General features: G+C 40.7%; 2 protein-coding genes and 2 non-coding genes across 4 annotated transcripts in view; 2 read left to right on the top strand and 2 right to left on the bottom strand.

Annotated features, from left to right (window-relative positions):
- The window catches only part of NRN1 (neuritin 1), a 6,567-nt gene extending 1,057 nt beyond the window's left edge, over window positions 1-5,510 (top strand). Inside the window, exons 2-3 of the mRNA XM_065751961.1 lie at window positions 2,517-2,661; window positions 4,786-5,510. Of these exons, the coding sequence (XP_065608033.1) occupies window positions 2,517-2,661; window positions 4,786-5,020 (380 nt within the window). The 3' untranslated portion in view covers window positions 5,021-5,510. The remainder of the gene's footprint in view (window positions 1-2,516; window positions 2,662-4,785) is intronic.
- Window positions 5,511-82,510: 77,000 nt separating this feature from the next.
- FARS2 (phenylalanyl-tRNA synthetase 2, mitochondrial) lies at window positions 82,511-268,553 on the bottom strand. The gene is made up of 6 exons (XM_065753416.1): window positions 267,944-268,553; window positions 259,702-259,861; window positions 253,148-253,279; window positions 182,625-182,785; window positions 163,605-163,756; window positions 82,511-82,872 (listed from the first exon to the last, which is right to left on the bottom strand). Exons 1-6 carry the CDS (start codon window positions 268,547-268,549, stop codon window positions 82,734-82,736), a joined length of 1,350 nt encoding a protein of 449 aa, XP_065609488.1. The 5' UTR covers window positions 268,550-268,553; the 3' UTR covers window positions 82,511-82,733.
- TRNAP-CGG (transfer RNA proline (anticodon CGG)) lies at window positions 170,754-170,825 on the bottom strand. Its single transcript has one exon. It is a non-coding gene; the product is annotated as a tRNA-Pro (tRNA).
- On the top strand, window positions 205,196-205,267 carry TRNAP-AGG (transfer RNA proline (anticodon AGG)). The gene has a single exon. It is a non-coding gene; the product is annotated as a tRNA-Pro (tRNA).
- Window positions 268,554-288,358: the final 19,805 nt, after the last annotated feature.

The following is a 288,358-nucleotide window of genomic DNA, read 5'->3' as shown; positions in this document are numbered from 1 at the left end:
TATTATTATTGTTTGCTTAGAAAAGGAGGGGGACAGGCGCAGGGCTCCCGCTGGGGACTTGCAGGCATCCCCGTTCGCGGGGCAGCCTCAGAGCAGACAGAAGCCAGTGACTGCTTCGACAGGACTAATGCAATGGTTTGAAATAGTGGGGTGAAAAGGAACGAAAGGGAGGAAATAAAATAAGATAAAAGATGATAACAATAAATAAAAAATAAAATAGATAAATAAAATAAAATAAAATAAATAAATAAATAAATAAATAAAATAAAATACAAAATAAGGTAAGATAGAACAGAACAAAACAAAACAAAACCGACCTGAATGCGGGGCTTGAACAACATAAAGAATCGCGGCATCCCACTGCCCCATCGATGAGTCTTGTGCTCGGAGAACCGCTCTGAAATACGAGTGGGTCTAAAAATAAAAATAAAATTTCTACATATGCAGAGTTACTTAAAATAGGACCGGTTTCCCTCCGCGCCCGTGTGTGGTTGTGTGAGCTCGTTCTTTAGTATTTCGCTCTCTGCCGCTGGTGCTTTTGTGTTGGTTTGCTCTCGGATTCGCTTAATTCAGCATTTCTTTGCTGGAAGTGCTTGTGGTGTGGCAGGTATGAGGCAGCATCCAGGGGGAATGGCCACGCTGATCCTGCACGGGTAAATTTTAAGGGATATATATGGCGTATATATTGAATATGTATGTCCCGAGCACAGCGCGAAGCCGGGCTGCAGTGGGAGGATGGATGCAGTGTCACTGTCCCTTTCTGCCCGGACGGGCGGTGTGAAGGACCCTTGGAAACATTTTCCTGCAAAGGAATTTTGCTCCAACAGGAAATGCTCCGCGGTGCTATTTCGGTCACACAGCGTCTGCGGCGTTTTGTGGGTACTGGCAGAAAGAAATAATAACAACAATAATATACATATATATAAAAATAAAGCAGGAGAGAAAGGAGAGGGGGAGAACGAGAAACAGGGTAAAATGTGTTGAGCATTTCCTCATCGATATAAGGAAAAATAAAATAAAAACTAAACTAAACACTGCGATGAAATGTCGACCTCTGGATGATACACTGCAAAGCCCACCGCTCGTACCATTGTGACTGTGCTGAGCTCTCCCGAAAGGCCATTTTCCGTAGTGCAGAGTAAGCAAAGGGGAAGGCGATATTTGGACGCTGTCCTTCGTTTCCCTCGCGTTTTTTTGTTTGCTGGCGTGGAGGTGGATTGTATCTCATTTGCCCTCGTTTGACTCAACCGAGAAAGGATTTCGTTCGCGAAATAAAATCCCTTTCTTTCTCTGTGGGTTTGTGCAGGGGCCCGAAATCCAGGCACTGGGGAAAGTGACAGAGGGAGGGCGAGGGGAGAGCCCCGGAGAAAGGTGCCCGGGACGGAGCGGCCCCGGGAGGAGGCACCGGCCGCTGAGCTGCGGGGGGGCGAGGGGAGGGGGGGCGGCGGGGAAGGGACAGGGGCACTGCGGGGCGACCTCTTTCGGGAGAGTCATAGAATATCCCACGTTGGGAGGGACCCCTAAGGATCATCGAGAGAACGCAGCTGTTGTTCAAGCTTTCGCTTAAAAAAAAAATTATATATATATATATATAATTATTATTACCGTAATTATTGTGGCGGTGGGTTTTGGGGGCGGCTCTGGGGAGGTGTATGCTATGCGCAGGCCGCCCCCGAGCCGGGGGCAGGCTCTGAGCTCGTTCATCCCTCACCTGACCCCCCAATACTGGGGGTCTCCGAGCCTTCAGCCCCAGCGCAGACTCTCGGGTGCCCTTCTCCCCCTCTCTCCCTGCGGCTGAGGGGTGGGATAGGCGCGGGTTGATGGGCACCGCGCTGCCCTCTCGGCTTTTTTTTTCTCCCCTACCCGGGCTCGGGGACACCGCCATGCCTCCATATCGCGGGCAGGGACACCAAGGCGCGGTGCACTCAAGCTGCCCACCCCCGCGTCTCTCCGTGCGGGCACACGCGCGAGGGGGGCTGGGGGTTGGGCTCCCTCGTGGGGTCGCGGTATCCCATCACCTATCTCCGGCGGTTGATGCTGCTGGCTTGGTGGTTATTCGGTTCCATCTGTGCGAGCGGCGGTGGGAACGGCGCTTCCCGTGCTCTGCGGCCCTCTTTGGTGCTATCACATTGTTTTGGGTTGGGTGGCATATTTTCTTTTATTTGTTGTTTTATTATTATTTTTTAATCGCGTCTTGTTGCATTACGTATCATTTGGTTTTCTTACGTCTTGCTTTATCTCTTTTTTTTTTTTTTGCTTTTTCATTCCACGTCTCGCGACCCCGCCCCCCACCCGCGCCCCGCACCGCATCGCCCCGACCACCCCCGGCAGCGCGGCCCCTCTCCCGTCCTTTGACAGCAAAGGAGCGAGCTCTGCCCCGCATCCCCTCCCCTCTTCCCTTCCCCCACCCCGTTCACCCTGAAAAAAAAAAAAAAAAAAAAAAAGGAAATTGGGGGAAAAAAAAAAGAAATCACGAATCCATGGTCGCGGCGCTGACCTGTGCCCCTGCCCCGCAGCCCACCTGGTGCAGGCGGTGAGAGCGGCGGGGCGGTGCGATGCGGTCTTTCGGGGCTTCTCGGACTGTTTGCTGCGGCTGGGCGATAACATGGCCAACTACCCGCAGGACCTGGACGACAAGAGAAACCTGCAAACGATCTGCGCGTAGGTCCTTCCTCTCGCCTTCGGGCCCTGGAGTGGGATGGGAGGGGATGGGGGGGGGGAGGGAGGGAAAATGGGGTTGGGAAAAAAGGGGAGCGGTGGGAGGGGAGGCGGCAGGAATAAGGCAGGATCTGGTGTTTGGGGGCAAGTCTGGGGGACCAGCGGAGTCTGGAGGGAGCTGTCACAAAAGTTGTTTTTTTTTCGGTTTTCTCCTCTTTGAGTCTGTTGTGGGTGTTGTTTTTAAGTTTTTAAAGGGTTGTGTTGCGTTGGTTGTTATTTTATTTTATTTTATTTATTTATTATTGTTATTATTTTCAGCCCCATCCCCTTACTTCTATCCTTGCTCCTCTGCTTTGCAGAGAGGTGCCATCCCTGTAGTTATGACGCCCTCGGGTCACACGCTCGCTGGCTGAGGAGGCAATACCTCGCAAAACGAAAAGCAGTTAAAAACAGAGCCCAGCCCCTATATAAAGCACAGCATTAGCTCTTATCCCCCCTCACTGTCCGATTCCCTTCCCTTCCTTTCCCTTCCTTTCCCATGCCAGCAGCTCCATCCCTGCTCCTGGCCCAGAGGGAAGTAAAGGGAAGAGAAAAAAGTCAAGGGGTCCTATTTGCTGGGCACAAAAGGGGATTTTCGTTATTCAAAGAAATGTCTATCAGGATAGGGCATCTACAGGGCATCTCTTGTATCCTGGTTGCTTTTTGGGGCTATTGTCCCCTTCGGGGACAAATATTTGGAAACGAGATAAGGTCCTTAAATGCTAATATGTTCAGAATATATTTCTTTTCCTGGAGTTGGCCCGTGAAAATCAGAAAAGGAAATGGGAATCAGGTGGAAAATGGGAAAGTGAAGGGAAGGAAAAGGAGGAGTAAAAAGAAAAGGAGAAGAAGGAAAACGGAAGAGAAAGGGAAAAGGAAGAGGAAAAGGAAAAGGAAGGGGAAGAGGAAAAGGGAAAGGAGAAAGAAAAGACATCTGCACTCCCCTCTGCTCTCTTCCTGCCCACTAATATGGGAGCCAAGCAGTAGTTTTCCTGCACCTTCTATATTTGGCACCATACTGTGGATGCTGGAGCATGGTGTACCTCGTGTCCTGCATGAAGGATAAATACTCAGGGCTGTAAGGTCCCAGCACAATGTCCTTTGGCCTCGGGGTGTTGGACCAGAGGTGGCCCCAAACTACAGAAGCAGAATTCTTCCCCACTGCCTCCCACTGCCCTTGCCCTGGGACGTGCACTGAAAAGAGATGGGGAGAGATTGAATTTTCCTCTGGGAGATGCAATGACAGCAGAAATACTGCAGGAGAGACACACTCTCAGATTCCGGATCCTCAGTACTGCATTATTTATTACAAATGTAGCAAACATTGGGAGTCTACAACCCTCATGGAGTGTTCATAAATTAGAGGCTGTGAAATTGCTTGGAAGGAGAGAAGGGAGGAAAGGAGGGAAGGAGGGAAGGAGGGAGGGAGGAAGGGAGGAAGGAAGGAAGGGAGGAAGGAAAAGGAAGGAAGAAAGAGGAAGGAAGGAAAAGGAAGGAAGGAAAAGGAAGGAAGAAGGAAAAGGATATGAATTTGCAGGCCTTGAGAAAAGGGGAGAAAAGTGACAAAAGGGGGTTTGTCACCTTGGATGTGAGGAGGAAAGTGGGAGGGTGAGACGGTGCGCTGGAGAAGGCAGATAAAAGGAGAAGGGAAAGCGTGTGGGAAGGGCCGGGAACTACCCCGGAGGAGGAGAAACCCTTAGCCGCCCACGGGCCCTTGGCACGGATTGTGGGAGTCCCCACCGCCTCTCCCCGTGTCGGTGCGCGGCTCCCGGGGGAGTCGCTCTTTCCTTCCTCATCCTCATCCTTCCTACCCGCTCTTCCTATCCTGTCCCCGCAGCCAGAGCCCATCCAGGGGTTTCTAATGCCGGGTCCCTCCCCACCTCTGACGAGCCCGTAGGTTCCCAACATAGCGGTTTCCTGCGACGGGGACCCAGAAAAGCCATTTTCTCGTCCACACAGCGCAAAGCATGGGGGAGCCCGGAGCTTATAGGGCGGGGAATACAGGACGCTCGTCTCCCCCTGACTCTAGGATTGGGGGTGAGGGGGCTGCGTGCCCGTTCTGACGGCGGCTGCTCTCCCCCCCTGCAGGTACTGGGACGATTTCCACGCCTGCACCCTCACAGCGCTCACGGATTGCCAGGAAGGAGCGACAGACCTCTGGGAGAAACTGAGACGGGAATCCAAAAACCTCGATTTCCAGGGCAGCTTGTTCGAACTGTGCGGAGGCGGCAGCGGAGCAGCCCCGTCCCTGCTGCCGCCGGCGCTGCCCGTGCTGCTGGGGGCACTGGGGGCCGCGCTGGCCACCTGGGGGCTGCCCTTCTAGCGGGGCCCACGCTGCACCCGGAGAGGAGCGTCCGTCCGCGGCTTTGGGGACGTTGTGCTTGGCTGTGGTTGGTGATGGTGGTGGTGGCTGATGGTGGCGGAACACCCGTGTAGGACTGTGGAAGCGTTCTCCCTTTCTTTTCTTTCTTTCCCCTTTCCCCTTTTTTTCTTTCCGTGGTTTATTTGCCAAATGTTACCAAACAGGCAGCGGCGTGCAGCCCGAACCGGACCTCAGCTTTACTATCGCTTCGGATCAAAAATAGGAGAAAACAATATCTAGAGAGATCTAGAAGCTCGAGCCCCCGCCCCGGCGTGCACCAGAAATCTCAGGAACGGCTCCGGGCCGCCACCCAAACCGAGGTGGATGGGCCGAGGGGATGTCCACGCGCGCAGCATCTGGTGAATAACTCACAGCTTCATCTGTCCTCCACGGTCGCTTGTTTTACGGTCATTCCATTGCAGAAAAAGAAATAATAATAATAATAAAAAAACCCGAACAACCAACCAACCAAACCAACAGCAACAACAACAAAAAGAGAATAATAGTGATAATAATGATAATAAATAAAAAAGAGCGTGTTTTCTCAAGGGGAAACGACGAGTTAAAGGAGGAAGAAAGACAGGAAGGAAGGAAGGCAGGAAGGCAGGAAGGAGGGGAGGAGAGGAGGAGAGGAGGAAGGGAAAAGGACGGAGATGCGTCCCCGCGCCCGCAGGAGTGAAGGAGCGCTGAGGGCAGAACGCGGTTCCCTTCCGTTGCCGCAGTACGGAGACATCGGTCCGCACTCACCGCCTTTAATTTCGTCCCCCTCTTTCTTTTAGGTGTCACACGTCCAGCAAACCCCCGAGTAGCCGACAGCAGGGGTCACAAACGGGGGGAGGGGGGGCTCAAACGGGAACCTAAAGGGAAAAAAAAATTAACAGCGAAATGATTTTGGAAATAAATAAGTACATAAACAAATAAATAAACGGAGCCTCGGTTTTAAAAAGAGAAGAAAAAATGTAATTAAAAAAAAAGTTTATTATAAAGTTAATACAGCAAAAAAATAACAAAAAAAAAAAAAGATTTGCTACAAACTATAGACAGAAGTATAAAATAAAAATTATTGTTTGAAAAGGGGGTGTCGTCCTTTTTATGAAACGTGCCCAGGGTACCTCGGAAGACGAGGACGGCTGAACCTGAGCTCATCCCTCGATGAACGGCGGCAATTCAGTTCACACGAGGACAGGGTTGAGCCGAACAGCTCACTCTGAGCCTTCCTTATTTCTAGCGTTATTATTTTTTTTCTGTTTCTTTCTTCAATACACTCTATAAATCCTCCCCCTGTGCCCCGCCGAGGGGAGCCCCGCGCAGTCCCGCACACAGCGGAGCGCTCCGTGCTCCGTTAAGGAGAAAGCGGCGGCGGGGCCGGGCCGCACCAGAGCCCTTCCATCGGTAATAAGGTTGGGGGGCGGGGGGGGGGGTGTGTGAATATTGATTTCACAGCAGCAGCCGCTCTGCCCTCTGCTATTTATAGGCGCCTGGAGCCTTTATAGGGAGTGCACATCAAAGAGGAACACGTCCTTCGGCGGCGGAGGGTTGTGATGGGGAGGGGTTGTTTCTTCCACTGCCCTCCTTGGCCAAGCGCAGGGCGCGGGAGCTCCGCTTTTCTTCCTCCCGCCTCTCCTTCCTTCCCGCAATGCAATGTGTAAGCAAACAGCCATCCTCCGGAGCGCTCTATCCATCACGCAGCCGCTCCGCATCTCCCGCACGGACTGACTCCCGGCAACGAATGCGCTCAGCGGCGGCGCCGGGCGCCTTCAGCGCCGCGAGCAATGTTGGTTTTTTAATGCTAAAATCCATCCTGCGTGTGGAATCCCTTTGGCAGGCACCGCTCTGCTCGCGGTTCGTTCTCACCGCCCTCCCTCTGAGTTCCGTCCCCACCGCCACTAAGAGGGAAGGAGAACCCCGGGGAACAGAGCGCTGCAGGAGCGGTTCGGGCTCTTCTCGCTCCTTCTTTTCCCTCAATTGATTTTTTTTTTTTTCTCTCTGTGCTTCGCCGTATGCATGAGGTCAGACGCCGCGGCTGAGATTTCCCGCAGCACCAAATGGCAGACGGCGAAAGAGAAGGGGGGGGGACGGGTGACGGGGAGCGGGAGGAGAGACTCTGGGGGGGTCCTGGAGCCCTTCCCGGTGTCCGTCTGCGGGGAGGGGAGGGGGGGCTGCGGGGCAGGACGCTCCGCTGTTATTTCTTTTGCCCTCGGAAGAAATGGTAGACGCCGCAAGTAAGAGAGATTCGCGGCTCGTTAGTTGTCTGAACGTGAGGCTGAATTACGAACGGATAATTTATTCGTAATTAGCAAATCCCCCCAATTAGCCCTCCGTTGAGGTGAGAGACAAAACGGTGGTGAATAGGGGAAAAAAAAAATAAAAGGGCGCGAGGGGAGGGACCGGCGGCGGGGTCGGGGCTCGGGAGCTCCTGGGCAGTCCCCTCTTTTGGGGGGTCTGGGTGCCCCGCACCTATAGGGCTGGGGAGGAGGCGGGGGACTCTTCCCTCTCATCGCCTCAACCTAAGACAGAGCCACCGAACCCCCCTAACCCCAGGGCAGACGCGGGATGGGGACGGGAAAAAATGCAACAGAAGAGATTCTCAAGGTTGGAAGAACCACAGGAAAATTGTCAATCACTTAAAAATCATATATAGCTGAAACGAACGCCCACTGAAGGACGGCGGCGGGGGTAAAAGGAGGGGGGGGGTGAAGGGTTGGGGGTTACTGCGGCCGTTGCGGCTCCGCTGCCCTCATTCCTGTCCCCGGCTCCGACTGAGCAACCGCAGCCCGCAGTCCCCGGGGGCCGCGGGATTGTTGCCTCCCTCTCTCCCTCCATCCCTCCCTCCAAAGCGTACGGGATGAGGCTGTACCCGGCACTTAGCATCCGCCCGGTCTCTCTCCACTGGGGGTGAGGTGGTGGAGGTGGCCGGCTCTTGGGTTGGTTGGTTGTATTTTTTATTTTTATTTTTGCTTTGGAGGAAAGAAAAGGAAAGAAGGGACATCATTCCTTTCAGGTCTCTGGTTCAATGTGTGCAGCTCCCTTCCAGCGGCTCTGCGGAGCACCGGCAGACTAACAGAGGCCCTTCAGACTTCCTCCTATTCATCAGGGCTGATTCATTAATAATTAGTGCCGTTAGGTGCATTACAGCACTGCCTGAAGGCCTCAATTAACGGAGAGGGAGCTCGTTAAATCCGGAGGGCCGGATTCTCTCGGCGTTACTCCGCCTGGTACAGAGGCTGTACCTTAGGGGTGGGGAGCAACCCCAGTCCCGGCCCTCGGGGCCGCAGCCCTCCTTTTCCCTTCCCTCCTGCCTAGAGGAGGAGACGGCAAATCGGGTTATCCTTCAGCGCCACTTTGTTCTCCACCACGAGGCAAAGCAGAGTATTTGGAGGGCAAAGTGATAGGGATTGCGGAGGAGTCTCTGTTACAAAACCAGATGCAATTTTAGCTGTCCAAGAGAGTTGCTTCAGGCTACAGGCAGCTGATGATCAATGGCACTGCTGGCAGATACGCTTCCAGTTGGCTGCTGTCCCTCCCGAGGGACAGGTTCATCCCAGGGCCCATTGCAGAGCCATGTTCCACCGCAACAATCACAGAATCATAGAATCACAAAACCACAGTACGGTTTGGGCTGGAAGGGACCCTAAAACCCACCCAATCCCAGCCCCCTGCCATGGGCAGGGCTGCCACCCACCAGCTCAGGCTGCTCAGGGTCCCATCCAACCTGGTCTTGAATGTTTCCAGGGTTGGGCACCCGCAGCATCTCTGGGCAGTCTGTGCCAGCACCTCTCCACACTCTCAGTGAAGGAGAACAGCTGGAGATGATGTGGGAAGGAGACAGCCTCTGAAGTGAGCTGTCGACTGTTGGTAAGTTGGAGGTCCTGACCTGCTGAAGGTTGAGGGGAGAATGGTCATGAGCTTACCTGGGGGCTCCACCAGCAGAAATCCAACCACATGTCCTGGGAGCCTCTTCAGAGAGTGAAACAGCTTTGCTGCAGGGAACAACCAGTCCTGACCTTCCCCACACAGCCCTTCTTGGGGAAAATATATCCTCAGAAGTCAATATGTGTTTTGCCTAGGTAAGGATTTTGAAGGCTCCATTTTGCCTCTGTCAGGAATGCTATCCAAACATGAACTCCAGGTATACATCAACAAAATATGAAGTGCTTTTGTGTGCATCATACCTCAATACCCCCAGGGTTCTTGCCCATGATACCCATCTATTAAGCACTGTGAAAAACTTAGCAAATCTTTCAAGCACCCACGATCAGATCTGTGTTCTGCAGGGCACTTTTTTTGTTGTTTTTTTTTTTTGCTGTGACAAAGCAGAGTCAGGAGTGGATGGGAAGTGCATCCCTTAATACCATTTTAATACCATCAATTTTTATAGCTCTTTGGAAACTACTGAATATTCAAAAATGATTCTTCCTAAGGCATGGATAAAAATGAAACAAAAAATAAATCCAGAAAGAGGGAGGGGAGGAAAGAAGGAAGAAAGGAAGAAAGGAAGAAAGGAAGAAAGGAAGAAAGGAAGAAAGGAAGAAAGGAAGGAAGGAAGGAAGGAAGAAAGGAAGAAAGGAAGAAATAAAAAAAAAGACTCCATCACTGGTGCTGGTAGGCATTTTAAAATCAAAATTTTCCCTCCTTCATCCACCTCTTTGCTGCAGAAATTCTTCCTTCAGGACTGGACAGGTACAATATCAAAGTTGCCAAATGCATCTCTTCGACAGTCAAATTGCACCCCCACTACATTACCTCTTTGTCAGAACTTCTCATGGTAGATTCTAAATTAGGGGATTTCTCATAGTAAATTAATAGCTGGGAATTGATGCTTTATTCTGCATCGTGTTTTGACCTGACAGTTTTGACCACTGCACTCCTCTGGGGTACTTGCAGTTTTCTATCCCTCTGGCTGCCCCTTTGCAAAGAAAAAATTCCTGTAAAGCCACTACCTCGCTTCTTTTCCCATTTTCCAGAAAACCCCTAAATGGAGCTGTCAGGGAAAAAAACAAACAAACAAACAAACAAACAAAAAAACCCAGAATGTATTTTGTTAGGACAGAACACTGATTTCATTAGTGTTGTAACATTCCTTTCAGGACCCAAGAAGTCAGAAAATGGTCCAAAGCGCTGCTTTTTATTGAGACTTAATAGCACCCTTGTCCTTTTTATTAGCCCTGTGATGCAAGACTTGGTTTTGTTCCGCTGCCAAGATATTTCATTTGATCTCCTTCACCCTTACTTCTGCTGTCTATTATATGGGAGTAGTACTTGGAGATCTTTGTTGGATGAAAAATGCTGTGTGAGGAGGTAGGTGTTATTAATTAGGATGATCTTATTTTATCTTTTAGCTTTCACCAGAAGAAAAATGTCTGGATTGAAATGACATCCACAAACAGCAGGTAATGGATATTTCCCTGTGGCTTCATAGTTCTGCTGCGTAACAGAGGATGTCCGGCCCCAGGAGCAGGAGAGTTGTGGTTCATGTTTCCCTCTGAAGGAGTCTCATTTTTAAGAGTGTTGCAGCATACCCACACCTATCTGTGGATTACAGCTCATGCCCTTGGCTAGGTGGTCAAGGACAAAACACGATGTCCTTCCTGCAGAGATCCCAGCCTGCCTTCGGACATGTCACCCATTGCCAACCAGATCCCTTTTCTGCTGTGCATCCAATGTTCCTTCCGTTTCCCTCCTTCTCTTTTCTTTAGGTGTGCTCTTTTCACTCAAACCAGAGATCTGGCACATCAATACTTAAAGGCTTAGGAGGAGAAGAAAACACCAATATTTCACTGAGCACACAAAGTTGCACAATTCCCTCTTTTCCATTTTAATGCTATCTGTGATTTGTTGGGGTTTTTCCATAAGCTGAGTGATTCCAGCTTCTCTTTGAACACCACCTGTGTGAATAGCTTGTTTTCCTCCACTTCTGGCACTAAAAAGCAGCCGTAGGAGCCTGTTCAGGGTCACCAGTTAGGCAGTCCCGAGGTGGCTGACTTTCTAGGAAAAGTCACAGCAGGAATAAATGGAAGCCAGCCCACACAACAGACATCGCTGGTCTTTAGCGTATGCTCCGATTCATGCTTGTGATAAACAAATTGCCATTAGCAACTCTAATACAGACAAATGCAAAGAAAAGTGAGCTGGGCACTGAGTCATGGAGCTGTACATAGAAATGACGGCCCCTTTACAGTCCAGCTCTGTGGGTCACAGCCAACTCCTGACAGTCCAGCACTTGTCCCTCTCACATCAGCCCATGGTCTGAGATTTCTGCTCTTGCTCTTTGTATGAGCTAGGTCATGCAAATGGAGGTACCAGAGGGAAGTCAGGCAGGTTTCCACATGAGTGCAGATGTGAGATGGAGCAGCAATTAACTCAAAATTTGCTGTGCCAGCCTGTCACTTCTAAGTCACCCCCCACTGCTTAGTAACTGTAAGCCTTGCACTGCAGAAGAAGGCAAGGAGAACATTTTGCTTGCACTCGTATTCATCATATGTATTCAGTGGTGAAGACTTTCTCATGTGTGAACTCTTTGGTGTCTAGTAGAATCATGGAGTCACAGAATCACAGAATATCCTGAGTTGGAAGAGACCAGTAAGGATCACTGAGTCCAAGCTCCCAGCTCCACATGGTACCACCCAACATTCAAACTCTATGTCTGAGAGCACTGTTCAGACATTCCTTGAATTCCAGCACTTGGGGCCATGCCCATTGCCCTGGGCAGCCTGTTCCAGTGCTCAACCACCCTCTGGTGAAGAACCTTTTCCTGATATCCAACCTGAGTCTCCCCTGACACAGTTCTATGCCGTTCCCTCGGGCCCTGTCACTGTCAGAGCAGAGCTCAGCACTGCCCTTCCACTCCCTGTGAGAGCTGCAGCTGCCATCAGTCCTCCCCTCAGCTCTGCTCTGTGCTGAGCAAACCAGAGGACAGCAGTCACTCTTGCCCTCCAGACCATCTCTGTAGCTCTTATACAGTTGTTTCACAGTGGATGAATCCCCAGAGTCTTTCTCCTCTGCCTATATCCACACTGCTTGTAGGCGCCTCAAAATTTTGAGACTTCCTTCTCTTGTCAAGGTTGGCCAAAAATCAGCTCAGAGGCTCAAAAATTATTTGAGAGGGACTGACTGGCACTTGCAGAAACAGTGTTATCTCATAAGCTTCCTCTCCTTGGGAAACTAGGCTACCAACCTAGCAAAGGGGGCTGAAAAAATGCCATCCTGCTAGCAAGGAGGATCTAAACACTGGGAGGAGAGAGGAAAGGTGGGAGAGGAAAGTGAAGCTGGATTGAAAGAGTAAATCACCGCCTTATGCATTTAAGCTCTGCTACACTCAAAGCACCAGACTTGTGCACTGGCGAAAATGTTCTCCAGGGGATGGCAAGATCTTATGTGGAAAATGGCAGGGGAATCAAATCATTTCACCACCAGGCATCCTAAATATACGTTCACATTGTCGCAACTGTGCCTGAGTGATATCCACTTCTGACTAGGGGAAGATACATCACAACCAGTGTGCACAATCATGTGTTTGCTGTATCTGAAGTGAGGTGGGTGCTATCCCAAAAAGAATGGTCCTCTCACAGCTCCCTCCTTCAGGTCAAAGTTTTCAGTGGTGCTGCTGTGAGGTTTACTACTCCGTGTATCATGTCTGTATTTCAGAAAAGCTGTTGTGTTTGTCTTAATGGCTGCAAATATGTGCATGGTTTTACTGAGCATTTGTAAATACTTATCCTCTGTTCACTAAAAACTTTCCTGTCCATGTATCTTTCAGAATAAAATCCTTGAAGTGAGCTTTAATGATTCTAGCACTACTTCTTTACAAATTAGAGAGCTGCCATCCTGTTTTTATTTGATATCACACAATGTTTGATGCAGTCAAAATTATTGTAGTATATTTAATTTCAGTAATTATAATGTCATTAATTCTTATTTTGCACCTGATGCAATTACTGGCACTTCAGCTTTGGAGCTCTGCTGTATTCTTCTCAGATTTAAGTATTCCTTACTTCTTAATCTTCCCCACCTGCAGTAGATTATACCGTGAAATTAGGAAACAGTAGCTCAGACCTTCCCACCAACTGTTCTATGCTGAGAGCACTGACTCGTCTGAAACTCCGGGTGTGCCCAGAGTGCAGGATATGCTCAAAACCGGACTCCCTACAACTATGTTATTTTATGAGGCATAGAAGAGGTGTATGTTACCCAAACAGTCCAGACTGATGAAGTGCTTTGAACTTGCCTGTTGCTAAAGGCTTTCCGTTTGCAGTTTTTGCTTGTAGCTTTTTACTATATACACCGGGGAAGCTGTGGCAGCACCTTGTTCAGGTATCTCAATGCATCTCAAGGTATCTCAGTTCTCATCACCCTGAAATCTGTTAAGTCACATTCTCTGATTAAGGAACTACTTTCTGTGTCTTCTGTCCTCTTTTGCTCTATCTTCTCATTGCCATTCTTCCTGCCTATAACTTGTAGCTCTGCACTTAGATTCCCCAACAGCATCCACTAGGAGCCTTCTAGACTGATGACTTCATATTAAGAGAAATAGACAGAGAATATGTAAATAGTAGTCATCCTAACATATGATGACTATTGCCCAATTACAGATGTGTACAAGGCTTAACAGCTTATTAGCATCCAACGCTTGTGCCTAAAGAAGCATAATCTAGTCTGTGTCAGTGTTAATACCAAAGACCTCCGAAAGGCACCTTGTGCAGGTTTTAATAAAGAATATTGTACAAAGGGAAAACAGTTGGGAGTGGTTGCTGACGTGACTGTGATCCCCTGCTACACTAGAGCAGACACCCAGGAGAGGATGCTCACCCAAGGATATCAACCACTTTTCTTCCTGGCTGATTGCTGACTTCTCTTTAGGAGTGACTTTTATTATTTTAGCCTGAAAACTGCTCCCAACTGTCTTAAATTAAACAAACATAAAATTTAATGTGATCTGAAGGGAATGGTTACCCCCTAGACAATTTCCCTGCTTTCCTCTGCCAACAGCAGTATGTGGTGTAGCATCCCATCCTATGACAGAGCCATGGCTGCATCCAGTCTGGGGTGTCCTTGTGGAAATGAGCAATGACCTCACTCAGACTTTCCCTTTCAAATCTTCTGCAAAAACAAGCCTACTGTCTGGGTGAGTCTAGTGCTTGATACAAGTGTATCTAGGCTATAAAGCAAACAGTGCAGCCCTAGATGGGTGGTCAATGGTGGGATACTGTGACAGTAGGTAGATATTACACAAAATGCTGTTGTTAAGGCTTTGGACAAACCCTATGTTCCAGGTACTTAGGGCAAAGACCAAGCAGTCTGAAGAGACAAAATGAAGACAAGAAAAGAACTCTTTCACTGAAATGCTTGGAGAACTCAACAACAAGGTGAGTAAGGTATGATAGCATTTACAGCCTAAAACAAGCATTTCTGGACCACAAATATTCACCTCCTTGCAACAAATCACCTATAGCCTCTCTTCACAGACAGGATCCCTGCATCAGGCTTCCAGGTGGCCATCAGAAATATGGCTCATACTATAGGTAATTCTATACTTTCTCAGTCCCTCTCACTGCTCCACTTTCTTTACAGTCAGAAATACCTTTCTCCTAAGCCTAGCCTCAGTTTCCATCTTTACATATCACTACAAACAGGTTGGCTGAATATTTCTCAGGGGTGACAGACAAGCCACAGACATTGTAACCTCTTGTGGGACTTTCCATACTTCTTTCATGTAATCCCTGAGCAGCAACAGGAAATATTTTTTTCTTTTAGAATATTTACTCTGTAACAGAACATCTGCTTTTCAGTTAATAGACAGTATTATCTAGTTATCAATCATTATGCAAATGTTTGATGGCCTGTATAAGAATGAGTAGGAGTCAGCTGTTTCTCTGAAATTTTACTAGGGGAAGACTTCCAAATAAATATACAAGGTTTCTCTTGCACTGGAAAGTCAGTAAATGTTACTTTGGGTTTAGGTAGAGGGATGAATTCTCAAGGTATGTGCTGCAATGGATTTCTGCACACATATTCCTAAGTATGTAACATAATCAGCACTGAAATACTAGCACTGTCATTTAGACATGCCATCATTATGTTTCAGAGTTAACTCAATCTTAGACACAGCAGAGTGGGGTGTTACAAGGAAGCCAGTGGCTGGTCTTGCTGATATCCAGTCTGCCTAAACTTGGGATTCCTCTGGGCCCCTTGTAACAACTCAGAAACATGAGGGAGGATCATTCTCCTCTCGTTGTGCTGGAGTCCCTCTGCAGACTTCCAGGTAGGAGAATGTGGGAGCTGAAGTGCTCAGAGATGTGCAACACAAGTACCACCTCCAGAGACATTCCAGTAGCTGGCTGTGGCTGGCTTATGGCAGCATACGGGATAGCAGAGATGCCCATCCCACTGGGCAGTCTGACCTGTGCCAAGACTGACTGGGAGACAGCGCTTCATTGGTGAGCACTGAAAGTTCCCTGTGTTACTCAATGTTAGCAAATACTCCAATCCCTCATGTGCCAAGGGGGCTAGCAGAAAAAGACTGCTAAGGCATTAAAGAATCATAGAACCATTAAATTTGGAAAAGACCTAAGATCATTTAGTCTGACCATCAACCACATGTTATACACCAGTCATGTCAACACAGCTTCCCCCAGGATGGCAATGGATTCCTGTTCCTTTCTTGCCCAGTGGCATCCAGATAGCAGCTATAAGGACAGAGAAACAGCTGTAATCCATGTGGAGAGTGGTTGGTCTCTCTTGGCTCCTGGCTGGGGAAGAAGAAAAGTCTTCTATGTTGGATCCAACATGCCTTGCCTGGCTACCATTTCTCCCCTCTTTCTGCAGCCCAACTTTCCCTAGCGGCTTTACAGACCTCACCAACTGTAACTGCACTCCACTGAAACCTCCAAATGTCACAGACAATACAAACTCCTGTTTGCATTCAGAAAGCCCAAGATTTAGGATGAGACACTATCAAGAGGAAGATGCTTACCTTGGCTATTTTAATTCAGTATACAGGAAAGCTGCCTGGCAACATGGAGAGATTTGACACAGTTTTCTGTGTGAACAGTTCCTGGCTTTAGCATGTGGACTCAGATCCTTTCTTGGAAGAGCTGGGGTCAAAACTGGCCTGCACACACTCTGTTTGAAAGTTCTTGGGCCTGTGGAGCCCTGAGATGGAGCTTTAAATGTATACTTACAGGTCAGCAACTTTGGCAACTCATTTTAGGTCTGCTCCTCTGACACATTCCTAAAATGAGCTTAGTCTCTGGATACACCTGCTAAGGAGCGGTGTTGAAAACAAAATCCTTTACGATCACAAAAGTAGAGCTCCAAATCACATTATATCTTTGGAGAAATATAACTGGTAGACAAATTCAGACCAAAAGAATACACTGCAGCTGGGAATATTGAGCTGGGTCCTGGAGAAGACCATGTGGAAGCTGCCCAAGGAATATACAGAATGTATTATCCATGTGTTCTTTTTTTTCCAGGTCAATGAAACTCCAAATATAAAATGCAACCATCGGGAAGTCTTGGTGGTACACACTTGAAGCTGGTATTTATTCACAGACTATTATCTTAGCCAGACTTCCTTAAGTAATATTTTTTCATTTTCCAGGAAAATTCTGTCATAGCACCCTAGCAGGTGGAGGGTCTTGTTCTGAACCTGCCCCAAAATCAGACAATGGGGCAAACCCAGATACTGCAAGGCTTCAAGCAAGCTTCAGATGCCAGGCTGCAAATTATTTCAAAATAAATTTATCCTTCTGTTCCCCCCTTCACCTGCACCCTCCATACATTTCAACTGTGCAGCACTAGCCCCTCTCTGCATTGCCCTCCTGTGCCCCTCCCAGGTACTCAGGTCTTTCGGACAGGCTGAGCACAGATGTGAGTTGCGGAGGAGCATCGCGTGTGCTGCACCTTGAGAATGGCTCTCACACCACTTCTTTCTGGCAGCTGCAGCTCCCAGGAGATCCAGAACAAACCCCATGGATGGCCTAAAACTATGAACAGTACCCACAGCCACTTGAATAGTGGTGAGAGTAGGGTGTTTCTCCATTCCTCCTTACAAATTAAAGACCAGAGACCTCGTTCCCTCATGTTTTCCTTTATAAGATATTGTCATTATTTCTCAGAGGGTTTTGCCATTGGTTAAGAGAATTAAAAATACAGAGAAAAATCAAATCCTGAGCTTTTCAGTTCTTTTTTTCTCCAGGGCTATTATGCTGAAGGACATCTGGGGAATGCCTGGTGCTTGACTGCACAAAGCGGGCAAGCATGAGTCCAAAGAAGTGAACTTCTTTGCCGGTCAAGTGTGAGGTGATGAAATGATAGATCCTCCCAGATGGCTTGTCAAGTATCACTACTGAGCAGTGACAATTGCAGAATAAGTACAGCACCACTCAATAAAATTTGCTGAAGTTAAAGATACGAAGAGAGCATCTGCAACCCGCTAAATGTTGAGCAGGGATACTATTACTGGTCACAGACTCCTATGGACAAGTCTTGTCTAGCTCTGAGCTTTCATTTGCAGCTGGAACATTTTGTCAAATGCTTTTTAATTTGCTTGACTGCTCACCAGGCAAAAACACCAGCCATTATTCTCAGCCAACCTTTGGCAAAGCTGGTGGTTCAGCTAATATTAATGGTTTAAGGTAATGGCTGCTTACCTACTGCAAACTATGGTACAGATTTCAACTTGTACAGCATTGACTGAGATCATCCACAGGAGCTAGCCTGAAGTGCTCTCCCACTGTCAGCAAAGGCAGCTAGAGCTTCCTGGAGAGGTTTCGGCAAGTAAGGCTGATTCACCTACGTCACATCTCCATGTCAAGTTGTTTCCGATCATCTATTCCTGATTAACACCCCGTGTGGATGGTGCTATTGCAAAATCAGAGTACATTGTTCCTGCTTAACTTGACCCTTGAGCTGCTCTTAAGAAACAGCAATGGCACTTTATATTTGTGCCTTACCTTCATCAGTGAGAACTTTCAAGTGCAGGCAAGTCCTGGTGTACATGATTCATTATCCTAGAGGAGTGAGAGCAGTGCAGTGAGCAAGCTGAGTGGTCCTAAGGGAGAATCTTCTATCCAGCCATTTCAGGAAGGGGATATGAAATTAATTTTACCTTGGAGGCTTTTGGGAAAGAGAAATGGTGGTGGTGGTGGTTTTTTTTTCTTTTTTTTTTCTTTTTTTTTTTTTCTCCTTCTCAATTAAAAACAAAGGAAAGAAATGAAAGAAAACCAAGCATGTTTTGGTGAGATACTCTGTTTGTTTTAGGCATGCAGAATGAATTGGAAAAACACCTTTACGCACTCTTGAACAAATTGTTTCCTACAGATGTTGCTAACCACATAGTGCTACCTGTTTTGATGGCACGTAAGTCTACGGCATCTTGCAGTAGTTACTCCCTCTGTACCTTGTTTTGTTCACAAAAGGAGCTGTGAGCCTCCACAAGCGCCCAGAAGAACTGTTTGCCCCTTTTGCTTCTTGGAACCTTGTGAATGTCCATTTTACGGCTGGACTGGTTTTTGAGAGCTGACTCACATACAGACTTTCTTCTAATTTATGTAGGACTCTTCATGGAAGAAGCCATGCTCCTAGATGGCTGGTGTTCTTGTGTCCTTTCTAGATGGCTCATGTCCTTGTGTCCTCCCATTGATGTGGTAGGGGGCTCTTCCCACTACCAAAACACAGTCTCGTAGTGTAGCAGTTTTCTCCTCTGGATGTCACTGTACTGCTTATGTAGCCTATAAACTTGAATGGGCAACTCTAGGCCCCATGCTCAGTGTCCTAGCTTGTTTGTCACAGATCATTTGTCAGTCCACTAATAGTCAACCAACCAGGCTTCAAGGTGAATCTGGAAGGCACGGGAATAGAAGGGTTCTTGATCTGTGCTCATCACATTCTGAATATTGGTGTGTGAGAGGACTCTGGCCAGAACTGTTCAGGAGAAAACCATAGGTCAAGCTGTGGAAAATGAATTGACTGTGTCTCTTTTTCCTGGTTGTGAATTACACAAGAGTGCATGCTGTTTGCAAAGCGTTGTTCAGCCAGTCCTAACTAGAGTTTGTGCTTCTTGGCTTTGCAGTTTTTTGAGCCTAGAAAGAAGAAACAGCGCAGCGAGAATAATAAAGCACTATGACCACAAACACCATAATATGCTCTAGTGTGGCAAAAAGCACAGCAAACGTTGATCATGTTCTGTTGTTCATGTTTTGTTTTGTGGTTTTAAATTAGCCAGCTTGGCAGGTGCAATGTCACTACTTTGATTTATGGCACAGAACTGTCTACCAAAGTGTTTTTCAGCACAAGCAATGAGCTGGATATGAGTACATTAAGGTGGGATTGTATCTGGTTTGGTTCCACAGGGACTTTTCTCACAGATGAATCCACATCTCCATTTCATAGTTACTCTTCCATGGCACATGCGATCTTCTACCTCCTCCAAGGAGTTTTCCCTCATGCACTGGCATACCACAGTAACATAGGGTGGAATTCTAGGTCATCTACTGCCACCAGCTTTTGGTTGCCATGTTAATACCAACAGTTAATGGAAGGCACTGCAAATTGGAAATGTTTCCCTAGCAGGAGCAGTGAGGTGATTTGTGATGTCAGAAACAACACACTAATCTTTGTAGTAAGATATCCTGGATCCAGATATGACATCTTCAATCTAACAGATGTCATCTCTTCGACACATGTTAAAATTTAGTTCAGCTGTGCTAGCTAGTTGGCATGAAGTAAAATTAATTCTTGTTATTTAATAATATGATGATGAAATATGAGTTACCCCACACTCAACTCTGTCCTAGATAGTAACACATGAATTTTTAATAGGGTACACTTTCCTTATATTCAAAATCAGTCATGAGAGAGATAAATGAGGCTAATAATAAACAAACCTTGCAAAGGCCTTTGGGATCTCTTAGAAACGAGGTTCAGATGGCTGCACAGTGATGGAGATACCCCATTGCTCACATAGATGAATGACTGCCAAGTGTTAGCAGTCACATAGCGACCACTCCCAGAGGGCATTTCTCCACAATGGCAAAACAACCTCAGCTGACGGAAAGGTATGTCGCATCCAGGTTAGAAAGTCCCAGAGCTTCTCATTGCTTCATATTAATATGTTCTTTTGTGAGAAAAATTGCTCGACATATGCCTGATGTTTATATTCTCTCTCTCCATGATACTGTAATAGGCGGTGGCAGAAGATAGGCTACTGCAGCTATTAGCCAGATCAGTCACTGCTGCAGAGACTACCAGATGAAATAATGGAGGTTGAATAGCAGTCTCCTCATTTTTAAAGTAATTAGTGATGGAGAAGATTTATGGTCACTGTGTTTACAGAATATTTGATTTCTTGTACAAATAGTCCTATGATAGAAACAAATAAGATCCTTTAAAAATGATAGAATGCAAAGAGATCTCCTTCCTCAACCGAGTCTTGCAGTATAGCATCCCTCCATCTCAGGCCAGTGGCTCTGGTCCCTTTAGGCTCTGTCTTGGCTAGATATAATGGATAGAAACAGGGGGCAGAGGTCCCCTCCCATGGCATTTTGCATGTTCCTTCCTACCAGTCCCTAGGGCTAAGATGAAGGGAGCATCACAGAAAGCTCATTCAGCAGCTGGTGCATGCTTATGAGTTAAAAATGATGCTTTGGGGTCAGGCACTTTGCAATCTAGGATTTAAAAATGTGAAAGGGTTATTGAAGGAAATTCACAGCCACATGTCGTATACTGTGTGGAGAAGCCATCACAGGATTATTGATGAGTCTAGGTCATTAACCAAAGGTGACATGTATTTTGGTGGATGATTGCCAACTGAGATGACCATTTGTGTCAAATCAAATCAAACTGGCTATCAGTACACTTGTCAAGTAATAAAAAACAAAGGAAGAAAGACTTTATTTTCTGAACTGCCTGTCCAGTTCTACAGCCTTGAAAATCACCAATTAGACGGTGAGCAAGCACTTAGTTTGCAGCACTTGGGCCCTCTCTATGAGGTTAGGAGAGCTATTACTGTGCTAAAACTTCAGAATAAAGTGAAGATGTCTTTGTTGGCAGTATGCTTGACACTTGGAGGGCTCAAACTGTTTATGGTTATTTATAGTATCTACATCAAGTCGCTGTGTTAACACAATTAACTGGCTTAACTTTGTTCAAAACGGCTACTGCAAACAATAAAAATTGTTTTCTTTTTCTAATAGCAAAATTGTGCTGCCCTCAATTCAGAGTACTATAACCCATTTAGAACATAACAAAACAGAACTAGCTAACCAGTCTTTCAGCAAATCAAAAGTCTGATTGAAGGAGGACATGGCTTTATTCTTCATACAATATTATTCTCAGATTATTCTTCATGGAATAACACATCTCACAACTTACTATTTGACTGAAGTTATTTCTGTCAACTGTATTTGAAAATGTCTTTTTCTGTGAGGAATGAAACTGGAGCATGAGGTGTAATTTCCTATGCCAGCCCAGTCCCTCGAGTCTTATGATGTTTATTGCTTTGGATAAGCAGAGGTGCTACAGCAAGAAAAAGCTGCACATTTTTCCATCTAAAAGACAGGACATCCCCTACTGCCTCTTGGCCCAAGGAGCCATGGGTGGTGCTCTCTTTTGTCTCATGCAGTGAGGACTCCCCATCCCACTTCAGTCGGCTGAAATCATCACCTTTTCCTATAGTGCTAGAATTAGTTTAATGAGTTTGCATACATCAGCCAGGCTTCCTTCAGTGCATTTAAACTAATGTAATTTATCTCACAGTTGCTGCAGACTATGCATAGGATCAACTTCTGTTGCTCACCTTATGCTTGGTAATAGGCTTGAAACTGGTGCCACAGGATGCTATGTCTGAGCCCTTAAGCCCTGGGGAAGCAGTCCCAGCTACTATGCTGAATCAGCTTTGCTGTCCATTTTGTCCATAATCATCTTGCCAAGTGTGATCAGGTTGGAAAAAAAATAATAAAATAAAAAAACCCACAAACAAAATAATAATGAAAACAGTAATAATAAAAAGAAGCCAAAACCTTAGGTATCTCTATGGATATAATTCTATCAAAATTTAAATCCTGGAACTTGTGATTATCTTCTTATCAGACTTCCTCTTCTATTTTTTAGAATCATGTTTTCTCAGTCCAGATATCCTACTTCATCCTATCTAGTAGTATTCACTTCAGTTTGACCTGCTTCATCAGTATACCCAACCAAAGGAGATGTATGTGACAACCCTGGGGAATGCAGGCCTTCACAGGATTCATGGGGGTTTACTGATGTCTCCAGTTGGAGTTTAGCCCGAAGTTTTAAAAGTGTACCAACATGTATAAATGGAAACTCTGCTATACTAGATCATGCAGAAATCCTGGTGTCCTCACTCCTGTCCTGGGTGATTATATTTATTGGCCACCTTTGACTCTCCTAACTTCTTAGATCTATCATTTTGGTGGCCTGTGTGGGGAACTGACACCCTGGTTACACAAACTCTATCACAGGAGATTTCATAGGGGTTGCAGCATCCTACAGCAAGGTGAATCCTGGTTAATAACCAGCTTCCTTCACTCATTAATGCTCGCTTTGGGGTAGACATTTTTCACATTTGATATAGACAAATGCATAGTTTGGAAAGTACAGGCAAAGTTCACACAAATATCCAATGGCAGTGTTCATTTTATGCCAGTTCTGAGGATGAAGATTTCTTTCTGTAGATATGTAGTACAACAGCAGTATACCTCAACAGAGAAGGATTCAGGGAGCATGAGAACGTTGAGATTTGTTCACTACAAATACTCAGAAACACACTTTTGGGAAAGCTCACCAAAATGTATTTTCATATAGTATATACAGGTATTTGCTGAAACTGAATTTTGAATTGACCAGAGAACACAAATGTTGCATTCAACTAGTGTTGGTCCATGTAGTTTGAAGAACAAATATACTTAAATTGTTGCAAAGCAATTAGCAGAATGATACTCCCAAGCTTGATGGGAGAAATTCATTTTCAGTAAATCAAATGCACAATAAACACTTTGTTAAAGAATTGTCTTTCTTTTTCTTCAAAGTATTTCTTTTTAGGGAGTCAGAGAAGAGGAGAAGGGGAATAATTCTCTCTGCAGTTACAGCAAGAAAACTTTGAATGGTGATGTACTGAAAAACTCTAGATGTTTCTTTATGGTAAAAAAATCAGCCTCACCTTTTCCTGATGCTCTTACATAATTTAAAACTCACTTGCTTTTAAAAGCTCAAGCCTGTCATGTAGCTAATCCTCGCTGAGAGCTAGTGTAGATGACATGTTTGAAAATAGTTGGGTTTAGTAATAAGAACATTATGAGTGCTGGAATTCCATGTCTTCTTTTACTGGAATCTAGCTCATGCAAGTAGACTCAGTAAAATACTTCTCAGAACCTTTGAGTTGACTAAAAATGAGCTCTTTTCTTACTGTTGGCTGATACTACCTACCACCATCCAAAAATTTTAGAGCCATTTGCTACTATGCAAAACTGCATTGCATTTTTAGGAAACACTTTTTTCCTATTTGATGTAATTGCAGATAGTAATTCTAGATTTTGTCAGCTTTTCCGTTATTAGGTCAAACAGACAAGTAGTCTACTTCTCTGTTTCTCTTGGTGTCTTTGCCCTGTTCCTAATTCAATTGAAGTTTGGTTCTCCTAAAGTGTAGATATTAGGTCTGGACTTGTGAGCCCATATTCAAAAAATTATATGAAGTTCAGGCTGAGTTACAAAGACCTAAAATTGGAAATTCATAGTGGGACACCACCAGTTGAAGACCAAGAACAGAGCCTGAGCCTCAGTTTATGGTAAGACAGGGCTACTGATCAGAGATTTGCAGAGACATCCACTAACTCAAGGACCCAAAATCTGACCGCAGACGAAGAGAAAGGATGAAATTTCCACTTATTCCCTCACACTGTTGGCACTGCTGGGTAGAGTCAATGTGAGACGAGGGAGCTGCTGCAGCTTGAAGGATTTTTCCATTGTTTGCATAGGTTTCCTGACACAGAAGACAGACAGAATGAAATACTGTATGGCACATGAGATGAAAAATACCAGTTGGAGAGGAAAAAAGGCATTTCTAGATGTTATGACCCTCTGGCCAGTCTTCCATCTATTTAGAGTCATTCATGCCTTGAGTCAGTTCTCCAAGTAAGTAAATACTTTATTGTCCTCAAATGTGCTTCTTTCCCTTTCCACACTACTTCTGTAATGTTGTCAGGAAAGCAATGAAGCTTTGGGGATGTTGGGAAAGCAGGGTAACACAGACACAGATGCATCTGCTGCTTCTATCTGTGTGAGGCCCCAGAAGCTTTTATAGCTGAGACAATTATCACAAGTTTGGCTGCTGCCAAAGCTTCTCTTTATATCATTTTCAATATTTCAAATGAGGTGTATCCAAGATATAGGCAAGCCACAATCAAAGATCAGCAACTTATGAGCAGACAGGACAGCAAATCTTTCTGGAGATTCTTCTAGGCAGAACAACACATAAAATCAGTTAAAATGTCTGAAGCATAAAATTTCCAGGAAAAAGTTCCAGGCACTGATACAATTGCTACAGCCAAATCCCTTCTGGGGACACCTATTCATAAAAGTAGGTCCCCAGATGCATGAATTGTTGCCGCAGGAAGTGAAAGATGCTTTGCAGAGGTTTTGATCTAGGTAGGCTGTTGCTCACATTCTCAGCATCGTTCAGAGTGGTTAAAAATGTCCTATCGGGAGGTAGTGGATGAAAGAAATCACGTGGCCATTATTTCCACATTAGTTATTTATGGCTTTGAAACATATACAGAGGCTCATTGTGTGTGCATGTTATAAAGTTACAAATGTATATAGGTACTTGTATGTACACACACATAAATATATTCAGAGTGAATTATAGATATGAGGAAAGGTTTTTGTAAAAGTTATACACAAATACTAACAGAGGAACTACTGGACTCCAAGCAATGCCAAAAATACACCGTAGGCAGTGCCAGTGCTGACTGGTTGATGAAAGTAAAGGCTTCTCAGACACCTAAATGAACTTCCAAGTATCTATCTATCTATCTAGCTAGCTAGCTAGCTATCCATCCATCCATCCATCCATCCATCCATCCATCCATCCATCCATCCATCCATCCATCCAGGTATGCACAAAAGAAGTTATTTGTAAATCCTAACAGGAATCATAGAATCATAGAACCACAGAATGGGTTAGGCTGAAAGGGATCTCAAAGCCCACCAGTCCGAACCCCCTGTCCTTGGAAGGGCTGCCCCCCAGCAGCTCAGGCTGCTCAGAGCCCCATCCAACCTGGCCTTGAGCACCTCCAGAGGTGGGGCACACTCAGCTTCTCTGGGCAGCTGTGCCAGTGCCTACGTGTAAAGAATTTCCTCCTAATATTGAATCTGAATTTCCCCTCTTTTATCACATCATAAGCATCTTCCTCATAGGAGTGTAGAACTCTCTTTCCAATCTGTGATTCTCCTTCATTTTGGTAGGCAGCCATGTAGCAAAGTGCCCCAACTGTGGGAGAGTTGGATAAATAGTACAGATTTAGTTGCTTGTAAAAATCACAGTGCTATGACTCTGGTGCACGAAGGCAGCTGTCCTTGGAGCGACCTGCTGTCTGGTAGCTGTCGCAACATCTCATAGCCCTGTTATGAGTGCTGCCTGCTCCTGTCTGTACTGACAGACAATACGAGACCTAAGCATTTTGGGGAGCAGGTCTGCCAGAGAAAACACACAACTTTTTGCTATTCTGCTCAGAACGTTTAGGAATATCTTTAAGTGCTATCATGAATAGAAGATGTGCTCTAGGCTGGGACCATAACCCCTCTCTACCAGAGCAATCACAATATCCATAGTCAGTGAAAGACAGGGTACCTGCAGGTGGTTGCATGAGTTACGACAACGCAGCAAACTATTCAGAGATATGCACAGCAGGTTTTATTTTCCCCATCTGTGAGCTGCTTATTGGGCTCCACATTCCTGTAAAAGAAAGCATTATAGACATTTGCTATCTCTGGAAAATCGCTGAATGACAGCATAGGGAAAAGGGAGTTTCTTGTTCACAGGGCTGTCTGCTAAATAAGATCTAGCTCCAGTCAACGCTACCTGTGCTAAACAAGAGTAGACTCATTGACTATGTATGTGTATGCATCCCCATGGTGTTGTGTAGCTCCTGGGCCCTGGTGCAAGGAAGAAAATGGGATTCCCCTGTTTGGCTGTTCACTGCTAGCTTTCACTTTCAGCCCAGCCCTGAGCCCCCATGTCCCTGGGCTGTGTACACATGAGTATCTCACACCTGGGAGACACTCACCATTGTGTATGCACTATGGAAATCTGGAAAAATTAAGCACAGAACAAAATAGAGGTGGTCCTTGGGCATTTTGTCTTCCAGTCATCTATAAGTACCACCATGATGTGTTAACAGCAGCTCTATGAGGGCCTAGTTTTTTCAGAGAAGGTGAGGCAGAGAGTGCAAAGCCTCATTGTGCCAAATTAAATGAACTCACGTTACATGAATGAATCCTCTGAAAAAAAACAGACCCTGATGCCTCAGATTCTCAAATAAAATCAGGACTTTGTGGATGTCCTGATAACCTTAATCACTTCAGGAAAGGTAGCATCTACGTGTATAAGCAACACATAAAACAGCCACTCAGCATAGGCATATGTATATACACACAAGTACATACAACTATATGTTTGTATGCTATTGATATGCACATTATCTACGCACAGTGTGATAGTTACATAAGCAATTTTTAGTATGCAGGAGCAGGTATGGTCAGTGTTTGTGCCCCCTTTCTACAGGCATTTGTGAGTGTGTCTCTCCTGGTAGAATGTGCAGCATCCTGTATCTGCATAAAATGGCTAGGAGACAAAATCAGCAGTGCTCTGCTCCTCCTGAAGGAAGAGCTGATGTGTTTAATAGCTTCAACAGGAGCAGAAGCGGGCAGCTTGTCCCAGCAGTATCCTGCGGTTTCCTAGGTAACTGAACTTGAAATAAGGTGATGTCTGGAACTGGGTTTTATCAAATCAATTTGCTGAAGGTGCATACATGGGAAAAAAAAAACGACATAGGACCCTACTCATTGTAAAAGCCAACAATGTACCACTTATTTATTTTGGTAATTGAAGAGTTTGTTGCCTTTTAATGATCAGCAATGACATTTTCCCATTGAAGCCATCTGTGCGGGCAAGGAAGTGTAGAAAATATGACTGTGCATGTTATGCATTATTTACACAAGGCCTCAGCTATGTGCTTTGCAGACAAATGAAGAGAAGACAGACCTCTGCCCTGAGGAGGCTGCAGGAGGAGCCCAGGTCCCATCTCACTGCCCACATACACAACCCAGTTAATGCAGCCAGAGTGATACAGGCTGAGCTTCTTCCTCTGCCATAGCCTTCCTACACAATGGTGGGCCATAGAGTTGGGGCAAGATCTACAACAATACCTACAGTGCCCATTGAGTCTGAGATCAGTGGGAAGGAAGGCAGTATTGCAGGAAAATGAGCCATAGCTTCTCCATCTATACCTCTACCCAAAAGAACTTTTGCGTCTACTGTTAAAACATGTCCATCATCGTGCTTTCAGTTTGCACCAGGTAGCACTTAACCAAGCAGTTATTAAGAACATGGCACAGGCCAGGTAATGTAGGGAGCAACATAGAATTTACTACTTCAGTATTCTGCACTGTTTTCCTGTACTGTCCTACAGAATTTTCCCAGCAGTTTTTCTCCTTGTGCAGCTCTCTTGCTCTCACACCAGTCTTCATATCACTCCAAACTCAGCACTGTCCCATTAAATCCCACTAGTAGAAAGCTGTTTTGTACACTTTGACATTTTTTCACAAGACAGCTGTGCTTGGTCACAGCAGGATTGTGGGAATGATCAACATAGCTATTCTGATTGCGACCTAAGAGGGACCAAGTCCAACGAGAGTGAGTCTCCTCCTGCCTGCTCTTAGATTGAAGGAAACTTAAGTGGGGATGTCATTAGCCCAAACTAGTGACAAAATAACCAACTCAGATGTAGCTTACATGCAAGGGCCCAGCCAGGACCGCCTGTTCAACAGAAATGACACAAAACTGTACCAGCTCTGTGAGACTGCTACCAACAGCCTTAGAAGACTTGGCACAAGACCAAAGCCCTATGCATGCAGGTGTTTTAATCCTTGAGAGGAAATGGAGCCACTGGCCTCTGATGTAGACACAGAAGATTCTGGAGATGGCCTGACATTTCCTTATCCAACAGTCTTCCACAACAGCTGCATCACACAATGCAACAGTAACCTGTGACCACATCTATCCCCCAGACTACCAGGTCACTGAGATAGGAACTGCTTCCCAGTCATGTCCAGGATGTACGTGGGTTACATGGGATGTCTTTTCCTGGCTGAACACCGGGGACAGTTTTTTCCCTCTCCCTGCCATCTCTGCCCTGGGAATCCTGGTTGAACTGAGCCTTAGAGGGCAAGCTTCTTCCCATTATATCTTGATTCGTTTCCTTTTTCTTCTACCCTCTCTGTCCTATTCTTCAATGGAAAATATACTTTGCCTCCTTCTCCTCCACTCTGGGAGTATTCTTTTTTTTTTTCGTAAATAAATCTTGAGACTATTTAAATGGTGGTGGGGGGAGAGGAAGAAAACCCATAGCCTCAGTACAGGCCTGAGTCTGAGGCAACCATGGCATGAGAAGGAAAGTGCTCTCTCCATGCTCATTGCATGGCCCCTTACCAAAGGAAGAGGTCATCCTTCTTCTCCTTGGGGAGATAGTAAAGGCATCAGAGACATCATATGGGCTGCAAAAGCAGATGCAGCACCCACTTATCCAGAATCTGAGCTTATTTACAGAGCCTGGCCATGCTGCTTCATAGATGGAACAGAGGACGGGGGTCTGGCAGAGGTGCAGAAGGAATCTTCTGCCCTGTGAGATGCAGTCCATGCTGCAGCCTGCGTATGATAACATGCAGTCCTTGCAGGGGTGACCCTGGTAGTTGTCAGAGCCCACATGGTGCTTGTGGCCTCAGGGGCACCAGCCAGCTCGGGCAATGTTTGTTGCTATTATTAACACAGACATGGTGTCTGTGCCAGTCTGCAGCACTTCCCTCCCCTCACCGGGTGCTATGAGGACAAGTACCTTAACTGTCTGATTCAAACAGGGCACTGGAGTGACAGAGAGCATAAGAAGACTGGTTATAACAACAGAAGATGATGGCACACCAGCATCTACCCTTCCAATATGTTTTGTTTAGCTTGATGTTTGTAATAACCATGATAAACCTGTTTCAAGGTGAGAGGTGCCTCAGAAGGCTGGTGCAGCTGCACCAACATTGTTTTGTGCTGCTTTTTCCACTGCATTCAAGGGGACACAAACGGTTTTAAAGGAAGACAGTAATCTGAAGTTCTCACTTTGGTCTGGACATGCTGTGCACTGAGTCTCTGCTTTTCCTGTAGCATGCCTGGCAGCAGTTTGGGTGCAGCACTGGTGCTGCAGCTTGGGCTTTGTCAGCTGCAGATGCACTGCTCAACAACAGGAGACTCCAGAGCAGCCTGGAGCATTCACTGTGTGCCCCACAACCATCCAACACAGCAGTTCCACATGTCAGCAGGCAAATGCGCTGGTGTGCTCTGATACGGGGCTACCAGGTGCTCTGGGGTCCTGCCCATCATGCCCGTAGTTTCAGCATCTAGGCTGCTCTTCAGTTTGTCATTAAGGACAGCCTCAGGGCTTCCTTTAGCTTGCAGCATCCTCCAAAGCTTCTTGACAGCACAGGGCCTGAGAATGCTCTGAAGAACAGAATGCTTTGTGAGTATATCCTGCAGTAGGGCAGACTGGAGCAGCTCAGCAATCTGCAGTGCCCATTAACAGAGAGACACTGTGATTTCCAAGGATGCATCCATGTTCCAACAGCTTCTTCCAAACTAAATTAGCTTTGGGATGTATGATTGCAAAACCACAGCAATTAGCAGATGGCTCAGGATCAAGTCTGGGACTTGATGTGGCCACAATCAAATGGGGAGGACCACTTCAAGTTACAGTTTGGTACTGTGTCATCTTAATGCAAGTGGGGTTTTTGCTTTGCTTTTAACTGATACTTAAAAGGAGGGATCTATTTTTATTTAGCAAGATATGCAGAAATGCTAGCAGCAAAAATACTGCCTGCAATGTGGAAATGCTACATTTCATTTCAAGCAAACGCTGCTAAGGCTGCCTGGGATGTGACAAACCATCTGACTGATTGTTCTCCAAGCACTTCTCTGTAGCCCTCAGAAAATCAACACATTAAGTTTTCACTATAGGCAAGCAATTAGGCACAGAACCATTCAAATGAAATAAAAATCAAATCTGGAGAGAAAACTGCAGAACATTTGCTTGTTGTTTTACCTCAGGAAGTTACATTATTGTGGTACTTAACACGAGCATGATTGGCCTTGGAACATAGCATCTGCAGACAGGGTCCACTGTTTGGGGCTAAAATCCCAGTGAGGTTTCAGTGACAAGTCTGAAAAAATTATTGGCAGGTTCTTGAGCGTACAACGGGGTGGGTTATTCTCTGCATGCACCTACCTTGGGCATGCATCCTGTGGTGTGTCATAGGATCTTTGCCCCATCCTCATCCTCCTTGTGAAGGTGGGTGAAGGGGCTCTGCCCAGCTTACTTGGACCTGGACTTCCCTGGTGAATCAGAAGAGCACAGAGTGGTGGCAGGGGGAGACTGTGCATGCCTCAGTAGGAAATCAGGTCATGGCCCAGGCACGTGCCCAAAATCAAGAGTTAGAGAGTACTCATGGGTTTCCCAGTTAATCCATGGCTTCAGAGCTCAGTGAAGTTAGCTTACTAAACAAAAATGTATGTGGTGCCTTTAGTGACACTGAGTCCTAAGCCCAGGGATCAGAGTTAGGATGATCCTGTATGCCCTTCCATCTAATGTATCAGCATGAAGTGAGTCTGACTATTGGGAGTCAAATCAAGACAAATAACAACAAGAAATGATAAATGTGTATTTAATAGAGAAGGAGCAACTTCCTGAGGCTGTGGTGAAGTCTCTGCTTCCATTCTCCCCCTAAGATCAAGTTGGATAATTTCTCAAATTACGTGCCCTAGTCTGATCACAGCTCTTGCTCTGAAGAGGTAATTAGTTTAGTAAAGTCCCGAGGTTTGCATTATGGGAGAAGTCTGGATTGCCATAATGGTCTCTTCCTGACTAAAAAGCAGGTGGATCACTACACTGTCCTTCCCATTTCATCCAACCCTGTATTTCATTTTTATTTCTTTTCAAGTCATATTATAACACTCACATAAATATCTGAGTATCTCAAAAACTATGAATCACTTCTGATTCACACTATCATGTTACAGGGAAATGCCACCATGCTTTCCTTTCATCTGCAGAACCAAAGCACTGAATGTCCAAGTCCCATGTTGCACCAAAGCTCTGGGTCAGAGCTGAGGAGGGAACCACAGCCTGTGCTGCCTATTCCTGGACCACCACCACCCCTGTGCCTCCTGATTCTCTCTCCTTCTAAGAGGAAACTCCATGACAAATTGAACATTTGTCTGTATTTTTTGACTGAGTGGTGCCTCTTCCTGCCTCTTTTCACAAGCTGTTGGCCCAGAGACTTCCCACATGGCCATTGTAAGAGGAAAACATGCTGGTTTTGCACAAACAGGGTATGTTGCTATGTAGGCAGTTGTTGGTTTGGGCAGCCACATAGATGGTGGAAAATTCCAAGAAATTAGGAAATGAATTGAGAAAAGCAATGGTTGCTCAAAACCACAAGATAAGACATATCTAGAAAAGGGGAAGTAGAATTAGAGGGAAACAAAATAAGCATTATAGATAGAAAAAAATAATCTTTGTAGATTCTAAGAAACAAGTGTGGGGTAGATTGTGAACCTGTAGTACTCAGCCAATGAGGAGCCAGAGGAGGGAACTAGCATTGGACAGTAGCAAATAAAAGATAAGCTACTGATATGCAAGCACGCTTCTGCTTGTAGGATGCCCACTATTGCAATCAAGAATCAACTGACTTCACATGACAACTTGTCTCAGAAAATTATTGGGATATTTCTCATAGGCATGTTACCTCAGACAGGAATCAAAGGAAGAAGGTAGTTCAGCACTTTGAGTATCTCATTCATGAACCTGGACAAAAGTTTACAGGAAGGAGAGGGTGAGCCCACTGTAGAGTTGTGTGAAATATGCGTGTTTTCTCCTACTGGATCGAGGGAACATAGTTCCATGAACACAGAGGTACCAGCTGCATGGAGTCCTCTTCCAGTACACTGATGCAGAAACCATGCCATATTCACAGGAAACCCGTTAAGTCTGAAGAATGGACTCCTACTTCACAAACATGGGAAGGAGATAAATCAAAGTGTAGGCTGAAATCAGTTGGACTTCCACGTTTGCTTTCATCACATTGAGCTCTGGGTTTGTTTGTACTCACCTTATCAGCTGCAGTAGTACTCCTAGAGAGAGATGGTTTCTATTTATAGGCACCAGCTGTACCTCCAGGACTGCAGGACAATCTGCATCCTTCAGCTTCTCCTGCCTCTAAAACTGCTTCTCCACCCGGGCCGGAGACATGGGTACTCCTGTTTTCATGATAGAGAAAAAGAAAGGGATTTTGTTCCCAATTGACACCCGTTATTCCCTCTGCAGGAGGATAAGCCATAATGATTATTCATACTTTACTCTTTTCTTTTTTTAACACATGTAATTATACTTAATCTAGGAATAAACAACTATGGTTGATATGTAGAAATGTGTTAATAGCTAATCTAGTTTCTTCAGGCATACGAAAATAGTTCATGTTTAAATTAAATAATTTCTCATGTAAAGCAAAGGGACTCAGTCTGAGCTCCAGACACTTGAGTGATGTTGGGGTGTACTGTGTTTTTTTCCATCTCAGGGTGTACTTCTGCTCTAAGTTGGAAATACATTTAAAATTTTTTATCCCCTCAGCCCTTTCTCAAGGAGTCCCTGGGAGCTTTCAGCTAAACAAGTTCTACGTTCATTCTGAGGGATAAATACATAGTTGGTGGTTCTGAGGGTCTAAGGATCAAAGAAAATAAGGCTGGGGAGGGCCTTATGGGGTTATCTATTCCATTTACAATGCCCTCATAAAATCTTCGCCATGCTTCACCATAACTCTCAATTTTTTTCATTTTATCTAAAATAAATATTCCCTGCTGTAATTTATGCCTATGACTTCTTGTCTTATCCACTGCAAAGGCAGTGAATAGATTACATGGCAAAGAACTGATGAAGTGTCGCCTTGAGAGTGGACAGCAAGATGAACTGAGGAGTGGCTGAACTGCTGGGCTCAGAGGACAGTAACCAGTGGTAAAAAGTACAGCTGGGGATCAGTTACCTGTGGCAACTCCCATGTTTCAGTGCAAGAGAGTGGGCTGTTTAATGTCTTCATTATTCATCTGGAGAATGGGACAGAGCATACCCTCAGCAAGTGCATAGATAAAACACTGGAGAGTGGTAGATACGCCATTGATCTTCAGCAGGAATTCAGCAGGCTGGAGGAATGGGACAGTAGAAACCTCATGGAGTTCAATAAAAGAGAAATACAAACCTCCCCATGGTAAGTATTTCTGAGAAGATCTTGGGGATCCTGAAGGGCAAACATTAAGTTGACCTTGAACCAGAAGACTGCCTTTGCATCTAAAAGCCAAAAACCTCATGATCCACAACAAGAAAAGTATTTTTGGAAGATCGAGGGAAGTGATCCTTCTCTGCTCAGCCCAGGTAAGACACATTTGGAGTGCAGGGTCCAGATCTGGGCTTCTTAGTAAAAGGGAGGGATGGGGACATCTGATATACAATGACAGGATGAGAGAGAGGGGTTTTCTCCACATGTATAAATACCTGATAGGAGTCAACAAGATGATGCTCAGTGACAGGACAAGAGGAAATGGGCTCAAACTGAAATACAGGAAATGCAATTTATATTTAAGAAGAAAATATTTCTAAGAGTGACTGAACATTGGCACAAGTTGCCCAAAAATGTTGTGGTGTCTCCAACCCTGGAGATATTCAGTACCCAACAGTACACTGTTGTGAGCACTTACTTTAGCTGCCCTTGCTCTTAACAGGAACTTAGTCTAGATAACCTTCAGAGATCTTTTTCAATCTCAGTAATTCTGAGGCTCTGTAATAGTATTCTCTTCCCCTCATGGTGGTACTTTACATTCTTCAATGTAATTACCATATGACCCCCCCAGGTTCAATTAGCTCCATTTTTTTCAGAAGACATATCTCACTGCTGGCTCCTGGACATTTTTAGTCAGTTTTGGCTTTTTTGGTTTTTTTTAAGTTTAGTGGCTCACACTGGACAGGGCACTCTAACAAGACCTGAATGGCAGTAGTAAGGTTCAGAGTTAACAGGGAGAATCAGGTAAGCAGACAAATCTGAAAGAGATGGGAGAAAAAGCCAACAAGCAAACAACATCTGATATTTACTCTCTGAATGCCAATATACAGTTTAAAAATCTTCTGATCCAAATATAATAGCTGAGATATCTTCAGAAATTTTCCAGAAACCTTCTGTTGTACTCGTTTGAAAAAGAATTGTTTGGGTTTGCATTTTTTTCCCCACTTTAAGTTCTTCAATTGCTTGTTTCTTAAAAAAAAAACCAACAACATATATATATATATATATATATATATATATATATATATATATATATATATATATATATATAATTAGTATCAGACTTCCGTATCCATTTTATGCTATCCTCTACTTTGAAACCCACAGAGGGAGCTGGGAGCCCTGCCATATCATCCAAGGCTCAGTTCCCCCATGTGCCTGGCTGCAGAGTAGCATTATGGAAGGCAGAGGATGCTGGTAAGCTCTCCTGGTCTGCACCTCTCAGCTTGGCAAGGGTGACTCTTCCCTGTACTTCAGAAGCAAGGCTGGAAGCCAATAACCAGGAGCAAGAGCAGCCAAAACAATCAACTTCAGTGCTCTGTACTCTAAAAAATATGAGCATGTGTCAAAGTAGGTAGGCTCACAACAAGGGGCTGTCTTGGGCTGACCAGTTTATAGCTTCACTCCTCACCCCTGTCTCCTTCCTCCTTGTCTCTGTTGCCAAATGCAGGTACATGGCCCGTTTTGAAATACAGTAGAAACTAAAGAAAGAAAAAAATGCTTAAAATCATACAGGCATGCATCTCTCCCTCATAAAAAAAAAAAAAAAGACCACCTTCTCAGTACTGTGTCAGCCTATTATGCACTGACAGTTTTCATCCTTGCAGAACATGCACCAGATGGGTAAAGGAAGAAAGAAGTAGTGTTTTTCCTTGGCTAGTAGATTAATCCTGGAAACATAAAGAGGGTGTTTTGAGCTGCTTGATGGTGTCTGCCACTGTTACTAAAGGAAAGGAACAGCGCAAAGCATATGAGGCTCTCGACTTCAAAATGGAGTTGTAAATTGGGAGAGAGCAAGAGATGACGCTATTGGCAAAAGATATCAGCGACCTCCATGCACCCCAAGGAATTTACCTGTGAACAGCCCTCTGTCACTTCACTGTAGTCCACAATCCTTTTACTAGTCTGGTAGTCTTATGCAGTTGCCTTTAAATTAACTGAGCAGCAGTAACTCATAGGGACTCAGGTAAAAGAAAATGTAACAGTAAACCTGTGTGGGCAATGTCCCTTCAAAGCAAAGGAGCCATTTCCTGAGCAAAGCTGTGACCAAGCAGCTACTCTTCTCCACAAAGAGATTAAAAAAAAAAGACACTTCAGTTGTTTAGAAATCATTTAGCAAACTAGGAAAGTGAGAGCTGAAGTCTGCTATATGTTTCATAGCTGGCTTTAGCTGCATTTTTTTGGTGTGTTTATTTATTCCAAACGTAAACATCTGGATACTACTAATGCATACTTGCATATTAGGAAAGCATAAGATCAAAGCAGAATGCAGATGTAGGAATCAAGAAAAAAAATATCATTAGTTCGGGTGTAGCATTGTAACAAAATTAGAATTTAATCCCTATCTTCTTGAGCCAAGTTTGAAATCAATAAAGCATTTTTTCCCCCTTCCTGGTTTTGTATCCCTATTAGTGAACAAGAAGGCACCTGCTGGTCTGGTCTTTCCTCTTAGCTTCTCACTTGCTTGGTTGGTGCCAGTGACAGCACGTAAAGGAGGGGCAGGTTGGCAGCACTTGCTACTGTGGGGACGAAGAAGTTCTTACCATTACTTCTGAGGCAGGTCCTGCAGAACAAACAGTCAGTAGCATAAACCCTATTTTTTGATGTGGTAACAGATATATGGACATTTACTTCTGTTTCAGGCTTCAGTGGAAATTTATGTGTATTTATGGACATTTAGCTTCTGGTTCAAGCTTTCATCACACTCCACGAAGTAGATCATAGGAAATAACTCTGTCTTCAGGAGGGACTCAGAATCTCATGTTACAAGAGTCTTCATCGTGACTGAACCCCTCTACCTGCAGCACAGGACAGGACCACTCCATTGCCTTCTCCTCCAAGTAAATTGATCTAAATGCATGGGTAAGTGAGGCCCTCAGCCTTCAATTTCCCCTAGAGCACTGATGATGCTGCAGCTATTTTTCTTTCTGCTAACCTTTTTCATCTCTGTTGAGACCCAGACTCTGAGAGATAGTGATAAATATAATTATGTCCTCACTTTCTTTCCATTTTTACAGATTGCATGCTAGGTACTCTTGAATTAGGATATCTATTTCCAGAATAGAAACGATGAGTCTCAATCTCTGATGTGTTTAATGAAAAATTATAAATTAATAGTCCTTCTTCACAAAAGATCTATGCTAATTCCATGTGGGATCCTTAAGAATGACATAGTCAAAATAATTGGCTGGCTGTACAGACTGTAATAAACAGAATTTAATCTAGGTATATCAAGATGGTCTAATTTTTTTTAAAACAGCACTAAAACCACATGGCAAAAGGTTTTAACATGCCCTCAACAGACCTGGAAATGCCAAATTTAATTAAGGAGTTCTATTTGTGTCAATAAATTATCATCCAAGGTAAAATAAAAGTCAATTTGTTAAAATTCAATTTTATTTAGGTGCACAATTAGTGGGCTTATCCTATTGCAGAATAATTCAGCCAAGAAATCAATTTTATCACCAACAGAGTACCACTGAGTCTATAAACAGTCTTCAGATACTAACTGGATATGGTTATAGACAGGATGTTTCATGTAAATGGAATATTTCTCTTTCACATATACGTATACATACAAATAGATACCTCTGTAACCATTTCCAAAAAATCATTAGCTGAATGCTGCTAAAACTAACAACACTATTTTCTTGCAGAAATTGCTGAAGGAAGCTTAAGGAATGAGACATGCTAAAAAAAACAAAAACAAACCAATGCTCATAATCATGTCTGTCTGCATCTCTGTTTTATTTTATTTATTTTTAGAGCTCTGCGTGAGACTTACTTTTGTTCTATACTGTTTTCCAGTAAAATACGGATGAAGTTTGGTCAGGAAAATGGTACCAAGAACAAGTCTAGAGGGTTCTTGCACGTACGCCCTTCACCATCATACTGCTGTAGTAAGGATGGAAAACATTTCCAGTGCTGCCAGTTATGACCCTATAGGCAAGAAAAGGCTGGTTGTGGCGGATGAGCAGGGTTTGCTCATGCATATTTTATCTGGAAGGGCATGATAAACCCACCAAAAAGTGAATTGCAGCCTGGAATGTTAATTGCTATAGCTGGAAAATTGTCACATCACCTAAACTGAGACACTCAGTAGGTAATTAAGGTAGTAGCTGCCTAATGTGTTGGCTTTGGCAAATTGGTCCACTCCTTGCTTTGCTCAACTCCACTGATTACACATAGTATATGCATGAGACTCCTTTTGGGGATGAACATCCAGGAGGAAACTTAAGCACCCTGAAAGGAGAGCATCTCCCAGGATCTGCATAGAGGGCATTTGGAAAGCCAGAAACTTGACCTCTTCCAGAAAAAGATATTCCTTCAGTTCAACACCAGTAGACTTCACACTCTAAATGTTCCTTCACAGGGACAGGGGTTATTAAAAGAGTTCTTCTTTGAATACTGGAAGCAAAGATTTGTCATTAATATAAGCATTTTGAACAGTGAAAACACCGTACATATGTGTGTGAGTATACACATTTGAGTACACATGGTTTTAGTGTTTTGGTTGCTATGCAAGGAAGCCATGGTCAGCCCTTCCCAGAGCTTGCCTGTCCTGAACAGTCAGGAATCAACCCCTCCACACCCATCTGCCCCAGAATCTCTGCCTGATGACATCCACAAAAAAAAAAAATTATATATATATATATATATATAACTAGCAGTAACTGTAAGAGGCTGGTATCAGTAGAGAAAATTACTGCTTCTGGATGTGAATAATGTTAGGATTTCTGTAGGGATTAAAGCTACAGCTTGGAGAATATAACATGTCAGAAGTGTAACTACTTTTTGCAGTACAGAAGGTCTAGAGACATAGAGGATTTGTGCTGAGAAGAGCAAATTCTTTGTATATGTTCTTACAACACATATTGGTCCAACAACTTATCAGGGCTGGAAAAAATTGTAAACCTTCATGAGACCAACATACTGATGAATGTTATAACATTTGCACAGCTACAGAGATGGCAAAGGCTGGCAAGGGTCCTTTCTCCTTTACATGCTCTTTTATCACAGGGATAGGTGCCCTGATATCAGAGTTAGGAGTGGGGACAGAGTTTGAAAAGGTAATCCACAAGTGTCCTGTATTAGCAGCAGCTTCTGCCAGTATCAGAAAGCAGCCAGTATCATCCATTCTCTTTATGAATATGAGAAAGTGTAAAACCTAAAGCGTGAATGAACAGGCCCATTCCCACACGTAGGAATGAGCTGAAAAAGAGAAATAATGCTGGTATTGCATGAGTGGGCAGTGGCAGGGCCATTAGCTTATGCTCTCTTGTTCTGCTGGAACTGATCACTTGTGGCTGCAGTTGTGTGAGAAATTGCATTTTTTAGGAGTCCTTTGTGTATCTTGTACATGCAGTCACAGTAAGAGCAGTGACCATCTCCTTCTTTTACTGTGGGGATCGCTGCCCAGGGTGCAATTAAGGTAAAGATTGGAGCTGGGATGGTCTTTTTTCTATCACCAGCCTGTGACAGAAGCCTGTCACCTTCTACTGTGTCTGTGTGGCAGTTCATTCTTTCTGGACTAAATCAATCACTCCTCTCCCAGAGGAAATCTGAGTGCAAGTGATAGAGAAACAGGGCAGACAGTCATTGTGGCAGCAGGTGCCACCATCAATGTTCTAGCAGGTCCTGCAGCCTCCTGCCTGTCCCAAGGTGCAGATCACATGCTCTTGGTGCAGGCACCAAGCCCTTCACTTGATGATCAGTCAGGTGCTACAGAAGTACCAATTCACTTCTTCTCACAACATTTTATTCTTTCACGCAGTTCCCAATTGTGTACTTCGGTCCATACGTAGCTTTGCTGCATGGTGATGCAAACCTATGGGACAGTCTTTGTAATGGCATGATAACTTGATTCAATAGATAAAAGAGATGAATACCAGCTCTCCCTCTACCACAAAAGGATAAGAAAATGGCTAATATAATTGTCTAAAGCTTGCAATCATTTTCAAGTTAAAACAAGACAAAACATTTCTGTGCACTGAAAAAATCTTTGTCTCTACTGTAATTTCTGCCCCAAGCCTTTTGCATGCTTATCATATCTGAAATATATCAACTCTTCACACCACTTCATCTGTAACACTACATGACCCAGAACTACTAATGTCAGGTATTTGTATAATTCTCCTCAGATGAGCAATACCTTTTAACTTATTAACAACATGCACACGTAAGCAAGATAATAAAGATGCCTTGGGGTGAAATTCCAGCCATGGGTCAGTGTCTTAATGATTGTAACAGCCTCAAGATTTCACTTCATACCACAGTAAACAATCCCAAATCCAGTAGACATGAAGGAGTTTGGGATCTGTTAAGATCAAGAAATGAGGTTAACTACCAAAACTCGTGAATCATAGAATCATAGAATTATTTGTGTTGGGATTTTTAAGATCATCTAGTTCCATTCATCTAGGGACACCTCCCTCTAGACCAGGTTGCTCAAAGCCCCCTTCAGTCTGACCTTGAATGCTACCAGGGAAGAGACATCCACAACCTCGCCTGTTCTTCTGTCTCGTCACCCTCACAGTAAAGAATGTATTCCTAATATCCAGTTTAATTCTACCATCTTCCAGTTTAAGCCATTTTCCCTTGTCCTGTCTCTACATGTCCTTATAAAAAGTTGCTCCCCAAGGGCAGGAAGCGCATAGAAGATCTGAACATCAGTGATGCACTTCTGAAGTTTCATTTTTGTGGTTCTAGTCCCAGAGTCATTCTTCCTATCACTCACGGACAACTGTTTTCAGCTGCACGTCAAATGATGTAAGAATTTGTGTTTATCCTTGTTGTAAAACAGTTCAGTCTTCCCTGGTTTTAGTGAGAATGGTGAAGAGAAATTATCTTTGAACACTGAGGTAGCTTAGTGCATGCAAATTTTCTGAATTATTAGCACTGGGGAGGGGGAGAGAAGAGTACAGCCTTGCATGTTCATTTCAGTTGTAATGAAATATCTTGCCACTCTACAACAGAACAAAATCAGGAAAAGACACAACACATACTAAGCTCTACATCCAGCCAGCATCCTGTGAAATAGGTAGCTCTGGTCTTACAGACCTTACACATCTCTCTTGAGTGGTGCTGTGCAGAATAGATGACAGCAATAACCAGCAATGGGTGCAGTTGAGGCAAGAATCCTTTCTCTCTTGGTTGGCATAGACAGATTTTCACATGTATGCAGAGAAGTTGCATCACTCTCATATTCAGTTGCATTCACAATCCTTTAATAAGGAGACTGGCATCTAAGACCAGAGCTCGTTTGTGTCGGAGGAATCTTTCTGGTCATGTGCACAGTGAGTACAGAAATATTTTTATTTCTCTTTTAAACACTGACTACCAGGAAGCAGAAGTGTTTTCAAATACCTGGGTTCCAGTGTTATGAGGTTTATAATGGAAAGTGAAAATGATTAAGGTCAGATATTAATATTTTATTGACTACAGTCAAAACAGGCTGGCTGGAAAATGTTTTATGCCTTCCACCTGTGCAGAATTACCATTGCCCTCCATTAAGGACCTGATTCCCATTAGCTTCATGAGATTGATGGGGTAAGAGGAACACATGTGCAGTGCTGGAATAAGGAATGAGATGTTTCAACCTTCCATTTAAAAAGGAAATCCTCGGGGGTCTATGACTGGCAAGTTACACCAGTGATCTCCCAGAGCCACTCAGACCTAGTGCCACGATGACACCAACGCTAACCTTTCCTCACCAACCTCCCCCTCTGTCAAGGATTGACATTGTTGATTTCAGAAAGCAATGATTGCTTATCCCTGGGTGTACTCTGCTGTGGGAAAGGCCGGTCAGAAATCGCTGTTCAATCTTTTGACTGAAGGGATTACGACTCTGGATATTTTTCTCTAAAGGCACTCCTTAGGATATTGGCTATCCAGAGCTGGCCATGGGAAATTCTTCTGGGGTGGACTGTCTGATAACAAAGACTGATGGTTTACTTCAGAATAGGAAATTAAATTAAGATAAGATATGAATCTGAACCTCTGATCACAGTCTGAGTTGAGATATATTTGTGTTTCTAAAGGACTTCTGAAGAAACTTAATCTAATCTTAACAGACAAACAAAATACACACACACACAAAACAGGATAAAACACTTTTTGTGGATTTTTTTCTGTTTCTGAGAACAAATAACAGACAAAAAATTGTACTAGATTATTGTACTAGAAAACAACACATGGTATTTTTATTTTTAAATAGATTAATAATTTGATAGAAGAATTGTGGAAATACAAAAAGTATATTTAGAGCTGCAGCTGTGGAACAGGATAAACAGCATGAGAAAGGAAGGCTGAGAACCAAGGACACTTCCAGAAGAAGAGGAAAACAAGTTCAAGTAAGCTGCATGATGGCAGACCCTAATTGGAGGAAGAGTGCATGGCTTGAGGAGAGTCACAGCCCTGATTGGATAATCGCCTGTATGCACGGTTAAGGACTGTTATGGGAAGTTATATTGTTGATATGTAAAGGCGGGTGGGAAAGATACAAGAGAGAAATTGTGAAAGTATATAAGGGATGTTAAAACCTGTAATAAACGATTTGGATTGTTCACATCTGAGTCCGTGCACGAGACACTGCAAAGAATGAAGAAGGTGACATCTTCTCAAACTTCTCTAAGGCTAGAAAATGAGGGAAATATCCAGGAATTAATTCATCTAACTATTGGGGAAATAGAAACAGTGAAAAAGACTCTACAAAAGCTTCATTTGTACTGTTTTCCTGACCTCGTTTCCAGTAGCCTTCCCATTACTTGCTCTGTTCAAAGAATCATTCTGCCATTCCTTGAGAAGTTTTTTACCATGTTAGTTTGCATCATATATTTTTATTAAGTCAATTACCATGTAATTTACATCATATTGCTTAATTAAGGGGAAATTGTTTTGCTGAGGAACCTGTTGGAGGATGAATGGAATCAACCAACTCTAATATAAGACCTGCTTCTTCATAAAGATATTTGTTTCCAAGTTAAGTCCTTGGGAAACAATAAATGGAATGCTATTATACTGCCTGGAAAATATGATACCAGGGTACATCTTAAATGTTTATGACAAGTCCACTGCACTAAGCTAGAACATTAATATATATTTATATATAACTCAGGTAAAAAAATAAAATAAAAGGGCCCATTTTAACAAGTGCTCTGGTCCTAATAGGTAGCAATTCGTTGTTCACAGATGATTAAGGGAAAAATAAACCTGAAGAAAAATTTTCCAGGCCAATACTTCTACCCAGAGCACCAAGATTTCAGACTCTAGTAGGAGTTAGAGGAGCATATCAGTGAAATAAAGAGGTATTTATATACGTCTGATATGTCAACTCTTCCATACTCACTGCAATACAGTGGTCACACTTTAAAACCAGTAATTATATTTCTACCAGTTCTCAGCAATTTTCAATTGTGAAGTATAATTTGTATCTGCAGCATCATGCAATGCTAGACACTTGCAGATAAATGTACGGAGTGCTGCAGTCCTAATGTGCTTGTTATATGAACTCTGGGGAACCCCAGTGATGACTGCTACCAGAAGAGGCATCAGGATAATTTATGCAGCTGGGGCTGGGATGCTGTCTCAGGAGCAGACTTTCTCATCTTCCTTTACACCACAGTTTTGTCTTATTCTATAAGACTTAGATTGCTTTCCCTTTTTCTTTCTCTCTTCTTTTCCACCCTCTCTCAACTTCAAAGCACTTACTTTCTGGGGTAAAGTGCTCACTTAATATCTCAGGAAATATATATATACATATTAGCCTAATGACAAATAGCAATTGCTATGGTCACTTCATCTTCATTTCAAAGGAAATACGGAAGAAAAAAAAAGGTAAGGGAAAGGTGAGTGAAGCCTCAGTAGCCACTAATACCTTGGACATTTTATCCTTTGATAAATTTGCTTCAATAGGCACTTGACTAAAAAAGCCTGCAGTCTTATTTTGTGGCTCCTGCCTGGTACCTTAACTAAGTGCTGACAGTGGAACAAAGCACTGAAAACAGACTGAAAACAGACACTGAAGAATTATGCTCACCTGAGTATTCATAGAAACAGCACACCATAAGTAATGTGGGGTTTGGTTTTATTTCCTGTTTCTTTAATGAAGCAAACTCCCTGGGCCTTTGTTGCTGAAGAGGAGATGTTCCTAATTTTGCATCATCTGTATACTGTACCCTGTTATTCTGATTTTGCAAAGACATAGTGGGAGTACTCAAGAATTCTTCTTGCCTTAATTAAATATCTTGATTCCAGATCTTGAAATTGAACCCAGACACATTTTTTAATATTTATGAATCATACAGGAGAAGTTCTGTTTATCACGGATTCCTGTATGCAGTGTATAAAATCTATGCTCATTATGTCTGCTTGCATTCCTTGAGCAGGACGAGAAATAAGAGAAGTATCTTCCTAGAGCATCTCCTTGCCCTAAACTCCATTTGTTGGTACATAGTGGGTGAAAAGAAACTCCAGGACAGACTGTAGCATCAGCCTGTATACTGTATTGTGAGGAGGTCTGTCTGTGAGTGCTGCAACTTACACTTTGTGCTCTGGTGGGGAAGAGAACAGTAATAATAGCTCACAAAGACCCAGCAAAGGGTTACTTTTTAAAAGCCCGCATCTTCCCCACCAGCTAGCTTAGAGATGCTGGAGCCAACGATAATTTGATACGATTAGATCATGACCCAAAACAGGAGGAATGGTGTTTCTCACCACCAGAGAATTTAAGGACAGTCAATGAAGAGATTAGACTATGGGTTTTAGAAAATGAAGAGAATAACTTTCTACGTAGGATAATAATCACCCATGGATCTCAGTGCCAGGGCAAACTGGGTTCAGATGATGACTAGACAAGCTTGCATGACAATGGGACTGAGTGGCTCCAGTGATAATGAACACTGAATAAGACCATCATTACTGGTCAACAGAATCAGCCTTGCACACTCCTGGATGATAGGCTGCTTATGCAGTATTTCATGATTGTGACTGCTCATCTGACTGCTCTCAAAGACATACACAGAATAGGGAGAGTCACATATGTACTGCAAACATTACACTGGCTCTGATTTTCTGAGTATTCCAGTTTGGGGGAGCTACCTTGAGCCTACCTGTGCCTATACATTATGCTTCTTGAGCCACCGTATTAGCTGAGAAGATCATTCATCTCCCTTGACTGACTTGACACATGTTGTCTGATCAGATAGATAAGGTGGTGAAGTGTTCTCTTTCAAGCACTCATAATGATCCTGAAACAAAGTGAGTCCACATTTATGGTAAGTATGACGGTGATGTATGAATTCGTAGGGAAAACAAAGGCTCTGCCCTCTGTGGGAATGTTCAAATGTGCTGTTGCAGAATACCATGAAACACTGAACCCAGAGCTCATCTGCCCTAAGTCAACACTGCACCAAGTCAGGGCAGTTGCTCCATCTTGCCTCTACAGTAAATAGATATTTTAATGGCTCCTTTTCTTTACAACAGCTTCATGGGCAGAGAAGAGGAGGGAAGGAATAGGAGAGAACAAATGCTAGTGGAGGAAACTGGAGTCACTTGTGTGAAAGGAAAATGTGTCGATGAAGAAGTTATGTCACACGTGGGCAGTGAGACAGCATGAGGAAACAAAATCAAATACTTCCAGTGCAAGTGGGCAGTGTTCTTGGTTTGCTTATGGGAGAGGAGTGGAGCTTAAAAAGACTCTTCCATCACACAGAAAAATGGGGAGGTGCAACTCTGTCATGGGAATCTTTCTCAACCTTCATCTCTGGGCATGGAATTCCTTCCCCTTACTTTTACCATGCTAGTGATATTCCAGGGGGATGGAGTCATCTTTCTTCACTTCCTTAAAGCTTAACAGGATAGGCATGGCATAAATTTGAATAACAACTGTAATAGCTTTGGAAATCTATATGAAGAAAATATTGAAATATTGAGGAGTCAGACTTTGGGTCAGCTACAATCATCTTCTATCATCATAAAGTGCTGAAACATTGGGCTACTGTGTCAGTGAGTATTTAGATATTGGTCCTGTGATACTGTGACTTAAAACAGAGCAGGCTTAGTGCAGGCTAAATCTGCTGCTGCAGACTGTTCTCATCTAAGTAATCTAATTAGGATGTGAATTTAGATAGACTTATGTATAAAACAGTATAATCATACAGTGACTCAGAAGAGGATCTCTGGTTGTAATCTGTTCGTACTCTCCTGCTCAAAGCACAGTCAGTTTTATAGTTAGGTCACACAAACTATTCAGGACTTCAGCAAGCTGAATTTTGAATATCTCTAAGGATGAAGATCCTGAAGTGCCCCTGGGCATCTGTTTCAGTGTTTGACCAACCTTGTTGTGAAGTTTTTTCCCTTAAGATCTGACTGGAATTACCCACAGTCCCACCTTGTATCTTGTGGTCCTCTTGCCCTGTCACTGTGCACGTCTGGGAAGAACCTGGCACCATCTTCTCTATACCTTCCCATCAGGTAGCTGCAAACAGAAATGACATTTAGTCTCTGCCTTTTCTTCTTGACACTGAATAAATCCCTCAGATTCTTCTTGGACATGACATGTTCCAGTCCTTGACAGTCTTGATAGCCCTCAATAGAATTTATTCAGCATGCCAGTGTCTTTCCTGTGGTAAAAGTCTGAAAGATGACTGCACTGCAGGCATGACCTTCTAAGCACCAATCAGAGGTGAAGATTCACTTCCCTCAACCTCTTGGCCATGCACCTGGCATTATGGGATCCAGCTGGCCCTCTCTGCTAAACAACACATATCTAATTTAGATTCAGTTTGATGTCCGTCATGATCTCCAGCTCTGTTTTTGTGAAGTTGTTTTTTCTGCTTTTGGCATGTACTGCTCAATTGCATTATTCCTCCCCAGTTGTACTTCTCTTTCCTCAAACTTCATGAGATCTCTCTCAGCCCATTTTTTTCCAGTCTTTCCAAGTCCCTCAGGATGGTGAACCTAACTGCCAGAGTATCAACCACTTTCCATAGCTTAATAAATTCTCACTGAGGGTATACTGTGTCCCTATCACCCATGTTATCAACAAAGACACTGAACAGTATTGAACTATTGGTAGCAGGGACTCTCTCTCTCTCAGAGATACTCTCTCTCCTCTAAGAAAACCTGAGGGTAAGCAGATTTGTAGCCTACTGCAGGCAGCAGCAAGAGCATGGTTGCTCCCTAACTGAATGTGGTTCCAAGGCAGAACCACACAGCAGCAGGGCAAAGGCCTAACCCCCCAGGGCCTGGCCCTGCTGAACCTGTGTGAGGCAAGAAAGGTAGAAGATGGACAGGCTCAAGCAAGCATCTAGATCATAAACTGGTTTTATAATCAAAACACATAATACATAATCACTGAGAAGAGACAGGTCCAGCATTAGTCAAGGAAGTCAGTCCATGGGTTAGGAACAGGTCCAGCAATTGCCAATCAGAACCATAGTACAGTAGTGAGGAATAGCCAAGGCCAAACCTGCAGAACATTCCACAGTTTGGGTTCAGATCAAGGAGGGAAGCATACTGTAGCCAAGCATGGGTGTGCAAGAAACCATACTCCTCCAACATAGCTGAAGAAGAGAGCAAAGGCCCTAGGTTGAGACAGAATAGAGCTCCTGGGCTCAGGGATGTGGGCAGAGACTCAGGTGAAGGTTACTAATTAAGAATTATTAGTGCCTTGAGAGTCCTGTTAGCCTAGGGGTCAACTTAGGAACAGTGTTAGGATCATCATGAAAAAGGTGAATGTTAAGAGCTATGGTTGCATGGAGGCCGTCAGAAGAATGAAAGCTGAAAAGAAACGTCCTCCGCTGAGGCACATGTAGTCTGTGGGAGGGCTGGGAAATTGTTTTCAGGGCTCAAACTATGCTGACATCTAAAGTGAACACTTGTCATTGGAGCTGAAAGAAGCCACCAAAGGAAGATGATGTGTGATAAAAGAATCCACCTCAGAGGATTACTGAATATCTGGACAGTAGGGCCTCGTCTTGTGGATCAATTGATGATTAGGGCTGAGAGAGAGAAGGAGAAAGCTGAGAGCTATATTTGGCATGGCACTAGGCAGAACTGCTAAATGAACTATGAGTAGAAGAATTTACCCCAAGTAGGGTTAGAAAACTATTCTACAAGTGGAACAGAGGGCTGATGTTAAACTCCTATTCTCATTGAATTTAAGTTGTGATTTACCATGGGTATATTTACTGTGCATGTGAGGTCCTAGTCAAAGCAATTTTGCTTGAGATTTCTTTCTGGAAATCTAGAATATTCCTGCCTCTAATCTCCAGCAAAACTCAGCCTCTCAATTCACCTGCTGCTGCAGGGAGGGCTGCGTATGGGTGACACTGGGACCTTCCCATCTTCCTTGTCTCTGCAGCAGGCTCCTGGCTGTACTGCTTAGCATACAGAATGAAAAGAAAACAACAACAAGGAACCAAAACTCTTTAAAACATCCCCTACGGGCAGTGGTGCAGCATTTATGTAATAATGTCTTGAGTCAGAACAAAATATTAAAATAAATATTAGGGGTGGGAATGGGAAACTGAAACCATATTTTCCTTCTAGTGCACGCAGCAGCTGCTGCTGTCACAGCCACGTGCCTGGGGCACAGCTCCCTACCACAGTAAAACAGAGAGACCTCAGCAACCAGGGACTGAAGCATCAGCCCTGGAGGTGACAGACAATTTAACGATATTTCATAAAGTTATTTCCCAACATTTTGTAGTATGGATCACTCCACTGAGTGCCTGAATCACACTGGATGCTCGATCCTGTGAGCACTTGCACACAAGAGCAGCTTTGTGCAAGCGAGTAGGTTCACCAGACTCAGTAGGAATGCTCCCCAGTGTGCTCACAACCTGCTGAGATCTGCTGACAACAGATCTCAGCTGTTTGGTAGTGCTCTGAGGGTCCTCTTGGCTGAGCAGCGGCTGTGACTGGGGAGGTTGAAGGCCTGGGCATTTTCTGGTAACCCAGATCATTTCAGTGACCTGGTTTTCAACACAGCTGGAGAGAAGTGATGGGGCAGCAAAGGCTGGGAGGAAATACCCTGCAGTGCTTTTTCCTTCCAGGGAAATCTACCATGCTACCACAAACTGATCCTCAATCTCTTTCACTGTGGAATTTTTTTTTCTTACCATACCCTCTTCTCCTTGTTCAAGCTGTTTGGATGCTGTTCTGTGACCAGGGGCATTATGGTGACTTACTCTGCCATTTCATTCCAATGACTCCCAAATGTGAGTGAAAGTCAGGTAGATACACCTCACTAATTAGTCTATTGCCTTTGGGGTGAAAATAAGAGTGCCTAAGCAAGGAGTTACCCCATCCCATCAATTCCAGCGTTTTTTCCCCAAGGAGGACCAGTGTCATTTCTCCTTCAGGCACAAAACCCTCTGATCAACAAAGACTCAGGGCCAGGTCAGAGTTCTGCCCAGTCACAGTAACATATAGGACATGTATTTTCCTTAATTCTGTTTTCCCCTTGTCCTGCAGAGCAGCTACATTCCACTTTCCCTGCTGCCAGCTATGACAGTGGCGCACAGGTCCTGGCTCAGCAGTGCAGTTGCACTTGGATGGCATCACTGGAACACAAATCTTGGCAGGGCCATGGTGAGTTTCCAGTTAGCAGTGGCGTGCGGGTTCAGTTAATGCAAGGGAGTTGGCAGAAGAGCAGCAGTGGCCACAGGGAGAAAGAGGACATGGCTGTTCTTTCCACAGCACTGGGTGATACGGTTATGTTAACTGTGCCAGCAAACAGGGCACTGATTCCCCTAAAGGTTTCTGAAAATCCCAATTAATCTTCTTTTATATTTTCCTAAATAATAAAGTTACTTCAGTTGATCTCTCATTTTTCAGCTCAGATTTTATTTACAACTGTCAAACGTTGACTCAGAGCAAGGGAAGAAAAAGGTTGCCTTGAAAACCCAGGTTTTGTTGGATCTGGATGAGAACACTGCACTTCAAGAAATGTGGGGGAAAGCCAAGTTGTCATTGATGCCAATTAATATTTTCAAGGTTCCATTTTATATCATTTTAATTAACATATATTGAGTGTGGATGTTCATTTTCCAAACGGAAATACATTCAGTAGAACATTTAATCAAGTACCCCTGCTGTACTGCCATTGAAGACTGCTAATGTGGGAGGACTCCAGCTTGGCTGCCTTTCTCAAATCCTTCTTGATTTTCTGCACCTGGGTGAATGGATGGCAATGCATGACCTTGGAGTACCTTTTCTCAGCTGTAGCCATAAACCATGTGGAGGTGAGGTAACAGTGGATTCATACTGCAATGGGCCGAAGGGGATCGTAAAGTCATGCCATGCAGAAGATCCTACTGCTCTTCTTTAGAAATGGCTTCAGGAGAATGGTAGGCAAATTCAATTCCCATTGCACTGCTAGAGACTGTTGACCTCTAAGACTGCCAAGTTCATCTCCAGTAACAAACTAGGAAGTTTCTTGAGAGCCAGATGCTCCTCGAAGGTCCAAAGATTGTACAAAGTGACTGACATTTTCTCATACTCTCTGTCATACATTTGACAAAGGCAGCATAATGCAATCACCTTTACCTGGTATCAGGAGAGAAGGAATATCCTGTATAATAAGATTAAGAAATATTGTAGGACATTCAGAGGACAGCAGTGAATTCTGAAGAAGAGATAGGGTCCATTATTAGTGCGTCAAGCATCTCTTGGGACAAAAGGGACACATTATGAATGTTGTTGGGAACTATTAAATCCAGAGCTCTAGCTCACCAGTGACTTAAAACACTTTATAAGAGTTTGGGGAGGTTGTGTCTTTCTTTACATTTCGATTTGTAATAGGGAACTGATGAAGTTAGGAATTGTGGGTTGCAGAGGTAGTGGTTGCTCCATCCCTGGAGGCATTCAAGGCCAGGTTTGATGGGGCCCCATGCAGCCTGAGCTGGTGTGAGGAAGCCCTGCTCACAGCACGGGGTTGGAACTGGATGCTTGTTAAGGTCCCCTCCAACCTGAGCCCTTCTATGATTCAATGAAGATTTATCTCCATTAAGTGGTTGTGTGAGCTTACATTCTTGGCTGTTTTCAGTTCTCCCGCAAAAAAGCTCTGGAGTTCTAAAAAAAAATTCATGTCTCCTCTGCTTGTCTGTGTGAATTCATCTGAAGGAACATATTCAGACTGCAAAGATCCCAGTCAGGCATGAACAACAAGAAATGCTAAACTCTCCCTCTGTGCCTCTGCAGATAAGCAGATCAGGTTATCTAAATATACAAATTGCAGATTAATTCTACCATCCAGGCCTTGCTTTAGTCCATTGTATGATACTGCCTGAATGAAACTGAAACTACACTTTGCCAACATGAACTATCTACCTGCATGCTTTCATGGAAAATTCCAGTGTATCTTATCACTGATTGCCTCATGGCATCCTAATTGAAATTAGATTAGATTAAAATTATTCATCCAGGCTGCAAACTTGTATAGACTAACTGAAAATATCAGATTTGGATATTTTACCTACAAAACAAAGTCACTTTTGTTTTTATGTCAGGAATTCCTATTGGACTCAGATCCTAAATCTGCCCTGACCAAAGTCAGTGGGAGTTTTGCTCTGTCGTTTAGAGACCCTTTAATTACTCTTCCACTCCATTGGACTTCCCTGTAAGCATAAGGAGGTTAATTACTTCCTGAGTTGTATCTGCTTTATATTATTATTAATTATTTAGCAATTAATGATGAGGCATTGCCTCCCAGGGATGTGTGTGAGCTAAAATAGGCACCAATAAAGAGCCTCTGTCTCAAGGAATTTCCGAACTCTTCTTTTTATTTGTATGACCAGTAAGATGTAGCTTCATTTACACAGGAGCTTTGCCCAAGACAAATGGTAAAAAATAGCAGTCCATCCAAGATCGAGGGACCAGAGGTTTATAGGATGGGCAACAGCCCCAAATGACTGCTCTTTGTGAGGCACACACCTGGCATTTGCTCACCAAATCATCCTTTAAGGTTGTGCCCCAGTGGGAATGTCTAGTGGGTACAGGTGGATCTGAAGACAGAGATGGAAAAACAGACCTCTTCTAACACTGAGACTGAAACACGCTTGTGGAGAAGGCTGCTGCCCATCCCACATCCCTGCTGCAGCTCAAGACATAAGCTCTGGCTGCTGAAAGGCTGTTAAAAATACACCTCCTTCAGAGCAGACACAGCAGAAATAGCTTCTCACCATCCTCCAGCCCCTGCCAGCCTGCGCTGCAGTCACAGGGCGAGCTGTCATGCTGGGGCTCTGCTCCATGGCCTGCACCCTGATGAAGGCAGAGGGTAAGCAGCCTTCCTGCAAGCAGACTTCACCCCAAACTGCAGAGAAGAGCCATCCCTAGGGCTGTTCTTCTGCCTCTGTAGCAGAGCAAGGTAGCGTGCAGCAAACTGTCAAACTTAACACCAGCAAGGGATTTCTCTGTTTAAATCCTAACTTCAGATTCAATCTGTGTGGCAACAGGCTGGAAATGAAGCAGCAGGCAGCTTCTTCCACTACTTCCAGAGCCCAGGTACCCAGCTGTGACACTCACTTGCCGGTCTTCCCTATTTTTTTCTTCAGTGCAGCAATCAAGCCATTGATAACAGTGTCACAGTTTAAAAGCTTCTGTGTAAAAACAAATCTGCTCTTCTACAGCATTAGGAATTTGCTAAATCCAAGTCACATCACCACGAGCCTGGTGCCTTTTCAGAGGGTCCAGAAATGCCGCTCCTGGGTTCAGTGCTCCTGTGAAACTGAGGCTTCTCCTTGGCATCATGACATATGCAAAGCAGCAAGCAGCCTCCTGTGCAAACACAAGGCTGCCCTACTTTCTGCAGATGACTGCCCTCAACCATCTTCACCAGACTGTCTGATTATATTTCTCATATTGCAACACAGCTGTGCATAACTTGTCATCTGCACCGAGAACCCTGGCCAAGTACTCCAGCTGTAGAATGTATTTTGTTGTTGATTGAAGAGTCCCAGTACAAATGACTCCCTTATATCCTTGGAAATCACACAAACATTGCACAAGGCAGAGAGTGATGCATTTAGACCCACCTCTGCAAAGTGCCACAACAATGTTTTAATGAGGGCTGTCTTCCTCCAAATGCTGAGCAGCTCCCATTTGCCAGAACTCCTTTTGCTGAGAAGATAGATGGGAAATGCTGTTGAAGCATCATTTCTGGGCACCTGTCTGGATTTGGAAGACTCTGCTTTCCTGGTTGGGAACCCATGACAAAAGGCAGGCTGTTTTGTGATGATTTAATGCTTTTACCTCCAGAATCAGCAATGCTGAGTACGAGGGGATTGATGGGAAAATAGAAAACGAAAAGGAAATTCATCAAGGAAAGGAAAGGATCAGCGAATCATCATCACTTCCAGGATAAGAAGTATGGGATGTTAGGCAAAGATGGGAGGTGGCAGGTGGTTTGAAACAAACAAGAGAGAGCAGTTTTCACCCAGTGTCTAACAAGGCTGAGGAATTCGTTGGCATGGGATGTTGAGGATGCTAAATATTTACATGGCTCAGAAAGGACTGGGTGGATTCTTGGAAGAAGAGTCTGCTAAGGATTGTTAAATACAGCACCATTACATCTGACTCAAGAAATGTCTGACTTGCAGTTCTTTGGAGTACATTCCATGTTTGTGTGGCTGCCCATTTTCTGTGCTCTGATGCCATTTGCTGACCTCCTGGCATCACCCCACTGTCACCACTCTGATTAGGTCCATCACCTGGGGATGATTTCCTCAGCTCTAAGAAGAGCTTACTTTGCAATTCTGCTCTGTGAAAATCATACCTATGGAAATACAAATGCTTGCCCAGAAACACCTGCAATGCAACTGGCCCAGTCTTTTCTCAGAAGTCCCCTTAGGACTGCAGCAGCCCCAGCAACATGCCAGAGGGCTGTTTGGGCACAGCAACTTCAGCCATCAAAGATATTCTGGTAACGATGCTTTATATAGTTTACAAGGGCTCTGCAAAGTGTGTTGTTGCACTTTTTTTCTTGTTGTTTGCAGGCCAAGCTGGGAAGGAAGGAACTAAAATCTGTTCCACTTCAGTCCTCTCCTCAAGCATTACCATCACTGAAAGCTGAAAGCCTACTCCTCTCATCAGGGTGAGATGAGTATACTTTCATCTGACACACTAATAACTAAGACATTGTGTGTTCTACCATTTACAGAGTCTGAGCAAGCCAAAAATCATGTTATTTATTGATGATGGAACAAGGTTTCATATGTTTGCGTTCCTGCTACAGCCAGTCCCTTCCAGTCACTTCTGAAGCTGTTGTTGGGTTTTGATCACAACTGACACAGTGGTAAAGATTTCAAAAACCTGAAGTTCCCATGTAATTAACAAATAGAAGTCACCAAATAGTGAAAACAAACATTAATCACTTCACAAAGGGAAAAACATCAGTGCCAGTACTGCCTTTATTAGACAGCAGAGTTCAACCTTTAGAGAGGTCCTTAGAAAATGACATCTCATTGCTTCTGCTGCTGATGGACACACTTCTTATGAGTTGAAGATAGCACATTTCATTGCCTGCAATCCAAATTAAAAAGACCCCACCAGGTCCTGATTAATATTCTCTGCTGATTGTACGATGAAATGAGAAAGTATCAGTGAAGCTAGATCAGAGAATAAGGAGGGAGAAAGGTTCTCACTGCTGTAAAGATGCACAAAATGACTTTGTCCTGGAAAGCATAATAATGCCTTCAGTGAAACACTGGAGGACATCTAATAAGGGAGAAATCTGACAGAGCAGGAGTGATTGAAAAAGTTAATTTAATCAGAGCAAGTAGGACAAGCAGGGTAAGAAAATTAATGATAATTCTACCAATTGCATTGAAGGCCTAAACAGAATTGCACTGTTGGATATTGGTCTCAGTCATGGCCTCAGACTGTATATGACCTGGTCTACTTTCCAGTAGTTTATCTGGAGCATGATGTGCTTCAGAGGCTCTGATACTTTGGCTCTGATACAGACCATGACACAGAGCATCATCTCCAGCTCTGCTTCAGTGCTCATCTCTGCAAGCTCTGTGCCTTTGCTCCTCCAGCCAGCAGGTACCTGTTCAGCTTTTCAAAGGTCCTTTCCAACCATGTTGGTTCTATGTTTGAAACTGTTAATGTCTTTTTATCCTGGTTTTACACCTTCTCTGGCAGGAGGACTTGCTGTAGCTGCCTGGGGAGACAGGAGCAGGCTCAAGTAGGACTTCTTCATGGTCTCAAAGTCTTTACTCCTTGCTTTTGCATCTTCAGTGTCAATTCTTCGGTTTTTGCAAGATTTGTGCCTCGAAATGTGCTCTGGATTTTCTGCAGTTTTCAAAAATAAAAAAAAAAATAAAAAAGAATTCAGTAGAACAGTTGAGGTGGCATCAAGCCCCACTCCTGTGAGGTTCAAATACTTTTTTCTCCAATAACATTTCATCTTCTTCAGTAACTGGGATTGGAATTCAGAACTTCCTGAGAATTACTCACCTGCTGTGATAGCTCTCTCCACTTCATGAGTGCAGTCTAACCCTTCCACAGTTTTACTCCCACAAACATAAAAGATAAACTTCCCCATAATTAAAGAAGCCAGACTCCGTTAGCACTTGGCTACTTTAACATCTTGAACGGGAATTATCCCATTCTCAGTTACAGTGGTATAATGTCTGAACTGGGTTCATAGTCTCTCTCCCCATATAATTCAGTGCTGCAAATTTGAACACATTTCAGTCCCTCAATTGCATGGTGTGATGTAGTCTAGAGAATTCCTGGGTGACTGTCCTTTGGAGCCAGCTACAGCCCCAAATCCAGTTAATAAGATTCACCTCTCTGAAGAGCTAATTCAATCCTGGTTGCCATGAGCACATTATTTTCAGTTCCTGAGGTACCATAAGGAGTTTGCCTCTCACTCTGCTGCCTCTGAGGGCTTCATTGGCTGTGCAAGTGGTCCCAGGCAATTCTAGGAAAGCCATGCATTTATGGATGGATGTTTCAAAGATTAAGTCATCCAGGTGTGAGAGGGGAAAAACAAAGCTAAAACTCAAAAGAATTCCTTGGCAGATGCAAATGATGGATGAGAGGAGAAAAGGGAATATCCAGGCCCATTTCTGCTGGGGAACAGAACTGACAGTCAAGGTTGAAGTGATGAAAAAAGTATTTTGCAAGTCAGCCAATGGAGTCTTTGGAAAAGGTGGTGCTGTCAGAGGAAAACGGAAGACTTCTGGTGCTGGTGAATCTATTTGCAGAGAATAGCTGAGTCCTAACACTCAGTCAAGCTTAGAAAAGGTGGCATGAAGCCATCAGGGAGTCTTCTCAAACCCAAATGTGTTTCTCTGCTTTCCCTAGCTCCCTGTGTTTCTGGACATATATTTATTACCTTTCTCTGGCAAATATTTACTCCTAACCCCCTGCCACATTTGTATCTGCAGTCCTCTCCTGACTTCTTATCCCTCCTCTGCTTCGTTTCCCTGGTCCCTGGCAGTGCCTCATTTATGATGAAACCAGACCACATAAGATGGTGTTCAGCCATCTCTGGGTGGCTGTGTTTTTAGTACTAAGCTTTAAGTGGTTGGCATAAAGTCATCTGTAAAAGGACAATAACAAGAGTGATGAATTCTAATGCTCTCTGTGCTTAGATAGCTCATGGACAACTGCATCACCAGTATTTCACAAAGCTGCAGTAACTCTCTTTAAAAAAAAATTCCTCACAAAAACAACACTATATCATAATATTCGTGGACAGATAAAAAAAAAAAATCAATGTCCGAGGATCTACATCTATCACAACTTGCAGAAAATCCTCTGCTAATATTAGGTCAAGGGAAGCTGCTCTAATTGTCTGGATTTCTCTGTCAGTTCATATTCACCTGACACCATTTAGTGGCATTAAAATGGATTTTCAGCCTCCTGCTTCATGCATCATAGGCAGAACAGAAAATAAATCAGCTCTTTTGGAGATAGCATTCAGGACAATGAAGCTGATGCCATGGAGAAATTCCCTCATTAGTACTGTCTCCCCAGCACCAGCATCGTTTCAAGTCTGGGATTACAATGATCCCAGAAGGACCAAGGCAGCCTGGGGATTAACCCTTTCCCCAGTAGCACTGACACCCCAGTATTCCTGCCAGGAAAGGTGTCACGCCCTGCAAGGTTTTGAGATATGTAACAGAGATGGAGGAGACTATTTGCCAGCAGATGTAAGCCAACATCAGCACAGTGGTGTCACTGAGCATCACTTGAAAAACAAGTGTAAATCAGGAAATTATGTATGAAATACAAACATTATTACAATTAAATCATAATAGCAAATATAAAGCAATAATGCATTACTTATCACAATAATTATATGTAATAATAATAATAACAGTATAACAAAGTAGAGAGCACTAAGGAGTGCTCTCTCTGCAGTGAGCAGCCTGTCAGCTACAGCAGCCAGCGAGAAAGAGAAGGCCTGGCTTGCTCCAGAAAGCATCATACCTCAGGCACATAAAGAATCCAATATTTAGTGGTGCTGGTAATAATTTCTGCCAGTGGAACATGGACTGTAAGTCATAATAAAAAGGGACAGAGCTTGGAAGAAGAGCAGTTTTGCAGATAGTGGCAGCTGCTTTACCCTGCTGCAAAGACACATTCACTAGCCTGACTCCTACTGAAGGCTGTGGGGCAGTTCGGCCTTGGTCTATGCACACTAAGGGGACTGCACTGTGACAATGACAGGGTGAACCCATGAGGAGCCACCCTGTATTAGATCAGACATCCATCCACTCATGCCTCCCTGGTGATGGCACTGACAGGACCTGAGGGAATGGCATGGGGCTGTGTCAGGGGAGGGGCAGCTGGGGGATAGGGAAAAGCTCTGCACCAGAGGGCAGTGGGCATGGAACAGGCTGCCCAGGGGCATGACCCCAAGTGCCAGAGTTCAAGGAGCATTTGTACAACACTCCAAGACTTATGGTCTGATTTTCAGATGGCTCTGTGTGGGGCCAGGGGCTAGACTCACTGATCCTTCTGGGTCCCTTCCAGCACAGGATATTATGTGATTCTATGATTCCAAGTCTCTTCCAGTAACACAAACCCAATGCCTCATATGTCCCTGCTGTCAGGATTTGGGGCCAGCACAGTCCTTCAGGAAAGAAAATGGAGAGGGATTTGGGAAACACTCTGGTGATGGGCTGATGTGCAGGCAGTCAGGGACCAGCTCCTGTTGGATGCAAAGAGCTGAACAAAGACCACAGCAAACACAGCCTTCATCATCTGGGAAGGACATGGCAGAAAAATCCCCATCTGAATTCGAAAGAAAGTGTGGAGAGGCTGATGAAGCAGAATTAAAAAGTGCATTAGAGCCCTTCAGCGTGTCGCCACAACTGCTCTGCTGACAAGTGCTGTCACGCTCTGCTCAAACAATGCTGTAGGGAAGCTGGGGCACACTTCTGAGGAAGTACATGACAGACCTATGAGACCCCTCCTCGTAATAAATGACAATGAATGGTAATGACCAGGCACTCACAGTAAATGGCAATATCCACTTCAGTGCCAGGCATCCTGTGGCACAGAGAGAACCCTTTGTCTCCCTCGCAGTCTCGCATCGCTCCTGCTTTGTTCCTGTCCCCATGACACCTCATACCACAGAAGGTGCTGCTGGAAGACAGCTCATTTCAATAGGCACAGAAAGGTAACTCCTTGTGAAATATCTCATTTGCCTATTAAAAAGCAGCAAGGCTCTAACCTCAAGTGGTTTCATCCCTGCAATCTGATATCTAATTTTAACCTACAAAGATTTAAACTCTCAGAAAATTTAGACTCTTATTTCTATCTGGATCTCTCTGCTTAGTAAATAGCCCTTTACAGAAATGCTTAACATCTCAGCAGACACTGTGGGAGAAGGTTGTTATAGCAGTGGAATGAGGCAATAATGTACCAGCAGCACCAAAACCAGCTGCCCCCTAAATATAATTCATTTGCCTGATCTCCCCCTAATAGATATGCCATGAAGCAGGATAGGGCTTTATGAAGGCATAGAAGGGAGAGAAAGGATAGAAATTCCCAAACTTCTTCCTTCGGACAGGTAGATGCCCACAAGTACATGCATACAGAGACAATGGTACACAAAGCACTGCAGTTCCAGCCACTTCTCAGTCTTCCTCATGCTGTTACTGCAGTCCAGACCACTTTTGTGTCAAATCTTGCAGTCTGTTAAGTCACCATCAGACACATCTCACCTGTCTTTGTGCTGGTGTATTCCAGGGCTCGCACAGTCTGCTGTTGGCCTTTAGCCTCACAGCATCAAGAACTAGTAGCAAGTGTGACAACCTGAGTCAAGACTGTGCTCAGCTGGGCCTGGCATTGGAGCGTTGCCTGGAGTGGCTCCTGAAGCTGCTGCAGTGAAACCATGACGGATGGTACCAAAGAGCTCTGTGGGAGCCACTGAGTGGTGCAGTGCTCCCTGCTCATGAATCAGAGGATCGTAGAGGACGTGGCTGCTGAGTGCCTGCCTGATGGCTGGCAGCCGCTCCGGCTTAGCAGGCTGTGCTCCAGGAGCAGGGCTCCCATCGCTCACCCACAGCCATCTGCCCGCACACACATTGCTTAGCCTGGCTGATGAAGCTTAAATGAAGCCCATGACCATTGAAAGAAGTCTGATGTATCTCATCTGGATCTTTGCTTGCCAGTCTGGAGGCCTCTCTGCATCCTGAGCATATCTCTCTGAATTATAGAATAATTAAGGTTAGAAAAGATCTCTAAAATCATCTAGTCCAACCTCCAGCCTAACCCCTCCATGCTCACTATGTCCCTCAGTGCCACATCTACGTGTTTCTTGGACACCTCCAGTGATGGTGACTCCACCACTTCCCTGGCAGCCCATGCCAGTGCATCACCACTCATTCTGAAAAGAGAAGTCCCTTAATATCCAATACAAACCTCCCCTGGTGCAACTTGAGGCCATTCCCTCTCATCCTATTGCCAGTTACCTGGGAGAAGAGGCCAACTGCCACCACACATCCAGACATGCTCTGCCTGGCAGCTATAAAAAGAGGTGAGGAGCAGCAGAAGTGCTGATGGTGAGCTGAGGGACAAGTAAGCTGGCTATCCTTGGTAGTCAGAGTGACGTTGTGTACAGCAGCTTTCCAGCATATTTTGGCATGAGCATACAAGCCTCCTCCAATGTCTCATCTCTTGCTGTCGCTGCAGAGCCAAATCCAAGCACATCACATAGCTCTACATTCACCTTCCATACCTTGGGCAGGAGGACATGCAATGAACATGTTGGTGTAAACCCCTCTGTGGGCTGATGAGCATAAATCCCTCCCTCCCAGCAACTCACAGCCAATCATGAACAGTATGGAGACTGCATGATCAAGGACTTCTAGATCTCAGACCTTAAAGAATTTTATTTGCACTTTAGAACAAGTCAGCAAGGAGTGTATGAAACATTGCAGGCAGAGAAAAATAGCTGCTCTGGAAAATGTCCGCAATTTTCAGGGATTCCTGTTACTCCTAACTGAATCCACTCATTTCTGCCCTTGACTAAGTGCTCCCAGATCCCTCATGCCTCCCTGCGCTCCCTGTGGTGGCCAGGCAGGGTCGCACTGGGAAGTACAAACATCCGAATCTCAAACATAGGATCCCCCAGCTACCAAAGAGGGTTTCTCTGCTGGCTGTCCGTGTACAGACAGGGCTCCTGCTGCAGGTCTGATTGGTCGCATACACTGAATTGGAACACAGACATGGGGATGGGGGAGAAACGCCTCTCGTGGAGCTTATGTCCATGTCAGAGGGGAAAGGCTTATTTCCTCCCTTGTGGGGGAAGGAAGTCCTTGCTCAGCCTGATATTGCTATTCGTCATTTATGAAGTGATGTGAGGATGTGTTCTTCCCCCAGCAACCCGGGGGCTGTCAAGAAGCAGAAGAAAAGCAGCCAGAAGTGCTCTCCCCCTTCTAGTCCCCACTCTGCTCCACCTCCACCTGCCCCTTCCTGGCACCCTTTTGAGGCCCTCGGTTCCAAAGTGGCAACAGGTCTTTTGCTCCAGCAGGTAGAAATGTCTGCTAACTCCAGTCTGCACTCTTTCTAAATGTTTGTTATATAGTTATCTGGCATTTATTTTAGACTGAGCCCAGGGTTTCATACAAATATTCGTAGTGCGATGGCTTTCAGCTCCATCCTCCTGGAGACAAAGAGCATGACTTCTGACATGAGTTGACTCATGGGTTAATCCCTGTGTAGACAAAGTAATTTATCCTATAGCCAGCAACACTGTGTAGTGTCAACTCAAAGGGCCTGCAAGGCTTTCCTCAGCTGCAGGACACATTCTAGGGATACTGCTTCTTTTCCACATGGAGGTCTACAGCTCTATTAACAGCATCTTCCACTTGAGAGAAGACACACTCTTGCATAATTTCAAGCTTTACTGCCCAGAGTCTGTCAAATAAAGTATGTAGAAGAAGAAGGGACATCCCCAACTGTTCCCAGCAGAAGCCCATGGACATTGCCAAACACAGGGAGGTACAGGCCACTGGGTGGTGAAGGGAATCATCAGTGACAATATTTCCTTGACTTGAAGGTTTGCCTTGTGATTAACAATTCTTCTGCAACGTAGCCATCCTCTGCCCAAGATAGCTCTGTATGCCTGGAGATGGGTTTCTCTGAGGACAAACCATACCCTTCACTGAGAGATAACTTGTTGCAGCAAGAGGCAGTGACCAGAATGCTGTGGACATGGGGGAGAGCTGCAATGGATGTCCAGCCATCCCCATCTGACTTGCCTCTGGATGACATTTAGATACTGTGTTTGAGGAACATTACCATGCTGCTCTCAGCTACCTTGCTCCTGTGTCATGTTTCTGAACTGTTAACCCACTATGACCTGTTTTTTGTTCCCACACCTGCCAGGCCTGTCCTTCCTCCCTGTGTTGCTGACTTGTAGACTGAGCTATTTACTGGACGCCTCTAGCCTTGAAATCAACAAGAGGGAAGCTCACATTTGTATCAGTCCTTTGGGGCAGCTCTCATCATAGCGAAAATAGAGCCCTCACTCTCCCTGTTGGCTTAGCACAGCCATTCATCAGGCAGTGGGATGCTGGATTATGTTATTGCATTGTTTATTGCTCACAGATTCACATCATTCTCACTGTGCTGTGTTCAGTTTATTTATTTACTGTCATTACTATTATTTTAAGAAAAAGGAAGAATGGGCTACTAAAGTGCACAGAGGACTCAGAGCCTGGTCCAGCCTGACCTTGAATGTCCTCATCCCTGAAGACTCTCAAGTACAGGCTGAATGGGGCTCTGGGCAAACTGATATAACTGCTGGTGTCCCTGTTCATTGCAGGGGACTTGGACTAGATGGCCTTTAAGGGTCCCTTCCAACTCTAAGGATTCTATGATTCTATGATTTCTGACTTTGGTCTTGACCCAAGTCAAAGTGGATGGTGTCTGTACTGGATCAGCAGTAAGGTCAAGAAGAAACAGGGCTCTGAACTGAGAGCAGGGGAAGAAAGGGAAGGCTGTAGTAATAGAAAATAAATAAACACATTTCTCGTCCAAATGCAGTCAGTAAGACCATCATGAATAATAACAGGAAAAACCCTTTCTCCCTAAGCCAATATTCATCATAATGTGAAGCCTGTTGTAATCTGTGCATGTGAAATATGTGTGTGTGTGTGTGTGTGTGTGTGTGTGTGTGTACGTGCTGAAGCACTCCCTATCATCTTTGAGAGGTCTCAGAGACTGGAAGCGGTGCCTGAAGACTGGAGGATAGCCAGTGTCATTCTGGTCTGCAAAAAGGGTAAGAATGAGGATCCAGGGAACTACCGGCCAGTCAGCCTCACCTCTGTCCCTGGAAAGGTGATGGAAGAGTTTGTCCTGGATGCCGACTCCAGGCAATTGGAAGAGAAGAGAGTTATCAGGAGTAGTCAGCATTGGTTCAGCACAGGGAGCCTTATATTATCATTACTGGCTGGGCGGATGGCAGGAGCACAGTGGATGTAGTCTACCTTGATTTCAGCAAGACATTTGACACTGTCTCCTACAGCATCCTTGTAACAAAGTTGAGGAAGTGTGAAATAGATGAATGGATGGTGAGGTGGGCTGAGAACTTGCTGACTGGCAGAGCTCAGAGGGTTGTGACTTGTGGTGCACAGTCCAGTTGGAGGCCTGTACTTAGTGGTGTTCCTCAGGGGCCCATGCTGGGTCCGGTCCTGTTCAACATCTTCATTAATGACCTTGATGAGGGGATAGTGGCCAACCTCAGCAAGTTTGCTGATAATATGAAGCTAGGAGGAATGGCTGACACACCAGAAGGCTGTGCTGCCATTCAGAGAGACCTGGACAGGCTGGAGAGCTGGGCAGAGAAGAACCAGATGAGGTTTAACAAGAGCAAGTGTAGATTCTTGCACCTAGGAAGGATTAACCACATGCACTGGTAGAGGTTGGGGGATGAGCTGCTGGAGAGGAGCTCTGAGGAGAGGAGAGGGACCTGGGTGTCCTGGTGGATGACAGGTTGGCCATGAGCCAGCAGTGTGCCCTCGTGGCCAAGAAGGCCAATGGGATCCTGGGGTGCATTAAGAAGAGCGTAGCCAGCAGGTCGAGGGATGTGATCCTCCCCCTCTACTCCGCCCTGGTGAGGCCTCACCTGGTGTACTGTGTCCAGTTCTGGGCTCCCCGGTACAAAACAGAGAGGGATCTCCTCGAAAGACTCCAACAGAGGGCTACAAGATGATAAAAGGTGTGGAACACCTCCCTTACAAGGAGAGGCTGAGAGACCTGTGTCTGTTCAGCCTTGAAAAAAGAAGACTCAGAGGAGATCTGATCCACACCTATAAATATCTAAGGAGAGGGAGGCAAAGGGACAAGGCTGGACTCTTCTCTGCAGTGTGTGGTGATAGGATGAGGGGAAATGGCCACAGATTGATGCATAGGAAGTTCTGCACAAATGTGTGTGGAAACTTCTTCACAAATAGGGTTACAGAGCATTGGCACAGGCTGCCCAGGTAAGTAGTGGAATCTCCTTCTCTGGAGATGTTCAAAACCCACCTGGATGCTGACTGACCCGTGCAACTTGGTCTAGGCAGCTGCCTTGGCAGGGGGATCGGATTTGATGATCTCTAGAGGTCCCTTCCAACCCCTTCAGTTCTGTAATTCTGTGATATGCATGTACCTACACACCTGCATAAGGAATTACGTCTTTTACTGCATCTATAAAGTGGTGATAGAGAATTCCTGTATTACACATTTAATGTGCTCTTCCTACAGTCAGATTTTGCATTTCAAGAGATGCTTAGGGCTTCAATGCCTACTGCTGGCTTGTTTCACCATGTAAGGAAACATTTATCAGAAGTGATTGCATCTAGCTTCTTGCTAGAAATCAGTCACACAGCAAATTCCCAACATTTTTTCCTTCCAACCTTTGCAACACCTTCTCTCCTAAGGGAACTGAGTACCAGGAACTCAATGCACACCATGAAAAAGACCTCAAAGCTGGAAATAGGACATGTGGCTTGTGTTCTTCTTCCTGTTACTAATCTCTTGTGTCACCTTGGGCAAGCCATTTAACAGTTCCGCAGACCACTTTTTCTACCTGGAAAGTATCTACAGTAAGAACGTCTGTTCTTAATAATGGTGAAATGCACCACTCAGCCTAAAAATAAGGAGATGAAAAATTTAAGAAACGTCTGACTGGCCCACAGCAATGGTCCATGCAGTGCAGCCCTCCTCTCACAGTGGGAGTAGGAAATACCATGTACTGACAGCAAGACCCCCAGGCCACTCTCTTCAGCCCATTAACCCCACCTCTCCCAAGCACATACAGCCATCAGACTACAGGTGTCACAGGGCACCTCCCTGCCCATTCCTTCTGGCAACTATATAGCCGTTATCCACAAATTTGGGCCATGAGGAAAGCTGGGAGAGCTTCTCCTGCAGAAAGCTGCCATGCTTCCACAGACTGGAGTCATGCTCTGTGTGGCATCCTTCTTCCCCACTGCACTCTGAGCCTTGCTGTCCCTACACGCCTCACCCCAAGCAGAAGTGGGGGTAGAAAACCACAGCATAGCCCCAGGGCTTTACGTGGAGAACTCACAGAGAGCCACGGGTTTAGGAAAGCAAACAAATAGTAATTAAAAATAAGTGGGCAGAGGCTGTACGTTCCCTTGTCCCATCTGGAAATGTAGAGGTGGATTTAGCGTGCCAATACTGACATTTTAATTAATCATTGTTTTTAAAATGCTTTGCGGTAGAAAGCATAACACAGTCGAAATTATTATTAATAGCACTTCTAGTAACATTTCGCTTTTTATTATTACATTATCATACATTAATATTATATAAGATTATTAATAACGACAGTAGCGTCTCCTTAAACATGAGAGGGGGTATCTTTAGCTCTTTGCGGGATAAAAACACCAATACTCCTTATGAAAGGCTTTCCCTGTATTTTAACCAATAGCCACTTTACAATTCTGACATCAAAATTAACCACATAGTCGCAAGCTGGGATGGTCACGATTACCAACAGAAAAGAAATACAATGTGCTCCAGTAAATAGAAGCAACCCTCCCTCCCCCAAAATGGTGCAAAATGCATAGGGGACCCTGTTGTCATAGTAACTGGCATTACAGCTCGCTTTCGATAATTAATGGAGGGCTTTGCTATTACAGTATTCTTGAAATTTCACTTTCCCCTGTGCTGCACTGCAGAATGCAGTATCATTTCCCCATTCATAAATATTTCATTACCACAGTCTGCTGTGTTTCATCATCACTGATAACGCTCAGCCTAATCCACCCATCGCCGGTACGGCAACTTCCATTTCCTCCTTCTACTCCTGCAGGCTTCCTTCCTCTTGCTTGGTGATCACTTGCTGCAAAATGGTCATCGTAGACTAAGTGGTGAGACCTTTGTCTTCCTTACTCTGAAAAATAAACGTGAGCGGGAGAACACGTTCTGCTCAATGAAATAACATAGAGACACACATACACTCAATGTGGCATCATGGATGTAAGTGGTGGGCATCACCACAGGTATTTAGATCAGCAACGGAGAGAAGAATTGCAGTATGTTACTGCAGAAGGAAACTTGGAATCTGATTCAGCAAAACCCAAGGGTACCTCTGGTCACATGCACTGCCCCTCTGATGACAGCTGTAAGCAGCAGAAGTGATGCTCTCGTCCATGGGTGGGTTGATAGAGAATAAATTTTGTAAGTAACTTACCAGTAGAGAGTACCCAAAGGCAGCAGCAGTAATGCAGATAGCAAAGAGAGAAGAAATACTTTTAATTATTTTCCTTAGTATCAAAATGCTCAATCATATTAACTCCAAGGTGATTACATGTGTGGCTTCTACTCACATCCACACAAGGAGCACGTGATTTTCCTTGTTGAGCCTCACTTGATGTATTCTTCTACTTTTTAATGCTTCTCTCTTTTATTTTGCTATCCCTTTGAAACCAGCTGTGAGCCAATAACTGAGAAAACTTACAGTTTTTGCTGGCCTCATCAGTGGCAATTACAAGACCTTTCTCCTGTAACTTTATGATACACATACCTCAGAATGCCTTTACAGTGGAGGAGACGAGGGAGGCCGAGTGAAAGGGAAATGACATGTGTAACTAACTAAAATTGCACAGAAAATTGCACAGAATCTGGCCCATCCTGTAATAACTATCATAGATGAGATATACTCTACCTCTGAGGGGGGGGCTAAATTCTGTGTGAGAAAACTTGGTGCAAGTGAGAGCTAATGGAGACAATGGCAAGCGCTGCCTGACAGGCACTGTACAAAGATACAGAAAAAATTTGTTCCATCTATTCTGCATGTAGCAGAAACACCATGGTAAAAAAACTGCACAGCCCATGCAATAAATAGCAGTTATTTGCCTATGCCATGCAATCTGCAAGACTCACTAGGATATAGTTTATGTTGACACATTTAAAGAGAGAAGCTCTGAGAATCCATTTTCTTCCGAGCACCATAAAAATACTTACTTTTTTTTACCCCACATATTTTCAATTCAGACTCAGTAGTTTCATTCAGTAGAAAGGAACCTGGAGGGAGGGAGCATCTCCTGTATGAGGAGAGGCTGAGAGACCTGGGACTGTTCAGCCTGATGGATCTTTGAACTGTTCATAAATATCTAAAGTGCAGGAGTCAAGTCAGTGGGGTGGACTCTCCTGGACACACAGTGGTGTGCAGGAATAGAACAAGGGGCAATGGGCACAAACTAGGACATAGGAAGTTCCATACTAACACAAGGAAGAACTTATTTACTGTGGGAGTGAAAGAGCTCTGGAACAGACTGTCCAGAGAGGTTGTGGTGTTTCTTTCTCTGGAGATATTCAAGACCTATTCATGTGTAACCTGCTGTAGGGAACATGCTTTAGTAGGGGAGCTGGCCTTGAAGATCTCTAGAGGTCCTTTCCAAGCCCTGCAACTCTATAATGCTGTGATCTTTTATGGAGCATATCATGCCCCAGCCTTTCCACATGACACCTCAAATTCAGCCATTCTGAGCAGTGTTAACACTCTGCCAGCAGTGCAGAAAAATGGCACAAGTTTAAACCAACTGTCAGCCACCATTCTTCACCCCATTTTGTAAAATTACTGTGCAGTCCATACAGCCAAAATGCATGAGACTTGCATTGCATTTTACCTCCAAGCAAGAAAAGCCAGCAGGTTATTTTTAGCCATGATTTTTACAGGCTAAACATAAGGGGTTGGAAACCTCCAGTTGGCCAAGCATTTTGGAGGGAAATGTGTAGTGGGGCCACAGGCAGGTTACCTGACATCCAGAGGAAAAAGGCTGTGACCTGAAAGCCATTCTTGTGAATAACATGAGCCCTGGTTACTTACACAATCATCCTGCTATCTCACGTTGCATTGCTAGCATACAAATTGTTGTGTTCAGCCTCCATCCATCCAAGAGCTGTCAGCATCTAGCTCTTCAACTCATCAGTTCACAGGGGCTTTTTTGCTTTGCTTTGTTCAGGTTTAGAAAAAAAAAAAAAAAAAGCATGTGGATGAGCTTTGTGCAGTGTATCCATCTGCTCTGAGAATTTGCTGGTAGTGACACGTGAAGAGAAATTACTCATAACAATAAAGGCTATAATGTATTTTCCCTACTATTTTGGACCAAAAGATGTATGTACTAGAGTGTGTGGGTGTCAGAGAGAAACCAAGAGAGTGAGTGCATGCGTGGGCTTATATGCAATTGCTATTTTATCTTGTTTTTCTTTTAAATTTCTCTATGCTTTCCTAGTTTTTAAAGAGATTTCGTAGACCCCTGTTTTCTTCCTCCCATCTTCAGAAACTCAGCCTTACTGCCACCATAAAGTGTGCCAACCAGCCATTTTCCACCAACTTCTCTGTAAAATCTACAGCCCCCATTCTGTAACCACATCCATTAGCATGGACATGGAAGAGCAGAAAGTCACTTTTTCTTTCTAACTATAAAATAAAAACATATTTTTATAATAATATAATAAAAACAGCATAGGGCAAGGGTGTTCATGCTACTTGAGTTGGCACCTTCCTCCAATCTTTAACCTCTCCCTGTCTCCTCAGGGCCTTTCTTGATGTCTTTCAGCTTCCCTCAAAGGAATTTTTAGCACCTGCCTCTTACCAGCTCCAATGGAGCCAACAGACCAATCAGGGCAAGTACTTGGAGATCCCCACTGCACACTTGGGCCACCAAGGAGAAGGACTCTTTATGCAGCAATGAATGACCACCTGTTGCTGCTGCCAAGATAACCTGTTCCTAGTAATAGACTGCAGACAGTCCCCAAACCAGCAAATGGTGTTAATCAATTCTCAACACTAAGTCCTTGCAGAAGGGCTTCAGAGATGCAGAATCCCCTCCTGCCCACTGTACCAACTAAAAAGCCAATAGAAATCTTCTCTGTTCTCTCACTGTCATGATTTTTCATTTTTTGTCCCATATTTGTTCATTGTAGGTGATTCGGAGAAGAGAATTCAGGGAGAGGAAATCCCAGAGCTCAACAATGTGCTCTTCAAGGCCAGACACATATAACCAGTGATAGTTCAACGTGCAGCAGTGATACCATAAGCATTCCCTAGCACAGTGTTTTCCTCTGGCAAACTGAGGGCAAATTCTTCATGGTCTCACTAGCTGATGCCACAGCAGAAAGCAAAAAGCAAAGCCACCAATTCCTGTTTCAGCAGGTCACATAATTTATTGTGCTACTTAGACCTTGACTAGTCAGGATATACCCTGTACCTGGATTCTCAAACCACATCCCTTTTTCACTTAAGAGGTATGTAATATTTAATCAGGAAACAATGAACTCTGACTGACATGTTCTGTTAGGTTCCAGGTGAGGTCTGTTCTCACTCCTTTCCAGCCTCCTCATTCCAGCAGCCAAAAGCAAACAGAGGCAAGGGACCTACAGCCTCTTGCCAGACGATATCATTCTACCAAAACAAGACTAAAACCAGACTGAATGTACTACTGTGTAACAGCAGATGATGAAGAAAAAAAAAGCAGTCTGAGAGATTTTTGATATTGTTATAAAAAACTGTAAGGCTGCAAAGCTGAAGAAGGAAAAGGAAAGGAAAAAGGAAAAGTCCTATCTATGAAAAAAAGAATTGAAAGCAGAAAACTAACCTACAGTCTAAGTCCTAGGACTAGCTAAAATGTTTTGGACAGAGAATTTTTTCATAAAATGGTCCAGAAAAAAAAAAAAAAGCCCAAAACAAAAGCCACTTCAGGAGAACCATGTGCTTTTGGCAGGTCATATAGTGTAAGTTAGTGGCGCAATCATTTTGTCAGCAGCTCTAACACTAAGATCTACATGTCCTGAGAACTCCAGACCATGAAGGTTTACAGTGGCTTCCAAGCTGCTGGCTTCTCATCAGCCCATAAGAAAACAGAAAGCCCTGTCACATCTATGAGTGCCTCAAATCAATGTCAAAAAATAAATAAAAAAATAATTAAAAGACAATTAGATCAGACATTAAATAAATACTTCTGGGCTCTGCTTTATGAGAAGTGTGAGAGTGGCAGAACTCTGTTTCAGGCTTGAATGGGTGTTCTGATTTGGTGAAATGTTAACATTTCTGGTGGATAAAAGTGAGAACTCCACCTCCAACAAAACTCTGGAAATAATAATAATAAAAATATTCAGAGTAACATTTTGACTGATTTATGCACAACTAGATAATAGCCCAAACAGATGGATCAGTAGTGACTATTGTATATAAAAAAGAACTGGATAAATCTAGTGATATGTAAAAAAAAGAGGTAGTCAAACTATACAGTACCTCTGCTGTTCAGCAGTCAATGTCAATTTCTAGAGTAACATTTCCCATCTTCATTAACAAATTGATGGTGCTTGAATAATTGAGAAGTTAACAAATATTGGGTTAAGCATAGCTTTGCAGACAGTATAAACAAGACCAAATAATTTTTAATGTCTTGTGAGTCAGTTCCACTGTATGTGGCTTCAAAGAGCTGATGTGTTCAATATGCAGGTTCTCACCCAGCTCATCTCCTTCCTCTTTTAAGTCAAATGATTTCTCAAGGCTGTCTTCTATGAAAGACTTAATTTCATGCAGGATAAACAAAGCAGGACTATGGTAAAACCTGTATTCTGGCCACTAACTCTAAAAGGACCATTAACTCTAATTAATGACTGCTTAGTTGAAAATAAAAAGTGGAAAAAAAAATGTTGATCTTCACAGGAATGACAACAAACACATTTTACTTCGAAATGACAATATTAAAAACCAGCAAATAATAGCTTTTCACTTTTCAAAATTTCTTTTTCTAGTTCTACATACAGATATTACTTCTTCGCCTTTTCAGACTTTTCCAGCAAGGTTTCCTTAAGTTCATAAGTTCATTAGGTTGGAAAGGACCTATAAGATCATCTAGTCCAACCATCCTCCTATCACTATCTCTACCCAACTACTAAATTAAATCCTTTAGCACCTCATCTAAACGCTTCTTGAACAGCGCTAGGGATAGTGCCTCAACCACCTCCCTAGGCAGGCCATTCCAGTGCCTGACCACTCTTTCAGAAAAGAAATGCTTCCTCAGGTCTAATCTAAATCTTCCCCGGCGCAACTTGTGGCCATTCCCTCTCGTCCTGTCATTATTTATCAGGGAGAAGAGGCCCACCCCCTCCTCACCACAACCCCCCTTCAGGAAGTGGTAGAGTGCAATAAGGTCTCCTCTGAGCCTCCTCTTCTCCAGACTGAACAATCCCAGCTCCCTCAGCCACTCCTCATAAGACTTGTGCTCCAGACCCCTCACCAGTTTTGTTGCCCTTCTCTGAACACGCTCCAGGGCCTCAATGTCCTTCTTGTAGTGAGGGGCCCAAAACTGAACACAGTACTCGAGGTGCGGCCGTACCAGAGCTGAGTACAGGGGGATGATCACCTCCCTGCTCCTGCTGGCTACACTATTTCTAATACAGGCCAGGATGCTGTTGGCCTTCTTGGCCACCTGGGCACACTGCCAGCTCATGTTGAGCCGAGCATCAACCAACACCCCCAGGTCCTTTTCCTCTCTACATTCTTCAAGCCATTCTGCCCCAAGCCTATAGCATTGCATGGGGTTATTGTGGCCAAAGTGCAGGACCTGGCACTTGGTCTTATTGAACCTCATCCCATTGAGCTCAGCCCAGCTGTTCAGCCTATCCAGATCCCTCTGAAGGGCCTCCCTACCCTCAGGCAGTTTGACACATCCTCCCAACTTGGTGTCATCTGCAAACTTACTGAGGGTACACTCAATTCCCTCGTCTAGGTCATCAATAAAGATATTAAACAAGATAGGCCCCAAAACTGACCCTTGGGGGACACCACTCGTAACAGGATGCCAGCTGGACTTAACTCCATTAACCACTACCCTCTGGGCACGGCCCTCCAGCCATTTCTCTACCCAGAGAAGAGTGAACCTGTCCACACCACGGGCTGCCAGTTTCCTTAGGAGAATACTGTGGGAGACCGTGTCAAAGGCCTTGCTGAAATCCAGGTAGACTACATCAACAGCCTTTCCCTCATCTACCTGTCTGGTCACCCAGTCATAGAAGGAGATGAGGTTGGACAAGCACGACCTGCCCCTGGTGAACCCGTGCTGGCTGGGTCTGATCCCTTTATTGCCATGCACGTGTCGTGTGATTTCCCTCAAGATCATCTGTTCCATAACTTTCCCTGATACCGAGGTCAGGCTGACAGGCCTGTAGTTCCCCGGGTCTTCCTTACGGCCTTTCTTGAAGATGGGAGTCACATCGGCAAGCCTCCAATCTTGTGGGACCTCTCCAGATAACCAGGAATGCTGATAGATGGCAGAAAGTGGCTCGGCAATCACCTCTGCTAGCTCCCTCAGCACCCTTGGGTGGATCCCATCTGGCCCCATGGACTTGTGGCAGTTCAGATGGAGGAGTAGATCTCTGACCATCTCTGCTTGGATCACAGGGGGTGCATTATGCACCCCGTCCCCGTCCTTCCTTGTTGCCTTTGCTCACTAAATGAGAGTCCTATGGTCCTTCAGCAATTCAGAGACAAAATCAGGGCTCACAAGACCTGAGATAAAAACAACACAAAGATGCAACCTTTGCTTACGGCAGCCTAATCCAGGCATAGGGCCCACAGAAAGACACTGGGACATGAACTGAATCTAGAGCCAACAGCCTGAGATATACAGCTCCTGTAAGAAATGCTCTTAGAAAATTCACCAAGAGGTGAGAGCATGAGGGTACTGTGGGACAAGACAACCAGCAATGACATATTTTCCACTAAGACTGCTCTGGTCCAGTGGTCACTACATTTCAGTGTCAGGTGAAACAATTTTCACAAGACATGAATGCACATGTGCAGACATCCAATCTGAAACATGCTTCTGGATTCTTCTCCACTACAGTTCTATCAAAATAAATCATTACCATAATCGTTAGCCAGGTAACAACTTTACCTTCTCCATTTACAATGCTCTTTAGCACTGGGCTAAGGAATGCTCAAGCTGTCACTTTTCATGACTATTAAATAAAACTTCATTTTTTTTCTTAGTTCTTATCATTAATCTTTTCTTTTTACCTCCTATTTACCCTCTGAGTCAAAACCCACTATAGAGAGCATCGCGTCATAGGAGCTAGATGTGAAAGGACCCTCTTATATCAGTAGCTCTTCCTGCCAATGGAAAATTGTTCTCTGGAGCACCTTTTCTAAAGCTTTGTCCAGTCTGGCTTTAAAAAAGGCCAAGCTCCTGACCTTTCCCTTGGGAAACTGCTCCACAACAAAATACATATCACTGTCAGACTATTTTTCCTAACATTCTGCCTGACTGTCATACCATTAGCCCTTGTTATAACCCTGCATGTCAGACCAAAAATTTCTCATTGCGTTTGGGAGAGTGGGAGGGTGTTCATGCTCATCAAAGAGCTGCGTGTCTCACAAACCACACATTTGTTAGTCATGCCTTATCTAAGCTGTGCATAGTTTTTAATTTAAGCTCATCTACCTGTACCTCCACCTCTCCCAATCAGTTCTGTCATTCTGCTCTAAATATCTCCCAGATTTGTCATTTTTTCTCTGGTTATCAAGGGCCCAGGGTTGACTGTACAGGTTATTTTGGAATCTAGGACATCAGGAAAAGCTACGTGGCAGGTTCAAACCAATGCCAAGCATGCTTTCTTTTAAACACAACTTAGTTAAACTGAGCTTCTTGCTACAGGATGTGAATGACAGAAGTTTTCATGGGTACAATAGGAAATGATACAAGTTAGTAGAAAGAAAATAATCAAGTGAAAGTTCCTAAATACATGATCTTGCATTCAAGTGCCTAGACTGTCCATATAAGCTTATCATACTGAGACAAGAACAAAATTAGATAACCTGATGAGTACTTTTAAGCACGCTTGACAGCCCTTAAAAAGAAGTGTGCTTCAGTCATCACCACATGAGTCTTAGCTGTCATGGAACCTTATAAAATGCATCTGAATTAAGTTGCTCTGATATAAGCGTTGGTGGTGAGCACTGGCCTGGGTGCATGGAAGGACAAGAGTGAGGAGAACAAATGCTCCATGCTTTCAGACCTGCAGTGATGCCCTTGCCCCGTGCCATGGGCAGGGCTGCCACCTACCAGCTCAGGCAGCCCAGGGCACCATCCAACCCTTGAGCACCTCCAGGGCTGGAGCACCCACAGCTTCTCTGGGCAGCTGTGCCAGTGCCTCACTGCCCTCCTAGCGAAAAATTTCTTCCTAACATCTAATCTAAATCTCTTTTAGTTTAAAACCATTCCCCTTGTTCTGTCACTATCACACTGTGTAAAGCATTGGCCTCCATCTATTTTATAAGCTCCCTTTAAGTATAGGAAGGCCACAGTGAGGTCTGCATGGAACCTTCTCTTCTGCAGGCTCACCAAGCCCAGCTCCTTCACAGCCTCTCTTCAAATGTGAGGTGAGTGTTTTATCTCCTTCCTCACAGCAGATCCAAGGTTCTAAAAGCTCCTGCTGTAGTTTTGGTACGCACAACAGACTGAGGTCCTTGTAAAAAAACCCATTCACTGGGAACTTAAGATGTATGAACTTGCTGCCAGCTGGCCTGCTGGCCTCACTCCATATGTGTTCTGAAAAGAGAGGGCTGGGGAGGAGTGGGGAATATTACAGGCCTGGTGACTCAATCTCCCAGTTTCCCTTCTCCTTCATTCTTAGCCTCTCAGGCACTGATCAAGTTCTGGTTTGATTTCTCAAATTCAGGTGGAGAAAGTATCCAAAGTGATTTTTTAGAAGCTGTTCCAATGCAGAGGAGCAGAGTAGTAAAGAAAGGCCTAACCTTAGCACACAGCACAGACAGAAAGGGACTTCCGTATTGGATCAAAGGTGATTCTGAATCACTTGGATTTAGGCATAATCTGTGACAAGAGAAACTCACCCTCAGCCTCTCCTGTCTACATGTCTGATCAGTGTGTACAGCCTGATCCCCATTTGAAAAAAGATTCAAGATTTTGCAAGAAAGCACAGAGTTATTGTCCCTATATTTATGGGCAGATTGGCCCTTCTTTCTTAGGTCTATAACTAAGTGAGAGGGCTTCGTAATAAAAGCCTACCCTACCTATTTGAAAGGCCACTGGGATCACCAGGGCTTAGTGTAGACTTCACAATTTATATGAGATGGTCACAGAGCTCTTCTAACTTGAGTTTTTCCAAACCAGGAAGACTGCAAAGAAGCTCTCTGATTGGCTGAATATCAGCCTGAATTGAAGATGTGGTCTCCACGTGGAGATGGCCATGCATGATGCCATCTGACTACATCAGACAAATGGCCTCTTCCTCAGTGGCATGCAACAGCTGCCATTTGAATGCAGGGCAGAACTTCTCACGTGGACTAGCTCACATCTGCGGGGAACCTAACTTCTTTTCTTCCTTCCCCTCTTGTCTCCATTGAAATATCACTGTTAGGAGATACCCCACTGTGCCTGGGCATCTTCTCATGTAGCTGATTTACTTTCTATCACAGATAAGCAATAGCAATCAACAGGCCCTGCAAGATAAAAGCTACTGTCCTATCTGTTGCCCTGTCCTATGCTTAACAACTCCAGTACGATGAACAGTCAAGAGAGCCAATCTGCAATACAGAAGGTGTTACAGAATAAGCTCGGAATGCACTGCCAAAGGCTCCAAGATCTGTGACCAACTAGAAAGGAAGCCAGAAAACTACCAAACAATTTTCCAGCATTAATAAAAGACTCTTCAGTGACAAAGTTGCCCTCTTTTGGAGTCTCAGGTGCTGTACTGATGTGGAAATGTTACCACTGCACAAGCCTGCCCTCTAGTAAAGATCAAAGCTGATTTTTATTAATAACTTCTAAGAGGCTAGGACTTTATTTATTTATTTTTTAATTAGGGCAGAGCACTAACATAGTTCAAATTTATTTTATATGTCTGGCCCTTCTATCGTGTCATCCTTCTTTCTGCAGGGCAGAAAAAGACCTGAATTGTCACCAGCAGCAGATGTTGCAAAGCAGCCCAACACAGATGCCAGAAAGTCTTTCAGCTGAAAGAAAAGCGTCTCAAGTGGGAAAAAGAGTTCTCTGCCTAAAAATTTGATTGCTTTGAAGGGAGAGTGCTCAGAAGACTGTTGGCTCTCTGGCAGCAGGAGGCATCAGAAAGTATTGAATTTTCCTTGGAAAAAGGTGATTTTCTGTGTACTGGAGCTAAACAGCAGGAAACAAAACTCAGTAATCACACAGAGTATGCTTTTGTATCTGCAGCGAAGAAATAAGGCTCACATCACTCCCTCCAGCCTATTTCATATGTGTATGTGTGCAGTACCTGAATAAGGTAATTCTGTAAGGTGCTGAGGACCTCAGAAATGATGGACTGTTCTCCATGCTTGAAAACAATAGACAATGCTGCAAGACCAGGAAAAATAGGAAATTAGTTCATTCTTAACCAGTTCTTATTTTCTAGCGAGTGGAAATGAATGAAAAGTGATGCTGACTCTACAGCACAATAACATAGCAGCTTGTAAACACACAGAATGCTGCTGAAATTACTTATTAAAAACAGTTTGTAATTGTTTTCTGGAAGAATGTGCAAGAGACCACACAGGGCACCAGATTCTTATTAATATTCTGTCCTCCTGTCTGAACTTTCATTTATAATACACTTACTTACAGTATCAACCTTCATTACAACCTTGCTGTCTCTCTTTCATCTTCCTACAAAAGTGAGGGTCTTCCCAGTGGTGATGGGTGTCCATCCTTCCACTGTCAGTGAACACCATGCAATTTTGAACCGAGGGAAACAATCTCAACCACATGGGACATCAAGGTGAGGGTCTCCAAGGCCCAGCGATGTTCTGGCAAACTCAGTGATAAACAGCAGCTGTGCTGAGTACAGAGACCCAAATATGAAGTTTCTGGGGAAATGTTAGGCCACATGCACAGATTTGTCCCATGACAACAGGATGGAGAAGGTCTGAGCAACACTCCAGCAAAGCACCTGGTACTAAGCAGGGCACCATGGTAAAAATAGGGAAGAACTGAGCTTTCAGGTCATGGGTGAGGGTTTAAATGGCATTTAGGAAGCTGTGGAAGCAACAAAGCATTTCAGGGAATGTCTCAGTGTACTATGGGCATAAGACAGAAATTTCTAGGCAATCAGCTCTGCCAAGTGCTCCTGTTCAATGCAGTGCTTGTGCCTGGCACACAAGGCAAGGGTTTTTGGATACTGGACACTGGGAAGATGGTTCTGAAGAGCTGTTTGGTGATGGTCCTGTTCCTCCTGAAAGCACCCACCAAGCTGCTGGTCACCTGGCAAGAACGGTCTCAAGAGGTTATGCAAGGTTAGATCTTTTGCTGAGTTAAACCTGAGTTTAGGGTACCTGCTTTAGAAGGAGGGTTGGACTCAATGATCTCTTGAGGTCCCTTCCAACCCCTGTGGTTCTATAAACATAGGTCAATTTAAACGGCCGCATGATCTGGAAGGGGCAAACCAACCTACGTATTGCACGGAAACACATCCATTCCCATGCTGGCTTGCTCAATTCCTACTCTGAAATCTGTCAATAAAGGCCCTGTGAATGACTGCTAGTTTCTCTACCACCAACGAGTAAAGATTTGGTATGGGAATCAATAACCCCTTTAAATTAATCATCAGTTACAATAACAGATGACCAACAAGCTTGGCTATACACGCTAATTATTTACTATGTGCTATGGGAAGGCAGGCAGCCAAACACACATCCGTTCCTCCTGGAAGTGCTGTGGGAGAGAGGGAAGATGAGTCCGTGATTTAAGCCCAGGACAGCTCTGCTGCTCAGCTACTGCGTGACCTCTCGCTAAACCCGCTCCCCTCTCCCAAAATGACACCAATGTCACTATGATCACTGAGTGCCAGGTTTCAAAACATTTTGAGTGACTAAACATTTGGAAAGATGCCCAGTGGGACTTTCAGACCCACACAGACATCAACAAAATCCTACAAGCATTTGTCCCTTTCTGTTAGGGTCTCAAAATCTTTTAATCCTGACCCTTCATGATGAATAACCTCTCATGAGCAGGCAGTGATTCCACTGAAAAATGACTGCATAGGCAACAAGTCATGAGATGCATCCAACTGATATTTTGCCACTGCAAATACCAGTATAGTGCTTCTGGCTGTGTCACACTGTGATACATGTGAAGCTGCAGCCACTAAAATAAAAAGAGAACAACCTATTGCCCATTTAAGTGGCAGCTGCTCTGGATGACTGCGGTGCTGCCCAGCAAATTACTGAGCAGGCAGAGGCACAATTCTCTGGGCTGTGTGTTAATCACCTGCATCTAGAGGGTGAGCACAGAGAGACCTTGCAGTAATGTGGCGTGGGAGCACAGGCTCTAGGCTGTGGTATAACACATCTCCCTGCCTACTGCCTCACAGTGCTTCTCCACAAAAGCTAGGCCAAACTTTCATAGAGAGGATTTTAAGAGAAGGTAAGCAAAACCAAAATGAGATCAGATGGTCAGGGGCCAAAATGACTTTAAAACAGTTTTCCAAGCATGAAAGGCACACTGAAACAGATTCTACATAGTTAACAGTGAGCATAAAAAGAATGACAGAGGCCATCTGACAAAAACACTGAAGTGCAAAACTTGCCAACCACGTAACCACATCAGATGTTAATGATGATCAAACCTTATACAACAGACTCTATGGAAGTCAATGTCTTTCCCCAGTCATATGCCTGTGCTCTGTGTTGAAGTGCAAGTCTTATCTTCTGAGGCACTCAGCTTAAAATTCAGCTGTAATTGCAGTCATGTTTAAAAGCAGATAGTAAATGTCAGTGGTTAGTGTCTTGCATGTCCTATAGATTTGTTCAGTATTGCTTCAGTTCTGGTGGCCATTCAGAGGCAACATTCTGATGGGTTGACAGATGCACTACATGATCTTAATGATCTCTTCCAACCTTTATGATTCTATGAACACGCTCAACCTGAAAATTTTATCAGGATGCTTGTTATTAGTCAGTCTGTACAGAAAGCAAATCTTTTCCAAATAAAGAGCCTTCTCTTAGCAGAGACACACAGCAGACAATACCTGAATAGAGCTCTAAGCTTTAAAAGTATGGCTAATAATTTCAGAGCTGAAGTACAAAGTCATTTTCTCTCTTAGATGGTAACAATTCTGATGGCGATGGTTCAGCTGGCAGGCCTATCACTGAAGTAGCCAGTACAGAGTTTTATATGCTTACAGTCAGTTCAACAGAACTTCTGCACGTTTCTGTCTGTCTGTGTTGAGTGGAATCAGCACAGAGTGCTTTCTAACTGTGACATAAGTAATGAGCACCAGCCAAGCTTTGGTTTACCCAACAGTTAAGACAACACTCTTCAGCTTTACTCAAACGTGAACTTAACACATTTGACTTAATTCTGCTTTTTGGGGTGAGATTCCCTGAGTTTACTCTGTTGGACCACCAAAAGAGTCCTGGCTTGGCCATGAGTGTTTACCTTAAATCAAAAAGCTAAGCCTTACATGAACTTACACTAGGGCAGTGTTCACAATAATCAGCACATCTCCACTCATTAAGAAGCTGATAAATTCAGCACTAAAGCATGGCCACCGATCTCCAAAAGCAACAGGAGTAATGCTCCAAATGGAAGGTAAAATACCACCATCACATGTTTACAAATCTACTCTGGATTTTCAGGAAAAAAAAAAAAAAGAAAAGCCACTTTCAAATTAGTGCAACGGCTTGACCATGTCTGGCAATAGTAGTTTACTGATGGCAGAGGTCACTGAAGTCTCAAGGGTAAAAACACAGCAATTTACTGGCTATCTTGCTCACAACACTTTTCCACTGCAGCACCTTTAACAAGAACATCAAAAACAAATAAGTGTCATTGCACTGTAAATCTGCAGCCAGTTCACTAGGAATATCCCAAACTGGGGACCACATCAAAATCTTTAGCCCTCCAGAAATCACAGATTACTTGAAAAGTCATGGTGACTATGAACAAAACCAGCACCCAGAACATTTAAACTGTACGTACTGTTCAGTCAAAGAACTTCCCAGCCAGCTCTCCTGGGGACATGTCTCTTCTTTGCTTACAATTGATTTTTTTTTCTCTTTTATTAAAGGCTGCTGAAATAAAACCCAGCAGCACACAAAACCAAATGCAAAGAGTTGATAAAAACAAGAAGCAAGGCATTGTGCCTTCCACTATGCTCATCAGTCAGCACACACACTAATTGCTCAAATGCTGCTCCTCTTTATGGCATGGTATCACTGATATTTAGGGACTTGTCCACCTTTACTAGATGCGTAGCTCATCCAGTTACAGCAGTTGTTTGCAGTGTGGGTCTGTGAAAGATGACATTTTCATGAGGTAGACTGTAGGGAAGCAGAGACAAGCAGGAGAACTATTCTGGCACCTACACTGTTCCTGGTCTTCAAGCTAGTTTACATGACTTCATGCTTTGTGTCTTAAGAAAAGCCAACAGACAGGTCAGGGTAGCCCCTTCTTTTAAAGAGCTGGTCAGGGACTGTGCCAAGGGTCTTCCCTCAGTCAGGTTTCTGTATTCCCACCAGAGGTCTGACCAGACACTGACATACCAGCAGCATCGTCTGTCTCTAATCAGTAGTAAAATAAATCATGGTTACTACACACTGAGATTCCCATGTTGGTGTCCACAATGGGCTGTACGGTTTCAAATTACTTACTTCAGAGTCTACTAGTGACCACAGCAAATTTCCCTGATAAAATTAAGGGCAGGCAATGATGAAAAAGTCATATTTTCCAAAGGACAGCAGCAGAAGAATGCAACACTGATGCCTACTGATGCCTTTTGATCTGAGGTCTGCTTTGCTAGTAGTGATGAATCTCTACCGGAATAACAGGCTTTAGATTACATTATGCCTCGAATATATATGACAAAGGCTTACCTAATCTAAACATACTCAAATATTCCAATTATGCTCACAGCCAGCCCATCTGATTTTATAGGCCTTAGAATTCTTCATATAATTAAACTGAGCTTGCTCCTGAAGTAGCTGTTTGTTGTTGCTGTTTTTTTTTATCTTAACGGTTCGCATTTTTGTCTGAGAGTCACTACACCTACTTGCAGAACATGATCCCAAAGTTTCAGGTCAACCTCACGGAAAGCTCTGATGCAGTGATGGCGTGACTACAAAGAATGAAGAAGGCTCACTATCCATTTTTCTCCTCCTAGCTTTCCCCACATTTCTATGTCCCCAAAACTAGGCGATTGGAATGAAGGAACTGAAGGATTCGGGTAGCAGAAAATGGACTTCACTAATCAATACATACAAAGGAGAATCTTGCAACCTACTCCACCCTGGACAGTCTCTTCTTTCCCCAGGAGACCATTATCTTTGGCGTAGCAGGCAGATTTTAGTACACTTTCCATATGCAATGCCATCAATTAGCATCCACATAATTTGCTGCCCAATGTAGTAGTGTGGATCATGCCCTGTCTTGAAATAACGTCTGCTCAGTGCAACACTTCTCTTCAGTGGTTCTCACTGTGAATCTGAAAATGCAAAGGATGAAGAAGACAGAGCAAGATCAAGTGGACTAGCACTCTTAGGAGATCTTACTTTAAAAATAACCAAGTAGGTTCACATGTTTCATAAATGGCATCCATTCTGTTGCCCTGCAGAAAGTCTAACATATTGTTTTCATAATCAAGTTATTTGGATGACACAACAGCAATTTAGATTAGGATTTGTTTACACAGCTAAATATGTTGAGTAATGAAATTAAAATAAGCTTTCTGCTTCTGTCACATCTGCAGTAGTAACTGCTGGCTTCTTATATTTGAATACAAGCCTGCTGCACAGATGTTTCTTGATATGGTATAAATCAGTGTTAGATGCTGTTTATTGCAGAGCTTTTACTGCTTTCTTCCCTGAAGGAGGGAATGTTCCCAACACAGCAACCAGATGTGACCTGCAAGACTGTATGAAATACCATTAAAAGCAAAAACAGATCCCTTATTCAATATCAGCATCTGCAATGGCTCATCAAGTAATTATCAGACCATTTGAAAACCTCTGTAGGACCTAGCATCATTACTGCCTGGACTTGCTTATTATAACCTGCATTAAAAAAGCCAAACATCTCTTAAATTGACTGGTGTTTGAAAAAGGAGACCCCATTTTAGTTAGGTTTCAATCCCGAACAGTCAAATTTCTGAGCAGATACTGCTGCTAGAAAGTAGAATAGTGTGAGAGATCCAGGGAGGTGCATTTCAGGGCTCTGTAAGGAAGAGCTTCTGTCTTCTGCCATCCTGCCCCACATGACAGCACTGACTTGATGACGTCAGGAAACAGATGTAGACTGCAGTGGTCCCTGTGTGAAGGAAAACTGAGATAAGGGGTCTCCTCACTTGGGGAAAGTGCACATCTCTGAAAGCCTCAATAAGTGGTTCTGCTAACTTCTATGGTAGCAGAGACGTACAACAGGAAAGACTCGCCAATGGCCCAGCATTTGAAGGCAGCCAAGTCCAGTCCTAGGGCCTGTCTGTCTCCTTCTCTATAGCAAATGAAATACCCTAAGGCTCTGACGGTGCAAGAGCCAAACTTCATAAAGTTTACCTCTTTGAAGGTTTTGTGAGGGAAAACCTGCCATTTCTTACTGAAAGAAAGGGAGAGGTGGAACAACAAAATTGCCTCTGTTTTGCTTTGCTCGTTACACAGACAGAAGATCCTGTCAACACAGAAATAATGCCAAGTCTTTACTGGAATTTAATGGAACCTAGGGACTAATTAACAACATAGAAAACCACAAGGCAGTGTATTTCTTATTGTAACAAGAGGGAAATCTCACATTACTGCTGCTCCCCACTTTCTTAAAATAAAGCCCATGCTTTGTCAATGATTTCTTAATAGAAACGTTTATTATCTGGTAATTTTACCATTGTCCACATATTATTTGCTTCATATGCTAGGTTCAGTCACAGAACTCCTCTTTACTTGTACACATCATTCCATAAAAAAGAAAAAGAAAAAGAGAAAAGAAAAAAAACACAGGAAAAAAAAAGAGGGAAAAAATGAGAAAATAACTTCTGTTAGGGCTTCAGACCAGTGATGCTAGAACCTGCCCTCAACCCCAAGTTCTCGAACTGCTGATTCTTCAATAGCTTGATGGATACGATGCACCTCATTCTGCGTTAGAGTCTTCTCCGGGTGACGGTAAATGATACGGTAGCAATGGCTGACCTTCTTTGTCCTACAAAACACAAACCAAAAGAAGACTCATAAATACACGTGCCTACAAATGCAAATACTTGAGGCCAAACACTTACCCTATGGACCATTTTTTATTTGCTGTCTAATTTTGTTCCTGTTGCTTGAAAATCATCTTAATACTAAAGTACACAGTCTGGAGAGGCAGGACTGAGCTGAATTTTAATTTTGGCAGAAGAGTTTGCTGAAGTCCACCTTATACTTCCACTCAGTTTTGCTGCAGGTCTCTCATTTTGGTACATGGCTGTCTTCAGAGAGCACTGTGCACACACAGCCTCCTCAGACTGCTGGGCTTGGTGACAAACATAAGGAAAACACCACTCGAACTCCACATGCTGGGAAGCAGCATTGTTAGATAATGTGAGACATCTCAGGCCTCACCATTCTCCAGCATGGAAGAAGAATCGCAACACACTGCCACAAAAGCAACATTCATTTTTCAGCTGAGGTGATGCAAGACATTGTCCTCCATCTTCTACAACCAAATTGACAGATGCACCCTGGCACGATGGGATAAAGTTAGCCTCCCATCAGCTGCTGTGAAGTGAGGCAGAGGTCTCCAGTCCTCAAAGAGCTGCTTGGGATGGCTTCCTTGTGAAAGTGGCCACAAAGGGAACTGCCATCCACACCCACCAGCCCTGTGCAAAACAGGGACAACCCAGCAAACTCAAGAAGAACACAGCATGACATGACAGCAGGAGTAAATGTCAACATTTCTCACCCTTTGCTGTGGAAAGTAAAAGACAAAAGTGACCATGGGAAAGAGACATGGTTTAGTGGGCATGTTGGGATGGGTTGACAATTTGACTACATGATCTTACTGGTCTTTTCCAACTTTAATGAATCTATGATTCTTTGAAAATTAAAAAAAAAAAAGAATAAAAATAATATTTAACAGTTGTTGAGTTAGGCAAAGGCAAGTTAATGTAAAACTGGGAGCAAAACAATGAGCTGAGTAGGAGAGTGAAAAAATCTTTGTGAAAAAGAATGCAATGCATGTCTCGCTCTCCATCAAAACCATGCTAGAGTACACAGCTCTGGCAAGAAAGGGAAATCTCTACAATTGCAGTGCATGTATTACTGAATTTATATCGCAGTTTGGGCATTCTTTTTATTTTTCATTTCAAATGGAACCCATATAGCTTCTGTTTTCAAAGGTAACCACTCTGGTGAAAGAAGGATCATTTGAGAGCAAAAAATAAAGAAAAACTGGAGATCAAGTGCTAGACAGAAGTGCACAAATGCATTCATCAAGCTTCAGATCATCTTTCTTCTGAAAATTGTTTAACGTCAGATGCCATGTTTATTATGACTTTTTGATTACAACTAAGGCTATATACGCATATACACAGAGATAACTCTTAAGGTACTCATTTCAACATCAGATCCTTCTAGAATTGGGCACAGGTAGTTTTTGACCTCAGAACAGTTATGTGATGACAACTTTGTCCCATCCAGCTTTGGTGGGAAGCATGCCCTGATCCCACTGGCAGTTAAAAAAAAAAAAAAAAGTTATTTCAAAGTAAAGCATTTCTCCATTTTTTGTGTTCCTTGAAGATGAAGCAAGTGAAATCTGACTCGTATAAGAAAGGGCACATTTATAAGGTGCTACATTTTATAAGGTACTAGCTGACTGCAGTTAACTGCTAAAAACAGTCAAGAGATTCCCCAGAGTGTAGGTTAAATGTGGAAAAGTGGTCTTCAAGAAAAAGGAGGGAAGTGTAACTGTGGAGAAGGTGTTGCCCTGCTCGGCTCCACCACTGCAAAACAGTTGGGAGGAAAGAATTGGGAGAAACAAGGAAATGGAATAAGAAGGGTTTGGACAGATGCTACACAGAGAAATTTGATTAAGAGGAAGGGATAATTAATTGGGGCTCAACAGAAATGATAAAACAAAACAAAAAGACTACCAAATACTATTACAGCTTGTAATACTTTGACTATTAATGGCATAACAATCCACCTGAACAAAGACATTTCCAAATTGCTCTGGCTGAAAATCTCTTCAGCAGCTGTACAGACATGTGCCTGATCCTGAAACTCTACTATATTCTGGGAATATATTCCAGGAAGGAAAACTATTGCTACCATCTGATGTGAAGTAATAAGTTTGGCTAACATAGTCAAGCTGTGGTAGGAGTAGCTTCAGCATCACTCCCTCACTGGTCATGGTTAACTGAAGGTAATGATTTCTCTAGTCTAGAGTGTTTATGTAGTACCCTCCCTTCACCCTAGAAAGCAGTTCACTCACGGGCAAATTAAATAGGTCACAATATGATGCATTAGTTTCCTGTGGGAGTTCAGGAGGCATTTAAATCAAGAAAGGACAGATGTCCTACAGAGCAGCACTGGACTGCAGTTCAGACAGCTGCAACTGCAGTTAAGCATTGGTATGGGAGATAAAACAGGAATTGTATTAAATGTAATTACAGAATCAAAGAATCACAGATTTGTAGGGGTTGGAAGGGACCTCTGGAGATCATTGAGTCCAATCCCCTGCCAAAGCAGCTCCCTAGCCCAGGTTGCACAGGTAGGCATCCAGGCGGCTCTTGAATGTCTCCAGAGAAGGAAACTCTACAACCTCTGTGAGTAATCTAATTAATCTAAATTTAATTCTAGCTAAACAACGACATGAATACTGACACATGTGGCTGGCTCACCCACACATCACTCACGTGGTTGGTATGTTACATTTTTCTCCTATTCTTTTAGCTAGGATTATTTGCATATTCATTACTAATTAGAAAGAAGGATCATTCTTATACAATTGCTATTACTATCTCAGTAAAAAACAAGCTCTAAGTTTCAGAAAACTGAAGCACCATTTTCAGGGCATTACTAGCTAACTTTTCAAGGCAGATGAGCATGAGTACTTCTTGTATTTTTCCCCCTTAATACCTACCCTATTCCCAAATAAAATAAAATACTATCACCAGCTGCAATTGGAAACAGTTATTGTCAGCAAATAATACATTCACTGGTTTTCTTTCTTGCTTTGAATGTTTGCATGTTCTGTGAGGGCACACAGTCACAGTCTAACATAAAGACAGCTCTGCTGCTGCATAATGAACTCTCAATTGCATGTCATGCTGCAGCTTGATGACAGAGAAGCAGCAGCTCTCTATCCTGACCAACAGAAAAACCGAGGCTAAAACCAAGAAGAGCAGCTTCACCCAGTAAAACAAAACACAAAAATAAAAATGAAAAAAAAAGTAAAAATAAAAATAGAAGCTTGAGTGCATGAGACTTTATTTACCCAAGCTGCAGCTTGCAGTCACATGGACTCCTGCCCTCCCATTAGGCTTTAGCTGATCTCAGTGTCACAAGTCTCCTCTGCACCAGCCTGCGGCTTTCAGGTAATGAAATGCAGTGAATACAGTGAAGCACTTCTCAAAGGTAAAAAGAAGATAGGGATGTACTCTGAGGCCACAGGAGGAAACAAGACTGCAGTCAGTGAACAAAGACTGAAACAATGTCTAATGTCCTTTCATGCATTTTTTGGAGGAAACAGCTTTGCCTTGTGATTTTAAGGAATTGGCATGCAGCTGCATCCACATGCTAAAGAAGTGCTCACTGCCTGGTCAGATTCCCTGCATGGGGCCATCCTGGAGGTCAGTGTATATGTTTTGATATTTCAGCCTGGTATCTTTGCACAGCAAGAAATTAAGGAACCTCGGTCTCCCAGCCATCTAGTAAAATGATTGTGAAAGCGACCTGACACTGGAATCAGGGCAAGAATGAAACGCAATAAAAAACACCCATGTGTTATCTTCCCCAGCATGGAAATCCACAGATGGATGCTTTCAATACAAATTGTCTATAAAGCTGATCCCAGAAACTACCAACAGCCACACGACTGGATGTGCAGCCACTGGGGAAGCACATCTGTGGCAAGATAGAAGTAAGACACTGGATCGTTTGGTAACCAAAATGTTACCTAGGGAGAAAAAGTCTGGTCTTGGTTTTTCTCACCTGATGTGCAATACTGTAACAAGAATTCCCCACTCTGCTCTTATAGAAGAAGATGAAGGGCAGCAGTGAGCTAGAGGAAAAAAAAAACAACACTTTCAACTGTGTTCTACATTCTATCTGTCTTAAAGCACTGACACTTCTGCATGGAGGTTAGCCTTGCTCTTATGTGGTTGAGGACAACAGAGAATCTGACATTTTTCTAGAAAGCTGGAATTGCTTTGAGGAATAGAAAAGCAGAGATGACAATCTCCCACAGCATCTAGGGGTGAAAACGAGGAATCTCTTTTGTATGCCAAGCAATGCACTGAGCAGTACTACTCTCCACCACTTCCATATTGTACCCCTTCCTATACACATGATAGCACAACTATTCAAGATTATTTTCTCTACAATAACTCAGTTGTGTGAAGGAGGATCTTGGATGCTCTCCTAATTTTCACAGAATCACAGAACTGTAGGGGTTAGAAGGGACCTCCAGAGATCATGGAGTCCAACCCCCCGCCAAAGCAGCTCCCTAGCCCAGGTTGCACAGGTAGGCGTCCAGGTGGGTCTTGAACGTCTCCAGAGAAGGAGACTCCACCACCTCTCTGTGCAGCTGTGCCACTGCTCCGTCACTGCACTGTGAAGAAGTGCCCACATACATTTGTGCAGAACTTCCTATTCATCAGTTTGTGTCCATTTCCCCTCTTCCTATCACCACACACCACTGAGAAGACTTCAGCCTCATGCCTTTGCCTCCTGCTCCTTAGATATTTATAGACATGGATCAGATCCCCTCTGAGTCTTCTTTTCTCAAGGCCAAACAGACCCAGGTCTCTCAGCCTCTCCTCACTCTCCTCACAAGGGAGGTGTTCCACGTCCTTTATCATCTGCAACATTGGACTGCATCCTATATCCCAAAGAAAGACTTGTTTGTGAGAGATCATCCTCTGAGGGATGAAATGAAAGTACTTTCTCATGTTAACACAATAGTAAGTGATAGAGCCACACAGTGAGCACAGCTTTGACTTTGCCTTCTGGCTCAAACAGTCCTAGAATGGCTCATGCTGGAGATGGAAATTATTAAACTGCAGAAATATCAAGCATGTAGATCGGTATTCTCAACTCATACTTCTTCAGATATGGAGTCTGACTTCCTTTGGAACCAGAAAAACACCTTGACTTTATGGCAGGTAAAACTTCCCTATACCCAACTCAGCAGCCCACAAATATGATGTCAAACCTTCAGCATTGGTGACACCACAAAAATCCCTACCAACATCCCACCAAACTACTTTAAGGAAAGCTAACAGAAGCCGAATCCATGGCTCTACCTGTCTATGGTTCCATTTAGTTTGCAAGGAGACTAATGAGTGAGACTACCTTGGATACCCAATTCAGATACAGCCACCTACATTTGCTGTCTGCAATCTATGAGAAGGAAGGCCTCCACAACTGGTAGATTTTGGCCACAGTTATGCATGAAACACGTTTAAGAGCTAAAACCTCTCTTTGAGGAACCTACCCAGCCAAAGCTCCTCTCCACAATATACTTGAAGCTTGCTTCTCCACTTTCCTGTCTTAAAAAGACACCGAAGTCTTCAGCATCCAACAGCACAGAGAAGATGTAATTACCTTTTCCTTTTTGTTTCATGCTTTCAGACCACATCCACCACTATTAGAGTAAGCACAAATGTCATACTATAAATTTTAAATCGACAAATTGCACTGTTTGCTAGGAACCACATCATGGAAAATGGCAAAAGGCTTGTGCTATATACCTTACTGTCAAGGCCAAACAATTCAATTACCATGGTGATAGGCATGTAGAATATAGCTGTAATTCTCTGAACAAAGGCCTTTCCCAAAGATGCATTCTCATCCGTCCTTTCAAATGCTAATACTCCATTTCTCTGGAAGAGTGTATTGTACATAAAAAGCACATTTTTAAAAAATGTTTTTGTTTAAGCTGTTTTTCATGCTAGGGAAATACACTAGATCACCTCCAGAAGAAAGAATTGTTTTAAACCCACAGAAAGCAGGGAATGGTCATTTCTTTTGAACAGCTGGTACCTGGCGGAAGCATGGTTCAGTTTCAAAGACAGTTCAGCTCAACATCACAATTCTGAGACTGTCAACATTACTTGAACACTGAATTGGCTGGTTTTCTTTTTCTTTTTCTTTTTTCTTTTTTTTTGGTGGTTTTAATTGTAAAAGAGATGTGTGTTCATTGGGAGAGAATGAGACTAAAAAGACTGCTATTCTATTTCAAAAACTTGAGACCATAATTGACTTTTTGCTATTTTCCATTTGGACATGGTGAAATCTGTATCTGAATATGAAACCCTGAACCTACTTGTTTTTTTTTTTTCACTCTTCCTTTCTTTAAAATTAATTCATTTTTAAGCTCATCTCTTACTCTTGAAAAAAAAGAAAAAGGTCAAAACTCTGTTAATAACCAGGTTATTGAGAGAAAAAAGCACTGCATGGGGTGCAGTGGCCAAGCACATAAATAACATCTGCTAGTTAAGTTAATGAAAGCTAGACAAAAAATGTAAGCACTCAAACTTGTTCAACTTCTAAGTCTCTGAGATATCATGTATCCAAAAATAGGATTTAACCATTTTCAAGCATCTGAACACTTTCCACATATCTAATGACTTTCCTTTTACACCTAAATCTCTCACCTAATTTCTTACATGCAGAAGAGACAGAGATCATAGAGTCATTAAGGTTGGAAAAGACCACTAAAATATCTAGTTCAGCTGTCAATTCATCCCCACAATGCCCACTAACCATGTCCCTCAGTACCACATCCACACAGTTCTTGAACTCCTCCAAGGATGGTGACACCACCACCTCTCTGGGAAGCCTGTGCCAGTGCTTCACTACTCCTTCTGTGAAGAATTTTTTTCTAATATCCAACCTAAACCTTGCCTGGCACAACTGGAGGGCATTACCTCTTGCCCTATTACAAGTTACCTTGGAGAAGAGGCCAACTTTCAGCTCGTCACAGCTTCCTTTCAGGTTGCTGTAGAGGGTAATAAGGCCCCCCACAGCTTCTACTTCTCCAGACTAAACAATCCCATCTCCCTCAGCCACTCCTCATCAGATTTGTGTTCGAGATCCCTCATCAGCTTTGTTGCCCTTCTCTGGACATGCATTAGGGCCTTTATGTCTTTTGTGTAGTGAGGGGCCCAAAACTGAACAAAGGTATAGCCTCACCAGAGCTAAGCACAGGGAGACAATCATCTCCCTGCTCCTGCTGGCAACACTATTTCAAATACAAGACAGGATGCCAATGGCCTTCTTGACCACATGGGCACACTGCTGGCTTGCATTCAGCTAATACTCCTAAATCCTTTTCTTCTGCACAGCTTTTCACTCAGCCCCAAGCCTGTAGTGATGCATGGGATTGTTGTGGCCAAAGTACATGACTCAGCACTCAGTCTTCTTAAAGCTCATACAATTGGCCTTAGCCCCGTGATCCAGCCTATCAAGACCCCTCTGCAGGACCTTCCTACTCTCACGCAGATCGACACAACTCCCAAATCCGTGTCATGTGCAAACTTAAGAAGGGTGTACTCAATCACCTCATCCAGCTCATCAATAAAATTATTAAACACAGTCTGTCCCTAAATTCCCCCTGGGAAACACCACTGGTGACTGTTCGCCAGTGGGATTTAACTCCACTCACCACCATTATCTGGGCCTGGCCCTGCAGCCAGTCTTTTACCCAGAGAAGAGTACACAAATTCAAGCCATGGGCTGCCAGCATCTCCAGGAAAATGCTGAGGGTCACTGGGTCAAAGACTTTACTGAAGTCTAGGTAGATTACATCCACAGCCTTTCCCTCATCCACAAGGCATGTCATGTGGTCATGGAAGATCAAACTGGATTTTCATGAACCTAAACCCAGATATATAATGAATGTTTCACAAGTACCAGCCAAAGTAGGAAGTCTCTTCACTATTAGATGCATTCACTAAAAGATTAGTGAAACTATTCAACCAATTATTTATCTTTTGGCCATCATTTTGGCCCCTACCTACTTTTTTCCATTTCAACACACTACCTTAGTTTGTTGATGAATGCCAGCAAAAGAACCAACATGAGTGTGATGTGGGGTCCTTCTTTCTCAGCTCCCAACTACAAGGGAATCTTGCAAACAGACCAAGTTACACAATAAAAACTGAAAGGATATTTCCCTGGTGCACTGTTATAGGTGTCTCTGTAATACAGTACAATACAGTCAACCCAGCTCAGATCCAAGCACTTCCCATTAAAGAGCTCTAAGGCCTCAAAAAGAAATGGAATCCATCACACTCAAGCAACAATGAAATATCACAGTTGTGAAGTACAGGAAGAACAAAATCATTCTCCATTATACCAAAAGAATATCCAAAGTCTCCATAGGATCACAAGATTACTGTGACACAGAATTTTACTGCCATGGAAAACCAGAAAAACACTGCAAAGCCACAGGCTTCGGGATTGTGGTTTTTTTTTTTTATTAGTTTTGTTTTAAATACGACCCATTGATTCTTTGAATAATGCACTACTCAATGGTTGTAAACCAGGTATGAAACCAACTCTCAAGGGGTTAGATTCCAGCACTGGTGCAAACTGCTTGTCCTTCTCCAACCTCCCTCTTTTTGGGAAAACCATGTATCAAACACAGGTACCAGTATTAAGGAGCTGATTCCACAGGGATTTAAATCTGGAACTGTCAGAGATGTCCCTTTTTGTAAGACAAACTTTGCTCTCTCCCATCACATTAGGCCTCTTCAGTTTCTAAGGTTTCACCACTCCATCTAGTGATACAGCTCAAAATCCTGCCCTAAATCCAGGGAGATAGGCTAGAGGCTGAGTGTTGTCAAGAGCTGCTGACAGCACAGTAACCCTGGAGCACTCACCATGCCAGAGAGAAAAAACTTTATGCACTTTTAATTGAATGAGTCTCTCAACTTACTAAGGCTGAAGCTTTCAGGAATAAAATAAAGCCCTGCAATGGGCATTCACATGAAGATCAGAATGTGTGCAAGCTGGTGAGGCTCAGAATATGGTAAAAAAAAACAACCAAACTTCTTCAGGATTATCACTATACAAGGGCTACACAAGTGGAATAATGATAGGAAAAAGCAAACATTCTAGCACAAATGCAAACATAAAAATCCAGTGAAACAACTGCTATCCACTGCAGTGGAAAACAAGGGAAGGTTATTTGGTAAAATATTTGGGACATTTAATTATGTGCTAAACATAGAAAAATAATTGGATGCTGAAAGCATGAGAGAAAAAGTGATAGTCTCAGCATCACACAAGACATAACACCTGTTGTGTACACAGCACATAGTTTTATTTAGCTTTGCTTTACCTGGGTTTAATTGTAAAGGTTCAGTGAAAAATGATTTTCAATGTCTAATTGGGTTTTCACCAAAACAAGATGCAAAGGGCAATACTTTTTGTTGTTTTTGCTTAAAATTTGATTAATAGAGGCTTAAACATTTGCCAACACAGCAACCAGAAGAACGAATTTTGTATCTATTTGGATACCGTGCCTCACAGGAATTGCAACCTTGACTTAATCTCTGTATAGTTCAGAAGCCACTGCAGAATTACATTTCCCGTGGGAGGCCAAGGCCAAAAATTCCTATCATGAATCACACCCTTTTCTACAAAAGAAACTTGGTTGACATAGTTGATAAGGAATGAGAGCATGCTGAGGAGAACAGAAGCATACAACATTGGAAGTCCTTGCAGCACTGGCAGCTAAAGTGTTCTTACTGCTAGCCAGCAAATAATAGCAAATTCTTACAGAAAAAATTACATTTTCAGTGAATAAAACACAACAAATCAATGTATTTTCTGTCACTGCTGGCTCTGACACTTTTCCCACATTTCTCTTGACCTCCTAAATCACAAAAGATCTAAATAAGAGAATAATGCAGCTTTGGCAACAATAGGCTCTGTGGATCTGGAAGAAGTTGATGACTTAGAAAATATAGTGCACTGCCTTCCAGGGCAACTGGCTGGTACTGCAGCAGGTCATGGACACAACCTGCTTGCAAAAAAAAAAACAACCCCAAAATCAACAACAAACAAAACAAGCAAACAAACAAAAAACCATCTTTGGAAAATACTTTTGCAGAATTGTTGTACTTCTTGTGCAAAGATATATTTACATCCTCCTGAGACATGGTAAGATGAAGAAAGAGGGTCTGGTCCTGCATCTGCCACCAAGCAGTATTAGTTCCACCACTGGTCATTAGTCACAACAGTATCACTCAGAAATTTCCAACCACTGGCAACTGAAATGCCATCTGGAAGCACTTAAGAGTGACGACTTATCTCAATAAATTGAATAAAACCAACGTGAGAGGTGAATGTGGACTCTTTCAAATGCTATCTAAAATATTTATAATGAAAATGTTAAGTGTGATACCTTCTCAGTTCTTCTGAGTGAAAGATCAAAGAAGAGAAGTATAAATATTTAGCAGATTTTTCCCCCAACTACATGTTAATACTAAAGGCTACAAAAAGTATTACTAAAAATAAAATTGCTGTCAAATTAAAACATATTTCATAATCGAGAAAAAAGGGAATTTATATGAGAATTTAGAACAATTCATTCTCCTAAAAAATGAAGATGGATAGGAGTCACAGCATCTCCATCGAGCACTAGCAGAAATCATGGTCTACAAATTTAGGTGTCAGACAAGTGCATGGTAAGGACTGAATGTTGATTCATGCACTTGTGTAGATTTCATCACTGAGGTTAGTGAGTTTGTCCTCACCACATCCAGGTGCTAGGTGATTAAGTTTCTCTTACATTTAATTAGAGTTGAGGTAAAGAGGGACATGGCTCTGGACACAGATCAGGAACCTATATGATTTTTCCAAAGTCACACAGCAAATCAATGACAGAGGAGGGACATGAATGACTGCAGGCACAGACCCTTTGAGTCACCTTTCTTTCAAGTTGCTCCTCCCATACATGCACACTTCCAGTTACTCTTTTCTATAAATTGGGTAGCAGCCTTGGAAATAAAATGGGCTACAGCAGGAAAAAGCAACTCAATACAATGGTCAGGATAATCAAATGTCCTGTGTTTGGCAGGTGACAAACAAAACTCAAATATGGAGAAAACAGGAGAGGGAGAAGATGGAAGGAGGACACAAGGGGCTTCAAGATCAAGAGCAGAAGTGGAAAGAAATTGTGTAATTTTAAATTATTTTAAATTTTAATTGTGTAAAAGCAACAATTAAAAGCACACCTGGGCAGTCCGCAGCACTTGAAGGAAACTCAAAAATATTTGTACATCTGTGTGTGCAAATACAGGGAGTTTCTCAATGGGCTTCCTTACACAGTACCTGCAAAAACTAGTGTGAATTCTGCAGCTGTTCACAAGATTAAGTGTGCTTTATTACTTCCTTCCACTCCATATATGATTTTTCTTTCAGAATTGTCAGATTTTATGAGCCTTAATCTGGCTAACTGGTTTTGTTTCGAAGATATAGAAATTCCCCACTTTCCCTCCCCGAGGGTGGTTTGGTTTCACACAGTCAGAAGAAACCTGTTTTTATTGTTTTTCTGACAGTTGCTGCCTTGGAAAGACAACTAAGAAAAGGTCCTCGAAGTGAGGACGACTATCGGCCAGCAGACTGAATTAGTGTTAAAACAAGAAAACTACCTGACTGTCAAATTGGTTAAAAAACAAAACAAAACACCAAAACAATAAAATCAAACAAGAAATCCTTTTGCTGGGTCCCATCTGCATGGACAGTACACTTACACCATCGCATCAGACAAAAACCCTTTTTCTCATGGATGAGGCCGGTTATTTTGAATAGAAGGATGGTGGGGAATGTTAGTTGTAATGCAACCAGACAAAGGATGACAACATGTAGCAAGCAGGTGCACTGGACAGATCTTTTACAGCTGTCAAAATGAGCATTAGTTTAGAAAGTTCTAACTGATGCTTAGCACCTATATCATTAATATTATGCCTGCTCTTTGGGAAAAGACAAAAGATGAGTATGAGTATGATGCAGTGCTTGCACATGGAAAAACTCATACAAGAAGATAATACGAACACCCCTTGATAAAACACAATTTGGGTATGAAGACTAATAGGACAGGGGACAAAATGAGACACTTCATTAGGAAGTACTATGAAATTATTGGTCTACTACTCAAGAAAGGTAAGAAAGCTATTGATACATTATCTTAGAAAGACCGAAATATCATTTTTGCTAAGACTTCTTAAAAGGCCAACTGATCCTCTAACTATGGGGAAATGGTATCAACAAAGAAGGGATAAGATTTCAGACCAGAATGGAGAATGCACAATGAGCACTAGGCTGAATCAAATGTTCTTAAGTTGTCCAAGCTTGGTGAAATTTGCTCTAAGATATTTAGAAATAAGTGGAAGAAATCTCACAGCTGTTATAGTTGTCTTTGAGAGTTCATGGAAAGTAAGTAAGATACCAAATGTTTGGAAAAGATAGGAGTGCTTATGAAAATGGAAAAGAACAACAAACCATCTTAAAAAAAAAAAAACCAGGGGGGGAGCTCTTGATCAGTTGTTTTTGCTTCAAATACCCAGAATTTGAATAAAATGGTGCAGATAACCAAAGCACTTGTAAGCACATCAAGGATATGGTGCTTTATACACCGTCCCTGGAGAGCTTCAAGGCAAGGCTGGGTAAGGCCCTGGGCAACCTGATGTAGCTGTGGTGTCTCTATTAATTGCAAGGGAGTTGGACTAGATGGCCTTCAGAGGCCCCTTCCAACCCTAAAGGATTCTATGATTCTAAGATTCTAAGAATATAAAAAAAGGCAATACATGAATACATGAAGGTATCAAGCAAATCTAGCCAAAACAATCTGATTTCCTTAATTATTAGTCTAATAAATAGGTCTATAAATTGCAGCAGGTAGCAAAGATAATGCATATGTAGTGGTGTGTACACATCTTCAGAGTCTGTTAAACCAGGTAAGAAAAAATGGTATAGCATGAATATTTTTCAAACACAGAAAAAAATTAAGAAGTTGCAGGTGATGTCAAGAAATATCAGAAAAGATATTTAAAATTATAACAGAAAATGTAGAAAAAAAAAAGAAAATGTAAGAAAGAAAAAGAAAAATGCTAGATCCAGTTGGTAAGATTAGGTAGTACAAAATATGTCTTCATAAGTATTTTACATTGGAGGGGGCTGAATAAACATAGATGAGCAAACTAGTGATCCACGTGATTACTACTAAAAGGTGATGTAGCCAGAGTAGCTGACAAAATTTGTTGCTTCTGGAAGCAGTCATCCATACTTTGTAACCAAATGTGAATGATTCTTCTTGTAGGGTTCTTCATCCTGGCTTCTGTATGTTGGAATATTTTCATTAATGGAATAGGTGATTCAGAAAAAGTGTTTGTTAACCAGCAAATTACACTAAACTGGGTAAAACAGCAAGTGCATCTGGGGACGAGACTAGAACAATTTTGACAGACTGGAAAAGCTGAAGGACAGAATTCAACCAGGACAAGTGCAAGCTCCTGTATTTTGCCAGGAACAACCAGCTGCACACACTGAGAATGGGAAACAACCGGGCATACAGTACTCCTGCACAGACGACATAAGGATCACAAGGAATGAACAAGCTGAAGGTGAATCGGTGATGTTGTGCTTTCACCTAAGCAAACATCACTCTGGGATGAAGTGCAGGAAGGCAGCCAGATTGACATCCTTCCACTCTACTCAACGCTGCTGCTGACTCAGCTGAAGTACCATGAGGAAAGATATGAGACAACTGGTGGCAGATCTTCAGGGAGCAGTGAGAACGAGCAGATGTCTAGATAACATGAATTATGAGGAAAGGCTGAGAGAACGATGATTGCTCTGCCTAAAGAAGAAGAAGCATTAAAGCACCCTTCAAATACATAAAATGGAGAGTTAGATAATAATCCGTTCATCAGCATTTACAGGAGGCAGGAGAAGAAAGTAATGGGCTCAAACTGCAGAAATGTTCTGCTTGTAAACTTGCTTGGAAAGGCGGTGGGGTCATTCACTGCTGGAAATCTTCAAGGACTGGTTATACAAGCGTCTGTCAGAAATGCTATAAGTAGAGCTGATCCGGCTTTGGAGTGGGAGGATGAACTAGGTGGCAATACTCTTCAATTCTGTAGCATAAAATGTAACAGTCTTTAAAGTGCAGCAAGTTACTTGATTAGCACAGACAGTTCCAACCAAATACACATCATGTGTTTGCTTATCCCATTGCATTAAAAGGACATGGGGGAAAAAATCCTGGTTCAGGAAGGCAAGCAAGTATGAAATGAAAATCACAGCAAAAGAGATGTTTTACCAGCATTATATTCCCAGAAAATAAAACAAACATGGAAAAGCTTCTGTAGGGAACAGAAGAGAGAGACGGACAGACTGAGAAGAAAAAGGAATCACCTGAAAATGAGGTAACCTCCCTAGGCCAGCAACCCTTTCATTAGTGTTGTAGCCATTGCTGAAATACAGCAGATAGGAAAGCAACATGCTGCTGAGTTATCTTTTAATGCCTAAAGCCAATGGAAAAATAAAACCAGAAAAAGAGACAAGTCCACTCCTTAAGACAGTAATCCAAAGGGAGAACGTCACTCAGGTATCTGTCCCTTTGCTTCAGGACTGAGATGCCTTAGGAAAGCTCTAAGGAACAGCCAGAGAAGATACTGCATATCCTTGATATGTTGAACTGAAACTTTCTTTTGTATGTTTTTCTGATCTTATATCAAGAACTTAACCCTTTGCTTTCAGCTATCTGCTCGTTTTGAAGTCCAGGCAGTTTAGAAAGAGAAGGATAAAGTCTTGCTTGCAGCAAAACAGTATAGTCAACAAGCCTGTTGGAAATCTGCAACCCATAGGAAATATCAGTCCTTGTATGAAGACCCTGATGAGGACAACTACTCTGGGGAGTAGTTGAGCACAGAAGGTGATTAGCTTCATGGCTTGTTGCAGGTAGAGAGTGAAAAATAGAGAGGAAATCACACGTGCCATGACATACTGCAGATCAGCTAATCCCAGAATAGAAATACACGAAAATGTAATAGAAATCTCAGTTTATGTAACCTCAGTATAATTCTCTCAGCAATCACCCATATTTTTCTTGTATTTGTACACATTATTCTGTCTCCCCATTCTCACTCACTCCTGCTGTTCCACATTCACTTGGTGCACCCCTTTCCTACACACACAATAGATGCAAGGAAAGAGCTGTCTTTCATTTCCTCTACCTACACTGCCTTTTGCAGAAGGGAATGAAAGGCCATGACTGCTACAAACAAAAACAATCCCACATACCTGTATAGGAATACATGTATATGAGTGTGTATATGCTTTCATAGCCATTGCTCAGAAGTCTCTTACTGACCTCTGAACCTTGATGTTTAGTTGATCTCATAAAAGTTCCACTGTAGATGTGTTCTTTTGTTCCTCCATGAAATATGAAGTTGCCAAGGAACAAATAAACTATTTATGACTTATGCCTGTACAGTAACGAAGAATGGCTTAATGGGGGCATACCACTTTGAAAGTACTGCAGTTTGTTGTTCCCTGAACTGGAGGCTCTTACACAGCACTGAGGAAGTATACTCTCTTTTCTCCTCAAAAGAAGATCAAATTCTTGGCACAACTGTCTAAATCATAGCAGAAAGATTTATACACACCACAGACTCCTACACGCAGTCCCACATGTCTGCTTTACTTGTAGGTAAATCACTGTAGGTTGCATAGTGCTGCACCCAGACTGCAGCAGCTCCAGCTAGATGACTGAAATTAGCTCAGTTACCCTTACATTACGAACTTTAGAGTTACTTAGGAAGACATTGATATTTATTATACATAAGATGCAGCAATTTGGTCGCTTGACCTCAAACTCTATCATCTCTGCTAGTACATCTTACTCATTTGAATCATGGTAATGAAAAGAGGAGGAGGCTGTCCATCTGTAGGTAGTCAGCTACCCAGTCACCCTGCCAAATGGCACCAGGAGGCCACACTTAAGATCAGCAGCTTGCTCTCTACTTTGCCTAATTCTTTTGATATCCAGCCAGCATGGCTGATGTTCAAACACAGCAGTACCACTGTGTTTTGAAACACAGAACCAAAGAATATGAAAATCATTAGGTGTGGTTACTGCTGAGATAGTTGCATTGTTACACAAGCTCTCTTCTGAACTGTCTCCAACTACCATGTCTCTGCATTGCACTGAAATGCACAAATTCTTCTCAGACAGTGACACCTCTCTCTGCAGAAATGGCTGGACAAACACTGGTGCTGGATGCATGGAGTCAGTGAGAGAATTCAGCAGCTTAAAATGAAAGAGATGACAGAGGAAATTCTGCAGATGTTAACAGAAAGAAGATGGAGACCACAAATACCCCTGTGATCTTTTTGCACTGCCATCTCTATCTACAGTGAAGACCCAGAGAGACAGTTTGGACAACCCAGTAAGATCGTATCAGCTGAGGAGCATCAAGTAGATAAAGGGGCACAGATATTGCAGATTGCTCACCTCAAATCCAAGCACTTTTCATCCACAAGATTTAATCAGCATCGTAATACTTGATGCTATTGTGATTTTGCATTAGCATTCATAGGAGGAAACGTTATCTCCACTCTCACCTGTATAGGTTTACCACAGGAGTCAGAGTACCAGCCCAAAGGACAGGTTGCAAGGAATCTGAACAGTTACACGATGGACAAAACACTTAAAAGCTTTTCCAAGACGGAGTAGAACTTAAACTGCTAGCACACCTGCATGGACAGGGACAAGCTCAGACTCTCAGATCCCAAGAGAGATTGGTACTGATTTTATATATCCAACAACACATCACAGGAACTCCACAGGAACTAATGGAGTAAAAGCAATGAAAAAATCTGAATCTGCTGAAAGAAATGCATGTGGAAATAATTGATAATCCCACATAATCACTAAAGTACATGTATGAAGGTAAAGGTAAAGTACAAGTATAAAGTTCATGTATGAAGGTCATGTAAAAATGGTATATCCAAAATGGGACTCTTATACAAGGAGTATAAAAGAAAGGAAAAAAAAAACGTGTCTGGCTGTCCCTAAGCACTCCTAAGTGCAGTATCCTGGCCTATTCCCACTGAAGGCAATGGAATGGCATCTCCTTTATGCCAACTGAGGGTTTAGCTGTCGTTTTACAAAACAAGAGGGATGGCTCCCTGGATAGCAATGTTTTTAAAAATGTTTAGCAGAAGCAGTCAGTCGGATCCTCTTCTTAAAACTGATGATACACCAGTTTGGTTAGGAAATGAGTAAAACATGTTCAAGACTGCACTGAGCAGAGGTAAGCAGATACAGCTATGCCAGTTGAACTCTGCAACAGTGTGAACTCTTCTGCCACCATTTAATCCTGAGGTCAATAGTTTAAGCAGACCTTACACAAGTAGGAGCCTTCGTAGGGCCCCTGCTCCAGCTCAAGTTTGATTCTATGTAGGCAAAGTACTCCCTTCTGGTTAATGTAATACAAGTCCTGCAAAGACAGACTTCTACTTGTAAGCTCTATTTTTTTGGTACATCAAACACAGCAGCATGGTTTAAGAGACTGCTTTCATTAATCTGTTCACAACCACTGTCTGTAACTGTTTCTGTATATTGTGAGACATCACCCCAAGCTGACTGTATGGTTTCCACAAATTAAGAAGTGGAGCTGGACGGAAGTAGGGTATTGGAATTGAGAGAAATAACCATGAATCACTCGTTTGCTGACTGAAGGCACAGTTGCCTTTAATTAATAGTTATACAGAGGACATGAGATAATAAGTGGGACTGTTATGAAACTTAACCATGAGATACTTTGAGTAATGATCTACAAAGCTGCTAACTGGATTCAGTATGTTTTTGAGTCATTACCATATAGGACTGGGTTGCTCTGACTGGTATATGAAATCCATATGGCTAGAGACATTAAATGACTTACTTTCAGTTAGAGAAGAAGATGGAAATGAGCACACATTTACATGGATCTTCAAAAATAAGAAATGAATAATAAAAAAGTAATCAGATATGGTTACATACCATCCGTACCAACAGTACTTTATCATTTCACTTTCAATTACAGATGTCCTGTGACTGAGAACTAGCAAGCATGAAATTAGCACAAATTTTCAATGTTTTGGGAAAAATATAATAGGTTTACTAGACTGAATGTATCTGTTAGGACATCAACTCAAAATAAAATGAGGACCAGGTAGAAAGATGCTGGGTATAAATACAAATCACTGATCTTTCACCTCTTTGAACATTTTCACGTTCAAACTGAGATGCTAAATGAGCTGAGCACTTAACACAAAAAAGAGCAGAAATTACAAACCCACCACTATGGCTATAATTAATTCTGGAATAATTACTCCAGCAAAGACCAAGGCTGAGCTAGTCAGACAACTCTATTATCTTTCACATGAAGAAAGTGTGATTAGTGGAGGAAATGTCACCTTTACACTTAAAAATTGCTTCAAAGATGACTTGTATCTTTTGGCACAACTCAGCCATCTTAAAAACACTGTGAGAGAGGCAGAGACAGCAAAGAAAACTCCTTTTTTCACGATTTCTCACCCTTGCATTCAGCCACCAAGTTTAGACTGAATATTCAGTATCTCAGTGCTTGGCACATCCCAGGCATCAGCAATGAACTGCTCTCAGCTGATCCTTGCGGATGCAGCATCGGCTCTCCTGGAGATGAAGACTCGCTGCATAGAGTCTGTGCAGCACAGAGCAGCAGGGCAAAGAGGAACTGCATCTTCTTCACGCCCTGGAAACGCTGCACAAATCATAGAAACGTAGGACAGACCTGATGAGGATTCACAATTCCACCTCTCTGCTGAGTCTGCACTTGGCACTTCTCTTTCAGCTTCATATCACATTTGATGTGGCATCTACTTTTCTCTCCAGACCTTGTAAGAACCGTTGAGAAAGAGTACATTTTTTCTCTGTTATAAATCTCAAACAGAGCACCACAAAACATTGACTTGATCTAGATGATCTTGATCGGCCTGGTGCTGAAATTCTGATAGCAATGACCACAACAGCTAAATTTGGTTTAAAGTATAAAAACCACCTGCATCACTGAGTAGTGACATCCCAGCTCCAAGTGTTGCATGGCTCGCAAAGGTCGCAACTAAAGGAATGACTGGAGCAGGCTGAAATCAGAGACATTTTTTATTTGTTTCGATCAAGAAATGAATCAAAGAAACCTATGCCTTTTTGAAAACTTCCCATCTAGTGTTACAAACCCAAATCTACACACATGGTATCCGTGGCGTTCACTAGCTTAGCCCTTTCTATTCAGGACAAGCACACCTGCATTATTTTGCTGTTTGAATGTCTTGGAATGCAGCACTGAAAGCAGGTTCAAGGAAGCAATGTACAGACAGAAAGAACTAACCTTCTGCTCAAAAGCAAGAATAATGTCTGAAGAGTTACAGACAATGCTAAAATGAAATTTAAGTGTACTCACAGACTGCGATACTTGAATTACAGTTACAGTGAATTACTGAGCAACCATTTGTCAGCTGAACTGCTGAAACTATGTCCACGCTTCCAGCCATGCCAGCAATACCAAAACTTATTGTCTTCAACTGCTCCAACAAAGTATATTTAAGAATACGCAAACTTTCAGACTATGCAGATGAGTGGAGGTGGCAATTCATTCAGCTATGAAAATGGGATCAATTCCAGCTAGTTTATTTATAGTTGTCTGGCCTGCTTAAACTGACAGTGTTCATCTTTGACAACCATCAGACATCTCTGAATATGGCAGGATATCATAAGGGGAAGGTGGGCTGGGAAGGACAGTGAGTCACAAGGACTTGCTGACCATCATTAACCATTTAACATGTGAAAAGAAATACAGGCACTTCACTTAGCCATCCTAAGTGAAGCTCAGTAGAAACTCCTGTCCAAAATAAGTGTTCTGAAATCCTTGCAGAATGCGATGTACACATCTGATGTACCTGGATCTTGTGTACAGGACCACCTCTGTGCATTTCAGTGGTCCTTCTCCAGAGCTGCAGAACTCCTGCAGAAGACAGCATCACTTCCAGTAGTAATCTGGCAATGCACAGTGGCAACACATGCTACAATAAAATTCCTACTACAAACTTTAGAAACCAAGGAGGGAAAAACCTTGTGTATAATGCTTGACAATATTTACTGAAGTATTATCTTAGCTGCTTACGGCTCCTTTTCATCAGATATTTCAATAAGGAATAAAACAGCCTATTATGAATCATCTGAGTGGACTACATGGACAAGAGAGAAACGACTGGCATTTGAGATCTCACCCTCAAACTTGATGGCTCCAAACAGTCTGTCTCCCTCCATTTATCATAGTTATGACAGTGAGAAAACACTAAGTCCACCATGGATGTGATTAGCCTAAGAGGTAATCTTTGATGTGGTAATAGCTGCAAAGGAAAGGGAAGGGAGAGGGAGAGGGAAAGGAAAAAAGCAGTAACCAACTATTTTTGCATGAAAAGAAGTCTCTGAGTAAAGGTAAAAGAACTGAGAGAACAGTGAAATGGCTTATCTCACAATGCATCCATTTTGTAAGCCCGTATTTTATGTTCCTCAGAGAAGCAGAGATTCATGGAGAACAAGTAGAGGCTTAAGGGTTTTCCAAAATTTGTTGTAAGGCATTTCGATTAATTTGTCTTCTCTTTCAGAAATGCAGGAGTCATCAAATGATCATAAAATAGAGACACAATTAAACAATGGTTTGGAGGTGAGCATGGAGATGCCTGCTCACAGTAAATCTACCCTGCTTCTGGGAAAGACTGCAGCTCACTCCAGGTTCTGGAATGCTGTGTTAGACTGATCCCTGTCCTCACTCTAGCTCATGTACAGGCTTCCCAATAGCAGGACAAGCTTTCCATTTACATTTAAAAGGCTTTCATAGACATAACTGAGATTTTCCAAAGCCATGTCCTGTCAAACTTATAACAGCACAAAGAATCTATGTAAGCACTGGAATCCAATTTGGGAAAAATCAAGATGTATCTTGGTTTAAGTTTCATATACATAGATCTCTCTACTGTAAAGCAAAGTATGTATAATTAGAAAGGTGTAAATACAGTTCTAACTGACATGTAATTCTGTGTTATTTAGTACGTAAGCTCTATAATACAACTACGTATTGTCATATTGAAAGCTCAGCACTCAACGGTTCAGAAATAAAAGTACTCCCTGTATTTTTGTGTTAGCTGAAAATTGCCAATAATTTTTGTTGCAAAAACATTTTCCATGCACTCTTAGTATTCCTCTGAGACAAAAATACTTTGGCTGGGAAAATTATCCATTTTACAAGTGTCAAACTATTTTTAAACCCTATTCTTCCATGTGCTCATCTATGTTTAGAAGAGCAGTAATTTATTTGTGAAATTCCCTGAAGAGGGGAATTTGGATAGGAAAAGTAGGTGGGAAGAAAAAAAAAATAAAAGCCCCAATATGTATTCTCTAGAGGGGAAGGTTACTAAGTGCCAAATTCTGACACTTCGCACAAAATGAGCATCACCTAACTTCAGCATGGTTCTGTGCAATTCTATGAGATGCTCAGTACTACCATGAAAAGCAGAAACACAATCTGACACCAACATCCAGAATATGGAGGGGAGTGGGAGACCTAGGCAAGTGACACATCCACCTGTCCCTTTACACAACACACCGCACAATCACAGAGAAAATTCATAGAAGGTGGAAGTAGGAGTGCATATTCACAGACCTCATCTTGGAGAAAAAGGAGTTGTTCCACAGCACTTGAAGGTGGAGCTGGGTAAAGAGAGTTGTGGGATGGTATGAAAAGATGTTGCCCGAAGCACTCCCTGAAGCTGGTAAACAACATGTGTTCAAGTCTTTATTCAGAAGCAGATACAAGATCTTGGAGTCTTGGACCAGGGTTCTTCCCTACCCAACAGAGCAGCAACGGGCACTATTGCAAGCCTCTCATTGCTGTCAATGGAGTGATGGCTGACGGATTTCAAAAGCTGCAAGCCCACCAGGCTACCATGAACCTTTTTATTTTTGGTGTATTGATAGAGCAGGCAGTTTTACAGCATTCCTCTTCCTCCTTTATAGTGGCATACTGCTGCAGGCAGTATCCTTTGTAATGAGGAATTAAACGTTTGAAAGGTGCAAAAACTACTACAGAATCAACGCCTTAAAGACAACTAATACATCTTCCTATCATCCTAGAGAACTTTCATTTTGTTAATGGGAGACTTCTGTAGCTATGATACCACATCTAAACATAAAAAAAGCAAGGTAGACTTCAAAACATTTGAATGACTCCTGCTACACTTATTATAGGCACACATGTCAAATGTCGGTACTGTGGGACACATTAAGAATTCCTGCCTACATAAGGTGTTTCCTGCAGCCCAGAAGGAAAATATTCTTTTAGTGCAATACAAGCACGAGTTCATGTTTAAAGCAGGAACTGTTGATCCCAATTGGATAAAGCAGAAGATTTTCATTAGATGGGGGAAAGAGGAAGGAATCGCTTGTCAGATTTGTCTCTGGAAAATTTGCTCACAGGAACAAGTTTGTGTGCATAGAGCAAGAGCCTACTCTTGGGAAAAGGGTGCAGCCATGGAGGTTTCATATGCCTGTGTTGATTAACTGCCCTTGATATTTTCTGTATTGGTTTTCCTGAAGAGGAGACTGCACAAAGCACTGCAGAGCTTTCCATTCTGCCCAGGCAGTTAACTCCACTGGAAAAAGACTAGCACTGAATGAACATTTTAATGTTACTCAAGACACAGTTGAGATTACAGCAGCAAAGAAGGCACAGAGACAGACATTTCAGAGAGCCCACAGCTTCCTTTTCGAAGGTACAAAGCAAAATGAAAAACAGAAGAGCCACTCCTGCTGAGTTTTATCGTAACATGAACTGCAGCTCTTCTGCCAATTCCTAACTGGGCACAGAAACACAGCTCAAAGCAGTAAGACCTGGTGTCAAAAGACAAGACAGAGGAAAACTTCTTGCACGGTTACTTGGCCAGCTCTCAAACTACAAGACTTAACCATCTTCCTTCCTCCTGCAAAACTGTCAAAATCCCTAGTCAAGATTTAAGCTCCAGCCTGCTCAGAATAAGCCCAGGGTCCCTGCACCCACACAGTGCCATAGGGACATCTAGGGAAACCCAGCTGCAAGACAGGAGTAAAGGTACCCTACAGCCATGTCTTCTTTGCAGGAGATTCCCTCAGCCAGACTGTTTCAGTGTCCACTTTGCAAAGACTGTATCTGTTTTAAAAGGCCACCAGGCAGGCTTCTCCTCTCTGCATAGCCAGACAGGAATTGGACTGTCAACTGTCAATGGAACATAAACCTGGGCACAACCTTACACACTTCAGCTCTTCCAATTCAGCCTGTATGCACAGGAACTTATCTACATGGATGTGCAGCACTTGTACACTGTTCCTTCTGCCTGTTGTCAATCCTGATGCTGCTTTATGGGCTCTAGTGACAAAAGAACTGAAGTGGCCCTTCTTCACCATGCAAGGAAGCACAGGGGCTATGAAACCAACTTTAACTGTTGGCCAGGATTCTTCTGCTAATTCATACAGTTTTTAATTCCATGCCCTTTAGGTCTATAATAAATATTACCCCTGATAAGTTGGAGCAAGAATTAAGCTAATATCGAAGGAATCTGTCAGACTACTTATTTATTGTTCTAATTTTATGACTGCCTTGATGTAAATCCTATCAGACGTTGGTTAGATCTAAACAGAAATCACTAAATCACCCAATGCACTAATTCAATAGAAAAGCAGAAAAAGTTGTATATTAAGTATGCTAGAAATTAAGCTGTTAAATCATTCATTACTCACCAGTTTTGAAACGCTTTTTGTTGAGTAATAAAATTTAAAAAAAAAATACTATTACAACATATATTTTCCAAGACATTTACTATGTCACATGTTGGGCTTACTTTCTGCACAATGGAGGTATTCATCTATCAGCATTTACAAGTATTTTAGAGCTTACCTAACATCGCCCACACTGCATGTCTTTGTGGTACACTTAGCTGATGAAATTCAATCATATTCATATTCAGGAAGGACACTTGGTTTGAGTGAGTGTGGAGTATACTTTCCCTGGAGACACTCTGTATAAGAATATGTTCTGGTCGTTGTGATCACTTTTACCTGAGTTCACAAAGAGGTGAACGTATGCAGCCGCTCAGAGGATCAGATCCAAAGCTGGACCTGGTAACCTGTTAGGCAGTTTCACTTAATTATGATTTAATGCAGTAAAAAACTTAGATGTTTTCATTTGTAAATCAGAAATGCCACTCACCTAGGGGATAGTTTTCTTCATAAAGATGCAATTGTGCCAATTCAAATATGTTTATTGAATTCAATTAGAGATGGTATTTCTGATTAGCCTGTTCATTATCTGATGAACTCAATAAGGAGCAAAGGGGTAAAGAAGGAACAGAGACAAGGCTGCAGGCTATATTTTAAATGCTGAGGTGCTAAAGCCACAGTTACTAAGAATGCCCTTTTGATGAGGTCAGTGTTTATGAAAACTCTGCAGCCACGTTTATACGCTAGTCAATGCCGAACTGCATCAGTATCATTTAATCTCTGGGGGAAAAGTTTTTTCTGCTGATCACTTTCATGACACTGAAAAAACACCATATTAATACAAATCAGAAAGAAATATAAAAAAAATTCAAAATGCCAGGAGTTTTTTCTTAAGTCTCTTTTTGATGCATGACATAGAAACAGCAGCAAATCCTTGTTCCAGCTGGACCAAGGAGAACCCCCAACAGTAGATTCAGCTTTCATCTTTAAAGAAGAGAAAAAAGAAAAAAAGAAAGAAAAAGGGGAAAAAGGCGCCTAGAAACTTTATCTTTGTAATCAAATGAGGAAAACTGTTTTGTGATCTATTAATACCCTTGTCCTTCTAAACAGAGGATAAAGAAGTTTTTGAAGATATTTCAAAACTTTTCTTTTTCTGTTGCACTGGGGATCATGCTTTCCAACTTCACTGGCAGTCCCTTCAGGGAAAAAAAGGAAAGCTCAGCTTATCATGTCCTTGATGGCATGCTGCTCTCAGAAGGAAGGGACAGTGCAGGATTCCAGTCTAAAAATACAGACCCAGATTTGGTTTTGCCAACTACTAAATCAGGCCTCGATCAGGATGGCCAGGGCCCCATCTAACCTGGCCTTGAACATCTCCAGGGATGGGATGTCCTTCTGAACAAGGGCCTTCTAATTGCATTGGATGTTCTTGCTATGTCTGGAAATTGGTATGAGCGTATGGCCAGCCTTCTCTGCATTATTCATTTATTTTTACATTCCTTATCATGCCACCCCAACCTAAGCAGTTCTAATACTTCCATTCTTCCTCACATCTTTTACATTTTCACATCTCAGACAACTTGTGCTGCCTGGATATTTTTTCCTGATGTATTTCAAGATGCAAGAATGAGATCTGAAAACATCTTATCATAGAGGGGACGTGCCCACAATTTATACAATAGAATCAAAATATTTACAGCTGTAAACAGACATGTTTCATGCCAATTCAATACTTCATTTCATTCAATGAGAAAAAGGAACAATCAAAAGCATAGGAAATTAAATCGAAGTGCAGGATAGATGACTTCATCTTCAGCTCAGCAACAGTCCTCCTTAAAGACTGCCATTAAGTAGAAAAGACTGCTCTCTCCTTCAAGAGAGAGCAGTTCTCCAGGAATACCTATACATGCAAGAAACTGCAGTTTTATGTAGCACCTGTTTTTATGTTTAAGTCATGAATTACACTAATCCTACTTCCTAGGTCATCATCACAATTTGTTCCTAGAGTTAGTAAGTACATACAGAATTCATCAGTGTCTGCAAGAATTATGAAATATTCCCTTCTGATACGCATCCTCACACTTTAGTCCTGTTCCCCAAAATATTTTATTGTTGCCAATGTTCTCCTCTGAATTCTAGAATAAGGTTTAAGGAGCTGAATTTCACAAGGGATTATATTTTCTCATTTTCAGCACATCCACTTCAGTCATCCTGAAATTCCTCCAAAAATCACGGCAATTTGCTGCAATTTGAAGGCTCATCTTGCTCCAACATCTTTCCTTCTCAAACAAGTTTAAGCTTTATTACTCTTCCTAGAGCCACTATTTGCAGTTGTCCTTCTGAGAGATGGCACATCCACACTACAGACAGCAGGATAATGTAGAGATTTCTGCGCCAGCATTATTAGACTTTGGCTTAGAAAAGAAGTAATCCAACTGCAACAGCATGGTGTTCAGCTTAAGACAATTTATACTACTTCTCTGTAGGTAGAACAACCTACATATGCCACAATCTTTGGTGGCTATGCTAGAACAAAAGATTCATTTAAAACTGGCTGAGATGCCAACTGAACTGAATCTCCCATGAACAAATTAGTTAGCTCTACCCAAATAGCCAAGGCATTTTTACCAACTCCCTGCTTGATGGCTTACAAAAATTCAGTGGGTTTCTTATTTTCAACTGTCTTACTAGCACTGCTTGTATGTATTCATTTCTGCAAGGCCCCAATCATGCTCCTGCCAGCGGAGGCCACGGGTGAAACATCAATCTGAGGCAGGGAAAGTGTTCACACTCATGTTGGTACTGCCTCTCACAGCATTCCCCATGATTAATGGGGTGTATGAAGACACCTCCAGAGCCCTGCAACAGGCTGATACCAGAAGTGAAACCAGAAACCTGATTATTTCCAGTCCTGCAGCCTGGTGCCCTCAGTAGCATGGCTATTTGCAGTTGGGTTGCCCTGGAGCAACAAACTATCTCAATCAGGTGATCACCTAGCATCCTCAGAACCCACGAGCAGTAAGACAGTGACAGGAAGAGTCAATGTTCATTAATGCAGAAGCTACAATTTCCATTGGGCCTGAGGAAATTTAGCCTTGCAATATTTTATTCTATTTGTAGTAGCCAGCATGACTCACCCTCTTCTATGAAAGCAAGAGGGACTGTGCTTTTGAAGACAATACATGACATCTCTTCAGGTAAATTTTAAAAATGGATGAAGCTGGCACCTGCAGGCCAAACTCTGCATTTTCTTCGAAATTCAGGAATACTAAAGTATGTCACACACAGCTGCTGTAATTCCCCAGGCTTGCACTCAGTCATCAGTCAAAGCTATTCTCACTGCACAGAAGTAGATTTCTTTCTTTCCCCTCCCTGACTCTTTAATGTTATTGAAATAAAAATAGATGGAACTGTGATTTTTCACATCTGATGTTGTGTCCTTGTCTAAGCACTAAACTTTGGCTTCCCTCTGTTTGGAAGATGTGCCTTCTATAAAAACACACTATATCTATGCTGGTGCTTTCCAGTACCTGAAGGGGACTGTCTTTTTACACAATCTGATAGTGATAGGACAAGGGGGAATGGCTTTAAACTAAAAGAGAGAGATTAAGGTGAGATGTTAGGAGGAAATTTTTCACTGTCAGTGTGAAAATAAAGGAGACAAGAAATGTGCCTCAGATAAAAAAATGTTCATGAAGATAGTGCAAGACTTATCATCATGCATAGAAGACTTCAGGTCTGGGAGAAAACACTCTACCTGAAGTAGAATCAAAACAAGTGCAAAATCTCCCAGCTGACTTGAAAACAGCAAGGCAGCTTGTGAGGCACTGACACAAGCTGCCCAGAGAGGCTGTGGGTGCCCCATCCCTGGAGGTGTTCAAGGCCAGGTTAGATGGGGCCCTGGGCAGCCTGAGCTGCTGGGGGGCAGCTCTGCCCATGGCATGGGGCTGGAGCTGGGTGGAGTTTGAGGTCCCTTCCAACCCAAACTGTTATATGATTCTACAATTCTTTCTTCATAATTCAAGCTGAAGTTAGGAATTTTTATGGCCCTGTTCAACCCACACTGACCTACTTCATGTCACCACAATGGAAGCATCGTTCATACTCTGTGTTTGTTTTATCAAATAGCTTCAAATTCTTTTGCCAGTAATGGTTTTGAGCAAGTCACTTGTTCTTCCACAATCACACACTTAAGCTTAATAAATTATTCTCCTGACAGAACTTTTACAGTGCAGGGCAGACACTGAAGGATACAGCTGTCTGCACTTTTCTTGACCATCCTGCAAGGTATGCAGCTTTATTACAGATAACATGGAATACAATAGGTTTTGTTGCAAAAATCCACGTAACACTGGCTAAAGCTGAAGATGGATGCGGCTTTCAGGAGCACCTCTGAAAGCTTCAGAACACCACGTCTGCTTTCTAGGTCCAGTCACACTGAAATCTGTGAGTACCCCTTGCTGAGCTCAGAAACAGAAACATCATCACTGATCTAAGCTGAGGGTAAAGTCACATCGGAATAGTTACTGAAAATCTCAAATGTCATCAGTCCTTGATTACATAATTTGTTTCTAAGCAAGATACAGTTCAGCCACCTGCAATAAATCTGTTCAAAACAAGTACATCAAGCAGAAAAATCACTTAGTTCAGATGCTATTTAATATCTTGAAATCTCACTGAATTCTGTAGTGAAAAAAAAAGAGACGTCAACTTTTTGATAAATTAATGTAACTTTTCCAGAAAACGTGGTGTTTATGATCATGTGGAAATCATAGAACCAGAATAAATATGTAAAGAAATCTATGGCTTATCTATAAATAAATATAATTCAGCAAAAATATTTAGGGATCATAAATAAACAAATGAATGAATGAATGAATGAATGAATGAATGAATGAATGAATGAATGAATGAATGAAGAATGAATAAATAAATAGATAAAGCCCCAATACTGAGGTTCCAGTAGAAATTTCCTCTCATCTTTTTTAGGTTCCCTTCTTTGCACAAGACCCAGGAGATATGGACCCATGTGAATGGGAACAAGCTTTACATGACTCCCCATGAACAGAAAACACAATGTTTTATTCAGCTGTAATAAACACTGCCAATATTAATATTTTGCCTGGTAGAGACATTTACTATTCTACAAGGATTTTGTGAAATCTTTTCACTTTTGCCTAAACAATGATGCTGAACATTCTATCTCAAAAATGCATTACTTTGGACTTTGTGAGTTCCCTTCATTGCCAAGGAGTTTCTCCTCTTTTGCTGGCTTAAAGCAGGAATTTCCTGTGGGCTAGGTACTTCTCTGGTATGCTTCATTTTAACTTTACAGGTATGAGGAACTAGCCATCATTCTGAGGTACTTTGTGACAGGGGAGAGGACACAAATTCAGCTGAAAAGCCATTCAAAAAACATGCAAACAAACACCTGGTAAAAGCTGTGCAGAATGAATACGTGATGGCCAATAGCACAATGTGAAGTCTTGGTCAATGTGGGGCTAGTACACAGAGCCTGAGCCTAGTGTGTTCCCACAGGAACACGTGGAGAACATTCAACTCCCTGAGAATGATAGCTCAACAAATGAGTTATTAAGAACTTAACTACACAAGTCCCAAGAGAAACCCACTGCAGCCTTTTAAAAATGGATTTGAAATTGCTCCTTTTATGGAAAATACATTAATCACCAACATTGTACCTCCCTAGATTAAGAGAACATTACTGAGGGTCACTGAAAAGTTTGTATTCCAAGAATCCTGAGACAGCACCACTGAAAGAAGAATCCACTCTGCCTTCAGGGGAAAGGGTCTAACTTCGACCAACACCACCAAAATCAGCCAAGTTCCACTGGATTCATACTGACGCTATTAAAATCAACATTTTGACCACAACATTTGAAGCAGATTAGGAACCAGATTAACTTCCTTTGTTCTGGAATATATGCTTCTTGGCCAAGCCAATCCATTTGGGATTATTGGGTGTAGGCCTTGGGAGATGCTGGATGTTTCACGCCTGAGAGTTCATGATGCTATATGCATGGTGTACTCGCTGGTTCCCAGCATATCACTTGTAACACAGACCTTCTCAGAGGTACACAAAAACCCAGCATGATTCTAAAAAGGTGGCTTGTCTGCAGAAATATAAGGTAAAGACCTATGCTATATCAATACCACTCCTCCAGTTACAGTTTCCTGGTAGAATGCGTCATTCACATACAAGCACTGCATTCATTTTTCCATCTACTTTAACTTCATATCAGGTCTGCTTGAAAAAAACAGGAGCATCTAATTACATTCTGCCACTACACTAGAGATCAAGAAAAAAACTCTCCATGCACTGGACTTTGTGTCCTCTCTGTTAATGTATTTCCCTCTTGGACAATCCACCTCTAGGACTCAAGGATCACCCGGAGACATTACTTATGCAATGTCTTTGGCTACTATAAACTTCTGTATCCTCCAGCAGGTTTTCCAAGAAGACACCTGGGTCCCCTGAAAACATTCTTTCTCTATTTTAAATAATACACAATGAAGACTTCAGTATCCTCCAAATGTATTTTTCAGGAACAAATTGTGGACATTTCCACCAAATTATCTTAATGGAATTCTCTGACAAGTTTTTAAAAAGCACTGGGGAACTCTGGGGAACAGCAGAGCAGAACTTTCAGTCTTGTACACAGTACCCCTGGTAGATGAACGAGAAGGGCTTCCTTTTTCCTGGTAGTGTCCACACACATTAACTGTCTGTTCCAAACCTGTATCTACCAGTGAGAATGGTAAGACACATTGAAATAAAACTCAGTGAAAGTTATTTCAGTACACACAGCAAGCGTTAATCTTGAGCCAAATAAGTTTAAGTGCAGCTGAATCTTATAGAAAAACACAAGTAGAGTGGGACGGAGCAAGGGACATAGGGGTTAAAACTGGGAAGTGATCAAAAGATTGGAAGCAGAAAAAACTGAAGTCATCTTCCAGAGCAGATTTTAAGATACACAGTTAAACAAAAGATATGCCATTCATTTACTCTCTCAGTTCATATTGATTTGGAAAAATAGCAAAAATATTGCAAAATAAAAACAGAATTAGAAAAGCCTATATTTTGATTAGTTTGTGCTTCCATAATTTGCAGAAGTGCATTGACATTATCTGTGATGAGACTCAATAAACAAAATTAATATAACATGGCTACCACTCAACATTTCCATAACGTTTTATGTCTTTGCACTGCTTTGCAATATAAACTTAATTTATTAATCTCTACAAGGTAGGCAAATCTGATTAGGCCTATTTCATAGATGAATTAACTGAGATTTGGCAGAAGTTCTGTCACCCAAAGTAGTGGAATAGAATTGAGGGGAAAGAGTAACAATTAGGATAGCAATCTGGGGCCACAGAGACCTTGCTGTTCCTTCTGGCTGATGATTGTGCAGGACTTCCTCATTCATACTGCAGTGTAAAATGTAAAATCTGTCCATCTGTCAGTTAGAATTTCCAAGATCCCTCAAAGCATTTTCAATAAACAAACACACAAACATAGTCTGACTGAACAAACTGGATTCTTCTGCACAAACCCACGTCAGAACCTGCAATCCTCTAGCTTAGTTTGCCAAATGAACACAGGAACAGAGGAAGATCTCTTCTGGTCTGAAATAGCCCATGGAAACTAGGCAGTCCCAAAGATACAGACAAAAAAATTAATCCTTAGAGAAGAAGAGAAATGGTATCAGCTGCAAGTCAAATCCTGCAGAACTTCCATCAGAAATTGGAACAAGAGAAGACATTTTGCATGTGTTCCCCTCTCATAATTCAACTCTCCCATTGAAAAACATGTCTGAAACAGTGACAGCTGCTTTGCTGATCTTTTACCCAACCTCTGTGGAGCTACCACTTTCTGGATTCAAGAAGATGTTTCAGTTTCCCTTGGAAGATTTATTTTGCCATTGGCATTTATTTAGACTGAGTATCATGTCACACTAGTTCAGTGGAAATGAGATGTGGATTGCTCTTGGCAATGGCATTTTCTGTCAGGCTAGAACAGCTGTCAAAGGGAGAACACATCCAAAGGTTTTAAAAAGGAGGGTCTTTCTGGCAGGCATTTGAGTAGTAATCTAGACTGACTGTCTCCTAAATGAGTAGAAACACCTACATGAGTTGTAACATAGAGTGATTACTCCACATTCAAATATACATGTCCCGATTTGCATCTTTTTCTACAGGAACTAAAATTCTCTACAAGCCTTCAGGTTAAAAAAAAAACCCTATGACTACCATATTAGTCCAAAAATACAACAGAAGTGTCACAACAACAACAAAGAAGGCAAATATTAGGGCTTGTGAAAAATCATTATATGAACAAATATAATCTTGGTGCACCTTGTAGAACTGGCTTATCTACTGGATGTGCAACACAAACGATAGCATGTAGGGAGTTAAATTAGCACATAAATTACTGGAGTATCCTCATTCAGGAAAGAAAACAGGAAATAACAATGTGGTCTTGAATTTTCTTCTCCAGCCCATTTTTCCCCTCTTAAAATTTATTGCATCAGGTTATAGCAGCACCTCTTCCAACTACTACACTGGAGGAAGGGAAAATTTGTGTTACACACTACTGCAATAAAGGTGACTTCTAGAACACTAGAACACTCATTCTGCCAAGATTTTCCTTTTTTAGGTGATCCGTTTTTGTGACATTTTAAAGGTAGTTGTGTGAGTCTGAAGTTTTGCCTATATCCCAGAGGAAGAAGATGGACAGAAGTAGTTCCAAAGCCTTTCTTCATTCAAAAGATCCCTACTTTAGGTAGAGGAGATTTACTGGATACCTGATAGAAACTGTGGACAGAGGATTGGAGTATTTGCACATGCAACAGAGATAAAATACCACTGTAAAGCTTAAGTTTACTTTCACAAAATCTTTTCTCTCTTTAAATTTGACTGCTGACAATAGCAGAATACTCATCTCTCTATCTATTTAACAAAGATAATGTCTTTGGCCATGAAAATTGTCTGGAATGGTCTTAAATGGAGAAAAAAATAGAATGCTGTTGTAGAAATGCCAGTGGAATGCTACAAATGCTGACACACTTAATGCATACATCCAGACAACTACATATTATCCCAGGGCAGACAACAGCCAATGTAATTTTTTTATGTCTGCTTAATTTTTTTAAGACTGCTATTCAGTCTCTCATCCCCCTATCTGTACATACAAACAGAGTTGCCCCTTAACACGTACAGAATCCAGCACTTGCTCTTGTACAAGTTCATGTGGTCAGTGATTGTCTACCATGCTCATTTGTCATTATCTCTGCAAGGCCTCTCCAAAATTGAGGGAGCAGAAAGGGAAATGTGCCATCTGCTGGGCCCCTCCCCTTCCACCAAGCAGCAGCCTGATGCCAGCTCAGGTGCTACTTCTGCTTCTCCACCTCACATGGTACAACTGGTCCACCATAGCAGGAGCTTCCCCAGCACCCACAAGCATCAGAGCAGCAGGCTCCTTGGACTCTCTTAACCTCATCCCTTGCAACAGCCATGCTGGCAGCAGACGTGCTGATGACACCTGACATGCAGTCCTGGGCAGCCCTGTTTTGCACAAATTGCACCTGCAGCTCTTATGGGGCACGTGTAGGTGATGGATTAGCACCACAGCATGGGACCGACTGCAGACAGCGGGGACAGCAGCACCTGTTTAGGTTCTTAAGTTGATAGTTCTTGGATAACTTTTGAGTACTAAACCTTCTCTGCTCTCAGGTCCTTTCATTTATTTATCTATTTATTTATTTAATGGTTCTGTAAATAAAATGTTTGAATAATTATACCTTTTCAAATAGCCTCAAATACAAAATAGTCAGAATTGAAAAGTTATGTTACTGACACAGCCGTATGTTGGCAGGATGGGGCCCTAACTTGCAGAAAAGTTCACTACAAAAAAAGAATAATCTCAAAGTGAACAACTAGGAATGTCTGGGACTCGCAGTGTGATGAGAAAAGAACAGACTGGTCAGATACCCCCGTGAGAAAGAGCATACCTCAAAATATAACATTTGCTACAAGTGCTTCGATCTGGAAATAAACTGTTTGCTGCACTAGGACTTGGAGACTAGAGCACCACTCACACAATGGGTTGCTGAAAAAATCTTCTCCACTGACCTTGGGTCAATCATCTTAATAAAGAAGCAAAGGCATTCTCTGAGTTTGGAGCTGGTACTGAACTGCATACTACTGTGAAAGAGGTTTAAGAAAGCATTTGCTTGTCTGTTTTATTTTATATATGAAAGAAATTGGCCCAAATCAGTGGATCAGCCTTTTTTAAAAGAGTTAGTCTTCAGACGTCTGGCCAGTCCACTTGTCTTTCAGCAAACTCTGAAATTTATACTCCTTGTTTTTTCAGAGCTCAGTAGAGTTTTGTGCAAAATAACCATTAGGACATCCCTTCTGTTATTCTACAGTCTTAGACATTTAGCAGCCTTGTTTATTTACTTTCTTGTATTTTTCTCTGTCCCTGGAAGCCGAAAACCATAGCCAGATGATTGTTTGAGAAGCATGACTGCTCCTCAAAATGCTAGGAAAAGATAGGTCAGGTCTCAAAAAGTTTTTAATTTTACCTGTTACAGTAAGTTTTTCTCAAGGAGCTTATGGAAGTAAGAACAGCATTTCATACTTCTACTCAAAAGCTCAGTAATTTTTATCATGTTCAAAATCAATTTATCACTTAAAGCTATGGCAAGGAAAAAATGTCTTGAGAGAAAACATCTCAAAGCAGCCTGCTCTTCTCCTAGTCCTAAAATACACCTATTATAGCATGGCGGTAAACTGGAAAGCTGCTACCAGATGAATAAAAAAGAAAACAAACCCTAAACAGTGCTCAGTGCTTTTCTGAATCTTTTGATGCAGACATTATCTGACACAAGATATATTTTACATGTTCAAAGTGCAGTGCAAACTAAGTTATTATTTCCCACAGTGTGAGACAGGTCACTAGTATCATATTAAGATGGACAGGTTAACATTAAAACTTGGAATTACCTCAGTGCTTCAAATGGCATCCTGGGTTCTTCTGGTCACATCTTAAAGGCTTCAAAATCAAACTCTCCATTTTAAAAGTGATAAAACTATTTGATTTTTTGTTTTATTTTAAAAGCAGCTCCAGAATCTCAGAGTGAGCTTTGAAAGAGAGGGGACTGCTTTCTTCTTCTTGTACATCCCTACTGCTAATCAAAAGTATGAAACTCCTATTTGCCTTGTTGCTTTTTTTTCAGATTATATTCTCAACTCAACTTGACTTGTACAACTTTCAGCACTTTGCAGTCTTCAACACCAGGCCACTTCACATGCAAGTCTAAAGCTAAGCTTAGCAAGCTCATTTCTGAAGTCTGAAAATTGTAACACACAGTTTATTGTAGACCAGAAAGAACATCGTGTCAGGCAATTACAGGATTAACGTTTCTCCTTTTAATTCTCAATGTTGTTGTTGGTTGTTTTTTTTTTTCACTCCCTTCAGGCAAAGTGATAAGGTGCTGCTTTGCTCCTACCACCAACTCTGAAGTGACACTGCAGGATTCCAGTTTTGATTCCATCATTGATTAAGTTGTCAGTTTTCAAGGAGAGACATTTTGCTAAATGCCAGACTTCTCCTGGAGCATCTAACATCTGTGTTGTCTTTTCACACATCTTTCTCAACAACCCTGCCTCTAGAAGATAGTACTACTGACAGTGTACAATGAAACAGACTCCAGCTTGTCCTCCCACAGCTGTGCCACCACTACAGCCCCTGCCACATCAAAACTAAATTCATTGGATCATCGAGTCAACGTCAGTCCCCTGGTGAGGTAAATGTAGTTACCAGCTCACAAATATCAACCCAGGCCAGAGGAAAGAGATGCAGAAGTGGCTGCGGGAGTGCATTCTACTCTGAAAGAGAAAGTATAAAATTGGCCACTTCTAAAGCAGTAATTTGTGCAAAAGTAAGACCAACATGGCATTTCTGGACAGGCTGACAATGAATCAATCCAGTAGAAAGAATTGCCCAAGATATTAAACAAAGGCCCTTAGGGAATTCAGAATTTTTTCTATAGCTGTAGTTGGATCACGTCTTTCTGAACTTGTTGGCTACTGTGCTCTTTCACTCTCCGTGTTCTCTTCACCTCAACTTCCCTCTTCCTCAGAGCACTTTAAGTCATTTTATTGTTTGTCTTCTTCTCATGTGCATGATCTTTAGAAAGGTCTTTAAGGCACACTTTATTTTTACCATAACTTCTGTCATAAATGGACCTTAGTCTTGGCTTCCCTTCAGGCATTGCTGTGTAATGCATTATTCTCATCAGCTTGGGTAATAATACAAATTTTACAAATAGATTCATAACTGTTAGACACACAAATCATGGCATAAATTAAAAGATAGCGAATGTTAGATTCTGAAGACAATCTCATGTCAGCCAGGTCATTGCTAGGTAGGGTGTTCCTGGACTGCATTTATTCAAGCTATTGCTTGTGCAACTAAATGCAGTCTGAAATGAAAGGGAACATCCTGAGCTGGATGCTTTGGAGTGCAATCACCACCTGATTGTCTACTTCAAAGAACTGTACACTCAATTTCATTATGCTTGACAGCAGAGAGACATTTTCCTTCATCCAATTTTTGCAGTAGGTTAAAACTTTTAGCAAGCATACCTGCTCAGATTCTGTCACCATAATTCAGAGTGAGGGAAGGAGTCATGTCAAATATATAAAAGTCACTTTTTTAAGCTTTGATCGTACTCCAGCAATAGGAGAAGATGGCTCTGTGAGGAGACTGACAGTGCAGCTCTGTCAATGCAGTACTGAGTCCAGATCTTGGCCCCCAGTACAGGAAGGGTGTGGAGCTGCTGGAACAGGTCCAGAAGTGGTCTGCAAAGATGGTCAAGAAGATAGTGTTCCTCTCATAAGAAAGAAAGATTGAGAGAGCTGGGCATGTTCAACTTGGAGAAGAGAAGGCTCCAAGGAGACCTCACTGCAGCCTTCCAGTACTTGAAGGGAGATTATAAGCAGGAGGGGGAGTGACTTTTTACATGATCTATTAGTGATAGGACAAGGGGGAATGGCTTCAAGCTAAAAGAGGGGAGATTTAGGCAAGATGTTAAAAAGAAATTCTTTGCGTAGAGGGTGGTGAGGCACTGGAACAGATTGCCCAGAGAAGTTGTGGAGGCACTCAAAGCCAGGTTGGATGAGGCCCAGGACATCCTGATCTAGGGAGTGACAACTCTGCCCATTGTGGGGAGGTTGAAACTAGATGATCTTTAAAATACCTTTCAACCTAAGCCATTCTATGTTTTTTTTGAATTTTTTTGGCTCATTCATGTACTGACATACTGTAATCATTCATGATCCTTCAGCCCAGCAAGAGCGTTTGGACAATACTCTCAGACATAGGGTGTGATTTTTGGGTGGTCCTATGTAGAGCTAGACGTTGGGCTCAACCATTCTTGTTGGTCTTACCCAGCACAGAATATTCTATGAACTCCACCAAAACTGACTCCTGGAGGTAGCTTCTGAGGATTGGGAAACTGGTACTGACCATGACAAGTATGTCATTTTGACTGCCTCCTGAATTGTCTTGCCCGACACAGGCTGAAGGCCCTTCAATTTCCCACATTTCTATGGCCTATTACTGGTTTCTAGTCTGGCACACAGTCTCCTTCATAGCTATTACCAACCATTAGTTTCAATACAGTCAACAAATCTTTGAGGCTACTCATTCAGAAGATGTACTCACAATCACAGTTTACCTACCATCTGTTCAGCCTCTTTATTGGTCTGAAATGACATTTCTCATTCAAAAAAATACAAATGGAAAAATTATTCTTGTTGTTTGTATTACAAGACCTGAATTTCCAACTAAATTGGAACTCATCATTTTATTTAAAGTATTTTCCACATGGCATGAAACTGAGCCGAATGGTTCAACACATACAGTGTTTGTACCACATTAATTCCAATTTGAACTTTGCAAACATAAAATGATCAGAAAAATTCACATGGATCTGTATATGTAGACAAATGTGCATTTTCATCTTTGGTCTCCATACTCTCGCATGCAGTATTTGCTCTAGGATTTAATGAATCATTGCTTTCTATATCCTAGTGAAAGCAAAGCTGTCGTTTGTAACCTCTGATGCAATACTTAGTGAAGCTATTTCCAAGGTTATGTTCACCTTTTTCACACTATAGCTATGCAATGATTTTCCTTAACTAATTAGACAAACATGCTCATTTGCTTAGTTCTTGTAATTTACACCTTTTAAAGTACCTGTTTCTCTTAGTAAACATCCCCATACAGTGCTATCATCTGACCTAGTGATGATTCAGTTCTATCTTAAATTCCTACTTAGAAACTGCAGACTTTCCTGCTAACTGTCATGGTCACCAAACATCTCTGATACAACCAGCCTCCTCACATCATTACCCTGTTCGGCACCATCGGTACATCCAGCAACAAAAAATCCTTATGAGAACAATGCAACAGGTTGAGAGGAAAGTAAAGAGACTGTTAACCATCTCTGGAGCCTCTCCTGTGAACAGGTAAAACGCACTGGGGATATTAATCCAATGTACATAAGTTATATAGAAAAAATATTTTTGTAAAAAAACCCCATAAAAATAGGATTGAAAACCACAGAACAACAGAGAATTTATTCTGAATGTTAATTATTTTCTGCTTTACAGAAATCCCAAGAAATCTCTGTTTTTAAACTCTATGCATATGTTGAAACTGTAACTTCAAACGATTGCTACAAATTCTTTATCTGACAGCACACTTGGTTTCCAAATCTGCGCAGTGCCAGCGTGTGGTTCACTCTTCAATAGATAATGAAAAGAGTGGGTTTTTATCAGCAAAAGCAACATTGTCCCACAGTGCTTGAGCTAGGCACATGCTGCTAACTGAAGACAGGGTATTGACAGGAAACTGCTGTGACAAATTTGTTTCCCCAAGCAGATACGACAACAAGGTGATGGTATCAAGCCCTGCATGATGCAAGGGAGTAAGGAAAACAAGGGAAGGAAAAAAACAAAACAGCACAAGAACAAGCCCAAAGAACTGGGAAGTGTTCACAGGCAACGCTGTCTCTTCCATTTTAGGCATATGGGTTTTACTGTTATTACTGTAATTTGCTTTTATTCCTCAAAAGGCTTTGGATACAGATAAGATTGCTTTACTCAGCACTCATACTTCAACTTCTTTTATCTGAGGGTGAAAAATCCTGCAGCAAATGCTCTGAAATCTTTAATGCAGCCTCTCCTGTAGTTGCTTCAAACTCTTAAAATGCTAGTTTGTAGTTTTTGCTGAGATCTTCTGCTAACTGTAGATCAGTGGAATTGCCACTACCACTGTCGACACAGTAAAACAGTTTTTGATACTGGGATTCCCTCTTCCACTCAGTCAGGATCCTTCTATTCATCTTTGCATCCCTCAGCAAGCTCCAGCCTGAGGGCCTGGAGCTGGAGGGATTCTTCTCACCCACAGGCAGCAAAAAACAGTGCTTATAAATAGGTAAAGTAAGTCGAAAAGGCAGAGACATGTACTGGCCTTTTGTGCATGAAACAAGATGCGACCCCCAAGAGCAATTAATCAGGACTGCAGAAAATGCCTGTGCTGGGTCAGACATGGTATTTAGCACAGTCCAAGAGCTGAAAAGGCAGATGGTACGGCTATAGTTGGGAGATTCCAAGAAGAAGTGGGGTTGCAAGTTAATTGTGTCACAGGTGGCGAGACATCAGAGCTGGCCTCACATCAGCAGCTCAGGCCCTGCCAGAATTATTTGCTCAGAAACAAAACTGCTGAATGTGACTTTGCTGCTTGCAGAGCCAGCTCAGCCCCTCGTAGGCAGCCCTGGGTGTGATGGAGGCTTTGTAGGCCAAAGTTGGCTCCGCGCAGAGCCACCGATGCAGGCAGCCTGGCAGCCCTTGGCAGGTCTGGGCATCACCTCTATCACCTTCACGGTGATCTGAACATTTGTGCTGTTTGGGGTGCTTCTGTCTCCAGAGCCACCAGTTACAGAGCTTGTTAGATATTCAGTTGGTCCATCCCCAAAACAACGTGACTGGGGAGAAGAAGTGCTCCTGTCCACAAGGATGGTTACTATCTCCTTCTCAAAGGTTCTTCAAATATTTTTTTAAAACATCATTTCTCAAATAAAAATTATATGCAGTAATATAACTTTTTAACGGATCAAAACTTGACTACTAGCGCTCCTCCTGTGCCCTATACTTCAGAAGCAAAGCAAAGACGTCAAAAGAAACACTGAGTCCTTGGCAAATAAGCAACCAGGAGGAGTGCATATACTAAACAGCTAAGCCCAAACCCTCTTGCTCTTAACCCTTTTTGAAGACCTCCCATAGTACAGGTCCAAGGGTGAAACAGCCCAGCTGTCTGTACAGATGAAACACCATCTGTGCCACGAAACTAAGCCTTTTGTGCCTGGGGCTCCTAGCTCAAGCAGTAGCTGTTATGCAGGGCAGGAGAGGTTCCTGCCTAGAAATTTTATGCTCGCTGTAACGTAGAAACTGCCTGCCCTCCTCATCCGCGTGATTTATATTCCACCTTGGAGAAGGGAGGTCTTGTTCCTTCCTGAGAACTACCTATGCCTTTCTAGACCTTTGACAGACTCACATTAATCACACAGCTTAGAGTTTTCCAACAGTTAACATGTAGAAAAATAATTATGTGGCCATAGGCCAGGTGAAAATGAAAGGAATTAATGAGCTGACACCTGGGCTCTGTATTTACTTCGAATTTAACCATTCCAAGTTTACTTCCCAGCTCAACTTCATAATGGCTCAGCCTTAAAGATTTCAAGTGCAGTAGCAGCAACAGCTCTCAGATTGCAACAGCTTGTCTTAATTGAAAACAAAGCTTGTCACCCCCTGGAGAAAATAGATCACTCCTTTCTGTGCCTTCAGTCCTTGAGGCTCAAAATAAAGTCTCTCTTCCCCTGCTCAAAATAGCAAAATGCATGTTACTAAATGAAAAGAAAAACATTTTGAAAATGAGAGTAGATGAAATCTGCCAAGGGACAGATCTATTTTGCACTCTGGCAATTTTCCTGAGGTTTTACTTTAATGTTTATTGTTTAACTTCATAAAATTGAGTAACGAGCACAACAGCACCTCAGCTGCCAGACACAAAAATTCTATTAAAATATGAAGCATCTTGTTAATATAATACACTCCTCAGAATCATAAAATCATTATGGCTGAAAAATACCACTAAGATCTTCTAGTCCAGCCACCAACTCATCCTCACCATGCTCACTAAACAATGTTCCTCAGTGCCATATCTGCACATTTCTTAACACCTCCAGGGATGGTGACTCCACCATTTCCTTGGTCAGCCTGTGTCAGTACCTCAACACTCACTCAGAGAAGAAATTCTTCCTAATATCCAACCTGAACCCCCCTGGCGCTACCTAAGACCATTCCGTTTCATCCCATCATTAGTTACCTCATTGGAATGCATCATCATTTCCCATAAACTTTTGTAGTGTTAAGGCTAGTAAACAGTTCTAACAATCATCAGTAAACCCTGGAATTTTTAAATAGTTAATTTAATAAGTTCTCTTGGAAAAGGTTTTGATACCACAATCAGGCAGGAAGACAAAAAATAGAGATTCAAATGTGTCCAAGTTCTCCCATAACCTTCCAGGGGTCTGCAAAGTGAGGAGACCCAATCCCAGTCATTACACCATGGTCTTTCACTGATGTCAGTTTCTCCTTATGTCACTCTGGAGGCACATGCAGAAGAGTTTCATCAAACAGACACAAAGCGAAACAGGAGAGAGGCAGTCCATTCAAAACAAAACAAACACCTTGGTTTTAGGTAATGTTGTGCTTCAGTTATTGGTAAATCTTTCTGGGGAAGAGGGATCACATACAGTAAGTAGTATGATCTATTTTTTCTTTGCTCATCTATCTCCAGATCTGATGTGCAGCACCAGTGAAATGAGAAAAAATTCTTACCCATACGATGTCTATAATGGATCAAAGTGACACTAATGGCTGCAGTTACATTGTTTTACATTAGCAGCCTTAACCCTCAAAGATAATTCCAGTGGACTTAAAATCTTATTTTCTATGTCTCATATTTGTTGCTATACAGCAACTGTCTTCTAAAGATCAGGACTTGACCAAAATTCCCATTTAGAGGACAGCATCTGGCAGATGTCTTTCTTTTCTTTCTCACAGGCCTGCAAGGAAGAACAGTGCACGGGGCAACAGAAAAATAAATCATGCAGACTCCCCGCAAGTTCAAGATATCAGACCCAGAAAAGTAGAAATCTATCCTCTTCAGCTGAACGAAGACAGAAGCTGAAATGTCTCGTAACATCAAGACCCAAAGTTGAAGTGTTTTATCACAAGACTGTCAGACTAATTAACAGATTCCCTGCGTAACTTTGATTTGGATGTCAAAACTGACTTTTTTTTAAAGGTCTTAATTGTCAGAAATCTGCTGTTCTTTGGCCTTCTGGAGAAAGACGAAATCAGCCTTTTTAGTGCCAGCAGCATTTAACAAGTTAAGTTATGAGCTGGTTCCTGGGCCCTTCAGAAAACATGAGTCCTACTCATTATTGATCTCCTTGTAGAATGTTATTTACTTTGCTTCCTTCTGGTTCCTTTTACACTGAGATGGTTACAATTGCTTTCATCATTCCTCCAGGAGTCATTTCAGATTAACTCACTTTGCTGAATTCACTTGCTTAAATACAGCTCATACCTGAAATGTCTTCACTGACTCCAGGATGGATAGAGAAAACTAGGATGAAAAAGCAAAACTTAGAAAGTTTTGGATTCAGAATAGGTTGTCTTAACAACAGTATGATTGGTGTATTTTCTCCAGATGGAGTTGTGTAATCTAGAGGTAGCTGTGCAACCTCAGCTAAGCTTTCAGTTTGTTTTATGTCATCGCTCAAATTTTTCTTAAATATTTTATTTCTCCACTGAAAATTACTTTTCAGCAAAAAGACCCTGATTTGAATTCTGAGCTTCAAATTGAAAAAAAAAAAATGACCCACACGTTTAAAAAAATCATACATAACAATATGAATGGACAGTAAGTTTCCCCACAGAAAACTAGGGTTAACAGTGTCATGCTTCCCCATAAATAATCTCTTAACTGAGTACAGATTTTCTACAATCCATTTGGCTAAAACCACTTTTTTAATCCACAAAATTTGTTCAGGCATTCAAGATAATGTCTTGGCTTCATTTCTGAGCAGGAATTAAACGTGAAAATGAATGGTACATTCAGTGACATATGACCTACCATCTAGACTTCACCCTAAAATTTGCCCGGGACTTTATGTTTGAAGTTTGCAAGTGAACGTAAATCAGGTTCACTGTGAGTATGATATTAAAACAAGGATTTAAAGACACTTCAAAGGATAATTGAAAGCTGATTAATTTAAATTTTGTTTCATGTCTTTTTCCTTTGTACACTGAAATCCATCACAGCTTCCTGAGGTTGCTACTACAGGAGTGTTTTTCAAGAACATATGTCTCTTAGCTAAATTTTGCTGTTAAAAAGAACATAATTGCACAAGAAATACAGGTTGTTGCAATTTTTCTCTTCCAAACATACTTCCAGTTTGTGAAGGCAGATACACCAGTAATACCCTCTCTCTATTGAACTCTCTGGCCGTCTGCAACCCTCACACAATCTCTCACCTGCTGGGGCTGTGTGCACACTCCAGCCACTCATGAGAGAAGCTCAGTACAGTACAGCTCCGTTCTCTACAGTGCCAGCTTGTTTCTGCGTTAGAAAAGTTTCTCTGATTTTGTCAGGAGACTTTAGAGCATTATCCATCCTACAGTTGCTCCTAATGGTGTATTTCATAGGCCTGAAGTACAAAAACCCCACTGTGGGGTCTTGTCTGATCTCCATTCATAGCACAGACAACAGAATTCACCTAGTGGTAGCCTTGCTTTGAAATTCCTGACCTGATGGGCTTTACCAAAAAGTTATCTTTTGGAAAACATCCAGATTTGGGTAGCAGGTTTTTTTCTCCTCTGCTATGCTTATTTTAAAACACACTCTCCCTTTCCATTTCCCCTACTCCATCTAATTCAAACTGGATGCAGGAACCTTACCTATTTGTTGCTGCTTGTACCAGCTTTTAAGATAAACTGGTCACGCAAGATCTGTTTTTTTTTCCTTATCTAATTAACAAAGAGAAAAAAAAAATTCTGGATTTTTTGGCTTTGGATTCCCTTTTCATAGAGGGAGGAACAGTGTCCAGTATTTCAAGGACTGCATCAAAATGGAGCAGGCTTGAATAGAATTTTTGCCTCTTCTGTCACAGTTTCAGAAGCCTTTGCTTCTCCATGTGCCGGTCACAATCCCATGCTGTACAGGTAGGTCTGCAAAGTGTAATTTTATAATGTATTTTCTATTCACTCATTGATCCAAAAGCGAGTGGCATGTTTCAGGGAAGCCATGAGAGCTCCCTGAGCAGCAGGGCCGAGAGTTCACTCAAAACTACACCATGCATGACGCCAGCAAACATTGTGTCAGTTGTCCAACTCCTACAGATACTGCAGCTGAATACAAAAAAAGGGGAGACAAGAAATCATTTGCTTTTGTTTGTAATTTACAGATACATATTTATGTCTACAGAAATAGACCACACAGGCCAACAGTCAATAAACACATGCAGCCAGGCAACAAGCACAGCAGACCACAAGAGTCAAATTAAGATCACTTACAATGCTTCCATACTTGAAAGGATCCGAAAGAAACAGAACACTGTAAGACTTCATTAATGGTGTAAGTTCAACAGCAGGCTTTTTTTCTGTTCTGTTTTCTTTCATTACTAGTGCTGAAGCACCCAAGCACTTGGACTGCTGCAGCACATTTTTGACTCTGTGTTTTCCCAGTATAGACCACCTACCAATCCGCTGCCTGACCAGATGTGCACTGTCAGACTTCCTTTATTCCCTTGTTGCTTGCCCCAGTTTTTCTGCAAAGGTTATCTCAGCAGCTGAAAACATATACAGGTCTCTATGCATTGTTCAGACGATCACTGACTAGTTCCTGCAGTGCTAGGACAGGGAGTAGAGTAATACAATACTCATTTGAAAATGAAAATTGCATTCCACACTGCCCCCTTTGTGCAAAGTAATGCGAATCTCAGGGCTTTGCCCAGCAGGATCGTACAACGCAAGCAGGAGGCAGAGTACACCAGTGCACCAAACCAGAGATCATCTGGAAGAGAATTTAGATGGGATAAGGCAGAACTAGCAAACAATGGCTACTGAGAAGATAAATATAAACTGAAATGTCACCTGTATTTATGCATCTCACTACCCACTGCAGATCAACAAAATCCACATAGTTAAAATGCATAGAGAGTGTTTATTGAATACGCAGCACACGGAATTTACAACTCCGATCCACTCTGAAAAGTGCCTGTGAAAAATTATTTAAAACTTATTTAAGAAGAAGCCACTTATTTCAGTAGCAGGACTTTGGTATGGAGCACTGCATTTTATTTTATTTTTTTGACAAACTACTGTGTTCCTCCACAGCAAATTACTTCAACTTATTTCAGCAGCGGCTATTTTGCAAATGCAAAAAATAAATGAATCCCAAAAGCATTACAAAACTTCCGCTGTAAAAATTTAAATGGATTATCTCTCCATTAATATCTCACTAAACAGCAACACTTTAGAAGCAGCAATTCTTCTGCTGCTCACAACATAAAAGCCAAATGAAATTTTCTCCATAAATCATTCAGCTATTAGAGATTAGAGTACAAAGGGGCCGGGCCTACGACAATAACATCTTCAGATCATCTTGCAAGAACATTTACAAACCCCACACTGGTGTCTTCATCTCTTCTAACATGGAAGTAATACATATGACTGTTTTAGAGAAGAGTGAACTTCTGCACTGAATTTGAAGTGCTACCAACAGGTTGTGTCTGCATGATTTTTATACAGTAGCAACTGAAAATAAAAGGTATATCCACACTGTATTGCTCAAAATTCATTTTGCTTATAGTGAAGGCAGTACTTCCCAAAAATACTGGCTGGTATGAGGATGTTTAAACATGCATCACTTCAATTACATTTCTGCATACAAAAATGGACAACTAACAGACACAGACATAAGTGTGTAGAAGTCTCAGATTCCACTTGGAACTGATGCTTTTCTTCTTTTCTAAGCTTTCACAATCCTCAGATTTACCTTTCCATTCATTGATTAGAAGAGGTAATGTATTTGGGAATCTAACTACTTGGAAAGAAGCCATGAGGCTTACAATTTACATCAGCAACCAAATGAGGTCTGTGTGTGTTCTGTTTATCAGGTATCTAACTATATGATCACCTGGATTCCAGTACCATTAGTGTAGGTCCTCTGCCATACATGCCACAGAATAGCCCAGCTGAAGGATGAGGGACCAATGCTGGCACTTGGACACCTGGGCATACATCCTGTCACAGTTTGACTCTGCCTGCATCCAGTCTCTCAATATATGCTACAGCACCACGGATGCTTCTCTAACTTGCTCCAGCAGTCAGGAATCACTAGAAATAAGGAAATCCAAGGTGTGCTCTTTCCCCTCATTCATCTTATTGGAATAGGCTATGGGAAGAGAAAAGGATCTATATTAGCGAAGGAGCTGCACACGTAAAACATAATGGAGCAGCCTCCTAGGTGCTGACAATGCTGTGTGTGACAGATTTGATATTTGTTTCTTGTATATCCCTAGTGGCACGTTAAAATACTCAGCACTTTAAGCTTCCAGTCTATCTTGGTCAGAATTTCTGTAAAACCAGAAAAGGAGAGTTGTCCAATATTAAACAGTATCTCACTATTCAATATAAAACTGCTGATCCTATCTAGTTACAAGGTCAGAAAAACTAAGTCACTTCTGCTGCAATTGCAGTACCAAACCAGGCAAAGAACATTATGATTGTATTTTTACCTGCTCTTATGCTAGGTGTCAGCGGTTTACTGGGCTGGTTTGGCCCGGTTCTGTGACGATTGGTGCGGGGGACCCACAGACCCACACCCCAGGAAAGGGGAAGGGGGAAAGGGAAAAGAGAAAAGGGAGATGGGCCTAGGAACAAAACAGCGGCAACGATCTGAGGAGGAAAGCTAATTTACTAAATAAGGTATCAGAAAGCAAAATAACACAGTATAATACAATATAATTGGAATTAAAGCTAATAAATCAAAGAAAATGAGCAAGAGAGAGTGTCCGATGAACCGAAGGCCTTACGCTAACGCTGAAGGCGGACGGCAGCGAGCACCCACTGCTGAGTCCATCCCAAAGGAAAGAGAGTGTCCTGTGACCGCAGACAGTTTTTATCTTTCCCTCTGAGCATAAACACGTAAGAACGCAAAGCATCGCAAAGTCCTCTGGGGAATGGAGTTCTTCTTCTCTTCTGAGACAGGTATACCTGGAACTATCGATGGTCCACGGAGCTGGAGCATTAACTCTTTAACTCTAAATGCACTACATGATGTTATGATGTGGAATACCAGTACCAAAAATCATAAAACCAAGACACTAGGTCAAATCTGTCTGGAAAGGCGGGCCTGAACACTGAGACAATATGTTCCAATATAAAATATCTCCTCCGATTAGGATAAAACCTACCATTAGATAGTAAAGTACAGTCTGCCTCTGCTTGAACATACTTCAGTGCTCCCTTGACCCTTCAAATCTAATCCCAGACCACAGTACTTTAAATCACATTAGGTAGCCTAATTTCTCTTCTAGAAAAAAGCTTTCTTTCTTAGTATGCAACAGAGGCTTTATTAATTAAAAATGTACAGAGCTCCAAAGCAGGATCTGCAATACTACTCTGTCACTGTTTAAAGAGAATCAACAAACTACTCTGCACAATTTTTGGGAGACTATAGTGTTCTAACACCCCTCTTGAAGGAGAAAAATACTTATGCAGTCTGAACATGGAGTTGGACTAGATGATCTCTAGAGGTCCCTTCCACCCCCTACTATTCTGTGATTCTGTGAACTGTAATTCTGCCACTCACACTGAAATGTCCATAGAATCTCAGCTGGAGTGACCAGTATTTCGCAGACTTAAGCTTGTACTCTTAAAAAAGATAAGAACAGTAAGAACACAGACATTTTCTCACAGATTTCCTCTAGCAAGGATGACTTGCCATAAATTCAACTTGGCAGTTTCATGTGCCAGCAATGGATTATTTATGCTGCGCTGAGGGCAGCTGTAACACAATTAGAAAATAACATCACATTATTTCTTCATTAGCCTCAATAGACTTTCTAGTGTACATTATCTTCATCCTACTCGGGCACCTGTTCCTGTATCCCCACACAAGCTCAGTTACACACATTGCCAGCTTACTCCTTGCTCCACTGTAGAAGCTGCATTGATCCAACACCACCACAAACGGGTCTGGCTATAGATGGGACCACAAGGGAACAGCAAACAGCAATACTAAAGTCTAGCAGATGGCAACATACACACAAACCTGCATGAAATTAAACAGCAGACCTGATCTTTACCTCTTGCCTCTGAGGAACCATTCCATCCCCTTTCTTCTCTCTAGATACAACTGTAAATGCAATGTAGTTATAGACGGTGCCTCTTACACATTAGATAAAATTTAACTTTGAATTCTTCTGGATACATGTCCACATGCATATACATATATATTCCATTTCCTTCATTTTTCCTGTTATAGATTTTAACAGCAGCAGCCTGAAATGCACTTTTGAGACAGACCACTTTTTCATGCAAACAAGCAGTGTGATTTGGGTTTCATGACAGATAAACATCTTTTTAAGGTGACTGATCTGCCTTAACACTTAGACCATATTTGGCCACCTGCAAGTCTGTCAAAGCCAACTGAAGGAAAACACAGATATATATGAATGTGGCATGCAGAATATCCCAGTGTCAGTGTCCAAAGATCTGACTTTTCAGGCCAGCTGGATTATGTAATTTTTAATGGGATCTTTGGGTTAATAAGAGCTCCCCTCATAAATGAAGACTAAATGCAGACTAAATCAGATTGAGTGCTTTTAAAGAATTCAACAGACAATTTAGCAAAATAAGATCTTCATATAGAAAGTAAAGTTCCAGCTAAGATATTTGTGAATGTCCTAAAATGCTTCCTGTAAAATGGCGCACTGGTTCATCTAATGCATGGTAATTGGATTTTCAACGTTCAGCTCATTCTGCTGCCCAGGCATATGCAGGCACCCTGATCTTACTAGCTATGGACCTTCGAGCTGCTTTATTTATAGACAAATTGTGAATGCTGTACTGTTAAACCACACGTGAAACATCATCTATACGCTCAATTTCTGCAAAACTGGACTGCTTAACACCACTCTGTAAGTACACCTAAGAAACTGCTCAGCACTAGAGGCAAGCAAGTGAGAAGTTTACAGACTGGAGCCACAGTGTGTATGTAATTGTAGTGCATGTGCATACAGTCTTCTGCAGACACTAAGTTTTATGCTTGCAGAGCTCCACTTCATGCAGGCATCACTCCTCACAGCTGGCAACTGGAAAGGAAGCTGCAGCAGCCCCAAGCAGAGGAGAACTGCAGCTTCTGTCTCAGAGCCCTTCAGATAGTAACCACAATGCAGCATGCATACATCTCTGCTAGCTAAGATGTAGGAAAGTTGACTCAGGTGAGAATGTAAGAATGCCACTGCTTCATGCCTTGCTTTTTCTCAAGTCTTACATTATTTACAATTTTTGATAGGTGATTTGGTAGAGAAAACAGATTGTAATTACCTGATGAAGCATTTCCAAGCCAGAAGCAGATACAAAATGGAAAGTTCACTATGCATTACTTGTCAAATGAAGACTCACATAATTCTTACTAGACTGCCTGCTGCAATTTTTGTTAAGAAACTCTTGAAAATAATTGCTATCCCTTCCAAGTGGAAGTTAAATTTACCATATTGAAAGAATTGAAGTTTAAAATAATGAAGAAAGGCATACATTTGATGCTTGCTGAAGGAATACATGCCATTAAGCAGCTGCAGAATAATGACCTTTGTTTTTACAAAATGGGCAGGAGTGTGACAGGAAGAATCCAATTTTGATTACACCTTTGTCAACAAAGATTCTCTACAAGAACTGATGAAAATTTTTTCTGTCTAACACCTCAAGGGAAAAAAAAAGGCTGAAGTTAGAAACTTCATATCAGCTATTTTTATTGAACACAAGTCAGACAAACATCAAGCCAAGTTTTTAGAAAACTGATTCTGTACTTTCACACTTGGAATTTTGGAGTTGGCAAGACTCTTAAAAACACATGCTAAGTTTGGATGGTCATAGTAAAAGATCTCTGGAAGAAAAAATCTGTTGGTAAGATGGCTGGCAACTTATGCCATATAGGAAATCTGTGAATGTGGAGATTAGACTTTCAGAGCAAAGAAATAACTTTTTGTGAGCATTATTTGACTGAAATTAATATCTAACATTGCCTGCAGAACAAAATAAAGTGACATGTCAGCGTTGGAGTCTCTCTTGATTTTTTTTTTCCGTTTTCTTTGTGACTGGGAGATTCATTGCATAGGAACTGTGAGGAACAACTCTATTTGCCTGGCCATCTGCCCAAGAAAGGGAGGTGTTGCAGGGAAATCACAGTACTGGAAGTCCCATTCCTGGAAGTCTGCGCTACAGATTCTTCCCAGCAGTGCAAGTCCTGAAGTAAAACAGTTCCAAATTTATAATCTGGTCTGGAGGAAGCTGGCTGCCGCTCTGCAATGGATTAACAATTAAATGACTCATCACATCACTACTCAACTATTAAAGGTACCCAAGTGACAAGAGAAAGTGATCTCTCAAAACTATTATGAAAAAGAACCAAAGTCTCATTCAAAGTAACATCAAAAATCAGAGAATCATACCTGGGAGTGTAATTTTCCCAAATTCACAAGATAAAGTTATGTTTTTCATTTAGCAGTTATCTTTATTAAATACCACTGCTTTCAATTAAACACACCAACAGAAAAAAGAGCTTTAAAGCATGGATGTCCAACATTTTGGCTTGCCTGGGCCCACTGAGTGAAGAGGAATTGTCTTGGGCCACATGTAAAATATACAGTATAGTAAATGTACAAAATTTAACAAAATTCATTGTATTTTCTATTTTTTTATTAAAACAAGAGGGAGCAATAAAAAGATGAAATGTAGAAGTGGGATATTTGACCTTATTTTTGTGAAACTAATGCATCAGTCTGGTTCAATGGCAGTGGCTACAATTCTTAGTGAGCTCCTGTAAGTCATAACTCTTATAAAAGCCATATAAAGAGACATGATCAAATTTTTGAGTTAAATATCTGATCACAACTCTATAAATTCCATTTGAAAATTTGCAGGTAATTTATTTATGTCGACTGAAAATGGGGTCACAAATATACCAAAAAATTGATGATTTCTTCAGAAATCTTGAAACTTGTTCTCAAATTCCTTTTTCAAAATGGAAAACACATGTATTTTTTGCTGTTCACAGGGCTGTGGTTAGCATCAAAATGCATACAATTATTTACAATGATTTGAGCTTACCACAATTTAAGTTCATTTCATAATGCTGTTATGGTATGAAACATAGCACCGATAAGTCAGTTTTCACCTTGAAGGCACACATTTAACTTATTTAAATTAGCAGTTGAATCCACCAAAAATGCTAAATCTGCGAGCCAGTTTTCATCTTCATGTCATGGCACAAATTTTCATTTTGATTCCACGCATTACTAGATTTCATCTTGCATATCAATAAGACCTTTTTAGCACTCTACTCCAACTTATCCACTTTCCTATAGAAAACAATGTCCCCATAATCAACATCCACACTCTTAAGGAATTCCTAGAATTGGTGATAATTTAATCATTTGAACTTTATGAAATTCACAGCTCTGATGAATATTTGCTTGATAATACCTGTTTTTAAAGCTTTCACATATACATTTTCTTGATGTACAGTGCAGCAGTATTTCATCAAATGTGAGTTGCTTGCACCAATTGCATCATCTTCTATTAATTTTATAAGTCAATCTTTTTGGCCAGTCATCACTAGGGTGCCATCAGCCTTACCAGATATGTTGACAGAAGTTAAAGAAAATCATTTTAACGTAGCTTTTACTGCTTCACACAAATCTAGAGATTTAGCTGTGTCTTGTAACAGCACCAGAGAAGCCATTTATTTTGTAAGATTATATTTGTCATCAATATCTCTGATAAAAATGGCAAGTTGAGCTGTCTGTTACCTATAGCACCAGTGCTTTCATCTTTTGCGAAAGCATAACATTTGAAATTAGCAGCTTTACTCTCCAAATTTCTTTTGATAGAATTTCCTATTTTTTCAGTTAATCTGGCTATAGTCTGGTGAGACAATCTGAGTTTAGAAAAATCTGCTGTTTTTTTTAATAAAAGGACACATTATATCTTCCATGCTTTCCATACACTGCATAATAAACTCACAATTAGTATATGGTTTTTATCTTTTTGCAGTAAGATTTGCTACCACACAACTAGATTTTACAGTTTTTGTGTTTTTAACTTAAAAATTCTTGATGACATTTCTTCAGTTCTGCTATTTTGTCTTTATGAAACAACCCTTGATATCCATCAAATATCACAGCATGTTTTTGCATATAATGTATTTTCATATTGTAATCTTTGAAAACTGACAGAGTTTCCACAGGGTGCCATATAATTTGCCTTAACAAAAAAGTACTCAACTATCAATTTTTCATTGCATACTCCTCCTTCATCCACAATTTCTCTTTTTTTGGGGGGTTCTGTTTTCTTTTGGGATGCCATTAGGTAGCTTTAAATATCAATGGCAGTCACTATGTTTTACTCACCCAGAGGCACAAGCGACTATAATGTGCAGTACACACAGGTTTTGATTTGACAGAGTGTGTGGGAGGCATGAGAGGCAGAGTTAGCACTGCACTGTGTTCTCTGATTTCAGCTAAGGTGATGTTAACAGCACACTGATGTTTGGTTGTTGCTGAGTGATGGGTACAGGCTTGAGGCTGGGTCAGGCTACTTGGTAGGGAAGAGCTGCTGCCATGATTGCATGGGGCAGGGTGCAGCCCGCATTGCTAGCTGTCCTGGGCTGTGTGCAGCCCATGGGCCATGGGTTGGACATACGTGCTTTAAGGTAAGGTCTGAAGATGAATTGCCAAGATTGTGAAGGATAAAGCCATATGAGAGAATTTTTGATAGATGAAGAGCCTGAGTAAACAAACCCACCACAGGAGAGAGGAAGGGGAAGCCAGAAAGAGAAATAAAAGTGTGAGCTGGTAGCAGGTAGTAGCTGGCACACTGTGCCAGCAAGATAGCAAAAAAAAAAAAAGGCATGAAGAATTTTGAATAGGATTTCATTCATCCTTTTCAAGCTATATCTGTTTGAAAGTTATTAAATAAGGCGATATATGATGGAGAAGATTATATTTCAATAATCTGACAGATTGCCTCATATGCAATATATCCATCAAGTATCTGAGCACTTTCAGTCAAATATTTTCTGCATGAAATTACAGTCTACATGGCTCACAGAAAAAAAGATACACTTGGGTAAAATGAGAATATGTTAGATAAAAAAAGGCATCATAGAAACTCCAGTATCATTGGAACCATGTAAAATGTCCTCTTTAAATATGTTTAAGGATCCTGCTTCCCCATGCTACTAAAGGATTTTCCACAGTGCTTCTGTGTTGGAGCAGCTGAACTTCTTGCAAGACCAAGGCCTTTCACAATAAAGTCTGTCTGCATTAGTACTAATGCAATTATCATTAATTTTTGATAGAATAATAAGTATATTTCAATTTTTGCTATCTACACTGCCTACACAACCAAATTTCAGATTGGTCAGGCGTTGGGGTGCATCAAGCACAGCACTACTAGCCAACTGAGGGAAGTGACTGTCCTGTTTGGCCTCACCTTCAGTACTGTGTGCAGTTTTGGATGCAAAAAGACATAAATATCTCTGAGAGTGTCATAACGAGGGCTACAAATATGGTGAATGGTGTTGAGGGGAAGACATATGAGGAATGGCTGAGGTCCCAGGGCTTGTTCAGCCCAGAGCAGAGAAACTGATGAGAGGTCTCATGGTGGCTACAGCTTCTCACTAGGGGAGCTGAGCTCTGCTTTCTGGTGACCAGTGATAGAACCCAAGGGAAAGGCATGAAGCTGTGACAGAAGCGGGTCAGGCTGGGTGTAAGGAAAAAATACAACACCAGAGGGTGGTTGGGACCCTAGAACAGGCTCTCCAGGGAAATGGCCATTGATCTGAGCTTGCCAGAGTTCAAGAAATATCTGACAAAGCTCTCAGACTTATGGTCTGTGTGGAGCCAGGAGATGGACTCGATGATGCTTATGGGACCCTTCCAACTTGGGATATTCTACGATGGTGTGGATAGGTGCAATAGCTTGTGCTACATTTGAGGTTGGAAGACTGAGTTTAGTCATCAGCCTGAGAGAAGAAAACTCAACCAAAATCTGAACTGCCATCCAGAATTTCTGGAACTTCTGCTGTAGAGTTTCACTATAGTTTCCATCCCCTTTCACATATGTGCAGACAGACACATGGACTCACACACACACATTTTCTTCCATGAAGCAATCTATTGTATTGCCACATATGGGAAACGAGTATATTTTCAGCAAAACGGGAAAATGTCTAAATCAGACTGAAAAGAAATATTTTTTGCAAAGGTAAAGTATAAGGAATGGAATAGGAGAGAAGGATGGGATTATCAACACAATGTGATATCGGATTTGGAGTTAGAAACATGGTATTTATACCTCTCATTGCGCTCTCCATTTGAAATTCTCATTATTCTCATTTAATGTACTATGAAGATTAGAGTAATATCAATATTTCTCTCTCACAGGATGTTGTGAGGACTGATTAGTACACCTACATTATTGTAAAAATGCAAGCCAAGATAAATGTTATACATTATTAGCACTGGTAGAATACTATATGGTTTTCTATTAACTCTGCACTCCCCATGCAGATAGTAAATTACTGCTTGAAAGGACTCTCCTCCTTCTAACCTTCCTCCCAGGTTTCCCCTATCTCCCAACCTGGCTACTGAACAAGTTGTAATGTAATTTAAAAAGACTAACGGGTTTCCCTAGGGAATAAATTTCTGAAGACAAAACATCACAAGCAAGCATTCCCATTAAAACACTTCTGGGCACAGATACTTGGAAAAGTTAAAATGACAGTAGAGGCAATCATATTTCTGGTACAATCCCAATTGTGTTTAAAATAACTAGGGAATACAACATTCCACGATAAAAGAGGCCAGCTTTACAAGATCATTTCCTGATTGAATTCAAATACATATTTGTCTGCTAATGGGAATCTACAGAATTGCAAAAGTGACTTTTTTCTTGCACATAACATTTTTCCTGTAGAAAACACAAGAAATCAGGTGTCATTAAACTATCACTTTGATAAGGAATTAGCTAATGCATCACGACCAGCAGACTCATCTGTGTCATCAAAACTGAAACTGAAAAGAAAATTAATATAATCATCTAGCCATAACTTAGCATTTCATGATTAAATTTGCTGAGTCCTTTTTCACACTTGATTGGTATATTTTAACTTCACAATTAAATAAAATTAAATTATTTGAAATGTTAAGACATTTTCTCCACAGGGCTATACTGGCATTGTCACCTTGTTTACTGTTAAACTGTTCCAGCTGCCAGAGATTTTGCATTATGAATTTCCTGACCCATCTACATCCTTCTAGTCCCTGAAGAAACCTGTGACCTTACAAGGAAATTGTTAAACATATGTGCTTTCAGATTTGTAAGAAGCTTCAAACTCTCATTTTTAAGTCAGCAGGGCTCCTGTTTAGTTTTATTCACCATCATGCCCTTCAGTTATGGTGAAACCAGGATATAGTGAGCCAGTGGCCGAAGCAAATGAATTCTTCCAAAACCTGGATTGTGTTCTGACAGAGAATTTCATTCACATTTCATTTAACTAATATACACTTAGGTTTTCATTCAGTGCTCCTTCTCATTATGGAGGTGCCACTGTGCAGGTGCAGCTTGAGATCCTGTTCAACTTGCTGGGTCTAGTTAGCCACAATTTGGAAAAATAAATCCCTGACTATGCTGTCTGCCATGACAGGGTTGCTCTAAAACCCACAAGCAGCTGGACACATCTATAAGCATAAAAAGCAAAAAGTGGAACTAAAGACAAAATGGATGGCCATGGAGAAGGCAATGTTGGTGCCTGAATGGAGGCTGGAGCAGAAGTCTGCTCAGTTAGGACAGGCCATGGTAGGGCAAGAGGTTTTGGGAGACCATTCGGCTGCCTTCCAGTACCTACAAGGAGGTTATGGAAAAGACAGCCTCTTCACAGCAGTGCAAGTCAGAGGTGTGACTGACAGCGCTGTCATGACTAAGTGAGGGGCAGACTAGATATAAATAAAAGATTTTTCACTGGAAAAATGTTCAAGGAGTGGAGCAGGTTGCCTGGACAAGCTGTGCAATCTCCATCCTTAGAGATTTCCAAACCCTAGGAATCCAATCTGAAGTCAGCATCTGCCCTGCTTCTACTGGAAGGCCGGGCTACAGATCCTGATGTCCCTTCCAACTGAGTCTGTGTATACAAAGAGTTAAGCAGTACCTTTGTCTGGCATGACCAGTTTCTCACAGTAAGGGAAGAGGATTTATTCAGCAGACCCTGCATCACCATAAGGCTTTTTCTTAAGACATAAGGCAGCACATTTATGCCCCAGCTGAATGCCACCTTTGCTACAAAGCTTGTGAAGTGTGGGTTGTTTAAGAACCAAAACTGAGCTAGTCTGTAGACTGAGGGCAAGAGAAGTCAGGCAGGGGCACAAGCAGGTGCCTCTTACAGCAACACACCCTCTAAAAAGAGGCATTTTATTTAGGTTTGAAGGAGTAAGAAGAGAGGCACCTTGCATGATCAGTTTGAATAGTTTAAACAGCTTACTGTAAAGGCAATACAAGGCAATACAATTCTAAGCACTAAGAAATAATCTTGTATTCTTTGGAATTTTATTAGGTACAAAAATAATCAAGTTTTAGAAACACATCAACATTTGAAGATGATCACATTAGAGAGTCCACAATTTAATAAAAAAAAATGTAATACAAAAGTTTACTCTAAAATTTCAAGTCATCATTTACAAGTCTGTTTTTTTTTGCTGTGTAAGTTCTACTTGAAAAGGTTATTTGCACCAGACAATTTCATAGGAACTGTAAAGTCTCCTTCAGCTATATTTAATCTTAGGTCCATGAGTGGATACTTTGCACTCACACAACATTATGTGTTTCCAAAAACTTATCTGCTAGATTTTCCAGGCATCAAAAGGGGCTTTTTGATTTCCTATGCAGACCACTGCAGGAAGAAAAGTCTGGCACAGATTCTGGAGTATCTCTTTAGGACAAAAAGCCCAGCACATAGCTCATCTTCCAGTCCAAAAAGAGGCAATACGATTCTAAACACAGTATCTTCTAAATTCTAAAAGTGGTAGATTTACTCAATGTTTGAAGAAGCCAGTAAGCTTTCTCCTGGAGTCTATTTTTTCCAAGTACTACAATCTCCAATTCCTTGGGAATGTTGGGACGTGATTAATTAACATTTTATGGGAAAAGGAGGAAATCTGCTAGATTAAAACAGAAGGAAAAAACACTGATTCACACATTTTATTGTGTTTAAGAAAAGAACAAATCCATTTGGATATTTAGAAGAAAAGTCCAACGAAAAGTGATCCTTTTAAAAATAGTACAGATTTCCAGTCATGTTTAAAATACAATCTATGCCATTTCATCTTTTTTTCGTAGGTGCTACTGCATCACTGAGCAACAGTAGTGCAGTGGGGAGTTAAGTGGCAGGGAGGAAAAGGGACTGTATAGGGACAACCAGTCACTGTTACGACAGTTATTGATCTTGGGAACACAGGCATGACAGCTGTATACAGTATTTTTTGGGCTATGCAGTTCATCCATCATTTACTCCTCCATCTAATCTCCAACTACACTGCCATTACCCAATTCCCATCAAGCTGTGCTAAATGACTCTTTCCGCAGACGCTCACAGGGCATGACCTGCTCATCCTCTGCAGGCATCTCAAGCATGTCTGTCTGTTTGTCACCCTGATGGCTTTCTGTGGCCATCCTTAGCATTCTTTCAAACCAATTTTTTTGTGTCTCCTTTGCAATTGCAGGACAGGCAGACAACAGTGAAGTGGGAAAATGCTAATTGCAAATTAGCTGTGCTGCAGGTCTTCCCTGCCTCACTTTTATCTCACCACTACCTTCCCACCCTTGATTTTCTGGTCTCAGTGGGCTGTCTCTTGATTGAATACACAAAAATGCTTGGAACCATTACCACGGTGACAGACAAGCAGCAATCCTGTGCTTGGCTTGAAAGAACAATTTCAGGGCTCTGCATCTGCATTTCTCAATTAAAGGAGCACAAAGTGGGTTTAAGCACTGCCTTTACAGCACCAGATTTTAATGGAATCAGGTTTCAGGAGATCTGGTTAAACAACTGATTTCAAAAATGGTGACTGGGGAAAAAATGGCAATAGCTAGAATGATTGGTTGCAGAAAAAAAAACAAAAAACACACAGATTTCAAAGCCATGAAAAAATAATCACAAATTACTGAATAAGAACTCATTTGTGTTCATATAAGAACACACAAACAACTGTTTTGAGCCATGCCAAAGATCAAAACAGGCCTGTTTGGTCCCTAGCAATAAATATCCTGCCACCCACAAATACAGACACCATTAAATAGTCTTGACAAGTGGATACTTCAAGTTACAAAAATGAGTTGATGTCTATATACAGTAGCACAAGTCTCTAACACCCTCCTGGGCTCCATTCCACTTTCAACACAAGCATTCATGAGATTGATGTCACTTCTATGCATTTTCTTTATTTTTAATATCTCGGTATATGTCTCGGTAAATTTTTCTCCTTTATTTCATCCAGCCTCCCCATATGAACTTTTGGCAGAGATGCTGCCCTCCTTCAAGGAGTTCCACAGCTGCTTGGATCTCATTCTGCTTGCTGTAAAGCTGGTTCCCAGTAGATTCATTCGAGGTGTGCTGCCTTCTGTACTGGAAGCAGCAATGAAACATCCTTCTTTGTCCATCCTCTTCAATCTACCCACAATTTTCTAAATCTCCATCATATTCATTCACTAAATAATCTCTACCAGACCCGGATCTGTCAGCCATTCCCTTGCTCTGATTATCCCTGACATGTTCCTCTGAATACCCCTGCTGAAATGCTGACTTCCTGCATACCCCTGCTGAAATGCTGACTGCAGCACTCAGCCTACACTCAAAAGGGAGCAGGGAAGTCCCTGACCTCAGTGGGGGCTGCCGTTTGTGGACTGGGAAAGTGGCAGCAGCACAGTGGATCCACGGCTTCTTGTTCCACAGCATGTTCACATCAAACAAATCCACTGACATGAGGGCCCAGTGGGGAGTCAGTGCAGCTGCCCTCCTGTTGCAAACTAGGTTTGCAGCATTTGTCCAAGGTTAACCCAGAGTAACGTGGGGAAGCATACACACGCTCAATATGAGTGAAGCTTCCATAAAAGCTATAGTGATTAATGACTGCACGGTTTACACATTGTTTAGTAGTTTCCATAGCATCCAATTCCTTAGATTAGGTTTCCATAACATTCAGTTCCTCAGATAATGTCTAGTTCCATTGAAATCAGATCCAGTCATCTTGGCTTCTGTTACTAAGTATGGTTTCCCGTAAACTTTGCACGCAACATTGCCCCACATCTTAAGACCATTATTCTTACCCAGATTTATTACATCCCTGACATTTCCCCTGTTTTTCTTTTAAAGCAATATAGTCATGTCCTCCTTGTTCTATCAGCCAATTTTGGAATATATCGGCTGAGGTGGCCAGGTTTACTTTAGGCGTAGTAAGTCGCACAGTACAGCTTACTACTAAGCGAGCTATGATTATAATCAAAATAATAATTAACACCCATTTTATTCCTTCCTTCAACAAATCGTAGAGCCAGGATGAAAGGCCTGGAAAGATTGATCGAAACCATTCATCAATTGGGTTATGATCTTTGGTTACCTGACTTGTGTGATTGAGCAACCAGTGGATCTGATTTTGAATAGACTGACTATTATCTGACAGGTTAAAACAACACATACCCTCAAAATCTTTACACCCATGCCCCTGTGCTAGTAATAAGAAATCAATGGCAGCGCGATTTTGCAGTACAGCGTGTCTCAAGCTATTCATACCTTCCAACATTTCTTCAAGAATTAATGATGTAATATTACTTTGTTTAACAGTCCAACAAGCTAGTCTCTCGATTTGGGTTAAGGCTTGGGCTGCCTCTACACCTGGAACCAGGAAAGAGGCGAAGACATTTGCTGTTTTTGTCCATAATTTTATCTCGTCCGAGCACTCGGTTGTCAGTGCTGAAGCGGCTCTCCGATGTCTACGACTAGTGCCATTGATTAGGGCTTTAGAGATATTCAGCCACTCCTGATGACGAGGAGCAAACAAAGTTAATTTGCCTAGATAACATGGTCCCCCTACTATGTTCTTTGGAAGGCCTGCCCAGGCCCTATCGCCACATATAAGGAAAATTCCTGGTGGTAAAGCTTTAGCTGACCAATTATTTAGTAAAATTTCCTGTTTCCTAATCCCTGCTTCATTTGTATAACGTAAGCCATAAGCATTTCCTTTCGAGAAACTACCTCCACAATAAGTAGACCAATTGAAAGCAACACGATTTCTTGGAAAAACACTTGTCCAAGACCGACCTAAATAAGGACTATGAATTGTTAGCAGTTTTGGATTATTATGCGCAAATTTTTCAAAGGTGCTGCCTGGACCAAACAACAAACAAGTGGTTTTAGATCCATCCACATTATCAACCATACGGGATCCCAGTAAATCCAATTCTTGGGGGTCCCATGGCAAAGAGTTATTGAGGCCACGAATTAAACATGCACTTTGGGTTGCAGGCTCTGAATAATTACAAGCAGAAACATTTCTGAGATACGCCTTAAATTCCCGAGTTTCGTACCCCGGCCACCCAATTAAACAGGTACGAAAGGGCTCTCCTGCCGACTGTAAGCTAAGACAAAAATCTGGATTATGTGTACGGTTTGCCCATGTTACCCAGACATTTGAACTAGATGCCAATAGCAGTGGATGCCTGGTTGTTGCTACTGGGAGGATCAGCAGGAATGTCATGATGTTCCATAACAGCTCGTGTCCACTTCGTAGGGACCCATAGTGGACCTGTGGGAGTAAGCACACACATGTATCCTCTACCCATAAATAACACCGGGGCCGGATCACACCAAACTCCAGATTTCGGATCTCGATACTTTACACGCATTGTAGATTTTTGAACAGGAGAAGGAGTGTCCTCAATTCCCTGTTGGTGTTTGATGATAGGTGGGACCGATTCTCCTTCTAAAACACATAAATGATTCAATGTAAAGAGAGCATGATGTAATTTTTGACCGGGATCTGGATGGTCAAATTTATTGAGATACATTTTTAGGGTACGATGCGCTCTCTCTATAATAGCTTGACCAGTTGGAGAATGTGGAATGCCGAAGATATGTTTAACTCCCCACTTTTGTAAAAATTGTTGAACTTTGACTCCTGAATAAGCTGGGGCATTATCTGTTTTAATACTCTGTGGAACTCCCATAATTGCAAAACATGCAGTGAGATGACGAATAACATGAACTGCTCGTTCTCCATTTTGAGCGGTTGCCCACAGAACCTTACTATAGGTATCGATTGACACATGTAGGTAATGATATCTGCCTAGATTACGAACATGAGTAACATCCATTTGCCAAATTTCAAGCGGACCAAGTCCTCTAGGATTCACGCCTATACCTAATCCCGGGCCATGGTTTGAACACTGAGGGCATGCGCGAACAATAGCTCGTGCGTCGGTTAATGAAATATCAAACTGCCGCTTTAAACCCTTCGCGTTCTGATGATGCATAGCATGCGTCTGCCGAGCCAGCTGAAATGGGTCTACAGAGAGTGCGGGCGATACTAGTTGATCAGCAATCGCATTGCCTTCGCCTAGACCCAAAGTAGTCCGATGGCTTCTAATGTGCAAAGCACAATATTGGGCAGTGCGAGTGGAAATAGCTCGCTTCAAAGTACATAGTAAAGAAAACAATCGCTGCCCTGCATGCAAGAAAACCCCCACTGTCCGACCATAATCCAAAATATTTGGCACTGCTTTAAGGGTGCCAGCACTAATTCCCCGCTTTTCCAAAAAGCACGATAAAAGATTTTGGGCTACCTCTCTCTCCATCCGTTCTGTCCAACAAGAACAAATGCACACCATGGAGGAGAAATTGCGTCGGCCGATCGCTAAGCCCCTGGATCCCGTGCCAGTCCCGCTGCGCGGTCAACCGAAGCTACGCAGCTTTTCTGCTTTTTCTGCTGTACCGGTCCCGCTGCGCGGTCGACCGAAGCTACGCAGCTTCTCTGCTGCAAAGCAGCAGAGGCTCTAGTCCAAGCACCACGTACTCGGGTCCCTGTTCGGGCGCCAGATGTTGCAAACTAGGTTTGCAGCATTTGTCCAAGGTTAACCCAGAGTAACGTGGGGAAGCATACACACGCTCAATATGAGTGAAGCTTCCATAAAAGCTATAGTGATTAATGACTGCACGGTTTACACATTGTTTAGTAGTTTCCATAGCATCCAATTCCTTAGATTAGGTTTTCATAACATTCAGTTCCTCAGATAATGTCTAGTTCCATTGAAATCAGATCCAGTCATCTTGGCTTCTGTTACTAAGTATGGTTTCCCGTAAACTTTGCACGCAACATTGCCCCACATCTTAAGACCATTATTCTTACCCAGATTTATTACATCCCTGACACCCTCCAGCCCTCCCTCTCCAGTGTGAACCTGCCCAAGGCATGAGTAATGCCATGTACGCTTTGCAAATTAATGCATGCCTGTTCAGAAGTCTGTATGCATGCATTTCTCTCTGACTACACATCCAGATCTGCCCATAGATCAGAAATGATGTTTATTTATTTCAAATGTGAATTCCAGTTATAGCACCAAATTATTCTGAGGGGGTAACAACAAAGACGCCGCTTTCAATCCAACATGGATTTATTGCAAAGCATTTCCAACATGCTGCTAAACAGCAGAAGTTGTAGAATTGTACAACGCAAGGCGGTCTGCCAGTACCGAGCTCTGCTGCAGCTGAGCAGGCAGAAGTTCAACATAAACAAAAATAATTGAAAATGAAAACTGGGTGGAGAGGGAAGGGGGGCTAGACAAACAGGCGAATATCAGTGCTGAGAAAGAAAACCCTAAAAAGCACAGGCATTTTCAGCTCTTAATGCACAGTGCAGAGAGGCACCCCAAAATGGACTTGTCCAAGCACTGCTAGGAATTGAAAGAGCAAGAAGACTGACGATTCAGTTGCAGTTCAGATGAGCCACTTCATAGGCTTAGAAACAGGCCACATGCTATCAGAAGACAGGAGCTCATCTCTCAGTGTGCCTGAAAGCAAAGACCTCCAGAAAGCAGGAGCAGAATTAATAGCATGTTTTCTAATCCTTCATTAGAAGAAGAGCACTTAGCTTGCAGAGCTAATTGCTTTAAAATTAAGATAAACTCTTTAGTCACCTCTGTACATTTGACTCTGGCCTCTTAGTTGTCTTTGTCACTCACCGAGAAGGGCTGAAACAATAGTTTCAGGAAGGCCTTGGAATTATAAACCCGTGGGATCCTTAAGTCTTACGTTTCCTTAACAATATAGCAGGAGTTTCTCATAAAAAACCTCCGGTTAATACATTTTTTTACAGCTCTGCTACCAGTATCGTGTACTGGTGTTCAGAGTGTTCCTCAGCCTGTTGCTCACATATCACTGAAACAAGCATAAGGAAAAAAATATGCACATTTACACACATGAAGACAAGACGTGACAGAAATAGCTTTTCCAATTCTACCCCTGCCACAATTGAGATTTCAAAGTATATTATACATTTTTTTTCATTTTATAAATGAAAAAACAATAGAGGCAGCACTAGCCAAGATCAAAAGTGACTTTGTATTTTCTTTCCATCTTTGTATCCCAACATCTAGTCTATTCTTTCACTAAGAATACACAAGAAATACTTGTAGGAAAAGTAGGGTAAATAAACAAACTGCAAAATGTACTACTTAAAAATATAGGTAGAAATAAAATCCAGCAACATAGTTTGTTGTGGGAGAACCCATCACACCATCCTCCAAAAGCTCAAGAAATGTGCTCAGCTTGAACAAGGTAAACAAAAGCCAGAATCAACCCAAAGGAGCCAGAATCAACCCAAAGAACACTTAAAATACTATAATGCTAACATAAAAGTCAACGTCGTGTGCTCACCTTGGGTACAGTCTGATTGATCTCCGTAACTAAAAAATATAAAAAAGTAATAAAGGGTCCCAGAGACAAAGACACACAGTTGAATGAGGAATGACTGACCAGATGGGACGTGTTTATTTGAAACATGACAAGAGGATTGAATAAATGCGCACAAAATAGAAACAGTTAATTGGGAAATATTTACTTTCTAGCACAAAGTCGAACAGAACTAAACCTTCTTCCCAACTGAAACTTTGTTTTAACAAACAATGAATGGATAATTTGTGGAACTAATTGTCATTAAATACTACTGATGCCAATAACCAACAAGATTAAGACAGAAGTGTAGGTGTATAAATCATTCCCAGAGTTCAACTATAAGCATTGATTAACAGATGAAGATTAAGAAGACCTTCAGTAATGGAGAGACCATTTCTGAAAAGCTTAGGAAATGCATGACCCTCTGTATCATCCTCTACTTGCTAATACTGGCAAGAAAACATACAACTTGTTGGGACCTCCATGGAATTACTTCAGCACTTGCTTCTAGGGCTGTACTACTATGAGAACCATCTAATGGAAACAAATACTGGGTGAATGTCAGATTTGAGATCTGGAAGGATGCGCAGCATATCCTTCAAGGAATGCTTGTGCTGTTATCTAGTATCCTGGATTGGAAATGTCAGACTTCTGTGGTTATGGCAAACTTTTTGTAATTTCAGTTTTGTAAGTTCAGTTTAAGCAAACCAACTTCATGTAGAAGTTATAATCTTGTTATTTTTTGGAGATCCAGAAACAGACTGTAGATGAGAATACAGACAAGTACAGTACACCTCGATCATGTCTTTGTGACACTACATAAGCACACACATTCATTTTGAAAACAGTCTTGTAAAAATAATAGGATTCTTTGTAAAGAGTGCACCCTTCAATCTTTGCAATGTTGATAGCCCTGACAGCACAACCACGTGCTTGTGAAAGGCAGACAATAAACAAAACATCATGTGAAGTAATCTCCTTTTAGCCAGACAAACCAGGCGTGATTCAATAAGAAATGAAAGTTCACCTTCACAAAGTTAAATGCAAAGCAATGTCTGTTTATTAGCTCCTTTCTTTCCCAGTTGCATGCTTGCAGGACTTAACATAGTCATATCTGAAGCACAGCTAAACAAAACACATTTTTAGTTATAAACTTATTTGTTCATTCATGTTCCATTTCTGACTGGTCTGCTGCTTCAAAATGAGAATATTTGTCAATGAATCTGCATTTTTATTTGCCCTTAATAGAGTTGGTGATGGTCGATTTTTCAGTATCAGTTTTCACAATGAGTAAAACTGTGGCTAAGTAGGGTGCAAGTGTTCTAGCACAACATTTATGTGTCTTCTGAAGTTCGAAAATACCAGAATACCAGAAGGACTTCTGAATGCAACTGTAATGCAAATCTCAGTATTAACTACCACTTTACCCCACTGAACAAATATCAGCATGTCCCTCCTGAATAACAAATGTATTTCTAACAGCAGCTATCGTATTTCTCAATGGAGAACTGAATTCACTGGCAATAAGGGCCAAGTTCCTGGAAAAGAAATCGCTCTGTGTTATCTGTAGACAGATTGGATTTTAATGAGCAAAGGAAAACACACAGGACCCAAACCTAATCCCACTGAAGTCAACAGGATGGTTCTACTGACTTCAGTGGGCTGAAGTCCTATTTTGTATTTGTCACCCTTCCAACTTTACTGAAACCAGTATGGAGTTTCAGTGCGACACACAGAACAGCTTTCTTCAACAGCTAACATTGCGACTTCCTCCAACATGAGAATTGCTCCTTTCTTATAAGTAGGAAAAAAACCAATTAGTGACAATTTCAGACTGCATTTTCAAAACAACTTTTTGGGATGATACTCAGTAAGCTCACCTTGTGCCAAACATCCTTGTGAAGAAAATGCAGTTAGGTGCTACAGAGAAATTAAAAAAAAACTTCTCCACTAATCATATATAAGTATCTTGCTGACAGCATATTTTATTTTCAAGTTTACTTATTGTAGTAATCATGTGTTTCAGCACCAGAATTACTTGTTCATCTGCAACTGATGGATGGTGTTGGAACAAACCAATATATTGGAACAGAGATGTAGCACTGATGATGTTTAACATAGAACTTATTCATTTACAATCTACAATATACACTTGTAAGAGCTGTTCTGCTTTGAAAGCCATTATATAATATATGCCTGACCTGATTATCAAGGAAGTTTGTTAATGAAAGTAATAAAGTACATGTAAGCTTTGAGCTAAGGACACAATTTTTTAGTTAAAACTTTTATCAGTCATGACGTAGCATCTCTCTATGGTGCTGCTGCACTCCACTGGCAGTATGCTATGTAAACACACTAACAAACAAGTGTTCTTCAGAACCCTTTAACAGCATTTCCTTCATCTGATGCTCTAAACAATCATAAATTTTAGCTCTTATCCAACAAACTTTCAATCTTTTTGGCTGCTTGATTATCACAGAATATGTGCTTACATATTATTTTGTTAACGATGCTTCTTCTTATTCGTAATTACAGTAAGGACAAGCAAACAGTAGAAATTCTCCATAGCAGGACTAAAAAGTTAGTCCAATTAGTTTGAATTTGCAAGTCAAAGCAGATCTATTTTTATTTTAGAAAGAGGATCCCTGCCAAAAAATTATAATTAAATGAAAGGGGAATCAGAAACAAACACATGTTAATTTGAAACTCATACAAACTCCAGACCAGCAACTTTCAGGTTTCTGAAGTAAAGCAGCGTCACACCAAAATCCATAGCAGAACTCTTCATTTAAGGACCAAGATTTATATCTTCTGAGAAAAAGCACGTTCTTGGTGCTTGATGAAACATGCTCACTAGCTGCAAGTTCTTCCTTCAGAGAGGGAAATGATGCACAAAATAGGGAATACCTGGGTAGGCACCTGCCCTGCAAGGGAAGTGCTCTGAATACTTTTAAAAATCTAACTACGTATCAAAATACCATGCAGGAGTTGTGGTTGCAGCTATTTCTCTTATGAACTTTTTTTAAACTCTCAGACAAGATTTAAAATAAAAAAAGTGTTTAGTTTAGTGAATTCTTTTTTGGTCTAAGTTTCAGAAATATGAAACAGGTCTTATTTGCAGAAGTGCTAAACACTAACTTCTGAGAACTGTGGCCCTTTATAGCCTCTTAATTCAGTTTTCCAGAAACACTGATATCCATGTATGAAGATGTCAGCCTTTTTTAATTATGGTGCTTTTTCCCTGTCTACTTTTTTCATCTTTGCTTTCCTGTTCTGGCCATTGCTCCATGTAAAATTTGACAGGGGCAGATCTGTGATTTTTAAGGCAAGAAAATTCACCCTGTGAGTGCACTGTCAAACTCAGAACAAAACTGCAAGTTGAAAGCCTTGAAAAGTCTTGAAATAAGCACTTTGATACTCTGAGTCATTTTGAGTCTTCAGTTAGCTTATGTTAGTGGATAGGATCATTTGTGCTTTTGGATCTTTACAAATCGAATGCAGCTAGAAACAGGACAACCTGTTTGCTTCAATTTCTTGCACATACGGATTTTGTTGACTCAGCTAGAAATCAACCATCATACATCCTGCATTCCGTGAGCTGCTACAATGACTGGAAATGAGAAAAAAATACAAAGAGAGCAGACATTGAAACCAAACATAGGAAAGAATGAGAAAAAAGGGAATGAGGGATGAAATACTAATTACCCAGATAAAAGCTTTAAAATAGATACTGTTTCAAAGTTTTGTACTGATTTTCCATTCAGTACTTGCCTAGGTTATTTCTGCCTATAGTACACAGAGATGTTCTTTTCTCCAGAGAGAGTACGTTGCATATAACTGAATTGACCTTGTGTGTTAGAGGGAACACTAAAAAGCAAATAAGCCTAGGTTCCAGGAAGAAAGGAGATTTGAAAACTCCATGTATTTATAAAAGTTGGACAATTATACAACAGGGAAGTAGTTGATCTACTTGTACCGAAAAAGATTAGAAACCTATCCCTAAAATGTTCTCCACTGAGATGAAACTGGATTTACCTGAAAGTCAGCACAAAGAACTGGGTTAGTATTCATAAAAGACCTTAAATTCGTAATGTTAAATATCTACCACTTCAGAATCACATAAACACATGTCTACTTTGTAGCCCCAAATGGCTATTACAATGATATACTAGGTTAACATTCAACTTCACAACTGTAATTCATATTTAGAAAATGGACTGTAAGAGCCCAGAAGGATTTGCTGAGGTCCAGAGAGGAAATTGCTGTTCAAAAAGCAAAGTTTAAAAATGTGCAGATATTGTATACATTTAAACATACAGGAAATAGATATTGCTGTAGTAAGGTGTTATGAAGACACCATTTAATCCGGTATCCTGCTGATTGAATTGTCTAGTAACAGATGTTTCAGAGCTCTATGAAATACAACAGTGATTTTTATAAATACTGCAAGTTCATAATTCATACTGGGATTTCATCAGGACCCCAAGCAGATGTCACTTATGTTTTAAAGCACGAGAATTGACAGCCTTTGCAATTTTTGTGTAACCACAGAGGTTTATTTGTCTGAAAGACACCCTGTACTACAGACTTCTTTCATATAATGCAGCACATTCTAGTTAGCTTTTGAAGTATTTCCTCTTGGACTAATGCAATGGAGAAAGTTGGTCTCACTGGTTTATTTTATCACTTTTTTGTTAACATCTCTCATTTAAATCTTTCTTTACTTTTTTTCAAATGAGTCTACTTTTTGTTCAGCAACTTTTTTCTCTGTGATTCAGAGCATCATCTTCCTCCAAAATCTGTGCACTGAAATACTTGTGCACCTCCAACTCTTACAACACTCTGGTGAGGAGAATTAGTATTACGATCAAAAGCAGCTAACAAAATACAAACTCTGCAAGTTGATTTTTCAAAGTGTCCCATTAATTTGCAAAAATTTCTGGCTTTTTATGATGTCATCTGCAAGGGCATTTTGAAAGGTTTGGAGCATGCAGTGGAAACTGCTATCACTCAAGTTCTGAAAAGTGAGGACTCATTTTATAAAACCAAACGCACAAACATCTGCATTAGGAAACACTAAGAAAAATGTCTGCCTAAGTGATACAGCTCACAGTTGGCTCTGATAAATTGAGTCTAAATTTATGTCAGAACTTTAAAATGTGACATCCTCGTTGATTTTCACTTGCTCAGTATACAACCTATCTATTCAACACAACTGACAGTAACATTATGATCCAAAATGATGAGTTTCCTGCGTGCCACCCAACTGTGTCTTCAGACATGTCACACCATTTTTTTGCCTCCTGTTTCTGGAGATGAGAAAGTCAGTATCTCTGATGAGAACTATGAGACCTTTACATATATGAGACACAGAGCTCCATTAGATCAGTCTATCATCTATCTCTCTTCTGATGCCTGTTCACGAAGTGTAAGTGCAAAGTATTGAAATGTTATGAAGTATGAACAGTCATTCATTTCCTTACTACTTATCCATCCATCTCGCACGTATACTAATGGACACAAAAATACTAAACAAGTATTTTCTTCATCCTCAGAATATTTTTTAAAAGGTACCTTTCCCTTGTATTTTCATCTGATGCCTAATAAATAATAGATCATTTGCATGGTGTCGGTGTTAATATTAATTATACCAGACAGAGAAACCTGAATTCTGGAGGTATTTAGAGCGCCAGCCATCACCATCAAGATTCACCATCAAGGTGCATCTCTATCACATACCCAACTTACGGAGTCCACAATTCCATTAATTTCTGTTCATTTTAATCAGAAATTCACTCACTTCTTGACAGAACTTGGCAACAATTTTCTTCAACTATTTAAAGTTAACTGGTATGTTAAAATACAGAACAAAGTGAAGATACTGTGATCTGCTCCAGGAATGATGATATTTATTTGTTCTGAAATTAAAGATCTTGTTTCTTCAGCTTAAATGCTGACATTTTCCAGCAAGAAGACAACTAACCTGTGAGCTGCTTAATACTTCAACTCAACTTTAAGAAATACTCTCTAGCTATAACACATGGTTTGAGTTTTTCCTACAAAAATGTGCTCTGGATCCATAAAATACAAAGAGCAGGATTAATTACTTATTGCTAAATTTGTCTCTCTCCTGCACAGCAATACTGCAAAGTGAAGAGGGGCTTACAAATATTTTTCTTCTTGTCTCTCATTATGGTATCATTACAGAATATATGTTTGCTGAATATACTGTAACAATTACAGACCTGGCCACTCAGCCTCTACACAGTTTTATGATGGTCTGTCCAAGAGATGAGTGCAAACATCTGTATTTCCTACAGGCACCACATGTGCAATTTTCAACATGCAGAGGACGATGGTGTCCTTAATAAGCCTAAGAAACACTTGGTGGCTATCTAACTCAGTATTCTGACAAACCTCCTGTGACTCTAATGATGCATGCAAGACATTAACCCATGGTACAAGTTCTACCTTCCCAAACATATCTCCATCAAGAATTCAAAAGAACTTGAGAAAAAAATCAGGATTAGCTACAGAAACATTCTTCATACTGCTTGCATGCCACAGTAAATAAAAATATAACATTTTCGTACTAAATATCATTTAAAAGCTGACTAAGGAGAAGCGCTACAAAAACTTCCTATAGGAAGGTCATGTCTGTTTTCTGAAGTCAAACTAGTTTCAGGCACAGATTGGAGACCTAACCAAAACACCTAGCTTTCCCCCACTCATATTCTCATCCAGCATTTCCAGTGTGCACTAGAGGCAACCAGTGTCAGTGGCTTTGAGAAGACTCACTCTCCTTAGCTTCCCAGCCTGCTGAGGAAGAATGACCAACTAAAGTATTAATCAAGGCAAAGAGATGGGTTAGAGCTCAAGAAAAACAGAGGGACATTCCATCCTGCTCTCAAAGCAGAGACCAGAACGGAGTGAAGAATATCTAAGCACATGCAGATGGAAATAGAGCAATGGATAAAGTGGAGAACATTCTTCCAGTGAGTGATACAAAGAAATGGTCAAAGCACTAGGTGGAAAAAAGGACTGTCTCTTAACACGTGAATTTTTCTTCCACTCATGGTGCTGAGTAGGGCACTTTCAAAAAGCACTGTGAGATTAAACTGATTTTAAGCTCCTCAGAGAATGCCATATTTAACATCAAACAAATGTGATTACAAAAGCTTTCACTCTATCTCTGACGTATTCAGAGCCATTGTAATGCTTCTCAGGCTTTAATAAGCTCACAATTATGTACCATGAAAAACAGTTTTGCACAGAAGTAGTCTCAACCTCTTTGTCTACAAGGACAGTGAATCACAAGCTCTTCTCTGAACATTCAGGTACTCACAAGCCTATTCCTAACCTCACTCATCTTCCGGCAGCTGACCTGTTTAGCCGTTTTTCACCGGCCCACTGCTGGCCAATAAATCACTGTGCTAACTCCTGTGATGCCTCCTGAGAGGTGCTCTGGGAACTGTGGCACAGATTTCTGAGCAGCATCTGAGACACGGTGCTAACGGCTGACTCCAGGTTGACATGATGAAAAAAGGTTAAGCTCTTCAGCCGAGCAGCCTCTTAGAAAGATTCATTGTGACTCCAGCTATCCCTTTTCTATAGCAAAGCTATCCTCTGTATCTGCCTGAATACATAAGGGAGTTGACATTCGTCTTCCGTGTGGCTCATGTACTTAAGTTTTTCCCTCTTCTCATTACCCGTGAAGGGTGATTACATTTCTTATGGAATATCACTGGTGATACATCACGCTTCAACGCTGTGCTCCCCCTGCTCTAATGGAAACTTGTGGTTACCTCATCTTTCTCCTTTCTTGAATACCAATCCTCCCACAAGTCTGCGTGCTAGCCACCAGCATCCTACCAAAGAAGAATAATGGGACTCCCACTAAAGCTCATTAATAGTAAATTATTTTCAGTTAGTGAAGACAGTTTTCTCAGTCAAGTCTCTAAAGAGCCAGGACTCAACAGCAAAACACTGTCTGCCCCACAATTGATTTGAATGCAGTGGTCTGAAGGAAACCTCAGACTTCAATAGTAAGCCATTAATGGCTATTTGTACAGTGCAGGACTGAGAAAAGGAGGAAAGGTACGGTCCTTCTTTTGTGATCGGTTGATTATTCTCTTTTTTTCCCCACAAAACACTGGAATCAGAGGTCTGAATGGGCAGTCAGAAGTGGTGGAAAAAGCCACGAGTCAAATAGCCCTCACTTTATCATATAAAGCAAGATTTTGTTTAGTTTTTCCTTTTGGTAACACAAAAGATAAGGCATTTACTGGCACTTTTGAAGTCCATCTTTCTGGCAGATGAAACAAGAGATGCATTCAGAATAAGCAGATGATGTATAGTTCAAGGACATGCTGTTTCTAAAGGACAGATTCCTCTGTCCCTCTCTCACTCCTCTGATAGCTCATTATTACACTTCCAGATTTAGGCAGGGAACAGTTATTTGCAGGACTTCTGAAGCAACCTGAGGAAATTAGGCATCTGAATCCACAGTGGAATTCAAAAGCTCTAGGTCAAGCATTTAAAAACCTTTGAAGAAAATGCTTAAAAAAACCCATGCAGACAGATTCCAATTCTACACATGCACACATACTAAACATAGCACTGAAAAAGACTTCTTCCACATCAAACAATAAGTTCCAGTCTGTGCTGTAACAGCATATGCTTGCATTTCCTATCTGACTTCACCTAGGAGATACTACAAAGAAAAGGAACAAAATTGGTTGAAATTCAGAATGTCTGAAACACTTGAAAAAGGTTTTTTACAAATATGTGTCAATTCATTCAGTTAACTGTCCATATTAATTTCAATATGGAATGCTTTTACTGAGGAGGAAGAAGAAGAAAAAGCTTTCAGTTTAATTTCCTCAAAAACAAAACGAAGCAGGTGGCTGCTCTGTGCGCAGTGAATGCTCCCACCACTACACAGAGTAAATGGAAAAGCTGAACTCAGTCACAGCCCTGGCAGGGGGCAGCAAGGCATCAAGGCTGCTATAACATGAGAAGAGCAAGACACCCCAGAGCCTTGCAGCAACCAGCACAGAAGAGCTACCTTGTATTTACAGACATGGAGCACATCTGAGGTCCTTTAAACCTCTAGGAAGTACAATGAAAACCTCACCACTTCGTCACTCAGGTGCCAGATTGCCTGGGCTGTGGTAGGACATGACCAGAACTCACTCATCTTCAAAAGGTATCTCCTTCAAGGCAGACCAATGTTTACTCTGAACAAATTTGGCCAGAAAATCCCTGACCACCCCTAAGCAGAAACTGCTATGTGAATGGAGCTGCTATTTCTATACAAATGTTTTCCAAAGAAGAAAAGACAGGGAAGAGGGGTAAGTGGTTGGAGCCACTCTAAATGTGGCTGGGTTGCTCTGAATGCAAATCAAGCAAATACCACTGGCTATCTATCAGGTTGGCCAGGGGCATTGTGGAATGCCTGACACATGCAGATCAGGAGTGAAATGCTCTCAAAAGAATGCTCTCAGCCTCCATCATAGGCATGCTTTCTAAGTTGAAATCCTTAAGGCAAAAGAAATCACAATCAAAGGTCTCATTTACAGGGGAAAACAGGTGAGCTTTTCCTGGTTGTGACAAGAAAAAACAAGAGGGATTGGGGGGCACTAATACAGAATGGCTTTAATTAGCCACAATATGTTCATGATCTCACATGACAGATGAAGAAAAGGTAAGAAGTCAATCCATAACCAGAAACAGAGTCTCCCATAAGCAGTAATTGACTTCATGACTTCCATTCATTTCATCAAATGAAAGCAAACATTCCAGAGCTGGAGAACACAGTTTATTAATAGCAAACCAGTCCTCTGACAGCTATTGTCAAAAGCAGCTTCTGTGGGCTTTTTTAACAGAAGCTGCTGCTGGGACTTTGCCCGTTCAGCAGTTAAAGGTAATCTCAAATCCCACAGCAAATTGTAAAGTGCTCAGGCTGAAGAACAACAAGGCGTTCTGGGACTAAAGTGATTGTTTTAATTTGCGTAATACTAGCAGCAAGCAGCACTTCAGAATTATTCTGCCTAATTCACCTGCTCCAGAAGAAAGACAAAACCATGATAGAAAAGTCTTCAAGAAATGGGCCCACAAGAACCTAATACGATTTAACAAGGCCAAATGCAAGGTGTTGCACTTGGGTTGGGACAATCCCAGAGAAGAGTACAGACTGGGGGAAGAATTTGAGAGCAGCCCTGTGGAAAAGGACATGGGAGCTCTGACAAAAAAGCTACAAGCCAGCAGTGTGCACTTGGAGCCCAGAAGGCTAACTGTATCTTGGGCTGCAGCAAAAGAGGGGTGGCCTGCAGGGATAGGAAGGTGTGGATGAGAGAAGCAGCTATGGGTGCACCATCCTCGGAGGCATTCAAGGCCAGGTTGGATGGAGTCCTGGGCAGCCTGAGCTGGATGGGGGCAGCCCTGTCCACAGCAGGGGGTTGGAACTGGGTGGGCTTTGAGGTCCCTTCCAGGCCAAGCAACTCCATGATTCTGTGAAATTAAGCAGATCTAGAAGTATTTAATTTCACGTGTATTTTGAAAGGGGAAGGTGCAAGAAATCTGGCAATAAAAAGGAAAATAATGTTATTACATTGATTCTACGATTCTATGTTTTGATAGAACAGACAGCACGATCTGACTTTTCCCTGTCAGATCTATTATTTGGAGAAGAACAGACAGGCTGCCAGAGTCCTCATAAAGTTTCTAAATATGAGGACACAGTACACCTACCTAACAGCACCACAGCAGTCAACACACTTCGCCTTGCTTCATTTAACAGACTGTTACAAAAGTGCAGATCTCACTGAAGAAGTATGCAAGTAACTCACTCAAAAGCAAGAATAAATGTTTTCTTACCTATTCTCCACTTATATTTTTAACAATGCAGCCGTCAAAATGCAGCAAATCAATTCCACCCACCTCTTACTGTCTCCCACACTGCTTTTTCAGTGTATTTTTAGTTGTTCTGATTAAAAATTTACCTCTCTAGTACCAGTGAGGACACACTGCATTTCTTGATTACAGTTTTGTATACTTTTTTTCAGCCAACCCCCAAATCTCTCTTACAAAGGAAACTGTGGAGGCATATCCTTCCTTCCTTCCTTCCCTTCTCTTTCTATAAAAAAAGAGACACGTTAGAATTAAATTTTAAAGAATCAGGTACGAGACTGGTAGGAAAACTACTTCTCTGCAGAACTCAAGAAATAGTTCTTCAGAACAGGGATGTGAGCCTGTCACACTCGACAGTATTATGCAAGGTACCAAAGAGAAAGAGATGCAGCACGCTGAGCTGAGAAAACACTTGCGGGACTGCTCTCCAGCCTCTCATCCTCTGGTTTGTACATACAAACATAAGGGCTGCCCTGTCCCAGGTGCAGAATCTGGCACCTACTCTTGCTAAATTTCAAGTGGTTGGCAATTGCCCAGCTCTCTCATTTGTCAAGGTCACTCTGCAAGGCCTCTGTCGACAGCTCTTCCCAATTTAGTGTCACCCACAAACTCACTTAAAGCGAATTTAAGTCCTGTATCCAGATTACTTATAGAAACATTGAAGAGAACTGATCCTAAAATGGAGACCTGGGGAACCTTACCAGTGACTGGTCACCGGTACGATATAACTCCCTTTACTATCTTTATTCTCTACTATCCCTGCAATTTCATCTTTGCGTGACCACAATACTTAATAAAATGTCTCAGAAATGCAACACAGTGCTTGTGCTGGAATTCTCTCAATGCCAGCTGTTTTGCTGACTCATAAAAGGCAGAGACTTCTCTATCTTTTGATTACTGTCCAGCCGGACTTCTATTTCTCTGTGAAGACTGTTTCCTTTCTGAAAGTCTTGATCACTGTGAAGGGGACTTCACAGTGATTTAACTTCTTAAGGACATTCATATTGATTAGAAACTTGTGATAAGTAGAAGATCTGCCATTGCAAAAAAGTAAGTGAAAATAAGGGAAAAATTGACTGATTCTTCTCTTTTTAGTATCAATACAGACAAAAGTATTATCTTTGTTTTTGTGAATGTTTGTTCACCAGAATGTTCCGAAGTGAAAAATGTCAGTCGCAAAACCTTATTCATTGTGTATTTGCACACCAATGTCTAAAGGTCCTGCAAGATCTCTGAGGATTTGAAAAAAACAAATTCAGCCAGGTAGCAGAGACAGTGCCATTACCTTCCGCTGGCTGGTCACACACGGGTCCCACAGCACTCAGGAACTGACAACTTGAGGCAAATCAAAGTGAGCAAAACGTACACAGATAAATATGTTTCACTGATCAAATATTTGAACATCTAAATGTTTGCAGCTATTGCTTCAAGTAAAGAAGATCTTAAATTTGCAAGGTGAACAGTGGAAAATATTTTGTTCACTGTTATAGGACATCTCGATTCAGCTTGCTGTACAGGTACTCCATTACTGTTCTTGCCACAATTTCACTCAGTTTCCACAGCATTTCAGCAAAGCCAAAAATTGTTCCTCATATCCATTAATTTATTCTCCATATGCCTGGATATCAGGCGTGATGCAGCCATGTTGTGCATTATTCACATTGAGTGAAGCTACATCAACTGTGGCCTAAGCCTGGTACAACACTGACATTCCAGGAATACCTTAAAAATCAGGTGACAGTGGATCTTACTTTCTCATACACATTGGGTCATGCTGCACTGTGATGGTCTTCTACTCGAGGAGAGATGAGAAGGTATCAACAACAGATGGGAATATCCTCTGACCTGATCAATCTCATGTACAACTCACTTCCTTTCTCACATTCATGTTCTGAACGCATGAGCCACATCTCATAGGTGCTGCTCCTCTTCTGTTCAAGTAACCCCTATTCCCAGATTTCCCATACTGATGGCAGGTCAGTAAATCCCTTGACCAGTTCCCTGGAATCCCATAGGATCCATAGGGCTGTCTCTTCTCCTGTGATCCCTCAAATGAACACATTTGTAACAGGGTGGGGCATATAGGATTGCAGACACCTGAGAGGTCCACATTCTCATTTTAGTTCAAAACTTTTGAAACAAAGGGAACCTATGTGGTTGGAACAGTTGAGATGAAACTGAAGAGTTCTGTCAATCACAGGACTCTTGCTGAGCATCCCAACAATTACTTTAGTTTTCAGAATGACTTTACATAAAAGTTACCTACCTCAATTTAGTTATATAAACCCAGTTCTCTGCTTGGAACAGAGGATCTTGGATTGCTTTGCTCTATCTACTTGCTGCAGTGCTCAACAGGAATACAGAGGAACCACAACATTCAAGAGAGGTAAACATGGAAATGTCTACATCTCCTACCTAATGCTAGTATCATAGAATCATAGAGTCATAGAATCATAGGGATTGGAAGGGACCTCAAGAGATTATCGAGCCCAAACCCCCTGCCAAAGCAGGGTATATTACTTTCTAATAGGAAAAACTAGTTTTTCAACCTCAAAGTGAAATAATTTTCTGCTTGTAACATTTCACAATTAATCTAGCCCTACCAGGCTGGCATCTATCACAATTAGTTTCAGCTGTCAAAGAAAACAAAAACATTTGCAGTCTAAACTGATCTGGAAAGCCTTGCTCACATATCTCACATTACTCAGTTTACCTTAATGCCGTGTCTTGTTTAGTTGTTTATCTAAGATGCACTTAGGCTGGAACTGTTCTTAATTAAACTACCACTGCAACTTGGCTTTCTCCTAAATTTGTGCTTTTCATTGGGGAGAGTACTTCCTGCTGTATCTTTAACTGCCTATGCTTTCCTGGAAGATAGCTCAACATCATCACCTTGCATAAGTGGATAATCAACAAATGCATGTATTCATGTATCTTTTTTCCAGTCATCTATTCCTTGTTTAAATAATTACTTGTCTCATACTTTTTTTCTCTTTTCAGGTCTCTGAACCACAAGAGAAGTCTGTAGATAACTACACAGTATCACAGAGACAGCCTCTGTGAAGGATCTTGATTAAAAGACATCTTTCCATGTTCTAAATTAGTTTCACTTGTATAGCATTTTCTTTATGGTCCTGTAACTAAGAAAGGTAGTTTAAGAAGGAAAATAAGACTACTAGATATCGTAATTCATCTCCCCTTTGCTTCTATTTGCACAAAACTGGTATTCTTAAAGGATGTAAAGTCTGTAATTTTAAATTCCAGTAGTGATTAACTACATGCGTGAACATATCACGCTGCTTATAAGTAACTAACATTCAAGACAGCAGCACTGCTGGCTTCCCTATCCTATACACTTTTCTCCCATCCTCCATACCAGAATCACTACAGAATTCAAGATCATGATTACATGCATCTAGATCCATAACATTCAGATCCATAGCAACTCTGATTATCTCTTTTATGTTAATTTCTCTGCCCAGAGGCTTTTCTGCAAAACCGAATTAAAGAAGCCACTGCACTGTTCCCGTAACAAGGCAATTATCTTGGAATTAAGACTAAGCAGAACACGCTTCTTTTCAAAGAGTCAGTCTTCCAAAGGCTTTGGAGAACAGACAAAATGCTGTCATTACAATGTCATCAATCGCAGAAGTTTCATATTTGCACACACCCTGTTCTAAGAAGAAAGGGCAAAGTAATCATTATATCTAAGGTATTCTCTATCTGCATTTTTTTTTCCTTTTAATGAGGTAGATAATCTCCTTAGACTGATGTTGTTGTTGCTTTTATAATGGAGTATTTTAAAAGATTTCTTTTCACTGTTGCTGCATTTGAATAAATCGAAATGACTGCATCACTTACCAACAATCCCTTAGTGACACGCTTGAGGGGACCAAATCACATATCAACAATCTCTTAGTGACACCTGCTCAAATTCTTCTGACCTGAAGGTGAAAAATGTTTCCACCCCAAAGTATCAATGCATATTTGGAGGTCAGCTGATAAGTGTTTAATTGCTCTAGGTGCAATACTAGGAAATTTCTATATTTGTGTGAAAATTCTAAGTGAGGAGTCATCCTTCCCCATCCATTTGCATAAATCACAGAGGGAAGCAGAGATACATTTCTTGCAGAGGAAGAAAAGGTCTTGCATTGAAGAACTATCCTCCCTCGTATATATATTCAGGTACACGTCAAAGTATAACAGAAAAGACATATTGTCCCCACTTCACCACTCTACTAAAATGGAAGATATTATTCCAATTAAAGAAGAGGAATGCTGAGTCATGACTCATGCAGCTTTTGTGCTGAGGCTTTCCCCATATAAGCAGATTCCTGAAACCAGCTCCAGGACTAAGCACAGAATAACACTGTCTCTATAAAAGGCCACAGAGAACAAGATTTCACCAAATCTTTATCCTTGATGGAGGTGCTCATGCTACATGCAAGATTTTCCCTCAAGAGAAGATGTAACAACAAAGATCATCACATTAGGTATCACTAGGAAGAGTGCAGACTGAAAGTGGAACAGAGGTGTTGAACATACAGTAAATATTCAGCGCAAGCAGAAAGTACTAGTTCTAAAAATGGGTCCAACATCCCAACTTCTACAGATCACTTTGATGTTAATTCTACTGTATCATTGCTGTCTGTCAACACATCAAACTCATAAGAATAGGTCAAATACCTGAATGTAGGAAGAAATTATCTATGGGTGCTGGAGCACAACACAAACCATTTCCTATCATCTTCAAGTAATGCTCTACTTATATTTGTTACCTGCCTTTCTATAGCAAAAAAAACCCAAACCAAACAAAACAAAAGAACAACAGCAACAACAACAACAAAAACAAAACAAAACAAACAAAAAAACCCCACAACAACAATCCACCCTCAAAAGAGGATAAATTATTTTAAAACCAGAAATATATTTACTTCTTGATTTGGAAAGAAAAAATTGAAAAACAGTGCATATGGTATAGCTGATATTTGTCAGTTTTTGACACAACTGATACTACCAGTTGGACAAGCCACCTGCATAGTTGTGCCAGTACTGTTACATGAACAAGGGGGTATTTTCAAGCCTGAGCGACTGTTCAACTGCATAAGTAAGCAGCAGAATAAGGAATAAAATATATTTTTTCTGCCCACTGAACAACAACAAAAGCTTTCTGCAACAGATCATTATTATCCCTGACATTTATAGTAAAGGTCTACTAGTGAATCTGTGCTAAAAGAAAAAGGGAAGAGAACAAGGAGACAAACACTAGCCATTAATAAAAAAAAAAAAAGGACTGGGATATCAGACATATTATAGGTAAGAGTGTAATGCACTGGCAGATGTACTGAGGAAGGCAGTTGTCATTAGTGTTGTGACTACTCAGGCACTTATTGCTGAAAGCACTGTAAAAATGTTTTGGAACTAAAAAACAAAATGCACAGATACTGTAAGAATCAAGAATTTCTTGGTGTACAGAATTAAAATATTCCTATTCTGACTACAGAAAAAATATGTTAAAGATTTTACTTACTTTGGATGGGTATATTCATCCAGTAGGACAACTTTTTCAATCAGGTCTCCACCAACAGTTCGGGCCAAGTCATAGAAATCATTCTTCGAGTATGCCTCAGTAGGCAGCCAAAAGGAGATATCATTGATCAAAGGTGGGTATCTGCTGAGTGGCTAGAAAAATTAAAAAAAACACTTATTTAAGTGGTTGGCCTTGGCAGCAATCTCTACAACTCTGTTTTGATCTGATATAATACACACAGCGTACATTTTGAAAGCCTTGTGAAATGTGTTTTGAAGTGTAAACTGACCTTGTAAACAACTGAGATGCAAGATTTTTTACTAGGAAATGTCTTCTAGAGATCCTCTCGCAATGACTTTGATTCATTCAGAGGAAAATGACTTCTGTGACTTCCTATCCCGCTTAATCATCCTCATTACTAGCCAACATCTTGCAGGTAGACAACAAAGATGACATTTTCAGTCCTTCCTCTCAACTTCGTTGTTTTAAAAACATGGCTGAGCATACAAGGGCACTCAAGTGAAAATGCAGATTTGCAGATAGGAAAAGCATTATTTCCGCAAACTGTGAGCAAGAACCTAACCTTGTTTTTTTCTAGACATTTTGGCTCTGAGATTTTAAGAGGAAGGAGTGAAATAAAGAACTTGTTTGCTAGAATTAGTATTTATGATCCTGAATTCACTTCTGGATTAGAGCTGCTTAAAAAGAGGAGTTCTTTTCAACATGATTTTTCTTTGGATAAAACTGCACTTTTAAAAAGTGTTTTTCAGGTTTTTCACAATTTTTCATGTATAAAATTTCTATGTATTTTATATAATTGTTAAATAACCTATGTTTTTATCATTTGACCAATTTCACCTAAAAAAATCTTATAAACAGGTGCCTGTTCATTAAAAGGTTACAATAAGAAACATACTTTGGCTTAAAAAGAAGGATCAGTTCATTTCCCAGTGGGTTTTATAGACAACCAAATATCTATAGAAAAAAACAAGTACTGCTATTAGCATAACTATTAATTCCACAAATACCACAATAGCCTCCTAAACATATTGGAGAAACCATAGCATTTTTTCTCTAGATATCTTGTGATTAAAGCAGTGTAACTTCTTATTTGCAAATGAAAACATGACAATTTTCAGTTTTGATGAAAAATTCTTGGAGTCAGTGGGTTTCAGGTTTGCCTTTGCTGATATGACCCCTTTTTCCTTTAAGGGAAAAGCAAATGGTACTGATCTTCTTTCATGCCCTGTAGGTCATGAAGTACCTTAATTCTGCCTTTCATTAATGCACTAAATTTGTATGAACTACTTCTGCAAGAATTTTGGAGGTCTGCAGGAGATGAAAATAGCTTTCCTTATTTTGTTTGTATGTTTAGGACAGCTGACGTGTATACTTCGGTCCATTCAAAAATGTACTCCACACCTGGGAATATTTTATGATGGAACAGTGAAATCCTAAGTAAATACCTGCGGAAGCAATAAACCTGTTAAAAAAAGACAAACTTTTCTGCTCATTTACACAAATCCTGTTTCGTACTGTGTCAACCAGTCAACAAATATATGATGAAGAATGAAGTGCAATTTTTAAATTAATAGCCCCTCCTGTGAATTAAGTTGTGAATCACAAATGATTATTCAATTTGTTAAAGGAATTAAGTCGTCAAATGAATTCATTTCCTGTACATCAAATGAAAAAACTCCCACCATAAAGCCTTCATACAAAAGTTCTTGATGAAATACCAGAAGCTAATGAACTGAATGTAAACATGTCCTCTACTATACCAAAGTCTCAGCTATAAATGCTGAAGAAACTTCTCAGTCAGTGACCTGCTACGTGTCTTAATGTAAATGAAGTTATGATCCTGCAGTAGATATACTCTATATATTCTATATTCTAATCTCATCCCTGTCTATCACAACATTTACCTACTGCTGTATTTCAGCAACCTACTGAGCACATTTCAGAGCTTGCAGGGACTAACTGAAACCTCCCAGCTTGCCAGCATTAAGTTACTTAACCAGAAACCATGGCTCACAAGCCTAAGCATGGCTGACCTCTCACTCCATTGGGGTTAGTGACTTCTTTCATTCCCACAGATTCAAAGACTCCAGAGAAAAATAATTACATGTTCAAGTAAGTCAGTAATACCCTAAAACTCAAGAGGAACAAAGTATCACCAATTCATAGTGAGTGAGTGGTAGGAATAAATTTCAAAAGCAGCAGGCTTATGTCAGATACATGAAAACAGCACTCTTCTTACTACTCACAATGTGGCTTACACAGGGATTGAATGTGGCCAAATCTGGTAAAGTTACCTGAAGTCTGATTAGAATAACAGTGTAATCAAATTCAATATGAGCAAAGTTACTCGGAGATGTAATAACCTGCAGGATCTGGCCCGCCTTCTAGAAAATGAAATCTGTAGGAAAACTGTTTCATTGTGTTAATCCACCGAGTTACTAATGTTGAAACAGTACTGTAATCTTGTGTGTGCACAAGTGCATGCTTGTGCATGCACTGGGGGTATTATGTAGAGTGGAAGAATGAATGTTTAAAGCAGTAAGTGCAACTTTTTTATTATTGGATACTAATACATTATCAGAGCTTTCTAATACAAATAAATCTCTCATGGTAAAAGACAAGGCAATAATCCTATTTTATACTTTTACCACCTGGCTACAGTCAATATCACTGCAGCAAGTATTGTAGCAACATTGAAGTCAGTATAACGATAAAACTCCTAGCTCTCAAATGTATTGATCTGTTTGTTGTAGAGCTACATAATTGTTTATTAGCCACCCAAAAAACGTGAAAAGCATAGGACAAGCATTTCCAGCTGGAACTTGAAGATAAAGTTACCACATTTGTACTGAGACATTCCAGCAAATACCTACTGTGGCACAGCAGGTCACCCCTTCAGGTTTGTGATTTTTGGATGTGTGTGTATGTGTTATAAAACATTATCAAGTAACCCAGAAGAGGTTCAGAAGGCAGAACTGATCCCACTTGCACGAAGCTGCTGCTAGGTGCCAGTCAGCCCCGGTGGACAGCACTGCTGATGCACAGGCAACTCAGCTCCATTACTTTTGTCCCACCACAGTTTTGCCACCACTGCACTATTTTAATGCTGAGCATTACTTTCAACTTCAAATACTGCAGTGCTCTATCTAATAAATTTTTTGACAGTCTCAGAAAACAGGAGTGCTCTCCCAGTGTCTACACTGCCTGTAGGTCTCCAGTGAGGCCACATTGCTGAGTGGGGATATAATCACTGCTTATAAATATCTAAAGAAAGGAAGCCAGATGGATGGGAATGTACTCTTTTTGATGGCATACAGCAATAGAGCAAGGGGTGGCAGGCAGAAACCTGAACACAGGAAGTTCCAGTTCCTACTGGAACACAAGGAAGAACTTCTTCACTGTTGAGAGTGCCAAAGCACTGGAACAGGCTGCCCAGAGAGGTTGTGGATTCTCCTTCTCTGGAAATATTCAGGATCTGTCTGCACACCTTACTGTGTAACCTACTGTAGGGAATATGCTTTAGCAGGGGATTGGACTTGATGATCTCCAGAGATTCCTCCCAACCCCTACCACCCTGTGATCCTATTATTCTGTGAAATGGAGGCTTGTGATGATCCACTCTTGGTGATGCATGCTTAACACACCCTTCTCTGGCTAATAAATAAGCCAAGTACTTATTAAAACTTCAAGCTTTTCCCTCTCAGAATGCTAAGTTCAGTATAAAATGGAGTAGCTGGGCCACGGAATTGCTGTCTGCTCTAGCAGCCTGCCTGCCCATGCCTAGCAGTACCTGAGCAGTGCATCACCGTCCCCTCAGGGCTGTGTCCCTTCTACACATGTTCGCCACTGCAAACAGCTATGCTAGTTTACTGTGTTCCTCATCCCAGCTGTCTGCTCTATCTTTGTGCCATAGATCACCACCCCTGCAGCAGCTGACAAAAACACATGCCTGTTCTTTCATCACTGCAGATCACAGTCTGGTGTAGCTAGTTGAAAACTGTCTTTACAAGGGGTTTATGCTAATATGCACTGTATGAATGCTTGAGGCATTGGTGGACAAATGGAAATACTTTGGCCCTACATATCACCACATCAGGGTACCACAGGGCGAAAGGAATGGCATGGCCTCCAGCAGTTGTCTCTACTCATCCATCAGGTGACTATGTGGTCTGAGCCCGGGCACCTCACAGCTACCTAGGAGGGAGTGTACCAATCATCTCTTGAGGAAAAGGATGGAGATGCATGATCAGTACAAGCAAACCAGCCAGCACAAGGCCACAGAATGCCCTGACCCTCAGGGATTTCCACACATATTTGGCATTAGCAGGAATGGCATTTTCCCAGACATAGGAATCATGAGTGCAACAAGCTGAGAAGTTTTATGATGTGTTTGTTCACTTGGGTGCAGTTGGGGTGACACAACAAAGAAACTAAAAACACGACAGAGGAACAAGCTGCATTTTGACAGCTGCGACACAAATGCAAGGTTAACAAGGACATGTACCAAAAACTGGGTTAGCAACTCCACAACAGCCAAGCTATTAAAAAGTTAGCCACAAGCAGTCGAGTCAGAAAAATATGCCTTAGCATCACAGCTGCCAAACTGTAACAGTCCTGCATCGCCCATGTTGTGGAGGAATATGACTATAATCCATACAGAATTTTAATGCAATGTAATATTCTAATTGAAATGAAAGCTACATTTTTGTAATGACTAAACTTTCCTTAATGTATTCCAGCCTGAAACAACATTGAGGGTTATCACAGGAAATTTAAACATGCATGAAGCATGAAATTTGCAGTTGCAAATTTACAACTGTAACTTAGCCCTCTCACATAATGAAGTTTTCTGTATTAGGGTGTATGCTCATATAGATTTACACTTCTGAATTTGTTACCAGAATAGACAAATTAGAGTTGCTGCAGGAAACATAATTTTGAATTTCTTGTCTGTCATGGCTTAAAATTTGCAGTCACAGTGTTCCATTAGAATAACCATTCTCCCTTTTCCTTCACCAAATTATTATTTTTTAGTTATATATAGTAAGTTCTCTATATTCATACATGTACACCCACACGTATCCATATATTCATGTATATATCAGAACTTGCACACACATCCAAAGGACTGAACAGAAAAGTTTCAACAGAAAGCTTTTATAAATGCTGATAAGCAGATATGCTGTGGGACTGAATTTTTAAAAGCAATGTGAATGGATGGGTTTGGGAGTGATGCACTGCTCTGTCCTCCTGTGGGGAGCTACAGAAGAGCCTCCAGAGGTACTTCTTAGTGCACAAAGGCAGTGACTGAGCAGTTGGATCTGCCCTCTTTGGAAAGCACTCTGCTCCCCAGACAGAGCTGTTTGTCTCTGCAAGCTCACATGAAGGTATGGGAATTTCAAGTGTTAAGTGTCCATGGGAAAATCACTCTTTCTCTTGACTTCAGGCACTCTGCTTGTATGCAGGGACCATTTTCAGAGTGGAAGAGGCTTCCTTCACAATGGATGAGAATGCTCTGTTCTTGGTTTGAAGATCACACAAGTGCCTTAACTGCCCCAATTAACTCCTACCATGAATTTATTCACTGTTGAAACTGATTGCTTCTATTTCTCACAGAAGCAAGAATGGAAGAAGAGAATGCAAAGAAGGCATCAGCTTTTAAGTGAACTAAAAGGTGCACTTCTTCCACCCTGTGCAGAGTATAACTAAGCACCTGTTATAAGGAGAGTGTGGAGAAAACCCAAAATAGACTAAAATGCATGATGGACAGGTCCTCTAGTAACTACTAAGCAGTGATCCAACTGCATTTTTGGTTCAGCAGTTCTCTCACTGCTGCAAATTGGATCAGTGAAATTAAAAAAGGATCATTCTGTTTTCATACTTTCTCTGCTTTTTGCTATCACAGCAGACAGCATGCTTGAGATGGACGGTTAGCTGCAGGGTATCAGGTTGCCTTTACGGGAATGAATTCTTTTGTGGCACTCTGCTAACTACATTACTAAACCAAATATCCCTTATTTTCTTACATTAATTATTTTCCATTTAAAAACAATCATTAAGATCAGCATAAAGAAGTTGAGCTACTAAAGAGAACCATGTGTACACCAGATTACATTCACCTCAGGCATAGCAACACCACACAGTTAGGTTTTCTAATGTTTCTGGAGCAGGGGGAAACAGGAAGGATTTCCCCAACATTCCCACAGTTGTCTCCATTTTCCTCCCTATACACTTTCTAACCATCCTGATTCCTTCTCATTCTTCAAAGTTTTCATTTGTTGTAGCTGACTGAAATGTTTGAATTCTAAGATGAATTTAGGAGTCCCAGTTCAGACACTGCTCTTCTCTTTCAGAAGAGAGCCCAAGTGAAAGCTACAATTGCCACAAGGAGCAGTTGCCTAACAGTACTGCAGCTGACTAAACTTGCCAACCCACAGCCACAGCTCAAATCAATCAAACAGAAGGCCAGTTCTTCACTCTTGGCTACTGCAGTTCACATTTGTTCATGGAGGCAAAGAAAGGGGGGTGGATGTCACACTCTGCTCTAGAGATCAATACCTTGGGAAAAAAAGAAATCATGTGTCGGGAAGAAAGGCTCGCTTGTTTGTCAGCAGCAGCCTCCATAATAAAACAGCATTAGGTTACAAACAACTGTGGTGCCTCACCTTGGCGAAACACTCTCTTGGTCTTTCTTTCTCTCAGTCCTAAGGGAGAAAGTGACAGAAGTAAAGGAAAAATCTTGTGGGAAAAAAAAAAAAAAAAGTAGGAAGGTGCTACAGAGGACAGACTGGCTTTTTAGCTTAAGTCAGGGAGGGATCCCATCTTTCTCTGAATTAATGACAAGGATGTGGTGAGGGGACCACAAAAAAAGCCTTGCAGATGTCCATCAGGGATTCTATCCCTTTATCCACTGATGCTGTCCCACTCCTTCATAGGTCACCAGATAGGCCAGGTGTGACATGACCTTCCCTTGTTGAAGCTACGGCTGACTGTCTTGGATCATCCCTCATGTGCCCTAACCATGTTTTCCAGGAGGAGGACCTGGTTCCATGCTCTTTTTTTTTCCCCCAGGGTCCTCCCGTCTAAAGTCTTGCTTAAAAAAGACAAGTTTCTTACTTTGCCAAAGAAGGGCTCGTCCGGGATTTGAACCCGGGACCTCTCGCACCCGAAGCGAGAATCATACCCCTAGACCAACGAGCCGACGCACTGTATTTTGCCCCGCCCATCTTTTGCTCCCAGCTCCCCGGCACTGCTGCTACGCCACCTCCAAGCACTAGGAAGAGTAGTGATGCTGTAACAGAATATCTCTGTAGAAAGCTTTTAGGTAAAGCAAGTTCATCTAGAAGTACTGCTCTATTAATTAATTATTACTTATTACACCTCTGAATGCCACTGTTAAGGGACAGTTTTTTTCTTTCTTAAACACAGCATTTGTTTTATGCCGCAAGGATTTCATTTAAAAGTCAAGCTCACTTAAATTTGTCATGGACAGGGCTTCAAGACTAAATCTGCAATACAATTCTCAGAGTGCAAGAATATACTTAAAGTAGACCTTGCAGTTAGAAAACTGAGAAAAAATGTATGTCTTTTGTGATGCTATCCAGGTACAAAAGAACTGCCTCTATTGCCACAAAAAAAGGCTATTTTTGTATAATAAGGAATTGAAGAAGTGAAAGAAGGACATAAAAAATAGAATGGACCTAACCCTATGAAAAGCAGGGTTATCATAGTCTTGCAGTGCATACACACAGAGATATTTCAAGATAGCCAAGCACTTGGGTACATGGATATGCCTTGCCTCTTGCACTCTGATTACGAAAAACTCCGAAAAGATGAATACAGATGATTTTTCAGTACTGGTGATGGACGATCTGCTCTGTGCTTCAGTGGGCAATATTTTGTCATCTCCATAGAAGAGGTAAGATTCACAGGGAGAAGCACCATAAGGGAATGCCTCTGCCTCTCCTACTTTTCACTCTCACATCTTTGCAACTTCTTACAACCCCACTTGAAAACAGCAGGGCAAAGAAGAGATTCTTCTTACATGTTCCTATAGCAGCAACTCTAGGTTTAATGTGCAGAGATGCATAGTCCGCTCATGCTTCTTTCCTGGGGGTACTGGCTCCCAGTTGATGCTCTAGTGAGCAAACTGGCTTCATGGTGCTGAACTCCCATTTCAAACACACATACATCACTGCAAGGCAGTCAAAAGCAAATTAAAACTCTTTATGGAATCCCTTTTTCATCTGAGCAGTTGCTATGAGAGAATTGTTCTGACACAAAGAGAAGCAGATGGGACAACCCACGTTGTGGTGTTCTTTACAGAAAATGAGCAAGGTTGTGTTGTGGAGAAGGAATCCAGAAGATTTGGAATTCTTAAAATGGCAAACGGTATTTATCTCTTTGTGGTCCTAGACTCTGTGAAGAAAATTGGATGGAGATATGTTTGTTTCCATACCCCTGAAAATAACCTCTTATGAACATAACTTGGTGACAGCTGTTGAGCCAGCATTAATGTAGGTCTCAAAACTGACACCTACAACTGCCTTGTGTGCAGCCTGTCCATATTCTTTCTGCCCCTTCTACTCAAATCTCCGATCCCACAGTAGAATCACTCTGTGAGGCTTTTCTTCTTTTGTAGCAGGTGTAAAAAGAGGAGAGCAGACACAGACCACAGAAAAAAAGTCAACAATGAATGAAGATTCCATGTCCCAATCTTGTATTTTTCTAAGAACTATCTACCATGCCTGCAAGGAACAGATGACAAAGTGGTGTTAGTCTGCAGAAACTCAGCTCCTCAGCAGACGCTAAAACTTTGTTCCCTGGCTGCGCTGTGCACCTGTGACTCCTGCAAAAGGCACAGACTGCTGCTGGCATTCAGTGCTTCCCATGCTCAGAAGTCAGGTTTCCTCCTATCTGACACTTTGGTTTATATGGTTTTTCATCATAATGCTTAATAATAGTGCTGAGATAAACAGCTCAGTGGAGTGAAATACAACACACATCAACAGTTCATATAAAAGATTTCTATCTAAATAAAAAATACAAGTATTTGGAAAGAGACTGAAGTAATATGCAGATGTATTTCTTCCAAGCACATAGTATAACAATAGAAATAAATTGGACCCAACATTTTATTTCAGGTTAGATGAGAAATCTCACATAATGTGCCACTGATTATATTTTCTCTCCTTCTCATTAAATTCCATTTCTGGAAAGCTGCCATTTAAATGGTAGAATCTCCAGAACACCTGAATACGATTTGCAATCAAAATAAACAGGTATCACAAATCTCACAGGCACATGCAACACCTTTGCAAGGTCCCTTTGTCCTGCCTAACAAGCTGTAGTTTTTTTCTCTTCCTCCTAAAGAGCAGAGAGATTTCCAGAAGTGATGACGATGCCTCATACTTCTTCATCTTTAAATTCCCCCAAAGCACAAAACCAGCAATAAAACACAAGAGTAGTGCAGAAAGCTTAAAACAATATCCATCTGTAAAGAACAGCAGGTAAGCTGAAGTGAAACTGAAATGAAAGGCTCTACTTTCTTGCCCAATACTCCAAAGGCAGAGAAAAGTCTTCTGTCTTCCTGTTCAGGCAAACCTTAAGTGCTTTCGAAGTTACATTCTTGTTAAAGAGTAACAACACTCCGAAACAGAGCGCTACAAAGATGCTACAGCAGAACAAGAAGAGACCAAGCCAAAAAAGAACAAGAACGAAGCATTTAAATATGCAATTACAAACAGTAAAGAACAGTTAAAGTGTCAAGAGCACAACCAAACTTCAATGCACAGAAGGCTATTTTGGTAACGCTTTTCCTTGTTTTACAAGAATCAGAAAATGGGTTCATTACTCCTAATTTAGGAGAAGGGGTTGCGTAAGGGAATAGTTACACAAAATGCATTCAACACGTGGGCAGGAGGATGCAAGCCATCCCCAGTAGTGGTCATTTCTCCTCATTTAATTTTTAGAAAAACTGCAAAAGGAAGACAAATCTTCTGCAGCATTAGCACACTAAAGCATTACTTATTTTTCACTTTCTGCGCTAAGTAGCTATGGCTCATGCAGATGAAAGCAGCTCAGGACAAGCGTGATAAAAACAATATATATATTGTTTTCCAACCATGCCTTCTTTTGTTAGCCTATTCACTGTAGCTTAATTCATATTCTGGTCAGAGAAGTAGTAGCTGAAAATCGGGGTTCTTAATAACACTATATACTTCTAAAAGGTGCTCTTGTTCATGCATACACACACATGCACCCAGACACGTTCTCCACAGCCCACATTTCCTAGTGAGGCTCTACGGTTCAGCTGCAATGGCTAATTCTGATGTAGACATATGGCTGTAGGGGTTTAAGCATGATCTCAGAGACCACTTTACCAAAAGCCCCACACAACAAGTCTTTTGCATGGAGAATGTTTGCACAAATGTTAAAACAGCTATAAAGTAAAATTGCCTTTGACAAAACCCAGCATTTTATACAAAATTGGGAAAAAGAATTACAGTGCATAATTTCCTCCTGATTCCAAGATATACATTGTATTTTAAACATTTATTTGGTAGTGTATAATTACTAGTAAAGACTTCTGAATCTCTAAATTCATACGCTTATATAGCACAAATGGTTAGGCACACATTAAAACAAGAGCTTGTTCTTTCATTAAATCATAATGTACACTTGCAAAGGTATATTTAACTGCTGCAGGCAGATTTTGTGATTATTACCTAGGGCAGACAGCATTCCATTAGGTAGACAGAGCACAAAACACTGCCCAGTCCTGAAGAGCTTTCTGTCCTAGGACACTATTGGAGAAATCATTCTGAGGCAGGAGGTACATGGTAACTATATGAAACTGTAAACAGCAGGGAAAATAGAATTATTGAGTAGAGAAATTGATTTACTTCTCAGGTCAGGGCCAAAGACTAAAGTGAAGATAGTTCCTGTGCTGTTCTCCTATAAAGAATTCTATTTGTTGCGCTGTAATTAAACCAATATTAGAAAAACACTGGCAAGAGCATATGGGTTACCCTCCTTACTACCTACATACTTTTGCAGATAGTAAGACTGAAACCACCAAACATCTGCAGACTGCTGCTGAAACCAACAGCAGTTGGTTGTCATAACTTCACATAAACAATACAAACTCTATTGTTATTTCAGATTTTCAGGTTTACTCCTCCTTCACCTAATATCAATTCAAGGTGGGTTTCAGCATATATATCACATCTGGAAATTGTTTCATGGCTTATTTGAGCACTCCTTCTAACCATTATACTTCATCATTTGGGATGCAATAAAGATTGCTTGATATATTCAGTAGAAGAATTACTCATTTGTGAGCTATTTGTTTTAAAGAGCCTAAACCAGTCAAACAGCAAATATATGAGGTTTAGAGATCAAAGGGAACCACAATAACACATCATTTAAATAGTATCAGGTGTATTTATACTGGGTTGTACTGGCTTTTACATGTAGCAAAATGATTCTACTGACTACACACAGTAATGCTGGCAACTGGAAATTAATTTCTCCTTTACATATTTATTTATTTATTTGGTGGTAGAGACATCAGCTCAAAAGCTCTTTTTGTTTTGAAATTTATTTATTTATTTTGGTATTTATTAAATTGAAAGGAAATCTTTGATGGTCTGTTCCCAGCTATTGGGAGTCCTTAATTTGTATTGGATATCCCTGCTACAATTACCATATTTTCTCAGTGTGCAGCAAGCATCCTCTAAACAAATGAAATGTTATACATTCACTGACATGTGAAATGGACATTTCTGAAGCTCTATTTTTTCTTTTGTTTGTGCCAAAGCATTTTATTGGATATGCTGTGGACATTACCCGAAAAGAATTGAGAGATAGGCTTTCTGCCATTTCATTTCAGCTTTCAGAAGCACAGAGGAGCTGAAAAACTATGATCTTGACTCTTTCATTTGTTGTTTTAAACAGGTTATACTCCTTCCTTGATGTGACAGTATTTTTAATTTAATTGTCCAGAAGGACAATGGAAAACACCTGGTTTGGGAAGACAGGGAGAGACCAGATTCGAATCCACAGGACATATTTACAAACTCTATGTCTTCGGATCTCATGGCTATTCCACAATTGTGTTTCAATTAGAATGCCACCACTGGAACCTAAATAACAAAAGGAAAAAAAACAACAACAACAAAAACAACCCTAAGAACAGCTGCATGAGTTCATCCAAGTTATTCTGTCCTCAACTCTTTCCTCCAGGAATGCAGTTTTGGATATCTGAGCCAGCAGAGTGAGCCTGTGGCCAATGGTAGAAGAAGAACACCAAGAAGACCAATGGTATCCTTGGGTGTATTAACAAGAGTGCAGCCAGCAGGTTGAGGGAGGTGATCTGCCTATTCTGACCTGTCTATTCTACCCTAGTGAGGCCACATTTAGACTAATGTCTCCAGTTCTGGGCTTTTCAAGAAAGACAGGGACCTCCAAGGAGTCCAGCAGAGGGCCACAAAGATGATGCAGGGCCTGGAGCATGTCCCATACGAGGAAAAGCTGAGTCTGAGTCCTTGGGTCTGCTCAGCCTGGGGAAAAGAAGACTGAGAGGGGATCTGATAAATGTTTATAAATATCTAAATGGAGGTGGGAGGCAAATGGATGAAGCCAGGCTCTTCTTGGTGGTGCACTGCAATATGACGAGAAGTAATGGCCTAAAACTTGAACATAGGAAGTATCACAGTAACATGCAGAAGAACTGTTAGGGTAAGGGTGATGGAACACTGGAACAGGTTGCTCAGTGAGGTGGTAGAGATGGAGATATTCCAGACCTGGCTGGACACCTACCTGCACTACCTACCGTAGGGAACATGCTTTAGCAGGGGGATGGACTTGGTGATCTCTTGAGGTCCCTTTCAACCCTTGTGATTATGTGATTCTGTATTAAAAGGCAGAAGACTCCCATGTACAAGAAACTCCTCTTTCCATTCAGGCTTCTCATCTGTGACATTTCTCTTAAAGGCCACAATGCTGTGGCACACTACTTAGTGGCACAGACACCTTATTTCTTTTTTCTCCACTTTTCTAAAAGTCACTTCTTGTTTATCCTGCCTCTCAAAACAAAAGTGCTGTCTCCTCTGTTGAGCTGAGAAGATAGGACAGTACCGTGAAGTGGATCTGGGAACTGCTAAGGCTTTAAGGAAGCAAAGAGATAAAAAAGTCCCTGATCCACTGCTTCTCAGTGTAGTCACATACAAAGCTATTGCAAATGGAAGAGCAAAGCAGAAAATCACACAGGAAAGAACAAAAAATTACGCCTCTTATCCCGCACCGAGAGAAGCAAGGCTCTGGGAACAGGTGGTAGATAGCAATCACAAAAGCATCACAATCTTTCAAAAGCAGAGGAATTTCAACTGCTGTGTCTGACTGGAACTACAGTCAAGAGAAAGGACATTTTCCAAGTGGTAACATGAGTATTTCATCTTTAAAGCTTTCAAAAACCTCCATGGCACTCTCAACATTTATTAATAAGGCCCTGGACTTTCTACACCTGAAGGAAGAGTCCCATAGCTGTAACAAGAAACAGACTGGAGACTGACTGGTACACCGAACTCCAACTGTCTACAACAGCCATTTTGAAAATTTTCTTGTCTTCAAACCTACAAGGCTCTGATCACTCTTGGTTAGTACCTAGGAAGTAAAAGAACTCTGATCAAAACCTACTAAAGCATTTAGGATATACTTGACTTTGAGAATAGGAACTAACTTGTTGATTTAAATGAGATTACTCACAAGTTAACAGCTCAGCATGTGCTTCAGTACTTTGCCTGACTGAGGTGAGAGGGCTCAGGCTCCTGGAGCTTCAATATAAGCACTGACTAAATTACACAAGATACCACACTCTGATGAGTGAGAGGAGACTTGATGATCAAGCACTTTCTAATCCAATCATGCAGTTCAGTGCAGGGTCTCCCAGTAAAGAAAGTATTTTTGCCTCCTCTCCTTGCCTATCAAAACCTGAAAAAGAAGTTTCACTATGTTCTGTAGAGTTTACAGACAAACCCAGGATACTACACGGCACTGTAAAGGTTTTATCAACATTCATTTAAGATGATCTACATAAGTCACTCATAGGAAAATTCAACTTTTCCAAAGTCATGCCAATAAAACAATTTATGCTATACCATCACCTCTTCTGTTGTACCTAAACATCCGTATACACACACACTTAATACATCTTCAATTATAGTAAAACTAATTAGACAATAAATCACAGTTGAGGCTGTACCTCATTTGTTCAGACATCCAAGTTGAATTTACACACTAATGGCTGTGCATTTGCCTTTAATAGATGCACTATTAGAAAGTAAGCATAATAAATGAATAACCATTTAAGTTTGAAGTTACCTAATCTTGATGAAAAATATCTGAAAATGTAGCACCTAGTGAATCTATTTATTTTTCTTATTGGAAAATAAAGCTAATCACAGAATAAGAAGATAAATATAAATTATATAGGATAGCATACTAACGCTGGATTAGACAAACTCATTTTTTGTTGTGAATATAGTGAGATCAAATTGATTGAAATAGCTGGCTTACATATGAAATGATCTGTTTTCCAAAGCATGTTAAAAAAAAAACACAGATAAAGAAGATTTAATTTATAAAACATTTCCCTTGGACCTGCAAGAGAATTTTAGATTCATAATCTTCTAAAGCTTCAGGACAAGCTACCTGTCTCTCAGGAACAATCAGTTACGTGCACAAGAAAGATGTACAGGGATGATGACTGCTTCAGTAAACCGGAAAGTGCACAGTAACAAAAACATAAAGATCCACTGTGTAGAGGTCCAATTCGTATGGCACACTGACCAAAGACAAAGGGAAGTGACTGAGGTAACCTTTGTTACCTTCAGGAAAATGTCAGATCACAAAATTTTAGGGGTTGGAAGGGATCTCTTGAGATCACTGAGTCCAACTCCCTACTAAGGCAGGTTCCCTATATCAGGTTGCACGGGAAATCATCCAGATAGGTCTTGAATATCTCCATAGGAGACTCCACCTCCTCTCTGGGCAACCTGTTCCAGTTCTTCCTTGTGTTAGTATGGAGCTTCCTGTATTCCAGTTTGTGCCCATTGTCCTTTCTTTCATTGTTGCTTGCCACTGAAAAGAATCCTTCCCAATTGACCTGTCTCTCACACTTTATTTATAAATAATGTCAAGATCCCCACTCTGTCCTCTTTTCTCTGGGCTGAATGGCCCCAGATTAATCAGCCTTTCCTCATAAAGGAGGTGCTCCAGGCCCTTAATCATCTTTGTTGCCTTCTGCTGGACTCTTTCTAGGAGATCTCTGTCTTTTTTGAACTGGGAAGCCTAGAATTGGACACAGCATTCCAGATGTGGCCTCAGGAGGGCAGAGTAGAGGGGGTGTATCACCTCCCTCGACCTGCTGGCTGTGCTCTTTTTAACGCACCCCAGGAGACCATTGGCCTTCTTGGCCCCAGAAGCACACTGCTGGCTCATGGCCAGCCTGCTGTCCACCAGGACAAAAAGATAAGCTCACTTTGTACAATGAATCATTTATTTCTATACAACATCAGCTTTCTGAAGCATCATCCCTTTCTGAGCATCACACTTGCTCACCTTGTCCAGACACTTTTCAAAGCAGAAACAGAAGTTTCCTAAGTTAGGACCACATAGACCATTTTGGCTACAGCTGTGTGGGAGGTGAACAGTGTGTTCACTACAAGCTGCTACTCAGCTCTCCTCACTCCCAACGGAGATACTCTAGGAGCTCCATCTATCCAGTCTCTATTAAAATGATCATGGTTAGAAAGCCCACTGTTACTAGCAGAAGCTAATACTGTTTCGAAGAAACTGAGTTTGGAGAGACTGCACGTGGCAGCAGATACAAGGAAGTAGCAGCCCCTTGAGGTGATGGAAGGGGGTGCTGAGAAGCAGGTGGTGCTAGCGTTATTGTAGGTGTTGCAGAATAATACAGACACTGTAGAAATGAGGAAAAGAAGAAAGCAACTCTCAAAATCTCACCTAAGGAGTCTGCATTTAGCTAGGAATATGATATCCATTTGCCTGAGAGCAGGCTACAAGACTCATCTGCAATCAAAATACTCGTTTAAAAGAACAGCAACAGCAGTAGCCACTGCCAGAAAGTGACTTTGTGAGGCAACAGTAGTCAGTGAGCACAACACTCAACCTGCTCACTCTGGCAGCACAGTGATGGTGGTTCTGGGAACTGTCCTGTCTCCAGAGCCCATTCATCTCAATCAACACCTCTGGGCACACTGCTCTTCATCTCAACTGTGAGAGTCTTCCTTCCCTAGATGTCATTTCATTTTTGTACCTTTTCTTGTAAGTTGTCAGCCCACGGACATATCTTTTTCTTTTAAGAATGCAGGTTCAACGTGGGCCAAAAAGTGATTACACGCAACTCTGCTCAGAGCTCCGCTGAGCACAGATATAACACAGTGTACTAGATCAGATCCAAGCCATTTGTTTTACTATGTTATGCCTTGCAGGTGCTCAGTCTTTCCTGCCCTGTCCATCCTCAGCTGTTCATTTCACAGCCTGAACAGAAGCCCTACACGAGTGACTGAAGGCAAATAACCAGTCCCATGCTGCTGTGACTTCTGTCAAATTATAGCTGGAGCAATTTAAGTAATCCAAATCAACACCATAAGTTGATCTGTGGGGAGCAGCACTCTAGCACTGCTGTGCTGAGTGACCCCAATGGTAAAACTATTGTCAGCTTTCTCAGCAGCTTTTTGACCTACTGAAGACTACATGCATAAGTTGAGCAACTGATGACATAGGAAAAAGCTTGACACATTCAGACTGCTTAAAGGCACAAAACATATACTTATGTCCCAAGAAAAAAACCTAAAATTAAATTCCATTCAGAACAAAAATATATTTAGCCCAGTCATTATTAAAGGTTACTGCTGTTAACTGTGGCCTTAACCTGTTTGAAGAACATTTTAATGAACAGAAAGAAAAATACTTCAGTTGATGGATAATACCCAGATTATAAGAAGGGATTGAGAAGTATCCAAAGGTTGAAAAGTCTATCACAGTTAAGCACAAGAAGGACAGACATTTACCCAAGTCTTGTGAGACTGCAGAATTAAATTTGTGCAATGAAAGGCTCTCAGAAAATGTAGTCCACACTGGGTCAGTTTAGCCAAGTTGAAAAATACAGCACTGCCTTGACTACAGAAAAATCTATTACTTTTCTAATATCCTTCAAGATTTCTTAAATATCAACAGTGCAAGACAGACTAAAATTTTTCTTTCAAATAAGATATGAATAAACCACATTCTTAATTAATTACATCTCTGTAGAAAGGAGATAGTTGTAGAAGGTCTGCTAACCGGGCTATACAGCATAGATGAAAAATAATAGAAGATATTAAAACTAGCTTACTAATTCTCATCAACAAAGTCTCAATGGTAGCACCACAGATTACTTATAACTTTCTCATTCAAAGAGTCATTAACCCTTAAAATGAAATGTCAGAATGTATGGGTAGCAAGTATTGAGCTCAAAAGGTTCATTATACAAAGGCTGGATACAGGCTACATTCTAAAGAAACAAACAAAAAAAAACAGTCAAGCTTGACACCAGCAGTCTTTTATACTGAGAGACAGCACTGAAAATTATAAACCAAGAGTTAGAAAGACTTTTTTTTTAAGAATTCCTAGTAAGTTTCTGACACTAGAAGAAAAAAAAATTCTAAAACACTGGACAGACTATTTCTGCACAACAAAGAAAGGACTTCGAATCATTCTATCTTTCTATCTTTTCTGCCCCTATCTCACACTACACTCTCCCAGTCTTTCAACTTTGTCACTGGCCTGTTTGTTGGGGTACAGCTGCCAACACATTATTGTATACAGCAGTAATTAACTGACAGGTAATATTACTCCAGTCATTCTCTGTGGTCTAAGTTAGAGCACAGTGGCAGCTGATGGCTCCTTTACCTTGAAGCTGGTCACTATTAAACCCCATCTCATGATTCATATTCCTACTTCAAAATGCGTTTCAATGAACAAAGCTCAATTTTGTGGCCAACAGCAAATGACCAGATTCATTGTAAGAGATACAGGAAAACCACAAACTTTAGGAAAAGTGGCAAAACTGTCATTTCCCTTTAAAATTTTCAGTTCTTAAAAATGATAATAAAGCTGTTCACAAACAAACCAAGGAAAATGGTAAAAGGCAGCAGCAATAAGCACTTTTATGCTCTACTAATTCAGACTTAGACATCTACACAGCTGTCAGCTCAACTCCCCCAAAGACTGGTGATCCCAGCTGATTTAAGCCTTCCTGCACTGATACTGGAGAATATTATGGAAGTAGCATTTCCACTCTATCCATTTACGCTTGACTACTTTGGTACTACAAGAAATAAGATAAGTTGCCAACTACAAAAGTACATGAAGTCTCAACAGAGGAGTTACAAAAGAAAAAGCTGAGTCTATACTCCCTCCTACCACTACCAGTTGGAGGAAATAGTCAACATATTGATGATGGTGGTACACATTCAGAAAGCATTTTGTCAATGTTAAACAATGCAACTCACATTGAATTCAATGAATTCAGAGTGAAAGGAGAAAATTAGTATTTCAAGTGTCAGCATCAAACCGGTTTTTATGAAAAAGAACTACAGCCTCAATTCAAGAACACAATCAATTCAGACATACATCTGAATCAATCATTATTCTGGACAGATTTAAAAGTTAAATACTTGTTTAAGTGTTATTCAAAATAGAGATATTGATGGAGTACCAGCAGCAACTCAGAACATTATCTGGCTGAAAATATGCTAACATCAAAAGACAGATTTTGTTTTGTGTATCAAAGAACCATGATAGTTTGAAAACTTATGTTTTAAAACATGACCTGTTCATGATAAAGAATTTTAATTATATTTGATTATATTACATTGGTTAGGGCTACACACTTCTTATTGACAGAAAATAATTGTATACATATTACCTTACCTGGAATTGTATTTTTTGGGAAATATGAGGCACAATAAACTGCTTCAAGAAGCGTTCATCTTCACTCCAGAACAGTCGGATGTCAGGGATATCATACAGGATCATGGCCAGTCTCTCTAAGCCCAAACCAAAAGCCCAGCCAATTTTATCCTGAGCACCAGCTGCAATGAACAAAGAAGATAATAATTCAAGACATTAAGTTCACAAAATGAAAAATTAATGATAAAATGTTTACGTATTTCCTAAGAAAAGAAAAAATGGAAAGTACCAAGACAGAAATGCCTACAAGCAATAAAAATGGCACCAGCCAGCCACCAATACATCCCACTTCAACCAAAATGAGCAGCAAGACAGGGCATATTACTGAGTCCAGGAACAAAACTGGCAATGAAGCTGCACTCTGTACTCTCTGGTTTCAAAGTTTCAGACAGATTTTGAGAAAGGCTGCAGAACTCTACAAATATGTTTCCTTTGTTATCCTTCAAGCTTAGCACTTCATGCCCAACTCGACTGTTTTACAAGACACACAAATGTGAATTTCCTATTCAACATATTTTAAACGAGCTGACAGATCAGCCAAGACCATACGGCATTAACATCATTGTCAACGTTTGAGGATCAAAATTGTCTCTGTTGAACTACGTAGGAAAAGCAGAGCAGTGGGCTGCTAGGCCCTGTCACATTGGCATCACACTTCTGAGCAGGGGATGCTGCCCCTGGAGAAAGCTGCTACCCCCACAAACATGAGTCTCTCTTATGCAGTGCTAAACACAAAAAGACAAGAATATTTAATCTATAAGAGCACTACAAACATTAATGATGCAACACTTATGTCAGGAAATATTCATACCTTCCTCATTTACAGGGCAAGGGCACTGAGTTATTAAACAGTGATTTTTTTTCCAACATCAGGAACCACATCCACATTTAGGCATCATCCTAGCAATTTTTAATGAAGTTGAGAGACCAGCAGCTCTACAAAAGCTTGCAGCTTTTTCAAATTTAAACAAATTCCTAAATAAACACTTAGGCTAAAAGAATGTGCACGTGTGACAGGATTGTCTCTTCCACAGCAGCACTAGCAGTGTGTAACCAAGTCATATCTTAACATATCTCACAGCTACCTTATTTATATAAGGTATATATATAAGATACATTTATATGTTTTATATATATATATACACATATATATATATAAAAGATGTATCTTATCTCACAGAACTAGAATCATTAAGGCTGGAAAATAACTCTAAGATCATCAAGTCCAACTGTCAACCTATCCCCACCATGCCCACTGACCATGTCCTCAGTGCTACATCAACACAGTTCTTGAGCACCTCCAGGGACAGTGACACCACCACCTCCCTGGGCAGCCTGTGCCAGTGCCTCACCACACTTTCTGAGAAGAGATTTTTCCTGATATCCAATCCAAACCTCCCCTGGTGCAACTGAAGGCCATTACTTCTCATCTTATTGCAAGTTACCTAGGAAAAGAGGTCAACCCTCACCTCATTTCAGGGTGCTGCAAAGAGCAATAATGTCTCCTCTGAGCTTCTTCTTCTCCAGACTAAACAACCCCAGATTCTCAAGCCACACCCTATAAAATCTGTGCTCCACATATTTCAGCAGCTTCACTGACATTATCTGGACATGCTTCAGGGCCTCAATATCCTTCTTGTACTGTGGGGTCCAAAACTGAACTGTAGCCACCAGAGCCAAGATCCCCCCTGAACACATTCCCTACTCCTGCGGGCAACAGTGTTTCTGATACAAGTGAGGATGCCATTGGCCTTCTTGGCCACCTGAGTATGCTGCTGGCTCTCATTCAGCTGGCTGTCAACTAATATCCCCAGATCCTTTTCCACCTCTCAGTTTTACAGCTACTCTGCCCCAAGCCTATAGCATTGCACAACATTTTTGTGACTGGAGTGCACCATCTAGCATTTGATGTTGCTGAACTTCATACAATTGACCTCAACTCATAAACCCAGCCTATCCAGATCCCTCTGTAGAGCCTTACCTCTCAATCGTCCTGAACATGCTATGTGAATGCACTTAAGACGATATGCTTCATAACCCTCCCCAATACTCAAGTCAGGCTGAAAGGCCTGAAGTTCCCCAGATCCTCCTTTCAAACTTTCTTATAGATGGGAGTCACACTGGCAAGACTCCAGCCATATGGAACCTCCCTGCTTGACCAGGACTGCTGACAAATTATGGAAAGTGTCCTGGCAAGCACTTCTGTCAGCTCCCTCAGTACCTTCAGGTGGATTCCATCCAGACCCATGGACTTGTGACAGTCTAGGTGGAGCAGCAGGTCACTGTCTCCTCCTGAACTAACGGAGGAACTACTCTGCTCCCTATCCCTGTCTTCCAGCTCAGAGGGATGAGTACCCTAATGATAACTGTTCTGACATTAAAGATAGAAGTAAAGAAAGCATCCAGTACTTCAGCTTTTTCTTCATCTTTGACAGCAATGTTTTCTACCACATCCAATAAAGAATGGTGATTCTCCTTGGCACTCCTTTTGTTGTTAATGTATTTTTAAAAACACTTTTTCTTATCTTTTACCACGCTAGTCAGATTAAGTTCTATCTGGACTTTTGTCTTTTTAATTTTCTCTCTGCTGATCCTACCAACATCCTTGTACTGTCCTTGACTTGCCTGCCTCTTCTTCTATGTGACGTAAACCCTTTTTTTCCAGGAGTCTCAGCAAAGGCTTCCTGTTCAGACAGGCTGGTTTCCTCCATATCAGCTCATCTTAGGACACACAAGGATGGCCTGCTCCTGTTCCTTTAATATTTCCTTCTTGAGAAATATCCAGCCTTCTCGGGCCCCTTTGCCTTTAAGGATTGACTCCTAAGGGACTCTCCCAGTCAATGTTCTAAACAGCCCAAAGTCTGCACTTACAGGCAGCAGTTTTGCTGACCTTCCTCCCAGATTCACCAAACTAAAGAACTTATCATTTTGTAGTTGCTATGTTCAAGATGGCTTCCAAACACCAAAGCTCCCACCAGTACTTCTCTGCTCATAAACAACAGATCTAGTAGAGCATCTGCCCTGGTAGGCTCTCTTACCAGCTGCATCAGGAAGTTATCTTCTACATACTCTGGGAATCTCTTAGACTGTTACCTCTCAGATATATTGTATTTCCAGCAAAAGTGCGATAAGTTGAAGTCCCCCATGCGAACAAGGGGAACAAGCAGCTGCTCATAGAATGCTTTATTTGTGTCTTCATCCTGGTTGGGTGATCTATAACAGACTCTCAGTAGGACATCACCTTTGCTGGCTTTCCCGTGATCTCTACCCATAAGAACTTAACCTTATCATTACCAGCACTGAGCTCTACAATATCAAAACACTCCCTACCATACAGATCCCATTTGATCAACGCTGCTATTGTACCCTTATGTATTAATTAATTTATTTTTTTTCAGCTTTGAACTCAGTAACTTCCACATCATCGCACAGGAGGCTGGAGGCAGAACACTACTTTCTGCCTACTGCCTCTTATCAGAAAGAAGACAGAGTGCCCTTGCTATATGGAGAGTGGTGGTATCCTTGAATATGCTGTTATGTTCAGTGATGAGATGGAATAGTCCAGTCTTGTTTAAATAATGGCAGGCATAACAACTTTGGGAAAAGAGACACAGTCATCACTTTCATTCGTTTAATTAACCTGAATCTGCTTATTTACCCAGAGTACCTAATTGATTTGCTATGCATTTTAATTCTGCAAAGTATCTTTTAATTTTGTACCAGAAACTTCTTCTTAGGAGGACTACATCACACTACTTTGCACTACATATCACATGCAAAAAAATTACCCACCTATTGCCTAAGAATTCAAATCATTATCTGAGCTATGAATAAACAGCCATCTGTTGGATGATCCTTATACAATTATCAGAACACAAACTTCTTAAGTTCCAGAAGTCAAAACCGTATCAGTGAATTCCTCTCTACTCAGAAAAAGTAGAAAAAATAAAAATGTGACAACTGGAATTTCTCCTCAAAACAGTGATAACAGATTTCTAATACACCCCACATCTTTATTTATTTTAACTCTGATCTCTTCTCCAACTACCTATTTGTAATCCTCCAAGCCAATGTAGCATAAAATACATGATCAGCAAAAATAAAGAACAGTCCTGAACGTATTTCTGATTGGAAACTTAAGATTAACCATTCTGGTGAATGAGACCACTCCAAAATTTTTGCAGTGCATATGTTTGATATAAACTGAATTTTGATAATTAGGACATGCAGAAGTCAAGCTAATGTGAATCATCATGAAAGAATGAACAAAACCAAATAACTTAAAACATTCTGTTTAAGAGACCTAGCCAAAAGGGGCAGATTCCAGAGACCTGGTGAGGCAGTCACAGTGTGACTGCTTGAAATAACACAGCCCAATGGATAAAGCACTCCTGACAATCAAGCTTTACCTAAATAGCCCTCTAAGGTTTGTACAGTGCCAGGTTCCTGCTGCCTGACATCACAAACTTGACTAACCACCAGAAAAAAATGCTGGAAGCTTTGCATGTCAGGTGGCCAAAGACAGAAAAGGAAATGATAAAACAATTGGACTGGCTTGCCACACTAGAAGCTGATTCAGACCAATTTGAGTAAAGGAAAGAGTTGCGTTATTGCAACTGTGTCTTACAAAGGAGCTTGAGCCCTTATCTTTGAGAAGTCATGCTTAACTGCCTTGCTCTTAAGCTTCCAAACAGACAAATTCATGGATCTACTTAAATGTAGATCAACCATGCCATTCTCTAAATAAAAGCTAAACTACTTCATAAAACTTATTTCATTCACAACACAAATGCAAAATAAATAAATAAATTAAATTTTAAAAAGTTAAAGCAACATTTACTTGCTTATATAAAACCAATCTTTAAAGACAGAGCTTGAACTGCAAGAGCATGTCACTGCATTAGAATCAACCACTCAATAAATTTCTGTGTCTTATAATACTATTACTAGTTTAAACTACATCAACCAAGATGGGAAGCTTTACAATTCCTCTGTGAGACATACATAATGGCCTAGCAGAATTCATGGATTATATCCACTGAATCCTCAGAAATACCCACAGACAGAATTGTTCTACTTCCCAAGGAGAATAAGGCAAGACATTTTGTACTGCACAAGACTTCTAAAGCATATTTTGCAATGCAGTATTAGGAACAGGTTGACAAAACTTTTTTTGCTATACACTTCAGTCGCATTTATTTTTATATCTATGCTGGCTTTTATTTAATAATTTTTGAGACTCCTGTAAAACTGCCAATAAAGAAATCTTACTTTCAATAGAGCCTAAATTGGGTCTTCAAATTGTTATGCTCAGCAGTTACTGAAACTGAAAGAAATTAGATTTTGATCTTGGATTGAGGCAAAGTCAGGAGCATCCAACAGTCTGCATATAAGGTGTTCTTCTCAAAATGCTCAGAAATGAATCTATCCAAAGGGGATGGAGATAAAAACCGGGATGAGGTCCAGAAAAAAAGACTTGAATTTCTTCTCCTGCTTTTAGTTTAAGTCACAGCTATTAGTGAAACAGATTCACAGTGGGCAGAGGAGCAAACAAATTCTCAAGGATACACACATTACACATCATGTTTTAGCAGACAAATTAGTGCTTTAAACTGTGTAGAATGTAATTTATAAATACAGTGAACCCAGGCAGTCTTGTACATAGGCTTAACGGCTGCACTGAATGAAGTACACCACAGAGTATAGCCTAACAGTGTATCACTGTGATTTGCCAGTGGAAAACAGAAGACAAGCAAAACCAAAACTCAAGGATATAGTCTTCCTCCCATGAACAAATCAGAGAGAACAAGGGAAACAAAATCTCAGTCATAGAGGCTATCTATGAATGTAGAACGCCTCAAAATGGGAAGTGTGCTTCAAAAGCTTCAGTCTCAACCACATGTTCTCAAACTCTTCTCAGACATCTTTTCTGTTTAACTTGCAATTCAAACTGGTAACACTTAAGTCTTCTCTCCAATTGCCACATCGTCCATTTGCTCATTTTCATCATCCTCAGCTTCCTTTTTCTTCACTTGCACATTCTGCAGATGTACCTCAACAGACCACCAAAGAGCTCTTTACCTGATATTTAGATTTAATTGCAAGTTGACACAAAACATGAGAAATTCTTGAAACAAAGATCTTTGCCCATATTTGAGATTAATGGACAGCTTATAAGCAAGGGTTTGAAAATAGTTCCCGCAAAATCAAGATTCACTTATTAGTATAGGTTAAGAATGAACATTCTACACCACAGTAAAGATGTAAACTATGCTTACCTGTGTTGTAATACCTTGTATTAGTATAGGTTAAGAATGAACATTCTACACCACAGTAAAGATGTAAACTATGCTACCTTACTTTACACTTAAAAATAACATTTTTAAGTGGTTTTCTACTTTAGGTAGAACTCCCATACACTGAGAGTCAAAGATTTTACATGGCAAAAAAAACCAGTAAGATATCAGTATAATGCAGATGAGCTTATGGAAGTGCAATGTCAGATGGCATGTTATTAAACAGCTGAGGTCAAAAATCCCACAGAAGTTTCTTTCTTAACTGCTCTGTTCAGCAGAAGCAAAAATCAAAACTGTCACATTATTCTCTAACTCTATTAAATTGATGCATTCAGGCTTCAGTGTGCAATCCAGTCTAAATTACCTCCTAAAATAAGGACTTGGCTTTCAGACTATGCATGCTAAGTAAGCCACCCCTCAAGAAGTTGAGAGAAGAAGTAAACATTCAATTATGCCTATTCTTGTTGAAAAAGAACTTATCTTTCTAAATCTCAAATGTGGAATAATTTTCTTACAATAATAGTCACTTTGAGACCACAGCTTTGTCTCATGGGTCAGGCTGATCTGTTCTTCTTGCTTCACTTGAAAACTAAGCAAAAGAACTTTAAAGGCTTTGATTGAGTTTTTAATATTTATGTTTATTTTTGTTCCATAACCAAAATAGTCTTGTACATACATATTAAAGGAACAGTCAGTTTAAAAAAAAATCTAGCAAGGGAAGCTATCCACTAGATTCACTTCTCTTCTAATATGTAATTAACACACATTCTACCTTTTTTTTTTTTTTTTTTTCTAATATTTCATCAAGCCAAATAGCTGGGGGGAAAACATTTCTGGTCATGACAAGGGGAGGCCAGGAAAACCAGGTAAGCAAAAGGTAGAAAGAACAAACTGAAGAGACAACAAGGAACTTATTTTTTTCATCTCCTTTTGTTTTGCAGTTATTTTATCTTTCTATTTCCAAAGTAATGAATTCTTCAGTCCATCTCCCCTTCCCTTTTCCATCTTCCTCCCTGTGCCTGAATCCACTACTCTCGCATCCACAAACACACTTCTTAAGTACTCACAACAGATTTCGTGACAAAACCACCATTAAATCAAATCTTATTTAAAACTACAGATATTTTTTTCAAGGTTTGTAAACACAGAGTGCAGTAAGATTTATCCTTTGAAATGGTGAAAGACAATGTTCTGCTTAACTTCCAAGTGCAATACAAGATCTTGCACTAACTAGAAACACTTCAGTGGTATATGGTCTTCCTTTTCCCTTGTACTTCAGCCCACAGATATGAACAAATGACTTGTTTAGTTTTCTTTCTTTTTTCTTTCTCCCTTTCAAGAGGAATATCTGAAGATTGGACATCCTCAATGGAGGGAAGTGCAGTTTGCCTTCCTAATTTATGTCACAGAGCACAACACCAGTTGACACTATGGATTTATTCCCCTGAATGCCTATGGGTTTCAGTACTGCTCTTTTTGTTCTGTGTATGTAAAAGCAAATTCCATTTCCTTTGATAATGTTTTGTTCATTCAAGAAAGCTTTGGATTTTTGTGTTGTTGGGTCTTCAATATCTTTAAACAATGTTAATCTCCCGAGACAATTTGGCCACACAGACTTGAAAAAGTAAAAGTTACAAAAAACACTGAGAGGCTGCAATTTCTTGGAAAGACCAAATCTGCAGTATAGTTTGAAAATTCAATTACAAATCTCATTTTTCAGGTGTATAACTGCAGCTGGACAAAATTCACTCGATATATATACTCACTGTCACCAAGATGAAAGTTTCTTGGCAAAATATCACCAATATCTATGCTGACTATTTAGTATCTTATGAAATGGCCTTTTATTCAAGAACAGGCAGAGCAAGGAACAAGAACACGACAACTGTCACAATGTGATATAACCTTCAAGAGATTAAGAGATTTTCAAAATACACAGAGATAGAAGTTTATGTGCATCATAGCTCTGGATGCTATTTTGTTTGATATTCCTGTTCCAAAACCAGAACAGTCAGAGCACTTATACATTTCAAAAGGTTAATAACTGTGTTCAGCTACTAGCAGCAAAGCATCACAGATAGTCTGAAAATGCACATGGAAAATTCAACTTCTACAATCAAGAACTGATACTGCATTCTGTGTTTCTACAGCACCTACCATAATGAAGCCTTGAAGTCATAAATGGGTCTCCTTCACTCTACAGTATCTAAATCAATGCAAAGATAACATTCATTATTTAACATCTAAATTTTTATGTCTCAGATTCATTTGGTGGAAAAATCTCAAGGAAAACTACATGACTCATATAGGAACCACTTGCCTTGTAATTAAGATTTGAGTTCAGTTACTGCATAGGCCAAGAAATCTTTGTTCAGAAGCAATAACCCTGACTTTCTTCTGTTCTTACCACAAAAATTACTCCACTGGTCCTGTGCTACAGAGATTCAAAGGGCTTTTCTCACTGAGATCTCAACGTGACTAGCTTTCTAAGCCATGCCCATTTATCAATCACTAGTCTACAAAAGTTCAACAATGGCATGCTGTTGGTTCTTCCTCTTCATGCATTCTACGAAGTATCTAGAGGCACTGTTCAAAACTTTTATAATTTATTTCATCAACTTATCACAGTACTACTACAGACCTTCATGCTCTTCTTGTCCACCAGCAGAATACTTAGTTATAGACTGTGTCTAAGATTAGCTCATCATCTCCATATGAAACAGGCAACAATAAAGTAATCAACTGAAGAGGAAGTAACTGTTGTTTCTTGGATGTTGAAATCAATACATTTCCTCGCTATTTTCTAATTTATATGAAATTTCTGAGCTACAGCATTTATTTCTGAAAAACAATGTTTTCTAAACAGCAGCACAAACTGTATTACACTGGCATAGTGTTTAAAGGAGTTCCACACAATGCAGTATTAACAGTTTCTCTGGTACTACAGTTGGAAGATTTGTGGGACATTGTGATGTCCCATGTTAATCTATTAAATACTATAAAAGAAAAGTTGAATGAAAATAATAAAAACACAAGAGGTTTTGCTTGAGGCCTTTGAAATAATGTGTGAAAGCGTCTTAGTTGTACATTTTGCACAGGCTTCTTGCCCACTTTTGTCATACAGTCGACACAGCATGTAAAGGATGACAGAAACAGATGCAAAAGCAATAAAACACACAAGTGAAGCAGATTATGCTCTGCAATTCTTGCAACCAAAAAAGCATGACTACAACAACCTTATAATAAATAAAATAAATAGGAAAGGAAAAGAATCCTCCAAGAGCTTGTTTTTCCCTCAGGGACTAATATCTTGCCAAGACTCTGCTGTTCTTATAACTTCAAAATGAAGTTCATATGTAGTCTTTCAATGTCCAATTCTAAATTCCCCTTTTATCTCTAATAACATTTCCTGGTAAGGTGCATCAATAGCAAAATGTCCCATTTCACATGCAGGGTAGCTATCCTAGGGATAACAGGCAACCAGTTAAGTACATGCTTTTGATAAAACAAATACTATAATCTTACTTCATCAGATCACAGTGCAAGCCCAAAACATGGCCTTTAGACAACATCAATACTTCCCCAACAGAGTGAACTCATAAAACTTTTTTTCTTTGGAAACCTCCATGACATTTTTCTTAATGATGTAACTTATCAACAGTAAAGCACACCTACAATAGCACAGCTTCAGCAGCAGCAGCAAGTTGATTGTGCTGGAATGAAGTGCATCAATGGCATACCTACTACACTGGCCTACTTCTTCTATGCAGGGCCAGAGTGTGACACATGTACTGGCTGTACCCTGCACTAAATTATGTGTTACACTTATTTCTGATCCATTGATGATGTCTATGTAAGCACGGCAGTATCCCACATCCAAGGTCCTGATGAGTAACTGCAGTTACAGCTGGTGAGTGGAGTTGCCCAGCTAACTAGCATCCAGGATTGAAGGGAGGGCTCACTGAAATGCAATGTGTTGTAGGATAACCCCATAACAACCCTCTCCCAAGGCATATGTATTGTAAAGTACAGTTCACTCCATTACACTGAGATCAACAGGACAAAGCAGAACAGACTTTGCTTTTGAAGGAGAAGGGAATTTCCCCAGAAAAGACATTCAAAGAAGGCAAAGACTGCAACACCGTTTCCTCCAATAATCAGTCAAAACTGCTTGAGAAGAAATCAGGCTTTAATAAAAGTGGACTCAAAACTACGGATGCGTATCTGACAGCTCACCTGAAGCCTAATGACAACATGGGGCAGGGAGGGTAGGAACAAACCAAAACACACAGAATTCAGTAAGGCATGGAAAGGTCCCTGCACCACAGACCACCACCTCACTCAGTGCACTGGGCAGGTATACAAAGACAGAACCCTGTCCTGTTGGGGAAGAGGTGTATAAACATGTGAGCATCAATGCATCTATAGATGTGAGAACCACAATTCACTTTGAGTTATATATCTTCCTCATAAACTATTTTCCTGGAAATATTCTGCTATACGTGCAATATAAGTAAAAAGTTACTGCTTTAATTACCTGGTATTTTACTTCACTGCTATAATATTTAAATGAATTAACAGAGAAGGCTACTCATCTGCTTTTCTTTCTGGAGGAATGAAATAAAAATCTTAATAAAATGAAAATCTTGCTCAGTTGAAAAACTGCAATTTTAACCCCCTTTAAAAAGAGATTCCTCTCTCAAGATAAAACTCACTAGCTCTCTAATTAGCATTCTTTTTTCATCAAAATTGATCTATTTTATGAACTGAACTCAGATTTGGGGAGGTAATGTAACTGACACAAGACAATAAAAGAAATGTTATTCTCCCTAATTCTATAATTACTATGTAATAACAATTAATGAAATACTGTTTTTCTAGGTGAGGGGGCTACTGTGCTTCTAAGATCTACTCTCATGATCAACTGTATCCCTTACAGCTATCAGAAATAAAATAAGATTATTCCTAAAAAATAAACCTGCACTTAGCTCTTAATTACACCTTGTTTCCTTTGCAGATCGAAAGTCGGCAGTAATTGCTGTAGAAGCTCATAATGTCGGTAATTTTTGCCCTGCACTCATTTAGAGAAGTCCATGCTGAAACTCAGTCCCACTTGTCAACATAGAAGAATTTGAAAAATATTAGCAATAGTTTTAGTGGACAGATACTAATTGGGTTGTTATTTTGTCACTGTGTAAATTCTCAGTGACCTTTCCAAAAAGAACTAACAAGTCAATAGAAACTGTTTCTTCTTGACTTTCTTCACCTCCTTGTTATTTTTTATTTTTTTAATTTTTAAACAGCCATCAAGTCTCTTAATCTCTTTTCAGCTGCACACTTTTTTTTCCTTTTCTTAAGGTAGAAAGTAAGTTGGTTTCTTGTTCATTTTCCTACTTTGCATTTTACGTTGAAGGACATCTTCTCAGTTGCTATCTCAACTAACCTGCTCAGTACTGAAGGCAAATAACACCAGGTTTCCAGCACCAAGTATGTTAAGAGCTCAGTCCACTCCCCATTTCTTAACAAAAATAGAAAAAGATGGCACAGCCAGCTCTAGGAACACCATCTATCTACTGATAGCAAATGTTTGTACACGAATTTACACACCACGGGGAACAAACAGAAAAAAATGAGAAGTCTACAAACAGTTGCAGAAATGTAGCCTGACCAGGATTACAGCATTACAGGCATGGTGGAAGAGCCCGCTTGACTGCAGTGCTGGAGCAATAAATGGACACAGGCTTCTTTGACAGACTTAAAACTGGGCTGAACAAATCCCTGTACAATCTCTTCTACCTGGATGCACATTGAGCATGCAATCATAAAATCACTAAGGTTGGAAAAGACCACTAAGATCATCTAATTCATGGTCTGGACTACTGGCCTCCAGAGGCTCCTCTGTCCAAGGCATCACAGAACTGTAGGGGTTGGAAGGGACCTCTAGGGATCATCAAGTCCAACTCCCCTGCCAAAGCAGGCTCCCTAGATATCCTTCAGGTGTTACATAGGTTCATAGGTACATTAGGTTGGAAAGGACCTACAAGATCATCTAGTCCAACCATCCTCCTATCACCATCCCTACCCACTGAACTACTAAACCAAATCCCTTAGCACCTCATCTAAATGCTTCTTGAACAGCGCTAGGGATGGTGCCTCAACCACCTCCCTAGGCAGGCCATTCCAGTGCCTGACCACTCTTTCAGAGAAAAAAATTTTCCTCCATTTTTCCTGTAAATCTTCCCCGGCACAACTTGTGGCCATTCCCTCTCGTCCTGTCATTATTTATCAGGGAGAAGAGGCCCACCCCCTCCTCACCACAACCCCCCTTCAGGAAGTGGTAGAGTGCAATAAGGTCTCCTCTGAGCCTCCTCTTCTCCAGACTAAACAGTCCCAGCTCCCTCAGCCGCTCCTCATAAGACTTGTGCTCCAGACCCCTCACCAGTTTTGTTGCCCTTCTCTGAACATGCTCCAAGGCCTCAATGTCCTTCTTGTAGTCAGAGGCCCAAAACTGAACACAGTACTCACAGTATATTACAATGGAAATACAGATCCTCTAACTTGTTTCAACAAAAACTATCCTGACTTCAATGCCACAATTCCATTGATGTGCTGTTTGAGAACCTCTCACATTACTGACAGCATCTTGATTTCCACTCTGAAAAAAACATGCGTGAAAGGATGTGTCCTAACATATACTAAAAAGCAAATCAGATCTTTGGAAGATGCAACACCAAAAAGGACAAACCAATGAAAACCTTTCTGGTTGAACTCCCTTCACATTTTTATTATCTTGTTATCTCAGTCTGTAATGAAAAAATAAAATAAAATGCTTGTAGAATTACCAAATACTAATTAGCAATGCATATTCATAATTAGCAATTCATACATTTGTTTGCTAACTGGAAACTGGACATTTTTATACTGTGCAGTGTGTATATGCATTTAAGTTAAATATGAGAAATAGTAGCAGTCATCAAATGAACACACAGGTTCATTTCATAATCAACACATGATTTAGACTCAAGGGGATTACACACCACAACTCCTTCATTACTAATATAGGAATAAAAAATTGATAATACCAAGCTCCCCTTACAAGGAGATCTCACCATCTGGCTTATCTCAAACCCACAGGGAGTTAAACAATAAAGGACAATAATTTTCCATCAGTGATGCAGCAGCATGGAATGGAGGACAAGAATCAGACAAATCCCATATAGGTCAGTGTTTTGAAGCATTTTTTTAAGCTGGATTCTTCATATTTTCTTGCAAACATTAACCCTTAGGGAGATGCTATGAAATAAGGTGTTGATTAACCTTAACATAGAAATGATGAAACTTGAAGCATATCAGTAATTTCCTCACAGAAACCATATCATTAGGTAGTTGACTAATGCAGCTCAGAATCACTGACTTCTAGAATTGATGCCTGAATCAGAAAAACACACTTCAGCACAAGTTTGTGCACTCAACAACTTTGTGAAGCTTTTCCGATTCCAAATGTAAAGTACATTCGACATCACAATGCTGCATTAAGATAATTAGATATTTTTAATTACTTATTTAAATCTAACCAATTACATACTCATTCTGTTTATGAGGAATTGGCCACAGACTGAAAAAAAGTAGGAATCTGTCATGTGTGCTTTAATTTCTTAAACAGCACATTTTATCAGAAAACACAAACTAGAAAACTTCCTTACTCTATATCCCATTAGTCATATAGGAACAAGTTACAATTGTTAGGCAATAAAAATTGCAATCATGTAGTATACTATATGTGTGGGATAATAAGCAACATCAAATTTCCCCTTGTCAGCTAAGTGTTTGCAGCTAGAAATAATGCTAGAACTAAATACATACAATTCTGTCTATCCCATTTATCTACTGTAGAACCTACCTGATGAAAATATTAGTGGTCATGAGGCAGAAGAGTGAAATGGACCACTGCTCAGACCTAACAGAGAACTTGATAATTCTCCTTTCATCATTTCTTCTTCATTTTTGTTCTACAAAAATACACATCTCTGGAAATGCAAAATGCTATAAAATCACAATAGTTGCACAGACATTACTTGGTATTAAAGTAGTATAAACTCAACAGAATCACCACAATTTCATTTCCCTTGTCAGTTCCTAGGATGTATTATGCACAAGTGGCATATAATTACAAGATGTTTTTAGCTTCTAAGCACCATTATCATCATGGTTGCCTGCTTCCCTGAACAATTTAAGACGTTGCCAACCATTAAAATACAAGCAGATTAATCAAGGTGTCCTTGGATAATTACCATGAGAAGTTCACAGATATATTTAGCGTAAACTTTCATTCTACAAAATACATGTAATTCCCTTAAGCCAGGTATGACAGCATCACCATACAGTAGAGCACATCCTCCAGTGAAAGTAAATCCTTTTTTTTCTTTTTGTGTCACCACAGAAACAGAAGTTCTTCTAAGAAACTGTAAGAAAAATAACCACCAACAGCAGATTTCAGAAGGTATTCACTGATAGTCCTCCAAAATGCCCTGAGACCAGTCCTGAGCAGAGCAGTGTTGGTTGATCAAAGATGCAACATGAGCCAGCAATGTGCACTTGCAGCCCAGAAGGCCAACTGTATCCTGGGTTGAATGAAAGGAAGTGCGACAGAAGGTCGGGAGGTGATTCTACCCCTCTACTCTGCTTCTGTGAGATCCCAGCTGGAGTACAGCATCCAGTTCTGTGCCCCCAACACAAGAAGGATATGGAGCAGGTCCAGAAGTGGGCGATCAGAGGGCTGGAGCATCTCCACTACAAGAACAGACTCAGAGAGATGGGGCTCTTCAGCATGGAGAACAGAAGGCTTTGGGGGCACTTTATAGTGGCTTTGCAGTACCTAAAGAGGCCTACAGGAAAGCTGGAAGGATCTTTTTATAAGGGCATGTAGTGACAGGATGAGGATAAATGGTTTTAAACTGGAAGACAGTTGATTTAGACTTGTTATTAGGAAGATATTCTTTACTGTGATAGCGGTGAGACACTGGAACACGTTGCCCAGTGAGGCTGTGGATGATCTATACCTGGGGGCATTTGAGGACAGGCTGGATGGGGCCCTAAGCAACCTGGTCTAGTGGGAGATGTCCCTGCCTATAGCAGGGGGCTGGAACTAGATGATCTTAAAGGTCTCTTCCAAAAATCTTAAAGGTCTCTTTTCCAAAAAAAACCTCCATTCTATGAATCTAAGAAAAACAAATGAAATAAACCTTATTCACACATATATTCCACAATTAAAACACATATGAAGGAAAAAAGACTAAGCAAAGGGATAAATCTCCAATTTGGGTTTATAATAAATGATAAATTCTCTCAATACCTGTGTAAAGGTACCTAGAATCAGATATTAATAGGCTTTTGGATTCATATAAAGAAGCTCTACTCTGAAACAGTCCTGTACTTCATGTACAGTCAAAAGACCAGCATTGGAGCTTGATCTTGAGAGGCAGAATAAAAAAACACTGAGCACAAGAGCACAAAATGGAAACCAGAAGGAGAGAAAGAAAGAAGGAGAATAGAAAGAGACAGGAAAGAAGAAAAAAAAACACAGCAAAACAACACTTGCACAGGCTGGTCTACTTAACATGCTCAGCTGGTGTGAATTAGTATAAAAGCTCTTCCAACATCAGTGAAGCTGTGCCAATTTAGACCAGATGAGATCGAAGCTGTTGTTAGCCAAATGGCAAAGGGGAAAAAAAATAAGCTTAGTCATTATTTATTCTAATTTCTATGCACATGGACATAAAAGACGTACCATTGGTTTCACCACTGCTGTTTCTAGCTCAAAAAGTATTAGAATCAGAATGGGTTCACCTGCATTTACTGATGGCACAACTGCTTGAGCTATGCAACACTATTTCAGATCAGATACGATTCACCTAATTTCAGATTTCATTAAAAAAGGCAACAGAGAGCTGAGCCAGGCAAGGCAGGAAGATGTCTGCCAAGCTACGCTGTATTAGAAACCATGTGATAAAGCTTTGGAAAACATTCTTAAGGAAGTAAAGAAAATTCAAGCATTGTAAACATCAAAAGAAACCCAAGAAAAGAAGACTCAGGCCAATGCCAGTCCCTCCCCAAATGGGGAAGAAGGTTTGGACCAACATGTGTGCTTTGTTGGTCTGCTGTCCCAATACCCGGAGTGCACAGTCATTATGCTGTTGTGTGCAGCTGATACTCATCTAATGGCAGCACAGTAAGGAAGTGAGTTCAGTCAAACTCCTAATCATATTGTTAATATTTTGCGCTTTAGATTTAATCAATTACTTAACCATATGCTTAAACAAGCCTTTTAGACAAGCAAAATTCCTGTCTCTCTTTTGCTATCAGAGTGACTGCAATGATGTACATGCAACCCATGAAAGCCGAATGTTCACAGACTGCTTCTCGACCCAGCTCAGCCAGAGGCCAGTTCCAGCCCGGTCAGGACACCAGGAAGCTCCAGAAAGAATAACTTACCCCACTTCTTTCTAGCCAAGGTGAATGCATTAGCCAGCTCTGTCACAGTCGATCTGCTTGTGGCAGACAAACCTTGAGGTTTGTTTAAGATATATTCACTTGCCAAGACTGCAGAATGTTCCCACTTCTCACAGAAACCCAAAAGACAGTTACTCTCAATTTTCTGTACCTACCACTAATCTCATTATAAATTCATCATTACTTCAGTTTCATTAGACCAGTTTAAACTAGCAGGTCCGCCACCTATTATCACAGAATCGCAAGGGAGTCCTGACCCTCACCAATTTTTGACCTTAAAATTCACAGCTACACAAATATGCTAGGTAAAGAAAACTGCAAAGACTGCCTGTATTGATCTTTTTTGTTCTCGAATGCACAGCAGATAAATTTGGACAACTGCACTTCAAGCACTGCATAGATAATTATGTATGTATGTATGTTTAAGAAGTACTGTTAAGAAGCCCTTATACTGCTCTGTTTCCAAAGGCCATGAATAGCAAAAAAAAAACCCCACAAAAAACCACCAACCCCAAAGGGTACCAGAATAAAATCTTACTAACAAAAACACTTTCAGGAGATAACATATAAATATTTTCTATTCCACCTAACTACCACTGAAAAGAGAAAGTTTTGTGTCTCATAAAAGCTGTAAAGCTGCTTTGCTTGCCCTTTGTGCCAAAATGGAACACATTGTTAGGACATGATTAGAGGGAAAAGCATATATATTTATACACATGTTGTAGGAACAGTGCTGATGATACCAGGTTTGATACTTTTTGACTGAGCCAAGAAACATACATTGTGATCATCAATATCACTGTGGAACTCTTCAATATATTTGCCATGGTCGATGAGCATGATCAATAAAGATTTAAAAGAATCCCAAGAGCTTAGAAGCTTACAGTGGTCTTTTAAGGTCACATGAGTGTAGGTTTCACAGGTGAAATAAAGGCACTCAGGCTGTTAAATGGTGCCTGTCAAAAAAAGAGGCAGGCCTGATCACTTCAACAATAGCAGCTAAATCCATCTGGTACTCAGTGACCATCTCAGAAAGCACTTAAAAACTTCAGAGGACTGAGTTACTATGACATGTCTTCAAGATCTATGCAAAAAATCATTACTAACAAGCTTTTATTTTTAAGCCTTCCACCTTAAAGCTTAACTGGGTGACAACAATGGTCCGTTAATGATTTGAGAGCAAAATAGTAGTAGACTGCCACTTCAAAAGCCAATGGTAAACACTGCACCCAAAATCATCCTATTTCCAATGTTGTGAGACTTCATTTCACTGTTCAATGAAGTGTCTTCTAACAGCTGCACACTGGGGAGGCACAGACACAACAAAAAACAGCTGCACGTTGCAGCAGCTCTGGTTTCAAACACTCGATGTTTTCAAACCTCAGAACGTCTACTTTTGGTCATCATCTCAGCCACAGTCTTGCAATTAAGAGCAGCCAGTAACTCGCAATCACTGACACTGATGATGCTCTAAAGAGGGGAGCTGTGGAGACCTTGCAGGAATTGGACCACAACTGTTCAATTATAAGGCATAGAAGCAGAACTGGTAACAGTGAACCACACAAAAATCAAAGCACTGAGACAATTCTCTTAAGAACCTCTGTGCAACACACAGAACTGCAGAGGGACCTCTGGAGATCATCTGGTCCAACCCTGTCCTCAGGCATGGCCACCTAGAGCCGTGTGACCAGGACTGGGACTCTACAGAAAGTGACACAGGTCAGTAATTTGCTGTTGAATTGACTAGGATACAATGACTTTATTTTTGTTAAAGAAATAGTCAATAAGTTGAAATACTCAAAACCTAGAAAAAGTCAAGATTGTATACGTCCACTAAAAATCCTAAGTCTCATAGAGCAATTAATTCTTAAGCCTTCCATCTTAAGAATGAGCTAGAAAAATAAATCCAGGCAAGCCACTGTTCTGGATTGTAACAAACACAATGGAAAAACCATCTGAAACTAATTAACAGCAATGCAGAAAACAAGAATGTTGGAGAAAGCCACAGAACTTTTCCAAGGACCTTTGCCTGTTTTGGACTCCAGATGGACAACACAAAGCGTTCACACCTGTCCATTCATTTTGTCTGACATCTTAAGATTTTCATCTTTCAGAAAAAATCCTTTAAGCAATGAGGCCCATAACAACTTCGTTATTTAAGAATTCTCATAAACATTCCAGTAAGAGGGCAAAACAAAAATTTTCATCTTCATGAAAGGCCTCAATAGCAGCCAAAAGCAAACTATTATTCTACATGACTCCCAGCTGATCTTCTGTATCAGCAGAAAAGAACAGAATAATCTTTAATCTGTCCTTCCTTGCAGAAAATGCACAAGGTAATGTTTCAAAAGAATAAACATCTGCTTTGGGTGGGGTATGTAAAAAAAAAATCATGAGCCACCCTGCAAAAAAAACCTAAGTGCATGTATTTAGAAGAGACCATGATAAATGTATGTTGATTATTTGCTTAATACATTTGGAACATATTTTCTCATTTATTTAATAGGTTTTTTTTCTTTCCACAAAGAAAGATCTTCCACTGGGACTCATAAAGGCAGTAATATTTTGGTAAGTTACTATTACACTAAGAATAGTAGAGATTGTCTTGCATTTTCTTGTTCACAGCTTTATAATTAACAAAGTAGAAATGTAGGCTGTTATGTTTGAAGGAAGTTTCCCCAGAGAGATCAAATAATCCAAAGCAGAAACAGCTTTCTACAGTTCTGAATATAATTAGAAGAGTCAATTTCTTTTTATGGTGTAAACAGTCAGAGTTAAGTAGATGTGCCTTGGTGGCTGTCGCTTCACTCCTTAGGGCACCTGCAAGAAAGTCAAGATGCTCTCTGCCACATCTGTAAAGTATTATTGCTAATTCATGTCATATTAATGAATGTATTTTCATAGGTAGGAGCACTTTTTCATCAACATTATGATGCTGAATCTGGAGTCAGCACTGCAAACTGAAGGGCAGATCATCAGCATAATAAGGACTGAACAAACCTCTCCACAGGAACAGAGTTCTCCCAAACTCTGGCTCTGTTGTTAAAAAAATATCTCTGCTATGCTTAGTGGAGCTGAGTATTACTTACAAGTGTGATCACATTCACAGAACAATGTGCATTTGTATATTTACATATAGATAGAGATGTATGTATCCCACAAAGACGCACCTTGTTTCTGAACCAGTATCTTCAGGGTTCCTAAGAAAAAGCTCTTTTTAAGCCCAGACGGCCATAGTAGGAGTTAAGTGTGCAGACACAGGATTTTCACTCAAGGGTAAAGCTTAGCAGAAATATCACAGAAGACAACAGTGCATGACAAGTACAGCACAACACTGGAAGAGCAGAATAACGCCAAGGCAGGAGAGACAACAAGCAGCTTTCCTCTCCTCCTGCTGGCCTAACAGAATGTCACACCAGACGGTGCCACAGGCCTTCAGGGTGCAAAATGTGGCTGCTACAAAGCAAGAGTAGTGCCAGCATTTATCCTTTGGTGCTCAGGGAGGCACGCTCCCACAACACACAGCACCAACATCAAAAGCGACCAACATCTGCTGCAGCTCTGGATCCCACAGAAGTTCTTCTCAGTCTGTGGCTCCTCAACAAGATCATGAGGTGAGGGATCTGGAGCACAGGCTCTTTGTGGAATGATGAGGGAGCTGGAATTGTTCAGTCTGGAGAAGAGGAGGCTCAGGGATAACCTTACTGCTGGGTAGAACTACCTGAAAGGAGGCTGTAGTGAGCTGGGGGTTGGACAAGAGGGAATGGCTTTAAGTTGAGCCAGGAGAAATTCAGTCTGGATGCTAGGAAATACCTCTTCTCTGAAAGAGTGGTCAGGTGCTGGAATGGGCTGCCCAGGGAGGTAGTAGAGTCACCAACCCTGGAGGTATTTAAAGAACATTTACACATAGTGTTGAGGGACATGGCTTAGAGAGAACTATTGGTGATAGGTGGACGATTGGACTGGATGACCTTGTAGGTCTTTGCCAACCTTGGTGATTCTATGATTCCATGATATTTTATACCTTAACCACATACAGCTAAGAAGCTCTTTTTTTTTTTTTTTTTTTTTTTTTTTTTCTACCACAACATCTACCTCTCACATAGAAAACATGTTCATACAGACATCATTTCTGTGCTCCGGACACCTTTCCACCTCATCATCATCTGGCTGCCTGTTGACTCCTGCTCTTTCTCATTCAGGATCCACCTCAGATGAAAACAATCTGTCCGGAGAGACTGGAGAGAGGTGCTGACTGGCAGCAGCATGCATTGGAAGAATATAAGAACCATACATCAACACTTATCACTTTGAGCAGTCCTTTTGCTCTTTCAAATCAGATACAATACCAAAATTAGGCATGGACTGTCAACTTCTTCCTTTCTGATGACACAGTATGGCAGTTAACAAGGCCACTATAATTTTCAAATATACAGAAACCTTTCGCCACCACTCCATTATATATTATCCCCACAAACACGCATACAGCTTAGCAGTATGCTTCTCAAAATGTATTGCAAGAGATTACAGTAAGATAAATACCTCTCATTCACATTACTTTCAATTGAAGTTTTAGTATCTGATCCCTCTGAAAGAAGAATCCACTCTTCAGCGGATCAGTACCAGGAACTGAAAAGTATGGCCCTCTGATCTTTCAGTTATCAATACCTATCAGATCAAGAGGAGTAGGAGCTCATAGATGGTAGCACAAGGTTCTAGTGATGTACATCCAATAATGTCCAATGCAGTTGGCTGCCAGTATTCCATTATCACTGTGTTAGTTGTTCATCACTTTTTTTTAATCTTTACCACCCATGATTATCACCACAAACGAGACACATTAGAGACACAATATGTATAATATTCCCTATATCCTATTATCCTATATCCTGTTCCTGCTATAGGCAGGGACACCTCCTTCTAGACCAGGTAGCTCAAAGTCCATCCAGCCTGGTGTTGACTGCTTCCAGGGAGGAGGCATTCACAACCTTGCTGGGCAACCTGTTCCAATGTCTCACCGCCATAACAGTAAAAGAATGTCTTTCTAGCATCTAGTCTACCTTCTTCCAGTTGAAAACCATTTCCCCTCATCCTGTCACTACATGCCCTTACAAAAAGATCCTTCCAGCTTTCCTGTAGGCCTCTTCAGGTACTGGAAAGCCACTATAAAGTGCCCCTAAAGCCTTCTGTTCTCCATGCTGAAGAGCCCCATCTCTCTGAGCCTGTTCTTGTAGTGGAGGTGCTCCAGCCCTCTGATCATCTTTGTGGCCCTCCTCTGGACCTGCTCAGGTTTACTTCTATATTATTTTAAATTTGTCAAGAATACATATACAATTCTGGCTAATTTGACATATAGATATATCAGAATATTTCACATATCTTCCCCTGGTTTTGGTTTCCTTTAGTGCACCTCAACTGTACAAAGCTGCAGTTTAGATTCAGCTTAGCAAACCTGCCCCATGAATGCCTCAACAGACTCTACATGATTTAATCAGATTTTTGTGAAAATTTGATGACATACCTTATTATAAATATTTCTGATATGATCAGGCATGATATAATCTAGCAGGTCGTCCTCTCTTTTCAGCACTTTTCTCTGGGGCATAGCTCAAAGCTGCTCAAGTTTAAGAAGTGACAGCATTCTCAGACATATAATTTGAATTTTGGGTGGTGCTGTGTGGAGCCAGGAGTTGGACTGCATGACTACACAAGATTATATTTCAAGTTGGCTCGTTGGTCTAGGGGTATGATTCTCGCTTAGGGTGCGAGAGGTCCCGGGTTCAAATCCCGGACGAGCCCTTCTTTTAGGCAGAGAGGAACCTGATGAGGTTAAACAAGAGTAAGTGTAGGGTTCTGCGCTTGTGGGAGGGGATAACCGCGTGCATCAGGACAGGTTAGGGGCAGACCTGCTGGAGGGGAGCTCAGCAGAGGAGAAAGACCCAGACCTGACCTGTCCTGTCCTGATGAATAACAGGTTGGCCGTGTGGCCAAGAAGGTCAATGTCTCCTGCAGTGCATTAAAAAGTGTGACCAGCATGTCGATGGAAATTATCTCTATCCTGGTGAGGCTACATATAGAGTTCTGGGTTTCCCAGTTCATGAAAAACAGGGAACTTCTGAAGAGTGTTCAGGTGAAAGGCTGCAAGGATGACGAGGGGACTGGAGCATCTCTCCATTATGAGGCAAGGCTGAGGACAGAACTGGGACTCTTTAGTCTGGAGACGAAAATACTAAAAGGGGAATCTCATTGCTGTTTATTAATATCTAGAAGTGCGGGAGTTAAGCTGATAGAGGCACTCTCTTTTCAGTGGCATGCAGCAATAGTATAAGGGACAATGGACAAAAACACAGGAAGTTCATCCTGGACATAAGGAAGAACTACTTTCCTGTGAGAGTGACAGAGCACTGGAAAAGGATGCCCAGAGAAGGCTGCCAATTCTCCTTCTATGGAAATACTCGAGGACCCACCTGTGCACCCTACTCCAGAGAAAACCTGCTTTAGCAGGGTGTTGGACTGGATAATCTCTTGAGGTTCCTTCCCCAACCTCTGTGATTCTGTAAAACAAGGTTAGTCATACTCTGCCTTGATCCCACTCATTTGATTGGATGTCATGGGAAAGGAGAATAAAGGGCTATGCTTTCATAAGCATCAGCTCATGCACTCTCACCCTCATTGTCTCTCAGAGTCTTTGGTGTAGCTATAAGGCAAGAAAGCATTGTTTTTGCTAAGTCTTTTGTGAATCCCAAGGATTACACATTGTAAGGTCTCTTTTTTTCCCCAAATACCCTACCTGCAAGAAATACACTGAAGTCTCAGGCACTATCTTGTTCTGATAAAGAACATATTTCTGAAGAAAAAAGCAACTAAGGTAAGTAACTATCACGTTTGCTCTTTTAATATTTAATATGGAATATCCATGAGCAAAACTTTTGATTATGGTACAATGTGCTTGCATCATCTTTGAATGTGTCACTGCATGCAATTAAGCTTCTGAAAGTGCATGAATAAGTAACACAGGAGGAGAGCAGAATATTCAGCAAACACCTAAGGAGACCATCACATTAAATTCCCATTCACTGGGGAAGGAATTATGTTACACTGAAAAGCATAATTATGCATTTTGCCTTGATTAAATATGTTCTTAATAGTATAACAGAAAGCATCTATGTTCTGTTCTTGGCAGTGGATGAGCACAGAGCTTAGAATTAGCATGCACAGTATACATATGCCAAGTATAAAGTCCTGTCCATTTGGTTTTTTTATTAACTCATTTATTACAATTATGCTGTTTTTAGAGCATTTAATAATGGGAGCATGTAATAAATGCAACAAAAAATGCAACATGGGAAAAGAAGACAGAACCAGTGGTCACTCATACAAGTGAGTCCTCCAACAATTTGAGCATATTAGGTAGACAATACGAACATGGGCATATACTTAATGAGAATCTACACCACAAGCTTTCAACATAAACAATTGCTAAGAGGGTGAATGAAATCCTTCCAAAAGCCTCAGGGTATTCTTCACTTCTTCCTGGGACTACAATGCATTTCATTTATTACAACTGTTTTAACAAATATTTGCTTGCAAAACTGACAAATGCCATTTCAGTAGGATTAAAAAAATGATTTTACTGTTCCAGCATCATATAAACTGTCATACAATACTAATTCTGAACATTGTTTGTGTCAAAGTTTTGCACCATCTCTTTGCTCTGACTGGTTACTACTACTGGGTTCTACAGAAAAAGGTAATTCAGGTCAGATTTCAAAGATTACCAGCTCTTCATATAATGTGAAACTTCAAGCAGTGCAGAACAGAGACTGTTAAAAAGAGTAACCAGCAAAATAAAATCCTTTGTTGAGAATTCAAAGCCTTTTTTTAGTAGGAAAAAAAATACAAGAGGATACATTCTTTAAATATACATTTAGCTTTGTGGTCTTAATCCACCAAACTGTTCCTCAGCACAAAGAGCAGAGTCAGAAGCTAGCTGTTATAGGCTGACTTTCCTTATGTATCATTTTATTTTTGAACTTAAAAGGATATTAAAATGCCAAGTAACAGCTAATATTGTTCAATTTCACATAGTGTTTCATTATTGGAAAATAAGTACAAAACATAGGCTGAACTAGAATTATGTAACAGGGAAAAAAAAGTAAGGAAAAAAATAGCCAAAAGAAACAGATCTGTAAACTTCGGGTAAAGACTGAGAAGTAGTACAGATGAACCATCAATGATGCATGAAGTAAACTGCCTGAAGAAAATCATCCAATGCAGAATCAATATAGAAATTGTTTTGTAATTAAGCATGATCATAACCATACAACTGACAGCACTCTGAATACCGAGGTAAGCCCAGCTAGGGAGTGTGGGGAAAGAAATGGTTCTGTGTAACAATAAGATGTTATGACTCTAAAGAGGTTCAAGAAGGCGCCACGGAACCTGATACAAAATACATTTCTGCTTGAAGAAATGAAGACCTGCATTTCTGAGTAACATCGGGAGATGTGCTAGCACAAACCTGTTCTGTGGTTTGAATGATAGCCAGAGGGAAAAGTTAACTATGAGAGGTTATCCCAGCATACCATAATAGGTAAAAGCTAAACAAGAATAGGAGAATAAGGAAGGGTTAATCAAACAGTAAATGGGTGGGACATCACCAGAGGGAATCAGAAGCCTGGAGTTCCTGACCAATGAGGAAACAGAGAAGGGAATTTGTGCTGGGAAGTAGGAAATATAAACCATTGCATTTCTCTGGTTCAGTGCACCTCTCTACTCTGAAGGTTGCCCACTTCTGCAAAAGCGTCAAATAAATTGTAATTCATAGCACATTCCACCTGAGCCTGGAATACTGAACATGAGCATTTCTCACAGGGGATAAAAAAGGAAAAGAAAAAAAAAATAACCAGTTAGTGTCAATATGTAACATGTCCTTCTCCCTTTTTCACCAAGTATCACAGAATCATAGAATGTCAAGGATTGGAAGGGACCTCAAATGATCATCTAGTGTGTTGCCTCCTCTGAAAGTAGGGAATAATGTACCCAAGACATTTTCATATTTTCTTCATTAACACTGCCCAAATGTTTAATTTCTAGCCCTGATAAAGTACTGTTTAAATTACTTGCCAACTAGATAGAAATGATGAGACCTACCATGTTGTAAAGCACCTGTGGGTTCACAACTCCTGGCACATGGCAAGTGTCTATGTAGGTACTTCCTCAGTATGTAATGGAGAAACATCTTCCCAGAGCCAGGTGCTATCACTTGGAAGCAAGAGAATCACTACCCCTTGGAATTTATTCTATTTATTAAAAATTATTACTGTCACTTTTATTTATGTAAGTACATAAAATAAGCTAAAACTGCCAGAAGTGACAGGTTACTATGATTAAGTCTCTTAAACTGACATTCTCTATTCCTCAATACAGTATTTTTCAGAATTACAGAAATGGCTGAGGTGGGAAGGGACTTCAGGAGGCTGTCTTGTCAAATCCTTACAGCTCCAAGCAGAATTAACTAATGCAGATTGCTCAAGACCACATCCAGTTGGGTTCTGGATATCTACAAATGGAAAGACTCCACAACCCCTCCAGGCAAGCTGTTTCAGTGTTTGACCACTGTCACAGAAAAAGAGATAGATCTTTTGTTCAAAAGGAATTTCCTATAATTCAGTTTTGTGCACACTGAATATCCTCCTGTCACTAGGCACCACTAAGAAGAGTTTAAGTCCATCATCTTTGTTCCCCCCAAAATGTAATACTGCACACTGAGGAGATACCTCTTAGCCTGCCCTCTTCTCAAGGTTTTCTCCCCATTCAAGAAAAGTTCTAAGTCTTTAATCACTACAGGACTCCCCTCAGTATGCCCACACCTCTCTTGAACTGGGAAGGCCAGGACCAGACATAGTCCTCCAGATGCATCTTGTCAAAGTTGAGCAGGGGAGAAGGATCACCTCCCTCAATCTGCTAACAACAATACTAACACAACTCAATATGCTGTTGGCCTTCTTTGCCGTGAGATTATTGCTGGCTCACAGTTAGCATGCTGTCCATCACTCTCAGGTGATAAACAGGTATTTCATAATATCTTTTCCTGTCCCTCCTGCAACTGATCTCATTCTTTCTCACAAAGACTTTGTGTGCATTTCAGACAAAGCAAACTGCTGTGTTTCTCTAAGAAAAGTTTTCTTCATGGGGAGCTGGATGTCCACCTTTATTCCTTCCTAAATTAACCTAACCTGTAATATTCCTAGGTTTTGGTCTGTAATATCTAATTTCATCAGCTGGGATTTGGCAGAGTTTGGCAGTCTTCTTCTAAATAAGAAGACCGAGTCAGCAATGACACAGAATCAAAACAGGTCCCTAGACAGATTTGTGATGGTTCTTCAGTCAAATTTTTCCACATATTTTTGAAACTTGAAACCTGGAATGTAACTTCTTTCTTCATTATACATATATATATATATACAGTCAACACAGAAAATGCAAGATAGGATACCAAGAAAGATAAAATTTGACACAGCCTGTAATAAGCATGAAATATTCAAAAATAGAATTTGTTTTCTTCCAGCACAAAGCTTGAGAAAGAGGTCCCTGATTACTGCATACCAGTGGAGTTTTTTTTCCCACAAAAGTGGCATCACATACTTACATCCCAAAATGCCTTCAGCAATTTGGCTTAAAGTATGCTTACCAATTCTCAAAGCCATCACAACCTGGACTGGATCAAAGAGGCATCCCCTAAGCATGCTAGCACACTGTGACAAATAAACTTTTTTTTTTTTTCCAGTATGGAATTGTGACTTCATCAACTCACACCAAAATCCTATAGGATAAATAAAGAGAAAAACCTGTGTTCTCTAGGTAAACATAAAAACAATGGACTAGGATGAGGAATTTCAAATAGATGAACAAACAACACAAGTTCAATTCCATTTAGCAACTCAACTTCATTCTTTGGTATCTGAATGACATTTATGCTGTACTCCTTAAATCAAGTGTTTATTCTGGCAAGCATTCTTACTGGCAGAATGCTGCTTCAAAAAACCATACCTTGTTCTGGTTACAGTGAAGAATTTGTGCTTTTATCAAGGGAATTATGGAAAACAAACAGAAGATCAAAGGAGATCTTTGACATCTTTATGATTGTCTTTGGAGTTTCAGAGCACGTCTCCATTAATTCTCTTCTAACTTTGGGAAACTCTTAATGTAATGTTTTTGCTGATGGCAGCACATATGAGACCATACTAAGCTTGAAAATACATTTCTTTGACAAATGAAAGGAGACCCTGAAGTGCTAATTCTTACAGCATTCTTTTTTTCTCATTTACCATTCTTCAAGAAGTTAACCAAAGAGTGGCTGGAAAAACAGAGTTGTATCATTATGTGATTTATATTCAGGAAACAGTTGTGGAACAGCAGTTCATTTTCAGTCTTTTGGTGGTTTTCTTGACAGAAGGCATATATATAAACATGCATGCACTATTTGTTTTGTTAATACAAACTTTTTAAAAATTAAGTATGGTCATTAGAACTAGAAGTTTTCCCTTTCTACATTTAATGAACTTAGTTACAAAACATAATACCGTGGGTATCAGAGTATTCCTTTGCCAGTCGAAAGATAACTTCTTTTGCTTGAGGCAACACTTTACAAGTACGCCATCTGGAAAACTGAAAATTGCACGTACAACTTTATACTGTTATTACACTCCGGAGTTCTGGAATGCAGAGAGACCAGAACTGTTCAGAAGAATTACGAAAATCAGAGTGAAGAGCGCAGTGTCAGTCACTTATAACCTGCGTATAATCTAATCTAGCACAGCAAGACTCAAACCATAGCTCCTCTGCATCCTGCCTTTGAGAAATAAAGAAGACAATTTCAATCTCCTCTGCTCAGCAGCTAAATAAACCTGTATCACTAGGGAGGTAAGATGATCCCTTTTTATACTTAGTTGTTTTGGCTCTCTTCAATAAAGGAAAAAAACCAAGAACCCAAAACAGGTAGATTCGACCCAGGAAATCTCAGTTCCTTTGTTTCTGTGGAGATGGAAAACGAGCAGGAAGAATAAAAGAAGTGAAACAATCATCTGTGAAGAAGATGCCAGTCATTCCAAATGAGCGAGCCCCCAGCGTGCAAGAAATTCATCACAACTTAATTGCTCCAACTGTCCACCCAGGGCTGCTGCCTTCTCCTTTTAACCACAAAGCCATAAGGGGCCCACTTGGTCCTCTTGGCAACACAGTCCTTGTCCTCTTTGTTACAGTCATAGACCTGAAAGACAATTTCAGATGCAGGACTCTAAAACACACCTTACAGTGCACATGCACAGCTGCATGTATATTGGCTGGGCTTTGTGCTCTTGCCTCTTTGTTTCACAAGAAGCAAAGGATCTAGGAAGACCCAGAAACACTCCAGCAAGGCAAGAACTAAACTGTTCCAAATCAAAGATCAAGAAAAAAATGGCTTTCTGTGTTGCTGGCTCACTTAACATAGTTTCACAGAATCACAGAACTGCAGGGGTTGGAAGAGACCTCCAGAGATCATGGAGTCCAACCCCCTGCCAAAGCAGCTCCCTAGCCCAGGTTGCACAGGTAGGCGTCCAGGCGGGTCTGGAACGTCTCCAGAGAAGGAGACTCCACCACCTCTCTGTGCAGCTGTGCCACTGCTCTGTCACCCTCACTATGAAGAAGTTCCCACTCACATTTGTGCAGAACTTCCTATGCTTCAGTTAGTGGCCATTTCCCCTCGTCCAGAGTTCAAAATGAATGTCACAAAGAGTTCATGAAGCCTTTCCATATTTACCAGTCTTGTTTGTTTTTCCCCCAAATTCTGACATGAGTGCACAGATTCCTTAGGTTTAAAAAGTAATGTTTTACTCTTGAGGCTGTGTAAAAATATGGCTTAGAAGTAGAATCAAAGAAAACCAAACCCACGCTCTGCATTTTTAAGCATCTTTTTTTAAAATGCTGGACACAGGCTGCAGTGTCTTCAACCAGAACTAACATTCCTTTCAGTGTGAGTTGGGCTGGACCCAGCCACTAAGCTTCACTTGGCAAATGTCCTTCAAATACTAAAAATTCAAAAGAAAACTAGGAATTATTTACGTTCTCCATTGTCAGTATCATGCTGCAGGAGTGATCAAATTCAGAAATATTTGACGTAGACTGAAAAAGGTGGAAGATAAGTGAAATTTAGTATCAAATTCACAGCTTTTTACGTTTTCAAATAGAGAGCCAGCAGTGCCACAGAGCATTCCGCGCTGAACTGAGTTTTTGAAAACATTATAGCTCTCTAAATTTGATGTTTGGCTAGTGGAAAGGGAAGCAAAGAGCAATACACAGAATGGAAAAGCTAAATCAGATCACGCCACAGACATCACTTCAGTGCAGTGGCTGAAATTACAGCTTACTGTGAAGGCCTGACATTGAAATATTTTTCCAAGAAATAGGACCGTAGCTCACACGTAACAATACAACGGAGTTACTTGTAGTAGCTCTCAACAAAATGCAGAATGACTCTCACCTGAGCCCAGACATTACCTTCCCATCTGTTCCATCAGACCATACAAAGTAAGTAACACATATGTCTTGATAGAAACAGCTGAAGAAAACCCAGATACCGCAGGCAGTACTTATTGTCTTTACTTCTGTGACAGCGCAGTTCAAAGAGATGTCCTATATAGACTACAGCTCTTTCTTCCTGAATACTCCATAAGCAAACACTCCAAGAAGGTTACAGCTTAAACACACAACAGGAAAGAAGCATTCTTACTCCAAGTTTTTAGATGATTAACTGAGTCATAAAGAAATATAACATACTTCACAAAGATAGTCAGGCCCTTCCTATGTGTCTGTGTGCTACTGGACAGTCCAAAAAGAATCATTTATCTCTTGGTGCTCCGTCATCCTCAAGCTTTTAAAGAACACCTAGGAATCAAACTACCTTCCCTTTACATAACTAAGCTGACTTTGACAGCTCCAGGAGACCAAGTCCATTAGGCACAGAGCATCACAGCACTCAAACACCTCAGAACTCACCTTAAATGACCTGGACATAGTCACTTTTCAAGTCAACAGAAGATCCTTTATCTCCTGATTCTTTACCAACAACAGCACTATGATTTTGTGTAATTTTGAGGATAAGGCTTTACACTCTTGCTATACACGTTAAAAATGATCAAGCAAGCTGAGAAGGGACATAGGATATTGAAGATACCCATCGCTTAGATGAGAATTCTTTGTGTCCTTTAAAGATGGTGCATTTCAAAAAAGGTCAGGATAGTATAAATCAAATTTCATTTCTGCAGCATTGCCTTCTGCTCTGTTCTGTCATTCTGCAATTGTTCTACACCATTGATGTTTCCTGTTAAACAGCTACAACACTGCTAGAACATAGACACAATGAGCAATCAAATTAAAAACCCTTGTATTTGGAGCATTTTAAGATCTGAAAAGATTATATGAACACCACAATTTTGCTTATTTCCATAGCTTTGTACTGATTTCTCTGTTTAGAAAGGTAGAAAGGATTCTAAAATATCTTAAAAACAAGACAAACTAAAAAGTCAAACCACTCACTTTGTTTTTTTTTCATTTCAGTCTTGTTTTGGAGCTGCTTTCATTGATGGTTAAACTCCATAAACTTCAGTAGAATTACTGCTGATATGCATGCATGTAAATCAAATAGGTACAGTCACAATTTTCTCTGATGCCTTTATTAGAAACATGACTACCAGTTTAATTAAGAACAAGATTTTCTGGATGCCATTTTGATTGATAGTAGTTTAACAGTTTGTAAAGAAAACTGATTTTATTCCAAATGTAACAAAGTGAAATAAATTATCTGGTGTTCAGATCTCTGTATACTGCAGTAACATGTTTATTAATTCGCTATTCTTGGGAAATGTTGTAATGGCAAAAAGAAGAAAATGAAGTTTTACTATTTTCTGAAAGTATATTATATGATTCCCTTGATTGAAAACTTAGGATTGGGACATTATGCTGAGCATTTAAGAGATACTAAGGGAATTAAAAGCATTTTCAATGATACTAGTGACATTCATTGCAATGTTAATAACCTATTTACCATGATAGCAGCTTAATAGGCTTTTAAATGGCAGAAATGAAATTACACTTCAATATGGCATTATTATTAATATTATGGAGAAAGATCCACAGTCCTTATCATGCAGCTATTTTTATTCTGTATTTCAGAGCCATCATTAGGACAGATTTTCCCCACTCTTTCCACCTTCAAAGGAAAATTCCAAATAGTAAAGTCTTACAGTCTTCTTGGCCAGATTCTTTACAAATCACAGCTTACAAATTCCAGGTTGGCCCTTCCTGTCCATGTTTCACACTGGATGAAAGCACAAGTACCAAATACCAACGATGCAGCTTACTTACTATCTGGGATGCTCAACTTGTATAAAAGAACTAGTCTGGTAGTCTCCACTGGAACTGGAATGCTCAATCCTTCCAAGGTCAAAAGGCCATCCTCTCTTTAAAATCCTGATCTATGTAGCATAGTTTGATCTCACCTCCAGTTGACTTGTGCAATTTGCTCTTACTGTCTTAAAAACGTTATTGAAAATGTGAGACCACAAGTGTAAACTTTATGAAGTACTGCTACTACCTACTTGCTAACGTGGACAGAAGGCTACCTTTCACTGTATGAAACCTAGCATTTTCGCCAGCTAAAGAATCTCCGCCACATAAAAAACCAAAACCACTCTGTAGAAAACACAGAAATTGTTTTCTTTTTCCATGTGATCAAAAATAATGTTTTCCCTTTCTGGCATAGCAGGTACAACTAAGTACAAATATGAAGCAGTGAATGCCTGAAATGTTGTGTGCCAAACACTGACACTGAATAAAGAATGTTTTTTTTTTCTTTTTTGTCTGTTTTTTTTTTTGTTGTTGTTGTTTGTTTGTTTTGTTTTGTTTTTTCTTCTTCTTCATTCCATTTCACAAGCATTTTGGAAAGTGCTTCAGGAGAGAATACACATGGGCACATCCAAACTTATATTTCAGTAACCATATCTTCAAATGAAAAATATAAATCCAGACATCTTTAAAATGTCTTTTCATTAAAATTCTGTATACTCTACCTAGCTGCATATGAAACACTTTTTAAATTACAGTATTTCTGACTTAGTTTCCTTGAAGTTTTAGAGCATGTTAAAATGTAAGGACACAATGAAAGAGTTACCTGCTCGGAGGAGCCTGATATGTAACATTACCTAATTGCTCTGATCCAAGGACCATTTCTGGACATTTTTGAAGTGTACCAGTGTTAATAATAGAAGGTACTCAGCTGACCAACTCTCCTGACCAAGATCACCTGTGTATTCAGAGAGCCTTGGGATTGCAGAAAGCCTCATTCAGCTTCCCATATCACTCTTAATCTCACCTTCAATCTGTTTTCAGGGGAGAACTTTCTAAGAAAGGCCTTATCTCGTTTTTGGTTTCCCTGAAGAAAACACCGATTGCTCATAGGTGAATGGTGACAGACCCAGCCTGGAAATGCAAATCTAGTGACCTCTGGACACCACCAGCCTGGTCTAGATACCAACTGGCAACCTGAAGGTGAAAGGCTCTAAAGCCACTTATTGATCCCTTGAGCCATGGACCCCTCTAGCTGCTTATTTCTCATAACCTGATAAACATCAGAAGATGGAGAAGCATCAGCACAACAGTCAGAAATGGTGTTGCTATTTCCAATTCCACTTTCAATTACAATAAATAAATAAATAAATAAAAATCTGCAAGGTTCCAAGTCCTTTTTACACCATCCTCTAGTGCTTGAGTTTACACTGAAAAATGGGAACAAACACAATCAATTATGTACCTTTTGATTACACAGAAAATGAAAAAGACTAATCCTACAGCACATAAGACTGGATGCTAGAGCGTTGTACCCTGTGATAGTACATTGCACTGCATCAAAAGTAGTAATGGAAATTCACTGGGGCACTACAGCATGCACAATAAGCCTTCACTCCTACTGTCTATTCCACTCCTTGTACAACCAGATGCAGGTTTTCCCAGTCTCCAGGTGGAAGTAGGTCTACAGCACACTCTACAGTTATCTACACTAGTCTTCCAATTTACAGCTCTACAAAATTCTGCACGCTAACATCAAGGATATCAAAATAGGCCTTCAGGTGAGCTGCAGTTTAAATCCTTTCTTTCAACAATACACTCCCATGACTCAAATGGTCTATGAAGATGTACGCCATGCACCTATGACAAGATTGGTATGACTATCACAAAACCATTACTATAGGTATAGGAACGATAAGAACAGGCTGAGGAATAGTGTGCCATTACATTTCTAGGATTACATTTTAGCAAGTCATCACTCTGGAGAACTTATGAGTTGCTTCATGGTGAAACAGCCAAAACCTTAGGCCTTTTAACTCAGGAGGCCCTGAAGTGACTTCTGACAGGATTCCCACCCCTTGCTTCTCCCTTTTGGCACAGGAAACCTTCCTCCCATACCACAGGAAAGCAATTCTATTTTATAGCATCAATGAATGATAAAGGAACAAAATGTAGCAGGAAATGAAAGACTGGGAAAGAGATGGCACAGAAAGGAAATGAAGAAAGTAGCAAAGTACCTGAGACAAGCCTTACTAGAAACAATATGAAAGTATAGACATGAAAAGGTACCATAAGAGAAACTGGCACAGCAGCAGGCAATGATGCAAATAAATGGAGCAAGACAATCAATGGATGCCCAACTGAACTGTCACCTTCCTATCTGAAAGATATGTCATACTGGGCCCTAAACATTAAATATTTAAAACACTAAAATATAAAGAGATCTAGCAGACAGAGATGCCAGCTTCAGTCACTGGGTAAAAAAATAAAAAGATTTCACTGTTAACCAAATTACGTTACTGCAAGGTTGCAAAAAAAAATAAAAATAAAAAATAATGTATTAACATAAATTGGTTAGCCGTGCAAGATTTATCAAGTTAGAATAAAGTATGTTTTCAGGCTACGTTAATTCGAGCTTCAATTATATTGAGAAAGGCACTGAAATAATCAAATTATGAAGCCCCAAAAGCATTTAATAATCACAAAAACGAAGCAGATGCACTAACAAAATTAACACTAATAAACTAGGTCAGGACTGAGAGAAGGAAAAGAGGGATGAAGGAGGAAAAGAGCTCCATCCTGAGATTGTGGTGCGGCCCCTCAGGCTGCTGCAGCACTGCACACCAGGTTCGGTGCTGCACCGATCGAGGATGATGCAGCTCTTTGACCTCTTTCACACAGACACTGCTCACACCATCTCTGTAGGATCTCTGTTTTCTACAGCCAGCATCTAAATGGCTATTTAATATAGAAACCTGGCAGGAAATGCTCTCTCTACCAACAGCTTGTCAATCTTCAGATTAGGAAAGAGTGCCTTTCAGGATCCCAGGTTTATCTGCAGTGCAGTGGTGTTTGGAGAGATGAGCAGAGGACAGTTAGGAGTTCTGGAGCTCCCAGGCTCTTGGATCTTGATATCTGGGCTCAGGGAAGTGATTTTGGCACTGAGTCTCAGCTTGCTTCCTTCTGAGGGGGTATAACCTCTACCAGATCACTTTTTCCAAAACATTTAGAGAGAGGAGGAGTTAGGATCCAGTTGTGTCAACCTTTTTACTGGTGTCCCTTCCTCAAGCTGAGCGACTCCTAGCAAATCAAAGGAATACAAAGTAGTTCTCAATCTGCAAGACTTTGGCTCTGCATTTCAACACACAAAATACAGCTCAAAATTAAGACTGTGAAGTAACGCTGAGTGCTAGCCAAGCTCAGAGGAGAGGCAGAACTGCTCTGCTCCATCTCAGAATCTGACTCTCTTTTGTTATAAAACAGATGCATAAATGGTTATGGTGATTGTGCAGGAGTGAGATTATGCAAGTGCTAAAAACTGCTGCTGTAATACAGACACACAAACAAGAATGAAGGGGCCTAGAGATGTGGCATTTCTTTCTAGCTTTTTAGGAAGGAAAAGAAAGAATGAGAAAGAGGGGGCTGGATAAGTGCAAAGGGAATTATTTAGGCAGGACAGAAATGCTGTCTTTCTGACAGGCGCTCCCTCCTTTACACAGGGAAAGCTCTAGAGCAGCAGCAAAACAGCAGAGGGAGAAGCACAGAGGCAAAGAACTAAACTGTTCATTAAAGCTCAAGACTGGAAAAAGCTGACAAGCATTACAGTGCCGCAGAAGATCATTCTTCTCAACTTTCTGGCACAAAAACTCAGGAACAACTGCCAGTAAAAAAATAATAATAAAAAGAAGAAGAGAACCACCAAGGGCAGAGGAACAGAGGAACAAAGTCACAGGCCTGTTCTGAACAGTAGACAATGGTTGCAGAGATGAACAAGATCTGTTCATTTTGGTACGGTGAATTCTGCAAAAATTAAAAAATTTGGATCATTCAATTATAGTTAGTTCTCAGATCATTTTCATCCAAAATCTCATGCATGCAAACCTTCAGTCTCAGGAAGCAAAGCAACTCAGCAGTAGCCAAAGCAGCTCAGCAGTAGCCCTTTATCCAAATCACAGAAACTATTCCTGCCCCTTTCTCCCCATTCTGTGCCCAAACCCTTTTCAGGGATGTTTCAGCCCTGTGATCTTCCAACTCTGTGGCTGTGGACAACGTAGATACGGAGGTTATCAGGCTATTGTCCACCAGTGACTCATCACTGGCTCAACTTCCACACCTCTCAAGCAAAAGGATTTAAATAAGCTCCAGAGGATGGTCCTAGCAGCCAGGCTAGGGACCAACTCTGCATAGGAACTCAAAGGGAAGGAAAACCCTAGCAAGAGAAGGAAACAAACTGCTAAGGACAGGAATCATTTCAGATTGCACATCTCTGGGTCAGAAGAGGACATTTGACCTCAGGAAGGCTGAAACATCTTTGAAACTCCCATGGTCAGGGGCCAACTCATTTCTGTCCCTTGGTAGATATGGGGCCCAGCAATCATGCAGGTCTTTTCACAATATTAGGAGATCCTTCTCCTTTCTCTCTTTTCATTACTAGGATCAGCAGGTTTAAGGAAGAAAAGATCACTAAGACATTACCCAAAGATTGCTCAGTATTTATTAGAATCTGAACCTACTCAGGTAACAACAGAAATTCAGGAAGACATATTTTAATCCTCACCCAATATTTCCCATGCTGCTATTCTTGGAAGCGTTTACTCTTTGCATTTTACTGACTGCTGTCTAGGTCCAATATAACATCATTAGAAATCCACTTTTTCATGTATTTATTTATTTTTTTACTGAAGTCAATGAATGATTTTAAATCATACTCCAAATACCATATGTTTAATATCACACTGTATGGAAAGTCAAACAATGACATCTACACATGACTTCAGTGAGTTAAAAAAAAATTGCTTTCCTTTCCTATGAGAATTGCAAGAACCCCTAAATGCTTCCTACCTCGGTTCCCCCACTCCACTGTAGCATGATGTGACACAGCTACTGCTGTGATGGAAACCCTCATCTGTAGACAGTTTCTCTATTCTCTGCTCATACCATTCCTGCTCTTTTCTTGTAATGAAGTCTTAAATGCCTTAGCTCCAAAAGCTGACAAGAACATATTCTTAACATGTATAAATACACCTATAAGTCACTAACAGCTAATTTTCCAGGAATTTTGAGAGGACAGCATCCTGTTAGTAGATAGCTCATATCTATTTTTATACTGGAAGGTCTTCAGAGTCTGACTATCATTTGAGACTGTGTGGTATGCGCCTAACTAAGAGTGGGTAGCACCATAAATTTCCTAATGTGTCATTATGCATCACTGTCATTATTTATTGCCCTTGTTTTTGTAAGTTGACACCTTGTGTGCAGTGTAGGACAATGCATTTAGTTCAATTAAAAATCACTACATCTCTATTAAGCTTTCAACTACCAGAAGTATCAACGTATTTATTTTAGAACACCCACTCCTCTTACAAGGACATCTCAAGGATGAACCAACAAAGAACACACCAACTCCTCCACAGAAAAACTCAAGAATAAACTTCTCATATTCCTTCTTCAGGGTAAAAAAATATTCTTCTCACCCTTCCCCTCCCAGTTAAATACAAATTTTACAAATTTTTTTTGGTCCAAGGAGGAGCAAACAGATTGGCAAAGCATTATCCTTGGCAAATCACTCAAAATGCAAATATAATTTAACCCAAAGGAATTAAGAGATTTAGTGGTTCAATGTTTAATGGTTTAAGTGTATATATCAGGGTATTTTTTGCTAATGCTATCATGTCAATACAAGATGTTGTTTTTCCAGCTCCTTCAGAGAAAAGAAGTCTCAAATTCCTAGCAGCTTAGAACCTGAGGGATTTAAAATTACACAGGTCAACAGTGAAAACAAAAGCATCAAATGGGCTTTTCAAAATGGAGGTAAAAACAAAAAGTATATTATGTTTACTGTGTGCTGCAACAGTAAGCAGGGCAAAACCCTGGGGCAGCTCCCATATATGTTATTCTACAGCACAAACACTGCTGTATTTTATCAGTAAGGGCAATTTAGGCAAATTAATCAAATTAGTATACACTAGATGCAAAGACTGAAACACATACTTGATGCATCAATTAGTCGATCTGAAAATAGCATTTCTTATACCCCACTCTATTTTGAATCTGCTACTCTTTCCCATTTTTAAAGAAATCAAGTGTTGCTCTTTCAGTTCATTGACATAGGAAGGGCTCAGCTGCATATTCGTGTCTTCTTTAATACCTGCACTTCATCTCTTTTGTCTAGGAACTTCAGCCGCAAGCAGGAGGATGGAAATCTTCCCAAAGTCATTAACACCCTCTCCCCTTGTCATTCAAGTTTGACAGAATTCTCTCTTTTGCTACCCAGCTCTTTTGTTTGCTTATGCATCCAAGAGTCAGATGCCTTGGTATAACAAGACAGTGCAGTGGGTCAGATCACAGTATTTTACAAAAACTCCTTGAGACTGTCCCAGTAAGAGTCAAGAACATGTATGAGTGGAGAAAAAAATACCTTGCCTTAATTCACTTACATGTGGGCTGTTAAAATCACAGATGGAAGTCATCTCCTCCAAACACAAACTGTAGTTTCTCTTTTGCTGCTCCTTCAAACCACAACATAAAACCTGTTCTTCAAGTTACAGTAAAGGTAGTTTTTAAAAACTTTTTTTCAGGGTGTTTCAGAAACATCATACAGAAAATGTGACACTTTACATTTCAGTACAGCTTGTGACAACAAACGAAATCAAAGCACTGTATGTCACAAGGTATCAAAATGGATAGCAGTAATCATTTACAGAACAATTTATCATGAAAATTTTCTCAGAAATAAGTCCTTTTTACAGGTACCAATCTTGAACAAAAATACATTTTTCAGCTCAAAACACAAAATACCAACAGTTCAATGTGAAAATTCCTTGCCAGTTCTATATCTTTTCCTGTAAACTAGTGTTTTCACAGTGAAAGCAAGGCATGCAGGACAGTCCAGCTGCTTCTGCTCACACTTAGCAGAGGCAGAGTCCTTTAGGGGCCACTTATTCTCCTGTACTTGGGCTTCCCAGCATCATTCTCTGCCAATCAAAAAAATCAAAGTGGAGCCTGGCTGCCTAGCAATCAAGAGCACATGCACACAGGCAAAGAGTAATCAATACAGCTCCAAACATAATTTCTTTATGATCTAAAGTAAAATGCTAATTTACTCAAGAATTCAGGCCACAGAATGTTCCCCCTCATGATCTGACCTTTTTTTTGCTTACACTTGCCTGGTTTCCCTTGTCTGAACAAATACTTGTAACTGATAACTTAATACATTATTACAGGGCAAGTGATGTTGTAACAGCTACCTGAAAATGATGTTAAGAGGATGAGTGACATAACTGACAGACACGTAATCTTCAAAGCAGTTTTACATGGGAGCAAACTAAAGCATACAGACCACTCATGACTTGTCAGCTAATAATGCAATCACTTCTTATTCTAATACCATGCTGTAGTACAAGCCAATCACTTATTCTGCGAGTCCTCCAGCAAAACTGCATAAGCAACAATAACCCTCCTCCAAACATGACATTTTTATTTCTCGCTGTACATGAATTAATTGAAATTCAAATTCAAATGCTTTGTGTGTGCACAGTTGGAAGCTTGTCCTGTCTCTTAGTTAAGTGTGCTTTGTAACAACCAAAAACTACCATGCTAGATTGTCAAATAAACTGGGAAAGAATTTCCAAGCAAATTATTTTCAATGTACTATCTTCATTTTAAGTAAGGAAGAAATATTTATGTATTCAGCCAATCTTTCTTATGAAGGAAGAACTCATTCCAACACATAGCTATCATTATTTCTAGATAGGAAAAAAACAAAAATAAAAATGTTTTCTTTGCTTGAAGCTGCTTAAAGGCCATAGAATACATGGACTGTAGTGTGAAGGCACCATTAAACTGAGCCAAAAGTTAATCTCAACATACTCTACCTGCCTCTACCCTGAACACCAGTGAAGATAGAGGGGAAGTCAATGGTTAACCAATGGAGGTACATCTGTTCCAGCAGTGGAGGGAAAGATGAGCTGGGGCTGGTGGAGGAGGTCTACATGCCTTCTGGTGAACTCAAAGGGCAGAGATGAACAGGGAAAAGGCAGACATATAGGCTTGATTTGACTTTTCTGCATCTCAAGTGAAAATAAGATCAAGAAGAAACAATCATGACGAGGAGAAAGAGTTGCAAACCTATCCTTCCTTTGTTTGATGCCAACATACACTGCACTTACTAGTACCAAAGGGGACGAGATAGTCATGCTCTCTACATCTTCCCTGCCTTCCTATAAGTCTGTCCTGAAAAATCTAAACCTGCCAATCAGTTACCAACAACCTGCAGCAAGCACACAGGCCAGAGAGAGGAAATACACTACTTCTCATCTAAACAGAGTAAAATATTTACATAAATAATAGTTGGCAAATTACAATGGTAGCTTTCTGACAGCTGACCCAACTTAGAGGATATAATTGTGCTTCATACTATGGTAAAAACATTTCATTTGAGAGGATGTTTCCCAAAATTGAGGAGTCATATAAAACAGATAGGAACATCATCTCCTGTTTAATGTAGCAATCATTTTTATCCTTAGTCTGGAAGGCGTGATGTAAATGGAAGCAAATAGAGGAAGTGTGCGTGGATGACAAACCTATAGATTGGACAAGCTGAATACTCAGAGAGGACAAAAGAACCACACATGAACTGGTCGCTCTCAGAAGAAAAATAATTTACTCCAAGAGGATTTCAAGAGGATTAAGATTTCAAAATTAGCTTGTGCTTTTCCCGCAAGTTCACTTAAAACAACTTCCCTGTGGAAGTATTCTTAAAACACTGCATTATGTATAAAAACCCTGCCTTCCCTGCAAAAAAAAAAAAAATGCAAAATGCTGCCTGCACTTACGTCATGAGAGGTGGGAACGGCAACGGTATTGCTGTATGCCCTATATTCCACTGTAACAGGGAAGCATAAAATCAAAGAACCACCAAGGTTGGAAGATCACCCAGTCCAACCATCCGTCTAGCACCAGTAGTTCTCTCTAAACCATGTTCCTCAACACAGCATCTAAACATTCCTTGAATACCTCCAGGGTCAGTGACTCCACCACCCCACTAGGCAGTCCATTTGTATGGGAACTGCTGAATCACAACCAGAACCACTAATTGGTCACCTGAGGTGAGCACCAAGTCAGCCATGGGGCCACAGGTGGAGGTAATATACCTGTGTGACTGGAAGGGGTGAAGCCTGGCTCCACCTCTCCCAGACCCCATTTAAGGGCTGACCACCACCAGGGAAGGATCTCTTCTCAGAGATCCCTCCCACATGGAGTTCCTTGTGAGCCTTGTCATCCTGAAGGTGAGCCATCTTCTCTTTTGTATTATTTGTATACTATCTATATAGAACTTCTCAAAATATACCATCATTTATACTATTTCTTTGTGAAGTACCATCCTTAGGAGTTATTTACCCCATGCTATTCCAGTGCTTGGACACTATTTTGGAGAAAAAGCATTTCCTAACATCCAGTCTGAATTTCCCCTGGTGCAGTTTGAAATCATTCCCTCTAATCCTATCACAAGTTACAAGAGAGAAGAGGGTGACCTACAGCTAACTACAGCCTCCCTTCAGGTAGTTCTGCACAGCAATAAGGTCAGCCCTGAGCCTCCTCTTCTCCAGACTGAACAATCCCAGCTCCCTCAGCCGTCCCTCATAAGGCCTCTGCTCTGTAGCCCTCACCAGCTTCATTACCTTTCTCTGGACGTGCTCCACAGCCTCAATGTCTTTGTTGCAGTGAGGGGTCCAAAACTGAGCACTGTACTCAAGATGTGGCCTCACCAGTGCTGAGTACAGGGAAACAGTTATTTCACTGTTCCTGCTGGCAACACTATTTGGTACAAGCCAGGATGCCATTGTTGTTTTTGGTGACAAGGGCACACTACTGGCTCATGTTCAGCCAAGCATCAACTAACAGCTCCAGGTCCATTTCCTCTAAACAGCCTTCCAGCCACTCTGCCTCAAGCCTGTAGTGTTGCCTGGGGTTGTTGCAATCAAAATGCAGGACCTGGCTCTCGGTCTTTTTGAACTTCATCCCATTGGCTTCAGCCCAGTGATCCAGCCTGTTCAGATCCTTCTGTAGGGTCTTGCTACACCAAGGCAGATTGACACTTCCTCCCAGTTTGGTGTCTTCTGCAAACTTAGTGAGGATGCACTCAAATACCCTTGTCCAGGTCACCAATAAAGACATTTAAGATGATAGGCCCCAGTACCAACCCCTGGGGAACACCACTTGTGACTGGTCACCAGCTGGAATTAACTCCATTCACCACCACTCCCTGGGCCCAGCCCTTCAGTCACCTCCTTACTGAGCAGAGCATACCTGCCCCTGTCCAAGCCACGAGCTGCTAGCTTCTGCAGGAGAATACTGTGGGAGACACCAACAGCCTTTCTCTCATCCATCAGAAGGGTCACTTGATCATAGAAGGAGATCAGGTTGGTCAAACAGGACCTGCTTTTCATTAACCCATGCTGGCTAGACTTGATCCCTCAGTTGTCCCACACATGCTGCCTGATCTCCATCAAGACAAGTTAATAGGCCTGCAGTTCCCCGGAGCTCCTTATGACCCTTCTTGTAGAAGGGAGTCACAGTGGCAAGCCTCCAGCGTTGGGATCTCAGCAGTCAGCTGGGAGTGCTGACAGATGATGGAAAGCAGCTCAGCTATCACCTCCGCCAGTTCCCTCAGCACTCTTGGGTGAATCTCATCCAGCCCCACGGACTTGTGGCAGTCCAGTTTGAGTAGTAGGTCTCTAACTGTTTCCTCCTGAATCGCAGGGGGTTTATTCTGCTCTCTAACCAAGACTTCCAGGTCAGAGAGTGGAGTACCCTGAGGATAACTGCTCTGACTTATAAAGACAGATGTAAAGAAGGCATTCAGAACTTCAGGCTTTTCCTTATCCTCAGTGGTCACATCCCCAGCCTCATCCAGTAAAGAAAGGAGACTAGTAAAGAATGGAGATTAACTGGTGATAGCATCAGACAAGGTGTGCGTGCCTCTATGTTGCACGATCCTGAGAGGTCAATGAAATAAAAGGCAGACATTCAGCTTGTGCAACATCTCAGCTGGGTTCGTGACAATCTGCACTAGCTGAAGATCTCTCTCCACACATTCATACATCCTTGAAATGTTTGCCTTGTGCAAGACACAGTGACAGAGGAGATGAATGGCACCTGCATCTTCCTGTCGGGTATGACAGGTTGTGACATCACAGTCTGGAAAGTGTTCACAGATTAGAGATGAAGTATTAGCTCTCTGAACAACACAACCTTGAGGAGAAATCCTAAAAGGGAAAATAAAAACAAACAAACAAACAAGCAAACAGCAAGCGAACAAACAAAAAAGAAAACAGCAAAACCCACAAAAGAAATAAATGCTTTTCATATGGTGGCTTTATATAAGAGAAAAAAAGAAAGAAGTTGCTAGCTAGCTAGCTCACGGGGTAAGTAATGCAAATGAAGTTTCAGTAGAGATGAAACTAAGTGGTAGAACATACATTATACACTTGCAGTTACAGGGTATGTATTTACACATATATGTAAAACAATATATATTACATGTTACCACATATTTTTGCTCGTGGCTTTACCATTCATCCTTTCTGCATGCAGCTCAATCCATTAGTCTTACTGACATGTCTACACTTCATCTGTACACAGAAGCATAACCCTCAATTTATCATGAAATTCAGAACCAGCAACTTGAAATATGCTCACAGAGTGGAATGCGTGCCCTACAGTCAGTCTCAAAGCATACAGAAAACCACCAGTTTCTACCCCACTGTCTATAAAGGATGATCATTAAAGATATCAAAATAAAGTCCATTCACTGGCTTCTTACACATTATCAGCCCAAGAGCAAAATCATTTTTCTCTTCATAAAAAAAAATAATAATAATAGAAACATTTAAGACAGAACATGATTTTTAGCAGATTGTAACTATCTCAGCTTTGGTCCCTTCTGGGATATTTTTTCCTTTGTAGAGAAGAAAGTGAGCTAGTAATTACAACATGAAGCTCCAAGTCCAATTAACATCTGCAACATGCCCCACTTCTTTTATCCTTCACTGGTAACACTACAGGCAGCATTAACTGTCTAATAAATAGGTGAGTGCTGCTTAACACTTTGCAAGGTTTCAGCATTTCCCTTCACCCCTGGCATCAATTCTCTCTTTCCCTTGGCTATTAGCAGATCAGTCTGGCACTATGCAGATGCTGTTCTGTGGTGTGCTCCAAGACACACATTGCCTGTGGGCTCCCCTGGGCTCTGGAAGGCAGGTGGCACATTCACGTTCTGACAGCAAAGCTTCACTAATGACCTCGCAAAGGTCTCTACGAGATTTTTTTCCTAGCTAATCAACTGGACAAAGGATTTACTTCTGCTTAGAGAGGGTGGATGTTTGCAAGCCAGCTTCGAGTGGTAAAGGGCAAATGTTAGAAGTATTTTTAATATACCTCTATTTACTGAGGGCTAAACACATCTATGTGAAGTACAATGTGCTGTGCAGAAACACACACAGCATCAGACTGTTTAGGGACAAGTGCACAAGCAGCAGTCCTGTAAAACTGCCTCAATCAGATTAGCAGTTTTAATTTGTTAAATTAAAATTTCCATTCCTGTTAAGATAAAATTTGCCATCTCTGTCTGGCATCTTTTTCAAGGCTGTAGAATTCAGGTTTACTGACTACTATAATGTGTGCTCCTAGGTAATTTAATAATTGCACTTCGTAATAACATCACATCTAAATAAGTGAGGCTTTCAGTCGCACTAGTAGGTTATACATACTAAACTAAACAAGTAGTAACAGACAGCTTTCAATAAATCATTTCTCTGTCTTCTTTACATCTTTAGTGATCAGATTCTACATAGGAGATTTAAGAAAGGCCAGGACTAACACATCACAATCCCGCATTTCATCTGTAGAAAATATTTCTGCTACTTCAAAAATACAGAAGAGCATATGCACAAGTGTGTGTGTATTCAAACACATAAACACATATAGATGCACACAAATAATTGCATATTCATATACTTTTTTTTACATTTTAATATTTTGTGCTTTTTTAACATCTGGTTCACACACATGCTCTGAATTAACTTCATTTTCAGTTTTCCAGAGTAGCACCAAGGTTGAAAGAAAGATCAGGTTTTGAATGCTCTGTCTAGAACCTGCTTTCCTTTCAGGTTGGTTAAACAAAAGAGAACTTAATGAAATTCACTAGCTGAGAACACAGACTCACAGCTTCTTTGTTGGCTTACTGTATCCTAAAAGAATCCTGAGTGGACCATGAAACCATGGAGTATAACATGACACTGCCTTTTTAGTCACTCCATTTCCATCCTTACTGATACTGTCCTGTCCACAAACCCTGAAATCTGTTCATGTGATGGTTCAAATTCTTATAAATAAACTTTTAAGACCATATTAAATGGTTTTGCACTACTCCAAGGAAGGGAAATGTCATCCCTTAAGTCTTCATTTCACATGCTAAAAACCTGCTGAAATTACCACAAACTTGTGCAGAGAGAGGCAAGAAAACAATATTCTCCAAAAAAGATAAACTTTCTCTGCCTCCTAATCCTTCCCCAGCTCCCTCTCCAATTTGTAACAACTCTCCAGCAAACCAAAATCCAGAAAGTCCTTGTTGGCAGAGGCACAGCCAAACGCACGTCCTAGTAGCTTCCAGACTGAAGTTGCCTGGCAGATACCAATGAGAGCACAGCCAAAGTTAACACACCACTGTCAAATATGGGCACAGTATTTGAGCCAACATACACCCTTTCCATTACTCTTTATAGGCTGGCCAAGCTAGAGGTACATTCATGATGTAAAACAGTCTTTTGAATTCTTATGCATATACTGCATAAAAGAACTATTAATGCTACACCTTCAAAAGCATAGTGTTTTCCCACACATAGAAGGTAGCACTTACTCATCTTGTTTTATTTTCACTTGGCCTGCAGAGAAGAGTATTAAATACTCACGTGGGAACCTGGGTTTTTCTGTAAGCAACAAAGATAATGAACAAAATAGGAAGGAAAGGAGAAAAAAATAAGCAGAAAGTGTTGGAAAAATTCCCCAAAATTCCCCAAAATTCCTGGGGCTTTTCCTCTAGCACTGCTTCCCTTCATGCTACTTCCAAAGGCTATTAGGATTAACATAGTACCTTTGAAACTGCAGCATCCCAAGTAATTCTATTCTCAGAGCCACAGTGAGAAAATTCAGACATTTGGGGTGCTATGCTGCTCCCACTCAGTTCCCTGTAAGGAAAACAAAATGAAAACCATGCACAGAGAAAATAATAGTCCTCACTGAAGACCATGGCTTGAATGTTGTCTAGAGAGGATGCATCCTCACTGGGAAGATCAGAAGAATCACCTCAGTAGCTTAAGTTCACATACCTCAGAGTTTGACATAACACCCTCAACTTCTGTCTAGTCAAAACATTTACTCTCCTACTGGCAGACCTCTTATTTTGTCTCTGATTTAAGCTTGTCTTTTCTGCCAGTGAGCAAACATATTCTGGATTCGCACACATTGATCCAAGCAATCGACCTATGCACATGCTCCATCCCACCTCATGACCCCAACAGTCACACACACAAAATTCTTAATTACACTCTCGGTCACGGCTGTGACATTGGTAACAAGCACTGTCACATATGGGGTATCCACTTGTAATTTTAAGAGTGCTTACAGCACTTACTGATGTTGTAACCGCACAATTAAGCTTAATTCTAACCAAATTTAAGCCAAGCCACTCTATTATGCAGACACAGCAAATCAGTCTGATGAACGTTAACTAAATTTAAACAAACTTTAAGTAGCGTAAAATGTGATGCATACTAGGCCAATGGATCATCCAACATAAGAAGCCCCAAGTTACAACTTACCAAGTACAGTATAGAAATTAAAATCTTTGCCTTTATAAACCAATTTTCCCACCAAGTAATTCATCTTCTTAATATTTTCAAAGACCAAGAAAAAATTTCTGTGGAGCGGCTTACAGAAGATCGGGATACTAAAATACTTAATTGAGCTTTTTGACTTTTGTCTGCCAACATTTCCCCTATGAAAAGGCATAAGCTTACAAAAGAAAAAAAAAAGAATGAAGGCAAACGTATTCTTAATACATCATGCCCCTGTGATTTGAAATCTCTGAGGAAATGAAACGAAGTTTAGTTAAAAATGTGTCTCAAACCATCTCATACTACATTCTTCCTACTAATACGCTGAACTGTTAGTGTTATGTTAACAGTTTACATGAATGGTCTCCTAATCACTTAATAAATTGCTTGATAAAGGAATAACTTCCCTGGCTGTCAGTCGGTTATGCAATCAGCAGGCATTTGCCATCTGTGAAACAGCAGCACCAAATACAACAGCAAAAAAATAGATTACTTCAGGGGATTGGGAGAGCATGAAGGAGGAATGAGAAGAAAATGAAATTCATGTTGTTAGTATTTTGTATCACCTGTACAGACAGTATTATAATACTGATGCAAAAGTTGGTTTTACCCCAAGCTGGCTTTATCCCTCCTCTGCAAGTTTATAATATACTCAGCTCCTCTCCTAAGCTGCCAGAAGAAGGTAAGGACCTTCAACAGGTCTCATCAAGTGACAACTTAAATAAAATAGGAAAAAAATAAAAAATGTATATTTCAATGGATATTTTGAGAATTGTGCTATTTCCATATTATTCCTAATATCCATTACTATCAGAACACAGCATCAGCATTTGAAAGATGCAGATTAAAACTCCGCCATGATAAAAATACTTTTGTTGGTTGCTACTTCTCTGGAGATTTTGCAAACTATAAATAAATAAATAAAAATGAAAGAAAAAGTGAGTTACTTCAACCAAATCCAGATGGATCCCAAATGCATAAGTATGTAAGATGAGAGAAATGACTGAAAGAAGCATTCAAAGCAGCAGCTCTGACAGAAATTTGGCTTTATTTACACTATGAGTTCCAATACTTCTACTGATTATATGACTGACAGTGACTAGAACCTCCTGCAAGCTTTTTTATGTGCTAGTAAGATCAGAGCCAGCTTCACTCAGCCTTCTCCTAGGATGTATGACTACCATTGAACAGGACATCCACTCTGTCCACGTTGCTTTCCATGCAAACAGACACATCCTCTATCTCAATGCACCTATTCCTTCTACTTGAACTACATTTTGAAAGCTCCATTGAAAACAAGACAAGGCTCCTTAGAATGTTGAATTATGTGCCTATGGGTCATTGAGATCTTTATTGCCCACTGACCTAACAGGACTTGTTCATTTATATGTGCTTAAACCTGTAGGTCAAAGCTCAAGTACAAATCGTGTTCTCAAGTACAAATCTTTTGCCAACAAAAGGGCAAGAACCTAAAAGGTGGTTCAGATGCACTTCAGGCATTGTCACGCTTTCAAATTATTGATATGTAGAGAACTCAGGAATCTAGACAAAAATATTTACAACTTAAACAAGCAGTTTAAATGATTTTGGCAGAAATGTCTTTAAATCACCATGCTGGATCTCCAACAGTTTCATTGGGATTTTTAAATCCAGGACATATGTGACATTTAGACCAGCAATCTGAGGATGTGCAATAACATTAAGCACTGCAGATCATACTAGCAATATGCCAGATTAAAACTGAATCTTTACAGCGAGCCTAGATGAACATCTTAAAAGCCAACTTGAATTCACAGGTAAAACATCTTCTTTAGAGTCTACCAACTGAAAACAAGAAACAGAATATGAGAAGAAAGAACGGTCTGCAGTAGCTATAGATGAAATTAAGCAGCGTCTATAGCTTAATCCATCAAACTGTACTTGCCACTGTGTGAGCAAGAGACTTGTCAGGGAGCAGTATATCAACACCATAGTAAGCAGGTTACTTTGGCTAGACTAGAGAGGGCACACAGCTGGATAATTTGGAGCAGACTATGCTGATGCAAACCGTTTCTCCTTTAAGACTTCCTGTCACTATTTGACAAGCATAAGTATTTCTTTCCCTTTAAAAATCTTTTGCCAGATCATCTATACTTGCTCCCTCTTAGTCTTCTTGGCAACATAATATCTGAATACCACAAAAGGGTTGCTTTTGGTCCTTCAAAATAAAGTTACAAACAGCCAGAACCATGAACAGACGCCTTACTAACAGCAACATAAATGCACAATGAAAGCATTACTTGTGTGACTACATGCCTGCCTCGTCGGGCAGACAGAACTAGATCCTATGAAGTCTGAATATTGCGTGAGCAAATATTTATTGAGAGTTACTCAGCTGTGACACAGAAGGGGATTCATGGCATGGTGCATCTGGACTCTGCTCATTTTTTATGAGATAATTGCACCACGGACTACCTCAAACACGGCGTGACTGAAGGATTTGCCTTTTAAATTTAAAAACATGGAACAGATAGGAATTAAATCCGTCATGCCTCCATGTAGCACACAAAGGAAGAAGAATATGAATAAACAGGCAACCAGAACAGTGCAATAAGAACGGGATTAATCCAAGTGTGATTAATTCAGTGTCAGATTAAAATTGATAGTGCCAGCTGTATCGGGTCCATTCTGCTGCATTATTCGCGCCTGTCATTTTTTTGTCCACCTACCTCCCATCTCCTCAGTGGATAAACCTGCAGGAGAGTTAATTGTCACATACATGGGTTTAATCACATTGTCCACAGCATTTGGGGGCCTTGCCTCCAGCGATCCATGACTAATTGTTGTGGTAATTTTTCAATCATTAACAGCGTCACATATGCTGCAAACAAATCCCACGACACTCACTAAGGCCCCAGAGGCAAGTGGCACACGCTTTTTCGTGAAAGCAGCATGCCCCAGCCCCTTCCCCCTTTCCCCACGGTGCAGCCATTAATACGCCTTCCCCAGCCTTGGGGAGCTGACGGGTAGGCAGCTCTGGGCTGTGCAGCTCACTGCTATTTCCTTTAAGGAAGGAACACTGTGAAAGGAGCAGGGGGAATCCACACTCCATCTGGGATGGCCGCTGGCAGGTCCCATGTCCACGCGGCTTGCTTGCCACTTGTTTTCTATTGAACTCGTGTGCTTCAGCAAGGGCCCTTTCTTTGAGTTTTGGCAGGATGACCAATCTCCATGGCAACCACTGGTGCTCATCTGCTGCGCCATGCTGCAGCCGTGCTCTGCTCGTTGTGCCCAGCAGGGCCTGCAACTACGCAGGTGGGACAGGAGCTGCCCCGGGGCCCCATCAGCAAGCTGAGGCCTTGCTCCACCACCACACCAGCAACAGAGCCTGTATGAGCACGCACACTCTTCAGGGCTCTGAGAATTAATGAGAGACATATCAGGCAAAATAAAAGGCTGAAGGCTTCTCTGGAGCTTGACAGCCAGATAAAGAAGACGCAAACAGGTAAACTGCTGCACCGACAGGCAGGATTAGTACTGCAGGAGTCTGGAGGGAGCTGCGAGGATTATATAAAAGCACTGCAGCTGGTCCAAGCTAAATGAAGTAACCTCTGAGCTGAGCTGGCAAAAGGCCTGGGGAAGGCAAGGCCGTGTTCCCATAACCTCTGTGCCTCCTTGTCACAGGTGTGCCAGCCAGCCTGCACTGAGGTATGTGGCACTTTCCTGCCATGTATGCATCTGTGCCTAGAAAACAGCACACTCAGCTTGCACCCCCGAGTGGCTCATGTCACCCCCTCACCACCTTGATAACATATTAAGCCATTTTATGAGCCTGCTGACAGACAATGCATATCAGCATCCCCAAGAGAAGGTTTGAATGGGGGAGAGAAAAAAAAAAAGATGTGATTCTGTAGCATCTCTGCTTTGAAGAGACCAATTTAGAACCAAGCGGCATTTCAGCAGGCATCCAGGTGCTTTAGAAAATGCTGATAAAACATTTAATTATTGAAAGCAGTAGTAGCAGCAGTTCTGAGCATGAAAATGTAAATGCAGGTAAAGGAGAAAAAAAGAACTATAAATGAAACAAGGCAAGATTAAACAAAAGCAAGAGCCCCCTGCTTCCTGGGAGTGGAGGAAGGAAAACCTAGCTACTCTGAGGGGTAAACAATGGTGTGTCAAGGTTGAGATTCTGATCTGAGCCATTAAAAAAACAGAGGGAGGGAGAAATCCCATCTTTCCTGTTGGTTTTGACAGCCATGGCAGCAGAGTTTTTATGCAACTGTTATGTAAGTTACGATGGGACCAACGCCACTACTTCTCCCCAGCAGGGCCCAGAGAAGCCAGGCTCCCCGGCCTCCAGGCAGGGATGTCAAGCTCTCTTCTGCTTGCTCCTGACCTGTGGATGAGGCTTCGTGCACAAATGTATGATAATCCTTTGCAGTTTATTCATTTTGACAGCTCTCTCCCACCATTTGTGAGCTGGTTTCTGTGAGGGTGGAAGAACATCTAATGGCATAAATTGACATAATCTTTCATGGGTTTGGTTGGTTTTTTCCCTCCTTGAGAATGCAGCTCCCTCAAAGACAAAAGAAAGGCTGATAACAGGTAAATTGTTTCTAAACTAACTTCTGCATGCGTGCTGTATCAAGTCCGTGTCACTGACATTAGAACTGCACAAAGTTTATGGACCTGCCTGGAGCCTGCCACACGACAAAAGCTCCCAGCAACAGCAGATGGCATGTGAATCACTGTAAAGGCAATTAGCAGCTAGCTGCCAGATTTTGACGTGCTGGGGAGGACAGAGGGGGTTTTCTCTTGCTTGGAGTAGTTCTCACCAAAGGGGCTGGAAATAGGCATTACTCTCACTTTGCCCCCACAGAGTACTTGCAAGTGGTGTTGCTGGCTTTGAGGCTGCTGTATCACTAGGTGATAAGCAGCCAGCAGAAAGATTTGCAGCAGCAATAAAAATGCTGTCTTTTTACCTTGATGGGCACAAGTCACAGCTGTTGCAAGCTGAAAGTGTTTTAAGCAGAATAAAAAAACACCTATGCAGCAAAGAACCGCAGCCACCAAGCCAAGTGCTATGAAAACATTACAGAGCACTGTATGCAGTGATTGAAAATGCATCAAAACCCTCAAATACATCTTAGCAACAATGATAAATGGATTCTGGAACTGCTCAAGTTGAGTAACTTGCAAAATGAGTTTACGTGGTAGATGATGGTCCTAAATTTTGATCAGAAGGCTAAAGCAGAACTTTTCAGTGTGAGCCTTGTCAGCATGTACCTTCAAGTCGGTAATAATATGAAAATGTACTAGTAAAATAACAGCCACCAAAGGTCTCATTCGTGGGGCTGTGGTGCAGACCTTGGATAACCCTGAAGCAGGGGACATCATTCTGGGCAGCCTGACAGCACTGTGACCAGAAACACTCAGGAGCCTACTAGCTTACTTAGGAAGCCCAAGGTGACAGCTTTCATCAGATTTTCCTACACCCACTAGATTCTTCACTCATTACACGCCAGATCAGTGCCAGTTTGTATGAGTGCTGCAATGGGGATTCTTTTGTACTTTTTATTTGCTCAGTGCGTGCTCAATAACAATAATCCCTTTTTTGGGGCTCCTCAGCACCGATGCAATTAATAGCATTATCTACAAAACCTCAGAGCCCCGCAGCACAGATGTTCTTCCTCCAGAAGCACAGCATCTGCTAACCGGTTATGGAAGAAGAATCTATATCAGCTCTCACTGGTAGCTGGAATAAGCAAGATTAGCCACTTAAAAAGGGCAGCATGCCAGTTTGTGTTTGACCTTCCCAAACTAATCGTGCTGAAATGTATTCAGCAGAGGCCAGGCACCTTAGAAAGGGACAAGATTCTGTCACTACCTCTCAACAACAACTGGCTTCTGTATCAGACTGCTCAGTTTTGAATTTTCTCAAGGTCAGAAGCTGAGGGCACTGGACATCATCAAGTCCAACACTCTCCTAAAGCAACTCCCTACAGTGTCACACAGAGAAGTATCCAGACAGGCCTTCAGTATGGCTGGAGAAGGAGACTTCACAACCTCACAGGGCAGCCTGTTTCAGTGCTCTGTCATCCTAAAAATAAGGATTTCCCTCCCGTTCATATAGAATTTCCTGTGTTTCAGTTTGTGCCCACTGTTCCTTGTCCTTTCACTAAGCAAACTGTGAATGTGACGAAGATGTTAAGTTCGAGCAAATCCTATTGAATAGATATAATGCAGATACAGGTACTTCCATGCAGTTATGCAACTTTTGTGCAGAAAGAAAAATAAATAAATAAAATCCATTTTTACTAGTAGGCATTCCTGTACTCTGATCTTACTCAATGCAGGAAAAGTGCACTTAGTGTATATAATTACTTTACTGATCACTAGGACAGAGAATAAATATTTAAGCATGTGAAATCACATACCATTCTGCAGATAGAAAACAGACTATATTTAAATAGAAAATCCACACATTGGAGAACTGAGTTGAAGCACTATCTATTTTTATCATATATAGGAATCTTTTATAATAGGATTGGCTCTAAGGATCTTTCTGCTTTGGTATTTTGCCAACTACAGAAACTAGAAACTATAATATAGTAATACAGGTGACGTTTCAGCAGTCATAACTCTGGTAGACAGTGAAAGCCTTGTCACATGCCACATCCCTAGTTTGGCAGCATCTATTAACTATAATGTGACATGTGAAATCAGTGTACTGCGGAATTCTAGATAAATTGTTAACAAGTAATCTCTGAGGGTTTTCCAAACCTTCAGTAATGCTTTAGTCCAAGGGTACTATTCACATGTTACAAGGAAGAGAAGAGCATTCATTAAAGAAAGAAGATTTGTAACTATTAGAAAAAAACTCCGGGGATCTCAGGGAGCCTACTCCCGGAGTAGTGTTTTTTTTTGCTTCTTTTGGCTTGGAGCTTTTAAAGTGAAAAAGAATAACAAAAGACAAGCCCAGCACTAGCAAACTTTCTGAGTCTGAAGATTAAAATATTCACAGAATGATGTAGTAATGTAAAAGAATAAAGAAATACATGAAGCAAAAAGTTATATTCCAAGCAGAAGGTGACAAGATAGCAGTAATGCTGTCCTTATTGACAACAAACTACTAAAGAGAATGGATTTCTCAGAGAAGATGGCAAGGTGACACTGGACAAGTAACTTCATTGAGCTATGCTACAATTTCTGTAAAACAAGGCCAACAGTATAGATTCTATTAAACCAAAAACAAAAAAACAAAAACGAAACAAAAAAAAACAAAACAAAAAAAAAACAAAGAAAAAACCCACAGTTAAGGTATGCCAATGAAAAATGCAATATAACAGCACTGCTCTTACTATTAACCAATGGAGGGCATCTAAGCAGAACAAGGATTAGTCACATTTCTGTCACCGAAGACTGCCAGAAGCACTGCTTAATTGAGGGATTAATTAATAGAATTATACTATTCCCATATACCAAGACCCACACTCCCCTTGGGTTCATCAAAAAGAGGATTCAAATGACAGAAGCATTTCAGCAGCTGAAGAGGCCACAGCGTTCGCCTATCTGTACATTAACATTTTCTCAAACTACAGCATTCATAAGAGATTACCCAAGTCCAGACTGGTGCCAGAGCACTAGGACATAAGGCAATTTATATTGTGGCTAATGAGTGGTGAGTGAGCTGTTCTTCAATAAGGTATAGTAGGTATAGGTTTCTGGAAGTTTTAAGTCTATTAAGGGTAAGAAATAGTGAAAGAAGAATGTAAGGTCTCAGGAGAACATTGGTCTCCTATATACCCCCTTCAAGCCATCAGACTTCACATCTTATGTTTAGTTTTTCGGCTGACACATCCTTAGAAGAACAAAAGTAAAAAACCGTCTGATTTCATATGAGAAAGAAAAACAAAAACCCAGTGCTGACTCATCTGATTTTTACTCTGCTCTACTTACACCTGCAACAATGTCTAAATTTCAGCTGTCAACAACCACTGCTCCATCTTTTCTACTTCCCATTCTCACCAACACACAAAACCTTATACTAATTTCTAATACAGTACTTTACCCCAATCCCACACTGAGCCTCTTCATGCTTTTTCACTCCCCCAGAGAAAGACATCAGCTTCCACTTAACACCTCTTCAGACCTGGCAAGTAAGTCCACACAGTGGATTATACAAACAAAAATTGTCACTCTACCCAAAGAGACTGGGAGTTGAGCAAGAAAAAGCAAATGGATCAGGACTCAGGAGCTCAACAGAGGTCTCCAATCACCACTCAAACACTTGCTATTCAGAGCAGGTGCCTGGAACCAGGAGAAAGGCAAATCCTGGGATGGACTTTAGCCCAATGTATTCACAGTTTTTTAGAAGTCTTCTACAGGTAGCAGAGAACAGAGCTCATGAGCTCACACAGGTATCTCCCCTGCTGTCACACTTCCTTGACAGCTTCCTCAGTTGTGGTTTGAAAATCATCTTGGGGCTGTTCCTCAGCTGCCAGCATAGTTGCTGCAATTACTCCCTTCTGCTATGAAGCTTTCTGGGTGTCTCCAGAGAGCCTGGCAAGGCCCTGCTAACTCTGTGCTGCGCAAATGCGAAGAACACACAGAAGAAATTACAGATTCAGTGCCCCTTAGTTCACCTTCCTTAAACTCTATCTATGAATTGTACAGCTGCAGAGCTTTTCCATAACTTAAGGTGTATGCATTTTTATTCAAGCCCCGTGAAAAGAGAGATAATGAAAGGGAGGTGGGAGTAAAGCAGCAAAAGGGTCACTACAGGGGAACTCCAGCTTTTTCATATTTGATCCTTTCAAGGAAAGAGTTACTGATTTTCTCTTCCTGCTGAGTATCATAAGGCAGCAAGGAGGTCATTGCAGGGGAACACTAGCTTTTTCAAATTTGAGCTTTTCAAGGGAAGAATTAATGATTTTTTCTTACTGCAGAGTACCACATCTGCAGGTGTGGTAGAAAGTAATGAAGACAAGAAGCTGCCTGTTGAAAATGACTAAAGGATCTGTGCTTTTTTTGGGTGACTGTGACTGGACTTTTCCATCTCCAAGAAAAATTATGCTAATTTAGTCTAAGAAAACAATGCCAACCTGCTCTCACAGTTGGGGTATGCATGTATCTGGTAGAAAACTCCAGGGTGATAATGGTGATTGTGAATAGTTTGTTACATACTGAAGGAGAAGTGAACAACTATATCTGCATAAACACTATGTCCACTCCCCTGTTTTTACGACTTTATGCTTCAGTGAGAGCACCAAATGTAACAAATACAGTACTAATGGAACACCACAAAAACCACTTCATCTTATTTTCATTAAATAACAGTCTTATACTTACAGTCTTCCTTCTCTGTCCCAGGTTTCTGTACAGGTCTGCTTTTACTGGGAGTATTTTGTGTCAACAAACAGTAGAAAAACAAGAACACTTTTTTGAGCTGGAAGCAATTCTGGTCAGCTTCACAAACTGTCTAAACAAAGAAGCAACTTGTTTCTAGTACCAGCAAGACAGCAGCTCCTAGGGCCACATTTAAGGAAACCAGTGACCCACCAGTGCATCACCATCAGCAACTGGGTACTATTATAAACTAAAACCACATATATAGCAGAGAACAGCTCAAGGGATGTTACAGACGGGGCTACTTCATTTATCTAATGTTTTCTCACAGGTCGTCCAATCAGTCATAAGCAGAACACGGCAAATGCTTGCATACAGGCTGCTAGGGTTCACTGCAGACATGTAAAAGCTGGTAGCAGTATAACCAAAACACACAAATATTGTTTTAAATTATTGCATGAATTCATGCACTTTTAGATGGATTACATGAATTCTAGCTTCCTGTAAACGCACACTTTCTTAATTCCTCTTGCTCATGGGCCTATGATGCATATGAGTTGCAATCGAGCTACATCACTAAACCTCCTCGCTATGGAAAGTAGCCTTTCCTTTACAAAATAAACTGTTCCCTAGTAAATAAATAAATAAATAAATAAATGAAGCAGCAAGTGCCAATACAGGAAAAGCTTTCCTATTTAAGATCATCATCTTTCATTCAATAAGAATAGGAAGCAATTTAGCACTTGTAAAGATGAGTAGCTCTACCCATTTTATTTGTAATACAATAGCTTCTAGTACAGTAGCAGAGAGATTTGGGCAATTACTGTTTCTACTGTAACACATGAGGCAGTATCAAGAAAAAATTCTCTCAAAGATGAAAAAGGATTGCAGTCAAGAGTTTAACTGTCACTTTTGACAGATGCTAAGTAAACGCTAACAGGAGAAAAGGATTCCCCTTACTGTACTTGTTTGTTGGAATAATTCATTAGCTAAATACTTTTCAACCCATACAGTTAAAGCTGAACTCCTAACTGGAGACTCCTGCCTTATTTAAATGATTCCTATGAACTTTTCTTCTGTTACAGCCAGCACAGGTATTTTGTATCCATCACTGTTTGAAAAGAAAACTCAATAGACTCACCTTAATAATTGTTTTTAAGAGTAGAAAAAGTTATAAGCTACAATCTCAGCATTAATCTCTGGTATCTTCATAAAGAAAACTGGCACTGTTGAATGAGCAGCTCAAGCTTCGGAATAAGAAGGGCAGCAATTCTCAGGGTGAGAAGAATCATCATTATTATTTTTTCCTGTCCTCACAATTTTAAGATAAAAAGGAGATTAAAATTATTACGCATTGCAGGTGAAGAGGGACAAAGTTATAGCCACCACCTTATGGCTCTTTCTTGGGAAATTATTATTATTATTTTACTTTTCTTGGTAAAGGGAAATTTTGACACAGAGCTGGCCAAGATTTTCAAACATTCAGCTAAGGTTTTTAAATAATCTAAATGGCCATCAGAAGAAAGCAAACCAACAACCCTCCTCTCTGAACCTCTCCTTCAACTTGGCCCCCAAACAAGATAGGCACCAGATTACCTCTATGGCTACCTCATGAATTCTATTTATTGTTACATACAGAAATTTAGTAGGATTATGACAGAATACTCAGGATCAAACTTATTACTGATGCTCACTACACAGTCATCAGACTACATAATTTATGGCATCTGTTCTGTTCAGGAAAAAGGAGACATTGCTGTAATATCTATTAGTAACCTGTCATGGTTATTTACATGGAGAGAAGTGTTAATACAGGTTGACATTTTTCCCCGATTCATTTCAGTGCAGAAGCATTCTGTCTGTAACTAGTTGTTACACTAGCTGGAATGGGCTGTCTCCAACCCCTAGGTGCACCACAGAAATGCTCCAGCAGAATAGATGTGCCAAATCTGTTCCAAATTCCTTCCTTCCCTCTGGAAAAGTCATCACACTTCACAGGATAAACCCTTCCTTCCTAATGCTTTCATATTCAAATGCTGTACGTTCTATCCTCTCTACTGCTCACAGAGGTGTCCTTGTCATGAACAATGAACTGCAAAGCAAATCAGAACAACTACAGAAAAAAACAAGATTCAAGCTAAGTTATTCTTTATAATACAAGTTGCAAACAAAATCAGCAGAGCTGACTTACGTACGTCAAAAGTCTGAATTTATAGCAAAATAAAAGGCTATTCTAATGGCAGGAACGATGACCAAACTCTGGCCCTGGAGTGGTTCTGTATTTGCTTATGTGCAATTCAGACAAACTTTCTCAGCCACAGCTCACGCCACGTGGTTAGCAGTGGGTCATGAGATGCTGGCACACAAACAACCAGGCAAGCCAATTCTGCCAGCCTCTACCCCAGATGAGACGGATGAGGCTGGTGTCACTGTCTCAACCTAAACTGTTGTCATCACGGTGGCATGATCAGTGGGAAATAACCATTAACTCTCTCAATGAGAAGGTTGCATGCCAGTCCTGTTGAAAGAGGCCTGCATATTCTGGGTGGCAGCAAATTGACTGAGCTCTGGCACTACTAAGGGCCAACTGTGCATCAGGCCCAGCACTGCTACTGGGCAAGGGGAGGGGTTGTCTCCTCTGCTCTATGTGACTGCATCTCCAGCACTAGGGCCAGGTTTAGGTGCCACCATATAAGAAGGGTATAAACTCTGGGGGTATTTGTTGATGCTCGACTGCACATGAGCGAGTAGTGTGCCCTTGTCACCAAAAACAACAATGGCATCCTGGCTTGTACCAAATAGTGTTGCCAGCAGGAACAGTGAAATAACTGTTTCCCTGTACTCAGCACTGGTGAGGCCACACCTTGAGTACAGTGCTCAGTTTTGGACCCCTCACTGCAACAAAGACATTGAGGCTGTGGAGCGCGTCCAGAGAAAGGTAATGAAGCTGGTGAGGGCTACGGAGCAGAGGCCTTATGAGGGACGGCTGAGGGAGCTGGGATTGTTCAGTCTGGAGAAGAGGCTCAGGGCTGACCTTATTGCTGTGCAGAACTACCTGAAGAGAGGCTGTAGTTAGCTGTAGGTCACCCTCTTCTCTCTTGTAACTTGTGATAGGATTAGAGGGAATGATTTCAAACTGCACCAGGGGAAATTCAGACTGGATGTTAGGAAATACTTCTCTGAAAGAGAGGTCAGGCGCTGGAAGGGAGGTGGTGGAGTCACTGACCCTGGAGGTATTCAAGGAATGTTTAGATGTTGTGTTGAGGAACATGGTTTAGAGAGAACTACCGGTACTAGATGGATGGTTGGACTGGATGATCTTGTAGATCTTTTCCAACCTTGGTGATTCTATGATTCCTAAAATCCTCAGAATTGAAATCATTTCAGCTGAGCTTTGTGTACGTGTCAGGTACAGTTAGAAGCGTGCCAATAAAATCTCTCCCCCACTCTCAGTTGGGTAGTTCTGATAAATGTTCTGCGAATATCAAAAACGAATTTTACAGTGCAACAACAACAAAACAACAACAAAAACCCACAGGGTGTCCTAGCTTGATGAGGAGTTACATTAGGCTCATTGGACTAACTCCTGGCTGATAAAAAACATTCAGCATTCGTCAAATGCACTAATTCAACAGCATTATTTGGCAGTATTTTCATTTGCATAAATAAAGGCAATGGAAAACCTTTTCTGTGCTATAAATTGTTGCTCTTCAAGGATTTCAAGAATAGCACTTCCTTCTCCTTTGGAGTTGCTTAATAAAGTACACTATTTAGTCTTCTCTTGTGTGCAGCACACAGTTCATCCTGCTGGATCTCATGGAGACAAATCACACTGAATCACTAAATATTTAATTAAAAAAAAATTAAAGGGAAGGAGTCTCAATGCATACACGTGGACTGAGTATTTTAAATGCAATGTAAACATTAGAAGATGATACTGTGCATTCTATCACCTTTTTTTCTTTTTTAGATTCCAAATAGACTAAAATCAGGTTCACATGCTACAAAAAGCTTTCATTGCTAGATGGAAAGACGTACCATGTGCCAGACAATCAAATAACCACTCTTGCTGGTTTCAAGATAGATGTTAGACTGAGTTAACACTTTTCCACAGACATTTTTGGGCAGGAGAAAATGAAGCATGAAGACAAAGTAGTTTCCTAAATTGCAAAGATAAGGAACATAAATTTCATCTAAAAATGTGGTCTTGCACCATGAAAGTGAAATTATCCTCTAAATCTATTGACAGTACTACTCAGATGGCAAAATCATATGGAGCCACAATCTCAAATGGCCATCCAAGTTCTATAATAACTACTCCCTTCAAAATCCAATCCACTACTTACTTCCCCACAAAATACCCCTGCAAATAAATAACACATTTCCCAGAAATAGGTGTAATAGAATTGTCATAAAATGGAATTCTATATTTGTTCATTCTACACAAGCACATAGAGATTGAGGGTAAACTTATACTAATTCTTTTGAAGAACACCAGCTCTAACATACATAATGAGTCTGTCAAAGGTAATAAAATCAGAGAAAGCAACATTTCAAAAATTTTATGGGTTCCTTCTGGATGAAAAACTTGATGAAAAAACAGTTTTAAAAATAGAGCTGTAAATTAAGGAGGAGATAACAGGCAAGTCCTTTGACAAGGAAAAAGGAAGTGTGGGGGAAAAGTATTTTATAACACAGTACACACATCAGACTTTGTGGTGTAGCCACGGTTAATAGATTAAGAGAAACGAGTAAGAAGTAAAACAACATTTACTTTGATTGACCACAACATCAACTCCATGCAACTCATTTTATCAAGGCAAGACCAAGACTTCCCCCAAGTCACCTCAAAAGAAACCAACTCAATATCAAACCAAATTGGCAATTTCAGGCAAAAGTAGGAAATAAACTCTTCCTGATTTCTTCTTTCAGTGGAAAGGAGATGCAAGAAATAGATTTTCTTTATAAGAGCCATTCCAAGTTAAAAATACTCTTTAGGAACTCAAACCTTTAAGTTCCTAAGAATCTGTATCACATGTGAGAGACAAGGAGACAGTGGATACAAAATGTGCTGGGAATATTCCAGTTTTATATAAAAGGAAAAAATCTTACTGTGAAAACAATCAATAATTGTAATAACCTGTCCAAGGATATGATAGATTCTGCAGCACTTGAGATTTTTAAGGTTTAGCTAGACAAGGTGTTAGACAATCTTGCCTAGGTCTTGGTTTTAACATGAAAGGTTGGACCAGATGATTGCGATGGTCCTTTCCAACATGGGCTTTTCTATAAATTTTACAGTTGAATTCTGCAAAAAAAACTGTTTAAAAAAAATGGTTAGATCCAACTCAACAAATTATGGAACAGTCCCTTTGCTGGACTGCAATACAAGTAGTTGCTTAGGTTTGTGATCTTGAGGGAAGCCGGTAACCATTATTACAAAGAGGCTGAAAAAGTGGCTGACATTTCTGCTGCCCCTGGCTATGGGTGATACTTTTCCAGTCAAGAGATGTGTAGTCAACTAAGGGCAGATAATTTCTCTCCCAACCCTAACAAACATCTCACCTTACACATAAGGACTTTTTTTACACAGGCTGTCTAAAGCCACTTAAGTGACTATAATCAGAGCTCCTCACCTTGGAAAGAGGCTAGATCATCATGAATTGTGGGGGGAAATTGGGTCCTCTGACCTATTACTTATTCCCTTTTAAACTTATCAGCACTGTTTTTGGCAAGCCATTTTTCTAGATGCACCATGATCATACATTTGTGGGTATCTGTACAAAATGTTGCAGAATACATACAAATTTTCAATCATAGCTTTCTCTAAAAACCTACAGTTCTACACCAGCTCTGTATCTGACCAGCCAGAGCAAAATTTCAGAGGCTGCCAGTTTAGTGGAATGTCTCTGGAATTAGCCAGCTATAATGTTTACACTGGGCAGGATGACAGTAAGCCACATTTTCTCATTTTGTATTTATTTGGTCACTTGTTTTTTGTCTCTGTGAGCATTCACATAGGTAGATAAGTGTACGTGCACATGTAAGAGTGAGACAAAGGTGACTCAAAAGCTGAGATATTAATCTTCAGCTTGGAATCAGCTCTCATTTCCGTCACAGACAGAAATCACTCAAACCCATTTGCTTCCTGATTTCCCATTAATTTCATTTAATCTGAAACACTGACTGCTTTACCTTCAGGTACTTGCCTAAATCAGGAGAGGAGGCTCCCCCTGCAGCCAGTCACAGAGAGAGGCTGCACGTTACTGAGATCCAGAAAAGAACCCTGAGTCATGCCTTCCAAGTATGGTGGTAGACCTCCTGTCTCTATGGGTATATAAGCACTGTAAGAAATCAAATTTTCTTTCTGAGGCAGCCAACACCGTTGTCTACAGTGTGCATGTATGTGTGTCAGTCTCCTGTGCACTTCAGTTCCAAGCCATAAAACAGGGATGACGACACTTCCCTATCTCATAACCGTCTTGGGAGAAAAAGCACAGAAAAGACTGGGAGACATTGGGGTACTGCAGTGATGTGGTTGCACAGGAGACAGACACAGTGACCTAAAAAGAACAGATTTCAAACACTGAGAGGTTTGTGATGGGGAACTGTGAAGCTTGCGCTGCAGACTTAAATCTCTTTGGTGCACTGTGTGGGAAGGACTGCAGCCCACCCAGCATCCCCCATGCACATTTTTATCCAGTGTTCTTGGGAGGCTCCAGCTGCACCAGACAGCAATAGACCTCTGCAGCTTCAATTTCACCTTGAAGCATTGCAGGAATGTATTTTAAATGCATTATATTTACCCTTATACGCTCTATCCATATACACATGTACAGCTTTAACTATTTCAAGGTCCCCGCAGAGAGCTGTTAGCATAGACAGAACATGGGTCTGCATACTATTTAAGCCACATGCACCATCTGCTCCAACATTTTAATGTAATTTACCAGGCAAAAGCCGAACAGAAAAAAAGGAAAAAAAAAAGAAAAAAAAGCTAGATGGAAGATATTAAATTTCCCCCCTTCCTCAAAACACCTCCTGCTGATTGATATATGAAACCAAACCACCCTTAACTATAATTGAATTTAAGAACATGTTCATAAATTAAAAAAATAAACAAAATAAACTCCCCTCTATGTCAACTCAGTAACACTGTTAATTACTAATTTACTGCCCAAGAAGACTGTCCCCCTAATAATCCTTTAGCAAAGAAAAAAAAAATTTTAAAGCAAAAAGGAGTGGGAAGAGCATGTAATTAAAACTGTTACTTCTCTTCGCACAGTTTTAAGGATCCTCAGTAAATGATTCAAGAAAAATGTATTTACTGCAGTGTTACAGCCAAGTGAGTTCTAGATGTGAAGACTTGTATTTGGCTGAAGGTGGCAGCCCTGGGCCAAGTACTATTTAAATTTTGGAAAAAGTCCTGCCGCTGATCAATAATAAGGCCTCTAAATGCCAAAAAAGCTTCCATGTCAAGAATCAGGTTTAATCAAAGAGTTAACTGATGACAAATAAGCTTCCACCCTTTAAAACAAAAGCAACGATATGCAAAAGTTGTGACAAACTCTCTTCATGTTCAATAGTGCCCATTCACAAAGCACTTCAGACAAGGTTGGCAATTTCTTCTTCATAGATAGTATACACAAAATTAACAAGAAGTACAGTAGCAGGGAAGCCGCCTTTGTTATAAATTCAAGATATCACACCCAACTTGAAGACCAAGATTGCACAGCAATTTTTAAAACTGAATGCATGCAAACTGCTGACAAAGTTGTCATCAGAGCATTACTGAAGGCCCAGTACCTACTCATTTCCTCACTAAAGCCATGGCAATCTCAAAAAAAAAAAAAAAAGAATTAAAAAAGGGAGTGAGTTGTTTCTTAAGACTGTAAATACCGATGTTACTTTCAAATACGGAAGGAAGAAAAGTGCATATGTGCTGCAAAAAAGTTATCCCAACTCTTCCTACTGGTAACCTAAATATAGCTGCCTTCACAATTCATAACCCTAGGAAACATAACACGATCTGAGCCCACACCCAAAGCCAAACATTCGTTTTACAGAAATCTGCATGGCAATCAGTACTGACCAAAGGGTTCATCTCCCACAGTTCTCATCCAAAGCCTTCCTTCATATTTCAACTTAAGGCTCATTAAAGGCAAGTACTGCAAAATGAATGCTAAGAATCATCAAAAAAGGACGAGAATGCAAACTTTTTATGCTGGTGTATAAAAACCCCGTATACCCACATACTGAACATTAGATGTAGGCATCCTATAGTAAAAGCCTGGAAAATATGTAGATAAGAGTGATCACAAATGTACGGATCAGCTCCCACACTGGAGGTGACCGCATGATAGCATCCTTCAGCCTGGAAAGAAATAGTGAGAGTTACAATTCACAGGTGGCATAAGAGGGGACACCCATGTGTCTCTTCTCACTGTAACTGGTAGATGACAAGGTCAAAAGAAGATGCTGGAGGTTTCCTGGGACTCAAAATACTACTTCAAACTAATTAATGGAAGCAATAAAAACAAAGGTATTGATTTCAGCTCTGCAAGTTGAAAGCTACAAGTGTGTATCAGAACATCTATGTCCTGTTTCACTCCTTATGCATCTGCCTGAGATACTGCGTGAGACATCATATCAGGATGTGTTCAACTGAAGTTTGATCTGACATGCCATCCTTAGGTTACTTTACTGCAGAACATCAGAAGTTCAAAAAATACAAGAAGAGAGTCTTACTAAAAATTATGGAATTATCTTTTTTTATCAATTTTTTTTTTCCCAATTAGATGTTTTTTTGTTTCTTGGTTTGGAAGGTAATATTTAGTTGTCAAATTTTCATGTATCTGTCCCAAGCTAACATATTCTGCAACAGTGAACACCAAGAACATTGCCATTGATTTCAATCAGCAAAGGATCACACCCTAACTGCTACCAATTTCACAGGTACTAAGCAACACTATGATCACAGCCTCTGAGTAAGCAGCACCCTGTGCTCAAAAGTTTTAATCGTGTAATTCCATACAGATCCAGGAACTTCAGCACCCACCAATTAATGCAATCTTTGTGAATCTTTAATCGTAAACTCACGAAGCACAGAAATAAATACCTTGTGTGATGTTAACTGACTTTAATTTCCTCATCTCCTCTTCACAGACCTAAAACTGAGAGTACTTACTACTATACTGCGAAGTTTCTGTTTTTCTGGTGTTATCCAGAATAAAAATAACTTCGCTTTACACTAAAATGCATCTATAACATTCCTATTAAAGTTACGTATGCAGGTGCAGTTTAAGATGAAAAAAGGGCACACAAAGATGAAAAATTAAACAGCATAGTCTAAAGTTAGATTTTATACGTGTCAAATATCAGATTATAATAGTGATCTTTCATGTTCACATTACCATATAATTGTTCTACTTTAGCACTGTCAGCCTTAGGGAAACATGTAACATCAACCCCGACAATTCTGTGCATCTTTGCAGTAAATGCATATTTTTTCAATATCACTGTAACAATATAGGGTGCATGTGTACTTTTCTTTCAAGAATAGTAAATATCACCATTAGAAATAGTTCCTTTAAAGCAAACAAGATTATTCAGTAGCTGCATTGGCTTAAATGCAAATGATAGTTATGCTGGCGAGAAGATTTTATTTGCCAGTAAACACACCAAGACAACTGAAACCTTACTCACTGTTAACACATAAAATTGGAATGGTTCAGATGAACAGATCATCCCCACTATGCAATGAATAACAAAGAAAGAGGCTTGCTATCTGTCCCTGGGCAAATCCCAAGTTGGCTTAATTTATTAGGAACATGAAACTTTAAAGATGACGTAAAGCACTGTGGAAGTTGCACGCAACAAAGCAATTAATGGTCACATAAATAAATGCTATTTTGTTTTGCTGCCTCTCATATTTTGGTTCTTTATCACACCTACACTGTGAAGACCTATGTCAGAACCTATAAATTTACTGTGTTAAGAAGTACAGAGAGGGAAAAAAAAAAAAGAGAAGCATACAGAGTGTCTTCACACTCCTCAAAAGGAAAAAGAGAAGAGTTGGTAACCAGGTAAGGCAGAGTACCTGCAATTCATTTGAGCAGATTCACCAGTTTTTCCCTATCACAGATCCATTTCTATTTAAATGTACTAAATGTCTTTATTACATTCTATTTTAAAGTGACTGAAATCAAACAAGGGTTCCTTCATAAACGTATTAAGGCATCAGAAAATTTAACAAAGTATTGTTTTTTTCTGTAAATAATTTAAGAAGTTTACCACCAATTCCATGAAGGCATTAAAGCGAGAATGAAATTCTACAATTAAGACTAAAAATCTTGACACAATCAATGTCAATATCATCAAGATTTACTGCATTAGGAGGACAGTCAGCCTAAAGAACTTCAGAGAAGTTCAGGCAGAGAGATGTCATTGTGACAGGAACTTCTGTCAGCATAAAGAAACAGCTCCACGTGGCCCAACATCCTGGCTCTGATGCAGCATGGGCTTTGTCTTGTAATCCAACCACAAGGCTTCATCAGTTCATTCACTATCATATATATCTAAGAAACAGAACAAAACTGGGAAATGAAGTAAATCAACTGTGCTGGCTGTTCAAATTACAGCTGTTACTGATCAAAAGGCATATGCACTTCTGCTCTGACTGATTGTTTCTGATTGCCTTACAAACCATTCTTATACCCACAAGCAGTACTAAATAAATAAATACATAAAAATAGAATAAAAGAAAAAAAAAGGGTGTGAGGATTCTGAAGGAAAAGCTATCTTCCTTTCCCTTATAGAAATATTTTCTCTTGGGATGAAAAGTGATGCTTGCCATCAAATATTGCATTACAGAAATGTGTATTTGAACAGTATATCAATGAGAAAAAAAAAAGAAACCATAAAACAAAAATCCTGGATTACAAGATACTAGAAATGTTATAGATGACATAAAAAAATTAAAATTTCTGCAAATCCATCAATTTATTTGCCAGTTTTTATCACCAAGCTGCCCAGTACACCATAAAAAGATCTTTCTGTATTTATCTGGTGAACTGGCACACCAGTGAAATATTCCTTCAGCACAAGGTTAGCCATCCAAAAATGAGTAATGTTTCTCGCTTTCATTCAGCCGTACAAAGGTGTTTTCCAGTAGAGTCCTTGAAGAGATTGAGATGTGAACAGGCAATTTGCAGTGCCTGCTCTGGGCATCTGACAAAGGAGACATACAGAGCAGCAAGGTGTAGGTATCAACATTTACTCCTTCATAAGGCAAAATACATCTGTAGTGTGAGTCACAGCAATGAGGACAGATACATAATGTTAGGCAATGTGATACTTACCACCAGTAAAGGAAGTTTATTACTGAGCAAACTCTACTGGAAGAAAACACTAGTGTTCCTCTATAAATAGATTACAGATCTGTGTTATGTACTCCTGAGTAGCCCACCCTGGTTTCTTTCGGCTGAAAATCTCCATTAATTCAAAATAACACTACCTCTTATACAACTGAGCAGGAAGTATTTGGAACAAATGGTGCAAAGACAGAGCTGTTTGGAAGTCAACAGTCTCCTTCCCAAGTTTGATGAAGATCTTGCTCCTTGTTGATCTGTACTGCTTTAAAACTGAAAGCTTTAAAATTAAAACTTTGGTCTTCCAAAGACTTAGGAGGCGTAATACCATAGTTAACACCCATTGACTGTGGATACTGGAAGTGCTAGGGATGTTCCAAAGGTAGCAAATAAGAAAATGTTCACGTGAAAGATTGTTTTGGAGGACACTGAAGTCCTGATAGTGAAAAAAAGATGGAGAAAATAGGAAAGAATTTTCACTCTCATCATTTTCCACATAAAATCTTCTTTCTGGATTTCTGCATTTTCACTTTTGGGCAAAGGCAGCTTGCTGCCACAACACACACACAAACGCACAAATCTACAAGTTAGTAAGAGCAAACTTAGCTTCCCCATAAATAGACACAGGTTAGCATGCCAGGAACCTACTGGGGTTTCAAACTGTTGTTAAAGAGGATTGAGGAAAAGAGCGTTCCAAGGAGCAGAAGAGAGGGTAGATTTACCCGGTGGAAGATGTGAACTACCTTGCCTACAGTGTTACTTTAAAACAAACAAGTTGCAAGACAATACAAGTTATGACCACTCTTATTCCTCACTTTCATTGAACAGATATCAATGCTTCAATAAATTAGACTGATATGCATTAGACTCAGCTTTTGTAGCTGTGTGCTTTAAGAATTACCAGAGGGAGGAGAAAAACAGAAGTGTGGCTGCAGAAAGTGCAACTCCTTCTAAAAATACCCTGCTAATAAAGTAAAGGAATCTTCCCTTTTTCTGCTGCTGTTTGAATTAATAATGTAGTCATTCAAAAGCCACAGTTGAGTTATTAAATTCATGGTTTTCTGGACAACTAGAATTATGATTAATATTTGGGAGAGTTTTGGGAGAATTTTCAAGGCCATAACTCAGAGGGGTGAAAAAGAGCTAAGGTACATTAAATTGAAAACACTGCTTTAGAAACCTGCCTGCTTGCATCTCAGGCACATTCGTTCACATACATACATGTGCAAACACAATGATGGTTTAGAGGCCACAGTTTAGCTCTCCACCCATACACCAAAGGAACCTAAACATAAAAATGGAGCAATGTGAAAGTTTGACAATAAGAAAACCTGGCCATTAGCATATTACATCTGATCAAAATAATAATATATTTGTTTCTCACTTCTGAGGCTGATTGGAACCTGTGTTGTATTTACCGTATCATGAACACGGTAGCTTGAGAAAGAACATCAGCATAAGGCATTAACCCACTGGGGAGAAACTCTAGAAGGGGATTCATCTTTTTTAAAGGAAAACAATCACATAAAAATACATGCAAAGTGAAGAATACAAGCAGTACCAAATAACTGGGACATTTATAGTCACTGTACCTGGACCAAAGAAAGAATTCAGGATGCATCCAAACATAATAGCTTTGCAAACTAAAGCAAGTGAGTATGCCATGACTGAAAGCATGCCTGTGAAAATAACATGGATCATATTCCAAAAGGCTCCTACAACCTATAAATAGTACTGCAAGACACTGAATGACAGATGTCTGAGCGCTGTCCTGTGCATAACTGACTACTGTCAGTCAGTGAAAAAACAAGCATGCTAAATTTTCACTGCGAAAATAATCAGAAAAACATATCAGGTTCCCCTCTTTTCTTTGTACTCGTATGTAAGTTTCAGAAAGCAAATCGTGACATTTCTTTGTAATAATTCCAATTAAAGTAAATGATGCTGCTCTTGCAGCAGTTTACAGTCACTGCATTAGTAACAAATCTGAGGATAAAATAAATGAATCAAAGCTAAAAAACACCCTACCTTTACCCAGCAACCAAACAGCAATATTAAAGAAGTCACTTTCCTCTTTCTACACTTTAGAGATACAAGAGCACTCTCATATTCTAAATACATGGGGATGTTATTTGATTATGAAACTCTAAAATCTTAACTGTGCATGCACACAACTCCCCTTGGAAGAAAGAAAAAAACACACCCCAATTCATCAGTTTCTCCTTTAAAGCCAAGATTCATCTGTCTCCTTATCGCACGAAATAAAAGACAAGCTCTCTGTTTGCAGGCTCCAGCTCACGCACTTGGAGGTAATGCTCAAATCACAGCATGTAAGCTCTGTGTTCCACCTGAGGACTATTTAAGGCAGCTGCTAACAGAGATGCCTGCACTCACCAGGAGAGAATGGGGCATTTCAGGCTGTGAAACTGATTGCACTGGAAGTCTTTGCTAATAGAGATGTCAGTGAAGTAAAGGAGTTTCAGTACCTGAATTAACCAGCTGTTGTTCCATGATGCCACAGCCCAGAACCTCCAGCCATTCTCCTTGGAAGTTGATCTCCAACTCAAAGGAAGGGTGAGTAAATGGGAAGTAGCAGTCTACCCATCTGACTTGCAGTCCTGTAGCAGTGTTTAAAAAATAAAGGGTGCATACGTAAAAGGCCATTCCTCTGATTATCTGTAAAACTCACCCTTCAACTAATGACACCAATTACAGCAATCCAGAGAAAATAAATAGCAAACAAACCATTTTACAACACTTGCGTGAGGCGATAAATCTTAAAACTTGTGGGGAAAAAAATGGCAATGTCTTTTCTAATATGAAAAACACTTTGTGCAATTCAAGCATCCTTTGAAACCAAATCAATCATTTGTCAAACTCTGGCAACCACCCGGTATAGAATGAAAATGAGCCAAAATCTTTTGAAAGTTGGTGATTTTGTTGCTCTCTTTACCAGGATGCAACTTCTTCTGTGAAGAGAAGTTACTCAAGTCTCATACTCTATTGATCAGCAAGGCAAGAAATATTTTTCATCAGATGCTATTTAAAATACACAGCTATTCTTTCTTCGCATGTTTAAATATGAAAGTTAAAAACATAGATTGATGCACATAAATATATACACAAGCATTTAGAGATGTACAGTGTTTTTAAGGTATATTATATACAAATACAGGCAGAGAACTGTGGAGCACCCAGGAGACCAGCCTTAAACACTGTGAAGTGCAGGAGCTCTCCACACATCTGAAGTCCCACTGAACAAGGATGGGAACCACCTAATATTACAGAGTGGCAGAGCCAGAAAGGGGCAAGCTCTGCACTGCTGCCAAATGTAGGGCTGCTGTCAAGGCTCTTATTATAATTGGTTTTAGTTCTTATAATCACTTATGAAGTGTTCTTTTGCTGAAAAATTTTCTCTTGTCATTAAGAACCAGGAAAAACAGGTCTCAGAAACATGAGACAAGAAAATGAAGTATAACTGAAGTGCCAATTCTCCATGAGAATTTTATTCTCCATTTGCCTTAACCCAAAGATCATCCCACTCTTCATTTAAGCCAAATCTTAATCAGTGGAAGAGTTGCTGACAATTAGACAGGCCCAGTCTTGAAAGCAAGGGGCAGAGACAAAGTTCTTTGGGTGATGACAACTATTAAGACCCCGGTTTGATCCGAGGGGCTTTTTTGGGGGAATCTATTTCACATGAGGAACTTAAAATGTTCAATTGCATTATTTATCTAGATGATTTTTCCAAATTAAAACATTTGCTGTAGCCTCAAGAATTGGATTTTCATTGTTTCTGAAACATTAGATTTGTCTAGAGAAGCAGTTACAACAAAAACAGGTATGTGTAGCCAAGGGTGACAGTCACAGGGTATTTTTTCTGGAGGTAATAAACTTCCCAATGGAGAGGCAGATTTCAGAACAAACACAGTAATACTTTCAATTTTTCTTCCCTCTCTTAAACATCAACATCAGGATTCAGATTGATTTTCATCCGCTTTGATAATTTTACACGAAGAATTCAGAGAACTGTAAATATTAGCAATTATACCATTCATAACTGTATTGTGACTTAGAGCCATCACTTCACAGCTTTTTTGTCTAGATAACAATAAAAACATTACACAGATGTAAATTCAAGTGTGTACAACCATGAAATAAGTGGAAAACATTTTTGACATTTCTCTAGCTTTGTACAATTGCTTTTAATCCCCAGGCTATAGAAGTCATTGTTCACCATAAAGCACTGTACACCACATATTTTCATTTAGCTTGCAAAATCTGCAACTGCAGCAAGAATGACATGGAATATTTAAATAGTTTGATGTTAACTAACAGCATTCTGATAGTAGTTTTTTGTAATCATCCAATTACTTCACAATGAAGCTCAGGAAAAAAGAATTTATCTGCTCTTCATTCTCATTTAAAATTTAAAAGAAAGTTTATTTTGAGTTTTAAGGCATGTAGGTGCTTCTCTTAAGGGACATTTGTTGTAAATGTAAATAAAAATGAATAAAACAATATCACATGGAAGAAACTGCTCTCACCTTTCATCTTGCCCTCTAAACTAATAGTTAAGCCTCATATGACACAGTAGCTTTATCCATAAAGTAGCCAGGACAACCAATAATACCTCAGTATTTTACAGTCTTCTTTCAGTCCTGGCTCTGGAAGACTTTACTGAAGAGCAGACAGCTCAGTAAGACTGAGCCTCTCCACAGAGTATCACAGAATAAATGGTTACATTTATTATTTAGACACAAAATATTGTCTTGCTGTTCAACATATTCCCAAGGAATAGAGGACATTGCTTGCACTCAGCAAATTAAAACACTAAAGGCTTATAAAGGATTATGACAACTAGGCTTCCTGTAGTACTAGAAAATTACTTGATTAGGCCCAATTTATTTCTTCATAAAAAGATAATGGTTATCTTAGAAAAAAATGATCTTATCTAGCCATTCTGGGAGGCCAAGAGATGCATATCCGTCTGACTTAAAAACCCAGAGGGGTATTTAAACAGGTACAATACAGAATCTAACCAGATCCCAAACACCGGATATAAACTCACCAATTTTATTAGTTCAAAAGAATTGTTTATATTAGCTTAGTTCACAGCCTCACAGTGACCATGTGAGTCCTTCAGTGGGCAGATATCCATTAGCAATCTACATGTTACATCTCCAATGAGGAAGGAGAAATTGAATCGTTACTGTAATTTCCGTGTACTAAGTAAGAAGTTGGTTTTGGCTTGCACTTACAACTAATGGTGTTACCAGATATTAGACTAGAAAAGTATCTGTTAGCACTAGCATGAGTCTCCTTATGAAAAAGACTTAACAAAAGACACTAAAAGAAGAAAACAACCCCCACACGAAAGCAGACAGTTGCCATTCCACAGTGTAGAAGCAACAAAGCCAAAGATCCAGATGGTCTTTACTAACCAAAAATTTTCTTTGTTGCTGTAGGGATTAGTTTTAGGGAAGGAATCTATGGGGGAAAGAAGAAAGCTGTGCAGGAAGGGGCTAGGCAGAACACAAGGTACCAAGCCAGGGCCCAACACCACAGAGGTGTGCCAATTGCTGAATAGCTCACACCTTATTCATTTTCCTATAACAAAGAGGAGCTGGCTACTCACAAACTTATGCTAGCTCATGTTTTTCAGAAGTTATTAGCCAGGCCGTTCTGTCACCAATAATTTTTTTTTTCTCAAAACTCTGCATTCATAGATGTCAGCGCACCCTACAGAGATAGCACTACAGCAGAGCACAAGAGAAGAGCAATGCGTTATACTTAAATGACATTTGGTGGCTGCTTGATGAGACCTAAAAATGACATGCAGGGGAACTGCTGAATCACAGCCTGAACCACTGATTGATCACCTGAGGTGAGCACTGAGTCAGCTGCAGGAGCACAGTTGAAGACAATTTACCTGTGTGATTGGAAGGGGTGGAGTCTGGCTCCACCTTTCCCAGACCCCATTTAAGGGCTGACCACCACTGGGAAAGGTTCTCTTGTTGGAGATCCCTCCTGTGTGGAGTTCCAGGTGTGCCCTTACTAATTTACCAGGTGTGTTTTTACCATCTGAATAATCAATCCAAAAATATATTGTCCACCTTCATTATCTTGTGTGGGTACTATTCTTTCAAGGTATTCACCCTATGTGACAGAACTATTAATCAAAATTTGACATTAGTTGTCCATTCAACACTCTCCTACAGGTACCTAAGAATTTGTTAGATAAATAAGAAAATAATAAACAACAGGAAAAAAAAAAGTCTTTAATGAGGAAAATCTAATGGAATACTACAAGACAATTTCAATATATTTAGGGACAAGTGTTCAACCAACACACAAAAAAAAAAAAATCAGTATGATCAACTTTGAGCTCAAATCGCTCTACAAGTTAACTTGGCAAGGCAACTGATTTTTGCTACAAATCCATCTGCTTTCCAAAATCTCCACTGCTCAATTCCCCTTGCCCCACCCAGCAGGATAGAAGCAACATTCACAAAGGCTGTTCTCTTCACAAAAATCGGATGAATGTCTGAGAACCACTTATAAACTCCCTGGATTATTTTTATTTCTTTCTTTGTTTAAATTTTAATAGGGATTTTCACACCCCTTACAACCAAAACATTTATTGGAAAAACAGAGACTTCCCTAATGCAATAATAAGGAGAGCAACAGCTTGTTAGTTAGGGTTGTTCACTCTAATACACCAGGAATTTGCAGAAAATACTAAAAACAATACCAGAATGATAAAGATCAAAAGTTTTGGCAAAAAACAGAATGAGAACTGGTTTGGAAATGGGTACTCAAAACTACTATACCCGGGGAATATAAGACAACACACATTTATTTAATAATTGGAAATTAACCCAAACCTGAATGCCTATAAATAAGAAAGACTTGTTTGGAGATATTGCCAAAAGCAGCCTTAACTACAGTGATCATAAGATTGGACTCCAAGAACTTAAGGGTCAAGAGGAGGTTAAGGAGCAAAATAGAATATAAAAATGAAAAATAAAAAAAGATGGTGAAACATTACAACAGCTTGGTTAAAGTGTAAGGTTTATGGAAAAAAGGGAGAGACTCACAAAAAAGGTAAACAAATATTGCTTGGGCATACAGATGCTGCTAGGAAGGCAAAAGTCCATCTGGAGCTTAAACTGGCTTCAGATGTCAAGAATATCAAGGAAGCACCTGTACTCATGTCAATAATAAGAAGAAATACAAGAAGAAAAAGCTGTGATACTCTGTGCCTTTAAACTTTGGTCTTACCAAGTAAAGTTAGCCTCCAAACCTCTACATCAAGAAGCAGTAAGAAAGAAATAGAAAAATTTAAGAGGGTTGAGTTGGGGCCAATCAGATAAATTAGACATATACATGTTAATGAGATATCATGGGATGTATCAGAGACTGATGAGACAAAATGAATTAAAAATATTCTGGAAAGTAAAAAAAATGAAATGAAAATGTAAAGACAGCTATCAAATAATAACTTTGATATTGTGTGCATCACAGACCACTTGCTCTGAACCCATCTTATATGTCTAGTACCTGGCATGAAACTTGCTTCTTTGAGTGTTACTCTCCAGTTTGTATTGATAGCTCAGAAAATCAAGAAAGTGAAGGAGAGAGAGCTTCACGTTCACAGAAATGAGGGGGAAAAAGACAATTATATTTAAATCACTACCTATATATCATGCTTTTTATTTCAGGAAAAATATTGTGGGTAGAAACGTAGCTACTGTCAGACTCAAAGTTTGCAATCATTTGTTTTTAATGTCTTTCTAGCCATTATGTGGATGGTAGACAAATAAGCAATAACCAACAGACTGAAGCTTAAAGTGCAGCATCTGTCAACAGCCAGAGAAGGATGTTGCTACTGTTTCAGATATCACTAATAAAACCTAAAAATCGTCACTTCAACAACATCTTCAGCATCTGAGGTTCATCTAAACATACCATTCTTCCTATTACTCACTTTGATACTAATTTTGTATGCCTCAAAAGGCTGCTGTTAAGCAAAATACACCTAGAAGAAAAACTGATCTTGAGAACCTAAAACAATTGTGTGTAGGTGGGATTAAACAAAAAGTGGTAGAAGTTTCCCCAACTGTAAATTGTACATTAAGATATGAGAAGAATAGTCAGAGTCATAGACGGGATTTGCTACCATCATCAATCTACTCTTGGAACTACTACTCTAAATTCAGAGGGCATCTTAAAAGAGCTTTGAAAGTAGCCAACATTCCCCATGCATTTTAATATCATCCAGTATTTCCTCAACAGAAAAATGAATCAGTTTAGAAGAGCAGCCCTACTTGCCAGGAAATAGCATTAGGGCAGCAATTTTAACTCAGGCCATTTATAAATTCAGCAGCTACTGAAACCAAAAGCAGGTATTTCTGAGGAGAGGATATTTCATTCTTATACCCTGACATTCATTACCCTTCCTCACTCCACACTTAGTACCAAACAATTATTTTTCAGCTTATAGCATCTCTGTAGCAAAGCATCACGTGCTCGTACATACATCTCCTGTCAAGCTCTTTGCTGTCACATGAGAGCTTGTAGATGGATCATGTCACCACCTGTATTCATGCTCATTATGTTACTTTGACTCACTGGAATAACCAAAACCTCTTCACTTGCCTCACAGCCTCATGTATTCAGGAAAACTAAGAGATGATTATACATGGTCTGCTGGGCTGTGTTCAATAGCTTTATAAGTTAACATACAAAAGTATGAAAAGCCAAACAAAGACTACACAGCTGAACGGCCAATCAATACCCAGACACTCTGACATTAGAACACTCATTGATGGAACTCTAATGAAACTTAAGATGAAAATGTAAATAATTTTGTGAGTCTTCATTCATATTACTATAGCTATCATTAAAACATATGGATGTTTCAAAACACCAGCATCACTCCTTGCTCTCTAGTTTTTCATTATACAGTAACTTCTCTGTGAAAGGTATGGATACCTACAGCCATCAGAAGACCAGGAAAAAAGGTACAAAAACCTACCATCACCAAAGATGTGAGTCATGAGCTTTGTGAGCACTTGTTTCAGATTGAACTCCACCAGCCTCACTGCCTCCATGGTGTGACACTCTTGTTTGTGAGTAGTGCGATGCCCTTGCTCAAACAACTGGAAGTTTTCACCATCTTTAATACTGGAGAATAACTAGAATGAAAACACAACAGTGTTTGGCATCAAGGACTCTCAAAATGAAAGCAGAAAATGAAATTTTACTGATCTAAGGGGAATCTTACCTGCTAAGTCTGCACCCTGGAAAACAAACGCAAAGAATGATTTTATACAAATTCCTTTCACTAAACAGTGAGATCTATCATTATCACAAGAACATAAATATTCAAGTAAGATTTTTTTTTTTATTTCTGAGCTGTATCTTCAATTATATGATTAGCTACAGGAAAAAAAAATTATAAAGGAAATAGAAAAGTTATTGTGAAAGCAAGGCAACACTGCATGTTAATTTTAACCCAGCAACTACAATATGAAATGGCATTAATCACAACTTCAACATTTTTTCAAGATTAAATTAATGACCTAAAATAAATATTCCTCTGCCCCCCCCCCAAAATAGCACATTTTATAAAAGTTGTAATCAAATAACTTCCAAAAACATAGTTTAAAGAGACCTAAAGCTGCCAACATTTGATAAATCTTCAGAACAGCTTATTTGTATAAGAACTACCATTTTCCTGCATTTTCCCACATATGGCACTGCCTGTGTGCAGGAATTTTGCTGACAGGGCACTGAAGGATTCACGCTCTGAGGTTTCCAAATTACAAAGTACATGGGCAGGTGATCCTCTTTATTTGAGATGTACAAAACTTGCTCTTCATGCAGATGCTGCTCTCCTCTACATCTGCTGCAAGTTGAAGACTTCTGATTTCCTGTACAACCTCACACGCTTCTGTCCAGGAAGTCCCAGGCAGATACATACTGGTCATTCTAAATGCTCTCAAAGAGACCAATAAAACACTGTAAGTCAAATCTTTAGATGTCATGTGCCTTGCTGAGACAAGTGAACGGTTGTACATAGCAAAGAGAATTTGGTTTGAAATCCTTACAGCTACATAGCTTTTAATTCTGGAGGGTAGGGAGATCTAATAGTGAAAATGTTTCCAGTACCCTTTTCTACCCCTTGTCTTCCTCCTTCCACATTAAATCCATCAGACACAGAGGGGGGAAAAAAACCACACACACATTGAGATTTTCTGCACATTGCACCTGCAAGCATAACTAACTCTTATTCAAGAGATGCCACAAACAGCATCTTAACGATGGATGTGTACAGAAGTTGTTTTAGTTGCAGCTTGATTTCTTCAGTGCATGAAATGCTTATAAAAAGTACAAATGAACCTCTGGTAGCTTACAAGTGCTGGCTACAATTAAATGATTTATAATATGCTTTGCACACACGACGCATGCAGGAGGAGCTTGAGCACAGTACAGAAACTAGCAGCCAAACAGATGTAGGGACTTAAATAAATAAATAGATATACACAAACCATCAGTAGCATTTAACACTGTATTGCTCGTCAGGAGAAGAATTGACTGGCAGACTGACAAAATACCTCTCAATTCCCTTAATCTCCTTAGTGCACTGCAGAAAAGTGCAAACTATGAAGCAAAAAGAGAAATACAGACTAAAACAATTATTCACCATTCTAACAATAATGCCTTTACTAATCAAAAGGCCACAACCTGACAAAACTAGGCAGTATGCTGTTAAAGGACACACTTTTTATTCAAGTGCATACCTAAAAGATTAAGGACCCTTCTTCCTACTGGCATTACTTCTGCACTGGCTGGAAGATGCAAATGACATGCACCCTACAAGTAAATTTACTATCAGCAGGGCAGACTGACCATCTTCCATTTGGCTTTGAAAGTCAGAAGGTATTCTAAGAAGTCAGCCATAGCTCAACCAGTGGATTTGTTGTAAGCACCTTAGGTAGTCAATGGAGAGAAATTGGCTCCCTTGTTTGGCATGGTCATGTTGGGCAGCTCAGAACAGGAGCACACAACAGGCAGATGTTTACTTTTTCTTTTTTTTTTCCCCATGGACTGAAGAGACTATTCCCAATAAACTGTAGAATGAAGAAAACCATGGGATGTTAGAAGCTGTACATTCAGCTCAGTAATTAATTGCTGCATGGACAGATGTCCTGGCACATGGATTGGGGCAGGGGTACTTTGGGCATCAGAGTCAAATGACATTAAGGTCCCACAGGCTGTGGGAGCACAACCCTTGTGGAGTTGCTCACCTATGGATTGCAGTAACAAAATGGCCACCCACAAGCCAGGCACCAGGCCTCACTGCAGTGTTCTCCATTAAGGCAATTTCTGATGGCAGGTCCTCACAAGTTTTCCACAAATGGAAAAAAAAAAAAATTAAGAATCTTGGGGAAAATGTCTCATTGAAGATGTCACAATTTCACATACATCTATTTCACAGAAATTTTACTGAATTCAACATGATCCATTATTATCACTACCAGAAGAGAACTTTCATGTAAACATACAGTAAGTACCTACACTGATGTCAATCATAAGGACAAGTTCTTCCTTTAAGTATGTGCTCGAAAAATGAGTATTGTGTCATCATGCATAAGTAAAAACATATATATGTGTGTGTGTATGTATATATATATGTATGTATTTACCAGTGATTTATCACCATATCTGACTGATGCTCCATTACAAAGAAGGTGGCATAAAAGAATCAGTGACCTTACCATGTGGCATGAACTTTAGTCTTACATCAAAACAGCTCATAACAAGAATTAAAAAAATTAAAAAGAATTGGTAACATGTAGAGCCTGGAACAAAGATCCTTTGTAAGTACTTTACTGTATTTCTCAGCATGGCATGGAGTGCAGAAGCCACATGCAATTTCAGAAATGACTCCAGCATTTCTTCAATTGCTCAACAGCCTTCAAATCTAACACCACTTTAGCATCTGCTCATTTAGGGTTTAGGAAAAGATTATGTTTCTCTATGCAGGAAGCTAGCACTTGTATTAGGTTTTGGATCAGGAAGGGCTGTGACAACACCTTGGCTTTAAACAAAGCAGCATTTAAAGTGCATGCTCCAGTATTAAGATAATGAATGCATAATGCTCACATACTTCCTCTATGAATAAAGTGGTACTGAAGACCAGCTCTACATGAGGATTTGCATGTGGCAACAGTCCTCCTTGCCAAACCCAACACAATATGACTCTCTGGTTCTGATTAATATGTCTATAGATAAGCAAATGGCTCACTCTAAATCCACTTAGGAATAGCAAATCATTACCACAACATCTTTAATGTGCCGTAACAATCAACCGAAGGATTAGAAACGATGAAGACCGTGTCATCTGAAGATGGCTCATCAAAAAGAATAAGTATTGCCAGCTCTCCAATCAGTCTCCAAGATGACAAAATGTGTAAATCTGAACCCCAATCTAGACAGATAGTTTCTTTTGTCAAAGAGATTCAGGCTACAGCTGCACAAGATGCTCTTTGCAACATACCAATAAGCACTGGCGGGGAAGAGGAGAGAATGGTGAAAATCACTTCAAGCAACAAGCCTTCAGAGTGGTCTCCTTCATTTCAGGATTCTTCAGTTTTCAGTCCTTCAATTATGTATGACATGTTTCAGCAAGACTCCCAGCTCCAAAAGCTGATGCATACAACCCTCTTGAGTACCCATGTCTGGATGTGTTTAAAACACAGAGCCAGCAACTGCTGGCATGCAGTATTAGCATCAGGGATTGTCACAAAGATGGATTCATGTAGGGACACACCTTGGAAAAGCCCTTCCTGAAGTGAATTTTATCACCTATAGAAGAAATGAACGGAACTCCACCTTAACAGTATCATCTCAAAGCAGCCAGGAAATGCCAAATTCCCTCTGATTCATAAATTCTATCACGCAATAGGAGGCAAATGGCCTTCCTCAAAGAGACTAACACACCAACCCATGTCTCTGCCATCTGGCAACGATTACCAACTCCTCACACAGTCCTTAGCCCTTGCCAGCTGATTCACTAAGGAGCATTGTCCAAATCTCTATACAGTGGGCTGATCCCTCGAACATAGTACATTTATTCAAATTCCTTTGCACATGAGGAAAACAAATAGGAGGGTAGAAAGGAGCTTTCATTTAGTAAAACATCAGAGCAGAAACAGTGTTCAGAGCTGCAGAAACACTACAGAACTTTGGAGAAGACAAACCAAAAGATACTGCCATGTTGGTCTTGCCAGTGAAAAGCAACATGCCTGGTATGGCATGCAGTGATTAATAATAAAACAAACGAGAATAAATGAAGAAATAAAGAACAAAGAGGACAAGAGGATGTAGACTGATCGAGTTGATCGACCTACACCAAAACATAAAGGACACAAAGAATATGGCCAAGATGTACAAATATAAAATGATCAAGAAGAAGAATAGTTTATATGAAAAAGAGAAGCATCTACTTTTATATTACCTAGGAAAAGAGTCTTAATATTTCAGGTTGTAAATACTACAAAGCTACAAAATAGAAATGATTTGTTGCAATGGTATAGAATTGTAAAATTAGAAGGAATTCACAGATGCCAACTGCCTTTGCTCTGGAGGAGCAGTCCTTCTTAACCAAATTTATATTTTTTTTCCACTGCACCTTAACAAAAAATGTTTTTGGAGGAAATGGCAAATTTTCAAGAAAAAATATGAAACCCCATTTCTTTCTCCCAGTTTTCCTACTTACAGTTTTCAGATGTTAGCATGATCAGACAGACTGATGAGAGCATTATTTTCCCATCTGAACAATCTGATATTGGCCTCCATTGGAATGAGTTTAGTAAATTAGAGTAGCAATTCCTAAGTTTTCACATCTGTTCCCATTAAAATTTATGTATAATTCAATACAGACTATAAAATACCTTATAAAGTCTCCTTCCAACACGTAAACAATATTTGTTCTCGACAGAATGTTTTGTGATTGCCATTGGGTTTATATTGGCTCCCTCATGTGGTGAATATGTGTGAAGAGTAATTTAGTTGATATTTTTTTCCTGTCCATAAACTGCATAAGTAAAGAATTGCATTGAAGACCACAGCTTAGCACACAAATAATTTCATTTCAGTTCCATGCAGGAAATTCTGACAACTGAAATCTGACTGCAGAAGTACCAATATCGTCAATCCAAAGAATTTTTAAAAACAAGATGTATATATCAAAGGAGAAAAATATGCATGCCCTTTAAGAGGATAAATGCAGGCCCGGCCTTGGTGTTGATTTTCACTTCAATACTTTGAGGAGTTGTAACAATGGTTTCAAAGGGCACAAGTTTTTAACACAACCTTGACTATAGAATTTGAAAAGATGAGACACTTATACACCTTCCTTATCCTGCCTCAAATTTTAGCTGTGGATGGACTGACCAATGTCATTCCCAAAATGACATGAGATGGCAAATTCTTCTGAGTTCAAATTTCTAGAAAATTATTCTACATTTTTGGCTTTTTTCACCACATCTTTCCCTCCCATGCTCCCAGTTCTGTGGTCTCATCTAATTCCTCACTGAGTAAAAAACAAGTGATAAATGTATACATATCAAAAGTACAAATTAGAGCAGTAAACCAACCATAGCACATGGAATGAAAATCACCTAGGGCTTACAGCTAAGAGCTAACAGTTCTTTTCCTTTAGCTGGCTATCTTCTTATCCTCAGCACTGTGAAAATTTCCTCGCCAGAGACTGCAAGTGTGGTTATGAATGAAAAGTCAGAGATGAAGGCAGCAGGTTCTGACATTCACATATTTCTGTTCAGTACGATATAACTCAAACATGAGTATAAATAAATGAATATAAAAATAGAAAAATATTTCTCTCATGTAGTAGTACCTACATTTTATTGTTGGTTTTCTTTTTCCACTCAGACAGTTCCTTTTAGAATTATTTAAATTTTTGCATTATTTTGAACAGACAATAAGAATATAAAACACAGAAACAGTCTCCAGTGAAACTGCAGAATTACACATTCATTTTTTTTCCACAAGGCTCTTGGGATGACGCCTGTAAGATGTTTTACATATTGCAAGGCTCTACCACAGTGTTCAATCTGCAATTGAAGCAAAAGGGATGCTTTAGATCATCCTTGGGTTTAGAATTAATGCGTGTTGCCCGACAAACTTAAAATTTATACACTGTGCTCCATGCCACACTTCTCTGTTCATCAGCTTAAAAAGTAGACAGGAAGGACTTCCACTGTTGAGAGACACATTCTCCAGTTTTAGCACATAGCTAACTTTGAATTCATCAACTACTAACATTCTCCAACAACACAGGAAAAAAAACAACAAAAAAAAGGAGAAGCAATCTATAATGCAATGAATCAGATCAATATACATCCTGTATTACTAACTAGATAATGTCAGAGAATGTTTTTGCAAATTTCTGCCCACTTATTAAATCCTATTATTATTCCTGTTATTAAATTTGTACAAGAGAAAGAAATATTCTTTCTGAAGGGTGGGAATTTCTCTTAAGAAACATACTCTTTGACAATAATCTCAATAATTAGATCAACCATACCAATATATGTAGAAATTCTGAGTGTAGATGTTATAATTATGCGACAGATTAGACTTGGATTTTTGAATTCCTGCCAAAGTGGAAAATATGGTGTGAACATAAAATATTAATAAAATAGCATTTTTATAACATATTATCCATTTTTCTGCTGCATATATCCTTGCAGGCCTATGACAAAGAGCCAAAAGAGCAAACAAATTTTGGATAAAACTGTAAGATTTCCATTTCCCAATTACAAAAGAAGTGGTTACAAGCTGTTTTCAGTATCACTTAGTTCCCAAGCCATCTCCAGATACAGATATGCTTTCCAAGTGCAAAAGGAAGTGGCAGCATGGGGTGGGAAACACCAGTGGAGACAGCACAAACCTTTCCCACCAGCGAGAAAAGCGGTGCACTGTGATTTCCTTAGTCTTCTCTCAGGCATCCAAACCCATCAGGCTTCCATGCCAAGCTCCTGTCACCCATTGGCAACCACATTAGGAACAGTCAACACCTCGCTATTAGAAAAAGCTAGTTTTAGTTATATAAATAGGAATTTGGCAGTATTGCTACAAGCATACACAAATTATATGAATCGATTACTGTTTGGAAAACAAACTGGCTTATACACACCACTCATCAATGGTACTGAAGAATGCTTAATGACATTCATACATTTGCAGAACATGAAAGCCGTTCCAACATAACACAGAAACTTAGAAACCTTGGACATCTACCTAGCACTCTTTTGCTGAATTCTCTGGACTGCTTTAGCTTACTGTGTATGTACTGCAAACCCATAACTGTCATATGCAACAGACAAATCCTTCAAAACAGTTTTAGGATCAAATAATGAAAACAGTTTGTTACAAAACCCCATTCATTTACAGAAGACTGTAACTGGAGCTATTAAAAGAAAAAATCCTTGTTTTCCATACTCGGCCCTGGTGAGGTCTCACCTGGAGTAGCGTCCAGTTCTGTGCTCCCCTGTACAAAAAAGACACGGATCTCCTCGAAAGTGCAGTGAAGGACTACAAAGATGATAAAGGGTGTGGAACACTTCCCTTATAAGGAAAGGCTGAGGGAGCTGGGTCTCTTCAGCCTTGAAAAAAGAAGACTCAGAAGACATCTGATCCGCGTCTATAAATATCTGAGGTGCAGAAGGCAAAGGGACAAGGCTGGACTCTGCTCAGCAGTGTGTGGTGATAGGATGAGCGGAAATGGCCGCAAACTGAAGCATAGGAAGTTCTGCACAAATGTGCATGAGAACTTCTTCACAGTGCAGTGATGGAGCAGTGGCACAGCTGCACAGAGAGGTGGTGGAGTCTCCTTCTCTGGAGATGTTCAAGACCCACCGGGACGCCTACCTGTGCAACCTGGGCTAGGGAACTGCTTTGGCAGGGGTGTTGGACTACGTGATCCCTGGAAGTCCCTTCCAACACCTACAGTTCTGTGATTCTGTGATTTTTCTGTGGAAGCTTACACAGTTGCTATCAAATTCCACGTTTTCACCGAGTTAGAAGCATTACAACATGACTGATTACTCAATCCTTATCAATTTACTGCGTAACACCTGTGTTGCGTGTTGTGGTAACTAGTTTACATGAATGCACTTTCTGCATAGCAAATAGGTGATCACAAAACTTACCCCAAATCTCTGTCAGTTCAACTAAATAATTCCTACCTCGTGACAGGAGAAGAGCCGAACTCCTTCCATCTGATGAAAGACTGGGTAGTGGGTGCTGTCGATTGTATCACGGCGGTAAACATCTCCCACAGCCAGAAAGGCATCCAGACCAGAGTGTATCAAGTCCCACTGGTGAGCTGATGTGTGTGCTCTTAACATGTGATCACGATTCAAGTAATAGTTATCCTCCTTTCTTCTGCTAGCATGGTCCTGTGGGACAAGTAACTTATCAAAATTCTGCTGCACTGTAACCACTGGAGAAAGACCATCATAGACAGAAAAGAGCGGGTTCCCACGGCGTCCTGTATATTGCTTGTAAAAGTGGTCTTTCACCTGCTCCTTGATTAGCCACAAAGGGTGATGCTTTCTGTTATGCAAGTTCTTCCCCACTTTGGAAAGAATCTTCTCTGTAACATTGCTGTAGTCATCTTGAGGGTAAGAATTACCAAATAGTTCAACAGTATTTGAGCAGGGTACACTGGCAGCAAAGTCTGAAGGTACAGACTGCCTTGAATGAGTCGAAATTCCTCTTACTTTTATTTTTGGTGGTAAAGCTGTTTTAGAATACTTAGCCACTCTCATGAATTTCCAGAGCATCGCCATTCCAAACTCTTATAATCTAAAAGAGCAGAAAAAAAATAGAACAAAATTTAAAGTTCGTAACTTCAGTCTTGTTGCAGAAATTGCAACAAGGTATCTCACAGATAAGTGAAATCCAAATGTCTGTTTGATTAATATGACAAAGTTCCCATTACAGACCACTATTTTGACTTTGGAAGATAAATAACTTTACGATCAAATTTTAGCTAGGATCTCTTGTTCAATTATCAGTCTTCTGCACCACTGCATCAGTATTAATGACAGTAGACTTAGTCTTAATCTCATTCCAGATATTTTTTCAACTGAGATACCTTTTCAACTGAGGAAACATCACATTTAAAACAGTCTTTTTCATTCTGTTAAAATATTAGGCAATAACAAACTACAGAACGTGAGAAGCTCAGAAATGTTGCAACACTACTCAGTGGACAGAGGCACGCTTATAAAAAATTCCTGGCATTAGCACGTTGCATTGTCCTCCACCACTAGCAAGCCTTATGAAAGGAATTTCACACAGATCAAATGCATATGTAGTACACACTACACAACCCTTGCTATTTTCTACTTAACATCAGATGAGATTTTTAAAGATTCCACAAAGTCCAAATTAGTGTTAATATTTTAGGATGTGCATAAAACCCCTTTACCAAAAGCTTCCAGAATATTTGTTTACAATGATTGCATCACTGGACTCGAGGAAGGCTTGATAATTATCAAGGTGTATGAAGCGATATGATTCTGCAGGATGCATCTATCTATCAAAGATCTTTACAACATCCACACTGTTTAGGAACAGACTCTTTATACTTCGTATATAAACAAGAATGACTTTGTGTGTTTGAAGAGATAATTCTGTAAACAAGGAGTTCTGAGGATCACAATGCCTTCAGGCATTCAAAACATGTAATCTCATTCTGAGATGTAAAATCACTTGAAGATCAATAGTTGGACTTCACAAATATTGGCAGAGATTCCAGTAAAATACTTAAGCATTACAAACTGCTTATTGCAAAATGGGAAAACAGATGTATTAGAAGCGGCTGGAGCAAGGCATCTGCTCCAAACAAATTGGTCTATGTTTCTCTATGAGTCAAGGATTCCACGGCCACAGGTTTCTGGATCAAAGAATTTCCTGAGGAAGCATTCTTAAAGAAACAGGGGAAGAAAGGATGTGAAAAATGAATAAACAATCTTCAAGGGATAGCTTTTCATCTTTACAATAGCATTGCAGAACACACATGCTAAGATTGTTTCTTTATACTCTCATGCTCTGAAAATATCCATTAGAACAGGTGTGTTTCACAATACACAGCCTCTCAAAATCAGGTAACAGCTCTGTTTATATCTGGCTTCCATTCCTCCAGTCTGAATGTTCTCTATAGATTTACTTTCTCAAGCAACTATAACTCACTAAATCAAAATAAAGACAAGTTAGATAGTCATGGCACAGTAAGATTACCCAGTTAGTTCTTGGCCACTTCTGTTCAGGTTCTTCATAGATTAATTCGCACACACACAACAGAAAGCCCTCTGACACAGACTAAGCGATGGACAACATTATGTTTCAAAAAGAGAGGCTCCATTTTCCCCAAACATACGTTCTCCTTCATGGAAAGTGAGTTCTCATTTTCAAACAGCTGCTTGAAATATCCAGTTCTAGTCAGATAATGTATTCAGCTTCCCTTAAGTAAATATCACCATCTGCCCATACATCTATTTTTCTAAAAAATTCAATTCAAAACTTATACATAACTGTAATATAAGAACACTCATGACTTTATCATGAATCCTGTGATGTTTGCTTCTTTCCTAAATGCCATTCCTTTAAGAATCAGAAGTTTAACTTTCACATAAGCAGTTCTCAGGATTAAAGCATTACAGAAAAGAAAATAAAAGAAAACAAGTGCTTGAAAAAATAAAATAAAAGGGGTATTTGTTTATTTTTTATTTTAAGATACATTACCTCTGATAGTTCTGAAATGTTAATTTTTCAGATTGTGTGATACATTCTTGTCACAAACATATACAGGGAGGAGAATGGATTAAATCACTTCAGAGTTCTTATCCTAACGTTATGCTTATGCCCAAACTGCCTTACCATCTGCTCTATTATTCTAATCTAAAAAAATCTACTGTGAGCAGGAGTAAAATAAATAAATAAATAAATAGAAATACTAACTCAACATTTCTCAGTGATTTGTCCAGTGTTCAAGTATGGAAAACAACCAACAGTAAAGCAGAAACTGGTGCAGAATCACACAACAGTGCCACAAACACTGAAGTTATTCACCAGCACACTCTTCTTCCTTCTCTGACCACAGAAATGTATGTGTTGTTTCCAGGATCAATATGCCAAAAAAAAAAGGTATTGAACTTCCTTTAACTCAGCTGATGACAAATTACGTTTATGGGGAAAAACAAGCCATAGAGAAGGAAGGAAAAAAAAAAGTGAGAAAATGTGAAACCAACAAAATATTTAACAGGCTGAAAAGCCATAGTAGAAAGTAAAGAGCCCTTTCTACCTTTCTACTAACAATAAATAACCGATGTTAGACGTAAGTTAATTATTTCTGCTCATAGTAATGAATAGGCAGTTATGCATTGAACTACAGGTGTGAAAAATATATGCTTTTCTTTCTTCATTTCCACCATGCTTATTATTTGGAAGTAACAAGGAACTAATTTCTGCACGCACTACAAATCCTGAATGCCACAATATAGATTGTTAGACAGCTTATCACCACAGCCAGCTAAACAGCAGCAGGCTGACAACAAACACAGAAACAGAAAAATGCTGAACAACCACCATCAACATCTGTGATCTAAAGATTGCATGGTACTCCACCAGCATCACCAAAGGGGTTGTGAGTACAGAGTAGGACAGTGGCTTTTATCCAAGTGGGAGCTGAGGCAGTTTTGGAAAACAGCTCCTAAGGCTCCCTGAAGCACTGTGAATGGACATGCAATGGATAGGCCCACTACCTCCTGCCAATTGGTTCGTTACCTTGCCAATGCCACATTCCTGAGTGTCTAACCAGTTCCTCTGAAGAGTTAAGTGGTAAAGGTCATGGGCTTCTCCCTCTGTTTCTACCTCTATGCCAACATTTCATACAATGGCTGCAGCTAGGATCTTTCCTCAGCTTGACACTGCATGCAGTGTTTTGACAATGCATTTGAAAACATGCCCACATGTGGGTACAGTTTTTTTTATGTGGCAATATTCAAGTCCTACTTGGATGCCTACCTGCGCAACCTGGGCTAGGGAGCTCCTCTGGCAGGGGGTTGGACTCCATGATCTCTAGAGGTCCCTTCCAACCACTACAGATCTGCGATTCTATGATAGCAGCTTTGAAACAAACCAAGGGGCAGAAGCTGGGATGCATGCTACCCTGGGGCGAAGGCCTCACAATAATGCTGTACAACCTGTGCAAAGGTTGGACACACGTGTGATTGCCTTTGGCCAAAGTCAGTGTCCTACTGCAGCCCCGTGTCATTTCTGCAACAGTATCAGCAGAGGGCTCCTCCATCTCTCACAGAAAATAATCCATCTTTATGCAGGAGCAGAGTGGACATCACATAGCACAACTGTACTGCAGTCAAGAGCTCAGCAGCACAGAAACAACAGAACAAGTACCAGTGAAAGTCATGATTCTGGAGCACATTCAAAAGGCAGTTGAATGAGATGAGGAATCATACTGCTGTAACATAAAACAGTATAGTTTGTGTTGAAAGGATCCTTAAAGAACATACAGTTCCAACCTCCCTGCTGGGGGCAGGGCTGCTACCCTCCAGATCAGGCTGCCCAGAGCCCCATCCAACTTGGCCTTGAATACAGCTTCCCTGGGCAGCCTATGCCAGTGCCTCATCTCCCTCTGAGCTAAGAATTTCCTACTAACATCTCACCTAAATCTCCATTCTTTTAGTTAAGGCATGGCTTTTCATGTTTAAATCCAGGCTTCCATGTCACTGTGCAGCAGAGATTAAGACAGCATTATCACAGATGCGCCAGAATTGGTCATAAGTGCCCTCAACTCCACTGAGTTTTAGGGAAGAATCATACACTCAGATAAAGTTCTCTGACTTGAAAAAGGAAGAATGAAGAGGGAAAGTAGCATCTCACAATGAAAAGAAAAAGCCCTGTGCACCAGCACTGTTTTAATCAACCATATCTTTTAGAACAGGGAAAGATAGAAATGCTCTTGTTCAAAGTATAGCTCACCAAGGATCCAAACAAGCCTGGTTTCAGTGCCATTTGCTGAGTGCTTAGACCTGTAAACCAATAGCATCCTCACTCTCACTGACCACTTTTCTGTATGCCCTGTTAAGTTGGGTTTTTTACTGTTTATAGCTGCAGAAATACAGATGGGCTACAGCACACAGCAAATGAAGTATATAACGGGTTTGAAACCAAAATTCTACAAAGACAAGAGTCTGTCTCCTATCCAGGAATAGCTAATTAATGCAGGAGTCTGAAGTGCCATGGAAAACGTTAGAAAAGTTGGGCTGCCACCATTTTGTGATGTGACAGCTTTTATCTACCGTATGTGTGGGGAGGGGAGTTCAACCAACATAGCATATGTTAAGACAAAAATTATAAGCATATGCTAGGCTGCTAAAATTGGACATTTACCAGTCTACTTAGCGATTTAGCTAAGCACTGAATTTTAGTTTTGAAAACTATGTAGGCATACAGCAGCAAATATAATTGTATTGCCATGACCGTATCTACAATGCACAGCATATAGCAGAAATTATTTCACGTGCAATAGCAATAATGAAGCTCAGACTTTTTTAGAACTCATTTTAAAATGCAGCCGAATTGCTGCATGCCACAATGGACTTTCCCTCTTACTGAATACACTGAATTCATATTATAAACAAAGACCTCTGAAATAGCCTGACAGATGATTTAGAATGAATTCATTTTAGAATATGACCTCCCAAGTGCAGAACGTTTTTGGACGTCACCAATGATAGCTAAACATTTATTGAAACAAAACATTGCATGCACTCCAAATTACAGGCAAGAGTCAAGATAACATAACCCACAAGTATTTAGCTCTCACTTTTTTCATGTACTTAGTGTTTGTACAGTTAATAATCCATTTGCAAGCTCCAAGAAACACAGAGAATAATTCATTTTTTTTGTTATTGTTCTTAACAGAAACAAAAATGTATCATAGGCTGGCTTCCTGTCTGCTCTCCAGCAGTGATCCATTAATCACAACAATGCCCTTGGCAATATTTTGAGGTTTGCAATATTGGGAGAAAATTGAAAACATTTTCTGGCATAAGACATGACCATGTTTTCTCTTAGTATTACATAATACTTTCTCAATGTGAAATAAAAGTTATTAACGGTCACATACTTTTAAAACAATTGACCCAGAAAATGTCTATTGTCTTAAGAAATTACATTATTTTGTGCTCAGTCCTACATACACTGGCAAGTGTAGAAAACACAAGGCATACCTTCAAGCACCTTCACTGTTCCTTAGGACTACAGGATAGGGCAAGATATTCATAGCAGGCAGCATATCTTTGGAGAGGGGAACACACTTCTACAAGGACCACTTGGGAAAGCAACAGTCTTAAAACATTTCAAGTCATCTCCACAGGTATATTCAAAACTCCATTTTAGGCTGGATCTTGGAATCAATGAGAAAAATCTTCACAATATGTTTCAGTTCCATGTGCTGCCTACCAAAGGTTGCTACGCTGAAGCTTCTCCTGACACAGTATTACCAAGCTGAACTTGACTATTTACCTGTAAGTTTCCTACTTATGAAAATGATAATACTTTCCAGAGAAGATTCAAGACAGGTAGCACGTGTTTCAACACTCAAAACATTTGCGAACTTTGTAGCTGCACTACATAAGACTGTTTCAAAGATTGACACAATGAAGTTCCAAGACATCTGGTAGTGAATTTGGTTATGTAAGAAGAGTAGAGCAATCATACACTGGAAATTGCAATCAGCAAGCTGATTAGTCACAAATAGCTGTATTCATGGAACATATATATATATGTGTATATATATATATTTAAAAGTGTTCAGCACAATTAGAATTGGAAGATCCAGGGCAAACAAATTCAAGTTTCTGATTCTAAAGGATGGAAAGGTGCCAAACTCTTAATGTGAATTTAAAAGTTTAAGGTGAGGAGTCCAAACAAAAATAATTTGGTTGAACAGAAAGAAATACAAGGCCTGAGGAAAAATATCAGTGTAAAAGAACAGTTTGATATATGCATGTGAAAGCAGATTAAATTGAGGAAAAAACATGTCTGCTTAGAAAAGGTATATTTTTTTCAATTATTCTTTCATTATTTCTCAATTTTCTTTTGCTCTTTACTGAAGAAATGACGATTAATCTCTTCAGTGCAAAATTTCCATCACATGCAACAGCTGAGGAGCACAAAAACCTACTGAAAGCTAAGTGATCCTACTCCTACTGACATACCTGTGCTCTTCCCTCCCTCCACAATAAGACAAAATGGTTGAAAGCAAATTCTATACTTGAAAAATATACTTGGAAAATCCTCATTAAACAAGCATATTTTCAATCCATTATTAGATTGCAAAATAGCAATAAATTGCTGTCAAATTTGATCCTGCTTTTAAATAAATCCATATTTTTTGAAGGAAGCAATCCAGAAAAAAAAAAAAAAAAAAAAAAAAAGAAACAGATACCTCTGAGGGAATGTTCTCTTTTCAGTACCTTGAAACAGTTGCCAGCCAGCTCTCTTACTCAGAAGACTTACTGTAAGTAACTGTCAGGTCGAAGTAACAGAGACAGTTAAATAACCACAAAATTCTCATTGCAGTCAAGGTTGCCAGTATTCTCTTCTGCCTTCCTTTTTCCTACAACATCTTCAACTTGACTATCTTTATTTTTCTATAGATGAATATGTCCTGAAGCATTTTACTCCTACAGATTTTTTTTCTGATCCTGAATTAATTTGTTTAGAGTAATAATATTACCAGTATTTATGTGCAGTGGTATCTTATCTTTTTCCCACTGATTAAATGCACCATTTGAATCATAAAAACCTCATCTTGTCTTAACAGGAAGAGGGAGTAATAATTTTTTGAAGTCAGTTATTAAATAACAAGAATAGGACATGCATAGAGTTGGTAACAGTGCAAAAGATGGCAGATGAAGAGCAAGTAATTCATTTTAAGCATTAATGATTCCATCATAGTAATTGAAAACACTAGAATATAAAACAGCAGCTCCACAGCATGGGGCATGATAAATATAATAAACACTGCACTCCTAAGAACTCCTACGTAGAACTTCTTGAACTTCTGCACTGCTTTGTACTTACTGAAAGTCACTTCTATGCATGTTGCCGTACACCAGTGATGTCTGTGGGATGAAGGCTCACATTGCTATAAACTTCAGAAAAGCAAAAGCTGTATCGCTTTATCTTTACAATGTAAGGCAGAATTGCTTAACCATAGCCATGAGGATTGCTGCACTAGCTGATGGGCCAACTGGAAAGCAGCAGTTATGCCCATAGGAAAAGCGTGCCCTTGGCAAGCCCAACCTTCTGCAGATGCTTGAGGTAGAGAGAAGATATTGTTCAGCTCAAGAGGAATAGTTCACTGATCAAATAATGATTGACCAACTCCTTAAAGTAGAAGGCAGAAATACAGCAATGCTTTGCCTACCAGATTCAACACGCAGGCTACCTAATGGGTTACATTAACTTTCACCTGCAGAAAAATGCACTATACCCAAATACACACAGTTTGGGCACTTCATATGTTACGATGAAAAAAGGAAACTAAAGAAACTAACCCAACCTATACAACAAGAAGTAAACCAAATGACTTAGATGGACTCATGCCAGAGAAGCAGGCTTAGCATGAATCAATTGTTCAGTTGTTCCATATATTAGGGAAGACTTAGCTTTAGCTGCTACCTCTCGGCATTACTCTGATTCCCTCCATCTTCTGTTACTCAGAACTGGCAAAATCCTTGACTCACAATACATCTCCAGATCCTCAACGTGTTAATATTCTAGATATGCTATAGTTTAAAAGAATGAATAACTTAGATATTAATAGCACATAATAAATATAATGAACATTTTAGAACAGGGAGTTATTTCTTGGTTTTAATGCACATATAATCAATTAGCCTTCTCCACCATGTTTCACCCCTAAGTGCTGGGGGAGGATGAGGAGGAGTTATAAATTTTCTGTCATATCAACTTTCTGATTCACCAAGCTCTAAATAGATCAATTTCATGTATTCGCTGTCATCTTGAGCTAAAACAGCAAAGTACCACCAGAAATACACATCTTAGCCTTAGCTTTGATGTGAACTTGATCTCAGCTCAAACTCCAACTCAGCAGCAGTATCGCTCCTTTGTCTGTCTCTATTAGAGAAATAATGAAACTCTGCAAACAGACAGAGCATTTACCAGAACTATGTATATTTCAACAGCCAACCAAAAAAAAAAAAAAAAAAAAGACAGAGACGAATTTCTCTATGGATTTTACTTCAAAATCAATAAGTCTCACAGATTGCAGTATGGGTAAAGAAGAGAAAATGTAAATGTTGGCAGAGGTTCCACTGTAGCATGATACTTCCTTGTCAGTAAATGCATGACCACACGTGTACAAAGAAGTCATCTCTAGTTTGAACTGTACCATCTTCATTTATCCATCATGGGTTCTGACAAAGCATTTAAGGAGAAGATCAGAAGGCTCCTAAGGAAACGACTCTATTTCCCTGCCTGGGGCATACCGCTTCCCTGAGGTTGATAAGAATGGGGCTAAAATATTAATGAGCAAGCCATTTGTCAAGAAAATTATGCAGAAAAGCTTGGCAACCACATGGAGAGGCAAGCAATTAGATATCAAGCTAGGGCACTGCAATCTAAATAGTTAAGAGGAGACAAAAAAAAAAAAAAAAACACTTTCAATTGCTTGCCTGTGCTTACAAACTTTGAAGGAAAACAAAAAATGGATGAATGTGAGAATTTAAAGATAAGAATTCATCACTCAGGAATAATAATAACAAGTAGTGACTTCTGCAAGGGACCACCCACTAATATTGAGAATTCAAGTTTTTCAAGTCTTGATTTCTCCCAGAAATCTCTTTAGTGTTTTAGAAAAGCATGTAAAGAAGTATCATAGATTAAAAAGAAAAGTAATCTAAAACTTTTAACAAAAAAGAAGGTTACACAATTGAATACATACATAGAACAGCATTGTACAACAGCACTTAGGTTTTTATTAAGTAGCAGTCTACTCTTACACAGCGTATCTCTACACAGAATCCCAAAGTGCTTTTCAGCCTTTAGCCAATTAAACCTTACAAAATTCCCATGGGAAAAGTATTGTATTATTTAAATCTATTAGTGCAGCAGCTCCTCATTCAAGAGTACTGTACTTCCACATGTTGTTTTCACTCATTTTTTCGTTTCCAACAGTTTTAATTATGTTATTTTCCTCTGCGTTCAGATTTTTTTTTGTTGGCAATACCATTCTATCAACAATTTGACAAGTATAGTGGCTACTGTGAAAAAAATCAAAGTGATTTTAAAATATTGCCAAAACTTACTTATTAGAAATCATGCAAGTCAGAAATACTAAGCTTTTATTGTTAAAACTAATTATTGGAATATGCAAATTTTAAGTCTTAAATCTAGACTCCTTGAGGAAGAAATGCAGTCACTGTACTTTCTCACAAAAACTTCACTAGCCTTCATGTTAATGTAATTGTAATTATGAACTATTTCTGATCCACAAATCAATCAGAGAAACAAAAGACAATTAATGGAGAAAGGAAGTTAAATAAAATATCATTGTTGATGTAAACAGGAATATGAAAGAAAAACAGTAACAAATCTGGTGAGGCAGCAGAGTAGAGTAGATCATTGCTAGTAATCATATATATATGCTCTGTTTTGGAGCTAACCTGCAAATCAGAGCAGCATTCACAAACCATCTTCTTTTAAGTAGGATTTCACAGAATTGTAGGGGTTGGAAGGGACCTCTAGAGATTATCATAGAGTTCAACACCCCTGTAAAGCAGGCTCCCTACAGCAGGCTACACAGGTAGGTGTCCAGATGGGTCTTGAGTATCTCCAGAGAAGACTTCACAGCCTCCCTGGGAAGCCTGTTCTAGTGCTAATAATCCTTACTGTGAAGAATTTCTTTCTCATATTGGTGTGGAACCTCCTATGCTCCAGTTTATGGCTGTTACCCCTTGTCCTGTGTGCCCACAGACCACTGAAAAGAGGTTGGCCATGTCCTTTGACTCCCACCTCTGATCACCATGTTCACCAGAAACAAAGACAGCATTTACCTTGAAGAGATGTTTAGGGGCTTCTGACTGGAAAGTATTACATTCTCCTTAATTGCACTACTGCTCTTCCCTCAGGGTATGAATTGTATCAGCCTACCAATCCAACCAGGAAAGAAACCATTTTGTGGTGGCTAAATTTTCCACCAGAGTAATTTGTGAACTCCTCCCAGCACCCAACTGCCAGCTATGATGGTGGGACTGCTTTTGACATCTGCCTGATGCCTCAATGCAACATAAGAACACCTTCAGGTTCTCCCAGCAAGTGGTAGATACCACAAAGCAACAACATGTGGCAACTGCTAAGGAAGGGCTGCTGATGAGCAGGTTTTCCTCTCCTCCAACTGCCATGGCACATCATCTCTCGCCCACCTCATTATCTTATTGTTATCCATTCCATGGTTGCACAACCTTCCCTTCATTCTCCAGAGAGCATGAGGTTATTCAAAGCAATTGAATTTCAGCTAATGACAAGAATCTACAGTTTAAAAATAGCTTAACTCAGCTTTACTTTCCCTGAATCAATTGTGAAAATTGCCAGAATCATCTGAGATTCTAATGAATGCAAAGCATACAAAGATTCAAGGCAAGAAATGAAGTTAAGAATCCTGAAATCATCTTTATCAGTAGAAACCAGACTAAAAGCAACAATATGTCATCAAGCTTTTGGATCTGGTTCTGCTGGGGCCAAGGAATCTGGCTCCTTATCTGGATGGCAGTTCACATTTGCTGAAGCATTTTGAAGAACAGGGGCCTAAGTGCTCAGCTTATACAAAGCCCACAATGGCTACAGTAGAAAAGAAACAGAAAACAAACCTAACCAATGCCATGAAACAACGAAGAGCCATGCATTTGCTCTGCCTCAAAAAATGGTAGGAGCTCCTGAAGGCAGGCAGTCTACCTAAGAATTTAAAGATAACAGCATCTAGAAAGCAGAACTGCAATGCACGGTACAGCCAGCACAATCAGAAGAGCTGTGAGATCACACTGAGAGATACCATTTACTAGATCTAAATAAATTCTAAATGATAACCTTTCCTATGACCAGAGGCAGAGTAAAAGTAAATCCATGCTGGGATTTAAAAGCATTATAGGATGTTTTGAGCTAAAATCCTAATTGAATGAAGAGGCACAACATGTAAGATCCTGAATGTACAAAAAGATAGGAAAAGGCAATTTGCTGAGGCCAGTCAACTACATGGGATAAGAGAAGACAAAAGTGAGTTAAAGGAGCTGGATGGCATGGCCAGAATTCTTTTCCCTTAAATATAGAAAAACCAATTAACTGTTTCTGTAATGAACTGCTTTGAAATGCGAGGGCAATCAGGTCACACTCAGTAAAAGAAAATAGAACTAGCATCTCCAGAGCATCAAACTGGGGCAAGCAACAGATTTATAAGATGTACTATTATTTTTTTGAGTGTAAAACTTTCTTATTATATTCCTAGAGCCCCAGAGTCTACGATTCTGAGCTCTTACATAAAAATTATCATTTAGAATTGTTTTATTCTCTACACTTGCTAATATCAATGTTATAATTTCCCAGATATAGGCTACCACATTACCAATATGGTGATTAAATTGAATTTCAACGATTCTGTATCTTCAATTTATCATTACTTTACCGAGTCCTTTAAAAAAGAATTAACTTCATTTTCACGCTACCATTGTATGATTACATATGCTCAGGGAACCAAATGAATTACAAGAAATGTGTACAGCTTGCTGTTCAGTACAACATCTGGCCTAGTTTGGCACACCGCCTCATTTTCTAGACAACACTAAAATAAGAATATTGACTTCACTTTTGAGCCGAAGCAGACAAAACCATATTCATCGTGTCTGAGGAATCCGGTCCAAATGCCCAAAAGTGAATTGACAATTTGTTCAATAAAATCTAAGTAAGACTGCGAAGATTTCTAAGCATGATTATAAACAACCAACTTCCATAGAAATAAAATAATCCTCCATGCAGTCATTTCATACTTATATATGACAGCCAAGCATTTCCAGTTTACTTATTCCCTCCCACTGTCCTCCCTGCTCATTTTCTTGTTTGTTACTAGAGAACTTGGTTTATCACACAAAACACCTTCCTCTTTCTGTACGTCCTTGAGTCTGAAACAGTAGAAGCGGACAACTCACAGATCTATTCATAAAAGATAACTGACAACTATTTCGATGAAAGAGTTTTGTGTTTTAGTATTATACTAATGGTTTGAGTTTTCCAGTATTTTATGGAATCTTTAATTAATCTGTAAAAGTTTTTCAGCAGAATATAAAAAAATATATATATACAATACTTGAAAATCATTTCTATTGTTTTTCAGTGTACATTAAAGAAAACATTTTATAATGCAGATCACAGAAAGTAAAATCTTACTTAGTAGTTTAAATTATAACAATAGTCCTAACCATGAAAACAACATGTTCACTCACCTGGTTCAAGTTAACTAACAACACTGTTGGCACACTAGTGAACCCCACCGAGCACAGTGCCTTGGCTATCAGCTGCCTTTAATTACAGTTCACCAAGACAAGAGCTCAGCTGGGTGATGTTCATTTGTAGGATACTGCTCTGTTCTTACTTCATAGTACCCAGAAGTGCGAACGTTTTTAATACTGTTTTGGGCTCCATTGACCAAGTCAGACTGCACAAACTGGACATTATTTTAAATATATATATTCACTTGAAGCTAAAAGCATTATTTTAGTGAATGATTTAAGAGCTGGAAATCATTCCCTAGAGGATCAAATCCTTTAATGTGCAACCTAAATTATTCCTCACAGACTTTTTTTTTGTTGTTGTTTGCTTGAGTTTTGTTTTTTAAATAACATTTTCACCTCACCATAAAAAGCTGCATCCAACAGATAACTACGGCAAAGATCAAAAGTCTTAGAATGGAAGTTTTTCAATTCTCAAAAGTCAAAACCACTATCTACCACTGTCTTGGTCTTTCATGGCAGCTAGTTTTCTGCTATTTTAATAGACACATTGGCATCTGGGCTGAGAACTCTCCCAGTTCTTCCTGTCATCTGCGAGGAGGCAGAGTAGAATAACTAGATTGACTCAAGCAACTGCTGATGGCTTTCAATTCGTTGACACCACAGAGGGAAGTTTGCTAAATAAGAATCAATAGAATGAGTAGAAACGTTTAAATTTTCTTCAATGAAGCTGAAGAGCAATGCTGTGACAAATGAACTTTCTTTGAGGCACGTCATTTGAATAAGATGGTGGGTGAGTTTGCTGCATAGCAAGGTTTATAAAAAAAATGTGAAGAATAGAGTTCAAGCAGAATGAAACTGAAGTCTGCCTGTTCTATTCTCATTTACTTCTTACTACACAGCTAGCCAGAAACACAGCTCAACGGAAAAAAAAAACAAGGGATCATGTTAATATTTCTATGAGAGCTACATCATGATAGGGCCTTCAATCAATGACTAATGCAAAATCACACATAAAATGCAAGGCTGGAATCCACAACTCTGTTCATAACTACAGGAAAAGATTACATATCATATACAGTCAGACAGAAAAAATAGAAAATAATAAAAAAGAGCAACCTCTTGCTTCCAGACTGATGCTATTTAATTAAGAAAGAAGCAAGGGAAAGGTGGTTTCCTGCATTATTGACAGTGCAGACCTGTTATGGGCATTCAGTCTTCTTTAGCACTACATGAATTTAAAATAACTATGAAACACTCAGTAAGACATTTTTGGTAGAGGACTTAAAACCAGTTTCTTCTCACAACAAATTCACAAACTGGAGAAAGCTCTTTACTGTTTCTTTTATACTTTAAATTACTACTCTCCTTCAGTGTTTATTTTGATGCTATGTTGAGTGGGTAATACAAATATTTCACTCATGGGAAAAAAAAAAACAACTAAATTTCAGTCACCTTTAACTTTGTGGTTTGTTTGTGGGTTGTTTTTTTTTTTGTTGTTGTTGTACTTTTAGTTTGCTGTAAATTGAGAAACAAACATTAAAAAAAGTAACTCCAAGTATACCTGCAAATGAGATATGCCCACACTTAAGGCTGAAACACACTGCTTTGCAGAAGGGTAGCACTCAACTCATCCACATATATGCCCTGCAAAGACAGCCATAAAATCACTTACAGCCCTTGAATCCTGCACTAGACATATTTCACATGGCAGGAATCTGCAGTTTAAGACCTGAATTAAAATTTATCTACTGAGAACTTCAAAACACAGCCCTCCAATATGCTAGGGACACATAAAAAAGATATTTTAACTATCACCATATCCCTGTATGATAAGCCTGCATTCAACTGTTCACATAACTGCATGTTAATCTCCCTGCTAATGGTACCCATAATTTATTCAGTTTAAGTTCCATCAGCATCAAATTCAGTGCAGTCAAGACATCTGTCAACTAAACTTCTACCATTTCCTTCTCTCATAAGTCCCAAGGCTGTTATTAGCAACCTGTGGGCAATTAGTGGAATTAGCAGCAGACCTGGATGAATCCATAGGTTCATAGGTTCCAAACTAATGAACCTATGAACCTATGGATTTATCCTCCTCAGTGTTTGCTACAATTCCACAAACAAACAAAACAACACCAGTAAAATATTGATGATAAGACTATTGATGACTTCATATCTAGGTCCATCATGCAACTGCAATTGGACCTCACCACAAAATAACTACACTGAATTCTATGCATTTTTCAGCATGTCACTGGGTTTTCGTAACATATGATTGAGCTCATGACATATTGGCTTCTATAAATACAAATGCTGAATAAGAGTATATTCCATAATGATAAAGCATTATACATTACAAAGTGGAATGTAAGGCCTGCACATAAATGGCTTCCCCAGAACTCAGTTTTCATTGAGTCCAACTGCTCTTTTACAGGTATCTACTAATTTCAGGTATCCAATCTGAGAAAGCACAGCTTTGACAATCAAATCTATTAAATCAGCCCCAGAATATCCAGATTTGATCACCTAACTACGAACAAACATGTAGTTACTAAGCTGCAAACAAGCATTTCCACATCATCTTCTCTTTCAGTACTATAAGATCATTTCTAAGCAGTAAGTCCTATTTTGCACATAGGAATAGTTATTTCCATTTCTTACAGTTTAATCTCATTAAAACAGTCATATTTTCTTCTATCCCACAGAGAATGCAGTGGGGAGAAGATAGCAAAGGCCTGTGAAACTCAGAGATTCCGCATTTCCCTTCTACGCTTGCATTACAAAAAAAAAAAAAAAAAAAAGGGCAGTTGATCCAGATTACTAAAGACTAGAGGCAAAATTTGTTGATTTAAGGACCCCCTCCATCCCAAAACTGCCACTAGCTCTCTGTCAAAAATGAAGAAGGGTACTGAGTGGGTTTTTGCAAGGACCAGAACTAGTTTCAGGCAGTATTTTCACAAGCAACGTACATACCTGAACAGAGAAAATGCTTACGTTTGCAGATCATCTAGAGCTGACGTTGCAGCTATGCTGGATAACAGGCTGAAATTCAAAATTATTCTGTCAACCTAGATAAATGGATAGCAAAATAACAGAAAGATTCAGCAGGGGCAAGTGCAAGTTTCTGCACTGTGGCAGATAATCAACTGCACAGCAGTGGCTAGATGGCAGCGACTTCAGATGAAGACCACATGTTGTAAACAAGTGCTAAATGTGATTTAAGAAGGAAAAAAATCCCATCATCATACAGGAATATAAAACAGAAGTACACACTCCATAAAATAGGAAGCAGAGCTGTCCTTCCATTTAACAGTAGTAAGGAATACAGAGTCAGTCACGTGAAGCAACTGGAAAGATCCTTAAGATAGCAACAGAAATTGTCACAACTCAAAAAGAGCAAACTGCATGCAAAGAATGAACATGCTGGGACTACTTAAACTAAAGAAGAAAGAAACTGAGGCATTTCCATCCTCATCAAGTCAGAAGGAAAGCAGCACAGTATAGGCAATAATTTAATCTCGCTGTATGTAGTCAGGAAAGGCATCAATGTACCTAAGCCAAGATTAGAAAAAAAATTATATAAGTTATTAGAAGTCTTTCTACAAATGGAGTTAACTATTGCAAGAGAGGGCTCATGCACTCCCCACTGTTTCATTATCTCATACAGATTTCCAGAAAGCTGTGCTTACAGATGAGTATAAAATTCAGCCTGCTTTTAGGGCCAAAGAACTGACTACACAGTATCTCAAGAGCTTTCCAGTCTTACTTTAGTTATTTTGTGATTGTTATGATGGTGATGATTAATATTATTAAATGAAAGATATAACAGAGGCTTATCCCTTATAGGACAAGGCAAGTCTCTTTCTGTAGCAACTTTAAAGGTGCTAATAGCTGTGTACTGGTTCTATTGCTGAAACCTTAGATGTATTTGCTTAGTCACAGTCATACTCTCTCCATCTCAGCACTTATTCAGTAAGTGATTTAACACTCTAGACCATGGCAGGTGTTACATAAAACAAAGCATTATTTTCCATATTTTATTCTACTCACTGACATTCCTACTCTCAAATCAACTGGCAAGAGTACAAATACAATCCTAAAAAAAAAAAGTCTGACTGTCGCAAACAGCTGTGTACTACCAGTATACTGCTTTGAAATCGGCACAGCCGGAGCTGCAGCGGCTGATTGAGGTACAGGGCGGGTTTTCGGGAGGTTCCAGTCTCTCGGGAGCCGAGTGAGAGCGGGCAGACCCAACGGCTGTTCTCGCGAGAGGTTAACGAGGCGTTAACGAGGCGTAGGCGTTGCCAGGGTTTCAGCGCCCTCACCCCTCAGCTGAATAGGGCTCAGGGAGGGCAGAGAAGTGTCACTACCTACTCTTTGTTTGTTTGTGGTTTTTATATATATATATATATTTTTTTAATTCTTATTATTAATTATTTATTTTTAAGTTATTACAATTCATATCTATATATACATTATTATAAGCTATTATTTATTTATTTACTTTCAATTTTTCATTTATTTGGTTTTTTTTGTTTTTTTTTGTGCCATGGTCTCTACTAGACAGAGGGCTTGCCTTAAAAAGGCTGTGGCGACCCAGACAGAAGGTCTGCCTAGAAGCGTGGCTACACAGGTCTCTGGTTGCAAGGAGTGCCAGAGCCTGCTACTGCTGGATGAGGGTGCTAAGCAGTTCTCCTGTGCAAGGTGTGAGCGGGTGGAAGATCTGCTTAGCATGATGGCTGAACTGAAAGAGGAGGTTGAGAGACTGAGGGCCATCAGGGACTGTGAGAGGGAGATTGACTGGTGGAGTAGCTCCCTAGAGCGCCAGAGAGAAAGGCACCAGGGAGATCACCCGCAGTTGGTGGACTCCCTGACCTGTCCCTGTAGGGCAGAAGGGGGATATCTGAGGGATAGGGAGGGCTGGCAGAGAGTCCCTGCTCAGTACCCTGCTCGGTACCGTGGGCAATCTACCCCTCTGCCTCCCCAGTGTCCCCAGATACCCCTAAGCAATACATTTACAGCATTGGATGTTGAAGAGGTGATAAGGGGTGAAGTGCAGGAAGATTCCCGCAGGAGGTCACCAATGGCAAGGCAGTCAACTCCGTGCATTGAGACTGCTGCTACTAAGAAAGAAAGGAAGGTGATCGTAGTGGGTGGCTCCTTTCTAAAGGGAACTGAGGGCCCCAGTTGCAGACCAGACCCAAACTGCAGGGAAGTGTGCTGTCTCCCTGGGGCCCGGATCAGGGACATTGCTAGAAGACTCCCAGATTTGATACGCCCCACCAACTACTACCCATTACTCGTAGTTCAGGCAGACTGCAATGAAATATCTCAGAGAAGTCTGTGAACTATGAAAAGAGATTTCAGGGGATTAGGGTGATTAGTTCAAGGGGTGGGAGCACAAGTGGTGTTTGCTTCCATACCTTCTGGGGCGCTGAAGGACACAGAATGGGCTAGGAAAACACAGGTGATGAATAATTGGCTGAGAAGCTGGTGTAGAGACACTTTGGGTTTTTTGATCACGGGGCAGTTTACTCGGCTCCTGGCCTGTTAACTGTTTATAGAATGCACCTATCTCAAAGGGAGAAACGAATCCTAGCACAGGAGCTAGCTGGACTCATTGAGAGAGCTTTAAACTAGCTGCGATGGGGGAAGGGGATAAAACAGGGCTCACCAGTAAAGAGCCTAAGGATGCTGTGCTGGAGAAAGGGGTGAGGCAGATATTTCAGCTGAAGTGCATCTACACCAATGCACACAGCATGGGCAATAAACAAGAAGAGCTTGAAGTCATTGTGAGGCAGGCTAACTATGACCTTGTGGTTATTACAGAAACATGGTGGGACTCCTCCCGTGACTAGAGTACTGGGATTGATGGCTACAAGCTCTTCAGAAGGGATAGACAGGGAAAAAAGGGCGGTGGCATTGCTTTCTACATCAAAGAGTGTTTTGATGTTGAAGAGCTTGAGGTTGGAAATGATAAAGTAGAGTGTCTATGGATAAGGATCAGGGGGATAATCTTTAGGAGTGACATCGTGGTGGGGGTCTGTTATAGACCACCTAGTCAGGATGAAGAAATAGACGAGGTGTTCTATAAACAACTCGTAGATGTTGCACGATGGCCAGCACTCGTTCTCATGGGGGACTTCAACTTCCCTGACATATGCTGGAAATATAATACTGCGCAGAGGAAGCAGTCCTTGAGATTTCTAGAATGTGTGGATGATTGCTTCCTGACACAGCTGGTGCAAGAGCCTACCAGGGGAGATGCCTTGCTTGACCTACTTTTCACTAACAGGGAAGGACTAGTAGGAGATGTGAAGGTTGGAGATTGTCTTGGCCAGAGTGACCATGAAATGGTGGAGTTTGCTATTCTTGGTGATGTCAAGAGGGTGACTAGCAAAACTACTACCTTGGACTTCCAGAGGGCAGACTTTGACCTGTTCAGGACACTTGTTGCAAGGGTCCCTTGGGACTTGCTCCTGAGGGGTAAAGGGGTCCAGGAAGCCTGGATGCCTCTCAAGATGGAAATCTTAAAGGCACAGGAGCAGGCAGTCCCAGAGTCCCGTAAGTCGAGCCGGAGGAGAAAAAGACCAGTGTGGATGAACCGGGAACTTTTGTTGAGACTCTGAGAGAAAAAGAGAGTCTATGTCCTCTGGAAGATGGGACAGGCTACTTGGGGTGACTACAGAGAACTGGACAAGATTTGCAGGCAGAAAATTAGAAATGCTAAAGCCCAGCTTGAACATAGACTGGCTACTGCTGTAAAGGAGAACAGGAAACCCTTTTACAAATATATTAACAGCAAGAGAAAAACTAAGGAAAATTTCTCTCCTTTACTCGACGAGGCAAGGAATGTAACCACAGATGATAAGGAAAAGGTTGAGGTTCTCAATGCCTTCTTCACATCTGTCTTTAATAGACAGAACAGTTGTCCACAGGGTACTTGCCCTGACCTGGAAATCCGGGACGGGGCGCTTAATGCACCCCCTGTGATCCAAGCAGAGACGGTCAGAGATCTTCTCCTCCATCTGAACTGCC

This window comes from Cyrtonyx montezumae, unplaced genomic scaffold (genome assembly GCF_038088225.1).
Source record: "Cyrtonyx montezumae isolate F1298 unplaced genomic scaffold, pur_monq_1.0 scaffold_8, whole genome shotgun sequence".
NCBI classification, from domain to species: Eukaryota; Metazoa; Chordata; class Aves; order Galliformes; family Odontophoridae; genus Cyrtonyx; species Cyrtonyx montezumae.
The sequence above is the reverse complement of the archived record's forward strand: the minus strand, read 5'-3'. Positions and strand labels throughout refer to the sequence as shown.

Excerpts from the sequence above, each read along its gene's own strand:
- FARS2 (XM_065753416.1), bottom strand. The coding sequence starts at position 268,549 with ATGGCGATGCTCTGGAAATTCATGAGAGTGGCTAAGTATTCTAAAACA. Across the intron at positions 182,786-253,147 it reads ACAACAGCTGGTTAATTCAG|CTGGTGCTCAGGATAAAATT; the intron begins GTACTGAAACTC and ends TGTTCATTGCAG. Across the intron at positions 163,757-182,624 it reads CCCAAAAAATACAATTCCAG|CCACTCAGCAGATACCCACC; the intron begins GTAAGGTAATAT and ends TAATTTTTCTAG.